Genomic DNA, 288358 nt, shown 5'->3' with positions numbered 1-288358 from the left:
CTATTGCTAACACATGCCAAAAAACCATTTGAAGATAAGCTAGGTTTTCTGTGAATCTACCTCACAGGAATAACTAATGTGATTTTAAATATAATTGATAGCCATATCTTTGTGAGATTTTTGAAATAAATACAGATTGCTTGAAACAAATGCAGCTAACTTCAGGTAGTAAGCATTCAGCCTATTGGTTAAAAAGAGTGTTGAACACCTCTCCATTCTTTGCTATCATTGATATTGCACAGATGCAAAGGAGAAGTAATTTTATTGATTTAAATATTTATTAAATTTCTATACCGCCCTTTATCCGAAGATCACAGGGCTGTTTGCAACAAAATATAAGACAAGAACAAAAAGTACATAATAAAAACAAAACAAACACATCTGCTCGCCATTTATTTTCTAAATCACCTAGTTTGCCTTTTGAGTGACTCTAAAAAACGATCAATCTGGTATATGACATCAAAGTTTGATTTGTTGCTGAAACACTGTATATTTTGATAAATAGAAGATACAACTGCTTGATCCTTTGGATCTTAGAGCACTTGCAGACTCACTTTTTTTGAGTGGGATTCAATCAATCAGGTTGGCAACAAGATTAGACTCGTTACAATAAGGAAAGAGATAGGGAAATGCACTGAAAAGTATGGGGAAACACATGCTTTTAACGCAATGTCATCTAACCTCCCCACAAGCAAATCAGAATGAATTCTCATTAAATAGCAAACAGCATCCAATTTCCCTCGTAAACAAATCAGGATGAGTGCTCAATAAACATGTTGGCTGGGACCACATTTAACGCTGCAGTCAGCATGTTTCACAGATAACCCCTCAAACTCAACTTTATCACCTGAAGTCAGCAAGCATCCCCCCCCCCAAGTATATTTTTGTTTCAAGGTTAGTTTATCCAGTTTTCAGATCTCACAACTGAATTGCTTAGGAAATATTTTGTTTGTTAGAAATAAATTGCTATCTGTTTGGCCTTAAAATTCTGGCTTTCCTGTATGGTATATCATTCAATGAATAACTGATATATATTTCTCAACCTGGGATAGCTCTGTTATCCTAGGTTGGGATAGATAAGAGCATGAGATTGCAGGCGGTTGGACTAGATGATTCTCACAGTCCCTTCCAACTCTACAATCCTTTGATTCTATTATTCTCTCCCTTTAGGCATCTTACGCTGCCCACCAGTACACAGCTTGGTATGGTATTTCAGCTTGTCAAACAACAAAGAATGAACAAAACCTGTATTGTTCCTCTGTCTCTGGAAAAGGTACATGTGTTTTTACTTGTTAGAATTACTGGCAAAAGCAGATGGCCAAAAGAACCGAACTGGATGGTTCCTTTTTCCTAGCTACTTTCAGATGAGACTTTTGCAAGTGATAAAAGCACTGAATCAGCATGCATAGACATCTCAATGTGTAGAAGAACTGTTCAGACTCTCATGCTGCTTGTTGCACTACTGATCTATACATACTATCAGGTTCAGTGCAGCATCTATGCAAAACCACAAATGATGGTATCCCTTTGCACACTGATACCTCTTGAATGAGGTACCGGTATGTCTCATCACCAACACATGCACATTTTTAATGTACTCCTGCTGTTTCTGGAGGAACAACTGTTTTGAATAACTCATACAGAACTAATAGACTAAACAATTTAGTCTTTTGCATATCTCAGAAACTGCCAATAATTATTAGAATCTTTTAGTTAGCTGAAAGTGCTATCTGCATATATCTGTGCACCCAGTGAAAGCATGCAATGCTTTCTGTAAAGTTTTCTCTTTCTGTAGAGATTTCCTAAACCTCCAGCGCCAGGATATATACATATGCCACAAGGGATGCAATATTTTAAAATTTTGGTCTGAATCTAGTGGTCAGGTAATTTTAAGCATAGTTTAACAAACTTTACATTGATTGATTGATATGTAGATGTCAGAGAGAGGGGTGAATGAACTGTTTTACAAAACTAGGAATGGTTACCGGTATATATTCAGATGCATTGCTTGACTTTAAATGTGAATGGGGAACCTATGGCACGCCATATGTTGTTAGACTACAGTTCCCATCAGCCCTGACTGCTGGTCATGCTGAGCAGAGTCCACAAATATTTGGAGGACAAAGCTTCCCCATTCCTGCTTTAAATGCATCACCAGTAGACTTTTAAATTGCCTTTATAGCAATAAGGAGCAAGTATCTGCCTCAGTAAATGTGATATTATTTCATTCTTAATGGCCAATGGCAGCCATGTAATGGGAATATGTTTCTAGTTTAATATTCATTTGCTGTGCGTGGATGGCTATGGGATCAATCTCAATCTCATGAGATCGAGAAACCAGCTTGCTTGAGAATTAGATGCCATTCATTAGCCACAAATGGTTTTTTTAAAAAAACTGATGAAGCTTTAAAATACAACTCAGGGCTCCTCCTATTTACTTCTTTTCTGAAAGAGGTCAGCATTCTAGACTAAGTCACACTAGTAGCTATAATGTCAAACATGCCCCCTTGATGTTTGCCTCCAAAGGTCATTCTTGAACAAAACAGTTATTTAGATAAATCTTCTTGTAAATAAGAACACTTACTAAAATCTTGTATTAGTTTGATAAGAGATAAATTCCAGTTGATTAATGTGGAATGCAGAGCATCCAATGTTAAATTCATATTTTTTAACATTATTATAGCATATTGCAAGAGTACAAGTGGGATCTGCAACAAATGGTTGCAGTGTATTACCCAGCCTAAAATGAGAGTTCCTATTCGGTGTTCAAACTGCCCATCCCTTCCAAGCCGGATATTCCACTTCTCCCTGCCTCCCTATTCCATTTTCCTTTCCCAACTATCATGCTGCATTCCATGACTACTGAACCCTAAGGGAATTTTACTACTGTAGTGTTTTTTTTTTTTAAGAATCTTTGTATTTCTTAGGGTTCCCCTAAGCATGCTGATACTTTCTTCTTTTTTTCCAATGGCCTTGCTGCTAGCGCTCCAACTTAAGTTCTATTGTTGTTGTTTAGTCCAGTGTTTCTCAACCTTTTTTGGGCAAAGGCACACTTGTTTCATGAAAAAAATCACGAGGCACACCACCATTAGAAAATGTTAAAAAAATTAACTCTGTGCCTATATTGACTATATATAAAGTAATTCTCCCACGGCACACCAGGCAACATCTCGCGGCACACTAGTGTGCCGTGGAACAGTGGTTGAGAAACACTGGTTTAGTCGTGTTAGCCGTTGATGTAGTATATACTTGAGTATAAGCCGACCCGAATATAAGCCAGGGCACCTAATTTTACCCCCCAAAACTGGGGAAATGTTTTGACCCGAGAATAAACTGGTTCACCACACCACAAACCGGCGGAGGAGGAAGGAGCAGCTTGAAAGGGCTGCTTTCAGGCTGCTCGTTCCTCCTCCATGACAGCGGCAAAGGTGGAGGAGGAGGAAGGAGCAGCCCGAAAGTGCTCCTTTTGGGCCACTCATTCCTCCCCCGCCGCCTCTGCTGCTGTCGGCAGCGGCGGGGGAAGACCAAGCCCAAAAGCAGTCCTTTCGGGCTCTTTGGTCCTCCCCCGCTACCTCTGCCGCTCCAGCGCCTCTCCCAACCGCAGTTCCTGTGCCTGCACTTGTGAGAGGTGGGTGGCAGCAGTGGGACCAGCGGTGAGAAATGGCCCCTTTCTCGCCGCTTGTTCCTCCGCCGCTGTCTGCCTCTCTCGAGTATAAGCCGAGGGGGGCTTTTTCAGCACAAAAAATGTGCTGAAAAAGTAGGCTTATACTTGAGTATATATGGTACATGGCAAGATACACACATGCTAAAGCAGGAAAAGAAAAACTCACTTGAGCCCTAAAACTACACCCACAGAGTCATTTCCTTTTCTGCACAATTACCACATGACAATATGAAGTGTCACAGAGGTCTCCTGTAGGTTGTTCATTAGCTATTCTAGCTCAGGCAATGGGATCCTTAAGTTTTAATATCTATATTAGAAGGAACAAGGGTGTCCAAACAGAGCAGAGGTGTATTTGGGGTTGCTTCATTGAAATGAAAATCTGAGGTGGAAGAGTCCGCATGTAAGGTGAAATAGAATGCTGCCAGTATGGCAGTAACTCAGTGACTTAAGATTTCATCTGTTATGGTCAATTCATATTTTTCTTTTCTTATTTAGTGAAATGTTTAGATCACTAAACATCAAAATATCCAAGCAGTTTACACTGTGCATTGTAATAATACAGTCTTGAGGTATGAAATGCATGAACCACTATAGCTAAATTATCCCTGTCTGGGATCAGTTGTAGCTGATGTACCAGCTGAAGCTGGCAAATGACACTCTTAGCCACTGTGGTCACTTGCAGTGACAAAAATGAATATAAGAGCATGCCCCAGGCTGCAAACCTTTTCCTTCAGAGGAAATGAGACCCCACACAGAACTGGCAAATCTTCTAGATTCATTGTGGTGTATTCAGTTCTTACAATGCTGTGAACAACAGCAGCACCTATCAACATCATCAACATCATCAACATTATCATCATCATCATCATCAACAACAACAACAACAACACACACACACACACACACACACACTTCACCAGCAGATCCCAGGATGGGTTGCAACAATTTAAAAACAGTTGAAATTGAGGATAACTGAGTTTTGTGTATACCATCTTATGTGACAGAGCTTGAGAGGTCATTTTTTGTATCAGTTAGGCCAGAGCACCCTAAAATGCTCAGGGTGGGTGAAAAGCTATCTGATAAAAATTTATTTAAATAAATAAGCTTCTTGCAGGGTCATCTGAGATGTCAAAGCAGGCATCCTGGCACACCAGCCTACAGGAGCCCGAACAATTTTTCTGCAGGCTTCTGCTTGGAAACAAGAAAAACCAGTTGCTCATGAACTTGATTCTCTGAGAAGGGTTGTGCATCAGGCCAAAAGGGATGAGTGTGGTTCCTTAGCGGAATGACCTGTTTGAAGCTGAAAACATTTTATTCCCTTTGAATGCCTGCTTGCTCATCTTTGTGAAAGTCATGTATACTTCTATGGAAAATTCACATAGAACTGTAACCAACAAAACCAATGACTGCAACCGACAATAATTGCAGAGTAGGGACCCAGGTGGCGTTGTGGGCTAAACCACTGAGCCTAGGGCTTGCTGATCAGAAGGTCGGCGGTTCGAATCCCTGTGACGGGGTGAGCTCCCATTGCTTGGTCCCAGCTCCTGCCAACCTAGCAGTTCGAAAAGCACATCAAAATGCAAGTAGATAAATAGAAACCGCTATAGCGGGAAGGTAAATGGCATTTCCATGTGCTGCTCTGGTTTGCCAGAAGCGGCTTTGTCATGCTGGCCACATGACCTGGAAGCTATACGCTGGCTCCCTCGGCCAATAATGCGAGATGAGCGCGCAACCCCAGAGTCGGTCACGACTGGACCTAATGGTCAGGGGTCCCTTTACCTTTACCTATTCTTTACTGATTCCTGTTGAATCCAGAAACAATCTTCAGCTAGCTGCACTGGGCTTCCTTCATAATTGTACCATTCTATACCATGCTGTCTGATCCTCCCATCCCATTTGATCATTTATTTTAACTTGTGACTCTGGATAACATTTGTCTTCCCAATCCTGAGCTAAAGCAGGACACAGGAGAAAGGAAATATTTTGGTTTTTTTCAGATATGTTTGCATCTGCATGTTGGTTATTAAGGTACACAAAGTGGCTTAACATCCTTGCTCCTCCTTCCACTTTAATAAGCTCATAGTTTCTCTTAAGTCTCTCAAGTGTCCTGACTGCAACTATCATCCATGAATGAGTGGAAAGTTTTATGGGAGAGATAAGGCTGCAGCTGAGCATTATAAATGAAGCTGTCAGTTGTAGCATTAGTCCAGAACGTGGAATATCCCAGCTGATTTATCTTATGTATCTTTCAATCCATCCCTTTGTTCTCTAATTTACATAGCAACCCAATGTAGCTGGGGGAGGGAAAATTTGAGACCCAGAAACCACCAAACCCAGAGCCATATAGAGATCACACAGTGGGTGGGTTTCTATGACCTTTTTAAAAAAAACCTCCCATTGGTTCCATTAGGGTTGGGTAGGGTAGGGAAAGGAAGGGAAGGGACCAATGTACTTCTTCCCACTATACCTCCCGCCCTTCTGGGGGCACATCAGGGAAATAGGAGGACAATTTTCTGTCATGCCCCTTCTTGGCCCCCCTGTTTTCAGAGCAAAATGTCCTTTATGTGGCATCTAGGAGAGGGAGTTCTGCAGAATCCTATGTTCCTGAATCACTCTCCCAGGATCCATAGGATTGTGTTTATTGGTTTAATTTCTGTCGGTTAAATTAAACCAGTTTGCTTCTAGTTGCCCCTAATACTCACTAACTCTCATTTTAATACACCGCTCCTTATCAGATCTTTTGTTATCAGTCATTGCTGTATTTCTGTACTGAAACCAGGCCTGAATCCAAACTGCAAGGAAAATCTTAAATTACACACTTAACATTTATATGTACCTCACTTTGAGGTTTTTTATGGCTTGTATTGTTAGTGGCGCTCTTGTCTAAACCACTGAGCCTTGGGCTTGCTGATCAAAAGGTCGGCGGTTCGAATCCACACGACAGGGTGAGCTCCCGTTGCTCGGTCCCAGCTCCTGCCAACATAGCAGTTCAAAAGCATGCCAAAAGTGCAAGTAGATTAATAGGTACCGTTCCGGCGGGAAGGTAAACGGCATTTCTATGAGCTGCTCTGGTGTTGGTGTTCCATTGCACCAGAAGCAGCTTAGTCATGCTGGCCATATGATCTGGTAAAACTGTCTGCGGAACGGACAAACGCCGGCTCCTTTGGCCTATAAAGCGAGATGAGCACCGCAACCTCAGAGTCGTTAGCGACTGGACTTAACTGTCAGGGGTCCCTTTACCTTTACCCTAAGAACAATATCATAATAAATGATATTTATTAATGCTTCCTTTAAATTTCATACATGCTTCCAGTAACTTCCAAAATGCTAGTTACAGGTAGGTAGCCGTGTTGGTCTGAGTCGAAGCAAAATAAAAAAAATTCCTTCAGTAGCACCTTAAAGACCAACTAACTTTATATTTTGGTATGAGCTTTCGTGTGCATGCACACTTCTTCAGATACACTAGAAACAGAAGTGTCAGACCCTATATATATACAGAGGGTGGTGGGGGTGGGTGGGAATGGGAGATGGGCTGATGGGAGTGGTAAACCTGTAGATGGGTGTTAATGGCTGCTGATGGCTGCAATTAGTCCTGGGCTGAGGTGCTAAAGAAAGCTTGATCATGCATAATGAGATAAGAATCCGATATCTCTATTCATCCCAGGTGCTTCCATGGTTTTAAGCTTGGTAATGATTTCCAATTCAGCAACTTCCCTTTCCAGTCTGTTCCTGAAATTTCTCTGTAATAAAACAGCTGCTTTGAGATCTTGTATAGAATGTCCTGGGAGATTGAAGTGTTCTCCTACTGGTTTTTCAGTCTTATGGTTCCTGATGTCAGATTTATGTCCATTTATCCTTTGGCGTAGGGTTTGGCCTGTTTGTCCAATATAGAGAGCTGAAGGGCACCGTTGGCATTTGATGGCATACACAATGTTAGAAGATGAGCAATTAAATAGTCCTGAGATGGTATGTTGGATGTTGTTGGGGCCAGTAATGATGTTGTCCGGGTGTATGTGGCAGCAAAGTTGGCATCTGGGTTTATTGCAGGCTCTGGTACCAGTGTCCATGTTACTGGTCATAAATGGACATAAATCTGACATCAGGAACCATAAGACTGAAAAACCAGTAGGAGAACACTTCAATCTCCCAGGACATTCTATACAAGATCTCAAAGCAGCTGTTTTATTACAGAGAAATTTCAGGAACAGACTGGAAAGGGAAGTTGCTGAATTGGAAATCATTACCAAGCTTAAAACCATGGAAGCACCTGGGATGAATAGAGATATCGGATTCTTATCTCATTATGCATGATCAAGCTTTCTTTAGCACCTCAGCCCAGGACTAATTGCAGCCATCAGCAGCCATTAACACCCATCTACAGGTTTACCACTCCCACCAGCCCATCTCCCATTCCCACCCACCCCCACCACCCTCTGTATATATATAGGGTCTGACACTTCTGTTTCTAGTGTATCTGAAGAAGTGTGCATGCACACGAAAGCTCATACCAAAATATAAAGTTAGTTGGTCTTCCAAAATGCTGCATCAGTGCAATCATCTCCTAACTATAGACTACTATGCATTCACCCAATTTCATTATTTGTTCTCTTTTTTCCATTCATATGCTATTATCTTCCTTTTGCCGTCAGCTGCACTTTGTTTTTTTTATGTTGTTATCTAAGGAAGGAAAATAAATTCTCATAGCCCATTCAACACTACCCTTTATGAATGTTTAGTCGTTTAGTCGTATCCGACTCTTCGTGACCCCATGGACCATAGCACGCCAGGCCCTCCTGTCTTGACCCTTTATGAATGCTGTTTATTAATGAATATATTGAGTCAAATGGACAAGTAATATTTATTCACATGTTACAGTCCAAATTAACTATTTGCCAATTGGCACATCTCTGTAGTGGTTTTTCTTTTGCTCCTTTTTCGAGTTAGTGCTACTGTAAGTTTCTGTCTTGAAACAACATTTCTTACACTTTCTTATGGTTTACCAAGTTTGTTCCATGTTATCTAGTGGCCATTGGAGAAGTTTCCATTGCTGAGTAAAGCTAAATGCTAATATCATTGCATTGATGCCAGTTGATGTAACTGGTTTTCACACACTTTAACACCCAGTCTCTTTCCTGTATATAGCATGGATTAGCAAGTACTTCCTAGTTCTGTAAGCTGTGGTTATTCATACCTAGACTATGTGGTTATTCATTACTGTTTATACATGTCTATGTTGTTGCTTCATAATGGAGATTATGTTATTTCCAAATTGTTATTTCAATGTTCCTTTTTTTCTTAAAAAAATAAAAAATCACATTTTGTTAACTTTCCTCAAAACATTAGAAATAATTTCCCATCAATATAGACCGGTAGTGTCTTGCTTTAATTTAACTTCTATGTGAGAGGTGTGGCTAAACTTCTTCAGCTGAGGGCTGCATTGCCAAACAGCCACCCCATCAAGGGCCGCATGCCAATGGTCGTCATGGCCAGTGTAAGCACATATATACAGACCGTGCACACATACATTCACCACATATGCATTCACACAGCACTTTCTCTCTATTCCACCCTTATAAACACACCACACATAGTACTAGGTTGAATACAACCTATGTGTGTGACTAAGAAGAACATTCCATCAGTGTGACTGCTTGCCCAATGGAATGACCCCACCACCACCATACTGTTCTGGGGATTCTTCCGACCCTCCAGAGCAGATTAGGGAGGAAGTCCCATTGCATTAGAGGGAATCCTTGCACTGGCTTCTGCTGGTGCACGGAATTCCTTTAATACGACACATACACTCAGACATGCATGCAGACACACACAACCAGAATTTGCAGCCCTCAACTAAAGTGTCCCACAAATGACAAAGCCTCCTCCGATCTGAGATCTCATAAGATGATCTCTATCGCTTCAGTCAGAGGAGCTACCAGCAGCAAAGTGCTTGCTGCTGCCTCATGCTCTGCAATAGGTGAGACAGTAGTAGGAGGATTGTACTTGATTACACTACTAGCCATACCAGCAGCCTCAGAACCAGGGAGAAGGGGGAACGTTCAGTTGTGTCACTGCTTCTGCCTGCAACAGTGAAGGTGCACTTGGGTTGGGTGGAGGAGAAATGAAATGGTCAGTGCTGCTGCTTGCAGGTGCAGCACCTCTTGCCCGTCCCCAGGGGCAGCTGCCAGTATGATGTACATACATCATGATGACCAAACATAATATTGGTAATAATAGGGATAGGACTGTGATTATGACGATGGTAACATAATGAAAATGATTGTTTTATATATGGTGTGATGCTTTGCTGCCTACAACAGTGAATGTTTGTGGGCACACAATAGCACTCAGGCAGGCACTAAGAAAGAAATAATTTAATAATAGTAGTAATAATAATAAGAGTACGTACTAAATAAGGCAGACTATGCTTGGCTTCCAATACAAAATTACTTAGGTTTGATGAAGGAGTAGGTTTGATGAACGGGTGTGTTGGATAATAGCCACAACACATACAGAAAGAGGCAATAAGAAATAACTAGCTGAATAATAATAACCGCTTTATAATTACTTGTATAAAATAATTAAAAATCACCAGGACTACACACATATAGTGAACTAAAAGCAAACTATTTTGCTAAGGAAAAGAGAGGATCCATTGACTTGCCCAGTAATAAGAATAAGCAAGCAATCAGCAACACTTGCACTCAAACTCAATCACAAAGGAACACCCTCCTCCTCACACTGGTGTTCCCGTTATATGAAAAAAATAATTGCACTTTTGGCGGACACAATGCAGCATATATATATATATATTAAAGTCAGAGTCCGTAAGGTCCTTAGGATGGGATCCCTACTTTAACCCAGGGCATCTTATGCAGATCCCATATGGAGAACCCCTGCCTCAGTTCAAGATTCATTTGAATCCAAAGCATATGTCTAGCTCCTGAAATCTTTATAATCTTTGCAAGACTAGACATGACCAGGTGTTTGATTGTCAAGTTGCTAAATCACAATTCATACCTCTTTCAAGATAAGATTCCTTTGAACAATTCTTTCTAACATCACTACAATAGATCTGCTAGTGCGGGCAGCTCCTAAATGTTGAATATTTCCTGATTTAGGCAATTAACTTGAAATAAGAAAGCAAGATACAAAGTGTACAGGCCCTCCCTCCTTATTTATATGTTCATTCAGTGTTATCTGTTTATCTTATATGTTCTATTTCATAGAATAAACCTTTGGTGATTTTTTGCACAGAAAGAGCGCTGTTTAAAATTGTCACAGCCATAGGATCCAACAGCTAGGGGCCAGAAGGGCTTCACTGCCCCAATACATTATTTGAGGGGGCACTGCCATTCAAATGGTATGCGTGCACTGCATCATGTGATTTATTATGGGAGGTGGGGCTTACCTGCTGCTCCTATATTTTATTCAAGTTCACAGCCATATTGTTGCATCTCAAAGAGGAGTGGCAAGGCAGGCAAGCCCAATAATACTAGTGAAGTCTAGTGATGAAGTCCAGTCCGGTCAGCCAGGAAAAGGCTTGTTGGTCAAGACTCTGGATAACTCCCTTTGGGCACTGTTGGCTAGAAAACTGTTGCCTCAACAGTATACTGAGGTCTTTTGAAGATTGGTTGTCTAGATCAGTGTTTCTCAACCAGTGTGCCTCCAGATGTTTTGGGACTACAACTCCCATCATCCCTAGCTAGCAAGACCAGTGGTCAGGAATGATGGGAGTTGTAGTCCCAAAACATCTGGATGCACACTGGTTGAGAAACACTGGTCTAGATACTTCCTATTACCCTTCCCTGCTCTCTAACCAGGGTTAGACAAAGGATATATTGCTGCATCAACAGCCTATAAAGTACTGCCAACTCCATCTTAACATGGGGCTGCAATCCACTCATCAACTGATTTTACTATTAAAATCGTTCAGCCCGGACACTGAGATCCAGCATCAAGAGCATTCTGGTAGTTCCCACACTGTGAGAAGTGAAGCTACAGGGAACAAGGCAGAGGGCCTTCTTGGTAGTGGCACCCTCCCTGTGGAATACCCCCCCCTTCAAATGTCAAGGAGATGAGTAATTACATAACATTTAGGAAACACCTGAAGGCAGCCCTGAAGGAAGCTTTTTAAGGTTTACTGCTTTATTATGTTTTTATATATGCTGGAACAGGCACCCCCAAACTTCAGCCCTCCAGATGTTTTGGACTACAATTCACCATAGCTGGCAAGTTCTCCCTTTTTTTTAAGGGAAATTCCCTTATGCTGAATAGGCTTCCTCGCGAGAAAAGGGAAAATTTGGCAGCTATGCAATTCACATCATCCCTGACCACTGGTCCTGTTAGCTAGGGATCATGGGAGTTGTAGGCCAAAACATCTGGAGGGCCGCAGTTTGGGGATGCCTGTGCTGGAAGATGCCCAGAGTGGCTGTGGCAACCCAGTCAGATGGGTGTGGTACAAACAACAACAACAACAACAACAACAACAACAACAACAACAGAATTTAGAGGCATGCTTCTTCTGAACTGGTGTGGGACAAACCGGGAGGGTTGTTTACCTTCATATCCCAATAACTTGGAACATTTGGCTGGCCATTGGATCAATAAGTTTTGATCCAGCATGGCTACTATGCTATATGTTATGTAATTACAATTTCATGTTTAACATGCTTTCAATATGAAATTCTCCAAATGCATTTAAATACTGTAATGTTTTTTTAATTGAATGAAGGCCTTTTGAGGTCTTTGCTTGGAGAGCAAAGTCGTATTTTATTGCAACTGAAGGGTCTCCTTTTCTTGGCAATTTATGTTTCCCTGGTTAAATATTACTAGATAAGTAAATGTTTCCATTTTCAGATTTGCTTCACAGTATACTTTTGTACTCAAGATCGGTGTACTTTAGGGATCACAGAACCTTGGGACTACAAACAAAAAACAAAAACCCCAGCACATAATAAAGTGTAACCTTAGTTGGACAAAGACTGATGTTAACCAACTTTTCTATTCTAAATACAAGAAAGACACTAGGCAAACAACCAGAGGACTTGATAGATGCAGTCTTCAGTCTTTTCAGATCCAGGAACCATCTTTAACCCAAACATTTCTTAATTTTTTACCATTTATTTTTACAATGGTAGTACTGCTGTTGCAATTCACCAGTTCAAAATGAATGGTTTTAGAGTATGATAATGTTCAGACACAATTTAACCAAACTCTAAACTCCACTGATCTTTCCAAATACTAAACTTTGTAGTATGTTCAACTCTTAGCTTTCAGAATGATACAATTTGACTTGTATTTCAGTTATAATGTACTCACATGGATAATTTATTACATCTCTGAAACTTTATCTCAGAAATCCAGACTGATCTCAGGTATTATAAGGGGCCTTTGGGAATTGCACTTTCTGTCTCCAAAGTGTTATTATAAGACACATAAGATTAGGCTTGGAATAGTGAAAACATGTGAGAATATAATATCCTCATATTGATATTGTGAGTGGTGTGAGATCTCAGGGGTTCCAAGCATGGGCGTACCCAGGATCAAAACTAGGGGGGGCAAGGGGAGGGGCCAAGGCACGGAAGGGGAGGGGCCACAAAGTGGGTGGGAACGGCGAACTCGCGCTCCGCCGGGCTGTGCCCCTCCCTAGAAGCAGGGCTGGTGGGCGGAGGCGGAGGCGGAGCCCAGCCCAGCGGAGCGCGAGTTCAGCGTTCCCGCCCGCCGCGCTGCGCTCTCTGGTTCCCCGCCGCGCTTGGCCTTGCCAGAGGGCGTGACGGGGAGCTGGAGGGAGGGCGCAGCGCGGCGGGCGGGAACGGCGAACTCGCGCTCCACCGGGCTGTGCCCCTCCCTAGAAGCAGGGCTGGTGGGCGGAGGCGGAGCCCAGCCCAGCGGAGCGCGAGTTCGGCGTTCCCGCCCACCGCGCCGCGCTCCCTGGTTCCCCGCCGCGCTTGGCCTTGCCTGAGGGCGCGCCGGGGAGCTGGAGGGAGGGTGCGGCGCGGCGCGGCGGGAATGGCGAACTCGCGCTCCGCCGGGCTGTGCTCCGCCTCTGCCCACCAGCCCTGCTTCTAGAGTAGGGCAGCTGCCCTAACTTGCCCCGTGGTGGGTACGCCCTTGGTTCCAAGCTCTTACCCAAGGTTTCGTTGCCTTTGGAATGAGGCACAGCGGAGACTGTAGTGTCTTTACAATATCAAACATCACTCAACTCTCCACTCTAGTGTTTGTCTTCCTAACAAGTTGAGGGAGGGGGCCCACCTAAGCTATCATCCCACCAGAAATTGAAATCCTTGCTTACATTTTAACACTTGCTGGATCAATATCATAAAGAACAAATACCGGTACATGTTCCTGTTTCAAGATAAGATGTACTTCCAGACTTAAGATGTACTTCCAACAATATTTTCAAACAGAAGGGCTTCCAGTTGGGGCAGTGTGCCCTATTCCCCCTCCTGGCTTTCTATGTGCCTTTTATTTTCATTAGGTATAAAATTAGATTTTAAATACCAGGGTGGAGGAAAAAGAGATCTGTCTCTTGTAATGTGCATAACCTTTGCCCTTCTTTCCTCCTTGCACCCTGCCTGCTTCATCCTTGTGTTATGTCTTCTCAAATCCAGTTTGTGTAGCTTTCAGATGGGATTACATTCAGTTTACCTCTTCCTTCCTTATAGAAATACTTTGAGAAGTGCAAGGATTTTCTTTGCAACAAGATATTATTGTCAATTAATGAAATAAAGATATAAAAGATACACAACAACAGAAGAATAAATAAGGAAAATTTCAAACCAAAAGGATGATTAAGAAAAAGTTTCAAATACCATTATAATTTTCCACCTAGTCATATAAAATTTAAGATTATATCACTGCTAGAAACTATGTTTCTACCCATGACATACACATATCATTTGAAGTATAAATAAAATATATTCCAGTCAATATGACTGTTAATATTCTTGCGGCTGTTGCTATAAGTAGCCGCTTTGTTCTGTATACTTCATATGGCATATCACTTACTGTAGAAAAACATAAGCCACAGCAGCAAATATCTGGAATAAAAGTATATTTAGTATTAATAGTTCATTTGTCTTGGGAAGCATGGAAATTATACTGAATGAAAATACTGTTTAATAAAATTATGGTGGACACAAAAAAGTTTTTAAAAAAAGTTTTTTAAATTATTTAGTGCTACGCAATTGTTTACTGGCTTTGCTTGGATCATGTTCATTATGTGTGACATATATAATCTTTCTATACAGCAAAAATTATAAAGTCTATAGAATTCTTTTGATTCAGTAGCCTACATCATGGATGTCACTTCAGTATTGGAAATTAACATACAAGCTGCAACTATTTTGTTGCATATACAGGTAGTAGAAAGCAGCAGCCGGCTGTAGCTTCCTTATGTATGCAGACTCAGCAAGTACCGGTAAGCATTTATACTCATCACATCTGAAAGAGTTCCTAGAGTCTGGACTCAGAAGTGAAGAAAGATATAGAATTCTTTCCATGAAAGACATCCAAGCACAAGACATGCTAAATGATCAGAAAGCTAACAATGGCACTCTCTTCGGTTCTTTCTTACATGAATGACTGGCATATGAAAATAAGTTCTATCATCCATCTGATAGTCATAAGGGAAGGGGAGATGGGTGCATTACTGAGCAGAGCAGAAGTTTGGCAACCTGGGTGGGGATATTTCTGAGATGTCAACACCTTGCATGATCCTCATGGCTTTAATTCTGTGCAATGGAGTTGGGATAGATTCTGAACGTTTCGCATGCTTCCTTGAGGGACTTAGAAGTTTAGTGTGAAGCTCAGAATCTGCTTTCAGTAAAGCTGTGGCTTAAGAATTGTAATGATAATGTAAACTCCTTTGGAGCAGTTGTTAAGAAGCCAGTAGAAGTGCTGCGGTAGCTTTTCATGACTAATCTCCTAAATGCTGCTGAAGATTATGTATCCTCCTTAGTAAATATATATACATATATTAAGACACAAAACTTTTAAGAAACAAACTGTCAGATTAGTTGGGTTTAGTATGCTATCAAGCCCTTGAGGGGAAAAGGCTGCAAAGGCTCTACAAAGCTATAAACTACACAGTATATAGAGGGTTGCTTTTTCTGTCTCTTTAAAGAACTTCAGATCCCTAACAGAGGCTCAGTGTGCAGGCATTTCTCTCTCAATCAGTGCTTCTTACCACAGCAAGGGAGAAAGTGGTGAATACGAAACACCTGCTTAATTTTCAAAGAAAAGTTCAATCTCTATATCTGTTTATTATGCACCTCTGTTTTATGTAGTGTGCCATCTGCTGACTGAAAAGATAATAGTTTTGTTTCCTACTGCCTCTACTACTTCTGCCATTAATTATAACCATGTAAAGATATTCTGACCTGGGACGCAGGTGACGCTGTGGGTTAAACCACAGAGCCTAGGGCTTGCTGATCAGAAGGTTGGCAGTTCGAATCCCTGCAACAGGGTAAGCTCCCGTTGCTCGGTCCCAGCTCCTGCCAACCTAGCAGTTCGAAAGCACGTCAAAGTGCAAGTAGGGAAGCGGGAAGGCAAACACCGTTTTTGTGTGCTGCTCTGGTTCGCCAGAGGCAGCTTTGCCATGCTGGCCACATGAACTAGAAGCTGTACGCCGGCTCCCTCGACCAATAACGTGAGATGAGCGCCACAACCCCAGACTTGGTCACGACTGGACCTAATGTTCAGGGGTCCCTTTACCTTTATGGTATGAATTGGCCCCTTTAAAGATATTCTGAGTACTGTTCACCTGCCAAACTGCCCCACAATCTTACCTTACTCTTTCTACTTTAAACTATGAATTATATTTATATAATTCAAACAAGGATTAACTACATCTTTTTATCTGTCTTTTTTAAAAAGCTGGTTTGGAATAAACCAGTAATCAGCTTCAGGTTTGGGGCTTATACATAATGGCCACTGAATGGTCAAAATTCAGTCGAGATAGTCACATTCCCTGAAACTTGTTGAGTATTTTGCATATTGTCAAGAAGTGCGGGAGGTGTAGTGGGAAGAAGTACATTGGTCCTGGAGCTAGCATTAGTATCTCCCTACCCTACCCTACCCTACCCTAATGGAACCAATGGGAGGGGTTTTTTTTAAAGGTCATAGAAACCCACCCACTGTGTGATCTCTATATGGCTCTGGGTTTGGTGGTTTCTGTGTCTCAAATTTCCCCTCCCCCAGCTACATTGGGTTGCTATGTAAATTGGAGAACAAAGGGATGGATTGAAAGATACATAAGATAAATCAGCTAGGATATTCCAAGTTCTGGACTAATGCTACAACTGACAGCTTCGTTTATAATGCTCAGCTGCATATTGACAAGAAAATGTAGTTGAGATATGCATGTTCTCCAAGTAAGAAAAATAAATAAGAAAAAAAATGATATTTATCTTTCACTAATATATGTTTTTGTATGCACACTTTCCCATTTTGTATACTTTTTTTGTTGAAATGCACTGCGAAAATTTTAGTGAAGGTTTTGAAGATAGTTCCATTTCAGTTCACATACTGTATTGTTATAGGAAGTGCTATTTAGGTATGTTCACATTAAAATGTGAACTGAACCAAATTTCTTCCCCATTCCTAATGGAGTTAAGTCTCATTGACTTTAATTTCTTAGAATCATAGCATTGTAAAGTTGGAAGGGTTCCCAAGGGTCATCTAGTCCAACCCTTTAAAATAAAGAAATTTCAACTAAAGCATCCCTAACAGATGGCCATCCAACATCTGCTTAAGACCCTCCAAGGAAGGAGAGTCCACCACCTCCCAAGGGAGCTCCACTGTCAAAGAGCTCTTCCTGATGTTTAGCTGGAATCTCCTTTCTTGTAACTGCTTTGTCCTAGTCATGTAATGATTCCTCGCCCACACTGATGGACCTGTTCAAATAAAACATCCCTCCCCCAGATTCCATCCAAATTAAGGGAGGATTGAGAGTGGATCTTGGGTCTGCAGGTCTTTCTTTCCTGCTCCTCCCTTTCCCACACTTCATCCACCCAGGAAGAACTTCTTCCGAAGAAGTTGCCAGGGAAATGGGTGGATCTTGCATTTCTTTTAATGAAAGAGCTCCCTGATCCTGCAAGTGGGAACTTTCATTCGCAGCACACCCTGTCCAGTTAGTATTCCAACTCTTAGGATTCTATGATTTTGTGACTAAAACTCTGGGGAACTCTGTGAGTCAGTGAAAACACTGAAGTTATATGGACTAATAGTCTTACTCTGCATGAGGCAGCTTTTTATGTTCCAAAAACTATGGTGCCAGAGAAAGCTTTACATTGAGAACAGAACCAACATAACATGTGGACGGAATGTAGTTCTTGAGCAAGGAAATTCAGAAGTGAGAGCTATTGTTCACCTCCAGGTGGTGCATTGTTTTGCACTTTTCCTGTCATTGTTTATACACACAAACACACACAGCTTGATTGTAATAAAACCTCTAAATGGTTTACTAAAAATATTATCAGCAGTAAAAACAGTTAGTTGTGCTCTTTAGCTTACACAAATAAAGCAAGGTAATAAATAAATAAACAAAACAGACCAAGAAAGGACCAGTTATGTATGTATAGCCCCACAAACTCAGACATCAAATCATTGACTGGAAATAATGTGGCAGTTAAGTCCAGTCGCGAACAACTCTGGGGTTGCGGTGCTCATCTCGCTTTACAGGCTGAGAGAGCCGGCTTTTGTCCGCTCAGCAGATGGTTTTTCCGGGTCATGTGGCTAGCATGACTAAGCTGCTTCTGGCGCAATGGAACACCGACACCAGAGCAGCGCATGGAAACACTGTTTACCTGGAAATACTGGGCATCATTTCAATGTACCATATTTTTTCTTATCAAGTTAAGGCAAACCTTTAAAATATTATAGTTCTTCTGAATAATTATTGCACAAATAAAGTAGTGGAATCTGAAATCTAGTTGTTTTATTAATGAAATCAAATAAGTTATTTCACACAGTTATTTTGTGGGGATTTTTTCCTAGTCTGCGTCTGCATTGGATTGAAAGTAGTTTTAATTGCTTTTATAAAAATGAAATCTATTTACATGCATTTTACTGTTGCTATTTTATTAAGTTGCTTTAAGATTGTTCATAGGAAGTGATTCACAAAATAGAAATAAATAAAAATTATATCCCATTCAGTCATGCTTGCCTATTCTAGAATATGAAATTTAACTTACTGTCTTTTGAACTTAAATATTACATTTGGAAAATACCCAGAACTGGTAAAAATTAATAGGATTTATAATCCTGTCTTTATATTAACATACTGTGTATAATAATAGTTAGCTAGATATACTGTAAATTATATGCTTCTTTATCTGGTTTTTAATGTCCTTGCAATTATGTTCCTGTAATAAACGGCTTTTCCGTGCGCTGCTCTGGTTTCGCCAGAAGCGGCTTAGTCATGCTAGCCACATGACTCAAAAGCTGTCTTCGGACAAACTCCAGCTTCCTCGGCCTATAGAGCGAGATGAGTGTGCAACCCCAGAGTCGTCTGCGACTGGACCTAATGGTCAGGGGTCCCTTTACATTTACTAATAAATGCTTATTTTGGTTAAATTACTGAAGTTCTGTTCTGGCTTGTTGCGTAGTCATTGTCATTGGGCTTAAAATATTAGAGCAGAACTCTCAGGGAGTAAGCTGGGAGAAGCTGGACATCACTATGTCAAAGGAGGAAGAAAGGTGTTTGTTTCTTGCCAAATCCCAGATGTGATGTATTTAGGGAGTTGTTCATGGCACCTTTTTTCTAGAAAAATAGCACTGGATAGGAGTTACCATATCAGCACAATTTTGATTTTGTGTCATATATCCACTAAGACACACGGAGCTTGCTTGTCAGTTAAGTTAAATTAAAGGTATTGTTCAGTGAACAGAATTCCATTATTTGCTCTGGAAGCGATAGATTGGCTGTAAAGGTTGAGAACATATGGCAGCTGGAATAGCTCAGTTGCTAAGAGCATGAGACTCTTAATCTCAGGGTTGTGGGTTTAAGCCTACGTTGGGCAAAAGATTTCTGCATTTCTAGGAATCTACAATTCTATGATTCTGTTCTAAGAGACAGGAAGCACTAGTTCCATTCTCTTACTTTCTGTCCATTTACAGATAGGTAGCCGTGTTGGTCTGAGTCGAAGCAAAATAAAAAAATTCCTTCAGTAGCACCTTAAATACCAACTAAGTTTTTATTTTGGTATGAGCTTTCGTGTGCATGCATACTTCTTCAGATATCTGAAGAAGTACCAACTACCAATTTTTTTATTTTGTTTCTGATCCATGTTTTTCTTCACAATGTCTAAATCTGTAGTCAGATTATCTAAATCTGGAGAGAGAGGGAGAGAGAAATTCTCCATCTCAGATGTTTTGTTTTTCATATCAGGTGTTTCAAAGAATGAGGAATATGAAACATGAGTCACTTGTATTTCCTGTCACCACCTCTGCATGTCATACATCTGAAGCTATTCAAGGTCACACACGCAAAATCTCTTCTTAGTTATGGACTCAGCAGTAAGTCTTGGACAAATTGTTATTTCTCCATCTGTAAAATGGGAATAATAGTGGCCTTTTTCTCAGAAGTAATCAAGAGAAAGATAATAAAACTGTTTTCACACATCAAAAGATCTCTGTTATTAATAAGAAATTTGTCATAATAAAGTCAGTGAGCCATAACCATTTAAATCCACATAGTTTACTTTAATTAATTATATGTGTTGGTACACCAGACCACAAAGACCAGGTGCAAGCCTGACCATGTTTACTCAGAAACAAGTCCTATTTAATTCAATGAGGCTTACTCCCAGGTTTAGGACTGTCAGCATAAACAATACTATTTATGAGGAGAGTGTGGGAATATTATAGTTCTCTTTGAGAATTTTCCTGACAATAATTACCACAATCCTAGCATAAAGATAAGGAGAGTTTGTTGAGCAAAGGTTAGGTGCATTATAGGGCTACTCTGCAATCCTAGGACAGCAGAAGGCAAATAATGTGTGCACTGCTTCAAGAGGCAAGTGTAACAGTGAGTCACCAGTGAAATCTACATACACATGAAAAAACACTGTGAAAATGCTTTTTAAAAAACTGTTTTGAAAAATACATTTAATTTTACATAGCTCACTGTCACCATCTAGTTTCACATTTGTATATTGCACTTTACAACACATTTAAAACATTTTATTTGCAGCTGTATAGCTGAGTCCACTGTCTGTTCTCAGTATTTCATCTTGCTGGCTCAGCATATTGCATGGCTGTCATTGGAGGAATGTATATACCTCTCTCTGCCTATCCTCAAAAGAGACAGCATTGCAACCCAAGTGTGCCCTCGTTCACCCCACTGAACTTCCTTATAACTAATTTTGTAACTTGGTACAAAATACAATACTGTAAAGAACTTGCTGTTTCAAATCCTTAAGCTTTCTGCTTTATGAACAGTATATAGCTCTACTTGTATTATCTTAAGAAGAGAAATTATATTTTTAAATTGCTTGTTGCCTAAAACTGGTAATACTGGAAATCAGTGTTAGAAACAGATATGATAGCTAGGAGCTAAATGGCACCTTAAACCTAGGTTATGGGCGCAATAACACAATGTCTAGGCGCGCTTTTTAAATAAGAATACAAACCTGAAAATGAATGAACTGCAGCTAAAATATTATGTTCATTTTTCACATGGTCTACTGGTCTAGTCCTTCCCCTGCCCATCCCTTAATATTCTTAAGAGGGGTCTCTTCTCCAGTCTTCAGAGAGTAGCTGGAAGTTGGGGGGGCGGCAGAAAAAGGTCCCCCTGTCCTACCACTCGGCAGTTTTAATCTGCAATCTTAGGCGCAGTACTGCGCCCAGAGCTCAGAAACTGCTCATACTAATGAAATTCTGCAGCAAAATTAGCCTATTTTGAAACTATTCAACCCACACATGTGGGCACCTGGAGGCATAAATTGCAATTAATGTACCCTCTCCTACCCATTAAAAACCATCCCACAGTTTGGGTGTCACTAATGCATGGATAACTGGTGAGATCCACCATCTCAAGGTAGGGTTGCAGCTGGTGCATCAGCCTCTGCTGACACAAGGCAATCCTGGCCACAGTCACAGCTGAGCCTCCCAATTAGCAGGGTGTCCAGGAGCACTCCCAAGCAGTTATTGTAGTGAAATCCATCCAAGACTAGCTGTAATACTTTGCACTTTAAATTGCCACAAGATCCTCCTGATAGTTTTGCTGCAACAGACTAACATGACTAATGGAATGTTTCCCTTGTTACTATTCTGCTGTTTGTTTTCATTACTTAATTTTGTTACTTGATTTCCGGTAAAGACTCTTGATCTACAGATGATGTTGCAAAATGTCAGTGCTGTGTACTGTTTTCATAATGCCAAATGTATAGGACCTATGAGGAGAGAGTGTAACAGTGAGTCACCAGTGGAATCTACACACATATGAAAAAATGCTTTTTTAAAAAATAGTTTTGAAAAATACATTGAATTTTGCATAGCTCACTGCCTCCATCTAGTTTCACACTTGTATACTGCACTTTATAACACATTTAAAATGTTTAATTTGCAGCTGTCTAGCTGAGTCCACTATCTCTTCTCAGTGTTTCATGTTGCTGGCTCAGCATATTGCGTGGCTTTCATTGGAGGAATGAATGAATGAAATACCTCTCTCTGCCTCTCCTCAAAAGAGGCAGCATTGCAATCCAAGTGTGCCCTCGTTCACCCCACTGAACTTCCTTAGAAACTAGTCTTGTAACTTGGTCCTTACAAAAAGGGCATGCCGAGCAAAATTTGAGACACAAAAAGAAGTCCTGGGTTGCAACCGTACACTGACACAGGAGTAAGACCTACTGAACTCATTGGGACTTAACATCTGACTAGACAGGTAGAGGACTGAGCTGTTGGTTTTATTACCGCCTTTTCTACAGCTGCTGCTTCCAGATTATTATTCACCTTGCTTGACAACAAGCTAGTAGGAGAGTAGACAGCCCACCAACCTAAAAATGATACTCACCAGTAACTGCAGTGAAACCAAAGAAACCAGCACAGGAACCAAACCCTGCAACATATCCAGATACCTACTCAAGCAACACTGTTACAGGACCTGGAACCATTATGAGAACATGTCAACATGCAAGGATATAACTGTCAAAGGAATTACCAAGAGAGACTCCAGTGTGCAACCACTGAATTACTACAGAGGAGTCTTTGTCCAGGAGCAGGCTTTTCTTCCTCTTCTGTCTTCCTGAGAGACCAGAGACCTGTTTATCACAGGGTGGGGAGGGATTACAGATGTCTAATCCCATGTACCAATACCAGGATATTTGTGCTACTATGAGGCATGGTTGGCATAGTGGAGTGGGTGTCTCTTGGCTGCCATTCTGACAATGGCATTGCTGCTGCTTACCTGGATGATGTGGGAATGCGGCTGGGTGTTGGCAAGGGCAGGGCTCCGTGGGTGCAAAAGTTGAGCCAACTGCTGCTACCCTACCTAATCTCTGCATCATCCAGGTGAGTAAAAAGGTAGAAGGTAAAGTACCCCTGGACGGTTAAGTCCAGTCAAAGGTGACTGTGGGGTTGTGGCACTCATCTCGCTTTCAGGTCAAGGGAGCCGGCGTTTGTTCACAGACAGCTTTCCGAGTCTTGCAGCCAGCATGACTAAACTGCTTCTGGCACAACGGAACACCCTGATGGAAACCAGAGCGCACGGAAACACCGCTTACCTTCCCGCCGCAGCGGTACCTATTTATCTACTTTTGTAGATGGCATGCTTTCGAAACTGCTAGGTTGGCAGGAGCTAGGACAGAGCAACAGGAGCTCACACCGTCATGGGGATTCGAACCGCCAACCTTCCGATCAGCAAGCACAAGGGGCTCAGTGGTTTAGACCACAGCGCCACCTGCGCCCCTTTCATATCCAGGTGAGTGGCAATGACAGAACTGTCAGAAGTGCAGCTCCACAGCAGCACCCATCTCAACATCCACTCCTGGTTATCACCAACACTGCCTTAGGAATTCTCAGTCTAGCCATTTTGCTGTTATGTAATTATCACTTCCTGTTCTTTTTGCATTTCTCTTCTCTTTGACCTCTCCATTCCACTATTATAGACTTCATGCATTGATTAAGCAGACTCTATGCATTAAAACCATTGTTAGCCTTTAAGGTGCTTCATTGTTTTTCTTGCATTTGGGCTGATGGATATTTTGGGATTTCTTTGATGGATATATTATTTTAAATTTTGTATTAGGAATAAATGGAAAAGCTAGGTACATCTGTTATCATTTTAAAAGGAAAAAATCCAAAGGAAAAAAGACTGTGGGGGTAGTTTAACTAATTATACAATTGTGTTGACACAGTCCCATGAACTGCATTCCGAGCATTAAACCTGAATCTTTTCCAGAGTGTATAGTTGCATAATGGTACTTTTCCACAGTTCCATGTTTGAAAACCCCTACATGGGAATTGTAGGGGGGGGACACTAGCTGGTGTAATATGTGCAAAGGTGCATCGTTTTGTAGAATATCAGCCTCTCTGAACAATAGGCCGATTTATTTAGAAGCAGGCCTCTATATTCTGTACATCATTAACTGGTGATGGTATAAGGCAGGCATCCCCAAACTTCGGCCCTCCAGGTGTTTTGGACTACAATTCCCACCTTCCCTGACCACTGGTCCTGTTAGCTAGGGATCATGGGAGTTGTAGGCCAAAACATCTAGAGGGCCGCAGTCTGGGGATGCCTGGTATAAGGTAAAACCACTGGGTTAGATCCACACCATGTTATTTGAACTTGGGTTTCACTGAAATCAATGTGAAACATTGCATTTACATGGGAAAATGCTTAGTAGACATGATTAGGATTGCACTATTGGCCACAGTCCTACTGATTTCAATGGGAAAGTTTATTCATTTATTTAGATTTATTCATTTATATACAGTACCACCTTTTGCACAAGCCATACAGGTAAATAGCCATACAGGTAAATAGGTAATATGCACAAAATAACAGTATCCTTTAAAAACACGTAACAAATTATTAAAGAACCAAGGATTATAACCTAGCTATAAAAACACCTAGCAAAAGAATTAATTAGCACCTTTAGAGAAGACAGACAACTAACAAATAAATCCCTACATGCAGGTTTCACATACCAGATGGTCAAAGTAGTCCACTTAACCATCGTTGGCAATACTCATAAGACAAGATGCCATATCCAAAGGGCATTGGGGAGCAAATAGTTTGTCTATTTGCCCAAACTCAAACCATCTATGGTTTATTGAAACAAGGCAACTTCGAACCTTGGTTTATAAAGCTGCTTGTTTCAATTAACCATAGTTAGAATTAAACAGTTCAGCGTTCAGATGTAACCCTAAACTGTGGTTAATCAAAATGGAAAGAAAAGCTTCCAATTTCTGCACAGCCACACTAGAGGAGCAGAAGGGAGTGAAATCACATGAGCCTCATTCCTGGAACAATAAAGTTCATCACCACATTCAATAGCAGCCAGAAAGCCTGCTTTGGAGATACTGACCAGGTTCCGGCACCCCCCACTCCTGCTCCCATCTAGCTGAATCAAGTTAGTAATATATAAAGCAATTTATATACAAAAGCATTATGAAATAGTTATTGATAAAGTTTCAAGAACGGCTCGTAGAATACCATAGAAATTTTATACAATCCCTAAAGTCACTTGAAAAATACATTCTTTCAAGAAAATCTCTTTGCAAACTTGTCTTAAACTGCCCCAAAGCTGTAGTGGTGGTGGTTTTTTTATGCAAGGATATTAACATAGCTATCCCTCTGCTCCTCCCTTCTGCTCCCTTCTACTCCCTTCTGCTCCTCTAGTGTGGCTGTGCAGAAATTGGAAGCTGGACCATAAAGAAGGCTGATCGCCGAAGAATTGATGCTTTTGAATTATGGTGCTGGAGGAGACTCTTGAGAGTCCCATGGACTGCTAGAAGATCAAACCTATCCATTCTTAAGGAAATCAGCCCTGAGTGCTCCCTGGAAGGACAGATCGTGAAGCTGAGGCTCCAATACTTTGGCCACCTCATGAGAAGAGAAGAATCCTTGGAAAAGACCCTGATGTTGGGAAAGATTGAGGGCACTAGGAGAAGGGGACGACAGAGGACAAGATGGTTGGACAGTGTTCTCGAAGCTACAAACATGAGTTTGACCAAACTACGGGAGGCAGTGCAAGACAGGAGTGCCTGGCGTGCTATGGTCCATGGGGTAACGAAGAGTCGGACACGACTAAACGACTAAACAACAACAATCCCTCTGGAACGTGTTGCAAATTTGTGATGCAAAAAAACCCTAATCATCAAAGGAGATTATAATTATAGACCCTTTCAGATACATAGAAAAAAATTAATCATGACAACCAGGATAGTCTGTGTTGCTGTAATCTTAGATGACTGCTTATATAAACCTCTGAGAAGAGCATCATTCATTTACAAGTAGGTATCTAAATTCCTTAGGTATCTAAAGGTATCTAAAGAAGGTGCATGCACACGAAAGCTCATGCCAATGAAAAACTTAGTTGGTCTCTAAGGTGCTACTGGAAGGAATTTTTAAATTTTGTTTCGACAAATTCCTGGCGAAAGTCAACGTGTGCCTGCAAGCTACTTGGACTAGTAGAACTGGTATGGTGAAAACACATCACCAGTGATAGTTCCATAGCAGATTTTCCCAACCCCAGTGCCTCAACAGATGTACCGTCAAGTACTTCAGCTGGAAACATTGTGAGGTTCAAACCAAAATCCTGTAGGACTAAATATGTAAATTCTCCACATACATAGAAATCCATATGGATACTGCTAGGTTTCAAAAGTGAAACATTTGTTGTAGCTTCCTTATACCGTGCACCACAATGCATCACATTCCACATGATGACTTTAAAAATTGGCACTTTTGCATAAAGCACATCAGCCCAATTTGACTCAGCAATTTAAGACCCTTGTGGCTCCTCTTCCAACTCCACAATTCTAAGTCAATAGTATAAAGGTTTAGAAGTCTCCCTTGAAGAAAAGCTATATATACCGATTTACTTTCTGAGCAGTGAAGTCCTACCTCATAGATGATATTTTCTCATGCACCTCGGCCCCAGGGAGGAGGTCTCAAGGCACAACTTCACCTTCTTCTCAAAGAGATGGAGCAGCAGTAAACCAGGCTTCTCCTCCCAGGGCTCTGCCCAATGAAGAAGGATGAAGCAGTAATGGAAATCACCTATGAATGCAGCACTTATCACCCACTATCAGATGCTGCACCCACAAGGGATTACATGAAAGCCCACCAGAAGCCAGGCTCGTCTGTTGGATGTCATATAACAGGTTTTCAGTTAATCTGCCTAGCTCCAATACAAAGCACTAACATTCATCTACTTATAGGGATACTTCGTGTAATTAATGTCCAAATAATAATTGAATTGCTCTTCAATTGCTTTACTCCTTCTCTGATACAATTTAGTTCCACTCATGGTAATTTGCAACATGATTTAGTAGAACATTTTAAGTGGGTCTGCCACATTAGCGGAGGACTGTGGCTACATTCTCAACAATCTCAACGAATACACATTTACTGCTGAGAATAGCAATTTTTAGCAGCATAAATCAAAGCCACTACAGCTAAAATTAAAATATTCCTCAGAGTTCCAGGACAGAGTGTCTTAACAAATGAAACTGATTTGCAAAAATGATACATGTTAAAATATGAGAGACACTGCACCCACCTTTGTAATTCAAGAAATCTTTACTAATTTTTTTTTTAAAGAATTCCAGGACAGCCATAAACTTACTTTTAATGGCCCTGGCAACCACCATTTAACTTCTAATTATGGTAACTTCTTAACATAGGGGTTCTACCACTCAGTTAAAGAGAATCTTGTCCAAGCTTAATCTTAGGGACAGGTAGAATATAAATTTTAATATGTAAATAATAATTCATGTACTGGTTAAAACAAATTGTCCATACTATTTTTTCTCAAGCGCTCTACTTGGGCTACCTTTGAAGGTGACCCTGAAACTACAACTAATCCAGAAGGCGGCAGCTAGACTGGTAACTGAGAGCGGCTGCTGAGACCACATAACACCAGTTCTGAAAGACCTACATTGGCTCCCAGTACGTTTCCGAGCACAATTCCAAGTGTTGGTGCTGACCTTTAAAGCCATAAACGGCCTCGGCCCAGTATACCTGAAGGAGCGTCTCCACCCCCATCGTTCAACCCGGACACTGAGGTCCAGCTCCGAGGGCCTTCTGGCGGTTCCCTCACTGCGAGAAGTGAGGCTACAGGGAACTAGGCAGAGGACCTTCTCGGTAATAAATTGTTGTTGTTGTTGTTGTTGTTGTTGTTGTTGTTGTTGTAGTAGTAGTGGTGCCTGCCCTGTGGAACGCCCTCCCATCAGATATCAAAGAGATGACATTGAGGAAACAGCTGAAGGCAGCCCTGTTTAGGGAAGTTTTTAATGTTTGATGCTTTATTGTATTTTTAAAATTTGTTGGAAGCTGCTCAGAGCGGCTGGAGAAGCCCAGCAATATGGGCGGGGTATAAATAACAAATTATTATTATTATTAGCATAATTTCAAAATTATTTACACAAAATGAAAATGAACATTAATAGCAAGATCCTCAAACTGTATTAAAACCATAGTGTGGTGTTGTGTTGTTTGAATTAGACAGCCACTTTTGCCTTTTTATGATAAGCACAAGATGAATTCTCTGCAGGGTTCCACAGTGTTATAGACTAAAATACATTTACCGCTAGCAGCAAAAACTTTCCCGTCCAAGCTAGCTACATTGGTGTCAGTAAGCTATCATTCAATGAATTCCTGTTCAGACCTGTACAGATAACAGCATGTGGTAACTTCAAAAGTAAACTTCACAGTGTGATGATGCATTATCTGAATCTAACCTAGCTTATCTCAAGCTCAAATTTAATATTGGCATAAAAAGAGCCCACAAACATAACAGAGATTTCATTACATATGTTTATTGACAAGCAAAGTGAAGATATTTACCAGTGTTAAGAGAGCGTCAATATTTCAGAACAGAAGCAAGTTACTTTTAAATTACTTTTAAAATTACTTTTAAAAGGCCACACTCATATTTAATAAAATGAAATTAATGTTATGGCAATTATTTAGAAGTAGTATTATAATTCCACCATGATGTGGTTTAAAGAAAGAAAATAAGTTCTCTTTCTGTTAAATTTGCTAATGAGGTTCTGAACATCATGTAGCTATTAGCATAATGGAACCAATCAGTCAGTATAGCTCATCCCCGTCAACAAAATAGCCCTGAACACCATGCAATCATTAACAGAAGCAATTGAAAAGTCATCATCATAAAATGGCAGCACAAAAACAACATCACCAGTAACCAAATATAAAATGATTATACAGGGCTGTGATAATTAATCCAAGCTAAAACTCAACAAGATGGTCTTTACAGGTCTACTCTAAGCTACAGTAGTCAGTCTCCCAAAGGAGGGAAATCCAGCTGAGAAAACCCTGTGCCCAGCACCTGCCATCAAAACAGAGGACTAGGAACTCCTCTGAGCGGAGTCTCTCCTGCTTAAGTTTCTTTTGTATCTATAATCCTCTTAAAACTTCACATTAAAACTAGGACTAGGCGATATCTGATTTTCATCACTGTAATATATCACCAGCTAAACATTGTGATATAATGATATATCACAATGTCTGAAATAAGGATGGAGCTATGTAGGGGCATCTGTTGGCTTCACGGTTTTTCCTGCACCATGCTTTTTGCATAGTATGTGTGCGCATGTACACACACACATACTATGCAAAAAGCATGGTGCAGGAAAAACCAACAAATAATTTTTGACCAGGCAATATATAATGAATCATGGTGTGCGCATGTACACACACATCATGATTCACTATATATTGCCCGGTCAAAAATTACAAAGCCAGTATCACAATATGGACTTCAAACTGGTTTTGGATGATATACTGGTATATCACCCAGCCCTAGTTAAGACATGGAAGAAAACTGCCCCATGTTGTGTATAAGTTATGCTCCAGGAGGACCCTAGGAGGTATCAACTACAGTCATACCTCGGTTTAAGTATGCTTTGGTTTGATAGTTTAAGTACTCTGCGGACCCGTCTGGAACGGATTAATCCACTTTCCAATACTTTCAATGGGAAAGTTCGCTTCAGGTTAAGTACGCTTCACGTTAAGTACTCGCGGACCGTCCGGAACGGATTAATCAACTTTCCATTATTTTCAATGGGAAAGTTCGCTTCAGGTTAAGTACACTTCAGGTTAAGTACAGACTTCCGGAACCAATTGTGTACTTAAACTGAGGTACCACTGTACACTCCCCACCTGTGAAGGCATCTGCCAAGGTTACTGGTTCATTCCGTGTGGTATATAAAATATTGATATTTGTCCCATGGCCTAAGGCTTTCAGTCTCACAAAAAGGCAGTTAGTTGGTTAGCAATGATGAAAACATTTATCTGTTTATCTACAGAAATATTTTAAATCTGATATAAATTGTTGCCAATAAGAATTCTTCTACTTCATAAGACTAAAAAGGGAAAAACGGATTTAAAAAATGCTTTTCTCATATATATTTTTGTATACTGAATATGGTATAGTAATCTGTGGCTGAGGCATTGGTTGGTTCAGCCTTCATAGTGGAGAGACATGCTTTGCATCCTAATGACTCCAGATCCAGCCCTTGGTATCTCCAGGTAGCTAAGACTCCTGTTTGAATTCCTAGAAAGCCAGTGCCACTCAGTGTGGACAATACTAGATGGACCAATGATCTGATTTGACATGAGGAAGCTTTCTTGATTGGTTCAACAACCAACACATAGTTGCATAGCTTCTACACAGACTAGTACAAGAAATGTGCCTGCAATGGTATTTGAAACTGGAATCACTGTAGAGAACTGAACTAAATAGAAGGAACTGATAGAAGGGAGCTGGGTATGTTTAGCCTGGAGAAGGTTAAGGGGTGATATGATAGCCATGTTCAAATATATAAAAGGATGTCATATAGAGGAGGGAGAAATATTGTTTTCTGCTGCTCCAGAGAAGCAGACACGGAGCAATGGATTCAAACTACAAGAAAGAAGATTCTACCTAAACATTAGGAAGAACTTCCTGACAGTAAGAGCTGTTCGGCAGTGGAATTTGCTCCCAAGGAGTGTGGTGGAGTCTCCTTCTTTGGAGGTCTTCAAGCAGAGGCTTGACAGGCATACGTCAAGAATGCTTTGATGGTGTTTCCTTAATCCCTAAGGTCACATTGTAATTGGAAGAACAGTCAACAGAACCAGGTTAAAAACAACATCATATTCCAGACAATACAGTGGTACCTCTACTTACAAATAACTCTACTTATGAATGTTTCTACTTACGAATGGAGCTCCGTCCGCCATCTTGGATGCAGTTTAGGTTTTTTTCTACTTATGAATTTTTAGATAGGGTTACTTACGAATTTTTTCTCCCTATGGGATTCGACTTACAATTTTTTTCGACTTACGAATGTGTGTTCGGAACGCATTAAATTCGTAAGTAGAGGTACCACTGTATTATATGTTCCTGTGTAGATTTATTGCCATCATAGATACCATACCAAAGTCTATGATGCAAAGTTCATAATGTTAAAGGCCCTTTAACATTAATGAAACAGACTTGTCTACAAATGAATTTGCTGATAATCTAAATTGATCATAAATCAGGGTGTGATGGCTAGTACTCAACAGAGCAGAATGCAGCCCAAAGGAACAACCAGTCATTATTTTTGTCTCAGCCTAATCTTATATTCCCCAAAATGCAAGCTCAAACACATCTTGGGCTAAATTAACCACAAAGTATGATTATAACAAGCATCATTTTAAATGAATACCATCAGTGTTCTGTACTATTAATATTTAAGGGAGTGCTGATAAGAAGCCACCCCTGAGTAAAATTACTAAAAATACATAATAATTAGTAATTTCTGTAATACAGGATGTTACTTAAAATGAAGGAAGTCTTGCATTGAGTATACAATTGCATTAAAGGCGCAATTTATAATCAAATATGCAGTCCCACTGAAATCCATGCATCTGCCCCAAGGGTTTAGGATTGTAGCTTTAGATAAAAAAATATTCCAGCCTTAATTAACTTGACTAGTTATGTGGATTGACCAACTCTGGCATTTGCAACTGAGTCTTCCATGCTTTTAACATCTGCTTGTGGAAGAGATGCATGTGCCCATTCAAATACCAATCCAATGATAACTGCCCCTTGGTTTAAAGATTATGCATATCGTCGGATTTAATTTCCTTTTTCAGTTTAGCCAGGCGTGCAAGACATTCATCTCGCCAGTGTCTTCTGGCATTTAGGTGTTCAGGGTCAGCTGGGGTCTTTTCGCACATTGCCTGGTAAGAAAAGGTTAAAAAAAATACAAGTCACAAATAGGAGAACTACAAGTAGGACCTGTAACAAAATGTTGCATTGTATCCTTCCACCTAAAAGAAGTGCAAAGCAATTTCAATTTGTTGAAAGGTCCTTTCCATTCAACCAGTTTATAGCACAACAATTGGTGAATCCAGGTATCTCCCATCCATCTAGTTAGGGCTACAGTTTTGGAGATATCACATTAACGTTAGTCCTAGAGAAATACGTTTGTACAGGAATCATAATGTGTAGACTAATTATAAAGTGTTGTTTGTTTTGTTTTGTTTTTTTAAAAAAATCTGACAGTGTAATAAGCAACCATGTGCTCTTCTTACAGGGTTGCTAGGTCTGCAATGACGAGGGCCTATCTGTTTCAAAGTAGGATGCAGCCATGGTTTATCCCGTTTATTCTCATCTGGTCCTGAACAATGCCATTGTGGTTTTTTATTTTTGTTTTTTATTTAGTTTTCAGTTATATATATTTGCAGTCGTTTAAACATTTCAAAACTTGACTTCCTTCCTCCTCTTTCTGCAATTCCTTAAATTTATTTTTATCATTTCCTGCATATTTTAAATTATTCTTTTATTCATCTGCTTTAATTGTATACTCTTATGTGTTCTTGAAGCTACCAACATGAGTTTGACCAAACTGCGGGAGGCAGTGGAAGACAGGAGTGCCTGGCGTGCTATGGTCCATGGGGTCACGAAGAGTCGGACACGACTAAACGACTAAACAACAACAACATGAAACTGCAGGTTATTACAATAATCCTGCCAATGTCCTTATCTGTTTACAATTTGTTTGTCATGCCACTGTGTTTTTAAGCAACATAAAAGATTCCTGGTCCTTGGTCCTTTAGGCTTAAGTACATACTGGGCATTTGACCTCCTTTTTGTCTCCTCATAGACATTGTAAAGCAATTTGTCTGTTTAGATGTCATTTTGAGTGTATCCTTAGAGAGGTAGCTTACGTAAGGTGAAATACTTAAGCCTCTGCTTTTGTGAGGCATAAAGACAAGAATGGGCCTTGAAAGTTAAGAGACACTGGTGCCAGTAAGATAAGAAAAATGAGACAGGCTGTTCTGGGAAGATTATACATTAAAGGAACTGAATGGAGAATGTTAAATCGTCCTAGAGTGGAAAGAATGAAATGACTAGCAAGAAGAGGTTCAGCTTTGTACGTATCATGGAAGTATATTTTTTTTTGCCCAGTGTGTAAGAGTGCTCCAGATAATGGCAACCAGTTTGTTGAATTAATGAGGTGACCCAAATATTCCAAAGTTGAGCATTTCAACTTACCTCTGATGAAAATACAGTGTTGGGTCCTTTGGGTATGTATAGTGGTTCCTCCACCCCCTTTTTTTAGATGAAACTGTCATTGCCTTTGGTGACAGCCATATTGCCTTCTTATTTTGCATGTGGTTAATGTAATGATGTAGTCAACAGGTAAAAGTAGTCTGTATGAGCAATTCATTCCGTATGCTACACTGCAGAAGTGCCACCCAAAGTGGTAGCAGGCCATGAGCAATCGCTCATTGGGTCATATGCCTGCAGTTCATGCAAACTGGGCCCAGGTTGACTCTGCTGATCTCAACATCTACGGTATTAATTTATACAGTATCAGAATTCATTGCTCATTAAACTTCCAAACAAAAGCCAACTGATGTGTAAATTTTACCAAAAATGGGCAAGAACTGTCTCCTAAAAACAACTAAGATATTAAATGCAGGCTATAAGTTGGATGGATGTCATGTTACTCCAAATTGCACATGTACCTGATTGATTTTCTGTTCTGTTTTCCCTGCAAAATCCGGTATTGGCCCAAAGGTTTTCAAGACACGTATCATACCTTCACGGTATCTGTCACAATAGTTCAGCATTCCTGAAATACAATTGGAGATATCTTGTTGGTCTTTCCTAAATAGAGAATTCTACATATACAAAGAACCATAAAACCAACAGAATTTCAGACTTGAGAAGAATTTTAAACTTGAGAAGTACAAATCATGTAGAGTACCGTGTTTCTCATATTATAAGACATGTCTTATATTTATTTTTTCCTCAAAAAAACACACTATGGCTTATTTTCAAGGGATGTCTTATTTTTTTCCTCCTCCTCCTGCCGCAGCCAGCATTGCTGCTGCGCCTATCACTATGTCTTATTTTCGGGGTATGGCTTATATTCCTTGAATGCTTAAAAATCCTGCTATGGCTTATTTTATGGGTATGTCTTAAAATATGAGAAACAGGGTATACAAAAAGAAAATATTTACAAGATGTCTGAAGTAGCTGGTGGTTGTTACTTCACATAGATCTATTGAAACCATTGATCTGCTCTGATTATATTAATGGATATCACCCATTGATATTTACTCCATCTCTGGAGCGATTCAAACTTGGAAGCATTAGTTATGAAATAATCCTGTCATGAATACTACAGAAATATACAGAGATTATGATGGGGGAGCTGCCTGAAGCATAGTATCCAATACAGTTTCCTCTACTTGCTTTGCAGGTGATTTGATTTTTTTATAAGCTTAAAGTAATTCAGAAAGCTTGAAAACAAGCATATAATGTTACCACATAATGTGGAACCTCAAAAGATTAGGCACACACACAGGAGGTACTTTGTGTTAAGATAATACTGTGATAGGTAAATGAGAAAATGTCTCTAGAAGCACTGTATTGCTGGCAGATTTTTTCACTAAAAGGATCTGATAGCGTTTCTTTCTCTTTTTAAGTGCTGCTATGCCAAAATTTTAAAATGCCCAGCTCTGGTATAAGAACTCACTGGACCCAAAATCAGCATTCACCATTATCATATTAAGTCAATTAGATATCCTTATAGTACTTCTCTTGTTAAAAAATGTTAAGGGCTTCCTTTCTGTCTGTCAGCATTCAGTTCTCATGTTTCTCCCTCTCTCTGTGTTCTCACTGACTTGCTGTTGGCATTTGTTCTCTAATCACAAGGCTACTGGCACAGTGCCCTACAGTCAGTTCCCTTCCCATCTATGAAGGATTGTCATTGCAGAGCTAAGGCTCTTAAGACCCTACTCAGAAGTAAGCCCCAGTAGTGCAGGCAGGACTGCATCCATAGGCAACATCTTTGGGAGGAGCACCTAAAGGCATTCATTTCCCAAATAGTGAAGTCCATTGGGCAGCCTAGAGGTTTATGGGTTTTTTTTTTCATTCATCTATGCAGTTCTAGGAGACAAAAAAAGTAGTAATGCCTGCTTTATAAAAGGCATGTTTAGATAAATTCTGATCCTTCAAAAATAAATCATGTTCTCCTTTCCAGAACAAATGGAACAACCCAACAAGTTCCATTTGTGTAGTATCTCCAAAGGTTGAGAATAAGTTGGACCCAGAAAGCTTTCACAAGTCTAAGGGATTGGAATTATTTTCTTTTCTCAGTCAAGTCAGTGAAGGAACTCTTGTCTTTTTGTTCCTGGATCTGCAGCTGGAGATGTTTAGCACATGAAATGTACCAAATGGACTAGAACAGTCTGGCACAATTTTTGATAGATCAGACCAGACCAGACACAGCTCACCACAGGCTCAATTGTTTTTGCTTTCTACCTAGAAATGTGTGTGTGTGTGTGAGTGAGTGAGTGAGAGAGAGCACATGTGAGTAAAGCTCCTTGCACATCACAATACAGAGTTGGAAGTTTATTATTGTTTTGGTGGATCAGATATTGTGTAGGCCTTATGGTGCTTCTATGTGATGACACTCTGAATTGGAACATTAGTCACCCACAAGCTGCATGTAAAAAACCATTTTTACCAGGCCTGAATTGGGGATAAAGCTACAAGCCAAAGCAGTAATCCTTTATCTAAATCCGATGCTCCTCTTTAATGAAGTACCACATGCTGCCAATTCTTATCATTCATCATGGTGATGTTTGGAACAGCTCTTACAAATGGCCTGGAACATCCTGATGCTGAAGATTACGGTGTAAAGAAGAACAGGATTTAGGTCTTGGATCTGACCTGTTAAACTGATATTCACGAGAATATTCATGAAACATTTGCCTTGGAAACTCCCATGTTTAAATCTTAGTGGAACAAATGGCATACCTTCCGCATTCAGATGCATGGTTTCCAGAGGTCCAATAAAAGCGTACCGCATTCCCAAGCCATCGGACATTACAAGGTCCAGATCATCAGTAGATATTACTCCGTCCTGCATGGTGAGAACATTATGAATGTTGAAGATCTTCACAAATTCTACTTATTTGCTTAATCTCTAATCCCAGAGATGGAGAATATATTGAAAACAGAAGTTGTTTTTTTAAAGTAATCAAATCTGTTACTATTCTTAAATGAACCATATATATTATATACATGTATGTGGGCTGAGCTGGAGAAGTAAAGGTCATGTATTGGGATAGAAGAACAAGGTTATGGAAGGCTTTGAAAGTAAGGGCAAGGAATGGGGGAAAAGTCAGTTTGTGGATTTAAGGGTAGGCAACTCATGATTGGGACGCAGGTGGCACTGTGGTCTTAACCATTGAGCCTAGGGCTTGCTGATCGGAAGGTCGGCGTTTCGAATCCCTGTGATGGGGTGAGCTCCCATTGCTTGGTCCCAGCTCCTGCCAACCTAGCAGTTCAAAAGCACATCAAAGTGCAAGTACCTTCCAGAGGGAAGGTAAACGCCATTTCCGTGTGCTGCTCCGGTTTCGCCAGAAGCTGCTTAGTCATGCTGGCCACATGACCCGGAAAAACTGTCTGCGGACAGATATTGGCTCCCTTGGCCAGTTAAGTGAGATGAGTGCCACAACCCCAGAGTCATTTGTGACTGGTCTTAACTGTCAGGGGTCCTTTACCTTTTTAACCCATGATCAGTCTAATGAGAAAGTTTGATGATTTGGGTGGAAGAGTACCAGAGACTAAGGTGAGACAATGGAAAACCACAGGACAAAACTCCTCTAGTTTAGGTGAGAGATAACCAGGACATGGAGCAGTTTTTTGCTAAGAGGATGAAAAGGAAGAGCCATATTTTTACAATGTTGTGAAGCAACATGACTTGGGCATAGGCTGAACATAGGGAACCAAGGAAATGAGTAAAAAATGAATTCAAGGCTATATGCCTGTTCAACAGGCTTAATGTTAACACTATTAAAGGATAAGCAAAGTGTACAGAGAAAGAGGAAGGCTTGGGATGGAAGAAGTTCAGACTTAGATACAGTAAACAGTTTAATTTAAACTTGACACGGTATCAAAGCATCTGCGCAGAAATATATGAGTAAAGCAGCAGGAGATGTGGGATTAGAGGGAGAGGGAGAGATAGAGCTGTCATCTGCACATAGGTGGTACCAAAAGCCATGGGATTTAATTAGGAAACATGGGGTCCATATGTACCAACGCAGAGAGGAAAACTGAGGAAAAACTGGAGATGATTTTAAAAATACATTCTTATCTTCTATTTATTTGTTTGATTGTTTGTTTTTAGAACAGTGGGACATTGGCATGTTCGAAGAAGCGGGAGAGGGGCTGATTATGTGGAAGAGAGGAAGGATAACAACAGGAGAGATTCTAACAAGAAAGCAAGGGAGGATGGGATCACAGGGGACATATGAAGGGGCAAGAAGAAACTAGGGTAGTTAACTTATCAACTGAGATCTTGGGGGGGGGAGAGAGGAAAGGCAGAAAGTTTTTAAAATGTTTATTATGTTTTTATGTATGTTGGAAGTTACCCAGATGGCTGAGGGAACCCAGTCAATTGGGCAGGGTACAAATATTTTATGATGATGGTGATGATGATGACATAGACAGTAGGGAGGGGGAAGAGACCAGAGTGAACAGCTTTGGATATCAAACTGTATACTTTTGATTATTAGAATATTTGACTTTTTAGAATAAATGAGTATTTAAATTTGATGCTAGCAGCTACAACCAAAAAGAACAATTCTTTTCAAAAGACTTAGCAGCATAAACCATTATTAAGCTGCTCTGTACATTGTATGTAAGTAATGACTTTCCAGTTTATGCAAGGCACATTAGTGCAATCCTGCAGGGTGGGAACAGGGCAGAGATTATGAGTAGAAGAGAGCAGAATTTCAGAAGAAATGTTAAGCATTCTTGTCGCACTTTCACTTCTTATGAACAATTATGGTTTCCATACAGTACAACTTTTGTTTTTGCTTTAGAACAGGCATCCCCAAACTGTGGACCTCCAGATGTTTTGGCCTACAACTCCCATGATCCCTAGCTAACAGGACCAGTGGTCAGGGGTGATGGGAATTGTAGTCCAAAACATCTGGAGGGCCGAAGTTTGGGGGATGCCTGCTTTAGAAGCATTTCATCCAGTGTCTCTTAAAATAGAATTCTCCCAGGTATGCATCTTCATGTTGGAACAAGATGATTGAATACAGACAATGCAGGTGCCACACAACTGCTATGAGAAGCTGCTTGCATCATGTAGGCAATTTCATGGCTTCAACATGCCAACGCTTTCAGGAAACTCCCAAATCTCCTATGTAGCATCCGTCATGAACTGCTGTTCAAAACTCAGTTACATCTACAGGGTACATTTCCAAGAAATAGCAGCGCACCCTAAAAACAGGTTAGGACAAGTGCATCCTCTTGTCTGTTCCACAAGTTACTGAAAATTTCTATAAGGCTATCCCTAACATATTTACAAAGCTGGGGTTTCCCCCCATTTTTTAATAAAGCTTAGATTAGAATATATATTCTTAGCTAAGAAAGTCACATTCCATCGTGGCATACTGAACAGTTTCTGTAGCCTAACTAAGAAAATTACAGAAAGGCAGACCTCATTTCCAGAGGGCTACGGATACACAGCTCTGTCCCTGTTTAGTTGGCAATGCAGAACTGTAACACTCACAGCAGAAACCACAATCCTGCATCACCAGTTGAACTGGCACATAATTGCACGTTCAGTGAATTGTACTGTTTGGAGCCATTATGTGATTCTGAAGAAACAGGGCTCTGGTGGACATTTTTCTAGAAGTTATATAAAAAAGATACACAGCAATATACAGTAGGTCCCTGCAGAAATACCGCCCAGAAAAAAAATGATGCCAATGGCCAATCTGACACACCGCCATACATATATACTTTCCAGATCATTCCATTAAAATGCATCTTAAATAGCAAAAGCAGTGTTGAAAGAAGTCCTTAACAGGAGTTTGGTGAATTCCATTCATTGGCAATTTTCTCAGTTTCTTTGTAGCTTGCAGATATCAGGAACTCTACAGTTCCTCTACAGTTTTTTATCATTGAGAAAATACAATTTTCCTCCTCCTAGTTAGCATATCTACTGCTATGCTACATAGAATGGGGTTTTGTAAGAGTGAAGAACATCTATTATATAGTGTTCAAGACTTGATGTGAGTAACTAAAGTTCTTAACATTTTCATCAAATAAATAGAAATGTATTCCTCGCTCTGCTAGGCTTGCAGTAGCTAGCCACCTTCTTAAAGGAGTTACAAACAGCAACATGTCTATCTTCCCACGACAGGGCAATCTTCCATATGGAGATATGGAGATTTTCACATTCTGAAACATTCCTGTAGTATAGGGGGATTTAAAAAATAATAATCTGAAAGCACAAAACCTTTTTCCCCTTCTCCAGGATACTTACTATATAAGTTGTCAGAGACTTGAGCAGACCAATTTAATCTATTTCTCTGTCCTCCATTTCCTTTTATTTCCTCCTTTGACTGACACACAAAAACAATGGATGTCTCAACTATAGATTCAGCTGTTAGACCCACACTTGACTTAATGTTTCCTTAGACTCTACTCCTCATCCCTAACACCCACCCACACCCACGGTTCAGATGCCATAATATTTTTGTAAGCTCTCAGGCTCTTGCCTGGATGTTGTTTTTCAAATTAACATAATTGTGTACTTCTGTGTACCTAGGGAATCCACAAAGTATATACAAGTCACTCCTTTATTTCTGGGTAAAATAAAATAATGACAAAACATGATGTCAATATATTAAATTTTGCTGCACGGTGTTATTATGCTTCAAAATGTCTCCCCCCTACAACAGAATAAGGCCTTTATTTAAAAAGTGCTTAGAAATCTGTAAATAGCTGGCATGTCTATAGCTAGAAGGCCATCGAAAAGTTCAAATTTCGCATTCCCTTAGTAAATCAGATCAGATGTTGAATTGACACACAAATAATTTTGCCCCTGCTGCCAAAATAGTGTCTTTTAAAGACTACCCGTTGTTCTTTGTGCTTTTAGGAGTTCTTTACAGTCTTACAACATACAATTACAAATCCTGTGACTAATTCCCTTAGGAAGCAATCCTGCTCACATTTAAGCTGGGTAAGCAGCAGTGAAGAAAGTAGCTGCTGTCCTAATGGTGCCTTCCAAAGGTCTCTCTGGGGGCAACAAAATAAAGGAAGAAAAATAAGCTACTCAGTTTCACACATTACAAAAGCACCAGTGAACCAGGAAGCATGAGCAACTTCTGCTTCTCCTTTCGCCATTGCTGCTGCAATGCGGCAAGTGGGAGTTATGGGTCTCCTCCCCTGCAAGATCACTGGGGTCACAGGTCATGCTGTGGTGACGAGTTGCACGTCCCACATTACAGCAAAAGCAGACTTGGCTTGATTTTTCTTTGAAGTGTCAAAAGCATCTCCCACCTTATAGCACAATCTGTTTTCAAAATGAGTTTAAAAACTCAAACAGAAGCTGAACCTGTAAAAGCAATTGCTTTATGGGCTTCTTTGGTTTCCTTCCCTAGAACTAATACAGTGGTACCACGCAAGATGAAATTAATTCGTTCCACGTGTCATTTCGTGTTGCAATAATTTCGTCTTGCGAAGCGCGGTTTCCCACAGGAATGCATTGAAATTTAATTCATGCGTTCCTATAGGGGGGGGGGAAGCACAAAAAAAAGGCGCCGACTCACCCGCCATGGCCAGAAGTTTTTCAGGGGGAAGCAGGAGGTGGGCCAGGGAGAGGCTCCCTCCTTCCTTCCCCAGCAGCCAGACCCTTGCGCCCAACCAGACAGACAGCCCGTTCACGCGCAGGCAGGCAGGCTTAAGGTGAGTGAGGGGGGGATCTGGGATGGTGGCGGCGGAAGTGTGAGGCGGACGGGCTCTGGGCAATGGCGACTGCGGAAGCGCGAGGCGGGCGGGTTCTCGGTCTGACTTTCTCCTCCTCGCAGCGCCCTGCTTTGTCTTGCGAAGTTTTCTTTGCACAGCCATAAAAACTTTGTCTTGCGCGTGCAAAAAAATGTGCAAAACATTTTCATTTTGCGATTTTTCTGTGCTGCGAGGCGTTTGTCTAGCGAGGTACCACTGTATGGTAAAACTCCATGAATGGATTATGCTGTCAGTGTGTTGTATTCATATTATGTTAAGTGGGAATGAAATAATGATTGCGCAATGGAGATTAGATGCAACATATTTTAATAATCCTGAATTGGTTAATAGTATTAGTAAAGAGTTAAAATATATTTCCCAAAGGAAACAGAGGTCTCTTAGCCTACTATATAGGATTCAGATAAGGCATATATAAGAGGTATAATTGTATTTTAAAAAGGTGTCAGAAATAAAGAAAATGAATATTTCACAAGAAACCCAACTAAAAACTAAGATGAGCACTTAATAATAACTGTACAAAGGAAACAAATGTGCAAGGAGGTGAACAATTGAAGGGCAAAGGGCAACAGTTTGAATCAATGCAAGTTCAGAAGTGGGGGAGATCTTTAATGTTTCTTAGACAAAAACATTTTGAATTTGGTAACAAGCCATCTAAAATGTTAGCAAAGTTATTAAGACAGTCTCTGGCAGAGTAAGCGGATGAGACCATTAGTGGGTCCAACAGTCAAGAAGGCAGTTTCTGCACATGTGGTGGAAGGAAGTGAGGGGCAGATGGGGCTCATCAACCTGGGAAGGCTGCCCATCTAGGAGAAGGAAAACTCTGCTCCTACACCTCTGTTTCCTTCTGGCTATATAAAAAAATTCTTTCAGTAGCACCTTAAAGACCAACTAAGTTTTTATTTTGGTATGAGCTTTCGTGTGCATGCACACTTCTTCAGATATGCACACTTCTTCTTCTTTGGTATCTGAAGAAGTGTGCATGCACACGAAAGCTCATACCAAAATAAAAACTTAGTTGGTCTTTAAGGTGCTACTGAAAGAATTTTTTTATTTTGCTTCGACTCAGACCAACACGGCTACCTACCTGTAACTAGAACTTCTGGCTATACTCATCCATGAGAAAGGCTTCAGGAGGAAACACCGAGGAAAAATCCTGGGGGACATCTTCAGGATAAGAAAAGGCTAAGGAGTAAACCCTGCACAAATTTGGAGTGGAGCCCCTAAGATGGTTGGATGGCGCCTTGTACGTCTCCTTCTGGCAACTCCTGCAGCCAAGCTGGTGCCAAATGTATTGCTTTGCTTTCCTTTGGACCACATCAGTGAGGCTGGGGGTGGGAGTCTTGTCCTCTGGTGCTGTCCAGGACTTCCATACCCAGTTCCCAGGCTTGCGCCCCAGGGAAGTCACTTCAGTGCTGCAAATGCAGCAGTTTGACTTCATCCTCAGAGGCACACTCTTGAAAACACATACCATAGGCAGTTTAGCCCCAAGACCCCATGTGAAGCAACTCACATACAAGAATGAGGGTCATCCATATGTTGTTGGGCTCCTCCAACTCCCATCTTCCCTGACCACTGGCGATGATAAGAGTTGGAGTCCAACACCATTGTCAGGGCCAAACCTGAGCTATGATATCAAGAGAAAGATATAGGAAACCATGCATAACAATGCTTCCTTGCCATCACACACTGCTTACAGTTACACACAAAGGAAAAACAATAATGGCCTCCACCATTGAAACTCAAGACAAAGAGAGGAGACTGAGAAATTGCCTTTTTGCGCAAGGAGGTCATAACTAGTATCAGAGAATATGCAACTACGGGAAATGCAACAAGCAATGTCACTACAAGTCATAATGAGCTACACTCCAAAAAAGCAGCAGCAGGAGAAATTTGTCTTTTATTCCCTTGTATCAAATGATTATCAAAAGTTGAGAGATGCGATTCTTGAAAGCTGAGCCTACTGCTGCTTAAAGGATTACTTTCATAGTTGTTTCATTGAGCACAAATGTTATAAAGTATACCCAAAGCCTTCTGAAAGCAACAGGAAACGAAGGGAAACAACATGAAAATCAGTATTTCTTTCGCTGACCTTTTCACCTTGTTCTTCTGGGCTTGAATGAAAATGACATTGTTTTGGAGTGTTCCTCATATTACTGTGCAACTTAGCTTGCGTCTCTCTTTCTTTTAGCATTGACTAAGTTATCAGTTAATGTTATTGCACAGGGGTCATTAAGAAAATAATTAAAATATTTTGGAATATTAAATAATTTAAAATAATAATAAGTTTCTGATCCTATTTATCAAAAGTAAGCTCCACTGAGCTCAACGAGACTGATCTCTAGATTAGGTAGTACAATGTAGTTACTGGAAGCACATTCAAGTCAGTTAAAGAATAAAAATCATACATACACCAACAAGTCTCCATGCTTCACTAATGATTGCATACTGGAGTCGGTTCAGAGCGAAACCATCGATCTCTTTTGTCAACCGAACCGGAGATTGCCCAATCTTCTTCATCAGAGCATAGGTTTTCTCGACTGTAGAAGGTTCAGTTTCTGGGTGGGGAACCAATTCAACCAGAGGAACATAATATGGTGGGTTTACCTTTACACAAAACATATTTAGAAAGAAAAGAAACATATTTATGAACATACTATTATGGCCAGTTAATATAATTTGTGACCCTTGCATTTCAGGGGGTGGACAAGATAACCCTTGAGGTTCCCTTCCAATTCTACGAAAACCAGTATTATTGACAAGCCCTTCGATAGTAGTATTAGATGATAATACGGGCACACCCACCCACTTACGAGCATTCTACTCACGGGCGGAAGCATATATGCATGGCACTGGAAAATAATTAAATCATTCAATTCAAACCTGGAAATGGCGAGGGAGAGCTGGAGAGTCCTTGTGGCTTGCAAGGGAGACCCTTCCCAGAGCCCGAAGAGGCACCAGTGAGGGTGGAAGAAGCCCTGAAGAGACTGGAGGTGCAGAGGGCCTTTGTTTATGCTGCTCAGCCTCCCCGCCTAGCGCAACAGCCACTTTCCTGCACATGCGCCGGTCTCCTGGCAGCCCCAGGGCTTCAATTCTAGTTGTGGATATTTTTGGATATGGTATTTTTTGGGTATGGATTGACGAGAGAGCAGCAGAGGGGCAGTTTAAAGGGTGTTTAGAGGATGCTACCCACTTTACATGATTTCACTTATGTGTGTGCGGGCCTGGAACGTAATCCTTGCGCAAGTGGGGAGTCACCTGTAACATATAAGTGTGGATGGCACTTGACAGAGTACAAGAGGACAGGCACCTTCCCTGACAAGCTTACAGTCATACCTCAGGTTGCGTCCACTGCAGGTTGCGTTTTTCCAGGTTGCAAACGCGGCGTACCCGGAAGTGTTGCGCGTGCAAGTGCAGAAGCATTATGCGTAGTTCGTGCATGTGCAGAAGCGTTCTGCGCGCTTTCACGCATGCGTGAAACCGCCACTCGGGTTGCAGACTTTTCGGGGTGCGAATGGCACCCCGGAACAGATTGGGTCCACAACCCGAGGTACCACTGTACAACCTAAAATTTAACACATGCAAAATAGTTTGGGCGGGGGAGACGGAGGGGTTTAACAGGAGAGTAGTATGTGGTTGGTTCAGTTGCACATGTCTGGGTTAGTTATGGTCCAGCTTAAAGTGGGACAGGGGAACTAAGGGTTTGTCCCACAAGTTTCAGGGAATTGTGGAGTCTGAGTATTGAATTCACAGAGGGAAGACCAAGTTGTTTCCTGTCTTTCCCAAACCCAGTTTGGCTGCATGTCTTGACAACGGACCCTGACAAAAATGAACCAAGGTCTTTTAAACTTGGAAAGGCACTGACTGAACCTGGGAGCATCCAAATGCAAAGTAGGTGTTCTGCTACTAAGCCTACCAACCCCATGAAGAATATGATCTGCCTCCATAACCAGAAGTAGCAATGCTTCTGAATATCAGTTCCTGGAAACCACAGAAGAGGGAGGAGAGTGCTCTTGTGCTCTGGTTCTGCTTGTGGGTTTCCCACAAACATCTGGTTGAATCATAGAAGGGACACCAAGGATCATCTAGTGCTGCATTGCAGGAATCTCAGCTAGACCATACATTACTGGATGCTGGACTAGATGATCCAGCAGACTCTTCTTATGTTCTTAAAGCTTCTGATGGCCATCAAAGGCAGAAGAGGACCACTGAGCTCTTGCCGTGCTTGTGGGTTTCCCTCTGGCATCTACCTGGCCACTTCAAGCAGCATAATGCTGAGCTAGATAGGACTTTGTTCTGATCCGGACTGGCTTTTCTAATGTAAATGTTAATTGTGATATACTGGTATATCACCATGTTTAGCTGGTGATAGATCATGATGTTGAAAACCAGATATTGCCCAGCTCTACTGATTACTGTATTTATACCTCTCTTCCCAGGGTGGCTTGCAAAACTGTACCATCATAGATTTAATACAACATATCAAAGTGGCATTCTTTTGAAAAACTTGCATATGAATGAGTAAGAACTGTACTTACGACATACAAGCCGAACACCACAAATTTAGGCTTCAACACAATAAATTACTGGAGTATCTTGGTGTACTTACAGGATGTGCCACTATACACTGCTTAACGTGCTTTAGCCCGGTGAACAACTTTGTAGGCATAAGACAAGAGGTTGAGCTGCCTAGTATTACATCATTACTGACAATAAGGTCTAACTGGCCAAAAATCTTCTTTTTCAGTTCTAGGTTCTCAGGCGTACACTCCTAGAACACAAAAAAATGTTGAAATCATTTAATAAAAACACCCATTACATTCATTTCACAAACTCTTTAGAAATAAACTAAGAAGTCGTTTTGAAAAGTGGCAAACAAACATCTGCTTACTTCTTTATAAATCGAAACAACTTACAACTTTCCACTGTCAAGCTAACACTTATGGATCTTTAGGATGAACATTTTCAGATGCTGTTGCTTAAGGAAAAGTGACTGCACCAGATAAAAGAGCTAGTAAAATCACAATATTTTTACAAAGTGGTATCCTTTTATTAGCTTTGTAAAAACAAGTCTTTGATAACTTGCCTATCAGCAAAACAGGTTTTTCATCTCATGCAAGTACTATCTAGGTTGAAAATAATAGCCATGTCTGTGCATTTAAATGCCCCAATGATGATGTAATATTTATTTAATACGAATAAGTAGAAAGTAGTTAATCTCTTATAATTTGTAACATTTTATTTTATCTTGTTCAGTGTTCCTGACTATATAATGTAAAAACCAATGTGCAAACTTCCGTCTGGAGTAAAACACATTTCCCATGAGGCCAATAATTCCTCAAAGTTTACAATGCCAATTTTATAAAGTATACCAGTTAACTGAGTAATCACTGCACTTGTGGCAGATGTTATATGCTCCAAATTTTGGGGCTTGGGGAAGAAGTTTGCACAGGATGGAATTTTACTGACCTTTTACAGTCAACAACCACTGCAGTTCTGAGTGATAGAACAGGGCCATTTTCGAACATCAGAACCAACTATAATGCATCCCTTTATTGGTGCAAAACAAGGCTTTGCTCGTAATTCCTGGATCGGTTCAGTCTGCAAGGTGGGTTACCTTTAAATATTTTCCTTTAGCAAAGTCACAAGGCTAGAACTCTGTAGATACTTGTTCAAACTAATAAAAGAGCAGCAGTGAATAGTTTTATTGTGAGATTCTCCACCTGAAACCCAAACCTTTCTTTCAGATCAGATGATAGTCACAGAGGTGAAGCTCAACACTCTTGGAAACTCAAACCTACAATGATTATGCAAGGCTTCTGAATAGACCATTTGCTGAGGGCTTCTTTGATAGTGGCACAATTGTATTCAATTTGTTGGACTGGTGCAATAAAAGTTTCTGTCCTTGTCAAGCATGGATTTGTTTTCTTAGCTAGGGAGACTGACTCCCTGAAGAATAGAAGGAAAATTTAGCTCTAAACCAGCTATTAATCCAGGGCTTCATCGCTTGTGACCCACTACAGAGCTTCTCAAACTATTCAGATCACCCTGAGAAAAAGATCAAACATGAAATGGATAGGCCTAGTACTGAAAAGCCAGCTCACCTCAGTACAAGTCCACCTGAGTGAATTTTAAAAGGACATTGTATATTCCTGTGCCCATTTCTGTTTTGCTGAGGATCACACAGCTCATATGCACCAAAACAGTAGAGCCTTATTTGAAAACTTTAACACTTGGGAAAAAAGGCTACTGCTGTAACCTGAATTTCAACTTAATTGACCCTTGTAAAAGCCCGATTAGGACATGCCAATTTGTTGGCTTTAACAACAATTCACTGTTGAGACTTCCCCCTTAGGTGTTTTTTAAAAATGCATGCCCCAGGTTTACAATGTAAATGCAGATAATTCAGGGTAAAACACATGCCAGCGCCATAGGCGCACACTGTCCCGGAAAGTACCAGAACAGCATCATGCGACAATTCCCAGTTAACTCAATGAACACTTGAACTGTTGTGAATTACTCTGATATTCCGTGCCCAACACCAAGAAAAAGTCAACTTGTTCCAGTCCTCAAGTATGTTTTGTACTGTACCTAAATGGAGCAATTTTACATTATGTAATTTTGAAGTACATGAGCTACACATGAGCTGAATCTATTTATTTAGTATCTTCTTAAATGGGAGAAAAGGCTGAGATTCGGGAGAAGGAACTCACCAGTTCAAAATCAGAGGTAGCTACTCACATTTATATAAGGGGTGAAACTAGGCTTTATTTAACCCAGGCATCCCCAAACTTTGGCCCTCCAGATGTTTTGGACTACAATTCCCATCATCCCTGACCACTGATCCTCTTAGCTAGGGATCATGGGAGTTGTAGGCCAAAACATCTGGAGGGCCGCAGTTTGGGGATGCCTGATTTAACCCATGTCAAAGACCTAGTTTGACACCCCTATGTGCATTTCCGCGTGCACACACACACACACAGTGTCTGGGAACCTCAATGGCATCCCTCTGGAGGTTTCACCCTGGCAAAAAAAAAAAAAAAGCAGCTACCCCCCCCCCCCAAGCTAGGACACTGTATACTATAAGGTATGTCTATGGTATGAATTAGGACGTGGGTGGCGCTGTGGGTTAAACCACAGAGCCTAGGGCTTGCCGATCATGTAGGTCGGTGGTTCGAATCCCCGTGATGGGGTGAGTTGCTCGGTCCCAGCTCCTGCCAACCTAGCAGTTCGAAAGCATGTCAAAGTGCAAGAAAATACAGTGGGAAGGTAAACGGCATTTCTGTGTACTGCTCTGGTTCACCAGAAGCGGCTTTGTCATGCTGGCCACATGACCTGGAAGCTGTACGCTGGCTCCCTCGGCCAATAACGTGAGATGAGCGCCGCAACCCCAGAGTCGGTCATGACTGGACTGAATGGGCAGGGGTCCCTTTACCTTTATGGTATGAATTGGCCCCATTCTCAAGACAGAAAGACTTGTAAATGTGGCCAGCTTCTACAATCCCAACAATCCCTTCCTAGCAAGAAGCATTCCCCCTCTCTGAATACTCAGCCCTAGGAGGGTAAAGGCTAGAAATATCTAATACTGAAGAGCCTATGTTTGTAATACTAAGACTCTTAGGTTGAAGTCATGCCCTGGATTTTCAGAAAGTTCTGCGAGGGAGCAATTACAGAGCCACCTTTTGGTACTTCAAAGACCCAATTTGCAATGAGTAACACCCCATCTGCACTATACATGTAAAAGCAGGTATCATATAACTTTAAACAGTTATGCCTTCCCCCAAAGAATCCTGGGAAGTCTAGTTTGTGAAGGGTGCTGAGAGTTGTTAGGAGACCGCTAGTCCTCTCAGAGAGCTACAATTTCCAGTTGCCAGGAGAGAGGGATTGATTGCTAAGTGAAAGGACTAGTGGTCTCCTAACAACTCTCAGCACCTTAACAAACTAGACTTCCCAGGATTCTTTGGGGGAAGCCATAACTGTTTAAAGTGATATGATACCACTTTACATGTATCATGCAGATGGGGCTGTTGTTGTTGTTGTTTAGTCGTTTAGTCGTGTCCGACTCTTCGTGACCCCATGGACCATAGCACGCCAGGCACTCCTGTCTTGCACTGCCTCCCGCAGTTTGGTCAAACTCATGTTCGTAGCTTCGAGAACACTGTCCAACCATCTCGTCCTCTGTCGTCCCCTTCTCCTAGTGCCCTCCATCTTTCCCAACATCAGGGTCTTTTCCAAGGATTCTTCTCTTCTCATGAGGTGGCCAAAGTATTGGAGCCTCAGCTTCACGATCTGTCCTTCCAGGGAGCACTCAGGGCTGATTTCCTTAAGAATGGATAGGTTTGATCTTCTAGCAGTCCATGGGACTCTCAAGAGTCTCCTCCAGCACCATAATTCAAAAGCATCAATTCTTCGACGATCAGCCTTCTTTATGGTCCAGCTCTCACTTCCATACATCACTACTGGGAAAACCATAGCTTTAACTATACGGACCTTTGTCGGCAAAGTGATGTCTCTGCTTTTTAAGATGCTGTCTAGGTTTGTCATTGCTTTTCTCCCAAGAAGCAGGCGTCTTTTAATTTCGTGACTGCTGTCACCATCTGCAGTGATCAAGGAGCCCAAGAAAGTAAAATCTCTCACTGCCTCCATTTCTTCCCCTTCTATTTGCCAGGAGGTGATGGGACCAGTGGCCATGATCTTGGTTTTTTTGATGTTGAGCTTCAGACCATATTTTGCGCTCTCCTCTTTCACCCTCATTAAAAGGTTCTTTAATTCCTCCTCGCTTTCTGCCATCAAGGTTGTGTCATCTGCATATCTGAGGTTGTTGATATTTCTTCCGGCAATCTTAATTCCGGCTTGGGATTCATCTAGTCCAGCCTTTCGCATGATGAATTCTGCATATAAATTAAATAAGCAGGGAGACAATATACAACCTTGTCGTACTCCTTTCCCAATTTTGAACCAATCAGTTGTTCCATATCCAGTTCTAACTGTAGCTTCTTGTCCCACATAGAGATTTCTCAGGAGACAGATGAGGTGATCAGGCACTCCCATTTCTTTAAGAACTTGCCATAGTTTGCTGTGGTCGACACAGTCGAAGGCTTTTGCATAGTCAATGAAGCAGAAGTAGACGTTTTTCTGGAACTCTCTAGCTTTCTCCATAATCCAGCGCATGTTTGCTATTTGGTCTCTGGTTCCTCTGCCCTTTCGAAATCCAGCTTGCACTTCTGGGAGTTCTCGGTCCACATACTGCCTAAGCCTGCCTTGTAGAATTTTAAGCATAACCTTGCTAGCGTGTGAAATGAGCGCAATTGTGCGGTAGTTGGAGCATTCTTTGGCACTGCCCTTCTTTGGAATTGGGATGTAGACTGATCTTCTCCAATCCTCTGGCCATTGCTGAGTTTTCCAAACTTGCTGGCATATTGGGTGTAGCACCTTAACAGCATCATCTTTTAAAATTTTAAATAGTTCAGCTGGAATATCATCACTTCCACTGGCCTTGTTATTAGCAGTGCTTTCTAAGGCCCATTTGACTTCACTCTCCAAGATGTCTGGCTCAAGGTCAGCAACCACACTACCTGGGGTGTACGAGACCTCCATATCTTTCTGGTATAATTCCTCTGTGTATTCCTGCCACCTCTTCTTGATGTCTTCTGCTTCTGTTAGGTCCTTACCACTTTTGTCCTTGATTATGGTAATCTTTGTACGAAATGTTCCTTTCATATCTCCAATTTTCTTGAACAGATCTCTGGTTTTCCCCATTCTATTGTTTTCCTCTATTTCTTTGCATTGCTCATTTAAGAAGACCCTCTTGTCTCTCCTTGCTGTTTTTTGGAAATCTGCATTCAGTTTCCTGTATCTTTCCCTATCTCCCTTGCATTTTGCTTGCCTCCTCTCCTCCGCTATTTGTAAGGCCTCGTTGGATAGCCATTTTGCTTTCTTGCATTTCCTTTTCCTTGGGATGGTTTTCGTTGCTGCCTCCTGTATAATGTTACGAGCCTCCATCCATAGTTCTTCAGGCACTCTGTCCACCAAATCTAAATCCTTAAACCTGTTCCTCACTTCCACTGTGTATTCATAAGGGATTTGATTCAGATTGTATCTTACTGGCCCAGTGCTTTTTCCTACTTTCTTCAGTTTAAGCTGGAATTTTGCTATAAGAAGCTGATGATCTGAGTTACAGTCAGCTCCAGGTCTTGTTTTTGCTGACTGTATAGAGCTTCTCCATCTTTGGCTGCAGAGAATATAATCAATCTGATTTCGATGCTGCCCATTTGGTGATATCCATGTGTAGAGTCGTCTCTTGTGTTGTTGGAAGAGAGTGTTTGTGATGACCAGCTTGTTCTCTTGACAGAACTCTATTAGCCTTTGCCCTGCTTCATTTTGAACTCCAAGGCCAAACTTGCCAGTTGTTCCTTTTATCTCTTGATTCCCTACTTTAGCATTCCAATCCCCTGTAATGAGAAGAACATCCTTCTTTGGTGTCATTTCTAGAAGTTGTTGTAGGTCTTCATAGAATTGGTCAATTTCACTTTCTTCAGCACCGGTAGTTGGTGCATAAACTTGGATTACTGTGATGTTAAAAGGTCTGCCTTGGATTCGTATCGAGATCATTCTGTCATTTTTGAGATTGCATCCCATTACAGCTTTTGCCACTCTTTTGTTGACTATGAGGGCCACTCCATTTCTGCTACAGGATTCTTGCCCACAGTAGTAGATATGATAGTCACCCGAACTGAATTCGCCCATTCCCTTCCATTTTAGTTCACTGATGCCCAGGATGTCGATATTTATTCTTGTCATCTCATTTTTGACCACATCCAGCTTACCTCCACTCATGGTTCTTACATTCCAGGTTCCTATGCAATATTTTTCTTTACAGCATCGGACTTTCCTTTCGCTTCCAGGCATATCCGCAACTGAGCATCCTTTCGGCTTTGGCCCAGTCGCTTCATCAGCTCTGAATCTACTTGTACTTGTCCTCCGCTCTTCCTCAGTAGCATGTTGGACGCCTTCCGACCTGAGGGGCTCATCTTCCAGCGTCATAACTTTTATATGCCTGTTGTCTTTGTCCATGGAGTTTTCTTGGCAGGGATACTGGAGTGGCTTGCCAGTTCCTTCTCCAGGTGGATCACGTTTAGTCAAAACTCTCCACTATGACCTGTCCATCTTGGGTGGCCCTGCATGGCATAGCTCATAGCTTCTCCGAGTTATTCGAGCCCCTTCGCCACGACAAGGCATTGATCCATGAAGGGGCAGATGGGGCTAGCAAGCAGTAAGAATTAAGTGGGAATGCCTGCAGCCAACAGGACAATATCTATTTGGTATGTTGACACTGAACTGCTTTACATCCCAACATTAAGATTTGTGTGTTATGCTACGGTAGGTATTTTGTTTGTAAAAACGTCATTCAGAAACATACCACACTCGCAGAGCGAATGACAATTATATATTTGGCATAGCAGGCAGGTGCTGACCTGTGCTCAGATCCATTTCAGGGCATTTTTGTTTGTACTGCACATGAGCAGCTATGAAGAGTAATATAAGGAAAATGTTAGAAGTAGGTAGTTGCACTCAGAGCAGATAGCAGATGGATTGCATACCGTAAGGGTTCTTTAGAACCCCTGAAGCTTATTTATTTATGAAGTATTTTCATACTGCCATCTTGTAAGATATTAGGGCAGCCTGTACAACATAAAATGCCGTTAAAAAAGTAATAATAATCATTAAAACGTTTTAAACAGCTGCATAGGCCTACCGGCCTAAAAAGTGTCTTCAAGAGATGCCTGAAAGTCAAAAGCAAATATTCCTGCCAAATCCCCGCTGAAAGAGTGTTCTTCACAGTGCAAGTATGAAAGCAAAAAGAATTGGAGCTGCCTGGAGGGACTAACCGTTTATTAAGAAATGATGAAACAAAGCTTGCATAAGCAAATTTCAGTTTGCTCAGCATCAGAGTGCACCATTTCTGCAGTACGGCAGGCAAGTGCTGGCAAGTACAGATGTACTAATTCTCTGATTTAACTAGTGTTAAGGAGAACATGAAGTGCAGGAGTTCTCCTTCAAACAATTCATCTTATGAGAAGTAACAAGGGAAGGCCCTAGAGTAGGGGTGAGGCGCAGGGTTCGAATGTGGCCTTCTAGGCCTTCCTGCCCGGCCCTTGGGACTCTCCCTGGGTTATACCTCCTCCCCAGCTCTACTCCACACTCTCTGTGTATTTTGTATGGTTGGAATGTGTCCCTGAACTAAAATAACATCAGCTTTCCTGGATGGAAAGATAACTTATCTTATATTCTCATTCTCATATTCTATACATGAGAAGGTAGCCATATGACTGAAAAAGCCCACCCCCCATGACAGCCTCCCTCATCCCATGGGAACACTTGCAGTTATAAGTTAAGACAGTGTGTATACCATGCTCCTATCAGTGTGAACAGGACAGACAAGAAACGAGAACCACAATGACCGTGCCCCACATTAAATGGGGGGGCGACTTTTGTGTGGTCGCGCGCAGCCCCCTGGATCCCAGAGTGGCTACCTGGTAGTTCATACTGGCTGCATCCTCCCCAGGCTGGATACCTAGGGTCTCTGCCTACCCCAGCCAATCGTCCAATCCCACCTGGGGAGGTGTTGCCAGGGGGTCAGCCAGGTAAGGGGAGGGACCATACAGCCCACACAACAGAAGTGAATCTTACCTGGGAATCGGCAGTCGGCTCCAGAGCTTCTCCCACCCTCCACACCCTCATTTAAGTCTTCTTTTGCAGGTTAACCTCTTCTCCACAGGTACACGGGCACTGCTACGTCAGGGCCGCTGTTGAACGGCCGGAAAGGAATTTTCCTGTATTGGTAGGTTTCGCCTTTCCCGTTGCAATATGTCACAACTTTGGCAGTTTCAGGCCTTGGGCGGAATCCTAGTCTATCTTCCTAAAAGGGGGGGGGCGTGGAGCTGTGTCCCATGCCCCCTTTGGAGTGGTGATACCAGGGATCCCCAATAAAGGGGTCTTGAGGGGAGGCATTGGCCATAAGCCAAAAGGTTGTCATTGCTCTCCCCTCTAGCGGTGGGGCGGGGGGTGGGCTCTGTTCTCCAGAGCCAGCCCAATCCCCACACATTCTGGATAACCCTGAAGTCTCCCAGATCCCTGGATGGGGACTGGGAGGGATAAACGCCCAATGCTTGAGTCAAGGTCTCCATACATCTGAATCTTAATAAAGTTGTGGCCAATTTTAATCCCATAGCAAGTTGTCTTCAGACATTATTCCACTCAGGGGTCGCCTGGGGTTGGGGAACTCTGCCTGTCCACGCAATTACCCAGCCCTGTTAACTCAACTGCTGCCTTGCATAATTGGATGAAGGATTTTTAAGGAAGTAGAGGGAAATGTTCACTCCCTTCTTAGAATCATAGAGTTGGAAGAGACCACAAGGGCCATCCAGTCCAACGCCCTGCCGAGCAGGAAACACCATCAAAGCATTCTTGACATATGCCTGCCAAGCCTCTGCTTAAAAACCTCCAAAGAAGGAGACTCCACCACACTCCTTGGTAGCAAATTCCACTGCCAAACAGCTCTTACTGTCAGGAAGTTCTTCCTAATGTTTAGGTGGAATCTTATTTCTTGTAGTTTGAATCCATTGCTCCGTGTCCGCTTCTCTGGAGCAGCAGAAAACAACCTTTCTCCCTCCTCTGACATCCTTTTATATATTTGAACATGGAGAGCAAGTGTGGTATAGTGGTTAAGAGCGGTGGACTCGTAATCTGGGGAACCGGGTTAGCGTCTCCACTCCTCCACATGCAGCTGCTGGGTGACCTTGGGCTAGTCACGCTTCTCTGAAGTCTCTCAGCCCCACCCACCTCACAGGGTGTCTGTTGTGGGGGAGGAGGGGAAAGGAGATTGTTAGCCGCTTTGAGACTCCTTCGGGTAGTGATAAAGCGGGATATCAAATCCAAACTCTTCTTCTTCATCATATCACCCCTTAACCTTCTCTTCTCCAGGCTAAACATACCCAGCTCCCTAAGCTGTTTCTCATAAGGCATCGTTTCCAGGCCTTTGACCATTTTGGTTGCCCTCTTCTGGACACGTTCCAGCTTGTCAGTTCTTATGCTACTAGCCACACTTCATTCAGGTTGCTCAGATTATTAAAAGCAGGGAGAAGAAAGAGAGAGAGCCACTCCTTATAGTATGTCAAAAGTGTCTTATGGAGAGGGTGGCAATAGATTATTCCTCACCCAGGTCTGTTACTACTTTAACTGGCCTGGATTGAACATGGCTTGGCACAAACATGCGATCGTGCCACTTCCAAGAGAGGTCACGGTGCTTTGCTCCTTTACCAGTCGCCGTGCCATTGTGCACTCTGCTGAACTAAGTCGTGACTTGGCATGTCGTTCAGATTCCAGCCTAATTGCACGCTGTAGCCAAGCTTTGTCGCATGGGATACAGCCGAGCTATGCAGATTTACTTTCAAATTTGATCCGTACTAACCACAAAACCCTTGAAAAAGTTACAAATGAATTTTATGTGTAACAACATTTCTTACAACAATGAGATTGGTCATGCCTGATTGAGACTATCTACTTCCGTTGCCCAATTTTTATCAGATTTCTATTGGTGTTAATAAAGTCAACCATGAATACAGAGAATATTCACTCCAGTAACTATGTAGCTATGCTTTACTTACTGAATAACTTGGAACCTTTACTAATTGTGGTGAATTATCTTCTAACAAAAGACAAAGTCCAAAAACAACAAAAATACAAAATAGGACTTTCAAGAATCACAACCTCACATTGGAGGAATGAGAGTGAGTGAGTGGACATTCATATCACTTTGTAAAATTGAGACGCTGCAGATAACCAAATATTACACCTATCTGCTCTTCTCCTGTTCAATTGTAGGACTTATGGGATAGAAGCCAACGATATTTGAAGAGTGTATTTATAGGTTTCTGCAAAGATGGCTGTCAAGAAGAATATCCCATTTCCCATTTCCCCAAGGCAACATTGTTATGACCATTGTATAAAATTAACAGAATTATGACATCATGTAGCCCATTCTTTAACAACCGAGACCAATGGTCTTTAAAAAGAAAATGAGGGCACTTCCAGGCACCTTGTTTTGAGCATTGACCTCAATCTGATTGCAGGAAGACTAAACGACATTATGTCAAAGTGAGTGTTATCCTGAACTTTCCACTGAATTGTCCAACTTTGGCAGAAAAAGTCCAGTGCTTTAGAGAACCTGGACTGCGGCATAAGACGTTCCAGTCAACTATCATTGTTTAACCTGGATTTGCTGGTATGTGATTGAATCCCACCCTAAAATAGCAAAGGTCCCTGGAAGCAACTTTAGTTTAAAGCCCCATTTATTTCTGTGGGAAACATTTAAGACCATGATTACACTTTTCCCAATAATTTTGCTTAGTTAATAAGTGACTCTAGACCAGGCATAGGCAACCTTGGCTCTCCAGATGTTTTGGAACTACAGTGGAACCTCGGTTTATGAACACCTCGGTTTATGAATTTTCGGTTTATGAACACCGTGGACCCATCTGGAACGGATTAATTCATTTTCCATTACTTTCAATGGGAAAGTTCGCTTCGGTTTATGAACGCTTCAGTTTATGAACAGACTTCCGGAACCAATTACACCCATGCTTCAGTTTATGAACGCTTCAGTTTAAGTACTCCGCGGACCCGCCTGGAACGGATTAATCCACTTTCCATTACTTTCAATGGGAAAGTTCGCTTCAGTTTATGAATGCTTCAGTTTAAGTACTCTGGAACGGATTAATCCACTTTCCATTACTTTCAATGGAAAAGTTCGCTTCAGTTTATGAACGCTTCAGTTTATGAACAGACTTCCGGAACCAATTGTGTTCATAAACCGAGGTACCACTGTACATGGAACTCCCATGATCCCTAGCTAACAGGGCCAGTGGTCAGGGATCATGGGAGTTGTAGTTCCAAAACATCTGGAGAGCCAAGGTTGCCTATGCCTGCTATAGACCAAGTAAATTGAAAAGCTGGGATGGAAGAACTGTAACTAAATACCTAAATCAACTAATATGAAGAACATTTGCACTATGCTAGACAACTAATGTTTTATGGCTATGAAGTAAGTTTACCCACTGTATCTAGTGAAGGAAAGAGAAAGTTTTAAATAAGAAACAAAGGAGAACGAAAAAGAACTCTCTAGATTTTATCTGTTTAATGTAGTTTAGGACGTTTTAAGCATTAACATTCTCTTAACAGGTTTTCTTTTTTAAGAATTTCCCCGGTTTAGGACAATATTCCTGCATCTTAATCCTACTCCCAACCCAGGATACTACAAACAGGATCACAGACAGGGCTAGGGTAGCAAATCCACAGCAGAAGTAACCTCTGGAGCCACCAGGACAGGAAATTGGGGCAGACGTCAAATGCCTTCATTCAGAAAAATGAGCAGGAGGGTCCACAAACCCAGTAGGGACCCTCATTTTTTATGAGATTGAGCTAATAAACATTATCATCTAAAGAGCAGGGATCCAGGGGTCCTAGTAGACCACAAGCATAGCACGACTTAACAGGCAGCAGCAAAAAAAAGCTAATGCTACTCTAGGCTGCACCAAGGGAAGTAATGGTCCCACTCTATTACATCTTGGTCAGACCACACCTGGAATACTGTGTCCAGTTCTGGGCACCACAGTTTAAGAAGGATATTGACAAGCTGCAACATGTGTAGAGGAGGGCGACAAGGATGATCAAGGGTTTGCAACAGTTGAGAGAGTTGGGTATGTCTAGCTTGCTAAAGAGGAGACTGAGAGGAAGTATGATACCCATCTTCAAATATCTAAAAGGTTGTCATATGGAGCAAGCTTGTTTTCTCCTGCTACAAAGGACAGGACATGAACCAATGAATTAAAGTTACAAGACATGAAATTTCCGACCAAACATCAGGAAGACCTTTCTGACAGTGAGAGCTGTTTGACAGTGGAATGGACTTTCTTGGAAGGTCATGGACTCTCCTTCATTAGATATTTTTAAGCAGAGGTCGGACGGCTTTTTTTGCCATGGATGCTTTAGTTGAGATCAGCAGGAAGAATGGGAAGGGCTGGGCTCCAGATAAGTGTTCGACTTATATTTCCCTTGACATATGTATTAAATGAAATAAATAAATAAACAGATTCCAGGGTCAATCCTGGGCATTTCCGGGCAGAGCTGTGAATGTTGCATCTGAAATCTTGGGCAGCCACTGCTGAACTGTGTAGACCAGGCATCCCCAACTTCGGCCCTCCAGATGTTTTGGACTACAATTCCCATCTTCCCCGACCACTGGTCCTGTTAGCTAGGGATCATGGGAGTTGTAGGCCAAAACATCTGGAGGGCCGCAGTTTGGGGATGCCTGGTGTAGACTAATGGTCTGAGTGAGTGCAAGGCAGTCACCTATGTTTGGTATTTCACAGCCTCTCTGACATGGTACTAGTTTGGCCATTGTAGGGTGGCAACAGAATGTAAATGGAGGAACAGAAAGCTTAGCCAAAGCTCTGGATCCACTGGCCATACACAAAGCTTGTGAGATAAATAACTCATTGGAAAGCTGGTCAGAGGTTAGTGTCAGATGCGTTTAAGTCATCATATGCTTGCTTTAGCAGTAGCTTCAATGCACCGGCTCCCTCTTCTGGAAGAAGAAGCGGGAATATACAGGTAGAAGTTGTCTTAAGCGGGGGACTGTATAAGCAAAATTATGCAAAGCCAAACCCCCGGCCCCAAATAGTCCTGCACATCCATTCCTATCTCTCTGACACCAGTGATGAGCGGGCCTTGCCCCCCCCCCCCAAGATGGAGAGTTTCTAAGCCCCTCAAGCTTGCTTACCGAGCAGGTCGTGCGAGGCCTTTGGAAGGCTCTGCAAAGTTGTGGTGAGATTGTCCCAGAAACCTGGAAAGTAAGTGGGGGGAGCCTTAAAAAGCTCTTTCCACACTGTGTTTTCCCACTGCGGAAATAGCTTTTTAAGACCCCACCCCACCCCGCTTGCTTTCCAGGCTTTGGGAAGGTTGCATGTGGGTTCCTGTGAGATCTCTTCTGGGGCGGAAGGTGTTTCCTGTTCTCCCGCCCATTTTATTTATTTTATTTTCTGTGGTCACATTTGTAAAATCAGTCTAAGATGAGATCTACCCATATTGCAATTCTGTCTATTTATAGCAGGGGTAGGCAACCTAAGGCCCGGGGTCCAGATGCGGCCCAATCACCTTCTCAATCTGGTCCGCAGATGGTCCGGGAATCAGTGTGTTTTACATGAGCAGAATGTGTCCTTTTATTTAAAATGCATCTCTGGGCTATTTGTGGGGCCTGCCTGGTGTTTTTACATGAGTAGAATGTGTCCTTTTATTTAAAACTAGCTGGCCAGGCCACGCGTTGCTGTGGCTCATCCCTGTGATTCCCCCCACCCTGTCCCGATCCATGACCTATCCCGTCCCCTCTTGCCCCCAACCCACACGCAGGCGAGTCCCCACCTCCATTTGGCCTAGTCTGTAAAGGAGAGCCTCCATTCGGCCTAGTAGCTGCAGTACCAGTGTAGTCTCCAATAGAGGGCCAAGGTTTTCTAGCTGTAGTACCAGTGTAGCCGCCGCTAGAGGGCACTGTGTTGCAACCTCTTCTGCCTTCTATTTCCCAGCTTCCCCGGCCCTCTGAGTTCAGGGTTTCAAACCAGTGGGTTTTACCTGATTTTCCTGCCACAGGGGTGAGATGTGGGCAATCTAAGCACATGGAAACACTCGGATATCTCCATGTGACACTGTGGCCAAATTTGAACGCGATCGGGCAAGCGGTTTCAGAGAACGTCACGGCCTAACAAACACGGACCTTCTACATTTTTATATATATAGATGCATCTCTGGGTTATTTGTGGGGCATAGGAATTCGTTCATTTTTCCCCTTCAAAATATAGTCCGGCCCACCACATGGTCTGAGGGACAGTGGACCGGCCCACGGCCGAAAAAGGTTGCTGACCCCTGATTTATAGTATTATATCACAAAACTACATGGAACCTTAACTGCATAGTTCTGCCTTTCAGAGTATGCCCCTCCCCCGGCAAGTTGCTAGTGCAGGGCGTCAATCCAGATCATGATATGTACGAACAACCCTTAAGAAATATGTGTACAACTAGGGTAGCAAAATGTATGACAATACCCTTTTCACTACCTTCACTTTTAAGTTTATTTTTCTGGGGTACTCCAGTTAATTGAAGCAATAGAATAGAATTGAATTGACTGAACCAACAGAATTTCCATTTCTGCACTTAGCTAGATCACCTATTTATTAAAATCTGGTATATTATTTATGCACAACCTAAGCACAAAATATTCTATACAAAAGTACCTCCTTTAACCAGACTTCTGAAAACTTTACATATTAAGTGTGGCTGATTTAAACCGGATTTAAACTTATCGTTTACTTGATCCACAAATTGCCAATGAAAAAAGGTAGGAGTTCCACTTATAATTTTTGGTGAATTAAGCTCTAATTGATATAAAAATATTGCTGGAATGGTAATGACCAGCTGCTGTATAGTCAACGCTGTATTTAGAGGCTGGTGCTTTTAGTTTCATCCAACTGCATATGAGATAAAGCTGGTGAATGAACAAATGATTAGAGCATAAATAAGCCAGTGAATTCCCCACAAAATTCCCTCCTTTTGGCCATTTCAAGCAAACAAGCATGTACTGTACTCACCTGAAGGTAAATGGCCCCCTCTACTGCCGCTTTTAAATCTGTGCAACCGGTAATGAGAGACAGCTGCTGGTCAGCTTTCAGAGAGCCTTTCAGCATTCCTGTCTTTCCTAGTTCTTTCAATTCTTTGCTGTTTGAAAACAGAAGAATTATGAGTTTTATTTATCACTCGTACTAATAAAAATATACCACAGGAAAGATTCTGGCAACCTGTTCTTCCCTATGGCTCTTAACTTTTTCCATGCACACTTATTAAACGGAACCCTGATGAAATATGGTGCAGTGTATGGCATTCTCAAGAACGCGGGTGGCACTGTGGTCTAAACCACTGAGCCTCTTTGGGCTTGCTGATCAGAAGGTTGATGGTTCGAACCCCCACGACGGGGTGAGCTCCCGTTGCTCGATCCCAGCTCCTGCCACCTAGCAGTTCAAAAGCACGCCAAAAAGTGCAAGTAGATAAATAGGTACCGCTCCGGCGGGAAGGTAAACGGCATTTCCGTGCGCTGCTCTGGTTTCGATGTTCAGTTGTACCAGAAGCGGCTTGTGCTGGCCACATGACCTGGAAAAACTGTGGACAAACGCCGGCTCCCTCGGCCTGTAAAGCGAGATGAGTGCCACAACCCCAGAGTCATCTGCGGCTGGACTTAACTGTCAGGGGTCCTTTACCTTTTTATGGCATTCTCTAGATTCATGCTTCAAAGCGCAATGCAAACATGGTTATTCATTTATTAATTGCCTCCCATGCCAACATCTCAAGGTGGTGTGCAATAAAAATAGCTAAAAATGGCTAAACACAGCACAAAATAGCAAATACTTTCTTTTATAAAAACCAGAAAGGCAGAAGCAATACAATACACACACCCTTGGCAGAAATCCAGCGGGGAAAGCCCGTCAGAACAAAAATGTCTTCATTTGTTCCCGGAAAGTGCAAATGGTGGGCTCTTCTTGTATCCCGAAATGCTATTCCAAAGAACAGGGACAGACATATGGAAAGTCCTGCTCCAAGTTACTGTGATGCAGACTCCTGATAACATTGGCATATGCAGAAGGAGCTCTTCCACAGACCGCAGTGACCTCCTGGGCATACAAGGGATAGGGTGGTCTCTCAAGTAACCTGGTCCTGAGCTGCATAGGGCCTTATATGTTAGTACCAAGACCTTGAGCTTTTCCTGGTGGCAGATCCGATTCAGGCCAATTGTCCATCTAGTCCAGCATCTTGTTTTCACAACCAGAGCCTATGAGAAACCCACAAGCAGGACCCAAGTACACTCTCTCCTCCTGCAATTTCCAGCAACTGGTATTCAGAAGCCTAGTTCCTCAGACTATAGAGGCAGAGAACAACCATGACGGCTAGTAGCCTTTGCCTCCGTTAATTTATCTAATCCTCTTTTAAAGCCATCCAAGTTGCTGGCCACCACTGCCTCCAGGGAGCCATCACTGATGTCCATGAGTTCTACCGTTAGGAGAGAAGAAACTTTTCTCTATCCACTTTCTATGTGCCATGTATAATTCTATCATGTTGCCTCTTACTTGCATTTTCACAAAACTGTTGTTGCTGTTGTTTAGTTGTTTAGTCATGTCCGACTCTTCGTGACCCCATGGACCATAGCACGCCAGGCACTCCTGTCTTCCACTGCCTCCCGCAATTTGGTCAAACTCATGTTCGTAGCTTCGAGAACACTGTCCAACCATCTCGTCCTCTGTCGTCCCCTTCTCCTAGTGCCCTCCATCTTTCCCAACATCAGGGTCTTTTCCAAGGATTCTTCTCTTCTCATGAGGTGGCCAAAGTATTGGAGCCTCAGCTTCAGGATCTGTCCTTCCAATGAGCACTCAGGGCTGATTTCCTTAAGAATGGACAGGTTTGATCTTCACAAAACTACAAATCCCCAAATGCCGCAACCTTTCCCCATTGCTCCATCCCCTTGATGATTTTGGTTGCCCTTTTTCTATCGTACTCATTTATTCATAGAAATATTTATATACCACCGTACCGCAAAACATGTGAACTTTTCCAGCCTCTCCGGCACATGAAAACCTTTTGCATGTCTGTTGATGACTGAACAAAGATTATACAGGAATAGGCAGACTCTTCTTCGGTGGAGGCGCAGCGTGATGTGCTGTCCCAGACAATGTTAACATACAGAAGCACCCAATCATCAACCTGCCAGTTTCCTCAACCACCTCGTGTCTCCACCATTCTCATGCAGAGTTTATTGCAAGTGGGACCTGCGACTCTCTCATCCCCCAGGAGGTGTTTAAAGTTATGTGCAGAGTGGTCACAACTTAAAAGCAAGTAGTGTGCAATAAATAAATACCGGGTCTGGGGAAAACCTTGAAACAAAACCTTGAAAACAACTTGGCGCTCCTTCTCGCAAGTCTGTGATTCTGGCAAAGCTTTGTGTTGATTATTGTTAGAGCAGTAAAGTTTTCATATTGTACAACAGCAGTCCCATCACCCATAGGCAATTAGATGCTTCCTCATATTACAGACAGAGAAATCAGGGTAAACAACTTAACAAAGGAATTGGGAGTGAAACACTAATCTGATAAGGGGCTGTGCTTGGCCCTTAAAGGTAAAAGGTAAAGGGACCCCTGACCATTAGGTCCAGTCGTGACCGACTCTGGGGTTGCGCGCTCATCTCGCATTATTGGTCAAGGGAGCCAGCGTACAGCTTCCAGGTCATGTGACCAGCATGACAAAGCCGCTTCTGGCAAACCAGAGCAGCACATGGAAACGCTGTTTACCTTCCCGCTATGGCGCTTCCTATTTATCTACTTGCATTTTGACGTGCTTTCGAACTGCTAGGTTGGCAGGAGCTGGGACCAAGCAACGGGAGCTCACCCCGTCACAGGGATTTGAACCACTGACCTTCTGATCAGCAAGCCCCAGGCTCAGTGGTTTAACCCACAGCGCCACCTGGGTCCAGTCAAATCAATTCTGAAGGAGAAACAAAAACATGCATTCCTCTTCACACTTTTAAGTATCCCTTACCACCAAACACTCAGAAACATGAAACTGCTTTGCTGAACCCTCTCTCTGCAAGTGTTTTGTTTGCTTGTTCATTCTGCTGTCACCTAGGCAATGCCATTTTGGTAGTGCAAATAATATCACATTTCTACCCTCAAGAAAGGAAACTCTGGTCTGTATGGATAACTTTTGTGATCATCATCTGAAGTTTGCAACGACATGGATATATGATGAGGCAATGTTAGAAACACCACTTCTCTGTGACATTTCAGTGGTACATCATGCGAGCTCTCAGGAAGTTGGACATGGGAATTTAAGCCAGCACCAACTCAATTCTTACAATTTAGCACAGTTGAAGTGCCCAAAGTGCTTCATGTGCATTTTCTCAATAATTCTTACAACAGCATTGTAAATAGGTCACTATTGCCACCATCGCATATAACAAAGGGTGGGGCTGTCGCCAAGAGAACAGCCTCTTATCTAAAGACACCTACGCAGTGATTTGAATACGGAAACTCCTAACTCTCAATAAGCATTCTGGAAACTTAAGTCTCCACTTACTAGTATTGGGAGGGACTGGGCATCTTAAACAAGCTTTTTTAAGCGTTACTGATATTTTTATAACACGAACAAAATAACAAAGACATGGAGCACCTGAAAGGTGAAGGTATGTGACAAGCCAAGCAAGCTACAGAAAGGTGGAGGCAGCTTCCGCTGCTGCCTTGAGACAGGCAAGGGGGACTGGCGAGGCTTAGCTGGGGGGCGGGAGGGCTTCTTTGAATCTTGCCGCCTGCCCCCCAGCTGAGCAAGCCCTATATCCTTCCAGTATGCACAAGCCGGAGGGACATGGGGCTTGTTGAAGCAGAGGGAAGAGCAAGCCGTATTGTGGCTCTGTGATGTGGGTTGTTTTTCTCTCTGCAGCGGTATGAGGGCAGACCGCGATGGCGGTTTCACTCAGCAGTATATCACTGGTGAAACCGCCACTGCTCCCGAGTCCCTCTGCCGCCAGAGTCCGGATGCAGCTTGTTTTTCCCTCAGCACGCTGGTAGCAGTGGGACTCAGGAGACAGGAGGTTTCACTAGCAATATGCCGCTGAGTGAAGGCGTCATCACCATCTACCCCTAATACCAGTCCTGGGCGATATATGGATATATGGCCCAGGCCTACTAGGTGACCTTGGGCTAGTCCCAACCTCTTAACCTACCTCACAGGGTCGTTGTGTAAGGATTACCTGAGGAGAGGGATCCACTGTGTACTGCTTGGAGAAAACGGTGGGATATAAATGCAATAAATAAACTCTTCTGTGTACCTGCTTTAAGAAAGCTGGAGGGACCAGCCAGATGGAAATGTCAGCCTCTAAGCACTAAGATCAGAGATAAAGGACATCCTATCTCCCTTCTAAGTGCTAAAATCAGAGATAAGCCTCTGCCTGCCGTGTGACAGTAAAAGGATTTATGCCTCTGTTTTTCTGTCTGCCTGCTATTGCTTTTAGAAGGCAATAGAGGACACATTGGACAACTGATCAAAAACTGGGGAGTTGGTAATGGGGCTTGTTGGTCTCACTGAATATCTTCTACCTTTTATCCCACAATCTGAGCACTACCTTGAACAGATAATCTGAATGCATCATGAAATCCCATTGGTCCCTTGTTCATCTTGTATAGAACTAAGAGCTAACCACAGTATTCAAACAATTATAATCCTGACTAATCTGTGCTAAAGGAACTCAAACGACTTACCCAATTTTTTCCAGGGCTTTTGTTACCTGTTCTTGTACAATATCATAAAGCTTTACTTGAAATCCACCAGAAGCAAATAACATGGCCCAGCTACATCCAATGAGTCCACTAAGAAGAAAAGAGAAAACGGTTAGCACAAATCTTTTATTATTTTAAAATACTTACATGCCACTTTTCCAGGCAAAGCCTGTCCAAAGCAGCTTAGAGCAATAAAAGCCACAAGTACCATATATAGAAATGCTTTTTACTAAAAATCAATAATAATTATTGATCTATTCCACAGAAATTCCACAAAGAGTGTTTGGAATTCCAGTCTCTTTCCGGCAAGCAGGACATAAATTACTCAGGGGAGAGTCAACTGAGACAAATGAGTTTTTAAGGTCTTCTGAAAAGTCTGAAGTGTAGCTGCCCATTGCAGGAATTCTGGGAAGGAATTCCAAAGATGTGGAGCCACCACAAAAGAGGCCCTACCTCTTATGCTCAACCACCTCACAGACCTATTCCTGCCACAACATAGAAGCAAAACAAGGTTTTCCTGTTTCAGCACTTGCTGAAGGAAGCAACCTGGATATGGATATAGTTAACCAACCCACAGATTCAGCAACAGAAGTTCAAGGTATGTTTTGAAAGGGCAATGAAGGATGCAACAGACGAATCAGAATATTACAAAGCAAATTGGCTCACACCTTACCTTTGGAACATCTAAGTTTATTAAGCAGAGAGCGAATGTTGAACAAAATGGACTTGGGTTGAAAATAGTCTTGTTTCAACTTTGGAAAGAAATCCAAAGAGATTTGGAAGTATGGTCAAGGTTGAAATTGTCCTTAATGGGAAGAATTGCAACTGTTAAAATGAATGTATTGCCGAGAATGTTGTTTTTATTTCAGGCCCTACCGATAGTTGACAAAATGAAATGTTTTCAAGAGTGGCAGAAGACACTGTCTAAATTTGTCTGGCAGGGGAAGAAACCCAGGATTAAATACAAACTTTTGACTGATGTAAAAGAAAGAGGAGGATTCTCCTTGCCAGACTTAAAGATTTATTTTGAAGCCGCAGCTTTTTGTTGGTTGAAGGAATGGTTTTTGTTAGACAATGATGACTTGTTGGATTTAGAGGGCCATGATAATGCGTTTGGTTGGCATGCATATTTATGGTATGATAAAGTAAAATTACACAAAGGTTTTAAAAGCCATATAATTAGGAAATCATTGTTTAATGTTTGGATTAGATACAAAGATCTATTGGAAAGAAAAACTCCTAGGTGGATCTCACCACTTGAGGCAAAGAAACCTAAAAGGACAAATATGGATGAGAATAGGTTGAAATACAAAGATATCCTGATGGAGGTGGGAAACCACTTTAAGTTAAGGCCATATGAACAACTGAAAGATAGGTTGAGTGACTGGTTTCAGTATGTGCAGATAAATGAAGCATTCAAGCTAGATAAAAAAATAGGATTCCAGACAGAAAAGTCGAAATTAGAAACGGAGTTATTAGAGACAGACTACAAGAATTTGTCTAGAATGTATAATTTGTTGCTAGAATGGCATTTGAAAGATGAGCAAACAAAATCAGTGATGACTGAATGGGCCAAGGACTTGGGTCATAATGTGATGATGTCGGAGTGGGAAAAATTGTGGAAGAAGGGTATGAAATTTACGGCTTGTACTGTGTTGAAGGAAAATTTGATGAAAATGATGTATAGATGGTATTTGACGCCGGTCAAGCTGGCTAAAATGTATCACAAAAGCGACAATAAATGTTGGAAATGTAAGCAGGATGTTGGCTCATTCTACCATATGTGGTGGACATGCCCTAAGATAAAAGGCTTCTGGGAAATGATTTATAATGAGTTGAAAAAGATGTTTAAAAACACATTTTTGAAAAAACCGGAAGCCTTTTTGCTTGGAATAATTGGGGAAGAAATCCCCAAGGACGATGTTAATTTGTTTATGTATGCCACCACAGCCGCTAGGATCTTAATAGCACAATATTGGAAAAAAGAGGAACTGCCTTCGAGGCAGGAATGGCAAATGAAAATGATGGATTATATGGAATTGGCAGAATTGACAGGAAGACTCCGGGACCAAACAAATGACAAAGTTTTAAAAGATTGGAAGAAATTTAAAATATACATAGGGTATGAATTTGAAAACTAGATTTTGAACATCCAGGAAAATAAAGAAGTTAAGGCAATAGGGAAATAATAGAAGATTGAAAGGGAGAAAATATGATAGATGATATAAAGATGAAATTTTTGAAGTGTTAAAGAGAATATATGATGGGTAAGAAGGATGATTTAGAAACTGCTACAGAAGTTTATAAAAAAGAAAATCAGATAGTAGGGAATTGGGGAAGCCAGAGGACAATGAATATTAAAATGGATTAGAGATGATATATTTTTTTTTTGTTGTATTTTTGTATTTTTGTATTTCTGTATTTTGATGTGTACTTTTTGTATTTGTGTTTTGTATGTGTGTTGATAAAATGTTTAATAAAAAATATAATTAAAAAGAAAAAAAAGAAAATAGTCTTGTTTCACTATTCTGTAGGTTATTCTGCATGCTACAGGCCTGAAATTATGCACGCAGAGCATCTCCCTAAGTACATATGGAATGCAGAAACATTCAGGTGAACATATATAGTCATATGAAGTTGCCTTACCCCAAGTTAGGCTATTCATCTATCTTGCCCACTATATATACTCTGATCATGGCTCTCTTGGCTGTCAGGATTCTTCCCTGCCCTATTACCTGAAAAAACCTGAGACTAAAGGTTTCAGGATTGAATCTGGGATATTATGCATGTGTTCTACCAGGGTTCAGCCCCTCTTGGCAATTCTTTTTTTATATATGGTTACAGGTAGGTAGCCGTGTTGGTCTGGATCGAAGTAAAATAAAAAAATTCCTTCAGTAGCACCTTAAAGACCAACTAAGTTTTTATTTTGGTATGAGCTTTCGTGTGCATGCACACTTCTTCAGATACAGTGAAATGGAAGTTTCCAGGCACTTATGTAGAGAAGGGGTGGGGAGGGGTGGGGATGGGGAGGGGGGATCACTCAGAAGGGTGGTGGAAATGGGTGATTGACTGACTGATAGCTGTTGATGACCGCAAACGACTGCAAATGGTTTTGCATGAAAAAGCAAGGGTTGAGATGGCTGAAGATCGCTTATCATGTATAATGAGATAAGAACCCGATATCTCTGTTCAAACCAGGTCCCTCCATGGTTTTGAGCTTGGTGATAAGTTGCAATTCAGCAACTTCTCTTTCCAGTCTATTTCTGAAATTCTTTTGTAGTAAGACAGCTACTTTGAGATCTTGTATAGAATGTCCTGGGAGATTGAAGTGTTCTCCTACTGGTTTTTCTGTCTTCTGGTTCCTGATGTCAGATTTATGTCCATTTATCCTTTGGCGTAGGGTTTGGCCTGTTTGTCCAATATAGAGAGCTGAAGGGCACTGTTGGCATTTGATGGCATACACAATGTTAGAGGATGAGCAATTAAATAGTCCTGAGATGGTATGTTGGATGTTGTTGGGGCCAGTAATGGTGTTGTCTGGGTGTATGTGGCAGCAAAGTTGGCATCTGGGTTTATTGCAGGCTCTGGTACCAGTGTCCATGTTAAGTCTGGTGGTTGTATTATTGTGGGTGAGGAGTTGTTTAAGATTGGGTGGCTGTCTGTAGGCAATGAAAGGTCTTCCTCCCAGAGCTTGAGAAAGGGAGCGGTCATTGTCCAGGAGAGGCTGTAGATCTCTGATGATGCGTTGTACTGTTTTAGCTTGGGAGCTGTATGTGATGACTAGTGGTGTTCTGTTATTTTCTTTTTTGGGTCTGTCTTGCAGCAGGTTCTCTCTAGGTATCTGTCTGGCTCTGTTGATCTGTTGTTTAACTTCATCAGGTGGATATTTTAGTTCTAAAAAGGTTTGCTGTAGATCTCTTAGGTGAGATTCTCTGTCTGTAGAGTTGGAACAGATGCGGTTGTAACGTAAGGCCTGGCTGTATACGATGGATTGTTTGGTATGTTTGGGATGGTAGCTAGAAGCATGTAGATATGTTTGTCGGTCAGTTGGTTTTCTGTATAAGGTGGTGTCTATACGTCCATCCTGTATTTTTATAGTAGTGTCCAAAAAATGTATTTCTTGCATAGATTGGTTCATTGTTAGGTTGATGGTGGGGTGAAAGTCATTGAATGTCTGGTGGAAGGTTTCCAGGGTCTGTTGTCCATGTGTCCAGATAATAAAAATATCGTCAATGTATCGCAGGTACAGGAGAGGTTTGAGTGGGTAGGAGTTAAGGAAACGTTGTTCTAAATCTGCCATGAAGATGTTGGCATACTGTGGGGCCATGCGGGTGCCCATGGCTGTGCCGCTGATCTGGAGGAACAGGTCATCACCAAATTTGAAGTGGTTGTGGGTAAGGACAAAGTGGCAGAGTTTGGTAGCAAAGTCCGCTGTGGTTTTATCTGAAATGGTGTTCCTTATGGCTTGTAAACCATCATTGTGTGGGATGTTGGTATATAGAGATTCCACATCCATAGTGGCTAGTATAGTATTGTTAGGAAGATTGTTCAAATATTGTATTTTCCTCAGAAAATCTGTGGTGTCACGTACATAGCTGGGAGCACTGATAGCATATGGTTTCAGAACAGAGTCCACATAGCCGGAAACACCCACTGTAATGGTGCCAATACCTGAGATGATGGGGCGTCCTGGGTTTCCTGGTTTGTGTATTTTGGGTAGAAGATAGAAAGTTCCTGGCCGAGGTTCCGCTGGTGTGTTTGTGAGGATCTGTTCTTGGATGTGTAGGGGTAGCTCCTTAATAATCTTGTTCAGTTCTTTTTTGTATGCTTGTGTGGGGTCTGAGTCCAATTTCATGTAAAAGGCAGTATTGGAAAGTTGTCTGTGGGCCTCTTGGATGTAATCAGTTTTGTTCATGATGACGACAGCTCCACAAAACTGATTACATCCAAGAGGCCCACAGACAACTTTCCAATACTGCCTTTTACATGAAATTGGACTCAGACCCCACACAAGCATACAAAAAAGAACTGAACAAGATTATTAAGGAGCTACCCCTACACATCCAAGAACAGATCCTCACAAACACACCAGCGGAACCTCGGCCAGGAACTTTCTATCTTCTACCCAAAATACACAAACCAGGAAACCCAGGACGCCCCATCATCTCAGGTATTGGCACCATTACAGTGGGTGTTTCCGGCTATGTGGACTCTGTTCTGAAACCATATGCTATCAGTGCTCCCAGCTATGTACGTGACACCACAGATTTTCTGAGGAAAATACAATATTTGAACAATCTTCCTAACAATACTATACTAGCCACTATGGATGTGGAATCTCTATATACCAACATCCCACACAATGATGGTTTACAAGCCATAAGGAACACCATTTCAGATAAAACCACAGCGGACTTTGCTACCAAACTCTGCCACTTTGTCCTTACCCACAACCACTTCAAATTTGGTGATGACCTGTTCCTCCAGATCAGCGGCACAGCCATGGGCACCCGCATGGCCCCACAGTATGCCAACATCTTCATGGCAGATTTAGAACAACGTTTCCTTAACTCCTACCCACTCAAACCTCTCCTGTACCTGCGATACATTGACGATATTTTTATTATCTGGACACATGGACAACAGACCCTGGAAACCTTCCACCAGACATTCAATGACTTTCACCCCACCATCAACCTAACAATGAACCAATCTATGCAAGAAATACATTTTTTGGACACTACTATAAAAATACAGGATGGACGTATAGACACCACCTTATACAGAAAACCAACTGACCGACAAACATATCTACATGCTTCTAGCTACCATCCCAAACATACCAAACAATCCATCGTATACAGCCAGGCCTTACGTTACAACCGCATCTGTTCCAACTCTACAGACAGAGAATCTCACCTAAGAGATCTACAGCAAACCTTTTTAGAACTAAAATATCCACCTGATGAAGTTAAACAACAGATCAACAGAGCCAGACAGATACCTAGAGAGAACCTGCTGCAAGACAGACCCAAAAAAGAAAATAACAGAACACCACTAGTCATCACATACAGCTCCCAAGCTAAAACAGTACAACGCATCATCAGAGATCTACAGCCTCTCCTGGACAATGACCGCTCCCTTTCTCAAGCTCTGGGAGGAAGACCTTTCATTGCCTACAGACAGCCACCCAATCTTAAACAACTCCTCACCCACAATAATACAACCACCAGACTTAACATGGACACTGGTACCAGAGCCTGCAATAAACCCAGATGCCAACTTTGCTGCCACATACACCCAGACAACACCATTACTGGCCCCAACAACATCCAACATACCATCTCAGGACTATTTAATTGCTCATCCTCTAACATTGTGTATGCCATCAAATGCCAACAGTGCCCTTCAGCTCTCTATATTGGACAAACAGGCCAAACCCTACGCCAAAGGATAAATGGACATAAATCTGACATCAGGAACCAGAAGACAGAAAAACCAGTAGGAGAACACTTCAATCTCCCAGGACATTCTATACAAGATCTCAAAGTAGCTGTCTTACTACAAAAGAATTTCAGAAATAGACTGGAAAGAGAAGTTGCTGAATTGCAACTTATCACCAAGCTCAAAACCATGGAGGGACCTGGTTTGAACAGAGATATCGGGTTCTTATCTCATTATACATGATAAGCGATCTTCAGCCATCTCAACCCTTGCTTTTTCATGCAAAACCATTTGCAGTCGTTTGCGGTCATCAACAGCTATCAGTCAGTCAATCACCCATTTCCACCACCCTTCTGAGTGATCCCCCCTCCCCATCCCCACCCCTCCCCACCCCTTCTCTACATAAGTGCCTGGAAACTTCCATTTCACTGTATCTGAAGAAGTGTGCATGCACACGAAAGCTCATACCAAAATAAAAACTTAGTTGGTCTTTAAGGTGCTACTGAAGGAATTTTTTTTTTATATATAATAATGTACTGTATTGCATATTGAGTCAATACTTTTTTTTAACAGAAAGTGATATTCTATGCAATTCTATCTTAGATAATGCTTGGTAATGATAATACTCATTTCAAAGATCAGCTAAATTGCACAGAGCCAACAAACAGTCCTGTTTAGTATCTGCCTGCCCATGGGCATAGTTCTTGCTAAATATTGGGAACTAATTTGGATATCTAGATGCAAATTTTCTGGTCCTACACAGCTATAATAAAATACTGTAATAATATTTTTTAATTTATACCCCACCCATCTGACATGGTTTCCCAGTGCAGTGGGAAAACTCTCAAAGAGGCAAGATAAGGCCACATGAAGTCACAAGTTATTAAAGGTTGTAGCTGTAGTCATGTCATATCAAAGTCACTGACGACCAGACATCAGAACAGAATAGTCCCACAATATTATTCTATTCTGCAGCCAGGTAGTCTGTGCAAACATCTCTACTGATTTTAAATGCAATAATGTCTCGTGAGGTGCAAACACTCTCTTAATTAACATGTTTTTATTATTCTTAAGTCACAGTGGGAAAATCTTTGAGCTTTTCAAAAGTCTTATATATTCTTAAGTGTTTCTTATTTAGAAAAGACTGTAAATAAAGCAGCCTGACTTTTGCAAGTTCTTTTTTTAAAATTAAATTTCTATACCACCCTTCATTAGAGGCTCACAGCTCTTGCCACAAAAATAGAAAGTTATATAATCCTTGCATAATATTATCCTCCTAGGTAAGCATGTATAGAATTGCAAGCTAAATATGCTTAAATTGGCCTGGATTGTGCCCACAGTAAAGTCCCATTTAGTTCAGTAGGACTTAATCTGAATTGGCATGCATATATGATTGCACTATTAATTGCCATACATTTTCACTAGAAATTAAGCACATGCTCCACTTCAGACAATAAAATTTATTGGGTGGACACTGACATTATTGTGAATGGAACTGAATTGCCCAATAACTAAGCAAAATAAGGAAGTATGGTATTCATCTCTTTTTGTAACTGGGGACAATGAGGCATGGCCAGGAATCTTGAAGATCTCAACATCTGCAAGTAAAAGGCAGCAATGGAAATAATCGGAACAAAAAATGTGGAAGTATGGGTTATAATTCAATGTATTAGTATTTCCATAAAATGCTTTTAGACTTCAGAAAAGGCTGACTTGAACCTCTGAATCAGTATATTGTCAGTATTTTCCTTATAAAAGCAAATGTACCATTATATACAATACACTTTTTGCCATATTCACCATAGGAAATTGATGCTTTCCACATATAAAGGCATGGATGACCACATACTTTCCTTGTAGTTTTACTGATTTCAATGGTGCTTGGTTTTCATACAGTTAATAGTCATGTTAATAATTGGCAATAAACATGATTTGTTTATCACTTGTTCTCTTAATCAGTTAACAGGATACAGGAACAGTACTGGTGCAATTCTACATGAAGGTTACTAATGGTACAGAGATCGTCTACTTCATAGTTTTATTCAGACATACACTCAATATTCAGAACAAACATGTACTTTCATTCACTTAGTTTACAAGAGAGTCTCTTAAATCACATATCTGACAGCAATTCATAGTCCACAGTGCAGTAGCCTCAACAGACTACCAACAAACCTCTAGCACAGTAAGAATTGCTGGTTGACCTTTGTTCTGTGCTAGCTGTAGTGTTCCAATTTCCGACATTTAAGCAGTTTCCCAGTTGGTGCTACCATTGGGCAGCGTTTGACCTTACCCTCTACATACCACTGGTGACCGATGCATAACTGAGTGCAGCCTTAGTCTAACAGCATGCGACAACGTAAAAGGCACATGCTCCGAACACAATTCACACCTCTTACGTTCTGCAGTTGGGCAGCAAGACTGTGTATGGAGCAAGCCTTGAGGTCCCTTTGTTTGAAGAGTTAAGGTTGGGGCGAAAACATTCAATTATAAAAATAAGCAAGCCAGAGTTTTAGGCCTTATCAAATGGGGAAAACAGGCATATATATTTTAAAGCCATTTGTGAGCTTCCAATAGACATTTGATCAGCCACAAAGTGAACAGAATGCTGGACTACATAGGCCTTCCATTTGATCCAGAAGGGCTCTTTTTTTCTTAATTATAAGCACGCACACCGTAGCACTAATTTTGGGTATAAATTTCCTGTTATTTTAATCAGAATGCAGTTAATTTAGAGGGAGAAAAAAAGAACAACACATACAACCTGAACATAAATACATGAAGGCTATCCAGATTCCAGTCAAGTTACTACTCTATAAAATTATCCTGGCAAAAATCTACATTTTGCTGTTTATAAAAGCTTTCCAACACACACTACACTTTGAATTTCCATGTTGGCAATGGAGTTTTTCCCGTGCTGCCATTCACCTAGAATGTCCTTTAGCTCCATGTGTTTCAAGGTAATCTGCACAGACTAAACGCAAACAGATTAAATAGCTTAGATAAGTGTTCTATTCACACGCAGGAAAGTTACTCATTTGTTTTGTCTTTTTTAACACCTTGCTGCATCAACAGCAAATGCCGATGTAAAAGTCGTGGTTTGGTGGCTTTGAAGATCCCACGCCTAAAACGCAGGTTCCACGCCCTTCGCGCTTTCCTGGGGGGGAAGGGGGGGCACAGGATCCCCTTTCCCGGAGTGAAACACCCTTCTCCCTCCTCTCTCCGAGCGAGCCAACAGGAGAGCCACTCGTCAAGGGATTTACCTGCCAACAATCACAACACGTCCCTCTTGCACGGGATCCATCGTGCCAAGCTCAGGTTGCAGCACTCACACGGCAGGAGGAGGAGAACCCGGGAAAAGCCACTCGGAGGGAACGTGGGCCAGTGGCTCCCTTTTCAAGGCGGCGCTTCCTCGCCACCCCACCCCCACCCCAATTCCAAGGGATGTCACGGTCACTCCCATTGGCTCCCAGATAAGAACACTTCCCATTGGCTCCCCGGGTGCCCCAAGCGGCGGCTCGAGGGAACGTCTCCGGATGGAGGTTACCCGGGTCAAGGGGAAAGAGAGGCGGGCGGGCGCCTGGGGTTCTTCGGCGCAGGGAGGCGAGGGAAGGGTTCGTTTGCTTCTTCCTGGCTTCGGTATGGAAGGAAGTCGGCGGGGCGGGCAGGCAGTTCCGCAAGAGAGATTCCACAGCGACTTTGCTTTCCCCTCATGGCCATGCATCCATATATATGGTTTCCTCTCCCGCTACTCTCTGGGTGGTGCTGCGCAGCTCGGAGGATCGGGCCCTGTGAGGGTGCCCCCAAAGAGAGAGCGCATGCGCAAGCCAGAAAAGGCGGCAGGAGGTGCTGCTGCTTTACTCACCTCTCTCTCTGTCTTTTTGGGAAGGATTGCACACCAGGGGTCCAGAAGAGCCACTTTGTAGGGACTCCATCCCAAGGGATGTGGTGGCCTCCTTGGCTGCAGCATTTGAAAGGCTTGGGGGAGGGGGGAGAACTCACCACCACCTTTTTCTCCCCCCCCCCCCGTGGCAGTGGTGGCCACCAAGTTGAAAGGTTTTAAAAGAGGATTAGACAAATTCAGGGTTGGCCCATCCATAAGGCAGACTGAGGCAGGTGCCGCCTCAGGTGGTGGAAGCCAAGGTGTGCTGCCATAGGGGAAAGTAATATTGGTAACAATTCCAATATTGTATTTTGGCTGTGATCCATACATGTTTTCTTGACAGTAAGATCCATTTAGTTCAATGGGATTTTGAGTAGACATGCCTAAGGTTGCAGATACTGCTGCAAGTGGGAGGGACACCGAAAAGACTTTAATTCCACTGATTACTCAGGGAAAGGAGGATACACAAACAAATCCCCTTATTCCTCTGCTGAGACAGAGGAAGGAGAAAGTGATATGCTACTAAATAGTCAATATTTACTCTGAGAGACCAGAGATAGGCACCCGTCAACAGGGCTTCTATGGACTTTTGCCATATACTATGAAATGGAAGCAGTGTTCCTTTCCTTCCATTTCAATTTTCTCATTGTCCACATAAATTGTCCCATTGTCCCCAAAAATTGTATTGTGCATTTTGGGGTACTTTTATATTTAATTAGTTACTGTAAACTGACCCAAGTTGTTTTTTGAAGTATAAATGTTTAAAAGAAAAACATAAACCCACTTTTACTTTCCGTGTGTGTGTATCCTAGTCTATATAAGCAGTTCTGTTAAATGCTGTGAAAATAATTCCTTGCTCTGTCATGTCCCATGTACTATTATCGTACACCAGTCATTCCCAAACTGTTCCACATGAGAACTATTAGTGTGCCATGAGAAACGCATTGTATTAATTAAAGGCTTTTGTGAGCCCAGAAGTACCCCACCACAAAGAAGGATGCCTACATCCCTACAAAAGTGATTCACTCTAACTTTATTTCCTTCTGGTCACTGTTGAGGGTAGGCAAATCTGCCATCTCTGTCAGGCTGGTATGATTATAGCACTCAGCCGTTCTCTATGCAGAGATGCAAAAGGATTACTCTAGCACAGAGAAGACTACCTCTTGCATCTCTGTGTGATTCATTGCTCTGGACCTGCCTCCTTCCAATTAGTATTAGAAAGGGGGGGAGGGAGTAAATGTTTTTGAAGGACATTTCCTATATGTAGACATATAGAAGCTTTTCAGTTACTCAGGTAGAACTATGTATAACTAACAAGCTTCTATGTTCCTACACCAACAGAAGCTGGCCCCATAAAATAAACCTGCATACACATTATTGTTTACTTTAGTACACTCCCACTGGTGGTGTCTGAAGCTGTGACATGAAGTTAACCACAATGCATATCTACAATGTAGTTTTCTTGGGAAACACTGCTGTTTGATGTATTCCCCCCTTAAAACCAGCTTCCGTCTAATTTGAAAATGTAAGCTACATTCACTTTACAATCTGAGGTACTTTTGAGGTAGCTGTCATGCATGCACAAAGACATGTACTGTATTTACAAAATTGTTATATGCACTACAGCAGTGTTTCTCAACCTTTTTTGGGCCACGGCACACTTGTTCCATGAAAAAAATCACGAGGCACACCACCATTTAAAAAGTTAAAAAAATTAACTCTGTGCCGCCCTATATTATAATTATGACTGTAAGAAACACTTGCCAAATATTGCTTTCTGGTGGGTAAGTGCGGCCGCCAGGCTCGTTTGCACTGAGCTTTGGGAAAGAGGAGAAATATTGCTTTCCGGCGGGTCAGTGTTGACTATTGGCGGCCGCCAGGCACGTGACAATGCAAATCACCCTTCTCGTCACCGCACGTCGCGGCACACCAGCCAGCGTCTCGCGGCACACTAGTGTGCCGTGGAACAGTGGTTGAGAAACACTGCACTACAGCAGCAGTAGGATCAAGTAGTCCCCAATCTTCTGAAAATAGGCATTGGGCTTTTGTACATAGTATGCACAGCACAAATATTTGGATATCAAGCAGCTTGTCAGCTTAGCTAACAAAGTGAGGGGTCTGAGAGAGCAGAAAATAAAATTACTAGAAACTACTTAAATCAGTTAACATGGATTTGTGATTCCTTCATTACAGTACTCCTTCCTGTTCCTTTACCACATCAATCGTTGTTGTACTCGGGTTTCCAAATTAACTAACCTGCTACAACTTGTTTCTCGTCATTAAACAGAACCTAAACATCAAAGTGGAACTGCACCAATCCATCCAGAACAGGAAGTGTGTGAACTAATTAAGAGACAAATATTCCAACAAAATATTGTGCCATCAAGCTGCATGTTCCCATTGTTTAAAGTTTAAACCACTTCAGGGCAACCTTACTAACTTGAATAGTGGGAAAATGTTAGAAGTGTCTAACTGATGAGGAGCACAATGGAATAAAAGAGCCTGATTCTTATTTAAAATAATAAGAAAAATGATTTATTCTAATCAGGATAATTGCGTATGAGTGTGAAATCTTACATAGCTTAAGCTCATTTATGCCCTTAAATCGTTCCCCTTTTATACAACAAATTGCACTATTTTTCTGCTCTCCCTTTTATTTCCCTGTACTGCCCGCTTCGCTTTATGCTCCAAACCCCATCCTTTCTCTTATGCGCGCGCTAGGAAGTAGGACGTGACCAAAACTGTGGGCGCGCTAAGGATGCAATAGCTTCCACTTGTGCTACTGCGCATGCTCCAACGCTTTCCCCTTCCCGAGCAGAGCGTTCTCGTCGCTAAGCAACCTGAAGGGGTGCATTGTGGGCTTGCGAGGGAGAGGTATAGGCCCTAATGTTGACAACGACGCGGGGCCGTGTCGGTCGCCCGAGTAGAGGGAGGGAAGGCAGCGCGGACTTGCTGGACGTCTGACAAGTTCCCTGAATATTGGTTGCAATCTTATCATTACGTTATAGGTTGTTTTTTTAATTTGATTATTATTATTTTACTGTTTTGAAAAATATTTTCAGCAGTGTAACTCTCGTTCTTGGTTACAGGTAGGTAGCCGTGTTGGTCTGAGTCGAAGCAAAATAAAAAAATTCCTTCAGTAGCACCTTAAAGACCAACTAAGTTTATATTTTGGTATGAGCTTTCGTGTGCATGCACACTTCTTCAGATACACCCGTTCTTGGTGTTTGCTTTTATAGGAAAACCGACACAACTGGAGTAGCTAACCGCAGCTCCCGACTCTAGAAGACTTTAACGTCCATTGAGGTAAGCATAAAATTTTAATAAGTTTTTCTTTAAAAAAAAACACTTAGGTTGTTTTTTGTGTGTGCTGTGATAGTTTGTATGGGGTTTTTCCTGTGATGATTTGTAATGCAAATACAAATATCAGTAAGAAACTGATTTTGCTGGTGCAAGAGCAGCAGTGATGCACGTTAACTGTTACACAAAAGTGTGTGCCGATGGAGCTGAGCGATTACTATCTGTTCAAACGCTGTTAGGAATTATAACCGTGGGCAAAGTAGACAGGATTTTTGTTAAGGGTGGCAAGCTTTTGTTGGGGGCAGAATCTCAGATTTGTATTGATTTTTATGGATTGTGGGGGGGGGCAGCTGCCCTTCGCCCCCTCCCCCTTGACTATGCCCATGATTATAACTTATCTGATTTATTCCATTAGAAGTGTATCCTTGATTCTTATCAGTCTGGTTTTATTGTTTGCAACTGATGGTCATTATTGTGAACCACAAAAAAACAAGCAAGGCATTCCAAGAGCAAGTTAAAAATGTAACAACTTTTAGGACTGCAGGTTATCAAAACTTAATGTTATAAAGTTCCCAAAATCATTTGATTTAACAATCTCCCTGGCAGTTGCCACTGTTGTGGGTCGTATAATAAAAATGTAACTTCCTCAACAGCTAGCGCCTGTAAAGCTACTTCATAGGTAACCAGCTTGTCTACATTGGCCAGCACAGCAGTCATCTAATTTTGAAAAGCTGCTTAGTAAATTTTGAAATGAATAGAGGGACCTTTCCATAGGTAGATTGCATAAAGGACAACATAGAATATAGCACACAATGTTTTTGATCTGGCCTGATCCACAAACACAAAGACTAGAATTTGTTGGGCTGTTAAATAATTTATCCATAAAATATTCTGTGAGCATAAACTGATCCTGGAAGAAAAAGACTTAAGTTGCACACACATTTGTAACAACCAGTGAATACAATAAGACTTGAGCAGACACTCATAATTGGAAGATACCTCAAAAGTAATCTAGTTTAATGCATAATTTATATGTTCTAACAATTTATGTAATTGGACTAACTGAATGCTTACTGAACGCTGAAGATAAAGGTAAATATTTTAATGTAGCCAATGTTTTATAGGTTAAAATGATGAAAAATGTCCACCTGGCAACCGAAGCAGATGAAGATGATATTTATTCTGGTTACAATGACTATAATCCTACTTTTGATACAGAGGTAAAAATATGGTGATACCAAGTTTATATTTGGATATTTTACAGGTGTGATAAGGAAGCACATTCCCTGTTTCCATGTCCATCTGCTACTTTGCATAGAAGCTGAAATGAAAATGTGCAGAACAGTTTGGATCAGCATAATTGATATTAAAAAGCTTGAGCTAGTGAAATAATGTACTAATGTGAGTCTGCATACAAATGTAGCAAAGGCCATGGGTGATATCCAATGTAAGCCATACTCAAAGTCAACCTGCTGTAACTTAAGTCCATTAATTTAAGTGTATTTAGTCTGAGCATGATTTCATTCTCAATCACCCTATAAGAACAAGTTAATGTAAATCAAATGAAATGCATGTCTGTACAGCTACACCAGCAAACAAAATGAATTGCAAAGTTAATTATTCTAATGTTTATCTGTTTTTATGTTATTTTAGGATTTAGAGAATGATCCAGCTTTTCAACAAGCTGTGAAAACTAGTCATGGTAGAAGACCTCCTGTAAGTAAATATTAAGAATTAAAACATATCAAAGTAAGCATGTGTAAGCACTTCTAGAAGCTGCATTTCTGCTGTAACAAGTTCACCCTATATGCTTATTAGTCCCACTAGTTCATCAAGGCTTTCTTTCTGCTGAGTATGCTTAAGATAGCGCAGCCTTTGCTATTTTCATGTCCAGCAGAAGTAGCATGTGCAGTGCCATAACTTTCCTCAACTATTCTCCTGTACCTTTCATTGTGAAGTTTGCACTTTTCTTACATTTGTGCCCATGGGACTTCCCAAGTAGTTTTCTTCTGTAATCAGACTCCAAATATGTGACTCTCAGTTGTGCCCCTTGGAATGTTTTGCTCAGAAAATCATGCTAAGGTTCCAGAGATGCAACAAGGACAACATATTATGATCAAGCACTGAACATACGTAGTAATTAGCAAATAATTGGAATTGAACAGAAATGTGCAAAAGGGCAATGAAAGTTTTCCTTGATAATTGCACATAAGTAACCACTTGAGTATTCATCTATGTATGTTTCATCATTCTAGTCAAGTACTGTTCATAGTTCATACTGACTAGCAGCACTTCTCAAACCCAGCTCTTCAAAGTCCAGAGCAGAGGTTTTTTTCCTGAGACTAGCTACATGAGATTCCTTAAATGGAGATTCTGGGGCATCATACCCACAAGGCACATACTTTCTTGTTGAGCAATAGACGATTTTCTATCCGTGCTTACTGGTACTTTCTGATCAACCATTTAGTAATACAGTAGGTTGGTAGCCTATTCCTTAAATAGATCTGACATGTGATGAATGCCCTTCTTTTTGGCCAGTAGGAGACAATCTTGTCTGAATTCTGAGAGAGATTCACCACTTCTTAGTCTCTTGTCAAGAGGTTGCTCCAAAAACATGACATGGTGACTTTAAAACAATTTTGTACAGTATTTTCTCACTAATAAAGGGGGGGAAACATTTTTAGAAACTGGTATATAGCTTTACTGTAATTTTCTCTAGTAATTATATTTTTTAATATGCTAGTTTCTTCGAATGAATACATCATTCTTGTTTAACCTTTAATCTTTTCTAATAAGCTTACAGCCAAAGTTCCAGGTACTTCAGGTTCACGAACCTTAGCTACTGGATATGGGGTAGGTTTTTATTTTGTACTGAAATTTACTCAGCTTTTCTTTCTTTGATTCAGCACTTTCTCCAATGAACCTATACACATTGCTGTTTAATTTCTGATTCCAATAAGCCTATACAGTTGCATTGTGATGGGTCTCACATTATGCATAGATGTAACAGGGATTGATGCCAGACAGCGACAAGTGAAGTTCTGTAGCTGAAGAATCTCAGGTCACATAGTACAAACCCAGGAACTGGTCCTGGTACTTGTTGGCATTTGTCTTTTTCATGGTTTGTTTCACCTGCCATTCTTTGAATGAGATTACTTTCCCACTTCAGAGAACATCAGTGTGAAGCTAGTGTTGCTTGTGCAGGGTGGAAAAGACAATTGGAGTTGTATCTTTCTCTGCTGCAGTTTAGAAATTTGGTATCTGCAGTGAGAGTTCCCATCCTTAGTTCTGTAAATTCTGTAATAATAGAGCAGTGTTCCCTTTACAGTGTTAGAACAGTGTCCTCTGAGATCCAGCCCTGTTCTTCCCTTAGAAGCAGAGCATGCAGTGATTATTGACTTTAAATATTTTCTTACATTGTGCTAGTCAAAGACAACACTATCTTCATCAATGGGCAGACCAATGACAGCAGCTGTACAGGTAATATTGCTACAATTATTTATAGTTTGTAGACAAACATCAGTGTTATGTATAGAGCAAGTCAAGAGACAGGTCATTATGGTGAAGAGTTGAACTTCAAGCAGACAGAAAAAGAGCTGAGGAAAAGAGGGGAGGGAGAACAAAACTCAATGAGCACAACATCAAATTTAATCTGTCTCTTTTTCTAAGTAATCATCTGTTTGTTTCTTCGTATTTGTCATTGTATTTATCATGGGCTTCTAAAAGCTGAAGGTGTGTCTAGATTAAAACAAGCTTACACCTTTTCACATATCAGCTTATTGCTTGATTTGGTGTATTTCCAAACATAGACCAGTTTCTTTCACATGCTGCAGAAGATGGAGGAATCTGAAGTAGGTAAGAAGCTAGAAAAGTTGCAGGTTGTGTTGTGTTGCCACCATGTTGCAGGAGGGGTAAGCTTGGTCAAATTCCCAAAGATGTTCTGTACTCTGCAGCATTTGAAAGTACCTTTCTGGCATCAAGTCCTAAATGTGCTTCTTGTCTTGTAATACGGTCAAATGCAGAAGCTGTGCTATCATCACTTAGATTAATCCAAGTGTTTAATCAGCCAGTAAAAGCAGGGGTCCAGAGGGCATGTGATCAGCTGTATCTCTGTCACTATCCTGTCTACATCATCAGGCTGCATCAACTGGAAATGATCCCGTAACAGTGGGCCAGATTGGAGACTTCAACTGGATTTGGTTTGGTAGCATCCAAGTCACTTTGAAATCAGATGACTTTGCCCTCAAAGTGTCTTGCAAAGCTCTTGCAGCTAGTTACCATGTACTCCAGGAGTCTGTCCCTTGAATCTGGCGTTAATGAGTCTCTGGACCTCATGCAACGTCAACATATATTGTGCTGCCTTTTATTATGTCTAAACTTGGACAGTGTTTTAGAAATGGTAAAATTAGATTGTTTAAAGAGAATAGTATAAGATTATTCTGAATACCTCTAACACTGATGCATTTTAGTAAAGTACATTTACTGAGAAGTAAGGCTCACTGTGTTCACTGGGGTTTGCTCCAAAGTAAGTGTGTAGAGCAGCAGCAGAGTACTATAAAAGAACAGGCAGAATTTATCACCTGTGATCTTAGCATGGTGGAGCTACAGTACTAAATTCTGAGATAAGCCTCTGCTGCTGCCTTTTTTCTATCAAAGAAAGGGTATCTCCCTGCTCTCTAACTTCAAGTTTGAATCGCCTGATGCCATATGACATCAGGTGCTTGGTGGGTGGGTGGCTCTGCCCATTTGTCAAAATGGCCTGTGAAGGGTGGGCCAATTTGTTTATTCTGTGAAGTGGTGTGAGATCTTTTAATGAAGGGTGGTATATAAAATTCATGAACAATAACAATAAATAATAATTCTTGGATGTAGTCATGGCCAGACGCCATTCTCCATCTCTGTTGTAGAGTATTGCAGTCGTGACAGGTGTTCAACTAGTGTATTTATTATAGAGTACCTAAAAGGTCATATAATTCAGTGTGATATAATTTATGTTCCTCACTTATCCATATAAATAAGCTTTTGTTTTTAAAGGATGGTGTTGCTCGACCGATGACAGCAGTTCAGGCAGCAGGTTACACCAAAGCAGTTTCCAGAGGTACAGTTTTAGAAGAATCCTTGGGAATAATAGGTTTTTTTTAAAGCCTTGAGAAGGCACTTTCTCACAGTTCACATTGTTTACTAATCTGCAGGTTCTGCATTTGATCCTCTTGGTCAAGCAAGGGGACCAGCTCCTCCCCTAGAAACAAAGAATGAAGATAGGTATGTAGACAATGTTTGACTTTTGCAGTTAAATACTTCACATCTGTTTTGTTATTGTTGTTCAGTAATTTTTCATTAAGATTCCACTATTTGTGTATCTGGATTCTGAAGAAATTCCTTCAGTAGCACCTTAAAGACCAACTAACTTTATATTTTGGTATGAGCTTTCGTGTGCATGCACACTTCTTCAGATACACTAGAAACAGAAGTGTCAGACCCTATATATATACAGAGGGTGGTGGGGGTGGGTGGGAATGGGAGATGGGCTGATGGGAGTGGTAAACCTGTAGATGGGTGTTAATGGCTGCTGATGGCTGCAATTAGTCCTGGGCTGAGGTGCTAAAGAAAGCTTGATCATGCATAATGAGATAAGAATCCGATATCTCTATTCATCCCAGGTGCTTCCATGGTTTTAAGCTTGGTAATGATTTCCAATTCAGCAACTTCCCTTTCCAGTCTGTTCCTGAAATTTCTCTGTAATAAAACAGCTGCTTTGAGATCTTGTATAGAATGTCCTGGGAGATTGAAGTGTTCTCCTACTGGTTTTTCAGTCTTATGGTTCCTGATGTCAGATTTATGTCCATTTATCCTTTGGCGTAGGGTTTGGCCTGTTTGTCCAATATAGAGAGCTGAAGGGCACCGTTGGCATTTGATGGCATACACAATGTTAGAAGATGAGCAATTAAATAGTCCTGAGATGGTATGTTGGATGTTGTTGGGGCCAGTAATGATGTTGTCCGGGTGTATGTGGCAGCAAAGTTGGCATCTGGGTTTATTGCAGGCTCTGGTACCAGTGTGCATGTTAAGTCTGGTGGTTGTATTATTGTGGGTGAGGAGTTGTTTAAGATTGGGTGGCTGTCTGTAGGCAATGAAAGGTCTTCCTCCCAGAGCTTGAGGAAAGGGAGCTGTCATTGTCCAGGAGAGGCTGTAGATCTCTGATGATGTGTTGTACTGTTTTAACTTGGGAGCTGTATGTGATGACTAGTGGTGTTCTGTTATTTTCTTTTTTGGGTCTGTCTTGCAGCAGGTTCTCCCTAGGTATCAGTCTGGCTCTGTTGATCTGTTGTTTAACTTCATCAGGTGGATATTTTATTTCTAAAAAGGTTTGCTGTAGATCTCTTAGGTTAGATTCTCTGTCTGTAGAGTTGGAACAGATACGGTTGTAACGTAGGGCCTGGCTGTATACGATGGATTGTTTGGTATGTTTGGGATGGTAGCTAGAAGCATGTAGATATGTTTGTCGGTCAGTTGGTTTTCTGTATAAGGTGGTGTCTATACGTCCATCCTGTATTTTTATAGTAGTGTCCAATCCGCCGACTCGGGAGTCTCATTGGGTCTCCTCGGAGGAGGCGGAGCCACGCCAAAAACTCCACAGAACATTGTCTGGAGCTGCTGGCCACAGGCAGGGAGAGGGCGGGAAGGAGGCAAGCGAGCTCTGGGGCTTTCGGCGTGGCGCCTCCTCCTCTGAGGAGACCCAAGGAGACTCCCGAGTCGGCGGAGCGGATTGCTAGGGGTGCCACGCCGTGGCAGCAGTGCGTGTCGCTCCCGCTGCGCGCGCGCCGCTCAATACGCGCATCTTGGGGAGGTGATCTTGCGGACCCCTCTGGCATAGCTCGCGGACCCCTGGGGGTCCGCGGACCACTTGTTGGGAACCACTGTCCTAGACCGCCAAGTAAAGCATGCCTTTTAACTATCAAATATGTTGTGATTTATCATCAATATTTATTAAATTTTGATAGCATTCCATAACAATGTTCCTTGTGAGGCTGATGATACAGAATTAAACAATGACTGCAGTGAAAAAATAAAGATCTAAATCAACGTTTATAAAATATTTCCCATGGCAAACAGATACAAAGTAATCCGTTGGCCGAGGCTTAGTTAAAAGGCTAAGCACCGAGCTAATTGTAGAAGGGAACTGAATGATTATCCTCAAGGGTTCAAAATCGGAGTGACATGGTAAAAGTAAAAAATCTTTTTTAATGTAAGGAACAAAGCAGTTTGTAGCAATTGGAAAAGCTCACTGCTAAGGGTCACATCAGTCTTTATATTTTATTTATTCCTTTTTGTATTCCTGAGGCTTATAAGATTATAAAAAACGTACAATAATATGATGTATGCAATTGCAAGAATAAAAGCAACTTAAAAAGAAATGGCATCATCAAAAGTTGGAAGATTAAAACAAGTCAGAACAGAGATGAGAATAAAACAATTATTCCAATACCAGAAATCTTTCAGGTGCCAGGTGATCCCCCCCCCCAATCTGTGGGTTGGAACTAGGGAAGTGCAAGCTGATTTCTGCTCATGCAACAGGGTGTTTTCACTGAAATATGCTTTTGAGGATTGGGGGACCCTCCAGAATGGCTTGGGGTGGAGAGTAGGGTCCTGCAGTGTGAAGGAAGAATCACTGGAATTGGAGGAGCGGCACCTTTCATGGGTGGAAGTGCCTTTCTGCTCATGCAAAGCACATTTGAATTCAACCCCTTGATGGTAGCAGGCAAACTCCTACATCTGAAGTGGGTATTCTATAAATGTACCACCAGAGAGGACTCCCATCACCAGCTAAGTCAGTTTTTTTAAAAGCACACATTACCAATGTTGTTTAATTTTTGTCTTGGTATTTGTGAATCTTCATGTTAATTTGATTCCATTGTGTTCCCTAACTTTAGTCCAGAGGGAAAGATTAAGCAGTTGGAAAAAAAAGTGAACGAGTTAGTTGAAGAAAGCTGCATTGCTCACAGTTGTGGAGACTTAAAGTTGGTAAGTCATAGCCTTTCATTTGAGCTGCTGCTTTCAGCTTAGTTGGCATACTGATAGCTGAAGCATATGAGATGGCTGCCACATAGAAAGCTTGACTGTGGAAGCATTCTGTGAACATCCCATAACATAGGAAGTCATTTGCCACACAAATTGGCCCATTTATTTGTTAGAGGTAACGCAGTGGTGGTGCACTTGTGACTCCCTTGCGTTAAGATACTTACTTATATGCATGTATATTTATATGTGATGGATTGTACATGAAACACCTAAATTAACTAACACTTCACCACTGGCCACTGGCCCATCTATTTCAGACACAGTAAATTTCCTCCTGGAAGAAATGCAGCGTGTTTCTGTTCTCCAAATGCAATTCTTAGAAACCAAGCCATGGAAACTTTCCTATTTAGTGTTTGTAAACTATATAGAGACAGATGTTGATTGTTTACTAGCCCTCTGGTGTGTGTGTGTGTGTGTGTGCATTTGTCCCTAAAGAAACACTATTGAATTTAGCCAGAAAGTACAATAAGAGCTGCGATTTCTACTATATCTCCAATTTGATCATTCTTTCTATGTGAATGTGCTGTTTCTTGTTCTTTTATTGTTCTTCCACTTATTGTCTTCATGTATGCTATAAAAATGTGTATAAGTGAAAATAAATCATTTCATACAATATTTTCTAAAGAAGGGCAGAAGGTGCTACTGAAATGTGATTTGTTTCTTTAAGGCTCTTGAAAAGGCGAAAGATGCTGGAAGAAAGGAACGAGCTTTAGTAAGACAACGTGAACAAACTATGTCTCCTGCCAACATCAACCTAGATCTTACTTACACAGTAAGTACTTGTCTATTTAGCAGATCAGTTTCTGTCCTACCCTTTCTCAAGGACTTGTAATGACAGTTCGGGGGGGGGGGGATATACAAGAAGAGCAGTATTCCAGTTTATCAAATAGAGTGCATGTCTAAAATATGAAGAATGGTCATAGTCACATGTGAATGCTGACACTCGGATGAATTTTGTAAATGCCTAAAATTAGAACTATACATTGGACTTCCTCTACGATGTTAATCCGGCCACCTTGAATCCAGTGGGATCTAGGGGGATTTAGTGAAGGGAGGGAGGGAGGCAATGCATCCCTGAAATACTGTCTTCTCCATAAAATAAAAAAATTCCTTCAGTAGCACCTTAAAGACCAACTAAGTTTTTATTTTGGTATGAGCTTTCGTGTGCATGCACACTTCTTCAGATACGACATAATTAATATGTCTTCTCCATAGTGAAGCCAGTTGCTGGTCTTGTCACTCCATTATGCTGCTGCTGCTGCTTCCGGCTCCTCCAGGAGGCAGCTACTCTTGCTGCTGTGCTGGCTGATGCATCTTTTGTGATTATGAAATTCAAAGTTGGTTGTTTTTATCATATGATTATCATATGATATAAATGTTCTCACTTATTTTCTTTCAGGTGCTCTTTAATTTGGCCAGCCAGTACTCTGCTAATGAAATGTATGCAGAAGCATTAAATACCTATCAGGTCATAGTGAAAAACAAGATGTTTGTCAATGGAGGTAGGTTACATCCACAAAACCCAAACATTCAAATCAGTTATTGGGTACATCCTAGGAGATGGGGACTCTTGGTCAGTGTCTTTAATTTGCATTAAAATGAGTGAGAAGTGAGAATCAGCAGCATCTCCTGATCCAACTCTGAATTCTGATTGTGTTGTTGTGATTAGTTTGAAATCTGAAGTCATACATATTTGTAAACTTACAAATACAGATGTCAAATACTGGTTGCTTTCAGCTAAGATGACTTTATGCTCCTATAGTTTGTTTCCTGCAAAAATAATTTGATAAATTCACAACCTCCCCCCTTTTCAAAGTCACATTTATTCTAAACACGAATGCACTTTGGAGTTAATTCAGATGTTTCCTACTAGGTTAAAGCATGCAGAAAAAGGTATTTGGAACAAGTCCAACCCTACCCCAGCCTGCATGCTCCCCCCTCCACTGCCACTGCTCCCCACTTTCCCTTGGTCAAAGCCAGATTAAGAGAGTAGATTTAAGCTAGTTTTGTGCTGGGTAAGAAGTTGCTTTTTACTCGAGGAGAATGGGCAAGGGGAGAGTTTATGCTATCCTAAGGCCTGATACTACACTCCTTAACCTGGCAGAAAATGAACCAGGCTTTTTTATGCCATTGCTTGTTGCCACCAATAATAGTTTCCCAGTTCAAACAATCACATAATCATTTCGCCAGCAGATTGCTCATCCTTGCCCAATAATTTAAAGGCTGCAGATTCATCTGTATCCAAGGTATAGATTTTCTGTGTGTAACCCAAGTAAAATCCTGTGAGAGTCATGGGATACATCTGTGTCTCCTTCTGTGTATTGTTTAATAGGCATGCTGAAGGTGAACATGGCAAATATTTATTTGAAGCAGAGAAACTATTCAAAAGCTGTCAAATTTTACCGAATGGCTCTAGATCAGATTGCAAGTGTCCATAAAGAAATGAGGTGAGTTCCAACGAGAATAACTTTGTCATTATTTGCTTATAATAATGTGATAAAAACAGTTAGAAAAAACTTTATAATAAGTTATAAAAACAAACATTGCTTAAGGAGGTCCACCAGGCTTGGTTTCATGCTATTTTTTTGGAGGCTAGTTCAGACGTTTCTATGTAGACGGGTTTTCAATTGATTTAACTTCTGTCTTTGTTTTATCTTGGGGCCAAAGTTTGCATCAGGGGTCAGCAAACTTTTTCAGCAGGGGGGGCCAGTCCACTGCCCCTCAGACCTTGTGGGGGGCTGGACTATATTTTGAAATAAAGAAAAATGAACGAATTCCTATGCCCCACAAATAACCCAGAGATGCATTTTAAATAAAAGGACACATTCTACTCATGTAAAAACACGCTGATTCCCGGACCATCCGCAGGTCGGATTTAGAAGGCGATTGGGCCAGAACCAGCCCCCAGGCTGAAAAATGCCTACCCATGGTTTACATGATGGAGGCAGGCATGCCTGTACATTCACCTATCTGCCCTGTTCATGTATAAAGTTGAGATGAGGAGTGTCTAACATTAACAGTATACAAATTTAGTATTTATTATTACACAAATAAAATAAATAACATCAACATGTGCACATGGATGAGAGCCAGGTTGCACTCTTGTTGCATCTCCATCTTACTTCCCTATGTTCCATTACTCTGGGCATTTTTCTTCCACTCTGCTAGCAGTGAGCCAGGCTGGGAAATAAAGTTCTTCAAGGGGAAAGAGTATGGGGAGGTAAAGTGGGGAAGGTTTCATCTCCACTCACAGGCTGCCCCTTTTAATATAAATCATTGTCATTATAATCATCATCTCCCTACCCTACACCCCTATTTATGGTTAAATGGGGCTGACACGTGGCTGTTTTTGGCCTAGTTTGACCCTTGACTGGTTGCTGTTTTATTGTTTATAATATTGATTACATTGTTTAAATTGCACTCATTGCATTTGAACTGAAGTGTAAGCAGAACTACTACTAGTATTTTTAAATCTACTCTTGTACGATAAGGTTCTAATGATTATTTACTTATTCAGGATTAAAATTATGCAGAACATTGGAGTTGCATTTATTAAAACTGGCCAATATACAGACGCCATAAGCTCATTTGAGCACATTATGAGCACATCACCAAACCTAAAAGCAGGCTTCAACTTGATCCTTTGCTATTTTGCTACTGGAGACAGAGAACAAATGAAAAAGGCTTTCCAAAAATTAATAGCGGTGCCACTGGGAATTGATGATGATGACAAATACATTTCACAAGGAGTAAGTAGGAGCAAAGTTATATCTACAATTCATAGAGCAAATAAGCTTGAAATGTTGATTACACTGGTTCTTTGTTGGCATATTCCAGTGGTAGTGGTAGTTCAAATCCCACGTGTGCTATGCTAGGGCAGGGATGGAGGCCCTTGAGCTGGAGGAGGGGCCACATCTCTTCCCTTTGGGACTTTCTCCTCCCCAGGCCACAACCCTCACTGCCCTTGTTTGGATGCTTTTGGGTGAATGGATTGCAGTTCTGAACTGTGATGATGCCTCTTGCTTGTCTGTGGAAGGGATAACGTGTTTAGAAACTCCAACTTTTGCATAGTTGGAATGCAGTCTATTGTAGTTCTTTCGGCATTCTGTATGTGGGTTTGTATACATCCTCATCTACTGTTGATGTAATTGTAGTGAATAGACATTTATTTGCCTTATTTAGGATGATCCACATACAAACCTACTGATTGAAGCTATTAAAAATGACAGCTTGCGGCAAATGGAGCGTGAAAGGTAAAGTTTGAAGTCCTTTCAAAGTTGCACCATCTTAGTGTGTTCTACGAATGTGTGGAACAGCTGAACAGAGGTCTGGTCTAGATTACTGATTAAGCAAATGTTGAACTCCCACCATTTTTTTCTTTGCCACCCCTGTTTTTCTGTGTAGCTTCAAGTACCCATATTCAGTCCTATTTGAGCTTTTTGTTTAGCTTTGCTTTTCTATTTTTATTTTTTACACTTCTGCAAACATATGGTTTCCCCCAAGTCCCTCTTGTGTGTGGATGGTACTCCTTTGGCTACATAAGGATCCAGACTCAAAGAATGGGTTCACTATTACTATATAGGATGTAGACACTCCTACTGTTGATGCATCTGATGAAGTGCTCTATATAGTTCACAAAAGCTTATGCTATAATATATCCATTAGTTTTTAAGGTGCCACAAGACTCTTAGTGTTGTGTTCTGCTTCTATTGTTTGTGATATTTGTTTTGGGTTTCCCCCCTGAAATAATTTTTTGTTCTTTAAAGGAAAGCTACAGCAGAAAAGTATATCATGACGGCTGCTAAACTAATTGCTCCAGCGATTGAAACATCATTTGCTGTAGGCTATGATTGGTAGGTGGCATTTTTTTTTCAGTTGGGTTGCCTTTCTCAGATCACTTATCTCAGAAAACTCACATTTAAGTCAGTGGTTCACCAATTATAGCCTGTAAGTAGTTTGGCCCAAGCTATGTATACCATATTCTGCTTGTATTACATTTCACCAAGGAAACTATCTATAAACAAACAATAAATGTCCAGAAAAATGGCAAAAGTAGTTTCTTTCCCAAATCAGTTTTATCTTAAACAACAGCAAACACAGTAAATAAAGGGTTTACTTGTAATACGTTGTGTTACAAGTGAACTCTTTATTTTCTGTGTTTGCTGTTGTTTAATTCAGCAACCACATGATTTTCTCCCTAGGGTTACAATGAAACAAATCACAGTTCATTCATAGTATACTTGCCTGTCAGACCTCCAGAGTGTAAATCCTAATATGAGAAGTGGTACTATAGGTAGTGGCTCAGAATGAGAGTTGTGAGCTAGGAAATCCCTGGTTCAAATCGCACCACAGCCATAAACGTCCTCATTGGCCTTTGGCAAGCAGCTGTCTCTCAGTCTCAGTCTGAAGTACAGTAGTATTGCGATAGTAATAATACTGAGCCACCATACAGGGCTGCTATAAGTCAGGCCTGTGGAATTTTTCACTTGCCAAGATAGACTCAGGGCATTAGCCTGTTTATAGACCACCAAGTATATAATAAGCCCCTGTTGCCTGTTTGCAACTGTAAACAAGCACATAGTTTGTTTGGATCCTAAAACCAATATATTGGATTCACCTGTAACTGATGCTTGGCAAAAAAACTGTACAGTCCTTTCTTGACTTAGAGAGGCTCACTGCAACCAAGAATTTCTCGTGTTTTTTATTCTGTTCCAGGTGTGTAGAAATGGTAAAAGCTTCTCAGTATGTGGAGTTAGCCAATGACCTGGAAATCAATAAAGCAATTACATATTTGAGGCAAAAGGACTTTAATCAGGTATGATGGTGTACATAGCTTTTCCTTTATTTTATCCTTACAGCCACCCTGTAATGCAGATTAGGCTGCAAATGTCTGTCTACCCCAGCCACCTTGACAATCTGTGTTCTAAGCAGTGGCATTTGTCACCAATCACTACTTGTTTTCTTGGAGATCATAGAATCATAGAATTGTAGTTAGAAGGGATCCCTAGGGTCATCTAGTCCAGCTTCCTGCAATGCAGGAATCTCATGCATGACAGGTGGCCGTCCAACCTCTGCTTAACAACCTCCAAGGAAGAAGAATCCACCACTTCTTATGGGAGTCTGTTCCATGGTCGAACAGCTCTTACTGTCAGAAGGTTCTTCCTGATGTTTAGTCAGAATCTCCTTTCTTGTAACTCGGATCCTTGCAGTTATTCCAGTTAGCCAGTGGGAATTTTTTTGCTGTGCTCCTAAGCTTGCCTCTAACTACTGCAAGGTCCAGGGCAAGCTGCACTCACTCTTGCCCTTGTTAACAAATGATACCAGAATGAAATAAAAAGTGTGCCATCTACACACTGATATTATAGGAATACTGTGGTTGACAATGAGATACAGTAGTGGGAAAATCAACTGGCTATATTTGACTGGTCCTTTGAGCAAAGTGCTAACTCTTGATAGGATTGGTTTGTGTAATGTGTCTGTCCTAAATGTTTCTCTTCCACTCATACATTTAATTTATTGGTGTTTATCTCTATGTTTATGAAAATGTTACTTTTCCTTTCCTTTTAATTATTCCTTTCCTTCTTTCATACTATCTCTCCCATTTTGTTTGGTACTGTAAGTATGAAGAGGTAGGTACAATACCAATACCTATTACAAGATGAAATTTGCATAGGTTTAGTGTAGATTGTCAGTCTTTCAAAGAATCGGCAGCACTTAATGACTGGGTAAAGATGAATTGTCCCTTGCATTTTCTTCTCCTGCAGCTCAAGCCCAGCTTTCCCCACCTAAATCTGGCATTTACTGTCCAGGGAACTGAATATTGATTCAGCAGTCATGTTTATTAGGGTTGCCATACATCCGGAATTTCCAGGATTCGGCTGTTGGAAACAGTGTCTGGGCGGAAAGTGGTTAAATGTCTGAGAAAACCTGGACGTATGGCAACTCATGCTGGAAGTGCAGATTCTGGCGAATGTCCTTGAAAATAGCTCAAAACTTCTTCTTTTTTAAAAAAGGTGTTGCATGTATAGTCATACCTTGGGTTACGTTTGCTTCGGGTTACGTACTTTTGGGTTGCATACTCCGCAAACCTGGAAGTATTTTTTGCTGTGCGCACGGTCTGCGCATGCGCAAAAGCATTCTGCGCAGTTCACGCATGCGCAGAAGTGCACTTCCGCGCTCGTCCAGGTTATGTACTTTTCAGGTTACGAACCGCACCCCGGAATGAATCAGGTACATAACCCGAGGTACCATTGTACATTTATTATTTATTTACTTTATAATAATTAAATGTACAGCCATACTCATAGAAAGAGCTGAATCTGTTTTTAAATTTGAAAAACTGCTTCAGGTAGGGGAAGGAAGGTGGACTACTGATGTCACTGGCTTCCAACCAATCAGCAGTCAGCACAGCCATCTTGTGCTGTGCACACACAGAAGTGGTTTCCTCTGGGCTCCACCTGCAAGAAAGGCTGTGCTGCACTTCTAAAACATAAATCTAAAACAAAGCACTCTGAATGTGCTTCTGCTGCAGACTCTGTACGCATCCACCTTCCGCTACTAATTCTTATTAAATTCAGGTCCTTGGTTAGGTAAGGATCCATACACATTGCCATAGTTTTACTGTAGCTGCATTGTTTTAGTTCTGTCGCTTTATTGGTAGCAATCTAGGTGTGTATCTTCTACAACTCACACTGTAGTGCATTTGCTCATTATTGATGTTTTCCCATTTTCTTATCCTGAAAGAAATTACTGTATAGAGGTTTTCAGAAAGCCACTTGAGCACCAGAGGTGAAGAAACCATGCAAAAAACAGTCCTTTGATGGCTTTTGGCTTCACTGCCCAGGGTTGCCTTTCAAATTATTTCTGACATGATTGTTTAATTATTGTCAATAAAAGTGAGGGAGGTGTAGAATAAAAAGCAACCTCCACTTAGCGCCAGGGTTGTTTAACACAATACTTATCAATAATTTTAACACCTCTGTATAGAAAAATGACAAGTACAGCAAATTATAACACATTTTTTATTTTGCTACATGTACACACAGTTTTTCCTATAAATCAAGAACATCTGTAGGAAAATACTTTCATGACACTACTGGCTGTATTCTGACATAATTATGGCTCAGTGCTACACTCTAGCTAAGAAGTACGTCCAGATGAGGGCAATGGAAGGAAAATGATGATTACTGATCAGGGGTAAGCCCTGGTATCAACCAGTTTGAAACAAAATCTAATAATTGGATAGTATTTCTAGCAAGCAGCATTCACTTTGCAAGATAATCTGTTATTTAGAAGGGAAGGTCTGTAGCTAAGTGGTGGAACTGGTTGAAATCACTGGCATTTCCAGGTAGGACTGGGTAAAGTTTCTGTCTCAACCCCTGGAGAGCTGCTGCTGACTTGGGTAGATAATACAGGTGAAACTAGGAAAATTAGAATATTGTCGAAAAGTGCATTTATTTCAGTAATGCAACTTAAAAGGTGAAACCAATATATGAGATAGATGCATGACATGCAAAGCAAGATATGTCAAGCCTTTATTTGTTGTAATTGTAATTATTTGTCGTTAGGCGGGTCAATTATAAATGAAATATAATTAATGAAATGTAATAGCGATGTTTATTTTTGTTTATTTTTGTATTATTGTAACTATTTGTTTTATTACTCTGGAATTTCCAAAGGAAAGCATTTGTAAAAATTAAAAGAAAAAGAAAAAATAATAAGTTGCATTACTGAAATAAATGCACTTTTCAACGATATTCCAATTTTCCGAGTTTCACCTGTACTGAGCTAAATGGACCAATGGTCTGTCTCAGTATATGGCTGTTTTGCTCAATTTCCCATGTTCTTGCATCTTATTGAGAAATTTGGATAGAGTGGCTTACTGATTATTGGACTTTACTTAGTATGCTAACTATTGCACTACAGTATACTTACTATACTGACTTGTTATGATTACAGTACCTAAAATATTTTAACAACGGTTTTATCCTCAAGTCCTTATTCCCATTATTTGGACACAAGTCTTGAGACTAAAAGAATTGATTTGGATAGGTGTGTTTAGGATTATAGGCAGGTATTCATAGCGATAAACAAAAACCCATGGTTGAGAGCTTGCATAAAACCTAAGCATAAGTCACGCACATCTGAAATGCTTTCCCCCCGCACCTCTGAAATTAATGGTTTCTTTAGATAATTCATTGTAATGAGAAAAATGTTCTGCTATAGTAGAAGTATTGGCTTCCTAAGTGGTTTGCTGGGGAGCAATAAACTTGCGCTAGCCCCATGTGTTTTGAATATGCCCTCTTTTGCACCTCATAAATTAAGACAGTAATGCACTTTGTGCTGGAAACTGTAAACCTAAAATATACTTAAATTATTGGCTTGCTGCTTTAAGGTACATTCACTTTATACTAAGTAACTGAATTTCTGTGCTCCATAAACTTCTGTGTAGGAGAAAACAGAGCCTGGTGAATTGTAACAAGTATTTTAATATTGTAGGGGAGGGGGGGAAATGAGTCAACCTGAAACTGAAAGAAGTATAACTTTCCAAAGCAGAAATGCGGTGGCAGCTGATATGATTATGATCTACATTTTTCAGGAAAATTTGGAACTTTCTTTTTAAAAGCAAGGAATTGCATTTATTTTAATTCCTGCTCCATGCACCAACGTAATTAAGTTCTAAATGTTTAAAAACAAAGCACTTTGTTAAGAAACATACTTGTGTGTAGTGTAGGTCCAGATCCAATAGTACTATATTCTTTCTCCACATAGTAGAAAGTAGAGGAAACTTTGCTGAAGAGGAAGGAAAAGAGTTATTGTTGGGCAGCTTGTTTTTTTGTTTTTGTTTTTAAAGGAGAGATGTGCTCTAAAGCACGGGAAAGGTGGTATGCGCACCTCTCGGTTCTTGTTAAATTTGGCAAAATTAAGCACCTGCAAGAACAGCATTATATGTCTGTCTGCTGTTGCAGAATTTTACATAATTAATTACCTAACAATTATGTTATTCCACGCCATTCATTTCAGTGCAAAGGCAGCACAATGCAATTGGAAAAGAAGTGATCAATTACATATTGTTTGTGGACTAAAAAACAACAGCAGCAAATACTGATCATATGTGCTAGATTGATTTCTTTTTCAGATATGAATAAGCAAACATCAACAATTTTCACTCACATTTCCATCAGACATCCCTAGTTACATCCACACTGTAGTGACATTCTCTGCTGCTGCTGCTGCTGCTGCCGCCCACAAATCCCCCATTGGAAATGTTTAGGATCAGGGTGCCAGAAATGCAGCTGTGAGCTGGTGTTGTCAAAATCCAATAATTATTTTGAAAACAAATCACTTCAAGAACCTTGCATTTGTAATACAAAACGCATACAACAAATTAATTTGCTTTAAATTAATGATTCAATGATGTCTACAAATTTATTTATTAAAAATATAATTCAGGATGGAAAAATACAGTGTGAATCCAGAATAAAAATGTACTCATCCTGGTTTCTTAAGACTGGTCATTGACCATAATAATAAAGATTTGATTTAATTTGGTTAAAAGAACATACAATAAAAATACAATAATTCCTAAAGCTATTCATTGATAAAGATATCAGTGCTCCTTATCCTGAGACATATTTATGTTAGATCTGTTTTATAGCTGCTGAACTTACATGGCTTTCCTCAAATCATTCTGGGACTTAAAATTTCCATTGCATAGTTTACTCAGAAATCTGTACCTTGCTCCTTCTCCCACTGAACTTCAGGGAAGAGGGCATGACTGTAGTATATAGGCATCTAAATGCATTTACTTGGGAGAAATGTCGCTTTTGATTTTATTGGTGCATCAGGGATATTAATGAGTTTCTGATTGCAGTCAAATGTATTTTATTCTGTGATCTTAAACATGACACATACTATCATGCTTTATGATGTTACACTGACAGACACTATCCTATCCTAAGCGTTTATTTTACAGAAAAAGTGCATCAACCCTGGTTTGTTTGAATGGTTTAACAACATGAGTCACTTTATTATTACTTGCTTCTAGGCTGTAGAGACTTTAAAGATGTTTGAAAAAAAAGATAGCAGAGTTAAAAGTGCAGCTGCAACGAACCTTTCGTTTCTTTATTTCTTGGTGAGTGAAAGCGTGGTGGTGTATTTCAGTTAATTTACTTAATCCAAGTCTGAGAGCATGTGACCCCTTTGGATTTAATATATTTTGTCTTAAATTCAATTAGTAGTGGTTTCGAAGAAGATTGTTGATCACATTTATTTGAATTAGACTGTTAAAACTGCCAGCTCAGCGTCATTTTAATTGTTTCGTATGGTTGTATCAAACAAAGTCATCCTGCTTCTGCTTGGGCAATAGGACTTTCTTTCCTCCATTCCCTCACTGAAGAAAACCCCTTTTGTTCTGGAAATTTGGGGAAAACCCCAGAACATATTTACTGCAAGAGAGGAGAGGAAGAAGAAGTTCCATTGTGCAGGTGGAAGTTGTTGTGTTGATGGAATACATTCATTTGATACAACCCTTAATGTTCTAATACGGGTTGGCAAGGTTTACCTTGCCTGGGCCAGTTCAGTCCAGCGGAGATCCTTCCATGGGCTGGATTTCTGCATCTGCATCTGTGCAGATGCGATTTCTGGCGTCTGCTTCTGCGCAGATGCACAGACACAATTTCTAGCACCACAAAAGTGAGTTCCCACGCTGCTTATTTTAATATCGCCTGCCTGCCTAAGATGTGATCAATGCATTGTTGAAACTCATCAGACTAATTGTGTGTTATAAGAGCAGTAGAGGACAAGCGAAGGCACGAGCCAGTGCCTGCTCTCTCCCTCTCCCACATCCAGTGGCATAGGAAGGGGGGTGGTCCACCCCAGGTTCCATCCCTGAGGGGGTGACATTGCCACGGGAGGCACCCCCATTGTGACGCTTGCACGTGGGCGGCTTCTCCATTTGGACGCTCTCACATGGGCGCCATGCCACGCCCCTCCACTCCAGGTGCCAAAGCCCCTAGCTCTGTCACTTCCACATCCCACCTTAAGAAATGATAATGCAGATAACACATCACATCTTGGGTGGCTTGTGTAGTTTAGGACGTTGTCCAAGGAGTCATGGATGCTGGATTTGGAGCACATACCCGAACAATAGCTATTAGTCTGGACTTCCTAGATTTGGTTATTGGCATCAAGAGCCTTGAGACATAAAGTAAGAGAAAAACCACTAAAGTCCCTTTCCCAAAACTTGCTATAGGATAGGATATTTGGAATGCTGATGTTAAGCTTGTTTCACAGGTTGAATATTAAATGGAATTTAATGATATATGAAGGGACACAGGTGGTGCTGTTGGTTAAACCACAGAGCTGAATGCTTGCTGATCAGAAGGCCGGCGGTTCGAATCCCTGCGACGGGGTGAGCTCCCGTTGCTCGGTCCCAGCTCCTGCCAACCTAGCAGTTTGAAAGCACGTCAAAGTGCAAGTAGATAAATAGGTATCTCTCCAAGCAGGAAGGTAAACGGCATTTCCGTGCGCTGCTCTGGTTCGCCAGAAGCGGCTTTGTCATGCTGACCACATGACCTGGAAGCTGTACGCCAGCTCCCTCAGCCAATAACACTAAATGAGCGCTGCAACCCCAAAGTCAGTCACGACTGGACCTATACCTTTACCTTTTTAATGACATATATTTTAATGAAATTTCGGAAACAGAGAATCTCTCCCATCTTTGATTTGATCATCAAATCAAGGATGTGCTGCTTGTGCCAGCAAAGTATTTAAGATGCAAAATGGCAGCTGCTTAATACATTCTATTTGTATTCTGTGTTTAATTCAGGAAAATGAATTTACACAGGCAAGCCACTATGCAGATTTAGCAGTAAATTCTGATAGATACAACCCATCTGCTCTCACAAATAAAGGAAATACGATCTTTGCAAATGGAGACTATGAGAAGGCAGCAGAGTTCTATAAGGAATCTCTAAGAAATGATTCTTCATGCACTGAAGCGCTTTATAACATTGGTAAGTCTAATATACTTGGATTTATCATTTATGGTAAAGTTTGTGGTTGACATTCTGGTTATTATATGTATCCTTTTTAGAAGGGATTGAGGTGCTACTTTTGAGCTTCATTCTTATTAAAGCTGTTTTTAACTAACGAAATAGTAGTGTGTTATATAATTGTAATTGTCTCTCTTTAGAGTCTGCTGTCCACACCAGTGCTGAGACACAGGATCTCTCTGGGCACTTTCATACTGTTGGGCTTTTATACAGTTATTTTTTTGGGGGGGGACACCAGAAGTGCCCCTCCTTTTTAATGTTTCTGTATTGTTATTGCCATTAGCAGACTAAGGGAGCAATCCTATGGCAAGATCTAGCAGGATGAGCAGCTTTGGATGCAGCGAATCTCTGGCTCAGCTGACATTAAGTCCCCCACCCTGGTTTAGCCAAAGATACATAAGCGTAACTTTTTCATCCATGGCTCAGCCAACTTAAGTGAAGCTGGTTGAACCAAGGCCAGTGTAAGTCCAAAAAAGGGGGTGTTGCTGGGGTGGGGTGGGTGTACGACCGGAGAGGGGTCACATGAGCTGGCAACCTAGCATAGAATACTCTTTTTAAGGCCTTCTCCCCTTTTGAACAAGATTTTGGATCTGGGGTAACTTTATGCCAGTTTAACTTAACTACTGTGCCTTTACGCCAGCTTCTTGTACATAGGGTGGCTCCCTTATTTCATTTCCCATAATAAACATGTTCTTAAATTTCTGCTTCTTCAACTTTATAAATCAGTGAGATTTCAATCTTCCCATTTAGATGACCTTTTGTTTTTTAGGTTTAACGTATAAAAAGCTGAACAGGTTAGATGAGTCATTGGATTCTTTTCTGAAGCTTCACGCTATCCTTCGAAACAGTGCCCAGGTTCTCTTCCAAATAGCAAGCATGTATCTTTTCAACAATTATAGAATCAAACATATTGCACACTAAATCCTCTGTGTGTCTTTGTCTTTATAATGTAATAAAGATCTTTTTGAAGGAAGGGCGGGATACAGAATAAATAAAAAAATAATAGTAAAGTGTATGATTACGTGAAAATTGCAGTTAAATTCCCATGCATAAGACTCACAGCAAGAAATTCCTTAACTGGTGATGCTTCAGATATGAATTAATGGAGGATCCTAATCAGGCCATTGAGTGGCTTATGCAACTCATCAGTGTTGTTCCAACGGACTCACATGCATTAGCAAAGCTTGGAGAACTCTATGACAGTGAAGGAGATAAGTCTCAGGCTTTTCAATATTACTACGAGGTATGTGCTTTTACCTTCTACAATAGGCATGCAATGCAAGGGAAAGCATGCTAGCTTAAACTGATGCGTTGAAAAGGAAGCTGTATATAGCAGACATTTTTATATAAAGTAGTAGCTATGTAAGTGTTGAATCTAGTTTGATGGTCAGATTCAAGTATACATACGGCATAGGTCCCAATACGACTAATCCAACCCATTGCCTCTGGGTTGGATTCAGAGAACAATAAATAGCAGAGCTCTTGCAGCTTCCCTCTCCCAATATGCTACAGTCCCCTCTGTAAATGTCTAGGGTGGGGTACAGGGGGCTGCAGTGGTATGGGGAAATCAGAGATTTTTTTTCGGGGATGAATTTCAGAAGGAGATAGTATCTGTTTGCACAATACAGTCAAACCTCGGTTGTTGAACGTAATTCGTTTCGGAAGACTGTTCGACTTCCGAAACGTTTAACAACCGAGGCACAGCTTCCGATTGGTTGCAGGAGTTTCATGCACTCAAGCAGAAGCTGTGTCAGATGTACGGGTTCTGAAAATCTGGAGTATTTACTTCTGGGTTTTCAGTGTCTGGGAGCTGAAATGAGCTGTTGAAGAACCGAGGTTTGACTGTATTTTTTTTTTGATACATATAAATATATATGAATGAAAGGGAATTAGATATAGTTTCCTATGAGCTGCAATATTCAAATAATGGCTCTCTTTTTCATTCCTTGATTTTAGTTGCAGCATCAACTAAAACTCCTATTTTCCTAAAAATTTCCTTCTTTCTTTTAACCACACACTGGCCCTTAGAATCACCATTCTCATTCTGTTCTTGCTCCTGGCAGCTGCCTATGTTGTTGTTTTTTTGCTTGCACAGGGAGTGGCATGTTCTGTATTTTTTTTATAAAAAAAAATCATAACAAGAATGGATTTGATCTGATATTTTAGCTTTTAGGGCAGCAGTCCTAAACACACTAGGGGAGTAAGCTCCTTAGAGCATACTGGAATGTTTTTTTCCATGTAGATGTGCATAGGATTGCACTGTAGATGTAGCTTAATTGTTGTTGTTTTAAGTCAAGACAACTAAAAATATTTTTCAATTGCCAATTTTACCTTTCAAAATATAAAATACACTCCTCCAACAGATTGTCAGGAAACCTATCCTGAGTACAGCTTTTTTCAAAATTGCCATGTAGATGAAAAAATAAATTATCTAAGAAAATGAAGGTACTTTGTGGAGTGTACCTTTAGTTTCACAAAATAAAAATGTTTGAAAATAGGACATGCAGAAACTTACCTCAGCAAAGTTTTCTAAAATGTTTTTTGCTATTTGTAAAACCTGCCACATTTTCTTTAGGGATTAGTTAGTGTATTAGCACACTGCTCTCATTCATAAATTACACGTTTTCAGCATCTGGAGGATTAAACACATAAATGAGTAAGATATTCCAAAAGCAGAATAAATATGTTGTTTATCACTAATGTTGTATTTCTTCCACCTTCTTTATTTTGTCAGTCCTATCGGTATTTCCCTTCAAACATTGAGGTCATTGAATGGCTTGGAGCGTATTACATTGACACACAATTTTGTGAAAAAGCCATTCACTACTTTGAAAGAGCAGCACTTATTCAGTAAGCCAACCATTCATGATGTTGTTGTTTTTGTTGTTGTTGAGTATTTATACCAGTATCATTTGTAAGGGGACTTTCTGCAGTACACTTATATTGGACACAGGGGAAGCACATTGATATATATTTTTGTATTATGCTACATGTAAATTATGGAATGATTTGTTTGGAGTTTTTAAGGAAGGAATTCTAAGACTTCATCTTAAGCAGAAATGCAGCACTGAGCAACTGCATCTACTTAGGTGGTCTTCATGGGACCAGAAGGTTTGATTACTCTGGATGACTGTTTTCCTAGGGCTGCATTCATAAGAAACAGGAGGCAACATCCTTTAACAATCCTAGGGTACCCAGAGATGTTTGCTATATGAGAAAGTTCAGATTTATTTCCACTGTTTGCTGCAAGCCACAGAAGAACAGCAACAGGAATCACAGAGCTACGGAGATGCTTCAACGATCATGTCCCATCCCCAGCATCTCTCATACCCCCCCCCCGACAAATTAATTGCTTTGATAATTTTAAATCAACAAATGTTTAGTGAGGACAATATACTAGATATAAAAAAAGCTATTTGGCCTGGGATTTACTGCAGCTCATGCATAAATCAATATTGAGCTACATTGATTCAATGTTCTAACCTAGCCTGCAGCACCCTCCTTATTTTATTTTTTAAAATTCCCGTAAATGTGTTTAATTCTCACCAGCTGAAATAGTTGGAACTTCAGTGTGCTTAACGTTGGCTGGGACAATATCTTATATGTAAAAAGAAAAACAGTTGGGCTCCATCTACTAAGCATACTGCACAATCTTCAACAACGTCCTTGCCAGATTAAAAACTGGCATGGTAACGTAATCCCAATGAATACCATATTTCACCCTCATTCTGGAATCCATGCAAGGATTCATTTGGGTAAAATTCACTTGGTGAAGAATTTCCTTTATACCCTTGAAGTTTAGTAATATCTTGCCACTCTTCCCAAGGAAGCTCAAGGCAGCAAACTAAATAACTAAATAGCAAAACAGTACCAAAAACAAACCTTGTAGAATAATAATTACATCTTAAAAACACTGAAAACATTTTATGAGTCACACTTTGGCATATTTATCTGCAGACCAACTCAGGTGAAGTGGCAATTGATGGTTGCAAGCTGCTTCAGAAGAAGTGGTAAGTCTCCTTTCGTATCTCATGCTGACTTTGATAATCATATCTCACTGTTTCACAGTGTTTAACCATTGCAGGCAATCTAAGATTGGGAGGGTCTTTTTTTCATCCTGATCTTACACACGTTTACTCAAAGATCAATTCAATGGGACTCACTCCCTGATAAATATGTATACGATTGCAGCCTTAATATTTAACTGGTATCATTACGTGTTTTTATTTTGCATTTGAATGCTTAAAGAGCGTGCTATAATGTTTGGACTATTTGTAATGGAAGGGCACTTTCTACTTTAGACTTGCAAAAAGCATTTCTTCACCTTACATGGAACCTAAATGACTACAAAATTATAATTTTCTAATGATAATTTTGTCTTTGTCTTTGACCCAGGTGACAGAAAACCTAGTTTTGGCCCTGTCTCATGGTAGTGTCTCTGTGTGTTTTATATTACTAACAGGTAACTACCAAAAAGCTCTTGATACCTACAAGGCGATTCACAGAAAGTTTCCTGATAACGCGGAATGTAAGTGGTTTTATATTATGCACCTTTTATTCTAAGCACACTTTTCATGTTGGATAGTCTTAAGGCAATGGGAGCCAATAGCATGGCCTCCAGATGCTGTGGATTTCAACTCCCATCATCCCTGACTGGGGAGCTGAAGACTTGTGTACACAGCATACATTTAAAGCACTGCCTCCCTCTCCAAAAGAAGGATCTTGGGAATGGTAGTTTACTCCTAAGATAGCTACAATTCCCAGCACCCTTAACAAACTACAGTACCCAGGAATCTTCGGATGGTGGGCGGAATATGTTTGAAACACCAAAGTTTATGCTAGAATAAATATGTTCAATTCTAAGGTGTCACAAGGCTTGTTGTCGCTTTTGCTACCACAAACTAACATGGTTATCCCATTAATTTTTTTTAAAAAAACTGATCTAATAAATTACTTTTTAACATATTAGACTGTCTTGTGCTGTTGTTTTCTTTGGGTTACAACTGCCACCATGGGCTTCTGCCCACCTCCATATCTAACTATGGACCATTCTGCATATAGGAAAGTATTTGTACAAAATCCCAGCTAGTTTTTCTTTAAATGTATTTCTTTTCACAGCTTCATTACTAGACACTGGAGCAGGAAAATAGCTCTTTTTTACTACACTGCTGTCATGTTTGCTAAATCATATTGCCACTCAATAAATACAGTGGTCACAATTCAACACAGCAAAACTACTTAATCCATTGAAATCACTGGGCTTAATTGCAGTTGGATTGCGGTCATTGTTGCTAGGCTGTGTGCTCTGCTTATTTTTACAGCTGCTTTTAAGTCCAGTAATGGCAACTAATGGTATGACTTTTATACCACTAGGTTTACGCTTTTTGGTCCGACTCTGCACAGACATGGGCTTGAAAGAAATCCAAGAGTATGCAACAAAGCTTAAGAGAGTGGAAAAACTGAAAGAAATAAGGGAACAGGTATGTTGGGTCACTTAAACAACTAAATTTCACTGTTTCTTAAAGATCTGTAAAGATTGTTCTCTTAAATTGCAATTTGTATAAGGAGCTGAGATGAGGCTGATTCTTGCTTTATTACAAATGATGCTCACAAGACCTGTGGAAATCTTGGTATCTTGCTTTTTAAAGATACTTTTTATGCTTCTGAACAAGCAGCTGTTTTCTGTCCTCAATGCAAATTTAGAAGCAGCTGGTAAAGTATCAAGTTTTAGAGATTTGTGACTGTAATTTTCTAGGACCGTCAAACCAAAATTTCACTACAAAGAATTCTTAATATAATATTTAGAACAGAGTTCTACATCTTACTGAGCTTGCTGGACAATCTGAGGCTGTGATCAGCGAGCTATCTTTGCTCAGTAGAAACATACATTGGAATTAAAAATAAACCCACCAGCATCTATGCTGTGACGCAAACTGATCTGTCATACAAAAAGGACCAGCCAGTATACAGTGTGCCAGGAATGGCAATACTTAATGTGAGAGCCGGTGTGGTGCAGTGCTTAGAGTGTCAGACCAGGACCTGGGAAACCAGGGTTCAAATCCCCACTTGCCATTAAACTCACTTGGGCCAGCCCCTCTCTCTCAACCATTGGAAACGCAGATCAATTCACGTGCAAAACTAGTTAAACTGACTTTTTGTTTCATTTTTCTGAGTGGCTGTTTGACAAATCTTCAGGGGAAATGCATCACTGCAGGTTTTCATAATGGAATGCCCTCCCCAGAGCACCTCACCTGACGAAAAGTTTGATGCCTTTACTTTTTATTTGCCTAGGCCTTCCAGAAAATTTGTAGCTATTTTTTTCTGTGTGTTTCATTTTACTAGCTGTTATGTTCCCGCAGATTCCACGTTTTCTTTTGTATCTGTATTTTCAGTCTTAAGTGCTACTTGTTAAAGGGGAGGGAGGTGCAGCCCTGAAAATAATAAGCCATACACAGGTTATTGATAAACAACGAAAGGATCTTGCCCACTCGGTGTAGGCTTTGGCTGTAAAGTCTTTTGGCCCTAGCAACTACTGGTACTTGGAAGGATTAAGGAAGAGCTTCTATTCCATCTTTGAATACTGCTAATGCCATTCTACGATAGCGTGGATCATACATTCAGAACTGTTGCTTTAGTTTGATTGTTTCAGCTGAAAACATTAACTTAATAGTCTGTGCACCTGCACAGATTTTGTAGACTTGTTCATGTATTTAGTCAAAGGTATTTCCATCTGTCTACAAGTTCATGACCTAAGAGACCTTACAGCCAAAGAAAATTTTCCTGCCTGTTTTTATGCCTCCTACATCAAGCTGACCTAGCAGTTTCTTTACAAGAAGTTGCTGGGGAACAGCTTTTTAAACACCACATATTCTGTGATTTTAGATGAATGCATACCCACACATCTCTTTTTTAAAAAAAAGAGGTTTGCAAAATATGCACTGGCGGTGGGGTGAGATTTGTTTTTCAAGCTAGCAATTAAAGGTTAACCTTGGATCCACGCACCTGTTGATTACAAATTCAAATGTAGATTTTTGCACAATTGACAAAATCCATATTATGAAAAGTGGGATTTATAATTAAAATCCCAATCATTCGTGACATTCAAAAGTGCTTCTTGAGCAAAATTAGCGATTATAAAATTTATGCAGCTGGAAAAAATCTTACCACCTTCCTCTTTCCAAGAAGGTGCACTTTCCCAATAAATATTTAACGGTTTTCATTTAAGAATTTACACTTTCCAACAAATAAATTAATGTTTTTAAATGCAGTGCCAAGTATATTAGAAACATAAAACCTGGAGGGTGGCAATTTTTTTAATGTGTTCCCTACAAGTTTGCAATAATAAAATAATTTTGGATTTACAAGATTTTAATATGCAGACGTTTTCTTGAAGTGCTATTGAAGAATATCTTCACTATTTTTTCAGCTGAACCGTCCAACTGTAATATAAGGCATTTTTCATCATCTGTTTTATATGAACCTGATCTAAAATAGCATAGATTTTATTGAAATCCCTTAGCTGAACCTTCCAAGTCTATGCAAGCATTGTTAGGTTCAAGATTTTTATTACGTGCAACTTTTAACACCATGTTTTAATTATGGCATTCAGTGACAACATGCCAAGTTCACTTCACTGCAATTTTTATTATATCTAGAAGTAAATGTGCTTGGCAACTAGAAGTGCAATCTTACTGATTTCTTGGATTTGCTTAGAAATAAAGTTGACTCACATGTGTATGTTTATCACTTGGTGACTGCTGTGTTCGGTGATGACTGTGTTCAGTGAATAGATCCTGCATACGTAAATAGTAGAGTGTTAGGACCTGAAACATCAACTCTGTCATTGATGCTTTAGGTGAGTTACATTGCAGGGGTTGCACTAGAAAGATGACCCTTGGGGTCTCTTCCAGCTCTATGATTCTGCTTTTCTGCTTCAACAATATTTCATTAAGGCCCTATCATTTTATGTAATTGTATTTTGTATAAATTATAAAAATTATAAATACTGTAAAACATGTTCTATTTGCAGTCAAAACATTTAAATAGCTATCTACTGGTAGGGCGGGGGAGGCATAGGCGTAGCCAGGACTTTTGTTAGGGGAGCAGAACCTCTGATTTGTATTGCTTTTTACTTATTTGGGGGGCAGCTGCCACCCAGGCTACATCTGGGGGGGGGGGTCACAGGAAGGAAACAAGGTCGGAAGAGGGACATGGTTGGGAAAAGGTTGGGAAACACTGCTGTAGAGGACATCAGGCATGGAAAAGTTCAAGTAATCACTGATGTATTGGGAGCACACACTTAAGTGCACTTCTGATTGTTCCTTTACAGTCCCATTTTGAACTTTCAATGACCATATGAAGTCAGATCCTCCACAGGTGGGCAGCCCTACCTGCCTGTCCAAGTGGCCCTCAGTCCTGTCAAAGCGGCCCTTATCCAGGATATGCTTGCCTTGCCTGAGGTCAATGCTTGCTTCTTTTCTCCCTGAACTATTCCAACAATTTCACTGATGCTGTTTTAGTTTGTCATGTTGATTTTCATGCTTTCTTTTTTTCTCGTTTTAAAAAAGCTGTTATTATTTCTTACTACTCTGGCAGCCATCCTGGGATCACAATTTATGTCGGTGGGGGTTGATATAAGTGACATAAATGAGTAATAGGTAATCAGAAATCTAATAGCTGCCAGTCATTAAGTATACAGCAGTCAAGAATGGAGAAATCTAGTGACAAAGGCATAAGGAGACAAAGATGGATGACAAAGAGACAAAATTAATTTGAATATAGGAAGCTGCCTTATACTGGGTCAGACCATTGGTCCATCCAACTCAGTATTGTCTACACTGACTGGCAGTGACTCTCCAGGGTTTCAGGCAGGAGTCTCTCCCAGTCCTACCCAGAGATGCTGGGGACTTGGAACCTTCTGCATGCAGAGCACATGCCCTACCACTGAGCTGTGGCCCTCCCCAATGCCACCTTGGGATGGAATAGCCTTGCAGGCCAAATGAGCACAGTAGCACTTCTTGAGATATGATTAGGGTTTCGGCTTTAGGGTAAGCTTTCCACTGGGAAGTTCTTTTCAACATGCTTCACAGAAACAATTGGGATACCACAAGACGATGATAGTGCTCTTGTACGATTATCATTCATTTCACCAAAGTGTTGGACTGGAAAGCTTTCCAGCATGTGGAGCCCACCAGACCCTGAGTAGGAAGCCAGGGAAGTACAACTGACTGAGTGTTTGGTTTGTTTATTTGCATATTTAGCTGTCTTGGTCCAAGATGGTCTGAGAAGTTTAGAATTTGTTCCAGCACACAGAGTAAAAACTGGCATTCGCGTTACACACGAATCTTCTTCAGTGATCACTTGTAGCCAAGTAAGATTGTCTTCCATAAAGACGGTTTTAACAGTGAGTCTATAAGTGACTCTGGAAGCCAATGCTGGATCCACACGTCCTTCCACAGCGGGGACATAGGTTTCCAGGTGGGAGTTGATCACAGTGAGGGTTTGCCAAATACCTTCCTCTTAGTACAGTGGTACCTCGACTTACGAATTTAATCCATTCCGAACAGACCTTCATAAGTCGAAAAATTTGTAAGTCGAAGCCAATGGGGAATTTTTTTTAAAAAAATCCGTAAGTTGAAAAAATCCTATTTAAACCGCATCCAAAATGGCAGACAGAACTCCATCCATAACTCGAAACATTTGTTAGTTGAGTTATTCGTAAGTCGAGGTACCACTGTACATTTCTCCCTTTTGTCCTGAGTTCGAGCATCTTCAAAGCCCATGACACCTTTGGTAATGGCTGTTCTCCAATTGGAGCGTTCGCAGGCCAATGTTTCCTAGTTGTCAGTGTTTATGCTACATTTTTTAAGACACAAACATAGTGTGTTGAACCTGCAACAAATCCCCACTCAGTCATGATGCTCACCAAATGGCCTCGCTATCCAGCAGAAGTGTGAGGTATACCTTGTACATTAAAAGTAACAGAAATGATTGGTGATAATATTAAAGAGCACTTCTGTCTCTTTCTTCCTCTGCTCCCTAGCGTGTCAAGTCTGGCAGAGATGGCAGTGCCCGGGCACGCAGAGAAGGCAGCGGTGGTGGTGGTAAGTGCTCCTCATATGCTGCCATATTTAAGGTTTCTGAAAGCAAAGAAAATGTGGTTCCATTTATTAATCCTGCTGTCTGCATTCTCTCTGTGGAGAGGGAGATGTGGATCAAAGGAGCATTGGAGAATTGCAGGGGTAGCACATGTGAAAGGAGGTGATACCTAAATAACTCTACTAAGAATCCTGATGTACTTTAATTTAGAGCCAGTGTACTGGAACTAAGACTGAGAGTCAGGGAAACCGTGATCTAACTCAAGACATGATCAGTACCAAGACCTACTCACGGTGGTGGCTGTAAGGATTTCTGAGTTCACACTTAACAATTGGTATTTGCTTATGGTTTCATATCCTGGTTCGTAAGCAAGGATTAAACCAATAAGTCGGAAACTAATTTAGCAGCCCAAGATTGTTACATCTGAACCATATGTGGAATGCTTTAAATACTGTTTTTATTTTGTTTTCTATCAAACAGAAACACATAATCTTTGATCTCTCATACGTGCCTTTATGGTGTGATATTTTGTCTAATATTCTCTCTCTTCTGTCAGATCCTGGTAGCATCACTCATAAAGGGGAGCGTCTGAGTGCTAAATTGAAAGCTTTGCCAGGAACATATGAGCCCTATGAAAGCAGTGGTAATAAAGAAATAGGTAACTGATGTTTCTAATAGCTTCCTTTGAAACAAAATACTGTCAGAAGGCACCCTTTTTCTCATACAATTATTAAAAGTTAGAGACTGTATTGCTTTTCTTAGTAAAAAATGTATGTTTCTTTTTTTAAAATTTAGATGCTTCCTATATTGACCCACTTGGACCACAGGCTGAGAGACCAAAAACTGCACTGAGGAAAAAAATAGATGAAGATGAATTTGCTGATGAAGAACTGGGAGATGATTTGCTTCCAGAATAACCTGTAGCCCAGTATAGTAATCTTAAAAGCTTTGAAAGGAAAAAGAGAGAAATATTTCTTACAGGTTTTGATAAGGTTGTGAAGTTCTTATGTTTATTTAAGCAATGTGTATATGAACTGTGAATTTTGAGTAAATTGTTTTTATAGAGCACGATCTGAATGTTCTTTTGTTACTCATGCAGATTATCCCATGAGGGAGGATAATTCTGAGTATTTGGGAAGATTAGGTAAAGATCTGGCAGGACAACATATAGTGAGCATTATGGAAATAAGAACAGAAGGACACTTCTAGGTTAGAACAAAGGACTATCTAGCCAAGCCAACCAGCTACCTTTGGGACGCCTACATGCAAGACCTGAATGTAGTAATCTTCTCCTACATTGCATGTTCCCCATCTTGCTCTCTCTGACCCAGAAAAGAGTATAGAGGCATCTAACTAGTATCCACATGAAATCTCCTAATCCCCTAATTTGATGATTCATTTTATGGGAGCAAATTCCATAGTTTAACTATACTCTCTGTGAAGAAGTACTTGCTTTATCTGCTCTCAAGTTTCCAACACACTCAGCTTTATTGGCTAACCCGGGCTCTAGTATTATGAGAAAGGGAGCAAAAAAAATTATCCATTGTCTACATGATGTGCAATTCTATACACCCAAGTCATTTTTATTTTGAAGGAAAACTTTTTGCCTCTAATATCTTCCTTGCCTTGGGGAATTTTGTAGTGACTGCAGGAAACCAAGTTAATTTCCTCTGTTGTCAATGTGATGGAAGCTGCCACCACTTGCCAGGCTTGCAGCTCTGAGGATCCACTACAAGGGTAGACAATGTGGTGCCCTCCAGAAAATGTTGGACTACAACTCCCATCAGCCTCAGCCAACTGTCGGTGATAGTGGAAGTTGTAGTCCAGTAACTTCTGGAGGGCAGTGTGTTGGCTTCCCCTCTTCCACTTCATTGTGAGAAGTTTTCAACGATTTATCATCGCCTCCGAAGATCCAATTTACCTTAAAGGTACTTAATCGCATTGTTCATGTCTGGACTTTATGGCACAGTGTATTAGGATCTTAGATTGGAATTCTATGTTGCAATTCCAATCTGTTCTTGAAGCAGAAGGAAAGTGAATGTGCCAGATGTTTCCATGCTGGCATCACCTGCTGTTGGGACATTAGTCAATTGACTAAAGTCCAGTACAGTATTATCAAATATTCCAAGGTTCAAATCCTTGCCTGGCTCTGAAAGTTGCTAGGCGATGCTGGGCCTGTCAAAGACTCTCAGCTAAACTACCTCACAGGTTTATTGGAAAGATAAAATGGAAGGGGGACAATGTCTACTACTCTTGCTTCATTAGGAGAAAGGGTGGGGGAAAACATACCGGTAATAAGCAATTCAATCCATTTTTCAAAACACAATCATTTCACAATAAGAGCTATCTCAATTGTTTTTGAGACAGCTTTTATACGTAACATTTTTGTTCCCCTAACAATACTTTATTTGACAATATTTTATGGGTCAGTTGATTGGTGAATCCTGACACACAGAGGGTCTGTAAGTTCTTATCTGCTCATTTGCCAATCTCCTGTGTTATTGGGTGTATTTATTTGTGCCATACTAACTACAACCAAATATTTCCCTTAGACGTAGCGGGCTTCTCCTGATAGCTGCTGGATTGATTTTTCCATATACTTTCCCATATCCGTCAAGTAGACTTTGTTTCATAGTTCTCTCCATACCTTTGAGAGTACTACAGAATACTGCATCTCCCCTGTTGATATGTCACTCACTGGCAATGAGATAATGGGAATTACTCTAGTTTTAAAGAAATTGAAGTAATTTCACAAATTTCAATAAGAATAGATTTTAAAAGCATGTTGTTATTGACTCCAAAGGCAGTGTTTCTCAGCTCTTTGCTTTTTCCCAGTTAACTGTAACAGTTACATACCATGATGTAAAAACTCCTGCACATTTTTCCCTGTGCATAGTAGAGCAGTCCTTTAGCCGTAGCAGAAAAATGTGCTAGAGTCAGATCCAGCTCAAGAAATCTCTGGGGAATCATAAATTATGCGTTTGCTTCTCCTGTAAGCTAACAAAAACCCTTTCAGCTTGCAGAGGCCCCTTGTTTTCCTTTCTGCATTTCTGTCATACTTATTTGTAAAAGGCATAAAGGTAGAAAGATACACTATAGTGGAAACCCCCCAAATGCTTTTGTTTAAATAATCTGAGGGGTTTTTTTCTGTTAGCGAGGGATAACTCACATATATTGTTTAGAACAAGAAAGAAGCAAAATTAGAATAAATTAAACTGCTGTTCTCCAGACTATCTCACTCAATTCATAAATTAATTATATTTTATAGACAGGGAATGAAGCATACCCCAAAGCAACTCTTATTGTTGTAACCTACCCCGGAAACTTAAGGTTAAATAAATCTAATAAGTGCCGATAACATAAACACAGTCTCTCTAGGTGATTTTTTCAGTGACAGCACTGGTTCCATTTTGAAAATGATAATGATTTTATTATTTATATCCCACCAATCTGGCTGGGTTTCCCCAGCCACTCTGGGTGGCTTACAGCATATATAAAAACATAATACAGTAAAACATCAAATATTAAAATCTTCCCAAAACAGGGCTACCTTCAGATGTCTTCTAAAAGTTGTATAGTTCTTTATCTCCTTGACATTCGAAGGGTGTTCTACAGGGAGGATGCCACGACCGGAAATTTGCATATAAAAACAATATTTACATTATTTAGAGACAGAAAGGTAGAATGCTTACTAATGCTTATTTATCAAAACTGGCTTCATTTCCCTTAATTAAGTGAATCAGAAGAATAATAGTTCAATGATAGAATATTCATGTTTCAACGGCTCTAGTTCAAAATGCCAGTCACCTCTTGAAAGACCATGACAATATAATTGACGCTGCCAGACAAGATAGACCAACTTGGTAGAAGTCAGCTTTATGTGTTCAATTCTGAGAAGTTATTGCAATCATGCTCTAGTAAGAAATGCTTATTGATGCATCTCAAGAGAACATCTTTGGCATGCATCTCAAGGATACTGTATTTGTAGGGCTCTGCCCATACATGTTGTTGTTAAGTCGTTTAGTCGTGTCCGACTCTTCGTGAGCCCATGGACCAGAACCCGCCAGGCATTCCTGTCTTCCACTGCCTCCCGCAGTTTAGTCAGACTCATGTTGGTAACTTCGAGAACATTGTCCCTTGTGCCCTCAATCTTTCCCAACATTATGGTCTTTTCCAGGGAGTCTTCTCTTCCCATGAAGTGGCCAAAATATTGGAACCTCAGCTTCAGGATCTGTCCTTAATTCAAAAGCATCAATTCTTCGCCGATCAGCCTTCTTTATGGTCCAGCTCTCACTTCCATACATCACTACCCGTACATAGTATTTGAGTTATAGGAGGGGAGACCCACCTGGGCCCCATTTTCATTTTCACCAGACCTGCAATTTGGCTAAAACTGGGAGGTGTTGGGAGTGGGTTTCATTATGCCCCCACACCCTCATAATTCAAGTGTTGCTTAGGCTCAACAGCAAGTAATCAGTGGGATTTTGTAAAATTAAAACAGATGGCTCTAGCATGCTGGATCTAGCAGAATCAAAACATCTTCCAGAATTCACATTCAGGACCTTACTTTTTGTAAACCGCTCACAGAGAAAGATGTTACCGTAGTAGTAGCCTGTATTTTGATGGAGGCTTTGAGAAGGGTATGCCATGAAAGCCTAGGAGGATCCCTTGCTTGGGAATCGTGGGGTTGACATTCTTTTTGCACTGCGTGCTGCTGCACCTTACGATTTTCCCATTGCATTCTCTGCTGATGGGGACACAACACAAAAAAAAAACCCACCATAGTTTCGCACGACAGCTGATTTGCAAGTGCATTGTTGGAGGATCTACAGTGGGGAGATGAGATCATTGACTTTTGCAGGATTGTTAGGCCTCTGGCCCAGGTGAGCGGACCCCGAGGCATGCTGCGCGCGCCTGGTTGCCCTTCTTTCCTCCTCAGCAAGCGCGGCAAAACTCTTCGACGGCCAGGAGAACCTCCCCCTGCCTCCCGCCAGCTCAAGTCACACCCCAGCTAAGGAAAAAAAAACATTCGCGAAGCAGGCAGCCCCCCTCCGCCGGGGCTGAAAATGATTTTGGCACCGGCACGCCGGGGCTACGCAGTGCGAAGCGGGGCACTCTTCCAACTTCTCCTCTCGCCGCACCCCCCACCCCCCCAACCGCGAGAGCCAAGGCCATCATCAAGCGCTTCACGTGCCGACGCTTCCCAGAGGCTCCTCGCGCGCCTGGCCGGGCTGCGGGTCCCGGTGGCGCCCACGATGCAGACGGCTAAGGTAAGGAGGGCGCGGGGAGACGCCGCGGACCCTCGGCGCAAGCTTCCCGCCTGCTTGCCGTCGCTCCAATTCCCTTGTTAAGGCGGCGGCCGCGGCCGCAGCTGCTCCTGCCGGTGGGGCAGGAAGGCTTAGCGCGGATTTTGTTGAAACGCGCGCGCTGGGGCGGCGGAACTCTTCCCAGGCGGCGCGCGGGGTGCTTTCCCTCCGAGGTCCTTGGGAGCCGGTGGGCGTAGTAGTAGTAGTAGTAGTAGTAGTAATAATAATAATAATAATAATAATAATAATAATAATAATAATAATAATAATAATGAATAGATTCGAAGCAGCTTTTAAATTCGGTCCGAATGGGAAGCAGCAGAGGATTACATCGTGCCAGCTGAGATGCTCGCCAAAGACAGCGCGGCTGGGGTGCGCGGTGGCGCAGCGGGAGAATAGTTCGCACTGCCCCACCCCCGGCAAACCAGAGCTGAGGACGCTGTTGGGTTGGCGGGTGCTGTAGTCGGCGGGTTGGACTAGATGGCCCTTGGAGGATCCTTTCCAGCTCTCCAAGTTCTATGACCAAGCGTTGCGACTGCGAGGAGTGAGGCTCCCGACCTGTAATTGTTTAACAGACGCAAGGATTAGAAGAGCGGGCGAGGTGTGATATTGTGTACAGGTTTACTGGGGGGGGGGCATGGATTTCACTACTTGGGCATCCTCTGCCAATGGCACCTACTTAGCTGACAGAATGACGCCTTCCTTGCTTGGGAAGTGGATTCCTATTGTTACTCTCAAAACTTAATTCTGAATGCTGACTTATCTGTTTGATGAGTTTATATGCACAGATCTAAATTCCCAGGTGGCGTGGGACCCAGGTGGCGCTGTGGTTAAACCACTGAGCCTAGGGCTTGCTGATCGGAAGGTCAGCGGTTCGAATCCCTGTGACGGGGTGAGCTCCCGTTGCTTGGTCCCAGCTCCTGCCAACCTAGCAGTTCGAAAGCACGTCAAAATGCAAGTAGATAAATAGGAACCGCTACAGCGGGAAGGTAAACGGCGTTTCCATGTGCTGCTCTGGTTTGCCCGAAGCGGCTTTGTCATGCTGGCCACATGACCTGGAAGCTATACGCCGGCTCCCTCGGCCAATAATGCGAGATGAGCGCGCAACCCCAGAGTCGGTCACGACTGGACCTAATGGTCAGGGGTCCCTTTACCTTTACCTTTTAAATTCCTTTCAAAAATGATTTAGCAATGACTTACCAATCATAGATTAGCTTATTAAAGTTAATCTTTATATGCTTACCTGCGGGGGGGGGCTGCCCCCCATATCAAGTAAGTAAATTAAAATACTTAACTAAAAGTAGAAATTGTAGAAAGATCTTGACAGATTTTTCTGAGCACTTGTAAATTTAAAGTAATTTAAAACAACAGTTGTTTAGACATTTCATTCCGAAGACAGAGGATGATGGCAGGTGGGTGTCCCCCCCCCCCCAGCAACTTAAATCCTGGCTATGCCTATGCTTGGATTATGTCCAATTTAACTTCATAGGGCTTACTTTTAAGTAGACATGTGTAGGATTCCATTGCAAATCTCTCTTGCGAACTAAAACTGGTATACCTGTTATCCTCCTTCAAATGTGGAAGTGTTGGGGAAGCAATCACCTAGAAAAGCATCCTTTATATGTTTTCCTTCCCCCTGCATTATAGGTGTGGGTGCTTGCCTGCCTTCTCTTGTGTGGACTCCCTTTCCCTGGATTAGAGACTTTCAAGGTAAGCAAGCGCCCACTGCGTGCTCGAACCTGCGCCGACAGGCCGGAAGAGCTTCTGGAGCAGCTGTATGGGCGACTCACTGCAGGGATGCTCAGCGCCTTCCATCACACTTTGCAGCTGGAGCCTCTGGAAAAAGATCACAATACCAGTTGTCCAGCAGGGGGCAGATCAGCTGCGGACAAGGTATACAGGCTCCCTATCAACCTCAACAGCGTCTCTCCTTGGTCCTACAGGTAATGTGAACACAATTCATCTGCCACTCCTTAGCTTAAAATGTGAAGGAGGGTTGTGTGGTCTTCTTATCTCTCCAACTACGGCTATGTGTCGCTGAACTTCAGTTCCCATCAGCCCCAGCCAGCATGGCCAATGGTTAGGGGTGATGGAGGTCATAGTCCCTATAACATCTGGAGGCCACAGGTTCCCCATCCCCACCTCTGTGGCTTGAAGGGAGATGCCACACATGGGTGTCCTGTTCTGCTCTCTAGTAATTAGGCTGTCACATTTTTAGCCCAACCGCAACATCTGGGGAGCTGCTGTTTTAAATGTGCATACATGTGTCACAACAGGAAGAGTAGATTTCAAAGCAAATGCATCCAAAGTGGGGCAGTTTCTAATTTTAAAAACGTGTGTTATTATTATAATAGTCTGAACAAATAGCAGCATTTGCATTTGTACCTTCGTGGGAAGTGCAAATATTGTCTTTTTAATGGCCACTAATAAACATTGGCTTATGTGGTTTGTATTCTGCCTGATTTAGCTTTAAAAACAGTTGTTTTCTTAATACGGTATTTTAAAACTAACTTTATGTATTCAGAAACAATGTTTACAAAGAATACAAACTGAATGCCAGCCCTCTAAACAGAAGCTCTGTATATACTGAAATATCCAAAATAGTCCTTATACTTTGCCTGAGTAGTTTAAAACTGTTATTATACTATTAACACTGAAGGTCACATAAGGTTGATCCACTAGTAGATCAGCTGGGTGATTTGCACTAGATCTACAAGGGCTTCTATTTTTCCCATTGTGTAACAATAGCAAGAAGGGGAAAGCTTTCTCACCCCATCCTCCCCCCCCCCCAAATATCAGGCTGCTTAAGTGAAGAAAGCTTGGAAGAAGACAAAGTTGATTTGTGTGCAAAAATACTGTGAGTTCCGCTCTGATACTGAGTACATGTTCAGTTGTATTCTGTTCCTGAATTTACAGGACTCTATTAGAAAGCAAAAGTCGAGTCCACAGTCCTGGTCCCAACTATGCCTAGTCTAAGTAACGGCTTCCAGCTTCCAGTTCTGATTAATCGGGGCAGTCAACAAAACCAGAAATAGAATTAAGCTGTTTTGACCCTGGCTTCTGTTTAGTGGCTCTTCTTTTTCTCCGGCCAAGTACCAGAGAGGAGAGTTCAAAAGTGTTCATACGTTTTCTTTCATGGGTAATGCCTCCCATAAACAAGTTGGAACCTGAGAGGCCAGTTCGAATGCCATCATGCTGTCCAGGGGTTTCCCCCCTAGAAAATAGGTGCTGGTACTCACCATAAAGTTGTTACTGTAAGTGCCGCACTTTTTAGCAACTAAAAAAAGAGGTGCCAGTACTGCGTACACTTGAGTACCCCCTGAAAAAATAGCACTGATGCTGTCCGCCCTTGAGAGAGCTGTCCTGTGCTCCCCTGCACGCACTCTCTCCCCCATCCAGTTGCACAGATGCTGAGATGTCCCGCTCTCAAATTCGTCTGCCTTTGTTTCCCTTCCGCATGGCCCCTCCTGATACTTTTCATCTCCTCGCTGACTTGTTCACCAGCTCCCACTTGTGATGTCATCTCCAGATGTCATTGGCCTGACCGGTTTAGAGTCCAGATTATTATTAATGATAGTGATGGTAAATAAATCCAGGCCTAAAGTCTTTTCCTGCAACTCTTCCCTAGACACCTAACCCCAGTTTGATACACTGGCATTTATCACTACTCCTTCCAGTCTGTGTGGCTGCATTCCTAGCTCAGGCAACTGGGTTATTTCACAAAAGAGATAGAAGGCATTGCTGAAATCCGCATGTAGGAATCATAGAATCATAGAGTTGGAAGAGACCACAAGGGCCATCCAGTCCAACCCCCTGCCAAGCAGGAAACACCATCAAAGCATTCTTGACATATGCCTGTCAAGCCTCTGCTTAAAGACCTCCAAAGAAGGAGACTCCACCACACTCTTGGTAGCAAATTCCACTGCCGAATGGCTCTTACTGTCAGGAAGTTCTTCCTAATGTTTAGGTGGAATCTTCTTTCTTGTAGTTTGAATCCATTGCTCCGTGTCCGTTTCTCTGGAGCAGCAGAAAACAACCTTTCTCCCTCCTCTATATGACATCCTTTTATATATTTGAACATGGCTATCATATCACCCCTTTAACCTTATCTTTTCCAGGCTAAACATACCCATGCCAGACAGATCTGCGATAAGCCTTTTTGGATCTGTAGTGCAGAGGTGGGGAACAGGATTTGGCCACTGGGCCAGATCATTCTTCCACCCACTCATGCAAGCCAACTATGACAGGTGGGTGGGGCTACTCATCTGCCAATCACCTAACATCACAGTGACATCAGGTGGCCCTTTTTTTTGCACAGGACTTTGCAGGCAATGCCGGTCGTCTGTTCAGCAGTGCCTGAGCACCCCTATCAGCTGCACCAGGTCCCATATCTGACACTGGGTCTAAGACTTGTGGGCTTGACTTGGAGGAAATGGTCTGGCGCTGCCTTTCCCTAGGTGTAATACGATTCAATTAATCTCAGTTCATAGTCCTTAGGACTACGTCAGCAGGTTGATTCGGCAGCAGTTCAGCTTCAGCATCCTTAGAAGATGCAGAGCCACCACACAGGTGCAGAGTACCACAAATGTGTTTCATCAAAGAACACACCTAAGGGATTGTTCAGTTGAAATTGCAGCCTTGCAAGGGGAAAGCTAACACAACACAAGTGGAAGCTCTCCAGTGTTACTGTAGACGAACCAGGTCACTTAGTGCCATTCGCTTGCAGAAATGATCATGTGGAGCAATGTAGAGATGTGGAAGCATTTGGAAAGACCTGTAGGTATACATTGGAACAAATTGCATGTCAAAAATGGCACTGCCACCGTAACTCTCATGCTCTGTGCTGAAAATTCCACCTCCTCAAATTGGATGGGCAACAGCATTTGCGCTCTTTATAACACACTCAGGGATCTAACTTAATATGTTGAACCTAAACCTTGCTGTTCGGTAAAGGTAAAGGTAAAGGGACCCCTGACCGTTAGGTCCAGTCATGACTGACTCTGGGGTTGCGCGCTCATCTCGCATTATTGGCCAAGGGAGCCGGCGTATAGCTTCCAGGTCATGTGGCCAGCATGACAAAGCCGCTTCTGGCAAACCAGAGCAGCACACGGAAACGCTGTTTAACTTCCTGCAGGAGCGGTACCTATTTATCTACTTGCACTTTGATGTGCTTTCGAACTGCTAGGTTGGCAGGAGCTGGGACCGAGCAACGGGAGCTCCCCCCATCACAGGGATTCGAACTGCTGACCTTCTGATCGGCAACCCCTAGGCTCTGTGGTTTAACCCACAACGCCACCTGCGTCCCCTTTGCTGTTCAGTAAAGGTAAAGGGACCCCTGACCATTAGGTCCAGTCGTGACCGACTCTGGGGTTGCGCGCTCATCTCGCATTATTGGCCGAGGGAGCCGGCGTATAGCTTCCAGGTCATGTGGCCAGCATGACAAAGCCGCTTCGGGCAAACCAGAGCAGCACATGGAAACGCCGTTTACCTTCCCGCTGTAGCGGTTCCTATTTATCTACTTGCATTTTGATGTGCTTTCAAACTGCTAGGTTGGCAGGAGCTGGGACCAAGCAACGGGAGCTCACCCCGTCACAGGGATTCGAACCGCCGACCTTCTGATCAGCAAGCCCTAGGCTCAGTGGTTTAACCACAGCGCCACCTGGGTCCCTTGCTGTTCAGTAGGATGTACCAATAGCTCCAGTGGAAGATGCTTCTGGTAAGCATGCTTAAGACTGTAGCCACTGCCTTCTTTTTTCTAGTTCACTGGATGTTAATTTGACTACAGAAAATGGTCAAAATGCTAGAGGTGCCTGCGTGTAAGGAAACTACTTAAACTACAGTAGTCCAAATGGCTCGAGTAAGTGAGCAAAGTACAAAAGAAAACATAATTATCAGGATTCTAATCTTCAGGAAGAGATCTTCTTTATCCCAAATCAATTAAACTTTAAGGGCATATCTCAGTAGTAGTGCTCATGTTTTGCATGCAGAAGGTACGGCTGGGAATGTTGCTTGCCTGAAACCCTAGACAACTGCCAGTCAGTGTGGACAATACTGAGTTAGATAGGCCAATGGTGTGTCTCGCTGTAAGCCTGCTTCCTATGTTCATTTCAAAGACCTAATTCCAAATAGGCTTCAGTTGCCACTCAAAGTTTTAGAAGTGTTAAAGGATTTAGGAGACTGAGCTTAAGACATATATTATTATTGCGTGTCTCTCAAGGGAGGCACACAGGCATTTTGGTAACACTTATTTTTGCAGCCTCCATTCTATAGGGCCCAATCTGGCACTACTGCTTTCACATTCTTCTTCTGTATTTTTAATGACTAATTCCAGACATCCTGAACAGAGTCCAACTTGTAGGAAGCTTATGCAGACTACAGTCATCTTGAATCACTATTAATTCACTCCTGACACTGAGCAACAAAACATTTAAGGTTTGAAGCAAATATAATTTGGTTAACAGCAATAGCAAATGTAATTGGATAACCTCTCGGGACTCAGTCCTGTTTGCCTTTAACTGATCTGTACATGTATTTCAAAAATCTAAAAGGTAGTCATTTCTCTTTTACTCTCTAGACTTTTTTTTTTGGTACATTCAGGCACTCCAAATACAAATTCCAGGTGCACAAATATATCTTCTGGTTAGATCAGTCGGAGAAGAACTGGTCAGTGAGCGACTTGGCCTACCCATAGTGCTAGTTTGCACAGCTCATGAATGTTTTAGAAAATGTAAACCATGGTAAATAGTGAGTATCGTTCAAGAAATTTGTTTTGACCATTCTCCTATAGCAGGTTAATTTGGTCATGTATTTATAGGGGGTGGATGTATTTAAGTAAGTCTGGGGCATGGAGTTTGAAGCACTAATAGGGTTTTGAGGGGCAGGGGGCTGCCACTATTTTTTTTTTAAAAAAACACCTCCATCTTTTTTTCTATTCATTCTTTAAGTGAGTCAGTGTCACAAATGGAAAAGCCTGCTTTACAATAAGCACAGTCATACCGTGAAGACCCTGTTGATCCTTAATGGTTTTTTTTTGTATGTAGCCATTTGTGTGTAGAAAGCTGCACCAGTTGATTTACTGACTGTCAGGCAGTCTTTAGGCACCATGGCACTTACCAGAAGAAGAAGAAACTGGACCAAGAAAACCCTGCTTCACATTTTTTCCTTGTTCCTCATTGGTGTTGGCATGTGAGCCTCTTTCTCGGGGCTTACTATTTATAGAATGCTGTATAAATATTAATATAATTGTATCACGTGTATTACAGACTTGAAGACAGGGGCAAGGATTCCCTACGTGGACAGATAGCTCAAGGCACCAAAGCCTTTCTTTTTAAAAGGGGGCGTTTCTGCACCAAGGCAATGAGGCTTGGTTGCGCAAAAAGTGAGCTTTCTCAGGAAAATTGCTTCTGTTTCACATATGGACATGAGTTGCAGAAACTTGGATCTAGTTTTGTGTTCTGTTTGAAGCCAGAGGTCATCTTCATCCTCTTTCCAGAGCATCGATCTATGTGATGCTAGAGCTCTGTGCCAAACATGTCCCCAAGCATGGCTTTGAATTGCGCCTAATTTCTTCCATTCCGCATTTGTTAGTGAGCTTCCAAGCAGCAACAGATTCTGAAAAGGAAAGGTTGTTTGATTTCCCCACCTCTTATTTAAAAATGCTTTTGCCTTCCTTGCTTTTACAAAGTTACTTATCGCCTGCCTGTGAGTAGACAAATATCCCTATTATGACAAAGGCCAGAACTACACATTTATTGCAGCTCTGTGAGTCCTTCAAAAGTGTAACTGGGTCTTGCTAAGTCAAGGAAGGGAGCTCAATGAGTTTTGGCTGTTACATGACACTTTTTCCCTCCTCTCCCCCGCTCCTGCCATGTGCCCCCTGTGTAAATCTACTCCAGAGGTGGGGGGACGGGACCTGGAAGAGTTTTAGGGGGCACACAAAGGGTGCAGAGGTTAGTGGATCACAGCTAAAACATTGCGCATCTAAAACTCATTGCGTTATCAGGACTGTTTCATTGGAAACCCACCTCCCCAAGCTGCTTATTATTATTATTATTATTATTATTATTATTATTTTGGCAAAGAGTGATAAGGGAAGAACTTTGGGCCTGCTGTTAAAAACAAGGAGGAGCAGGGCCAGAAAAAAGGGGTCCAGGTCTGTCCACAACAAAGGCAGTGGATTAGTGCTAAGGATGTGTGGAAGAATAGAGACGACATACCCTCTACAGCTAAGAATCCCCCTAAGGAAACAATTGATGTGCATCGGCTATGAGAGAGTTGAGCCGAATGAATCCACTGTACCATTGCATGAACGAGGAAATTGAGCATGCCGTTGTTTCAGATGCTGATCCGTTTAGGGAGCTGTCCAAAGGGTTTCTCTCTCCAAGTTTTCAAATAAGCAGGCCGTGTCTAAGAGCTGCAGCTGTTCCCCTCCTCCCCTCTCCTTGGCGTAATAACGAAAACATTATTTAATGCAGTGCAAAGCAACTGTCAACATTTTGCCGTAATCTTTTCCAGCTGGGATAAAACAAGGAGTTGGGAGACGGTCGAGGACGCATGAACTGAGTCCCTTTTCTTTTCCTTTGGCACAGAATCTCCTATGACCCGGCAAGATATCCAAAGTACATCCCCGAAGCCTATTGCCTATGCAAGGGCTGCCTGACTGGTGTTTACGGGGAGGAGAACTTCCACTTCCGGAGTGTCCCAGTGCTAATGCCAGCAGTCATCTTGCGCCGAACCACGACGTGCACCGGAGGACGCTATGTCTACACAGAGGATTATGTCACTATCCCAGTGGGCTGCACCTGTGTACCACAGGTACATGAAAAAGAAGTCGAGGGTGTAAATTCCAGCATAGACAAGCAAGGGGTAAAGTTGCTCGTTGAATCGCAACAGCAAGCCACCATCAGAATGAAAGCCCCCAAAGAAAACTGATGGCAAAGGTTGCTTTGCATGTCCTTTTAGTTTTGCCATTCCCCGGTTCTGGGAGTTCTAGAGCCCATTCATAAACACACACACACACACACACACACCCCTGCATGATGATGAGGGCTGCAGCCTGCATCCATGAATGAGCCATCGGAGAACAGTTCATATGCACAGGAAGTTTGTGCCAGCTCAAATACAGTCCCCTTCAGTGCAGTCAGATCAATGTACTTGGCTGTGAGGCCCTTGTTTTTGAGAGGCCAGGTGATGCTTGTGCATATATAGGGCCCACCCATAGAAGCAGCGTGCTTTGAAAATAGCATTGCAAACGTTGCAAAGACAGAAGCTGGAGGTGCAGTGGGACACAGTCCAGTGACACAGAGCCATGATGAGATTTGAAGAATCATAATGGGAATGAGTTGCACAAATTAAGAAATCACGCCTGGAAAAGTAGTGCTGGGGATACAGTAGGCGTCCAGGAAATATGAGGCTTGTACCACCTAATAGCTGCTATAGATAAAGGCAGAGGTCCACAAATGTTGGCTTTGCTCTGAAACAGAGCCATTATGTGTCGTCATCACTGATCCTCTTCTGAGACTCACAAATGCTGATCCCTTTGGGTCTGTCATGTCATACTGAACCTTAAAGGGTGCAAGCAACTCATTTTTTATCTGCTCCAGACGTCAAACGATAGTGGATCCCCTTTTGTCAAATCTCCCAAATCCTTATTGTAGTGGTTGCTGAAAGGGGTGTGTCTTTAAGATGTGACCCTGATGTTGGGATTCTGATGTTAGGATTCTAACAGTGCAATGTCCTGGACTCCGGATTATTTTTGCTTCAGCTTTAATTATTACTTCTGTGTTCAAAGGAAGAAAACATTTCACGAAATATCATTTCAAAAGCAGCATCAGCAGACTTGCTGGAAAGGTAGCATCCTCACAATGCAAAGGAGTCTCAGTCTATGAATAGTTTACTCAAGGGGCAGCGCGAAATGTAGAGAAGTGAAGAACTTTACTGCTGGCGTTAACAAGCAGTAAAGTACTGGTGTTTTTTTCCAGTTTACAGCTCAGATGTTGATCAGGGCAGTATTATATATGCCGCAAATGCACACCAACCCTATACAATATATGGTACTCTTGCTCACATAACATCATGGAAAGAGAAGTCTCGGCTTGAAAAATAGTCTGGTTTATGACCCCTTTCAAAAGTGTGGAAACATGCCAGTTACCTTTTTAAGCTGTTCTTAGCTTTCTTACAAGCTAGTTATCAGTTTTAGATTTTTCAGGCTGCAGGAGCCTTTGGGAATAACAAGGATGATGAGAGATCAGATAAATGAAACCAAACTGCTTGGCCAAGGGGGAGTAAATGTGCCTTGGCTTCCATCGGTAAGAGAGCAGAGCATCTGCCAAATTTAATGAATGTATGAGCCAAAAGCTCTAAACAGCAAAGGTTCAGCAAACTGTGTAAGCTGGAGGCAGCTGCCTCTTTGAACACTCAACGATAGACAAAGCTGTTGGCTCAATTTACAGGGTTAATTCTGTCTATAACCCCTTTATCCACAACTTCCTACACTGCAAGCACCATCCTTTATCGATATTCTGTGACCTTCCTCATTTCCCAAATCACCCATTCCACTTGGTGAGAGTGAGCCATGGTTTTCTAATGTGTAATGTTAGCAGACATCAATAAAGCCAAAATTGCTTTGGCTTTATTCATGTATCTTTCTAACTATCAGGTAGATGGCTGCTAATCTATCTCCAAATTGCACATGACACAACAGTTGCCATTCGGCCTTTGTTTAGGGTGACCAGAATGACACCACTGGGCATTCAGTAGTTGTGTAGAAGGGGTGGCAAATTTTTGGGATGAAGATTTCCCCTCAATTTAAGGAAGACACAAATTGAGCATAGCAACTAGGATGATGATCTGAGAAGGGTGATTAGGAGGAAGAATCTGTAAACCAAATCCTATAAGGAACAATTAAAGAATACCTGGGAGCATCTAGCCTGGAAAAGATTAAGGAGAGACATTCCAGCCGTCTTCAAATATCTGAAGGGCTTTCATGTAGCAAATGGAAGAATTTTGTGTTTTGTTGCTCCCAAGGGTAAATCTAGAACAAATAGGTGGAAATGGTGGGAAAACCAATTTTGGCTAAACCTTACGAGAAACTTCCTAAGAGTACAAGCCACTCAACAACGGAACTGCCTGCCTCAGGAGGCAGCGAGCTCTCTTTTCTTCATTGGAGATATTTAAGCAGAGGCTGAACGAATGTCAGGGATTTTGTAGACACATCTTGCAATGTAGATCCTGCATTGAGCAGAGTGTTAGACAAGTTGACTTCCACGATTCCTTCCAACCCAGAGGCCCATCTCTGCATGAAAAGGCATATCTGCCAAAATCCTTTCTTTTTCATAATGGACTCTGGGGATGAGAGGATTTTTCCATTCTATTATTTCCTCTGATGTGCTCTGCCCAGAGTTTAACTCCTGATCTCTAGTTTAACTATCTTTTTATTTTTAAAAAAATTACAACTAGCTTTTTCACCATATAGCTCTCATTTCTAAGTTTCTGAAATTACAGCATGTACAGTTTGCAAATGAGCTGAAAGCTGAGGCATCTCCCTTCCCACTGCTTTATTAATGCACCTTTGTACTCCTCTGGTTCACCAGAAGCGGCTTTGTCATGCTGGCCACATGACCCAGAAAAACTGTCTGCGGACAAACGTTGGCTCCCTCGGCCAGTAAAGCGAGATGAGCGCCGCAACCCCAGTCGTCCATGACTGGACTTAACGGTCAGGGGTCCCTTTACCTTTACTGATAAAAACAGTGCAGGTAGATCCATAATAAGGTGAACCTATTTTTGGACGGTTTTACTAATGTGCACACTTGTTTTGGCACGCTCGTAAATACCTCCCAAAAAGAATCATCACACAATTGTGTAGAATCACATATTGCTTTTTTACAATATTACCACACACATGTTCACAAACACACTGGTAAAATGGTAGAAAAGGGTTGCAGTGCAATCTTGATCAAGTTTGTCCGTCCTGTCGTCCCTCCCCCCAACTGTTTTATCAACACGTGGGGAGGAGTGACAGACACCATGGAAAGCCACTGCTAATCAGAATAGGCAGCGCTGGGCAAAAACTGATCTGCTATAAGGCAGCTTCCTATGTCCCTCCGTAAAAATGAAAGAGAAGAAAAGAACTCAAATACAGAACAATTGTGAATTTCTAATCCAATTGGAAACGAGATCAGCTAATTCAGATTTCCCAAAATCCAGGTAGAAACTTCTGAAATGTGCCTAATGGAGCCTGGCTAACCTTTGCATCCAATAACATGTCCTTCTTCTAGAAAACTTCCCCAATGATGAATTTTATTTCTCTCTCCATTGCTGCGCTACACTGCACTATGCTGTGGCTCTTCCAGCCAAACATTCCTTTGAGATTACTTCACAGCGCTGAGTCCATGGACCCCTAACAGAATCTCTGCATTCTATAGTATACTGGGGTGGTGGGGAGGGGAGGGGGAAGGAAGGCAGATTTAAAAGGAAAGAAATGCTTGTTGAATGCAGTCCAGACATAATTTGTGAGCACAATTCAAAGGAAACACTGGCAGCTATACATAATTTGATATAACTTTTATGGCAGGAACCCCTCCCTGCAACTTTTATTGGGAATTCAGAGGTGCAAATTGCGGTAGTCATTCACTTTAGTATCGAAATGAACCGACACAGAGGATTTTCCTTGCATCTGCCTTGTATTTTACAATACAACCAGCAGCACCCCACCATAATTTCCAGCATCAAACTATTCAGGCATCTGTGACTACTATATGGCAACTCACTGGGCGTGCACTATCGGAGAACAGCTAATTTTAATGCACCCATTTGACCACAGTTCATATGCTAAAACTGGGTGACTTATGTGTATCTGCAAATGTCTAACGCTAAAGTTGTGGTTTTCAAATGCCCCCGGAGAATCTTTTTCACATTGGCAAACTAGTTAATGACCCCTGCACATTTTGGTTGGAGGCGATTATTCATAATGGGAAGGAATAAGAATTTGCGTGGGGAATGCAACTATTATTGTAGAGGAAACTGTTCCAGTCAAAGAGCAGAGTACTTGGCGGCTTAAGTAAGGGCAAGATTTCAAAGTACAGGCAATATACAGACTTAGTCTGGAGTTCTGAGATAATGAATACAAACCAGACTCGAACTATTGAAGGTTTCGTGCCAAGGCATATGTATCCAATGTTCTCTTTTGCTCTTATTTCAGAATTTAGTTCATATTAAAACAAAAATTTAAAACCATTGGTGGATAAGTTAAAGCACAGGTGGCTGTCACCTGTAGAATGCACCCTGCAGGGATGTAGGGATGCTGGGCAAGTGAGATGTGCTATGGCTGTGGGAACTGCTGAAATGCAGGGTTGTATGAAGATGCCAGGGCACTCAACTTCATAAGAACATAAAAGAAGCCATGCTGGATCCAGTCAATAGCCCATCTACTCCAGGCAGCCTGTTCCCACTGTGGCCAACCAGATGTCTATGGGAAGCTTTCCTCTACCCAAAATATTAGGGGGAAAGAAGGAGCAGATGTGTAAACACAAGGACCAGTGCATGGAAAGCTGGAAACCTCATGGGAAATGTTAACATCACACTTAACATGGATGTCAGCAAGCTCTTCAAAGCAAACTGGAGAAATGGGAGACTTGTAAAAATGGGAAGACTGACTTAAAAGGGAAGTACTGTATTTTTCTGCATATAAGACAATTTTTTTAATTATTAAAAAATGTTAAAAATTGGGGGTCGTCTTATACATGGATAGTGCAGGGGGGACGGGCGATTGGTGCCATCTGCGAGCAGGAGGTGGTCATGGGTGATTTGGTGGCTGCGGCAAGGAAAGGGAGCAAGACCTGTCAGTTGGGTTGGCAGAGTACAGTATAAGAATTGTTTTGGTGGGAGAAAGGTTATGCAATGTTACTGCACCTGTCCCATGTCCACCCTTGCCTCTCATCATCACCACCTCCCTCCTTTTAGCACAAATACTGCTGAATGTTAAAAACAAATTACAAATGTTCACACCTTCAGAGAAGGAAAAAAGCCCCAGACTGAAATATTTGGTTAAATCTTCATGAGCAGTGTCAAGAAACAGAATCAGAATCTAGTCCAGAATCATAGTTCACGTAACATCTAAATTCATTGGCTAGGTTTCGAGTATGTTTTGGAATAAACTTGCTCATCTTCACACCAAGATACTTAGCAGCATATTCCTCCATAACAGCACCTGCAGCGGAAAATGAACAAAAGATCATGTCTTAATGGAACAAAGAGAGTAAGAACTTTCTTGTTGGCCCATCCCATTTCAAACTGTGGCCAACCTCAGACTTCTCAGAAGCAGGGCATGAAGGCAAACAGACTTTCTCTATGGTTGCCGCGAGCAGCCAATGTCCCAAGTCAACAGTTTGCTATCATAGCAAAGCAATGGCATATTTAAATTATCTTTTTAACTACTACTGTTTCCCCCCACTATCCTATTTCCCTTTACAACAGCTTTCTGTGAGAGTTGACTTTTCCCCAAATCAAGATGCTGTACAAAGTCATGAGCACTATCCTTTTAAATGAATGCAGACACTATAATGACAGATAATAAGATGTTAGGTGTTGCAGTGCTTATACCTGTACAAAGCAGAACCTTTCCTTTAGTTAAGTATTTCATGGTTTCTGCAGTTTTTCTGAGACACTCTTCAGACAGGTAGGGTGGATCTGCTACGACAATGTCAAAACTGTGTGGTGTGAGGTTGGTCGGAAGGTTCAAGGGATTGTTGTAATCATAGAAAACATATTCAGCTCCATACACAGAAAATCTTTGGTCATATTCCAATAAACATGTTGAAAAATCTTTGTTGTCCCGTTCTTTCAATTTTTGATAAACACTGGGTGCACTAACACATGCTATACTGAAAAGATAAAGAGATGAAGAAAAAGGTTCAGATATTTAATCCAGAACTTGTGCTAAACAGCGTGTGCGTGGCAACTTGAAGTTTGCATCGGCATAGCAATTACCCCAAAGAAAGGGATTTCTTTTTTCGAGTGGATATGCTTACTTAGGAAACTTTACAAGCAACTGCAAACAAAACCCTCACACACTAAGTCTTCCTTATTAAGAAAGGAGAAGACCCTTCTGCTCCTTCAGATATGACAAGGTTAAACAATGCATTTTTATTACCCGCATATTTCCAATGATATCTCTACTGACTGCATTGTGTATATTCAACAATTACAGTTTTCATGCTCCAAGAAATGCAGTCCCCACCATTTGCAGGAGCCAAGGGCTGAGCTTCTGCACTGCAAAAACAGTTGATCATACAGAGGTAATGTGCACAATTAGGACTGGCATGTCACAGGAACCAGAAAACATGGTTCCTCCAAACAGTTCTGGAATGCCATCTTAGTCAAATTCACAATAAATATAAAAGAGGTCTTAGAGATGGACAGGAGTTATTAGCATCCCTTGGACCTCAGAAGTGAGGCTTGAAATCATTGCACAAATTAATAGATGGCCTCAAGTCTCCGCCTCAATTCATCTGTAAAATGGAAATGTTGGTTCCTTCGTCACAGGTAGGTGATAAGGAAAGCTTTGCATGTTATATGCAATGTAGAAATTACAAACACCATTTCACAGTCCTGTGCTTTAATGATCAATGTTGTCTCACTATCAAAGCTGTAGCGATGTACTACAGAAAGGTTGACACATTAACATACTACAAAAAACCCCAGAAAACAGTATTACAATATTTTCAAAAAGACAAAAACACATTGCTAGATTTATAGAACTCACCTGCCACCGCTTCCAACTGCTCTTGCAGCCTCGTTAGCTAAATGGAGCGCAGTTTCAGCATCATACCAAAACTGGCTCAGTTGCTGGGGGGAAATAAAGCACAAATATCAGTAATACACTTTTCTTGTACAATAAATGTCTACTTTGCTTCTGCTGAGTCAACAGAATGGGGGGGGGGGACACACACAGACATCCCACTAAGCAGAATGGGGCTCAGGGTTGTATATGGCCTCCACTACAGATATCCAGCAGTTGTGTCCTTTTCACTTTCCATTTCATTCTCCCCGAGGTAAAAAGGGCAAACAGAAGAAAAAGGAGACACATGTCAATGATCGTGGTAGAGATCTGAAAGGTCAAGCTGGAAGGATCAAAATCAGGGGTCCCCAAACTTACCCGGCTTTCGGCCGGATGCCCGTCGCGCCAATTGCGTGGTGGGCCGGAGGGTGGGGGGCACGTGTGGGAGCGTGCGGCTGTGCACGCCCATGCGCAATTTCTGGCACACTCCCGACCTGGAAAGCGCCAGAAATAGCTTGTGCGCATGTGCAGAAGCCTCTTCCGACCCGGAAGTACACCGGAAATGACGCTTGCGCATGCGCGCAAACTATTTCCGTTGCTTTTCCGGGTCGGAAGTCGGCAGCCACGCCGCACCGTGCCGGTAAGAGCGGGCGGCGACAGCGGGTGACGGGGGTCCCTGGGGGCCGCATAAAAGAGCCTTGGGGGCCGTATGTGGCCCCCGGACTGTAGTCTGGGGACCCCAGATCAGGATGATAAGATACAATGAACTGAGCAGAAAATGCTGAGTGTGGGGCCTGCATTGGGGAGGGAGTTAAGGATTGGCTGTTGGGTGCAGACAGTGGACATACACTCCAGAATCACATTCATGTTAACAATTCATAATTTGTTACAGTATTTAAAATATGTATATGTGTGTGGCCCAGGCTTATGAGACACACCAGGAACTAGCTGCTAAGAGAAGTGGACAGGGAGACTAGAATGGGAAACAAGCAGGGTGGGGGAGGACCACATGATTGAGGCTTGGAAGAAATAATGATGAGAGTTTGTGTCCCAAACTGGGATCAAGAATACAAGTAAGATTTTCCAGGGCTCCAGTCTTGGTTCCCTGCACCCTCCAAATATCCAGTCCATACCCATTTCTTTGTCATGAGAAAAATGGGAAAGTCCAGGTTAGGTAGAAAAAACTGAGCCAATGATAACTTTGTTTCTTAGTATTAAATTGGATCTTTCGTTCCGCTTAATTTTTCACTGAAGGAAAAGATAATCTCTCTTCCACTTTCCCAAACTGCACGTTTCCCATGAGAAGCATGCTAATGAGTGGAAATAGTACAATTATACTACAGTAATGCAGTCATTGTCTAACAAACAGGAACACACACCACTATAGACAATTTGCTTGCCCAGAGTTTACATTCTCTGAAATGTTTCTCAATACAGTACAGTGGAACCTTGGTTTATGAACACCTTGGTTTATGAATTTTCGGTTTACGAATGCCACGGACCCATCTGGAACGGATTAATTCACTTTCCATTACTTTCAATGGGAAAGTTCGCTTCAGTTTATGAACAGACTTCCGGAACCAATTGTGTTCATAAACCGAGATACCACTGTACAGCAAGCGGACTTAAAAGCCAAAACCAAGTAAAAAATTTCATCTGAGCTGTAACAATAATGGTGAATGTCATTTAGCATTCCAACTATTGATAGTCTCGTTGGGTGCCTCTCTCTCTTTTGTCCTGCATATCTGTGATCCTGTACCATTCTATAGAAGTGCTACCACAAACTGTATTTTAGTCAAAATGCACCAGCTTACCCAGTTCTCTTCTATTGAGCCAAGAGAATTGTTATCAAATCTTTCTGTTGCCTTAATGTCTTCTCTCTGCTGTTGCTCAATATAGAACTCCTGCAGAGCAGATAAGGCTGAAGATGAAAGTTGAGGGACATCATCGTCACTGTCACTCATTTTCTAGAAGCAAAGCAAAGCAAAATAAAGCCCTTTTGTTAACAAAAAAATCTTCAAAAGATACAGGGACTAGCTGTAAAATTGTATCTATTTGCCATAAGAGGCAGAAATGAAAGCGTTTTCTCATTTCTGGAAACAACAAAAATAGGAATCAAGGCAATATTTCAGAAATATTTTAAATTTCATACATTGTGACTGCCCATACATCATGGAGAGCATCTCTAGGAATCCTTATAGGAAAGGAGTTCTCAAATACTGTGAATGTTTGCAGCTGATATTATTCCGGATTAATTCCCTTCCTATGTTATTTTCATGTTGAAGTTACGGTACATTTTAATTGGTGGGGAGGTGAGGAGCAAGGAAACTAGAAACACTCTTTAGTTTTACTTTTAAGGTGTCAAGCAAAAATGTTATGTTTAAACAGTATATTTTATTATTCTCTACTGAGCCAATATCAGCACAGCTGTCAACTTCAAAAGAAACATGTTTTCATGTCTACAAACTTCCAGCTGTGTATATTTGCAGTATGTTAAACATGGTTCATAATGAAAGTCTTGTATGTATTAAGATTGTATTTGACAAATGTATGTCTAAAGCAATTTAGTAGTAGTAGTAGTAGTAGTAATTTTTATACCACACCCATCTGGCTGGGATTCCCCAGCCATAATAATAATAATAATTTTTATACCCCACCCATCTGGCTGGGTTTCCCCAGCCACTCTGGGCAGCTTACAGTACATATAAAAATATTGTAAAACATAAGACATTTAATTTTTCCCAATACAGATACCTTCAGATGTCTTCTAAAAGTCTAACAGTTGTTTATTTCCTTGACATCTGATGGGAGTTCCACAGGGCAGGCACCACTACTGAGAAGGCCCTCAGCCTTGTTCCCTGTAACCTCACTTCTCGCAGGAGGCCCTTGGAGCTGGACCTCAGGGCTGAACCATGGGGGTGGAGACGCTCCTTCAGGTATACTGGGCCAAGGCTGTTTAGGGCTTTAAAGGTGAGCACCAACACTTTGAATTGTGCTCGGAAACATACTGGGAGCCAATGTAGGTATTTCAGGACCGGTATTATATGGTCTCAGCAGCCACTCCCAGTCACCAATCTAGCTGCCGCATTCTGGATTGTCATTTCCAAGTCACCTTCAAATGTAGCCCCACGTAGAGTGCATTGCAGTAGTCCAAGAGGGAGATAACTAGAGCATGCACCACCCTGGCAAGACAGTTCACAGGCAGGTAGGGTCTTAGCCTGCGTACCAGATGGAGCTGGTAGACAGCTGCCCTGGACACAGAACTGACCTGCGCCTCCATGGACAGCTGTGAGTCCAAAATGACTCCCAAGCTGCGCACCTGGTACGTACCCCATTCAGGACCAGGGAGTCCCCCACACCTGTCCTCCCTGTCCCCCAAGAACAGTACTTCTGTATTGTCAGGATTCAACCTCAATCTGTTAGCTGCCATCTATCTTCCAACCGCTTCCAGACACTCACACAGGTCATTCACCGCCTTCACTGGTTCCGATTTAAAAGAGAGGTAAAGCTGGATATCATCCGCATACTGATGAACACCCAGCCTAACCCCCCCCCCCCATGATCTCTCCCAGCAGCTCCATATAGATGTTTAAAAACATCTCTCTAGTGTATTACAGAAATGCTTCTTAAAAAATTATTGCCTAGTTCACCATCACTCTGGGGCTTACGTGACCAATTTATATCAGAAACATATAACCGATCGGGACACAATTTCTTCATATAACTTTGTATAGCGGTTGGCATGTAGGATGAGGTTTGGGAAGTCAGACTCAAGCCCCACTCCGTCATAAAGCTCACAATGCGTCGGAAGTCGCTTTGCCGCTTGACCTACATTGTGTTATTGGTTTTGATTTTTATCTAAGCAGAGATGAGGAGCCTGCGTCCCGGGACGCCAGACGTTGTTGGATTACAACTCCTACCATCCCCAACTATGGACTGTGCTGAGATTGCCACAGCTTCTCCATCCCCAACCCAAGTAGTTCAAGGAAGCCACCACACCTTAAGACCCTGTTAGCCCAATTCATATTTGCAGGCGCTGGAGTGAAGTAAAGCATTACCAAGGCCTTCCTTGACTTCTGCTCAGCTGCAAACTCAGCAGGGAACTTTGGCTCCAGCATAGGGAGCAGGGCATAGCTGTCAAGTTTTCCCTTTTCTCGCGAGGGAGCCTATTCAGCATAAGGGAATTTCCCTTTAAAAAAGGGAAAACTTGACAGCTATGGAGCAGGGAGAGTTTTACACTATTCCTGAAACATTTGGGGCTCGCTGCCTCTTCTCAATACCACCCATTTGTGCAACCTTTTATACGTTTAAACGTTCCCTTTTATACCACCCACTTGTGCAACCTTTTATACGTTCCCTCTTCCTGTCCTTTCAAAAAGAAAAAGGAGGCATTTGGCTAGCTAGCGACTTCGAGGGCGCATGCATCCCTGGAAGGCGGCGTGAGGAAACCTCAGGGAAATAGAACAAGTTTGCCACACTGACTGCCCCCCCCCCCCCAGTTTTTAAAGGAAGTGCGTTGGGAACTGCGGCGTCGAGGAACTCTGCAAACACACGCATACACGAGGAAATAAACGCAAAATAAATAAACCCAGAGGCTGAGCGCTGTTTGCGGGAACATGCTGCACCAACTTTGCCCCAGTCGCTAACGTTTTCCATGATGCTGCGAGCCCAGCCCAATGCAAACCTTCTCTCCCCACCCCCCCCCCCACGGCACGTCCTCTTCGTCCAACCTATTCCCCCCCATAGGCAGGCACAACATTGAGAGCAGCCGGGCCTCCCCATCTCTTCTCTCGGGACTCCGCGCCTTCCCTCCCGCGCCGGCAGCCATTTCCCCTTCCCCTCCACTCACCGCAGCGCGGCCTCTCCGCCCGCGGCCTCCCTTCGCCAGGCTCCGCCCGCCTCCCCTCGCGAGCCGCCCGGCTGGGAAGCTTCTCTCTTGCGCCCTCTAGCGCAGGGAAAGCGGCTCCTTTGCTCGCTCTGTTTTTATCCCTCAGAGCGAGCCTGTTTTTTTTACTACAGTATTTTCTTTAATCTTGCCACCATAGCTGTCAAGTTTTCCCTTTTCTCGCGAGGAAGCCTATTCAGCATAAGGGAATTTCCCTGGCCTTTGAGTTGGATTTAGTCTGACCCCTGTGTTCTCCTCCCTCATGGCTTGGATTTATGGACTACTTAAAATCAGGCTGCATTTTAAACTTAAATTTTAATACTGTATTTTAATCTGTATTTTAATCAATTGCTTTTTATGTTTTATTGTAATTTTATTGGTGTGAGCCGCCCTGAGCCCGGTTTTGACTGGGGGGGTCGGGGTATAAATAAAAACTTATTATTATTATTATGAAAAAAGGGAGAACTTGACAGCTATGCTTGCCACCGACGCTTATGGCACACCTCATCTTTATTATTTTATTTTATATTAACAGAGTGTGTGTGTTTGTGTGGAACGGGCCAGTTAATAAACATGCAAAGCTTACCTATAAACCAGTTAAGGAAAACCGACTTGGAGGCATGAGAATAAAAATAAAGAGGGGAGGGAGGCGTTTAAATAAGAGGAGAAGGGAGTTACTGTATTTGAAGGGACTAAACAGAACTCGGGGGGGGGGAAATGGGAAACGAAGGGAAGGGTTCAAAAATGCTGTTAGAGAGAACAACATTCATTAGTTCTGTACTATACGGTAATTATGTTCAGCTACATGACCCTACCAGTTATTCCAAAAGACCTGAGGGGGCTTCAGTGACTCGGACTACCAATTTTTTTTAGGATTTGCAGCCTACCGGGAAGTAAGACCCATTGAGTTGAATGGGGCTTGCTCCCAAGTTTAGGAATTGAGCCTTGAGAGAGCTTTATCTCTCTCCCTCCAGTTTGTACAGTGGTGTAACAAATCAGTTAGTACTGTTAAGTAGTGCTGTTCCAAAATGGTCACTGAATACAGTATATAAAATTGGTATCTGAAGAAGCTCATACCAATAACTTAATAATACCAAAAGCTCATACCAATAACTTAGTTGGTCTCTAAGGTGCTACTGGAAGGAAATGTTTATATATTAAATTGGTTAGCCTGATGGTCACAGCTATTGCTTGGTTCAACAACACTTCCACACTGCCCCAAGTCCTGGGCGCCACTTAATATAAAATCCAGGGTTGCTGCCCCTCTGGTTGATTCATTGGCCAGCTGTTCTAGGGCAGTGTCATGCAAGGTATCTAGAAACATTAAGGCCTACCTCTTTTGCCATAACAATTCCCCCCACTAATATTAATTCCATGTTGCACAGGGCTCAAGAGGCCATATGACCATCATTTTGTTTCCTGATGGCTCCCATGGAACAAGAATTAAACTAGATGTTAATGGGCCATCTAATATTATGCTTGCTAAGAATGTTTTATCTTGTGTCTCCTTTTACCTCAATGGTAGTACTGACAGCAACTTTGGCATGCTGGATCAAAGCATGTACTTTATTGCTCACCCCACCAGGCGTGCTGCTACCTTGTCTGCATATCTGTAGGGTAGCCACCTGGTCCTCTGTTTTTTCCTTTATCAGGAACTATGGATCGGATACATTTTCCTTGGTCAAAGCTTTGTTCAGCAGGAGGGTGCTCCAGAAGAAAGTCTCAAAGTAGTGGAGGACCTCTGGGCGGTTAAGTCCAGCCAAAGGCAAGTATGGGGTGCAGCACTCATCTCACTTTCAGGCTGAGGGAGCCAGCGTTTGTCCCCAGCTAGCTTTCCGGGGTCATGCGTCCTTCATGACTAAACCACTTCTGGTGCAACAGGGCACCGTGACAGAAACCAGAGTGCATGGAAATGCCGTTCACCTTACGTCTGACTATAGATGGTTGCTCAAGCAAGTTCCTGACCCATATGGGGAGAGCTGTTGAATATCCCATCTCAGGATCCTTTCTGCAACTGCAGAAAAATTAAATATTGGTTCTTATTGAGTCTGGAGATGGAAATAATCTTCCCCACTCACTGTTTCTCCCTTCCTTTCTCACTGCAGGGTGGAAGGTGGGACACCGTAATCCTGATTGTAGTAGTATGTTTCTTTGGTTTGGGTGAGAGTTGTTCTACTGCTCCTGCTGCCATGGCCCTTGTTCTTCTTCTAATGTTAATTGGAACTACCAGTAGTTTGTTGTGGTGAAGAGCCTATGGCTGTTGACAGCTGGACATCACTCAGGCGTGTTAATACATTGCTTTTTCCCTCTTGGTACTGTTATGCCCTGGAATATGGAGAGGGGCTCTCTTCCTTGCAGAGAGAGACAAGACTCTATGAATTGCATCCCCCTTGTCTACTAGTAGAACAAATGGGAAGAGCAACCCATCTGATCATATGTGTATAGCATATATGTCTTTGTATAGCACCTAAACAAGGCACATCATCATGATCCTGGATGCAGTCCTAAGCATGCTTCTCTGGGAGAGAGCCCCATTCCTTGAAGGTTAATCAAAATCAACAGGACATGCATCAGAGAAATTATGTCTAGGGGTGAGTGTGTTAATATGAAACACTCTCTTATTCCTCTTTCAGAAATCTAACCTGTGGAACAAAGTTCACCTCCCTCCCAAATGCACTCTTCCCTTTCTGCGCCCCTCCAAATTATTTTCTTTTTCATGCCACCACCAGCTGCTATAGCTTACCCACTGTGTTTGGGGCCAAGACTGGAATACATCCACAAATGTGGGTGAAAATATCATACAAAAATGCCGAATAGATGACGCAATGCATATATAATATGCACGAACATGTTTTTCAGTTTTGAGTCCCAGAGTTTTAAAGCAAGCTGGTGCACACTGTACAGGAGTCTCCCCACCACCTACAAACAGCAAACCGGCTGGCTGTATTACAAATCCTCTTAGTCTGCTTTGCTATGGGCAAAGGAGATACATAAGCCCAAGGGCTCTATGTTATTAACAAGTGCTTAAGAGTACAGCCTGTGTTCAAGCCAGTATTTCAGCCCACCCCTAACTCCTTGGGTGATACTTTGATGCAGTACAATTTTTGTTTGGTCTAGACTGCATAGAAATTTTAGTAACTACTTCTTCACCAAACATACCCCTCGCATTTTCAAACCATAGGGATGTGGCAACAAAAACTTGCACAATGAGTAAGAGACAAGGAAATATTAATATTTAAATATCTGCTCCAAAGTACACCACTGCAATAAAATAGAATTAATGAACTGCTCAAAGCCTACTTTGTCTTCACTCCAAAGGAAAGCAGTGTCCAACCTAGTGATAACAGAACAAACAATAGAGGGAGGGAGCTGCAGCCCAACAGAGGAAAAAAGGCAGTAAGGCAGTGATGGGTAACCTTTTGAGCTTGGTGTGTCAAAATTTGCCAAAAAACCGAGCATAACTCAGGTGGTGTGTCACTTCGAGGAAAAAACCATATTTTCGCAATATTTATAGTTTAAATAACAAAAATGTATAATTGCAAATTATAACTGTATTTAATAAACCAAAAACTAATTATTTAACCAAACCAAACCAAAAAACCCTTATTTATCACAAAGTGCCCAGAGTGGTTGAGCTTTTCTGGGGGAGCTGCTGACCAAAGTTTTGGAGGTTTTTTGGGGGGGGGGAGTTGCTTTGCTTTTGGGGGGGTGCCCCAAAGCTGCTGCGCTTTTTTTTTGGGGGGGGAGAGAACAGAAATAAATGACGAATAATACCTTCTCTGGAACTAACATGCAGCACCAACAGTCTGCCAAAGCGCCAAAAAAACCCAGCACAGAACGGGTTAAAAAACGAATGCTGTTACACCCAATCATCATCTGCCAAAGCGCCAGAAAAACAGCACAGATAGGGTTAAAAACCAATCTCTGGCTACCAGCAACAACAACAAAAAAAAGGATCCAGGTTTTAACAGCGGAGACAAGCTGTAGCGTGAGGAGGAGCGGGAGAACAAATAGGAGGGGGGGGGACAACAACAACAGCGCGAATGGGCCGATGGGGCGTGTGCCAGCAGTGAGGGCTCTGCGTGTCATGTCTGACACATGTGTCATAGGTTCGCCATCACTGCAGTAAGGGAACACCTAGCTACTTTAAATGAATTCAGTTCTCCAGGGCCTAATGAGTAGCACCTGACAGTACTAAAGGATCTTGTGGATGTAATCCCAGTCTCTGTCTATAATTTTTTAGAATTCTTGAAGAATAGGTGTGGTCCCTACAGATTGGAGAGGTGCAAATGTTGTCCCAATCTTCAAAAAGGGAGGGAAAGACCACCAGCTTGACATCAATCTCAGGAAAGGTCTTGGCTCAGATAATTAAACAGTCGGTCTATGAGCACTTAGAAAAGGATGCTGTGATTACAAAGACCCAACAGGAGTTTCTCAATAAACAAGTCATAACAGACAAAACTCGTTTCTTTCTCTTTTTGATAGTTACAGGCTTGGTGGACCAGGGGAATGTTGTGGAAATCGTGTATCTTGATTTCAGTAAGGCTTTTGGCAAGCTGGAACGTGTGCAAAGGAGGGCAACCATCGATGATCAAGAGTCTGGAAACTAAGCCTTATGAGGAACAGTTGACAGAATTGGTTAAGCCTGGTAAAGAGGAGACTGAGGAGATATCATAGTCATCTTCAAATATCTAAAGGGCTATCATATGCAGGGTGGAGCATATATGCAGGGTTTTCTCCTGCTCTAGAAGCTAGGACTCAGACCAATGGTTTCAAGTTATAAGAAAAGAGATTCCAACGTAACACCAGGAAGAACTTTCTGACAGTATGAGCAGTTGAACAACAGAACAGACTCCCTTGGGAGGTTGTGGAAGCGCCTTCCTTGGCAGTTTTTAAGCAGAGGTTGGATGGCCTTCTGTCAAGTATGAGCTAGTTGAGATTCCGGCATTGCGGGAGGTTGGAATGAATGACTCTCAGGGTCCCTTCCAACTCTACAATTTTATGAATCTATACTCAACTACAGTACATTCTGCTGATCAGTAGGTTTTAATTCTATGCAACTTCTCTCTAGTCCATAGTACTCATGTCTATCCTTTTTATTACAAGGGCACTCAGTTTAGGATCCAACAGCGTCAGCATAATTCCCCACCCCAGAGCATATGTGGCTTTGCCTCAATACCTATTCTAATAGGTAATCAATATAAGAACATACATTTCAAAGTGGGTGGATGGGTAACTAATGAATAATTTCAGGCAGTTCTCCAGCAACAATACCACCTAGTCCAGAAATTAAAGAGTAATTTTTTCTTGAAAATCCAGGGTTTGGGAGATAACTTCACTAGTTTCGAACAACAGCTGCTGCTCTCTCATGCCAATTTTTACAGCTTTCTGGTTTGTAAGCACCTAGCTTGTTGAATGTACTGGTCATCCATATGAGCAGCAGAATTCCCTGAGAAAACTAATGTCTGGGATTGGCTAAAGCGACTGCTGAATATGAAATACTAGGCAATAAAAACATTCCCATATATTGAACATTATAACTGTTCCAAGAAAAGTTCGAGAGGCTTGTCCTCCACTAAATTAGCCCCACTTCCACTGACAAATACCATTCTGACCTATCTGTAAAGCTGGCAGAACAGCTTCCCTTCCCATACCTTTGCAGCAGTCAGGCTGCTATAAGAAAAAGCAGGAAGAAAAATAAGATGTATTTTAGCAAAACCAGTATAATTAGAACAAAAATGAATTCAATAGCAAACCAATATGTACAGTGACAGATTTTCCCAAGGGAAATGAATAAACTATTCACACCTACAGTATGATTTGTTCATTCCTCATTCTTATGCTCTGTTCTAAATGTATGAAAGGAACCAAATATAGAAATCAACATTATGGGGAGAGGGGGGGAATGTTTAAACGTGAACAAGGTTTTGCTTTACCAGGTTAAACTAATAATCAGTGTTGATGGGTTTTTTAAATCCAAGTTACAGTTCTCGTCTCTAAACATGATGCAACTATTTTAAAGACTGTAGATGTGGATATATATTCTGTTAAAATAAAAGAGACGGGTACCTATTGTAACTTGCTTTCCTGAGGCAATTTGTTTTTGTTTGTTTTTAATACATATGCATTTATCAAAATAGTTGCAAGACAATTCATTTCAACGGCCGTAAAGTCACAAAAGTGCATAAAAGCCTGAAGGCAGTCCGAGAGAACAGTCTTTCATTAGGATGTATAAGCATTCACCGCAGTTAAGTGTTGATCTTGTAAGAAGAGATCTTCCTAAGATTCTCTGGTAAATACAGCAATAGTTCAAAAGTAGCAAAATGCTGTTTTAATAGCATTGGAGCAGATCAACAAAAATTAACCATAGACACAACAGTTAAGAGCAGGTATGACGAACATTGGAGATGGTTCCCCCGCCCCTCTGCCCCAGCTATTTTGCAGCGTTGACATTGACTTACTAAGTTTACCGAAAGAATAAACCAGACAAAAAGATTTGTACTGTGGGCTTGCTTGCAGCAGCCACCTCCTGCTTCAGTACAGATAGAAGACATGTAAGCCTGTTACATAATCCCACTTTTTGGTAAAAGACAATACAATGATTTTTAGAGTTGAAAACAAAAGCTCAGATAGTCAAACATTCATGTAGAAGCAACCATTATTAGGTGTAATAAAGAAAAAGTTGCAATCTATACTTCCAAGACTTCTGCAATAAAACATTTTTCTAGTCACCCAGCAAAGAATACCAAACCCAAATACTGAACGACACACATTGAAGCACCAAGATTGTGGTGCTACATTTATGGGCGTTTTTCTTTAAAAAAAAAACACAACCCATTGTCAATTAAACGAAAGCTCTGATGTTTCAGTATCATCCAGCCAGGATTAAAAGAATGTTTCTCCTTCCACTCAAATGCTGTTCTAGAGAGAATTCATTTGCTGAACAAGGCAGGTCGGTAAAAATCCTACAGCAATAGTTCTTCATTAATGAGATATACGATCAAAGCATGAAGCTGAAAAATATAGTGTGAGCAGGAGAAAGGGCAGTGACGGGTAAATCTAAGGGTTTCCAAGTTGATGATGCTGATCAGTGAAAAGAAACAATCATTTCTGAAACAGGCTAGCATTATTCAGTCAACAGCAAGCCTCAATACCGTAATTTGAAGATAAACTGTTAGTTGCCCAAGATTAACATGTTTTTCCAGCTCCTAAAACGCGAAAACAAAACAGCAGCCAAGGTGTTGGGAAGGCAATCGTGATTTTGCAATGTTAATTGCACCCTGGTTGCCTCTTCCCAATACTGAATGCTCATTTCACTGCATTACCAAGAGCAAGAGATTCTACTCAGATTTTGGTGGCACACAGAGGTAGAAAGCTGAATAACTCCCAAACTGGGTTGAAAATGTGCTTCTATAAACTTATCTTTAGTAGAAACAATTGGAAAACCGTATTTCAGAATTCAGAGCAAAGGGAGATTGTAGTGGGAACAGCAAGAACAGGAACACCACAAAAATAAAGCTTCATAAGGAACCCTTCGCCACCAGTATTCTGGCTTCTTAGGTGAATATAACCTATGGCTTTTTAATGTCATCTTCCTCTTTATCATGGGATATTCAATTTACTCTGATATGCAGTGGGATTCAGGAACTCTTATGCAATTTCAGCACTGTCATTCCATTTTTTGTTTAGTCGAGACCAGGCTGAGAACTGAAAATGTTACAAGTTCTTCTTCAGTCTTATGGCGAATTATGTTTAAATGTACATTTTACAGTGCAAGACTCCACATATCTACTCAGAAATAAGTCCCATTGAATTAAATGAGGCTCACTCCTGGGGTGTGTAGGATTGCAACCTTCATGACCTACATCTTACAGAAACTAAGGACCTTTAGCATTGTGGCACTAAATTGTCTTCTGCTTCGTGGGGAAAAAAATAGATTTTGTATATTTACCCAATTTTGCATAGCATGAAAGTCCAAAAAGAACATGTTCTACTTAGAGGACTTCTCAAAATAGTGAAGAAACTCGAGTTACAGAGATGACTCCACAAACATCAGCTGGCCCACTCAACAAAATGCATACCCTTCCAGTCAGCTCAGTCAGGAAAAGGAAATTTCTATGAGTTACCAATAATTTCAGGTGGTTTTTGTTTGCCTGTGAGGTGCTTTTGCACACATAACCAATTTCTGGCATAGAGGTAGTTCACATAACCCAACGTATTCCCAAATTAAACATCATCCTTGATTCTGCCCTATTGCAAGAGTGGAAAAACCTACCACACTACTACAGCCAATTTTAGAATTATTATACAAATGTGGACTATTAGTGTGAAACATTGCTTTGCTGTGTTTCTGTGATCACAGGACTTTCTTTCAGTTTACACTGTAGTCAATTAACTGTCAAATAGTAGTTGTTATACCATAGTTAGCATATGGAGCTAGATTCTAAGCACTTCACAATAATATACTTTACAATTGTTTAATTGCTTGACAAGCATTATACCCAGTATTTGTGAATACAGGAAGGATAACTTTTTCTTCGCTAAAGGTCATGGAGGACAGAGCTGCTATTAGAATTTAGGATTCTTTTTCACTGAAATGTAAACTCACTTACCGCCGCCCCCGCTATATTTCATTTCTACAATAATTTGTGATAATACATTTTGCTAGGAGGTATGCCTTTACAAGTTATGAACTTTGATTACAATAGTTTTCAGATTTTTAGCTCTGTTGTAAGTTGAGACCATTAAATATCTATCCACACTTTTAATATATTTGTTTTATGTACAAAAAAACCTCTTCAAGAACCAGACGGAAGAACAAATTAGAATTCCTGTTCAGTTCTTTTGGCTATAACTATGCTAACACTTTTATTGACTCCCATGATGATTTCAAAGTTAACTTCCCCATGCTCAATTCTCTAATTTACTCTAGATCAGGCATCCCCAAACTTCGGCCCTCCAGTTGTTTTGGACTACAATTCCCATCTTCCCCGACCACTGGTCCTCTTAGCTAGGGATAATGGGAGTTGTAGGCCAAAACATCTGGCGGGCCGAAGTTTGGGGATGCCTGATCTAGATGCATTAAACTGTGTCAGTCAGATTCTTATGCTTTGAACAATCTAGCAATTAGCAGGGTGGAATTTTAAAAAGCTATTCCCAAGAGTAATGAATGTTTTGGAAAGGCTGAATTTAACCTTGGGGGGAGCAGGATTGGTGCGCTTATCATGAGAACAGACATCCCATGGAAGCGTCCAAGTACCACATTTGACATTTTTATATGTTAGAATTATACAACTGTGGCTTGCATAACAGATTCTTGCATAAATCAAATTTTAAAGCATTTCCTATAATTTCTGTGTGCCAAAACAAAGTGCTCTTATGTTAATGAACCAGTTTCTTTTTGTAAAAAAGTCACATGACTTAAATTAACAGCCAACTGAAATGCATTATTATTTTTTATTGACTTCCATGAGCTTTGTTTGTGCCCCCACTAATAGATGTACATATTATCTCATTAAAGGTTGCTTTCTTTTAAAGACATGGACATAGTCAAGTAATAAAAGAGCTCTCCAGTGTGGTTAAGGTGCATATGCACCAAGTCAGGTTTCCAGAGCTACTATAAATCTCTGAAATTGTTAAAATGCTAACATTCAGAAGCTGGAGATACATACTGTGACATCTGGAAACATGTCGGATGGGGAAAGACAAGATTGAATGTCATTTATACTTTTAAAAAATACAAAAAAACAGAAAAGATAGTCAGCCTTCTTAGATATTACTAACAGTTACAAAAAATTCAGGTAAAAATGTACTGGACAATGTCCCTTTAATATAACATACATTTAAAATGAGGAAGAAAAGTTTAAGATAACAAATAATCCATGACAACTCTTAATTTTAGAACCAGTCTGCCAAGCATTGTTGTTCACAAGTTCCATTCATTTTGCACTGGCATGTACAGAAGCCCGTAGCACATGCCCTGGAAAAAAATGGAGGCTGCAAAGCAGCAGTGTTTGGTAGATCTTTCCCCAAGCCAGCCAGGAAGGTAGAATTCCTGGGCAAGTTTCACTATTGCCTTGCAAGTCTTTTACACTTTAAAAGGAATCTTGCAGACCCACTTACTCTCAAAGCTTCTAGAGATAACCCTCTTATCTCATATTTCCAGAAATTAGAGGTTCACATGGCACCAATTTTAATCACTAGTTATATAAACTAGAGTAGTTATACACAATAACTGAAAAATGCAATTGAGTTACACCCCAATTTGCTATGTAGTTGCCATCTGTGAAACCTAGGCTACACATTTGCCTATTTTGCTAACCACTAACGGCCTTCAACACAACCGGCCATGTTTTGAAAGCTGTTGTTTTAGAACCCCCCGAATTATCAAATAATTTAGAAGGACACACTCAGAATTTGTCATAATTAGAGTGAGAATGGCTTTGGTGGAGCCACAGGAACTAAATTTTCAAACAAACAGGCACCAAAGAAATTTCCTCATTCTACAAAACAACACTAACACTAGCTTAGAAACAGGTGAAACAATATTAACCGAGAAGAGACTTGGGCTCAGTTCAGATGTCACAGCCAAACCATGGTCCTCAAATGAGTGGTTTTTAGTTTGGATAAAAATTATGGCTAGTAGAAACCATCATTTGCACCGTTCCGCCATCACTGCAAAATTCGGCACATTGGAACATGGGGGGAATGCATGAGCCTGCGAGGGGAGAAGGGAATGCCTGAGCCCAGGGTGTGTTCTTGAAGCCAAAGCCATGGTTTAGTAGCGGTATCTCAACTGAGCCCTACCCTAGTAAGTATTTCAGAACTTATCTTATTCAAGGAAAACAACTTGCTCCTGCCTGTCTTCATTCTATGAAAAGGTTTTGCAGAAACAGTGACAAATCCCTCTCTTGATTTCTGGGTTCATGGCTTACCAAGAAGGAATTAAAGAAGTTATGTTTTGGACCCTTAGAAAATTCCACAACGTGTGTGTGCGTGTCTATACTCACGCATCAGGTAGTGTGATTCAATTTTGAGATGAACAGCTCAAGGGTGGCAAAGAATTGAAAACATGATGCTTATACAGAGGCGAGTGTTTTATACATCCCCATGTAAAATGTAAAAAATTACTACTTGGAAATATCCAATTTTTTCTGGGGGGGGGGGGAATCTTGCAGAGGATGAAGCACAAGGCCTTGGAGACAAATTATCCCCTTCCTTCATCAAAACAGTTCGTTTTAACCAGCAGCATATGCATTAGCATTGGTTTAGTTTGGCTATTCAAAAATTCCCTGCTTCCATATTCTTGAGTTCCTGCCACTTCATTCCCATGGCAACCTCCTATTTGGTGGGTGCAGGATGAAACCATAAAGATAATCTTACATATATTTTTTTTAAAGTGCCAACACATTAAATGAGTGGGATCAGAGCAGCAGAAGACAAGCACCGCGGAATCTGACAGTGGTGGCAAGACATCAGACCACAGTTCAGTATTCTGAATCTTGAAGATCAAACTTTCACGGCTTATGGCTAGACGAGTTTGACACCCGCGGAGTCTAGCCATCGAATCTAATGCCCCAACATAAAAAATAGTTTGTAGAGATTAATAATTTACACCATTTGAAACATTATTGCTTCACAAATTCAGTCTAGTTCAGTCTAAAAATACACTGCAGTTGTGTACAACCTGGGCATGAATCAATAGATATTGAAAGTAAAATTACACATGAACTTCTCTCTTTACACTCACACGGACATAATACTCTCAAACACAGGAGGGCTGCAAACAGGTACAATGGCAGCTTAATGCCAACATTCTAAAACAGTTCTGAAGACCCAAACTTGCCTTAGTTTTCTCACCTAACTTACATCAGCTATTTTTTATTTTTATTATTATTATTATTTCTTTTAAATTAAGGCAATGAGATGGCTACAGTTCCTAAAGTTCATTTCAGGGGAAACAAAAATATACACCTTTCTTCTTTCTGAACTTTAGGGCAGCAGCATATAATGTAGAAACTTGTATTACACAAACATGCAACGCCAGGTTGATGTAAAAAAAACAAAAAAAAAAACACCCAACCCCCCCAAAACAAGAACCCCCCAAAAAACCCTAAATCCACGTTAAAAAATAACATTTGGTGTTTCTTCTTCTTCTTCTTCTTCTTCTTCTTCTTCTTCTTCTTCTTCTTCTTCTTCTTCTTCTTCTTCTTCTTCTTCTTCTTCTTCTTCTTCTTCTTCTTCTTCTTCTTCACTTAATTACACACACAGTTTTCAGAGGGGGGGAAATAAAGCTTAAAATTGTTTTACAGTTCTGTATGTGTCTAAATCACACACTAAAAGGGTTTATAGTAACAGCAACAAAATTAGGAATCTGAATCGTCACTATTTGAGGCCATTTGGGACAAGGCACTGGTTCTTATTTTGACTGTGCCCACATCTGTATGCACTTGTGGAATTCTTTTTTTCTCTCTCTCTCTCTCTCTTTGAAGATTTCAGTTTTTCTGTTTATTCTGTACAACATAAAAAGGTATGACAGACTGTGGCTAACAGACATTAGCAGAAGCTGATTTTAGAGTTGACATCTCCTATTCCACTGCACTATATAAAAACTTCCAGGCTCTCTAAAATCTTGGATGGCTGCATAAAACCCAGAAACAGGCGTTAAAATTAAGTCAGCTTTCAGCATTTTTCAGTGCATTTTGCAGAAAGGGTCAAGGTTAGGGCATACAGTTCTGGTGTTTATTTTACACAGAGGAGACCACCGACATTTGACATAAAGTCTTCTAAACTTTTGAGGAAGGCCATCTTCTGCTTACGGTCCAAAGTTGGTGGAGTGCTGCTTGCAGTAAGCTTGTTAAAGGCATCTGCTAATCGTTGGTAAATTATAGGATCTTGTTGACTTGTTAATAACGTTTCAACTAATTCAGAATATTCCGCCTGTGAAGAAGAGAGTCTTCGTTACACAATAGAACACTGTAATTTATGTCCTTTTCATTTCATATCATTTCCCAGTAAGCTTTAACCTTACAACAAGACCACCACATATGATAAAAGGAACCGTCTTTTTCTTTTGGGAATTTTAGGGACAGAACTACCTACAATTTACAGAAACTTATTCATGTATGCTACTACAGCAGCTAGAATGTTTCTCGCCCCAAAATGGAAAGAAGCAGAAGTCCCAGCAAAGGAAGAATGGATACAAAAAGTTATGGAATACTAGTGTCTTCAGCCCGTTAAATAAACGGGCGCTAGAATGCATGCCGGCTCCTCGATCCGGTGCTCCGCGCAGCGCTGATCAGCGCCGGCCCGGCAGGCCGCCAGATCAAGGAAGCGGCCTGCCGGGTCGGCACCCAGCAGCGCTGCACGAAGCACCGGGGGACTGGCGGCGGGGAAGGCAGGCAGGCGCTTGCTCTATTGCCTGCCTGCATTCCCCACTGCCTGTCACACGAAGATCGGCAGGCGCCGCTTGCCGGGGTTTGTCAACCCCGGCAAACAGCGCCCGCCGATCTTCGGCTGTCCCCCGATGCGCTACGGCTCGGGGAAGCAGGCAGGGAGACGCAACAGCCCGCAGCTTCCCGGGCTGTTGCGTATCCCTGCCTGCTTCCCCAAACTAAAGCGCGCGGGGGACAGAGCCGAATTGCGGCGCGGGGGGGGGCTTTTCGCCGTTTGCCTCCCCCTTCACTCCAGGAAGTCAAACAGCGAAAAGCCCCCACCGCGCCGCACTTCGGCTTGGGGACTGGCTTGGCGGCGGTGGGAAAAAGAGGAGGAATTCCTCCTCTTCTTCCCGCCGCCGCCAAGCCAAAGCCGGCTTCCCTCGGCGCCCGCTGCCGCTTCGGCCGAGGAAGCGCCGTCCCATGCCGGAGGTGCGCGGCAAGGCTGCCGGGGGGAGCGCTTCTTTCCCCCGCCGCCTCGCCGCGCACCTCCAGCAAGAGACTGGGCTTCGGAATGGCGGTTGCGCAGTACCCCGGGGACACACGGGACAACTGGACGCAGGGACAACTTGGACATTATTATATAGGATGCAGAAATGGCAAAACTTGCCAGAAGAATAAGAAATCAAGATAACAAACTTTTTATAAAATAATGGAAGTGGTTTCTTGAATATTTACAGATAAATTGTAAACAGATAAGATCATTGGCAGGATTATTGTAATAACCTGCAGTTTTATAAGAGTATATATTTAAAGAAGATGAATAAATGAGCAAATTAAGTTAATTTGGATATGCAGAGGATACTAAAAACAAGTTTAAGGAACCGCAGAAAGAGGGGGAAGGAAGTCAAGTTTTGAAATGTTAAAATGATTGTAAAATTAGCGAAATGTATAAACTTGAAAAGTACAAATAAAATTTGAAAAACTGGAAAAAGCCATTGTAATTGATGAAGTATCAGCACTTATATCGTGCAATTCCAAGGATTTCACATAGATCCCAGTAGTATTAATAACAGCCATTTGAGGTAGGTCAATATTTAATTATTGAAGATCTGGGAGTGTGTGTGCATGTGCGTGTGTGTGCATGCAAAGGCTTAGGAAGAGGATCATGTCTCAGTCTACCAGGTGAATTTAAGGTTGAGAGTAAGGTGTGACTGACTTCCACGCATGCAAGGGGGAGCTTCAACCTCCCAGAGCACCTTTTACTTCTTCATACATGCACAGGCCTCTCAAGATTCCTATCCATTATTAGAATTATTCTACATGGAAATTAGGTGCTGAACATTACTGGTGAAAATAAATGTAGGATCCAAAGTTACTTATTGTTAACTTCCTAGAGGTAGTTTATTCTCGACTCTGGCGTAAGCTGCTTGACATGTTGAGAACTATCACAGCTGTGATCATGGGAAGTGAAAAGAGTAACAAAAACACAGAAGTTCATACCTGATGCAAACATACTAACGTGTAAAATGCTTCACCCGCTGCAGCTGTCATTTCTGTATTGTGCTTTTGCAGTACCAGCATATCAAAAACCATCTAAATTGTAATACAATGAAGAAAGTTAATAACCTTGAAATCAGTTTTGTATACATGTTGACAGCTGAAAATCAGAACCTGTGCTATAGAAGTCACGAGACGTCATAGCTATTCAAGACAGCCGCAATAAATAAACTTTAAAATTGTTGAAATCAGCTTCTGTGAGTGACTCAATGCATGCTCATTGAGATTGAGTAACTACTCCTTTATTTATTTTTATTCTGCCCTTCATATAGCTATCCCAGAGTTTTACAATAAAATTGGCTCCTTGAATAGATATGACCACTTTCTTGTTCTACATTAAATATCAGAAGAATGAATATTACATAGTGTGTATCCTAGCTAGCAGGACCAGTGGTCAGGGATGATGGGAGCTGTAACAACAACAACAACAACAACAACAACAACAACAACAACAATTTATTATTTATACCACGCCCATCTGGCTGGGCTTCCCCTGTCACTCTGGGCGGCTTCCAACAAACATTAAAATACATCAAATATCACAGATTAAAAACTTCCCTAAACAAGGCTGTAGTCCAACGGCAGCTGGAAACCCAACTTTGAGAAACAATGCCTTAGCAGAAGTGTTGTGCAAGGCAACTCCCAATCCAGTTTTTGCACAGGCTCTCATTAAAACCTTTGCACAAGCTCATTTTAAGAACCTAGCATGGTTCACCCTAGTTTATAGCCCACACCTTGTATTCTCCTTATTTGCCATTTCTTCTACTGCAGTACAGTACAACCTTTGATACATTGAGATACTGCACTGCGAAGCATGTGCCAGGGTGGCAATAGTTTGAGGAATGGCACTAACACACTTTCTCCTTCCACTCATGTTTCTTTGGATTCAAGTTTCAGTTCACTTCTGATTCAGAACATGGGTACTGTACTGACTTTGCTTCCTAGGGAAATAAAATGAATAGGTCCACGCCTGCAACTCACAAGACAGTTAAGATACGGAACACTCCTCTTACCTTAAGAAAGTGCCTTGTTGCTAAAAAGAGGGATGAATCTGTCTCCTGTGCTTTTGCACACTGTTCTGCTAATGGTGTCAGAGCTTCCAAGCAGAGCTGGCAAACGTCCGAACTCATTCTGATTAATCAAAGTCAAGGAATCAAAAAACATTTGCTACCGAAAACAGGAATGTAGCATCAGGAAAATATTAACAATCAGACCTTGTAACTTGCCAACTAGCTTTAAAGAACACAAGACCATCATAGAGAAATTTGTTTTAAAAAATTGTCACCATTCTCCTACAGGCACAAGTCCTGACTTAAAGTCCCTGAAATCAAAGGGACAAGTTGCCACAACTAATTTAAGTCAGCTTGATTTCAACAGGTGCACTCTAAGAATGATTATACTGTATATTGGTTCAACCCTACAAAATGTTTCCAGAAAAGGTTTCTTAATCAATTTTTCTCATGGCTCAACTCAAATGGAATTAAAGAAAGGGAAGAGAGAGTTTAGCGCTCAAACATGTACATGTAAGGGGATCAGTAGAGAGAGAGACATCGGCTAAAGGCAAAGGGAGGCACACAAGTTCACCAAAAAGGATACGACGTCATCCCTAATTCTAAGGAATACATAAGGCTTTTAAACAAGTCTTCTGGAAGCTGTGGAATTTTCTCAGGGAATATTTCACAAATAAAAGTAATCAGTTTGTAGTACTGATTACACAGCGACGGAAACTATAGGAAGGAATAGAGAAATCTTTGTTATTTAGGCTTCTTAAAATACAAACCTGTATTCTAACACCAGATTATAAACACCAGATTAGTAAAAAACAAAATACTATCGATGTCTTCAGTTTATACATAGTCCAAATCCTGCAGGCTAGTTCCAAATTGTTAATTCAAAACACACAGATGATGCTAAGAAAATTAATTTTAAAAGCTATGGTTTAAGAATAAAAATTGCCGAATGGCAGGTAGAAGTGAATTTGATGTAAAAATATTCATTTGCATTTACAGTGGTACCTTAGAAGCCGAACGCCTTGGCTCCTGAACAAATCGGCTCCCAACTGATTGAAACCCAGAAGTGAGTGTTCTGGTTTTCGAACCATTTTTGGAAGCCAAACATCCATTTGGTTTTCAAATGGTTCCGGGAGTCGAGCAGCATTTTGTTCGAGAACCAAGGTATGACTGTATAGCCAACATTTCCTCCAATGAAGTCAAGGTGGTGTACAGCCCCCCCCCCAATTTTAATTTAAAGGCATTTCTGAAAAATTACAACTGGCTTCACCAAGCCAGTCCACTGAAACTCTGGGTGGACCGAACTACCACTGGTGGGCTTCCCAGCAGCTTCAGTCTGTAGTAAGGCCCCAAATGGGGTGTTCTGGTGGGGTGGTAAGAGGCTGAGGCAGCTGAAAATTGAGCCTGTCCCAGTGGCATTGGTCCAAATCAAAGCCTGATTGCTGTGCCAGTTCCAGGCTGCCTAGAAAAAAATTGATTGTTCTGAAATCCTCAGGCTAACATACACACGTACATATGCTGCACAAAGCTCAGAAAAAGGAGAAAGTTTCCAGGACTGGGTGGGTATTCCCACCCAGGAACACAAGCACAGGCAACAGTGGGAAATGTACTGTTGTATTTAATGGCTTGGTGTATCTAGACTTGCAGGCTAAGTGTTTTCGGTTGCCTTGTAAACCACCCCCCTCTCTGCAATGTTGCATTCAACTGTACTTACTTTTAGCAAGTCTTGGGACATTAAAGGCAGAATTAGATTCACCCCGTATAAGACAACGTCGGCCGCTGACACAGATCTACTTGTTGCTTGCCCAGGCTCATGTCCCCTAAATACTTCATCTGAAAGGAGAGGGGGATACAACAGCACATTGCTCATTAAGACAAGTACATATTCCCTTCCTGACAAGTCTGATATATAATGAGCACACACTCTGCTTTAAAATTATTATGCAGAAGCAACTGGAGTTCAGAACAGGCATTCTAGTTAAGTCCATCTTGAACTTGACTCTGGGCACTGTAGCTGGTCTTAATTTTCTTTTCAGAGGCACTAAGAAGCAGAATGTTGCACACATACCAGTTCTGCATGTACTGTGTCCACAACTTGGTACAGATGTATTTTTAAAGACTCACTATTACGCAATGATGCAAAGAATAAATTGTGTAAAGTTACAGATGGTGGATCAGATTCTTCTTTGGACTCCACAATGGACAAAAGGAATCTGAAACCCAACTAGGAAAGGAAGGAAGGAAGGAAGGAAGGCAACTCTAAAATAGAGAACTGCCATCAATTCTAGCTAGGGGATATTGAGCAATCCACTGCATCACAGACTTAAGTTTGTGAGTTTCAAAAAAATTGTATTTACTCTTCAATTTAAAGTTGTCTAGAAATAGATGCTTGAAATATATTTCAGAGCAAATGCCTCCTAATAATTTGGCTATAAATCTACCTTGTGGTACAACGAATCTCTTTCGTTCAAAGTACAGGAAGTACAAAATCTAGGCATTACATAAATTAGCTATAACAGGTTTTCTGTAAAGTTCAGCATTATGAAGTTAAAATCTATCTCTAGGAAAGCTCAATGCAGCATCTTATATAACCTTTAATTATCTATTCGGAAAGACTTTCAAACCTTACACAGATATAAACCAGGATTTACACATGTGTAGGGGCCAAAGGGAGTCAGAGACAATCCTGACTCTGATATGTAGAACCTTATGATACACATGTTTTCAGCACCTGTGCTTACATATAGTGATGTTAGGTGAGAATACTCTCTGGATAAAATTATCGAGAATTAGAATATTCTCGAGAATATTTTCTGCTAGAAAATTCTCTGGAGAATATTCTTCACAAACTGTAAATTCTAATGTAAGAACCAGTTTTACAACCCACATTTAAAAATCTAGTAAATAATAAGTCAAGCTGTGATACTGCCAGTGTAAGTAATGAATAATGATATATATATATATATATATATATATATATATATATATATATATATATATATATGAGAGATCCAGTTACATTACTGGGCATTGTGTCATTCACCATTGGCAGTTCTGAAATGCGAGCTACAGAAAACAAAGAATGTGAATTCACTGCATTGCCCCATTGAATAAAAGTATCTGTACAGTTTTCCGTTGCCATCTGAACAAGTTTATCCATGAATAAACATGCATAGTAACTAATTATATCATTTCCAATGCATTAAAATGAATAGTCTCTTGTTTAAAATGAAAATTCTCTAATATTCTCATTAATCGAGAATATTCTCGAAAAGATTATTCTCGAGAATTTAACATCACTACTTACACATAACACTTCCATTTAAGAGATTCATGCCCTGCCTTCCAGTTTATCAGAATTCCCAGCTCACTTCCAAAATTACACAATATTAAAGCATGAAATTTAAAAATACAAAAGGAGCAAGGAATGTAAAAAAGAAGAAGAAAAAAGCAAGAGGGCAGCTTGAAAATGAAAGGGGGGGAATAGCACTGGAAAACAGGAAAAAAGACCCTGTTAACTTGGTTGCCACATGCCCAATATTTAGAGGGACACCGAGATCTGAGGGGGGGGGGGAGATCTCAGTGGTCAAGTTTGTTCATATCAAAGCGGGTGGTTCATATTGAAGAAGGAATAGGGAACACACTGGCCTCCGGGAGCTGCCATTTATGTTGAGAGTTCAACATCATCTAAGGGCCACAGGATCCCCACCTGAGCTTTAGATGAGGCATAGGCAAACTCGGCCCTCCAGATGTTTTGGGACTACAACTCCCATCATCCCTAGCTAACAGGACCAGTGGTCAGAGATGATGGGAATTGTAGTCTCAAAACATCTGGAGGGCCGAGTTTGCCTATGCCTGCTTTAGATACTCAGACGCCAAGAGGTAAAGTGCCTTTTAGGTGGGAAGAGGCCCAATGCTTCCCACCCCCACTCTGAATTATTTCTTACCTGTATCACTGAAATCTATAAATTCTTTTGAAAGTAAATTGGTAAGGAGTTCCATGATGAGAAGAAGATCCTGGTATTGGTCCTCTTCTGCTGTAACATCTATCCGCTGCCTACCTAAATTATTTTTGGAATACACTTGAAGTAGGGTCAGACAAGCTTCGTATAAATTCATGGCTTTAGACTACAAAGAAAAGAAGAAGGGGCTTAGTGGGAAACGTACGTTTGTTTCAGCAAGGACAGCCGCAAGCTTAAGAAACAGTTTCCATTACTGCACTACTTACATTGTTCTAACAGCCTCTGGGATACCATCTTTTTTTATTATCTATTATTATTTATTGCATTCGTCACTTTATAGAAGAAGAAGAAAACAAATTTCCTGCAAGTGCGCATCCAACAATACAATAAGGAAGTCAAATCCTAGCCAATCCCATTCGAAGATGAGCACCACAGGAAAAGTTTGAAATCACACCCAAATATAACCCCAAAACTTAACCACCGAAAGCCTAGATAAAAGAAAACAACTTAGCCTGGTGCCTAAAAACTGACTGATGGCACAAGGTGTGTTTCCCCAGGGAGAGCATTCCACAAACAATTTCTCATTCTTCAAGAGCCATTTTCAAGTTCCTATGGGTTTAACTATCTGCCACTTATTAATAAAGTATTCATAAATACTGTATGCGTTGTCAAGAACCAAATGCCTACTCTTCTACTCATGTAAGGATTTAGCATTATGAGAATGAGTCTAGTTTATGCTCTTTCAACCTCCTCTCTTCCTCTCAAGTTCAGCTGAAACGTCAGAATCTTCTACCATTTTAGATTATCTGCAGTTTAGTGTCTTGCATGAATCCCTAATATAAAAAAAAACCAGCTTCGTAAACTATGGCTTAAAGCGAGCTTGCATCCACTAATCATAGTTAAGGTTAACCAAATTTTGTTTGAGGCTGGACAATATGGCAAACTGCAGCAAGTCACAAATGGATGCAGAAGTAGGGTACTTATTTGTGATGGCCACTCTTCACCCCTGGAGGCACACTCCACTGTTTCTTGAGACTGACAGATGCCAACAACAACACGAAGGAGAGGGAAGCATGTGAGCCTGGGAGGAAGGAAGGCTAGTCTTGTTCTTGTAATGTTAAACTGTGTTAGTGCTAGGTCCAAAACAGCCCATCCCGCAGGATTTTTGATTGACTGAACCATTTCCAGAGCGGTAAATATATTAAGTTTGTCGCAGCAAAAACCACAAACCTAACCCTGGTACCTTGAAGGCATAACAAATTAATTGTGCCACACCCCTTCATGGGCTAGAGACCACTTCATCAAATGCATGAAACCCAGATGCATGACAGATATTGTATGTTTATGTGTTATATGCACACACATGTGCACACAGACTAGCAGTGCAAGAGATAGGGCTGTTCTGCTGCTCTGTAGAGGACAAATGCTCACGAGTTCAAGCCAAACCCATTCCAAATGGGCAATGGAACAGCGTAGAAAAACACCTAAAAATGCGCAACAACTTCTGCGAGTAAGCCAGCAACTTCCCAACTAGCCCATCTGCTAACATCAAATCTGTATGTGAACTCCATCTCAACAGTTTCATTGTCTGTGCTTCCCTGTGGAATTTTTCTGCTGCTGTATGGCCAGCTGTCCAGGAATAGATTTACTGGGAAAAGTATACAAGGCAGTTCTTAAGTTTGAAAGGCAGTGGGCAGGTAGGGCCTGGAATAGCCTGAAACATACACCTCAAGTACTAAGGGAAATTACAAGGGCTGAGCATTGCCCAAGTGTTCCAGTCTTCACAAACTTGCACCCCACACCCACACCCAAATTGTGTATTTGCGTCGTTATTTACCTCTCCAAGATAGCATATTTGTTTATGTGCAACTTCAACAAAAACTTCTATAATGAGGTTAACAGTCTCTGGTGTATTCTTGTACACCTCCATGAGTCCAATGCAATTGGTGAGGAAGTCCATTAGGAAATTAAAGAGAATTGCTACATTGTCTATCTGCGTAGCCTCAGCGATGCCACAAAGTGCCTCTAAGGTGGCAGTGATTTCCTGTTTCACCTCCTCCTCTTGACAAATCTGCTGGAAGTTTTCTTGGTTTATCACATTCAAGAACCGCTGCTGAAGTGGTTGAAGGACCTACGGAGGAAAAGGCAAAACAGAATGCGTTGCAGTTTCATGTTAAAGCAGTAACAACAACCTCAATTGTGGAGGTGGAATCTCTGACTTAGCGAGAGCAGCTCTTATGTTAGAAAGGCAGTACGTCTCTGAATGCCAATGGATGGGAATCACAAGTAAGGAGAGGGCTGCTGTGCTCAGATCCTGCTGGTGTGCTTCCTATAGGCCTCTGGTTGGCCACTGTGAGAACAGGATGCTGGATTAGATGGGCCACTAACCTGTTCCAGCAGGACTTGTCTTGTGTCCTTACGAGAGCCATGCCCTTCCACAGGAGACAATCTGAAGACTAGCCACTGAAAGATTAGTTCCCACTCCAACTTATTTGGAAGCCAGTCTGGCCTCTAGGGAGAATTAGGGGTCTTTTGACTGTAGCTCAGGAATGCCCTTTGTCAGGCTTACAGTGGTACCTTGGTGGTTGAACTTAATCTGTCCTGGGAGTCCGTTCGACTCCCAGAATGGTTTGAAAACCAAGGCATGGCTTCCGATTGGCTGCAGGAGCTTCCTGCACTCAATCAGAAGCTGCGGAAACCGCACCAGACGTTTGGCTTCCAAAAAACATTTGCAAACCAGAACACTCACTTCTGGGTTTGTGGCATTCGGGAGCCAATTTGTTCGACAGCTAAGCCATTCAATAACCAAGGAGACCACTGTATTTCCCATTTTACTGCCGTTCTGCGAATCTGCAAAGACCATTATATCCTACCTTTAGGAGCTAGTGCTCTTCTGTTCCTACTTATTTTTGCTGATGGTTTTGTACTCATTACTGCTCTGCAGTAGAAAAGGCTTCCAGAGCAGCTTACGGAAGATCAATAAAAACAAGGCAGTTCCTGCCCACAAGTTTACAATCTGATTCTTTCACTTACACTATCATACGAACGTTTGTCCCTCACAACTTACTTCTGATAGTTTTTTGTCCCAATGACATCATATAATACTAACACTTGGTTCTATGCGGCTAAGAGGTAATTATTTCTGCAGTTCTAACGTCAACTACATGATACACTAAGATGAATGTTAAAATAAGCTGGCATTTAAAGGTTTGCTTGAATTTTGTCACATGCAAAAGGAGATGGGAAGCCTGTGGTCTTCCAGGTGGTGTTGGGACCAGACCCCCCACTCTTACCTCCGTCCAGTACTGCTGTTTGGTATCTGTGTCCATGTGAGCAAAACCTCCAAGAACTAAGGCTTTCATTAACGTTCGTTGCACAGAGCTAGACAAAAAGTGAAGAGGTGGGTTCCGCCGGGCAAACTGCTTTGCTAAGTTCCACCAGTTCTCACACTGAATCACTAAATTTGCCCTAAGAACAGAAGGAGATTTAGACAATGTAGCTCAAAACCGCACAGCAGTGACACAAATAAAGATTTAAAAGCCCTAAATGAGCAAGGTATATGGAGGACCAGTTTCCATCCATTCTGCGTTTGTAATTTCTAAGCAGGTTTCAATGGTGGCCTCCTCCACGTGCCCCAGCCTTCCTAGATTAGGAGAGTAACCAGAGAGGTATTTCCCACCTGGATTAGGTTGTTACGGAAAGATAAAATACAATAGCTTTATGTCCTTAAAAAAACCACCCCTAAAATTATGGTAAGGATTAAAAAAACACCACAATAATCTAAATCAGCCCTCACCATACTGGTGCCATCCAGATGTTTAGGACTACAACTCCCATTAGGCCCAGCCAAGCTGATATTCATAACATCTGGAGGGCACCAGGTGAATGAAGACTGATCGATGCACTGGGGAGTCTTTAGAAAAATGACAACCATTTCCAGCAGTAGATGTGCAAAAGCGAATGCAGAGCCAGCAGTGAGATTTTTTTTTTGCAGGGGGCACATCTATTTCTGTGGTCATTCTTGTTCCTCTTGTGCTCCCTAATTGAGGTCTAAAAATGCTGATGAAACAAACTGTGGAACTCCCTCAATAGGCCTATTTGCCTGACATCTTCCTAACTACATCTTACACTGTAATCCTACTTATGTCCAGTATGTACAGGATTGCAGCCTTAAGCACAAGGTGATGTCTATCCTGTTTCCTTGGGCTTTTTAACGATATCGAGTTGCATTTTATGATGTTATTTATTATCTATTAATTTGTGAACTCCCTTCGACATATATGCCCCAAGGCCTAAAAAACAACTAAAATAATTGTTAAAGCTGTACCAGAACATAAAAAAACTAACATCTAGGGCACAGATATTTTCATCTAGCTGGGAAAGCTTGTTGAAACGAAAATGTCTTCAACTGTTGTCTTGCTGTTAGGACTCCTTTGGGCTGCTTTATACATACTTGCACGTTCATCACTTGGTAACAGTGCACCCTGAAAGCCCTGAACACACATAAACCTGCGTGCTCTGAACTCACCTTGGATTTTGTTCTCAGAATGAACAGTGTAATTAAACGAGTGGCTGAATATTGCTAGCAAACACTGGTTATCATTAGTACCATCAGTTTTGACGGGACCAAGCCAGAAGAGAGGTCAGTGTAAAGAAAGCTTGACAAATAGCAATTTGCAAGAGTGTGGGATGGGGCATAAACTTTCCCTCCTTATCTACAATGAACCTAACCTTTCTCAGGCACCTTGCAGCTGCTATTTATATAAACGAAAAACATCAGCTGCATTCATGCGACTAGCTAACACCAGAATCTCATCCAAGAATGCTGGGGAAAGGCAAATCTTTTCCTTTCCGCTTGTAACATTTAGGCTTACCTCTCTCTCCTTTCTACCAACGTTACGAGCAACTGCACGGTGTCATTTGCAAGGTCCTGCTCAGAACTCCACACAGCAAGGTTGCTGATCACTTTTTCTAAGAGGTAACCCACAATCCATTGAGCGCCCTCTGTGTCAGCACCAAATGCTGTATTGAATGGCAGACTTATCTAGAGAAAAAAAGGGGGAGAAAGGTAATCCGAACTGTACCTTGATGAGCAGCACAGAAAGCACTCTCCCATGAAAATAGGCTGACAATTTTGAATAGGCTAAGGAAGGGTTGGGTAGCCTGTGCTCCTCCATATTTTGCCCAAATATTATTCCCATAACCACTGGCCATGCTAGCTGGACCCGATAAGAGTCCAACAACATCTCGAGAACCAGAGATTCCCTTTCCCTGGGCAATGGCAAATCTTTTTGAGATGTGTAAATTATACAGTACTTTGATAAGAAAATTCTCAAGTTCATTCCCTAATGCTGCCATGTTCACACGCCACAGCAGAACGTGTTCCAAACACTTACGTTTTCTGTCTTGCCTAATAATTTATTTAACAAGTTTTCTATATCCCTTGACTGTAAGAAAACCTCTCGGTGGTTTTCAAAAATATAAAACAAAACACTGGATTTCTCTGTAAGAATGGGCTAGCCACAGTTTAAGGATGCTGTAATTATAACTAGAGGCACATGATCTCTGGCGGTGATGTTTTCAAGTTAGAAACAAAGGTCTATGGTCTGATTTGAGCCCTAGTCCACACCTGCAACAGAATGAGGTGGTAAAGGAAACTGCAGCATTTCAGGCCAAAGGTGGGGCACGCCATTTTGGGAATATCCCCCCATATACAAAACTCCCTGTGAGTAAAATGTTAGCACATCAGACAGAAAGATTCTATAAACCTCACTGCTATACAGTCGTATCTTGAATCTCAAACGCCTTGCGACTCAAAGGTTTTGGCTCCCAAACGCCGTAAACCCGGAAGTGTTCTGGTTTGAGAACGTTCTTTGGAAGCCAAACGACTGGCATGGCTTCTAACTGAGTGCAGGTAGCTCCTGGAGCCAATCGGAAGTCGCACCTTGGTTGTCGAACGTTTTTGGAAGTCGACCGGACTTCCGGAATGGATGCCGTTCAAGAACCAAGGTATGACTGTACTAGCTTTCTACTTACAGGCAGGTTTTTTATTTTAGATAGAATTCAATCCCTTGCCTGCTGGTGGTCCTGTCTAATTGGATCACCTCAGAGTTCTAGCACAGTCATGCTGCTGTATTTACTCTATTTAGAAAGAAGTAGTGAGCAGGACTAGTAATGCAAGGTAGAAACTTAGGCCCTCCCTAGCAAATTCATCACCTGATTCACCTGGTACATCTAAATGGAGGGGGGGTGCTTTTAGAGTAAAATAGTTTTACCTGGTCATACAGTTTTTCATCTACTAGGAGATAGGTTTTTGCCCACCGCTTAAGGAACCATACAATGTCTTTTCCCATTTGCGGGCTCAGGAGGTGCGTTAAATCTGCTCTTATTGCTCGAGATTCCACTTCTGACACTCTTAGAATAGAAGACAATAACCTGAGGAAAATTAAAGACACCATGATTCTCCCCCAGTGTTCTCCTCCTGTTCATCTATTTCCTCTCCACACACACAGGCTTGAAATCTTCAAAATGAGGGGTGGGGCAGACTGAGTGACATGATCAGTACTGGGATTTCTTAAGGGCTGGGTGTAATTGTTCCTGTTTGGAAGAGTATGTTCTCAAAGGATTCTCTAGGCTCCTTCATGCTCTAAATGACAGCTATGCTGCCTGCCTTGGAGACTAGTATGTGCTGAAGAGTCATCTACATTTGACCTGGGCCTCAGGTTACTAGAGAAGAATTATTTCCCCAAGACCCTGATAGTGCTGGGAACACTGTCTAAAGTTCTTGGAAGCGTCTGTTGAAAGACATGCCAATTTTAATGTCTCAATTTGGTCCAAAGCCACACAGGGCTGTAATTTTGTAATTACTTCAGTGGTAAAGTATGCAAGCCGGTGAGCTAAGACTAATAATAATAGTTATTGCTCAATGGTACAGCACATATTTTACTGCATAATGTCCCAAGTTCAGCTCCCAACACCCAGAATACAGGTTCTTGTGTAGTAAAACTGGGACAGATTTGTGATCTTAGAAAGCTGCTTCTGCCAGGCAGAAGACAGGGCTGGGCTAATGGTCTAGATGAGTGTAAGGCAACTCTTCAGAACTCTATTTTTGTCCACAAGGTGTCTCTGCAGTGGCAACTGTACTATTTAAAGGGGAAAACTGTGCTCATGGATATGTACTGAACAAACACCTAGGAAGTAACTACAAACCCAAATGTGTGTACCATGTATTATGTGAAGTGGTTCTTAAGTATGCTTATATTATTATTATTATTATTATTTAGGGCTCTGGAAAGCCATTATCAATTTATTCTCAATTTTGTCTTCCAAAATACTGGAACATGGTTAATATTATTTCTGTTGCCACGTCTATACCCATCTTCCCTTACATTTATTGACCAGTGCCGTGATCCCAAGACTTGCAGCGCTTCTAAGAAAATACTCAGCCACTGCAACATCACAATCCTGCAAATCACATTCAGTCTCACGGCACAATATTTCCCCCCCAGCATGTATAAATATTGTCAACTTAAGGGTCAACATGCGCAGCAATTAAAACATTTTATATAGTTTCTTGAAGAACATTAGCTGTCAAAAAGACCACAAGTTTAACATTAATTTGAACTGTAAAAGGGATGCTGTAAATTCAGTAGAATACACTATCACTTCCTCAAGATGAGATTTGGGAAATTGGCACTGCTCTTGTAAAAGAGAGGAAACCCTTCAAGTATTCCCCTTAAAAGTCAATTGAACTCCACATCTAAAATCCGTTTTGGAAGCACACAATCCCTAACAGCCAATAGCTTGCAGTTGGAAAAATCTACCCCTTTCAATGACTTGAATGCATTTTGAAAACCTCATGCTGACTTAGACGGTGTACGTTTGGGCCCCTGCTAGATAGAATTTTTATTAATGTTTTTGCCTTGTTATGATATATATATACTTCATATATATACTGCAGGTGGCATTTCTACACATGCCCACAACTCACTTCATTTTCCATTATAAACTACTTACTTGTCTGTTCAGTCACTTAGCCCCCTACAGTCATAGCTGCTCTTGTGTCCAGTCATAGCTGCTCTTGCAGTGAAAACTGATTTTAAATTGCAATGCAGCACTAATCTCTCCTCAAAGCAGAGCAACCTTTACAGATTTACTTCCTCCCTGATCGTCAACTCTAGGTCACTACGGCAACTTGCCACAAAGCCTATTTAACACTTTTTCACCATTAGTGACATTCACAATGCTCACGTGGATTAAATAATCTATGGTGTTAGCCCTATCTACCTCTGATTTGTTTTCAATATTTGGCATTAAAATACTAAATAAGTTACCTAATAACAGAATCGGTTCTGTTGTACCCTGGAATGGAAGAGGCCTTTTCTCCTGGAGATCCAAGAATTTGAAGCGTTGTATTGATGTCAACCTCAGTTGAATGCTTAATGGAATACTCCATTATTTCTGGAGGTATTAGCGGAGTCTCTCCCTGAGTATCATTAGCTAAGAGGTAGCCTTAAAATTAAAAGCAAACAAACAAAAAAAAGAAAGTAGTGACCTCAGGTTACCTGACCTAAATTAAGTACTGCTTTAAGGGCCATCAGAAGAGATGTTGAGAGCACTGGCATCAACATTTGACTATATTCTATCAGATGCTTAAGCTGTAACTTGCATTTACGTTACCATATTTCAGTTTTCTGCATGTGGGGACACATTCTGAAGAGTACAATGAAATATAATCACTGGGGTGGAAAGCAGCAGGCAATTAAAAAAAAATACTTATCACTGTAAACTACCACAGCAAATGTAAACTAACTTTTTAAGTAAGTGCACAATGCAAATAACCTTCACAAATGCCAATTCGACCCTGTTAAAATCCTTTTAACTCTTATAACAACAACCCTTTTTCACATTCACTGTGCCTGCAGCAAACCTGAAACATTTCAGAAGTTCTACAATATTGGTAGTCCAAAGAAACTGACTTTAATTTCAGAGGGAATACAAAAAGGCTAGGAGTATTTCATTAGGAAGATGTGATAGAAACAACTGTAGCCCTATGGAGGAAGAACCTATATATTATGAGGAATATATAGCATGTGAATCACGCCATTCCACCTGCCCTTGAACCTGATGAATGACTGGAAGTCTACGCCTCCTGCAGCGTTAAACTCCATTTGAATGTGATACCCAGCATGTGGCCGTCTGGCAGATTTGAGGGGGTAGGAAAGTGCCCGATTGTCTGGTGTGGTCCAATCTCAAAACTTGGGAGGCCCTACAATTAAGTCCTTGTTCAACAAACCTTGCTTTGTCATCTGGTGAAAAGTTTTAGCCTTTCAAGGAAGGTAGGTTCGACAAATGGCACATTAGCGAAATTTCGCTGTAGGGAGACATTCCGTTCTACAAATACCCTGATGGGAAGTCATTATCCATTCGTGTGTTACGTACCAATACTGTTTCTCTAAAACAGGACTATTAATTCTACAAGCATCAGCCTGAACTTATCGCTTGGGGGGGGGGGAAGGGAATGGCAATACACTGGAGGTAAATGTGATGTTCAGTGCATGCTTATTAAGGGGAAAGTAGTTTGCACTGTGATGAAGCTCTCGTCTCTGGAAGTTCTTTCCTCTGCTGCCCCTACCTTGGTTAATGGGCGAGGGTCTGGGATTGACATTAAGGGGAGCTGCTAGTGAAAAGTGGGCCAACGAGGCTTATTTGCTGAGGGAGAATGTGTAAAAGATGCTGCTGCTGCAACATAAATTCTGGCTCCTTCAGTAGCAGCGCTTTTGTTTGCCACCTTTGCATTCCCTTCCTCTTTTCAAGCTGGCTCTGGCCTCTGGACCCACTTGCTTTAAGTAACACAAGAAAGCTAAATCTGGGTGGAATGAACCTCCACCTCGGTTGGTGATGGTGGAACATGGGAAGCAGCTATGCTACGGAGTCAGACAACTGGCCCATCTGGGACACGGGTGGTGCTGTGGGTTAAACCACAGAGCCTAGGGCTTGCTGATCAAAAGGTCGGCGGTTCGAATCCCTGCGACGGGGTGAGCTCCCGTTGCTTGGTCCCAGCTCCTGCCAAGCTAGCAGTTCAAAAGCACGTCAAAGTGCAAGTAGACTGGTGACTGGGGGTGGCCGCCAAGACCACATAACACTGGTCTTGAAAGATCTACATTGGCTCCCAGTACGTTTCCGAGCACAGTTCAAAGTGTTGGTGCTGACCTTTAAAGCCCTAAATGGCCTCGGTCCAGCAACGAGGGCCTTCTGGCGGTTCCCTCATTGCGACGAGCCAAGTTGCAGGGAACTAGACAGAGGGCCTTGTCGGTAGTGGCGCCCGCCCTGTGGAACGCCCTCCCATCAGATGTCAAAGAGAAAAACAACTACCAGAAGACATCTAAAGGCAGCCCTGTTTAGGAAGGCTTTTAATGTTTAATAGATCACTGTTTTATTTTTCTGTTGGAAGCCACCCAGAGTGGCTGGGGAAACCCAGCCAGATGGGTGGGGTATAAATAATAAATTATTAATTATTACTATTATTATTAAGTAGATAAATAGGTACCGCTCCGGCAGGAAGGTAAACGCCGTTTCCGTGTGCTGCTCTGTTTCGCCATAAGCGGCTTTGTCATGCTGGCCACATGACCTGGAAGCTGTTTGCTGGCTCCCTCGGCCAGTAAAGTGAGATGAGCGCCACAACCCCAGAGTCAGTCACGACTGGACCTAATGGTCAGGGGTCCCTTTACCTCAGTAATGTCTGCGCTGACTGGCAGCAGCTCCCCAGGATATCAGGCAGGATTCTCTCCCAATTCTACCTGCAGATGCTAGGGATTAAACCTGGGCCTTTCTGCATACAAAACAGATGCAAACTGGCCTTGGCAGTGGCAGCTATCGCCTCCACTAGGGTTATTTTGTTAAGCTTTCTGTGCTTAAGTTTCATTGTCTCCGTGCTAGTGGGACTAAGTAGTGAGGCTTTCTGAACTCCGAAGGTCAGACTCCTTTTAAGATTCCCTGAATGTTTTAGGGTCATCTAAAGAAGCGGGGGGAGAAACTTAAGGTTGAGGGGTTGATAGCCTGTTGAGCTGAGTTTCTACTGGAAAAGCTCAGGCCATTGTGGCTATGCAGCACCATTGGGCAGAGAGAAGAAGAGAAACTGCCACTCCACTTCCTGCTTCCTAGAGTAGCTTCATCCCAATGCAAACTGTTCTCCCTCAGCGACAGACAATTCATGTGTTGTTTAATGGTACTATCCTTTACTCAAACCTCTTCTACAACCTGAGGCACACCAGAGGCACTAAGAAACTTTTGCAAAGGGAGTTATTCATCTTTGATCATTATTTTATTTTATGGCTGGGGGGCGGGCTATGATGAGCTTCTGTCACACTTACAGAAAGCCCAACATGGCCTCTTCCTGCTCCCTTGAGGGCGCATCCTTGTGTGTGAACAGCGTACACACAACTTCCACTGTTGAGCAAAAGCTACCAAAACGTCGGTCAAAGCAGCACCCGCTTCCAACTGTGCAACATCAGTGGCTTCGTGTTCAAAGATTTTCTACTCACCTGTCACTAGGATGAGCCAATGAATGTCCTCGTATAGGTCATCAAGCGCTTTATTGTCAATAGAGGCTGACCCGGCTGAGCCAATTAACTGCTGATGCCTTTGCAACTGGCCGTGAAGCCTCGTCACTCTGTCTTCTAATAAGCTGAGGGAAAGAATTGAGAAAACTTGATCGTAATTGCATTCACCCTGGGGGGAAACCCTGTAAGCACATTTACAAAGGCTTGCCACAGTCCAGAAATGATTGAAGGCCATACCTTATAAGAAGAGGTATACAGTGTTCGGCAGCAATTCTTCCTAACATGCCTACGCTGGCCAGCTGGTCACAGAACTGCTCTCTGTCATCCTCCTGCAGCTCACTTATTTCTTCCTCTTCTCTGGAGGCAACACCATTGGCAGTCTGACATTGAAATGAGGGAAGCAGACGTTGAAAAGGAAGCTCCTTCACTGGTACACGGAAAGATGCAACTCCCTGGCTGCTTGTTAACTGTTATTTTCCCCAACTCACACCACCACCACCACAAAACAAAACACAGATTCAAGAAAGTCTGGCTGATTTCTCCACTTTCTCTCCCCACAGGTAGAGGAACTAGAAACACCATTTAAAATTGCTGAAGACATCACAGTAAGGATGCAAGGCGTGACTTCTTTCTGAGGGCCTCTTTCGGCCCTCATTCATTTATGCAACCCACCAAATAATGCTCTTAAAACTTCAAAGCCTCAGCTGTTTCCTGAAGAGTGCCTCTCTACTTGAAAATCCTAGCTGCTACTTTGATATCGAGCATGCCAGCTGCGGCTTTTAAATGGTTACTCGTGGGATGAGTGCCTCATCATGCAGAAATCTATGAATTATTAACCTGTATAAACAAATTACGCTAAAATTGCCAAATTATAAATTCAATGGCCTCGTTTACTAAACATTTCTTGTACTGGCACTTATAAAGCTTCTAATAGTGCTACAGTGAGCATTAACCATGCTTTGTACAACACGTGCAGAAACACTGAGGCACTTCAATATACTTTAAAAGGGCAACAATGGGCATTCCCTAAAACAAAAGGAATACAGCTTCTGATAGGTACTCGGTCTCAAGCAATCTACATCAAAAACTGGAAACTAAGCAAAAATTATATCCATTTTGTCCTTTAAAGCACCGCAGAAGCTTGCTCTCTCTTCCTGGCTTGATAACACCCTGCACCTTGAATTGTCAAAACATAAAACCTTAATAATTCTGCAGTAGATTATATTTGAGATATGAAAAAAAAAACAACTAGACTCTGACTCTTCATAACTTTAAATGGTAGACTAAGAAAGCTGGAGGAGGCTTAGGTCATACTGACAAGGAAAGGACTGCCCTGTTGTTGTTGCTATTGGTTAGGCTTTTTGCTTCTGACAGGTTTAGACTTGTTTAAATTGGGAATTTTAAAAATCCATTTTTGTTGTAAGATGCCTTGGAAACAGTTACAGTGGTATATAAATTTAGGGCTCAGCTCACATTGCAGCAGCCTTCCCCAATCAGGTGCCCTCTTGATATTTTGGACTATGATCCCGTAAGCGCCAGTCAGCATCAAGGAAAGATCCCTTTTGTTTGTGGAGTTACCATTCTGGATCCAACCCATAGTCAATAGGTAAAATTACTTCTGCTATCTAGTGTGTGGTTTGTCATGGGCAGGAGACCACTGGAGCTAAACAGCAGGAAGAAAAAGCTCAGTCAAGTGCCTTTCCTTTCTTGTAAATATGATTTCAGCCTCCTCTGTTAATTTTAATATTTATTTTATTGTAGGCAAACCAAAGCTTTTTTAATTACTCTGCAATCCCAGACCTTCACTGCCAGCTCAAGAACTTACCAAATTCCTTGTACCATCAGGAGCAGCTAAGTGGCACTGGATGTAAGAATTAAAAACCTGAACAGCATGTTGGGTAAAGAAGCCTTTATGGAAATGTTTGTCATCTTGTACCAAAGTAAGCCAGGATTCCAAGAGCTTGTCATATGCCTCCATGTATACCATGTCGTCTTTGTCAAGCTAAGGAAAAAGAAGGAAAAGACCTGTTAACCCCCCCCCCAAAAAAGTCGTCCAAGCTTTTTCAAGTTACACTACTGTGCCTATTAAGAACACAAGGACAAAGTGTTTTCAATAACACACACACTCGCAGATTATCAACGCATGAACCACTCATACTTATTCCGAAAACAGTTCATAGTTGGCACTTTCAGGAGAAAGATACTTTTTAGTGGATCCAAGCATCCAGAACTGCAGCACAGGCTGGATCCAAACAGCTGGTTGCAAAATCAACTAAGACACACCACCACCAGATGTAGCCCACCTGTGCCACCTCAAATGCCGTTACAGAGGGTCCCTCAAGTCTCAGAGTTGGCTTTTCAGGGATGCGGGGGGGGGGCGGTTTGCAGCACAAAGGAGGCTGCGAAAACCTATTTGGGGAGCAGAACTCAACTTGCAGTTCTTAGCGTCTAACCCATTTCGACTGTAACAAAGTGGGTAGATGTGTTTTGATGAATATAACATCTTTTTGTTAATTTGTTTACCTTTTAAAAAAAACACCAATATATTTTGCCTCTGAAAAACATCTTTAACATTCTGAGAATAAGGAATCATTGAACACAATGTCAGTCAGTCAGTCAGTCTTCCATAGTAATAAGTGCTCTCTCTTGCGGGCTCTCTCTCTCTTTTTGCAAATTATAAGGTCTCAAAACTCAAGGAAGCGTTTTAGCTACCTAACAAAAACTAAAAAACACCCAGCAGCAGCTCAGAGATAAGCTTACCAAAAAGCTGCCTAATAATAATAATAATAATAATAATAATAATAATAATAATAATAATATTCCTCCTTCTGAATTTCTTTAAAGATGATTAGAAAATTCAACCAGCTTCTTCACTGCATGGACAATGGAATTAGAATAGACTCATAGCCCTTTTCACATACTGTATTGGTAAAACTAGATATAATCAACATGCAGTGAGATTGTCCCAGTTCAGTTCTTATGCCAAGTATACTCACTGGGCTGGCCTCACATACATATCATGGAGTCCCAGTGCATTTATGCCTTGCTGAGAAAAGATGTCCTCACAGGTTATTGAGCTTACATACAGGGGATTTCACACCCAAAGGGAACCAGAACACTCTGCATCCAATGCATGGAGTCAACATGTGCAGCAAAACATATTTCTATTATCCAGTTGCTGCTTTAGTCTTTTGGTATATTGTTAAGTTAAAATAATGAATGAACTCATTTTTAGGCTATGCTTCATATCCTTTAAAGTCTTCTCCAGATTAAATCACTGTTGTACTACAATAAAATATGACGACCGAAGCCGCCTATTAAATTGAATACCCCCTCCCCTAAATGAAACTGGAAGGCCTTGTTTCCTTTTCCCAATCTCAAAATTCTTTTTTACACCCAGCTACTCCTTCCCCTTCCTCACAACCACACAGATGAGAAAAGCCCAATGAAAAGAACTTGTTTACTTATGTACCCCACCCCCAACCAAAGCACATAGCGATTTTCGAGAGATGTAACGCTTTTCCTAACTGAATTATTTCAAATGTGCTTTGTGCTAGGTGCTGATCAATGTTATCGACTTCAGTTCATATGGCGCCACAACTTTTGGCTTGTTGCTGATCCTTGCTCTTCTCTGCACATATCAGGAGGGACTTCAGGAGTACCTTGCACAGTGGTACCTCGGAAGTCGAACAGAATACGTCCCGGAAGTCCATTCAACTTCTAAAACATTCGGAAACCAAGGCACGGCTTCCAATCGGCTGTAGGAAGCTCCTGCAGCCAATTGGAAGCTGTGGAAGCCGCGTCGGACGTTCAGGTTCCAAAGAACTTTCGCAAACCGAAACACTCACTTCCGGGTTTGCGGCGTTTGGGAGCCAAAACGTTTGAGTCGCAAGGCGTTTGGGATCTGAAGTACGACTGTATTGCACTTGCTTCTTGGAGCAAACACTCATGGGCAGCTTCTGCCTGCGCCAAACTTCAGCATAGCATAACTGCCCCCCAAATCCCCCTCTAAGAACAAGAGAATGGGAGCTCTCATGTTGGACTGAGCTTTTACACTCCTGGTTCTGTGCAAGAACCCCCCTCCCTACTGTGTGTGGAGAACATTGGGAGGGACACATGAGCATCTGGCCTGCCAAGTGGGTCAGGGATACTTCTTAAGCAAGCAGCTTGGAGGAAGCCTGTACAAGATTACGAAGGAAACCTAACAGCACAACTCACACTTTTTTCAACCCATATGGAGATCTATCATTCCATTCTACATACTGGAATGTTGTAAATACAAAGCAAAAATTAGCTTTGTGAGCCAAAAATACATGTTTTGTTAAGTGAAACCAGAACACATGCAAAAACCAGGCTGTTCTAGTAATCCCACTATTTAAAATATCTTTACAGAATGAGGAAACCGGAGCCACTTGAGCCTAACGCCCTGACAGCCCATAGGCTGGTCTTCCTGAAATTTTGGCCAACCCATGAAAAGGCAAACATCAACAAACAGAGCAGTTCATGGGAAAGTGTCCCTTGTAATTTGTTTCCAGTCAATCAACTGCCTTTAGAAAAGTTCTGAAGGATACAGTATTAGCTTGTTTGATAACAGTGTTGTGTCCCTCCCTGGTCATTTAATTAGACCGCACGTTTAAAGACTCTTTGGGCACAAGGACATGCTGTACCAGTACGAACCTACAAGGTATTAAGAACTGTCAGTGCAGAATCCTCTGCAGGAAATCTAATACCCATCTGGTGTTTGAAATATAGCCATCTGTGCCAAAAGAAAAACCACAATCAAGAAAGCTAAATGCCACGATGACATTGCATCCAAAATTAAGCAAAAGCGAATAAATTATTCCACTAGTTGCATTCAGGATTGTGGTGACAAGATGGCTTCAGAGCCTTCGGGGAGGATGCATTATAAAAACTGGAAGAATGCAAGGGGTGGTTTGTGTAAGGCAGAAGATCCATTCAGCACAAATGAACTGTAATCAGTTTCAATGATCTTCCGTTACTTCTTTCAAGCTAGGACAAAATGCACTAGACTGCAATCAGGAGTGGTAAGGCCTAATTCACTGGACATTACAAGAAAACTTTATTACAAGATGAAAAGGGATTTCATATGAAGCAGAATAAAGGCTATAAAGGGCGAGTTTGCACTGAGTAAGACCCAGAACAGAGTCTTAAGCCAATTTATGAAGAGTTGGTCTGTCAGTCTTCGATATTATTATTAGCCGTCATTCACCCTACAGGCCAAGAGCAGCTAACAGCAATTAAAACACCATGTCAAAAACAGTTTAAAGCAAATTACAATCAAAGTGTGCCCTAAATATATACCTCTCAAATGTCAAAAGCCATGGTAAAGAGATGTTTCTTCAGTATTCACCAAAAGCTGTTCTACAAGTTAGGCACTCCCAGGGAGCATGTCCTCTCCCGAGTCACTACCCCTTGGGTTTCTCACCATATCTCCTCTGCATATCTGTTTTGTTTTGTTTTACTAATACAAACATTATTTTTGCCTGGCAATATGTCTTTCCATAGCTATGAAGCACCACATTCTGCCCTGACAAATTCTGCAGCCCCTGAAGTCAACTCTTCCATGAATGGCAAGGGCTATGCATAATGTGTGCATCTTACTTGATTATAAACTAACTGGAATCAGCTGCGGAAGCGGTGTGTCTTTTCTAGGTTATGCCAAGTGTGAATTTTGCAGTGAAAATAGTAAAATGGTGGGGCAGTTGCAAGAAGAACCCAGGAGGGAAGAATGGTGTGAAGTTCATGGGATGTGAAAAGAGGTCCTGTCATATCAGTTGGGTATCCTTCACAAGGATAGTTAAAAAAGAGTCACGACAGTTATTCATTTCCATGCTTCAGGCACAGTATTGGTGCTCAAGCTGTACTTTCCTGTAGGTGTGTCAAACTACACACAAAAACATGAAGCGTATGGGAGGGAGACGTTTATCTGCTTAGGCTTTACTGAGCTTCCTTTTCAACTACCGGTTCGTAAAAGGCACAGCAGTGAACAAAGCTGTTCATGTAACAAAAGTGTCCAATTCAATCCTGCTGTTCCCAATAAAAGGTAATGATCTCATGGATGGGCATTAAAGGGATAATTTAACAAGAACTAGATTTGGTATGGTGTCATGGCAAGAAAAACAACCCAAAGCAGCCTCGTTTGTTCACTCTGTGGTTCCCATTTCCCCACGTTAAAAGTATTTTTTTTAATTTAAAAAACAACAACTCTCAAGCAAAATTCAAAAGCTGCTATACTGAGGCAGGTACCTAACAAACGATTTGAAAATGTGAATTCACTGCTAAAGTGCCAAGTTTTGAACTAGTACTAACTTCTCGCCTAATACTGTCTCAAAAAATGCTCTCCAATTACCCCGTTTGCACACAAAACACAAAAAGTACACTAACGCAACTCATTAGAACTATTACAAATATTAGGGTGGGAGTGGAGGATGCATGGCAAGCTCAGCATTAACATGAAACTAAAAACCAGAGCAAGCCTTTAGGAATTCAAAAATCTGTACTCACCACTTCTTCCAAGGCAGCACTTCTCCCAAAAGAGCAAGTGAGGTGTGTGAGGCAGTTAACGAACGAAGAAAAAAGTTCATTTGGAATGGCTGTTAATATATTGCGAGGAAATACAGTGATCAAGTTGCTAATTATACTTGATATTCCCACTGCTTCAGAGTCCTCTATCTCGATTCTGTTAAGACAAAACATTATTATTTTTTTAAGAGAAAAGAGTAACTAACTCTACCGGCAAAGTCAAATCAAGACCCACTGTCAAGAATCTTTTAAGTATTCCACGCCACTGTTCAAGCTGCAAATAACTACAGGAAGCAAGTCCCTCCCTCCTCAATTCTAGGAAGCAAACCTATTACATACCCATTGATAGTGTTGAGCAATCCCTCAATGAAGTGAGCTAAGTAATCAACTTGAGAACTTTCGTCTGGAAACACTGGCCCGTGGAGAGAGGCTAGCTGAGCTAGGCACTGCAGCGAGTCTTGTGCCATATCTGTGTCTTCTCTAATTTTTCGATGCACCTTTTTGGAAGCAAGAGGGTTAACACCACATGAGAGGCGGGGGTAGGAAATTAGACATTCTTCTACCATAGTCACATGGCTCGCAATCCTAAAGAGCACATTGCAAGTCCATGCACACCCAACCCACGCTCAGAGCTAGCTTTCTCTACTGAATTTGAAATCAAGAGTCTTATTATTTCTAGGCACTTAAACCTTCCAAGCTGCCCTCCTCAATATGCCAACTTCATAAGCCATATTTAATTAGTCCAAGGCAATGTTTCGCTGGGACCTACCTACATGTTGAACTGTCTATGCATGTTGAGACTTAGAGAGAAACAGATGCCAGCCAGTCAGACATGCTGCTACTTCTAAAAACAGCAATAATGACAGCCATCTGTATTATGCTAACTATGCCTGGGCTACAGTGTCTTGCTAAAGTTAGTCGACAAGTTCAATCAAGATTATATAGATGCTTCTTTAGCAGAGGTAAACACAGAACCCGCAAGAAACCAAATATATTTTGCTTGCAGCAAAATGTTTTGATTCCGTTTTGATCCCCTCGTTTCTGCGAGCAGGATCATGCCACTCTTCCTCAGGAGGTCTTCAGTGAGAAGAAATCATCTCAACAAAGTGAGCATCCATTTATTGACTGAATTTTTATGACAAAATAAGGATGTCAAGGGAACTAACTTTACATAAATTCTTGGATGCAAATTAGAGCAGCCAGAATCCGACGTCAAGAAATAGTCATCCATTAAGAAATATAATACTAGTAATTGAAATCTATGGATATAAATTAAATGAATGCCCACCTCAAAGTACTAAAAAAGTTTAGAAGCGATGAAAAATTAGAGTTCTCTTCGATCAAAGGAAGACACTGAATTTTTAATATAATGAGATTCACTGTAGTGCTATGTTTTCTAGTTTAATCAAAGCTCCTACTGAAACACAAGCGTGGCAAATAAACACTGCAAATCAGGAATTAACCAGCGCAGCAGAGATTCTGCTTTTTAGATACTTAGTAAGCCATAAAAAAGCTAATAAATGTGTTAGTTACCATTTCATTTGTATGAATTTGATATCTAAAACAAATCTAAGTGTGTCTGGTAGAAAGAGTGATATAATTTGAAAAGAAGTTCTTTTACCAATAAAAGTGAGCCTTTGAGCCAGAGACCTCATAATAGAGAATTACATTAGAAAGGGTTAACCTGTAAACTCAAAAACTATTTGCTTGTGGAGGTTCCCAGCTGACAGTAGCAACTGTCTGGGTTGTCTAGACAGCTGTTCGCATTGTGTGCAGCTGTTAAATGGTCTGCCAGCAAGTTTTTCACCTTTTTGAAAATGCTTGAGCAAGATAAAAAAACTCACAAGTAACTATGTACACACAACAGCTAAAATTGTCAAGCAAATTAATACACTATATAAAATATTTACTAAACGCTATTTGACATCTAGACAAGAGTTTTAAATATTTCTTAGCTTTGAAACCAATACCCGCACATTCCAGCAGTACACAATTTTATTCCTGGAGATAGACCTAAACTGGTTTCTTCCATGTATTTTTTTTCAGGATGGTAATCTATATTCTTAAAGCGTTGTCCTTTTCTCCATTAATGTACAATGATTTGGAGCCTTTAGGTAACCAATGCTGCAATCCTACAGCTATCCATTTGGGAGGAAAAGCACCAATGAACATGTCTAGATGGCTGCAGATTTCCTGAACAGAGTGCTCAAGGCACCAAAGACTGCCTCACATGCAATGCCATGATTTCTTATATGGTAGTAAGATCTATATAGAAGACGTACATGTGCACTGTTCACATGCGGCAAACATGCAAGACAAAATAGACGCATGTGTCCCTGGTTGCTTATGACAGCGACGCACCATCTTTCCTGCACGGGAACACCATCAAAGTAGGAAGTTGCCTACATGGGAAAACAGCCTTTAAGCTGCATTAAGTTCTGCTATACCAAATGAGAATAGGGCCTTCCGAGACAGCAGGCAAGGATTTGTCTGCTTTTTATAATCGACTGGGAATTTTTAATTAAGTGTCATTATTAGGGAATTGACTAACTTCACACTGCAATACCACTTCTTAGGTCTGAATGACACCCAGATTAAACACTATTAAAATTCATTGAAAACTTAAATAAAGTGCCTTCGTTTCTGTTCACCAAGCAAGATCTTAAAGCAACAATATCAGCGTGCAACTAGGCGCACATAGGCAGAATTTTCGTTAACCACTAACAAACAAACCAACAAAAACAGTGTGACCTTTAGAAATATAACTGTTTGGGAAGTAAGAGAATTTCATCTATGCAACCCTCACCTGAATTCAGAGAAGGGAACACCAGCGTCTTTCCTATTAAGCTAGCAACAGCAGAATGGGACTTACCGTAAAGAAAAGCTCCATAACTCTGCTATCCAGGAGGGTCTCACGCCAGGACTCTGTTGGCTTTAGCATCACATTTTGTGAGGATTCAAACATAGCTATATAATGTCTGCCTAGTTATCGGGTGTCAAGGTCAACAACAACATTCCGACTTGGCTTTAAAGAAAGAGAGAGAGAAAAAGAATCCCAGATACAACAGGTCCCATTCAGAAAGAATGCAATGGAAACAAGCTTTAAGCCCCTTCACATACACAGCATAATTCATGCATGAGGGCAAGGAATAAAAGGTATTAAGGACTGGGGAAAAAGAATGCCCTAGGAATGCCAGATAACAGTTTGATCACAATGACGAGACATTCCATAGCGGCACAATCACTTTAATAATCATCCCGTTGTGACAGGAGAAAGGGAAACAAAAATGATACCCACACTTGGCAGGTATGCAAAGTCGAGCAAAATATTTTTCTTAAACCATTCTGAGATGTTATTAGCTGGCTTTATCACAAACCTAAAACTAGCCCTTTGAAATGTGTTGATCCTGATCTTTATAACAGTCTAACAGGCTTCACAGAATTAAACGGGAGTTCATCTTCAAGCTATGCAGAAGAACAAATGAAAATTCTAACATATACAGGACTGGGGCAGAGCCAGGTAGGTAGGTAGGTAGGTAGGTAGGTAGGTAGGAAGAAAGAAAGAAAGAAAGAAAGAAAGAAAGAAAGAAAGAAAGAAAGAAAGAAAGAAAGAAAGAAAGAAAGAAAGAACTACCACTAATTTCAGTGGGTCTTATTCCCAAGTAAATGAGCTATGGATTTCTGAATCAAGGGACATCCAATGAGTTCTATGGGGCTAGAGCAGGCATCCCCAAACTTCGGCCCTCCAGATGTTTTGGACTACAGTTCCCATCATCCCTGACAACTGATCCTGTTGGCTAGGGATCATGGGTGTTGTAGGCCAAAACATCTGGAGGGCCGCAGTTTGGGGACGCCTGGGCTAGAGCATCAAAATGGGGGACAGTCCTCTAAAATAAACACAGCTGAACAACCCTATCACAGAGAACTATTACAAAATATTATGAGATTTATTTTGGCAATAAAAATATACATGTAATAAAGATGTGAACATTTTCACTCAATGTTAAGCCAAAGTTATAACAAACTATGAATGTTTAAGATATCTGCCACGTTATCCGATTTATTGTGTGGTTCAATTTATCGTATTTTGTCAAGAACAGAAAAATATTCCATTCATTTTAAAGTTCCACACATAAAGCATTGGTCTGAAGGGCTAAACCGCTTAACACATATTTCTTCCTAAAGATGCATTGCCCAGCTTTTGGAGCCCCCCCCCCCAAAAAAGATGCATAGTTGGTTAATTTCAAAACTGGAGTGGTAAATTACATTGCACATCATTCACCACCCTATCAAACAACTGGTAGGCTTTTTTGGAAGGGGTGTGTGCTGAAAATTGGAAAAAAGCAACTCCAAAGGAACCATTTCAGTGCTGTCAGAATGCAATGCCTCTCGACAATTATTTGATTCAAATAAAAACCATTTGCAATAAGGGTAAGCCTTAATGTAATTCAAGAGGGTGCACACTTGTTTTTAAAGATAAATATATGAAAGATTTTTCACAACATATTAAGTATGTATTATTATTATTACAAAGTGTAAATGCAGCAGTTGCTATGATCAGAACAGCGGGTCTTGTCTTCTGTATGGGCCCTTTGGCCTCCAGCACCTCCCCCCTCCTTTTTTAACCTCTTATTTTTAACTTTGCTTAGCGGCGGAGGTGGGGCGTGCTGCAAAGTGCAATGTCAGTAGGACCCCAGCCTCCTGCCATCTTAATTTGCCCAGAGGCAGATTTCTGTCATAGGCCTGTGCCCCAAAGTCTTTTAAGAACCTAGCAACGCCCATGTAAATAAATAAAAACAACCAGATAAATACAAAAATATAAATAGCGGCTTCAGCATAAGTATATCTCTAACTGTATAAACACATATATTAATAAACCCTCGATTCGGTATCCTCTTGACCCGGGAATCTAATTCCAGCTCCTATCTAGCTCCAGTTTTGTTGTGCTGCTAATTGTTGTCTTTCTGCAGATCCTTAGTCAAATATTTTGATGCCTTTGCAACAGCGAACTAGGAGTGATTAGCAAAGAATGCAGCAACATAGCAAACGTAGCAGCCCGTTGGGAATAAAATTAGAATTCTGAAGCTTACATTTCCTCAAGACTGTTTGTCAAGATCAGGTGATTATTTCCCACATGTAATAAATGATCTTCAAAAGGATATAATTTGGAGGGAGAAAATTCCAGCTTAAGACCTGATTGGCTAGTGCAAGGTATCGCTGAAAGACTGAAGACATCTGAGCATTAAGGTTTTCACGCCGGCTGAATTCCTGTAGTACCTCTACTGTGAGCATGAATATCTGTCGGAGGTCGTCTTCCTGTGCAGGGACAAGCAAAAACGTTTTAATTTCTTTGGTTAAAATAATAAGCTATCGGGATTTTTAAAATAAATAAAAAGACCTGCTCCTTAGTGTGTGTTCTATGCAATCTGAAGATTGCCTTGTACCAAGTCAGATCACTGGTATATCTAGGGCAGGGGTGCTAACTGGATTCTAGATTGGCTGCCAGTGAGAAGACCTTTAACCAACCTTACCTGGAAATGCTAAGCAGTGGCGTGCAATCAGTAGACTAGGGGAACTAGGCTATACCCCTCCGATGGAGTGCAAGAACCTTCCCGCCACCTTCCCCAAGCCCACCACTGATGCCAAGAACTGAAGTGCATGCAAAGCACTCAGCTATGGTCCAAGTTAACAGACAGCTCTTTTCAGATGACAGGTGATCTAATGCAATGGGTGTGTGTGAAGAGGCTCATGGAGATAAGTCTTATCTATTACCTACAAGCTCATCTACTGCGCTTATACATATTGTACAGTGGTACCTCGGTTTATGAACACAATTGGTTCCAGAAGTCTGTTCATAAACTGAAGCGTTCATAAACTGAAGCGAACTTTCCCATTGAAAGTAATGGAAAGTGGATTAATCCGTTTCAGACGGGTCCGTGGAGTACTCAACCTGAAGCGTACTTAACCCGAAGCATGGGTGTAATTGGTTTCGGAAGTCTGTTCATAAACTGAAGCATTCATAAACTGACGCGAACTTTCCCATTGAAAGTAGTGGAAAGCGAATTAATCTGTTCCAGATGGGTCCGCGGCGTTCGTAAACCGAAAATTCATAAACCGAGGTTCCACTGTACTCTGTTTACTTTTGTGTAAGTGAAATAGAAATATAGAAAATTGGAATGAAGGAAATCTCTAAGAAGAAATATGAATCATGCATCCTTTGTTTACCTGAAATATTCGCTTGCAGTTGCCGTGGAACTCCATGCTTAGCCCAATGTTGCTGGTTTTACTTGAACTTGAGAACTCGCTCAGCAGCGCCGTTAAAATGGAGCAGGCCAGTGTTTGCTGCAAGGATACAGAAGAATTATTATTATTACTAAATTAAGTGTATGATGAAGTAAACCTCAACAATATCTTAACACATCTGTTATATTACTTATTTTAAGAAAACCAGCGTTAGAAACTCAGATATATAAGCTAGGGGCCAAAAGGCTCCTTAAACCAAGGTTACAGTCGCCGAAATGGAATGTCTAGTTGCCACTTTGAGGCAACACGGCTCTAAAGTCTTATTTTCCAAATGATGGACTGATTGTGATTGATTCTCAGTTCAGGTGACAACCTTGGGCTAGGTTAAGAGCTCTGAGAACTTAAAAGAAGAAAAGTCACTTGATCCAGGGACAGTCCACACATATATATTTGCCTATTCCTACTCTTTTTTGTAATGGTGACTGCTTCTGCTCAGGCTTCCCACCCTCCAGGTGAGCAGTTTAAGGAAGCCCCGGTTGCCCTTCCAGTTCATGCGAGCCAGAGTGGTATGGGGGCTTGCTCAGTAGGGCTGGGTGATGTATCTCGGTTGCTTCTTCATCCCCTAAGGTGAGGAGGAAGCAGCAGCTGAGATACATTCCATACATTGTGATATATCAATCATATATATCCCAGCCCTACTGAAAACATTGGAAAGTCAGGCAATAAATACATAGTTATATGGTCCAAGTCACTTACAGGGGGCCACCAATGTGGCACCCAGGACACTAGTGAAAAAAATTCAGTATTTTTAAAAGATGAACATACCACACTTACCTACCCACCATAAAGCAGCTAGAATAGTTTTAAAAGATCCAAATAGTTTTAAAGGTCTAAAAACAATTAAAAATGAACACTGAAGGCAGCTGGGAAAGCTTGTCAAAACAAAAATGTCTTCTTTTAGTTCTGGAAAGGACAGGTAGTGGGTGCCATATCTCAACAGGGGTGCAGTTCCACAGAACTGCGGCAGCTACACAGAAAGTCCTGCTACAAGTTACTATAGAGCGGGCTTCTGCCATTTTTGGGGTTTTAAGGAGAAACTGTCTTGCAGAATACATTGACCTGGTGGGTATATAAGGGATAAGGTGATCTCTCAAGCAACCTGGTCCTGAGTTATAAAAGGCCTTCTATGTTATTAGCTTGAACTTGCCCTGGCAGCAGATTGGCAGCCAGTGCAAATCCTCCAAACAAGGTGTTATATTCTGGCAGTAGTTTCATAGAATCATAGAACTGTAGAGCTGGAAGGGACCCCGAGCTGCAGCCTCCAGACCGACTTCAACAGTAGACCCACATACAGGACATTGCAGTAATACAACCTTTAATTGAATCCAGCCTTAAGGGTTTATTCTGCATACAGTTTAGGAACATGATGTGAGAAGAGCCTGCTGGATCAGGCTAATGGCCCATCTAGTCCAGCATCCTGTTCTCACACAGGGGCCATCCAGATGCCTGTGGGAAACCCGGAAGCAGGACCTGAGCACGCCAGAACTCTCGCTTCTAGCGACTGGTATTCAGAAGCACATTGCCTCTGACCATGGAGGCAGAACATAGTTGTATACCACCCTCTATTTGAAAATTGGGGGTGGGGTGGGGATGCACAAAAAGAAAACAAGTCCAACAGCTGAGATTCCTAAATCAATACAGTGGTGCCTCGCTAGACGAACGCCCTGTAAGACAAATTTTTCGCTTAACGAAAGGATTTTTCGAGCGGAGGTTGCCTCGCTAGACGAATTCGTTTTACGAAAAATTCGTCTAGCGAATCGCGGTTTCCCATAGGAATGCATTGAAATTCAATTAATGCGTTCCTATGGGCATTTTTTTTAAAAAAAAAATTTCAATGCATTCCTATGGGATTCGCTAGACGAATTTTTCATTATAAGAATTGACCCATGGAATGAATTAAATTCGTCTAGCGAGGCACCACTGTAAATATGCAGAATCTGGCTTTATAGAACATTTCAGATACTTCTATACTCAAAAGAGCTACATACTGTCGTGGATCAGTCATAATCTTGCCAGGTTACAACACCTGGGGTTTAAAAGGTTTTTTTTGCGGGGGGGGGGGGGGAGTTACAAGTTGGACATATAAATTACACATGAGAATGTGGATAGAGAGAAGTTTCTCTCTCTCAAAAGGCTAGAACTTTAATGAAGCGGAGTGGCGGAAAATTCAGGAAACACAAGACCTTTTCACACAGCACACGATGGAACGATCACAATGCGTAGAGCTACCCATATAGGGGTTACCCATATAGACACCTTTAAAAGGGAATTAGACAAACTCATAGATCATAAGGTTATCACTAGACATGGTGGGTGTGTACTCCAAGACTAGGGGCAGCAACAGGAGGGCTGCTTCACTCATGCCCTGATAGTGGGCTTCATCCAGGAATCTGGTTAGCCACAGTGAAAAAAACACATGCTTGACTGGATGAGCCTTTGGTCTCACCCAGAAGAGCTCTTCTTATGTTCTTATTGCAAGGTTCCAAAGCCCCTCTAAAAGCTAGAAGCTTTAAATATTGCATGCTCATATTAGTAGTATTTCCATTTTCCAGACAAAGGTCTGTTGCTGTTTTATCTTGGTAGCTGAACAGGTCTTGACCAGGCCAGCACCCGGATAGGAAAACCCTACCTGTGTCAATGAATTCCTCTAAAATCTGTAGTAGTGAACTTTGTTCAGTTCACCACCAAAATTTCCAGATGCACTGAAGTTCATAGATCTTCCAGACTCCATTAAAGGTGTATACTCTTGTTCCAAATGGGTCAAGCTTTACGTTTAAGGCGAACTATCAAATACCAAATGGTGCCTTTTGGCGATAAGTGTCACAATACCTATTTCTGCAAGGGAGAGCGATTTATAGGTCCTCTATATCATACATGAAATGTCCCGTATTCTATTGTTTCGCTCTTCACAATGGTTGTGTGCACAATAGATATCTACAACTACTGGCTTTATTCCTAGACTATTTGGAGCCAAGGTGCCAAGGATGGACAGAGGAACAGGAATTGTTAAAGGGTCATGCATGCCGGCAAGTGTCCAGGGGTTAAACGGAAATATGCACACTACCTCTGAACACCCGAAAGATTAAAGTCGTGATGATACTATTTATGCGAGGTCACACAACAGCTGACAGTAGTGCCATCCACCCACCAACTGCGACATCTTTGTTCAGAAATGCCTCTGATGTCAGTACCTTGACCCCACAGAGAGCTAGTTATCTCAGCTAGTATACACAAAATTAACATTCTTCTTAGCTATATAAAATCCCAGACAATCCAAGAAGAAAAAGAGAGGAAAATATACTTTTAGATAAAATATGCATTTCAGTGGAAAGCTACAATACTGAGTTTGGACTCCACAGCCAAAACAAACAAGCCAAAAGCTTTGTTATTTTCTGAAAATCCTTTTTATTGTCTACTACTGCAGTACGTGCAGGTTATGGCTTTGGCCCATTCATACATTGTTCTGAATTCTGGTGTGCTTGCTTCCTGATAGTCCATTACAAAAACAAATTTCAACAAATTTAACTGCTGGACAGCAGGTCTCTATCCTTTCCTTATATCTTCATATACTGTACTTCAAACAACACCTGATGATTTCAGTCCTTTAATTTTTGTTAAGTCTCCATAGCAGTATTTTACATCACTATAACCAGGGGTCCCCAGACTACGGCCCCTGGGCCGGATGCGGCCCAATTAGCCTCCCAATCCGGCCCGCGACGACCCCCGCCGCCCGCTGCTGCCGCCCGCTCTTCCGGCGCGCGGCGCGGCGGCGATCTTCAAAATCGGCAAAAAATCGCCGAAAATCCTTTGTGCGCATGCGTATGGGCCTCTCCCAACCCAGAAGAGGTCATTTCCGATGCACTTCCGGGTCGGGGGAGGCCCATACGCATGCACACAAGCGATTTTCGGCGATTTTTTCCCGACCGTGTGCGTGTGTGCATGTGCACGGGCGTGCACTCCCCCGCCCTCCGGCCCCCTGCGCGCGCACTCCCCTGCTCTCCAGCCTGCCGCGCGGTCGGCGCGGCGGGCACCGGCCTGAAGCCCGGTAAGTCTGGGGACCCCTGACTATAACAGACCGATGCAGAGGTAATATTCCTGACCTACTAACCATGGTTAGCAGATCAGTGTGCTGTGAACTTACATGTTCTCTCCTTTCCCTCCCCAAATTCTCTCTTCCTTCTATGATTTGTTTTAACCATGTTGTGTAGCTTGGTCAGCACTGGCTCAAACAATGGTTAAAACTGGCTAGAGTTGCCTGCTAACCAAAGTTTGCAAATCCACCTCGAACCCTGGTTAAGAAGAAAGATCTAAAGTGTGTAACTGGAGACAGTACATTAGCTTCATACCAGTAAAGATTGCACCTCATGAAACTAGTTTGTCTCACCCACCAGAAATTTCATTAGTTCCACCACATGAACAAACTACATACCCAAACAATAACCCCATCTGACAAAATAAAATAGTTCTCTTGTTTGCAGAGTGAATTGTCTCTTAGAATAGCCTGGCACTTACCCCAGTTGGGCTTTACTACCAGGAATATACTTTATAAAAGTTTGCCATGCTTAAAAGAGACTTTCAGCTGCTCTAACAGAAGATCAATGAGAATGTGCTAAGAGAGATTAACTGGGCAATCAGACACCCAGTGGAAGAAAAGTGGTCCCAGACAATTATTATTGTTGTTTAAATTTAGGATCTAATGAACTCAGCAATGCTACTTTGCAATACACACACACACACTTTTATTATAGGAGAAATAGTATGAATTATTTCAGCATGCTGCCGTGCTCTTACCAAAAGTGTGACTCGTGCCTTCAAAAAAGAATGTCACTTAAACTGAATGATAAAGCCAGAATGAATGTTTGAAGGGATTTCACACTTGTGTCTGGGACTGTCAATGGCATACGCGCACCGTTTTATTTGAGACTGGTTAGGTTACAGAGGATGAAAGGGATAAGAGTTCAAAGACTGTTTAGGAAAATAGAGGGGAGAGAGCACACCTGTCCAAAACACAGAATCTGATCGGAGAATTAATTTCGGCAGCTAAAACTGTTGTGTCTCCATCAGACATGTGCATCCTAGTCAGCAGCAGGCGAAGAAGGATCACTTTGCTTTGACCAGTTGCTTTTGCTAGTGCTTCTCAAAACAGAAAACAGTAAAATCCCTTTGGAGAATGCCTGTGTATATGTGTGTTTTCCTCTTTATATCTAAAGCAAAGAGAGGGCCAAGAGGCTTCACAGTTGTGTTATCGCAGCATCTGAAGCTAATCCTGCCGTCTTAAATCATTTTCAGACACCGCCGAGATGATTTATAGGGTGGCTGTTCTTCTGAAATGCTTCTGTGAAATCCATATTGTCATTGTTAAGTGATGTCTAAGAACGCAGGAAGTATTTGATAATGCCACTCAAGAATTACTTGCAACTAATACAACGGGAGGAAGCAGACACGGTGAAACAAGGAAGCTCTGGAAGTAACATGGGCGTTCTGGAAGCAAACCGTTTCCTAGAACAGCAACTTCAACAAGTAGCTTTTTGCTTTAAGTCCTTGTCCTTATGCAACCTTCTTCAGATGAAAAAGTGGTAAATATAGATTCCCTTTTTCAGTCAATCCTGAATCATATGTACTGTTTAGATGTTCTGGGGTTAAATCCAGCTGCTACTCAAGTCAGTGAGAACCCTCACACACTTTGACGAAGCTGGAGCCAACGCTCTCTTTACTAGCTGGGTGTTGCATGGGTGCTTTTCAGAAAAGAAGCATCTCCCCAAGAAATCCTGCACACTGTGTAAATGTGACTCAAATTGCATTTCATTACAGCTGAATTATGCATTCAGTGATAATTTTTTTTAAAAAAAACATTAGTTAAGAGTTTGAGTTAGTGTGTCAACAAGTAGTTAACAATAGACCAAACAAAGAATCAACACACAAAATCAGGTTCATAAACTAGGGTGTATGTTGAAAACAAGAGGTAACTGGCTAACCGAAGATGCTTCTCCCCTTTCAGTAACGGGCATCATGTCTAGACAACCATTTCTCAGTTTAGGGTGCTCAGATATCATTGCCCAAATAATTCCAGTCCGCATCCTTACTGAATTTAGAATGATTCTTACATATGAAACTGTTTTTACTGCTGATGTTCTTATTTTAAGGCCATAGCTTTTTATTTATTTCCACTATATTACACTAGTCGTGAATGGAAATGAATAAAAGTGGTAACCATAGACCAGGCACCCCCAAACTTCGGCCCTCCAGTTTGGGACTACAATTCCCATCATCCCTGACCACTGGTCCTGTTAGCTAGGGATCATGGGAGTTGTAGGCCAAAACATCTGGAGGGCCGCAGTTTGGGGGTGCCTGCCATAGACAGTTAATCAGGCTAGCAAAGAAAAAAACCCCACTATAAACATTTGTGGCTTTATATAGGTTAGTGTAACATAGCAACAAAGCATTCACCTTTATTTTCTTTTTCTAGTATTTATTACTACATTGATATCTCACTTTCCGTTCGAGGAGGAGCTAAGAAGTGCTGGCTGGCCCAGGGTCATCCACTTAGCTTCATGGCTGAGTGGGGATTTCAATCTCGTCTCCTAGGCCCTAGCCCAGTACAGTACTCTAGTTGCTACAGTACACTGGCCTATCAATCAGCACCCACCAGCTCACCAGCTTCCCTCGCCTAAGGACCTAATTACACAAAACTGGTCCATTGACAGATTTCTGCATTTATCTTGTCTTGATAAGCAGCCGCTGGGAGAGATCATCAGGGGGTTTGGGGGTCATCAGTATGCGGATGATACCCAGCTCTACCTCTCCTTCAAATCAGAACCAGTGAAGGCGGTGAAGGTCCTGTGTGAGTGCCTGGAGGCGGTTGGAGGATGGATGGTGGCTAACAGATTGAGGTTGAATCCTGACAAGACAGAAGTACTGTTTGTGGGGGAGAGGAGGCGGGCAGGTGTGGAAGACTCCCTGGTCCTGAATGGGGTGTGCGCCTGAAGGACCAGGTGCACAGCCTGGGAGTTATTTTGGACTCACAGCTGTCCATGGAGGCGCAGGTCAATTCTGTGTCCAGGGCAGCTGTTTATCAGCTCTATCTGGTACGCAGGCTACCTGCTACCTGCCTGTGGACTGTCTTGCCAGAGTGGTGCATGCTTTACTTGTCTCTCGCTTGGACTACTGCAATGGGCTCTAAGTGGGTCTACCTTTGAAGGTGACCCGGAAACTACAACTAATACAGAATGCAGCAGCTAGACTGGTGACTGGGAGCGGCCGCCGAGACTACATAACACTGGTCTTGAAAGATCTACATTGGCTCCCAGTACGTTTCTGAGCACAATTCAAAGTGTTGGTGCTGACGTTTAAAGTCCTAAATGGCCTCGGTCCAGTATACCTGAAGGAGTGTTTCCACCCCATCATTCTGCCCGGACACTGAGGTCCAGCACCGAGGGCCTTCTGGTGATTCCCTCGTTGCGAGAAGCCAAGTTGCAGGGAACCAGGCAGAGTGGAACGCCCTCCCATCAGATGTCAAAGAGAAAAGCAACTACCAGACTTTTAGATGACATATGAAGGCAGCCCTGTTTAGGGAGGCTTTTAATGTTTAATAGATTACTGTATTTTATTTTTCTGTTGGAAGCCGCCCAGAGTGGCTGGGGAAACCCAGCCAGATAGGTGGGGTATAAATAAATTATTTATTTATTTTATTTATTTTATTTATTTATTATTGATGTATTTTCATTTTTCTTCAAAACACTATTACAATAGTAACAGGAGCACAGATGCCTGAAGACGGCTAAATTTGGCAACACTTCTTGAAATTGCATTGGGTTATATATTTTTATACAGTTTACACGTATTTGTATTTATATAGGTTTCTTACTGAACCATGCCTTGTTTATTTATCTTTCTACTAAATTACCTGCTTTAACACATGAGGTTTCCTTGCGCCATCCGTCTGTGGGGTATGCAATTTTGCTTCCCCTTGCTTTCCCCTTGCAAGTTGTGGGTGGAAAGCACCAACATTACTAATCTGGGCCATAGAGAAGCAGCCCCTTGGGCTCTCGTTTGCTGTTGCACTATTTCCAGCTCCGATTTATAAAACACAGGTTATTTTATTTTACGTTTTCATTTACTAAATTTATATACCGCCCATTGTCTGAAGATTACAGGGTGGTTTACAACATAAAAACATGCACCCAAAAGACCCCTCACAAAAATGTGTAGCATAATAATACCGTATTTTTTGTTCCATAAGACGCACTTTTTTCCTCCTAAAAAGTAAGAGGGAATGTCTGTGCGTCTTATGGAGTGAATGCATGGTCCCCGGAGCCGAATTGCCCAGGGGTTAAAGGCAGATCCTGCTCTTTTTTCTTTTTTAAAGAAAGAGCTAAAGGCTAACAAGAGGGAAAGAGAAAGGAACCCGCTCAGCAGCTGATTGCAAGAGATCGGAGAGGGAGATAAGAGAGCTAGCTCCCTTCACGGCCCCTCCCAGCCCCTTGCCTAGGCTTCAATTGTTGTCAGAGGGAGACATGTGACTGGCTGATTAGATTATCTGTCTGGAAACTGTAGAAATTGGTCCCTTTCCTAGAACAGCTGCAGAACTGTGAGTTGAACCCCGTAAAAACAGGATTTTTTTCCTTTGCAAGGAAACTCAGCAACTTTGAGCTGATCCTAAAAAATGGAGCTTTCCCCCGTTGCAAAAAAGATGCACAACTCTGAGCTGACCCCCCCCCCACAAAAAACGGGGCTTTTCCCATTTGCAAAAAAAGATGCACAACTTTGAGCTGATCCTTTAAAAAATGGAGCTTTCCCCCTTTGCAAAATAAGCTTCCTCAAATATTGGGGTGGGGGCGGGCAAAGGCACCTAGGCCTCTAAGAGTTGGCTGCTATGCCTAGGACAATTCAAGAAAGCAAAAAAAAAAATTCGTTTTCCTCCTCTAAAAACTAGGTGCGCCTTATGGTCAGGTGCGCCCTATGGAGCGAAAAATACGATGATTTAAAAATAACACACTCACACCCCACGTACGTTTAAAAGGACATAAAACAGCAAAGGCCTGGTTGAAGAGGAATGTTTTTCCCTGGCATCTTTTACAACTGGAGTGAAGGGACAGGACCTTTCTAGATCATAAAACTTAAGATCTGTGTGCCCTGAGGGAAGGAAGAAGAGAAGCAGCCCAGGCTGCTATGGGCCGCATACCACTGCTCCTTAAGCAACTATCAGGTCACTTGAGCCCCTTCACCCTCTTGCTACTTCAGATCTGTGTGCCCCAAAGGAAGGCAGATGTGAGGAAGGCCCAGACCAGGGAGACTGGTCCCCAAAGGACCATCAGTCAGCCTGGAAGGACTCTGCTCTACCGTTCTGTATCATGTGCTTTGATATTTTAAGATTGTAAACCATCTTGGGTGACTTGGCAACAAGGTCATGTATAAACACAATAAATAAAATGTTTCAAGAATCCACTTCTGCTTTTTTTCGGTACAAAGCCTTAGGGGTTCCATTGCTTCATAGCAGAACTTTTATCGGGGGGGGAGGGGGGGCTTATCAGTTCCAATATGGCCGAACTGTCCTATGTGTACTGAACTATATTCAAGACTACAATGTGATGCCCTTTCTATCAGTGGCTGCTACCACGTTTTGATGTCAACCTCTGTTAAAGTTAGCAGCGCTGGAATCGAGAAGTGTTTGCCAGCATTCACTGTGCAGCCTGTTTTACAAATTTACAAGGCACGTCATGGACAAAATTGCCCCGAGTGAGAGCCTGCCTTCTTGCCTGCTTCAGTGACGGGAACAATATATTCCTAATGGCACGATTTCTAACTGTCATCCATTCCACTTTATTCTGTCTATAACAAATGAGATAGTTTTGCGTGGTGATGCTGCTGCAATTTTCCTCTGAAACTGTTTGGTCTGGTTCTCAATACAGTGGAACCTCGGTTTATGAACACCTCAGTTTACGAATTTTCGGTTTACGAACGCCGTGGACCCATCTGGAACGGATTAATTCACTTTCCATTACTTTCAATGGGAAAGTTCGCTTCAGTTTATGAGCAGACTTCCGGAACCAATTACACCCATGCTTCGGATTAAGTACGCTTCAGGTTGAGTACTCCGCGGACCCGTCTGGAACAGATTAATCCACTTTCCATTATTTTCAATGGGAAAGTTCACTTCAGTTTATGAACGCTTCAGTTTATGAACAGACTTCCGGAACCAATTACACCCATGCTTCGGATTAAGTACGCTTCAGGTTGAGTACTCCGCGGACCCGTCTGGAACAGATTAATCCACTTTCCATTATTTTCAATGGGAAAGTTCACTTCAGTTTATGAACGCTTCAGTTTATGAACAGACTTCCGGAACCAATTGTGTTCATAAACCGAGGTACCACTGTACATAAAGAAGCAGCTTGCTTGCATGTTCTCAGATCCTCTTGTTCCACTTCAAAGAGTTACCCCTCTATACATTTGCTAGTAGGTTAGGGTTTTTAAGCTTTTAAATTTCCAAAATCTGAACTTGCTCTATGCAAGTTCAGATCCCACAAGTAACTTCCTTTGCACATTTCCACAAAACATTGCGTCCAAATGGACATACTGGTACTATGGTAGTGCTACCGTTCCAAAGCAGAACACTAACCAGCTTCAAACAGTGGGGTGCGATCCTGGTTTGGAGGGCAGGAACAAACCATAGTTTAATGTTCAAAATGCAACAATAAAAGTAGCAACTTGATCTGCAAAGTGCAAGGGGGGGGGGAAGGAACATTAGGCTGGTTCGTGTAGCAGCAAACCACAGGTTGGTGCTATAGCTGAATGAAGCTGATATCTCTCATGCTATTAATAAGGCACCCCATAGGACACAAAATGTAACAGCTGGCTCACAAATTTTCACTGAAATTTTTGCTTCATGATTGTACTTAAAATAAATTCAATTTTTTAAAAAAACAAAACTGGGATGAGATTTTGTTCAATTACAAATTGTTTTTTTTTAATTGCTTCCTTAGAACACATTTTATGCAGTAGGGGAATAAATTTTTAGTTCCAGTTTATAGCAATCCTTTACTGAAATGCTGATTTCAACCAGTTCCAAAGTTTTCCACAGCCCATCATGAACACCTTTACCCTCCTCCTCTGCTTTGAAACTTTCCAGGAGTACACAGCTCACTCAACACATTAGAAGCAGTGTTTGACATATTGAACAGACTATTTTTATGTATTAATATGAGGCAGCTCCCCAGGCAGCTAGAAGCAAGCGCACGCACGCACACACACACGCACACACACACACGAGAGTATGATGCATTTGCACTTTAGGTCTCAGAAAGGGGAATCCTTCAAATAGCAAAAGCAGAAAGAGTACCAAGGGCCAAGGCCAAGGAACTGCAGGCATCTGTGGTTAAGAGGAGTCTCTCCCACATACATTTCCTCAGCATCTTGGAATCAGTGATGGAAAGCATGAATTAAGCTGACTAAAATTAGTCACTGGCTTTTTAGCAGAAGCTCTGTCCATCAGAGACTGAAGCAGGCTATAGTGCAACAGATTACAAGAGGTAGAAACTTCCATGATGGGTGTTTCTAGTTATATAAGCAGTTTGGTCCACCCTCCTCAACTCAGAGAACAAGTGAATGGTGTTTTAGACACCTTTGTATAAGATGTATTTTGCAGTTCGTCAAGGGTTTTTTTGAATAACCAGAAATGTGTAAACCTCTTCATCAATGATGGTCAATGAGTAGGATTAGGCCCCTGAATCAATTCTATGTGGTGCCTTTTAAGGGCTCGGAAAAAAAATTGCCCAATTTTACTTGTAAGGAATAGAAAAATGTTTTCCAGCTATAAAGCAGAAATAATCAACACATGCAATATTGCACCTCTTTCCAATTTGGTACGCAAGATCCGTGTAATTAAAAATGCACGTGTTTGCATAGAATGGTACACTTAAGTACCGTGCACTCACTCTGTAAAAGTGAGAAACATTTTGTGTTTGATAAAACTCAAGTAATTGTGGAGACTAATTCACAAGTGGTTCAATTTGTGTGGCAAGATACACACTTCCAACCCCTGAGCAATGATCCGGAGAAGATCTGTCCCCAAGAATTGCTCCTGAAAAAAAAGAGCTGATCCAGCACTGCTCTATATCACACGCAGGACTTTGTTGGGTTCTTTGGAAAAACTCAAGAGTGCTCTTTGATCTGGCTGTTATTGCGTGATGCAAATCTGGGGCCTCTTCAGTTGTTACCCCAATTGCTCCCACGCTGGTCTAATGGCTTCCCGCATAGCTTCTCTCCCGAAAACAAGGATGGGGAACCCTTCTCAGTCCAAGGGCCTTATTCTACTGTGTACAACATTCTAAGGGCCACATGCCAGCAGTGGTCAGGGCCAGAGGGAAAGTGGGGAGAGCCAGAGTCCCTTTGTATAGTGGGCTACATTCCAACTATGCAAAAGCCAGCAGTTCCTATATAGTCGAACGGAATCCGTTTCGGAAGTCCGTTCGACTTCCAAAACGTTCGGAAACCAAAGCTCGGCTTCCGATTGGCTGCAGGAAGCCAATCGGAAGCAACGGAAGCTATTCGGGATCCAAAGCATGACTGTACATGTGTACACATACACATACACACACACACACACACACCTCTTCAGGCAATGATTTGGGTTTTATACATATTTGGGCTTTTTTGCAGCACTGCAATAGGAGCTGCATTATTCTCACTACACCCCCTTCAGTATTTTTTGTTAGTCGGCTCGCAGAACCTGTAGCACAGATTTCATCTGGGGAAAACAAACATACAAATCTTATCTTTGGACAAGCATTAGTAGCAGATAAGCATTTCAACTTATTTGGCTTTAACTATGAAAGGTTTCAGTTTGAAATCTAGATGGCTTATTTCCACAACGGAACTTTTTAAACCTTATCTTCTGGCTTAGTGTGTGGAATTGAACTCTAAAGGCACACAAGTGGAAATAAGGTACTGGAAATCTATTTAGAGCTTCAGAGAGTGTGGAGGGTATTTCCTCATTGGATTCTAAGAATGTAACACGAGTAAATTTTGTATTGCCATTTTCAGTTCTGTGCCGGCACACACACACCCCTTCGGCCCAACCACACCACTTCCCTGGGGAATGGAAAAGGTCTTTCCTCAGACAATTCCAACAGCTGAATCATAGACAGGACACAGCAAGGGACAGATGCAAATTGAACTGAGTGCAAGGGAAGCAATGCTTGCCAATGGAAAATCCACTTTGATATCAAACTGTTGTGGCCCTTCAAACAAGTTCAGTGCTTCAGTGTTAACATTCAAATGAAGTTGTCACATTAATAATTTGAATGAGAGCTCTACAATAAATCACTGGGAGAATAACATATCACTTGTGTTGTATTTAAGTGTCAAATTTAAATCAAAGCATAATGATCTCACTTCGTGGTAGAGTACTGGGATTTAACTTATTACCATACAATTTCACAATTGCTAGTTCATTTTTCCCACTTAATGACAAACTTCTACTCAAGCAACACTTCGGCATGGCCTACAGATGCAGCAGGATGAAGTGGTCAAGTGGGCTGTAAGTCTGCAAACTACAGGTTTTAGCAATCCTTACCAAGTAAAGCTCCAGAATATCAGAAAAAAATGATATTCCATCCCACTCCACTCTCTGCTGTGCTAACTTTCTACTTGCAGGAAAATCATAAGTATATGATTTCTCAGATGCAGACTGAAGAGACCTAGTGTACTTCTGCAACCACAGTCTGCTGCATGGGTAGACCAGGCCTCAGTGCAACTCACCGGATTCAGTTTTTAAGTGTCTTGAGTTTGTGAGGAAAGGTTTGTGAAGATGGGTTGAAATACATTTTAAAACGCAGGAACTTACCACTGTGGGGTTGCCGCTGCTTATCAACTGGCTGACTTCATGAAAAATACTCTTGCATTCAATTGATTTGTCTAAGGACCCTCGTTTCACTATTACCGCTACGGCTAACAATATCTGCTCCCGCACATACTTCTGGAGGCTGCAAATAAAATTTTCAAAAAATTAATATTCAAAATCAAGGCAACCATTCTAAGACTTTTAAGTAAAATCCTTAGCTGTACTGCTTTTGGAATAGAGCAGGAATAGGAACCTTTGGTCCTCTAGATCAGTGTTTCCCAACCTTGTGCCTCCAGATGTTTTGAGACTACAATTCCCATCATCCCTAGCTAGCAAGACCAGTGGTCAGGAATGATGGGAATTGTAGTCCGAAAACAGCTGGAGGCACAAGGTTGGGAAACACTGCTCTAGATGTTGCTGAACATCATCCTTGGCCATTGTTCAGTAACATCAAGTGGACCAAAGGTTCTCCCACCCCCACCCCTGGAACTGAATTGTTTGGCCTGCTGCTGCTTTGCGCCTGGTTCTCTTGTGCATTAATTGTTGCACGTTATCTAGAACATTAGCTGCAATCTCTGAGAGATGTTTCTTTTAAGTTAATGCAAACTTCTTTAGCCCCTATGGTATATAATTCCCCGTGGTTAATACAAGTAGCACAGACAGCATCCATCTGACTGAATAGAATTCCAGTGATTTTACAATCTCATAGAATTGTAAAGCTGGAAGGGAACCTGAGGACCATCTAGTCCAACCCTTGAAATAGCAGGAATATGCAGCTGTCCCGTACAGGGATCGAACCTGCAAGCCTGGAATTATCAGCGTCATGCTCTAAACGGCTGGGCAATGTCAGCTGATTGGAAGCAGCGCGGAGTTCAAACCTGCTGTGCTCCGTTTTGGCAGCGTGCTTCCTGTGGGGAATGCGCTGGCAAAGCAGAAAACCCTGCAGATAATAGACGTGGTTTGACAGCCAATTCCTCTTCCCAGGGAACTCTGGGAACTGTAGTTTTGTGAGGGGAATAGGGGTCTCCTAACAACTCTCAGGAGGCTTAAAATACTACAGTTCCCAGGATTCTTTGGGGGAAGCTGTGACTGTTGAAAGTGGCATGCTACTGTTTTATACATATATGCAGATCAGGACTCAAGTCATTGGTCCATCTAGTCAAATCTTGTCTACTATGGTTGGGAGCAGCTCTCTACAGCTCTCTGGCAGGGAGATTTCCCTGTCACCTGCTACCTGAAACCCGCAGCTTTCTGCATGCAAACCACATGATCTTATCACTAAACTATGCTCCTCCCCATGAAAACAGGAGGCATTTTCTCATTGACTGGGCTCCATATTTTTGAACAGGAACACTTACAATATTTTTTTAGAAGTGGCACCCTTACAAAAGTTTTTATTTTTAGCAGTAACATACATTGTACTTACTTAGGTCTTTGTAAGACGTATGTTAAAAGGAATGTTCGTAGGGACTCGATGCTACTTTTTTCCAACAGAATCCATTCTCGCACAACTGCTTCCATTATCGCCGTGGCAGCTTGAAAAAGTACATAGTCCACTTTACTAGTTTCTGCCGGAGAGATCCAAAATGGTAAGTTTGCAATCCACAGGAACTAACCTAGAAGGCACTGGTTACACAAACCCGCCAGTTAGCACAAACCGAGCATGTTAAAAGGGTTTCCCAATCAGAATTAAGTGGCAACTGGCAGGTCATACTGTTTTTTCATTTGCTTCCCTACCTGATGCCCTCTAGATGCTCCCATCAGACACAGCCAGCACTGCGTGGAGGGTGCCAGGTTAGAGAAAGGTGATTTAGAGCAGGCTTCCTCAACCTCAGCCCTCCAGATGTTTTGAGACTACAATTCCCATCATCCCTGACCACTGGTCCTGCTAGCTAGGGATCAAAAACATCTGGAGGGCCGAGGTTGAGGAAGCCTGATTTAGAGCATCATTTTTGGGTGCCCTTGCTTTTTCAAGCCAGGTGGATGCCAACTAGAGACAAAAGGCAGGGTCTACTCTGTAGACCCTGGCGTGCTCTGGTCCATCGGGTCACAAAGAGTCGGACACGACTAAACTATTAAACAACAACAACAACTCTGTGTATGGCTCTGCTGGACACTGTCCAGAGCCTTTTCTGTACTGGCACCATGTCTTTGAAATACCTTCCCGAGAGAAAACTCCTTGGTGCGTACATCACTGTAATTTAGGTGCCATGTAACTCAGTTTTTTGTTCAATTTGGCTCTTTTATGTTTGTAAGCTGCTCTTTTAATTAAACAGCAATTTTTTAAAATGTAATTTTTGTTTCATTTTGTTTTAATATCTGCCAATTACTGTAGGCTACTTTGAGCACCATTGGTGGGAAAAAGCAAGACAAACATATTTAAAAACTCAAAACCATCACCACCAGAAGCAACTAATTCATAACAAAATGACACCACAGGGTGCCAGGGTAGTGACAATGATTTACAGAGAATTACATAAATTGGTGTCCTGCTTGTTTCAGCTGGAAAAAGAGTGGACTTGCTGGTTCCTAACTCAATTCCCCCCGTTTCTGTGAATACTGACCTTTCAATCAGGGGCTGAGGAGCCCCACTGATATCTGGGGCAACTCACTCCTTGGTTAAGTGTGCAAAGGACTACAGTGTGAAAACCCCAGGTCCAATCTGGCATGCAGACAGCAGCATTTCTCAAACACACCAACACACAAAACCCATCAGGAAGCAAGTGATGTAATGGGCCAATCAATCTGTCTTAGTGATACACTTTGAATATTCAGCTGAGTACACACATTACCTAAGGACTTACCTAAAATATGCTTGCAAACAGCAAATGGCGATTTTGATTTTCTAAATGATAAGAATATGTGTTCAGCATGCTGACGTTGTTCATTATTGACCATGGAAGGTGGTGCCTAAAGAGAAAATAGTTTGCGTTAATATATTGGGGGGGGGACCTTCTGTTTCCAGTGAAAACCCATGTTAAGAATAACCACAAGTCCCTATTTTCATGGGCAGAAAGATGACTACACTTAACTGAAGGCAATTTTAGTGTGTTTTTCTTTAAAATAATAATATAAAAGATTATGATGATCAGATTTTTAAAATATATATTTATAGCACCTTTTCACATTCATGATCCCAGGATAGGCTATAAAACAACAAGCAAAAACATTAATCAGCATTCAAATATAATTACGGAAATTCCCTAAAACGGATTCACAGACAGCCTGTGATTCAGATCCATCCCAAGAAATACAGCAGCAGCAGTCTTTATGAGCTCACAACAGAACAACTCCCAGTAAAAGCCAACACACGGCTTCTTCAGTTCATTCATTCTTGCCAAGAGCACAGCAAATAGCTTACTCAGCTGAATGGCCAAGAGAACTTCAAATACTGGTAAAAGAATTTAGTATCAAAAATACTGGTGTTAAAAGGAGTCAGCTAAGACTTCTGGGTTCCAGCTAGGGCTCCAGGTAGTATCCTTGCTACCTACAAACTGATTCTTGTTGATCAGCCATTATTACCTTTTCTTGCACTGAAGACATATTTGGTCCTCGACTTGGAGAACCTGAATATGGTAGTACTGTATCATATTTCCTAGAGCACGTTCGTTTTAAAGGGGGGGGGAGAACAGCAATGTTGCAAACTGAAGATTCGTTAGATCTGAACTTTCAAGAAGCCAACAACAAGGCATTTAGTAGTAAAATATTGCCCTCTAGTGCAGTGGCTCCCAAACAGACCACTTGAAAATTGGAGGACCACTTGATGGTTGTTGTTTTCCTGCCCGCAGCTGCAACTGTAATGTGCTGCATTGAATGCCGTATTGTTTTTAATTGTATTTGTATCGCTTCTTTTCTTTCTTTCTTGCATTTTATTGCAGTGCAATTTGAATTTGATAGAATTAAAATTTTGTGTGTTCTTCACAGACACACTGTAGAGGGATAGCTCAGACAGTAGAGCATGAGACACATTGAGTGAAAGATCCCCACGTTGCAGAGGGTTGGACTATATGATCCTTGTGGTCCCTTCCAACTTTATAATTCTATGTACATAACAGGTCACCTGACTGAAGCTTCCATTCCAGGGTTTTGGAAAACTCCTGCTCTACTGTAAAGTCAGCACATGCCATGTGAAAACACACAACACAATGCAACTTCCCAACAAAGTCTGGTCAGCTTAAGGTTTTGATGTTCTACAAATCATTCTGATAACAATCGTTGTTTTTTATTCATAATAATAATTCCATTTCTTCACCAAAAGGACCCCCGTTTGCTTACAGCGATTTAAAAACACAGTTTAAAACTGTGGCAAAAATTGTGTGTGTGGGGGGGGTGAGGATCCTGAAATTAAATACAGTCGTACCTTGGAAGTTGAACAGAATCTGTTCCGGAAGTCCATTCGACTTCCAAAACATTCGAAAACCAAAGCATGGCTTCTGATTGGGTGCAGGAGCTTCTGACTGCTTGCAAACCACACTGATTGCTTGCAAACAAAATATTCTTTGCTATTGTACTGTTATGAGTCGCTGGCTACAGAGAAATAATTCTTTTACCCGAGTTCCAGGTTGCTCATGATTATAAAGAATATATTTCTTAGGAGTGCAGACTGAATGAGGAAATAAGAATGCCTCCATTGGCAAAAAAAGCAGGCAAGTATATTTTTATTGGTGCAAAATATAACAAGTGCTCTGTAATTTTACTTAAAAAACAGGTCAATGAGGAGAGAGCCTATACCAGGCACCCCCAAACTGCGGCCCTCCAGATGTTTTGGCCTACAACTCCCATGATCCCTAGCTAACAGGACCAGTGGTCAGGGATGATGGGAATTGTAGTCCAAAACATCTGGAGGGCCGAAGTTTGGGGATGCCTGGCTTATACAAACACTCTGCAATAAGCAGAAAGGAGGATATTTGAAAGCAAACAATATATAGAAAAGAATAGGCAAAGAAGCCATAACAGGACATAAGAACAATATTTTTTTTAAAAACAAGTCCACTTTGAACTTAGGAAAACTTTACCTAGATCTCTACACAGCCAGACTATTGCCAATAGAGACACACACGACTGTGATGTTGCAAGGATTAATGAGAAGGATTACAAACAACATACAATTAAAGAATAATGATGATGCAACCCAAAGGGCATCTTCTACAACAGGGATGGGGAAGCCTGCATGCCTCCAGAGATTGCTTCTTGGCTGTTTGGCTAATATGAGGAGTCTTATCATGGCAATGGTGCCCACCTGAGAGATGGCAGAACTGAGTTCCAGCGAGTTCAATCTGAAAAAGCCCTGACTACTCCCATAAATCCAAGCCAGCATGGTCAATGGTCAACCCCTAGCAGAGTTATTAATGGGGCTCAGATATAGACAGGTACTCACGTTGGATTTACAGAAGCTGTTCAGTCTAAGTACCTAAAGCAATTTTTTTCTGTTCCATCCTGTGTTCCAAAAGCCTCATTGCACTTGGAGGCAAATCTCCCCTCTGCTGAATTACATATTTGGTGTAGGTAGGACATTTAATTATTTGCTTCGGCTAAATTTAAACCCCACCGGTCTACTACCCTTAGTATCGCAAGATTGTCATAAGAATGCTTGGACTAAAATGGTCAACCAAAAGCTTGACTTTTCTGGTTTATCACCACAACAGTTAACACTGGGCTTCAGTAAAGCGAACAATTTAATTAAACAGCACCTATATGATATTGATGGGATGCGGGTGGCGCTGTGGGTTAAACCTGATCAGAAGGTATGCGGTTCAAATCCCCACAATGGGGTGAGCTCCTGTTGCTCGGTCCCAGCTCATGCCAACCTAGCAGTTCAAAAGCACGTCAAAGTGAAAGTACAGTGGTGCCCCGCTTAACGAATGCCCTGCTTAACTAAATTTCCGCTTAACGAAAGGTTGTTTCTAGTGGAGGTTGCCTCGCTAGATGAATTTGTTTTACGAAAAATTCGTCTAGCGAATCGCGGTTTCCCATAGGAATGCATTGAAATTCAATTAATGCGTTCCTATGGGCAAAAAAATTTCAACTTTTTTTCAATGCATTCCTATGGGATTCGCTAGACGAATTTTTCGTTATAAGAAAAGACCCGTGGAACGAATTAAATTCGTCTAGCGAGGCACCACTGTAGATAAATAGGTACCGCTCCGGCGGGAAGGTAAACGGTGTTTCCTTGTGCTGCTCTAGTTCGCCAGAAACGGCTTTGTCATGCTGGCCACATGACCTGGAAGCTATACGCCGGCTCCCTCGGCCAATAATGCGAGGTGAGTGCCGCAACCCCAGAGTCGGTCACGACTGGACCTAATGGTCAGGGGTCCCTTTACCTATATGATATTGAGCGACAGAATAATTTGGCCACAATTTTGATATGTTAGCACCCTATTTGCAAAATTTAACTTTTCCAAAATACAGGCACGCTTTCCTTATGCAAGATTAAATATACTGCCTTCAGCTGTACTTGAGGGTCGATTTAAAAAAAAATTGTTGGAAAAACGCTTATTATTATACTGTAATAATGATATTAATTATTTGGTGTCGTCTGCAAACTTGCTCAGGATGCCCTCAAGCCCATCATCCAAGTCACTGATAAAGAATACTGTGTCCAGTTCTGGGCACCACCGTTCAAGAAGGATATTGACAAGCTGGAATGTGTCCAGGAGCGCAACCAAAATGGTCAAAGGCCTGGAAATGATGCCTTATGAGGAACGGCTTAGGGAGCTGGATATGTTTAGCCTGGAGAAGAGAAGGTTAAGGGGTGATATGATAGCCATGTTCAAATATATAAAAGGATGTCATATAGAAGAGGGTGAAACGTTGTTTTCTGCTGCTCCAGAGAAGCGGACACGGAGCAATGGATTCAAGCTACAAGAAAGAAGATTCCACTTAAACATTAGGAAGAACTTCCTGACAGTAAGAGCTGTTCGATAGTGGAATTTGCTGCCAAGGAGTGTGGTGGAGTCTCCTTCTTTGGAGGTCTTTAAGCGTAGGCTTGACAGCCATCTGTCAGGAATGCTTTGATGGTGTTTCCTGCTTGGCAGGGGGTTGGACTGGATGCCCCTTGTGGTCTCTTCCAACTCTATGATTCTATGAATCAGAACCTCATGTGCTTCTGGCTTGCACTCTTTAAAAAGATTTGAGGTTATTACCCCTCTACTGCTATCCATGCCAGGTCGCTCAACCAATGCTCTTCTAGCCAATCAAAATAACCAGGTGACAGCAAAAACTGCAAATAAAATTAGCAGGGGCAATTAGAATAAGATCTATTATTTGATTATTGATGTGAACCACCAGAATACATTTTGTATAGTTAAGTTTTTGCCTCTATCTTCAGTATATTGTATTTTATTTTATTGCTATGGCTGCTGCAAATAAAAATTCTTCTGATTCTGGTCAATGGTCAGTGTAGCATCTGAAAGGTCAGAGTCCCTGTCCGACCACACAAACTGATCAGAGGAACAGGTTTAAATAATCTTGTAAAATAATCACATGCAGGAACCCTCCTAAGGAATCTATGTGGCTCAAGATCAGCAACAGTCCCAGGCAAGAGCCACCAAATGAATTTTCTGCAGTGCCCTTCTGCAACAGGCCACTAAACATACACTCACATATTAAGTTTCCAAGGAATCTTGAAGGGCAGCCCCATGCATAATGCAATGCAGTAGTCTTATCTCTTGTGGACATGGGAGAATGCATCACTTTGGCAAGGCTCTCTGGGTCCAGGAGGGGTCATAGCTGGTTTGCATCACTTCTTCACTTCATCACCAAATTATACTTCATCACTTCTATTTGGGATAAGAGGTTTTCAACAGATAGAAAGACTGGACCACAAATTACAAGGACTGAAACGGCATACCATCCCTGTTCTGCAAACACAGGTGTGAACTTGCTCTATTGTTGTTGAGTCATTTAGTCGTGTCCGACTCTTCGTGACCCCATGGACCAGAGCACACCAGGCACTCCTGTCTTGCACTGCCTCCCGCAGTTTGGTCAGACTCATGTTCATAGCTTCGAGAACACTGTCCAACCATCTCATCCTCTGTACACATGTTAAATGTGTAAACCCCTCTATACACATGTTAAATGGTTCAGAAGAAGCTGTAAGTTATTTGGTTCTCATGCATCAGGAATGAGAAGCCTGTGATCCTGCAGGTTTTTGTTGGCTAGGGTTGATGGGAGTTTCAGTCCTACAACATCTGGAAGGTCACAGGTTCCCCACTCTTTGAGCGCTTATTTGGCAAGTGACGATTTTTAGTAGTGTTCCTAATTGTAAGTTTAAATTTAACAATGAACTTAATGTAAATGAACTAAGTCATACTCCAGCTAAAATCAATGGGTTTGACTAAGTCCACTGATATCAGCTGGTCTACTCTGAGTATGACTTATGAGTCAAAGAATCAGAATTGTAGAGTAGGAAGGGACCACAAGAGCCATCTAGTCCAACCCCCTGCAATGCAGGAATCTTTTGTCCAGTGTGGGGCTTGGACCCATGACTCTTAAGAGTCTCATGCTCTACTGACTGAGCCATGAGCCATGACTTAGCTTAATACAACTAATAACAACAGCCAATACACAAGAACAAATATATCCACTTAACAACGAAGATATCAACAAGGACCTAAGTCACATGCAAGGCAGAAGATAGCAGCCACCAGTGGGAAAGGAGAAGCCAGAGAAGACAACAATTAAATCCAACACATGATAAAAGTCTGTGTCAATTATGTGTTAAAACTTCGTCCATTACCCTCTAGTCAAGCCAACTGAGTTAAAGTATGTCTCTCTATGCAAAATATCAAGTTAATAAGAGGCATGTCTAAACGGGATCACTTTGATGTAACTTGGTTTCCATCTATTAGTTATGTAAACAGGTATAGAGATGCTTATCATACATGCAACTTTATGGCGGATGTTTTTCCTTGAAGTAGCTGTGTTAAGTAATACCTAAGTAATTTGATGCTTTTACTCAACGAAAGTTGTTTTGGTTCTTATGTTTTTCTTTATATTTATAGAAATTGATAAAAAAATATTGTTTTTTAAATGTTACTGGGTAAAATACACCCTTTAGGTCCAGCATCACAAATGTCAAAAAAGGTCTACTCTACTGGCAAATTGTGGAAAGTTTGGGCACAGAGGCAAGAATCTAAAGAGTAACAGGCTCAGACAAGAGGCTTTTACTACCCCAGCTGAATATTTTCATCAAACAGATCACACATACACAAAACACATGGATATCATACCCAAGTACTTTTGAAACTTTCCTCAGTTTGACATGTGGCATGGAGGCTGCAGTTCAATAAAAAAATAACCTGAAAGAATTTCATGGTTCTTTTGACCCTGGCCTTAATCTTAAAGTAAATAATTTTGTTTGGTATTCTTGCATACGTACAGGAGAGATAGACAAATCTATCAGCCTCCCTTCCACTTGCCTCTAGCCAGTGCAAGGGGCATGTATCATACAAAAGGAAATGTCCTGATTATGCTCCTAAGTTGCATACAAGCCCCATTTAGTGGCAAACCAGTGTTTTAATCAACTATAATAATAACCATACAATATGCCAATTATAAAATGCAAAACTAGTTTTAATCAATCTTGCTTTCCCCCTTTGCCAGCACCGAAAAGCCAGTTTTATTCCTGATGTTTGAAATTTGTTTTGAATTCAACTGATCCACCTGGGATCATAATAAAAATACATGCTAAGTATTAAACTTTTGGAAAGACACTACAAGCACATATTTTATTTTACCACAGTAAAGTGTAATACATTCACTGAAAGTTTAACACACGGCTTGATTCAAAATAAAACCTGCAATTTTTCAGGACAAGTTATGTCTTGCTTACTGTTGTAACAATTGTTTTCTCAAAAGTTATCTTCTGTACCATGAAAACTAATAAAAAACTTATTTTAAAAAATTGAAACAGGGAAACAAAAAGGGAAGGATAGGCAAATGGAGACATGCTAAACAAGGAAGCAGAATGCAGTTGCTTCAGTCAGGTGCATTTAAGTTTAGCTGGACTACAGTAGCTAGCATGAGAACTAGGGAGTTGTGCCAAGCCAAAGAGATTTGAAGAGAGATGGAGTCATCATGCAGAAGGTCTGCGAGGTGGTTCCAAACACACAGGGTGGCAAAGGAGAAGAAGTAATGCCTTTTGAGGGACGAGGATACCTTTGGAACAGCCGACCCGAGAAGGAGGGAAGTGAAGGTCACAGACAGGGATGAATAGAGATACAAAAACAGAGAGCCAAAGGAGGAGAGCAAGGCCATGGAGATATTTGAAGGCAAGGGCAGGCTTGTGCTGGATCTGGGCGAAAACAGGAAGCCAGCACTGTAAGTTAAAGATCCTCTGTCTAAACATGTCAGCGGCGAATGATAGCCAGATAACAATAATGCCTGTTAAAGGAATATTTCAGATAGCCAGTGTATGCTCACTGCATGTGAGCAAATTTGATTTTAGTGTGTAAATTGGCATCCAAGGCTCCACTTTAAAGACACGTATCCAAGAAAGAATGTTGTAGCTGAGGACAGCAGACCTTTCTCAAATCATGCTTGCTTTTATTTTGCATGATGATTACATACAAAACCACTGTCAGGGACTTCCAACACCTTCAAATATCCAGCATCATTTCATATTGGAAGCAGGGTTCTGCCTATAATGAATGGCTGGGCTAGGTTTTGAATTTTTTGCTGCAAAGCCCAGTCCCACCATGATTACACCAATAAATTATAAATTATAAATTATAAAGATTGGTTCAAAATTGCAATGCGTTTCCTCCTTCATTACCCTCTATCTATGTTAAATGATCTGACCAATGATGGTATCATGGTATCATGGTACCTAATGGCATATGAAGCTTACTTACCGAAAGTTCAAACACTGAATTAAGGTCTCCATTCAAAAGGGGTGTCTGTGTAGACAGATGTGAGAAATCTGCTATATTCCAGGTACAAAATACTACCTGTCGTCCAACTGTTGCTGTTAACACAATACTGTGATTCTAAGAGCGCAATCCTTTGTAAATTTACCTGGGAATAAGATCCGCAGAACTCAGTGGTGCCTGCTTCTGCGTAAACATGCATAGGTTCAACTTTGAGAAACATAATGGGCATTTGTTTAACAAAGGCTCTTCTTCAGCCAGATGAAATTTAGATTTCATAGAAATGCAGATAACCTTATACAGAACTTTTACCATTCTGCTTATATAAACCTCATCAAAGAGAAAAGGTACAAGCTCCACCCTATACTCTCCTAGCCTTGTTTTTAAGCTGAAATATCGGGCATCAATTAGCATAGGTAACTGAACAAGAATTCTCCTGTCTACAGAGTGCCTGGCTTCCTCTATCTTCACACCTTTTCAATTTGAGCTGATCATCATAGACAACAGAAAAACTTAAAAGCCTTCATTCACCATAGCAGGGAGGGCCTAATAACTTGGCAAAAAAAATCTGCCCAAGCAAATACTAGGAAACTTTAGTAGTTAAACTGTTAGGTCTTTAAGAGTTACAGGTAGGTAGCCGTGTTGGTCTGATGTAGTCGAAACAAATAATAATAATAATAAATTCCTTCCAGTAGCACCTTAGAGACCAACTAAGTTTGTCATTGGTATGAGCTTAGAGTCTGGTGATGTCTGTTTCAATGTATCTGAAGAAGTGTGCAAGCACACGAAAGCTCATACCAATGACAAACTTAGTTGGTCTCTAAGGTGCTACTGGAAGGAATTTATTATTATTATTATTATTATTATTATTTGTTTTGAGGCCTTCAAGAGACAGACATGTTTCGTTAAGAAGCTTTCAGCAGCTTTTGCAGCGCACTTTTACTGTTGTACTCTGAATGCTGTGTTTCTGCATATTGAAAGAGAGGGAGATTTTTCAAAACTCAAAAAAAAAAAATCTCTGGTGTGTGATTTTCACAACCTCAAGGAACTACTGGCAAAGGTTGAAATTCTAAAGACATTTATTCCCCAGGTTGGGCAATATGCCCCCTAAGAATTGTGTCCACAGAGAAATCAAGAATGGGCCTCAGGCTATTGTGCCCCTCCCATCTCTTTCAACACTATCACAGCAGGAAAAAGCAAACAACTGAACTGGAAAATCTCATGTGCTCTCACTGGTCCTGCGAGATTAAGCTCCTTCCCATATTTGACCACATAAAATGTCTATATGGGGAAGAAGGTTAGGTAAAGGTAAAGGGACCCCTGACCATTAGGTCCAGTCGTGACCGACTCTGGGGTTGCGGCGCTCATCTCGCGTTATTGGCCGAGGGAGCCGGCGTATAGCTTCCAGGTCATGTGGCCAGCATGACAAAGCTGCTTCTGGCAAACCAGAGCAGCACACGGAAACGCTGTTTACCTTCCCGCTGTAGCGGTACCTATTTATCGGCTTGCACTTTGACGTGCTTTCGAACAGCTAGGTTGGCAGGAGCTAGAACCGAGCAACGGGAGCTTACCCCGTCGCGGGGATTCGAACCGCCAACCTTCTGATTGGCAAGCCCTAGGCTCTGTGGTTTAACCCACAGCGCCACCCGTGTCCCGAAGAAGGGGTTAATTGCAAGTAAATTCCACCATTATTGGTTAGCTTTGCTTCCAAACTGACTTGCAAATAACTGAAGTGTAAGACACATATCCAACCCTTAACAACAAATACTTTTACAGAAGCAATTATGGAAATTTTTTGATACATGTAAAATACTGTAGTCATTTTCAATCATATTAAATCAATAAATCAATAAATAATATATTTATACCCCGCCCATCTGGCTGGGTTTCCCCAGCCACTCTGGGCTGCTTCCACCAAAATATTAAAAATACAATAAATCACGCAGACTTTCTGGAATGATATTACCATAAAAAGAAAGAAAGAAAGAAAGAAAGAAAGAAAGAAAGAAAGAAAGAAAGAAAGAAAGAAAGAACACTTTTAAAATAATAGAATTGTAATGTTTGCAGGACTCTAAGTGTCACCTAGTCCAACCCCCCGAAATGCAAAACTGTACTTTGTTGTTTCATTAAAAACCTGTTCCCTTGTTAACAAATGTAGAAATGAAGCATAAAGAAGAATGGACCCATATGTACAACTTTCCTTTTGTCAGCTATGGAGAAGGTACCACAAAATCAGGGAAATTTGCTCATCAAGAGCAAGCAATGGGAAACTCGTGAACTTCTGAACTGCAAGCAAGGGATGCACTTTGGCATCAAAGAAAGTTACTATTAACTCAAATAAAAGGCATGGGAAGAATGCCAAGGTATATATTAAAACACTCCTTTTCTAATGTTTTGCTACCAAAGTTTTGTAAATTATTTTAGCCTTCAATTCTGTAATGTTGTAGTCTGAATTAGAAAACTAGGCATAGCTATCATAAAAGTAACCTCCCACATACACATCCCACAATCAAGGAGACTGTTTGCTTTAAAAATAGTACTTTCCCATCAGGCAAGGCTTTTGTCTGTACAACTTTGTTGTGATCTGCATTTGTAAGAGATTGGGAGCATGTGCATAAACAGAGCACACCTGGTGTGTTCTGCTGATATGAATAGATGCACACAATGAAAATTTCTGTCTTGCCTCCTCTTGAAGTACTCTGGGCTTGTTGGGTCACACTCTTAATGGCACTGGCAAAGGGGTACAAATTAATTCATAGCTCACTTTATACTCATTCACCCAACACAGAATCTACAGTCCTCTGCAGATATCTCTGAGTCTCAATTATTAAGCAGATTTCTTCCACAGCTCCTCAGAGGGATTCAGAGCGTAGCTTATTTAGTGCAAAAGTTCCTCCATTTTCCTGCTTTGTTCAAGACATTCAAATCTGATGTTCTATTTCAGTTTAGAGTTTGGGAAGTCTTTACAATATCATAATGCTTTTAATATCTATGCACATTTCCAGTAAAACATGAACCAATACAGGTAGGTAGCCGTGTTGGTCTGACATAGTCGAAACAAAATAAAAGAATTTCTTCCAGCAGCACCTTAGAGACCAACTAAGTTGCTCATACCAATGACAAACTTAGTTGCTCTCTAATGTGCTGCTGGAAGAAAAAAAAAAAATGAACCAATACAGTATATTGTTCAAATGCATGTCTTGCACAGAGAAATAAATGTGTGCTCAGTAGTGAAATATAGAGTGCATTCCCATATAAGCAGGCATAAATCACTCCTAAACCAAAGTCTGTGCTAAATAATTTATCCTGTGTACTATTAACTCTTGGCAAAAGATAATAACCCAGACTTTTCACTCAGATTTCCTTATCTATAGTAAATCCCAGGAAAGGTATCCACAGATTTTAAACCTGCAGAGTAGAAACAGCCTAGCCATAAAGACTGTTCTCTATGACAAGAAAGTACACAAACTACCGACCTTTTAAGTGAAAGATATGCACCAAGAGAATTGTGTTTACATTTGAGACATGCCTCAATTGGAAGTGAAACCCAGTTTGCCTCTAGTGCTTCATTGTTTCCAACTATACAGAAGTCGCCCTCCACAAGCTGCCTTCTCTCTTCCAATAATTGCTAACCCACCCATTAAAAATCACGGGTACTATCAGATATTTAAATAGTTCAAAGAAAAAAATTACCATTAGCAAGTCTACAACAAATGAAGCTGAAATATTAACAATAAAGCAATCCAATACTTTCTTCAAGCACAGATTTTCTACATATCACCACATGTTCACCAGTGCAGTGGGTTAAACCAGAGACACCTGGGTTGAAATTTCCTCTTGTACAACAAGCTTGCTAGGTGATCTTATTTTTTTGCTTTAAAACATTTCATAAAATTTACATGCTGCTTGTTTGCAAACTGCTTTGAGGTTTTTTAACAAAAAGAATAAAACAATAAAACTATCAGTAAAAACCATAAAACTCTTTAAATCGTTCAAAATATAAAGTCAACTATAAACTAAAATCAAATTAAAGCATATATCCACATTCTACACCTTAGACCAGGCACCCCCAAACTCCGGCCCTCCAGATGTTTTGGACTACAATTCCCATCTTCCCCGACCACTGGTCTTGTTAGCTAAGGATCATGGGAGTTGTAGGCCAAAACATCTGGAGGGCTGCAGTTTGGGGATGCCTGCCTTAGATCCAATGGGAAGCTAATCTACCTCAAAGGGTTGTAATGAGGAGCAGGAAAGATAACCACAGACATACCAGCCTGTTTAAAGAAAGAACAGGACACAAAACACACACACACCCTGTTTCCCCTATTTTAAGACGTAGTCATAAAATAAGCCATAGCAGGATTTTTAAGCATTCAAGGAATATAAGCCATACCCCAAAAATAAGACATAGTGATAGGCGCAGCAGTAATGCCGGCCGCGGCAGGAGGAGGAGGAGGGGAAAAAAATAAGACATCCCCTGAAAATAAGCCATAGTGTGTTATTTTGAGGAAAAATAAATATAAGACGGTGTCTTATTTTGTACTAGGTAAGGTTTTCATCCATGCTATAAAGGTAAAGGTAAAGGGACCCCTGACCATTAGGTCCAGTCGTGACCGACTCTGGGGTTGCGCGCTCATCTCGCATTATTGGCCGAGGGAGCCGGCGTATAGCTTCCAGGTCATGTGGCCAGCATGACAAAGCCGCTTCTGGAACCAGAGCAGCACATGGAAACGCCGTTTACCTTCCCGCTGTAGCGGTTCCTATTTATCTACTTGCACTTGTACGTGCTTTCGAACTGCTAGGTTGGCAGGAGCTGGGACCAAGCAACGGGAGCTCACCCCGTCACAGGGATTCGAACCGCCAACCTTCTGATCAGCAAGCCCTAGGCTCAGTGGTTTAACCACAGCGCCACATTAATGTATATCCATATCTACTGCTTGCTACGGCAGATTGTGTGATGCTTGCATGTTAAACTTATGCTTACATCATGTAGAAGAGTATGAGCAAATATTAATTGGCAATTCAGAGCATCAGTTTCCCACTTGTATAGTGGAATACCAATGACTCACCTTCTTGTATTTTGGGACAATAAGCAATAACTTTTTGACATTTTGGCAATATTATTTATGGTATAGTTCTTTGGTTGGAGGATACTTTTAGCTGACAGATTTATCTATTTCTCTAGTACACGGGTGTCAAACACAAGGCCCGGGGGCCTAATCCGGCCCGCCAGACCTCGTCATGTGGCCCGCGTAGACGCCGCCATTAGCCGCTGACAGTAGTTCTGGAGCCTGCGATTGGCCGAGGGTCAAAACTGGGGGCGGGGCTGCAGGCGGAGGCCGGGGCGCTGGAGCCGCGCTGACGGCCTTGGCCAGGGAATTTCAATTTCGAATGAGGCTGAGGGAGGCGGTGGCACAGCGGCCAGACGGGGAAGTGAGATGCAGGAGGAGGAGGAGGAAGCCCACCGAGGAGGTAGGAAAGCCCTACTGGCGCCGCCGGCAAAGTTGGTGCCGGGACGGAGCAGCGCTGGATTTTTTTTGGGTGGGCTTTGCTGTTGTCTCCGAGAGCGAGTGAGGCGGCACTGGGGAGCCGCCGCCTGCCGCTTCCCTTCCTCTCCTCGGCTGCATCCGGGAGGTGGGCGAGCGAGCGGGCGAAAGGGACGCGGAGTGAGCCTGAGGGGGAAGTAGGTGAAACGCAACAGCCGCTCTCTTGATGGAGCCGGGTTTCTCTTCCCTCTTCCCCCGTTTTCTCCTCATAGACACTCGGGAGGGTGCCTGGCTTTTGCTCTGCCCCCCACCCCCGAGCCGCCCTTTGGCTTCTCAGTTCCGGCGGAGCTGCTCCCCGGGGGGCAGCCGGGAGGGAGGTGGCGACGACGGCACGGGTTCCTGCTCTTCCCGCTCTGCCGCTGCCTCCTCTCAGCCCCTCGTGATGTAGGGCTCCAGATGGAGTTGCCTCGCGGTTTGAGTAGGCTGGAGGGGAATTTTTTGGGGGGGGGGGAGGTTTTCAAGCCTTCTCTGCCTGCAGTCCCGGTAGGGAGAGGCGGCGGCGAAGATGACAACAGCGTGGGGGGGGGAGAGCAGCTCTGAGGCGAAGATGCACGTCCGTTGGGGCTGCCGCCGCCTTCCTCCTCAGGAAATCCGCTGCCCTCCTTCAGCGCGAGGGGAAGGGACTCTGGCACTGAGGAAGGAGGATGCAAAAGCAAAGCAGGGAGTTGGCGTTGCACCGCATGTTCCTGCCCCTCTCCAAAGCATGGGGTGGGTTGCAGCGTGTGGCATCCTGCCTAGCGGGGTTTGGGTGTGCGCAGGGCGGGAGAGGGAAGCCCTCTTTCCATCTGCAGGTTTTTAATCCCAGCAGTGGCTTTCTCCTTCCTGCCGAAGGTTTAGTTGAGCCCCCCCCCCGGAAGCCGTGGATCCCCACCTTTTGTTCAAATTTCCCTCGTTTACATCCCCTCCCACACACGCGCCATGACGCAGGAATGTGATCCGCGTGGGGGCGGGAATGAGCTTACATTATTACAAAAAACAGTAATAATAGAATGCAGTGACAATAATTTATGATAATAAAGAGTGGACACATAGTCCTACAGTCACAACCGGCCCTTTGAGGGTGACCAAACTGCTGATGCGGCCCCCGATGAATTTGAGTTTGACACCCCTGCTCTAGTATTTTATTGCTCTGTCAAAAACCACAGAAAAGTTACTAGCCCGCAAAACAAATTTTAGCAGCCTGCTATAAGGCCTGCATTTTCATGGCTGCTCATGAGGACAAGCCTCATCCTTAAAGGCCTACATGGAAACCTACTTAAAGGCCTGACTGTTGTTGTTGTTGGGGTTTTTAAAAAAAACTTATATAAAGCAGACTGGCACAGACGTGGCGGAGATGTTAAAGCACAGGTTGTGTGGACCATTTGCATTGGACCCCATACCTCCTGTTCCTTCCTCCTGTTTTTAAACATCAACTTTAAGAAAATTCTGACAAAGTAGTTTCTCTCCCCCCCCCCTCAAAATTTGCCTAAGATTTCATCTAAACAAATAAATTAGCATACACCAATGTGTCATGGGTATAAGTCCTTTTAAGGATCTAACTATGCTCCTGGAAGGAGAGAACCGGCACTTTTCTGCTAGCCCTTTGCATTTCTATGCAGCTCTGGCTTCTTCAGAGTCAGACACAGAAACCAAGTGGGTTATTCAGTCAACTCACACGCACCTATGGCATTCCTGGACACCTATGGCTACCAGGAACCTATGAAATACAAGCTGGTTGCAAGTGTTTTGCGTGTATGTGCAGAAATGCAACAAGTTACACTGCAAAGCACTTTCCACACAATTTATTTTTTAAAAAAATTAATGGTCACAATCCCACAAAGGCCAAACCATCAAAATTCTACAGGAGTAAACAAGTGTACTTGGGTGGAGATGGGGGCATTGATAGCTTCAATGCTAAGAACCGACTGACAAAGTGACTTTGACTGCCTTGTTTCACACAAAGCTTTTAAACACTGATTGAAATAACAGTTTTCTCTTTGCATCGACAATACTAATAGGTGGAAAGGTTTTGCTATTCAAGCCCAGATTTTCCAGGTGCCTTGACTGTTGAGAACAAGCAAATGAAACAAGCATCTTAAGATTTATGTAACCCAGACACATGAAGGTTGGGCTTGCAGAGACAGAGGCGCGCGGGGGGGGGGGGGGGAATGGGAACATTCACTAGTTGGCAAAAAAAAAGGAAGGGAAATGTCATTTTATACTGATTGTAGCAGATGCGCAGCGGGGAAAAAATGTTTCTAAAATGAAAAAGGAGCAGAGCAAAGAGTGGTGGAGCAGCCGAGATTAAGGATCTGAGCACGTGGGTACAGGAGTGAAATGGAGAGGATTTGGGAAGCAGAGGCTATGATGGTGCAGAAAGGAGCAGGAACCCGAAGCAATCATAAAGGAAGCGAAAGGGTTGTGGAGGGAGAAGGGGCCCCAAAGCCGAGAGGCACTAGCAGCCCCATCCTACGCCCGTTTGCTCGGAAGCTAGTCCCCCCTCGGGGAGTGGGGTCCATGGGACTTGCTCCCATAGCCAGAGCGCACGGGGCTGCAGCTTCGGAGGGGAAAAGAGGGCAGCGACGAGATTTCCGCGGCACCGTGCGGAAGGAGGCGCAGCCCCGCGGAGTCCCTCCCCGAGGAAGCAGCCTGCAAGGGAGCCTTCCCCCAGGGAAGAAGAAGAAGAAGGGGTACTCGCGGCGTCTCTCCCACTCGCCGCCCAGACGGATAAACTTGAGGCTCCCCGCCGCGCCCCCGGCCGCCCAGCCTGCCCGCCCCGCTTGCTGCCGCCGCCGCCCTCACCATCAGCACTTTGGCCGCGTTCTCCAGCTGGGCGATCACCTCGGGGGCTCCCCCCGCCGCCGCGGCCGCCGCCATCATGGTCTCTCTTCAATGACGCGCCATGCACTGCATTCTGGGACGAGGCGGCCGCCCAGCCAATCCCCGGCGCGGACGCGGAAGGAGAGATGGGAGGGAGGGGCGAGCGGGCAGTGCCGGGAGAGCCTCGCGAAGCAGCGCCTCAGTCGGGCGGCGCTTCCCGCCCCGGCCGGGCGGGTTGCGGAGGCGCGCGCGCGCGCGCGTGGGGAGGGGGAAAGGGGGAGTCTCCCGCGCCAAAACGGCCATGAGGTAAAACAGGACCGCAGACCCCGAAAACGAGGCTCCGGCACTGGCTCGAGTTTGCCCCGCGGGAGCTCAGCAAAAGCATGCATGCGGACGAAACGTGTGCTTGTGTGTGAACACGGGGGAAGCGCATTTGAACACGTGCAGAGTGTTCGTCACTCTCCGCGCGGAGTAAGCGCAGCCCGGGAGGTACCTGGCGAAGGGCTTCTACGTCAAAGGGTAGTGCACGCGGTTTCCAAGTAGGCTCAAAAGCGGCGGAGACAATCCTGGACTATTTTGGTATTTTAATATCGCGCCTCAGGGCTTAACAGGAAAAGTAAAATAAGGAATGGGCGTCCTTGCAAGCGCGCATGGAGAATAAAGTTGGGCTAGTATAATAGCAGCTCTTATTTAGCCCCGGGAGCAATTATTTATTGATTAGTAAAGCAGTTTCATTGAGCCCAGATTTTGAACTGTTTTTGCTTGCTTTTGTAACAGACAGCAATTCAGTAGGTGGGCTTGCTGAACTTGTACATGTCATTCACTATCAAAGGCACTGTGGCCCTGACAGAATTGGAGATACCCTGTTCTTCCGTGCAAAGTTCATTTAAAAAGGGGGGGGGGAAGGACTGTAGCGATAGAGCTGGTGCTTTGCCCCAGGTTCAGTCCCGTAGAATTACAGTTTTAAAAATAATCTGATAATGTGGGAAACGTATGCTTGAGACCATGCGAACCCACTGCCTATCATACAAGACAATACAGATGGACAAATAGTTCGAACTGGCCTCTTATGTCTGTACCAAATGCAGCTGTCTCTCTTGTACTTCACACAATAATAGGCTAATCTTCCCATGCATACATGGCCACTCATACAGAAATGAGACCCCATGCTACACCTAAAAAAATTGCTGATACAAAACATGCAGCTTCCCAAATGTGTGCTTGTATGCACTACACTTGTTTTCAACCTGAACAATAGAACAATCAGGGACTATATGCCAGTGCTGAGCAGAGCCAGAGCTGCAAGTGGGAATAAAGATCTGGCCCACCTAGCCAAAAAATGTTCACCCATGGTGTGTTTTTTAAATGGATGCTGCAAATTTCACATAGGTCCATACCAAAAACTGAAGAATAATAATAATAATAATAATAATAAATAATACCCCACCCATCTGCATAGCTGCCAAGTTTTCCCTTTTCTCGCGAGGAAGCCTATTCAGCATAAGGGAATTTCCCTTAAAAAAAGGGATAACTTGGCAGCTATGCATCTGTTGAATTTGCAACATATACTTAAATCTTATAGATTCATTGCACTCATAGGGAATAATACTTTGACCTTTATTATATCAGTTGTTCCACCATAGGAATGATATAGGACAGGTGTGGATACCAGGAAAGGTCCTAGAACAGATAATTACTGTAAACAGTCAGTCTGTGGACAGTTAGAAAAGAATGCAGTGATTACTAAGACCCAGTATGAATTTTTCAAAAACAAGACGAATCTCATTATTATTTTTTGATAGAGCTACAAGCCTGGTGGATCAGCGGAATACTGCGGACCTGGTGTATCTTGATTTCAGTAAGGCTTTTGACAAAACCCCACATGCAAGGAAACTGGTAAGATGTGGGCTGGATGAGGTAACTGAAAGTTGGATTTGTAGCTGGTTGACTGACCGAACCCAAAGAGTGCTTGTTAATGATTCCTTGTCGTCCTGGAAAAAAGTGACAAGTGAGGTGTCCTGGGCCTGTTCAGCATCTTTACAAATACACTAGGATTTAGGTATTGAAGGGATGCTCATCAAATTTTCAGATGACACCAAATTGGAAGGGGTAGCCAATGCGACAGAAGACAGAATCGAGATTCAAAATGACCTTATTGGATTGGAGAACTGGGCCCAAAGTGAAACAGAATGAAATTCATTAAGGATAAATGTAAGGTTCTACACTTAGGCAAGAAGAACCAGCTGCACCAATATATTACGGGGGATACCTGCCTTGCCGTGAAAAGGATGTGAAAAGAATCTAGGGGTCTACTGATTGCAAGCTTAACATGAGTCAACAGTGTGATGCAGCAGCAAATAAGGTAATGCTGTTTCAGCCTGCAGCAACAAGTATAGTGTCCCGATCAATGGAAGTAATAGTACCACTCTGTTTTGCCTTGGTCAGACCATACCTGGAGATTGGATAGGAAGTCCTGGAGCTTCCCTGATGGAACAAAACTTAGCTTGAACTACCAAGTTTTCTCCAGTTCCATTGTAGGGACACAACACTCATTGCTAAAGAAAAGCCAATCTAAACACAGTCTTGGGGCATGTGTAGAGTTCCAGTTCCAGCTTCTGAGCATCACCTTTCCCAGCCCTACCTGGAGATGGCAGGACTTTTAACCTGGGGCTTTCTGCATGTAAAACATACTAGTATTGGAGTAGAGGCTATTATTAAATAAAACACTTGCTCTACAAACCATTGGCCAACGGCTAGAATGAAATCTTTTAATTGTGCGATGATTAATTGTATGGATATGCCAAATAATGTAGAATGTCACCCGCATACTGCATCCTTTATTCTCAAATGAGAAGTGTCCTTCATGCTTTGCAGTTGGCTGAATGCCAGCTGCAGCAGAGAGGCTCTCTGAAAAACAGTGTTATAATATATATAAAGGGCACCCTTGTCTTTGCTAGCAGACAAACCCTTAGTTAATTAATGACTGCTTGTATGGATGCATGGTTTCGGGGCTTCCTTCAGTTCTAACAAAGTCATTGTTCACGAAATGTGCTTATTAAAACGAGTCAATATGTTATTTTACTGGCTGCAGCAACATAACATTAATTTTATCTTTGTAGAACTATCTCTGTATAAATCCCCCAACAACAACAACAAAACCCAGGATCAGGGCCATGCTACAAGGCAATAGCTTTTTAACCCTGGTGTGGGATTCCTGTGACCTTCCAAATGCTGAAACAAAATAAAAAAAATCCTTCCAGCAGCACCTTAGAGACCAACTAAGTTTGCCAACTAAGCATGCACACTTCTTCAGATATGAAGAATGCTGCTCAACTCCAACTCTCATCAGCCTCATCAAGCATGGCCAAAGGTCAGGAATTATGCAAGTTGTGGTCCAATAACACCCAGCCATAGTGCCCCAACTCCTGCATAACCATTTATCCCCACACCATAACTGTTGTTTATTCATTCAGTCAGTCATTCCAGGATGGATGTTTACAATCATGCTAAGACTCAGGCAGAAGTGTATATTGCTGCACGCCACCCCAATCTCTTACCCAGAGTTCAGTTTCCTTGGAATGAAGGAGACAGTGGAGACTGTGTTGTCTTGATGATATATGGTTTATTTACACATCTATACAATGTGAACCTAAGATGGGGAGGCTCACAACATTAACACTTTCCATATCTCTCATGGTGGAGGCTCATGAAGAAGGATCTCAATGAGCTCAAGGTCCGGGTAGGGAGAGAAGTGGACCTTTGAGGTATTGAGGTCCTGAGCCATTTAAGCCTTTAAAGGTCAAAACCAGCACTTTGAATTGGGCCCGGAAACTACCTGGAAGCCAGTGCAGTTGTGTCAGGATCGGTGTAATATGTTCAAACCGTCTTGTCCTGGTTGTTATAGTTCTGGGAGGGGAATAGGGTCTCCTGACAACTCTCAGCACCAACAAACTACAACTCCCACAATTCCTTGGAGGAAGCCCACACTGTTTAAAGTGGCATGATTATCGATACTGCTTTAAAAGATGAGTTGGATGCATTTGTATATTTCACATACTGTCTTCACTTTGTTCCTCAGGAACACAGTGTGTGTTTATGTTCTTTTGAGACAGTCCTTTTAAGGATCTTTTTAATAGTATTGGACAAAGTGTTCATGTTGAATGTACATCATTAATTTAATCTTCCTGACAGATCAGGTCCTAACACTTCAGAGAAAACCAGCCTGCCACACCATATATTACGGTAAAACCACTCCTGTATTGCTTAACAGTCATGGCTTTCACCAAAGAATTATGGGAACTATGGTTTGGTAAGGGCGCTGGAAGTTATTAGGAGGACCCCGTCCCCCTCACAGAGCTACAGTTCCCAGCACAGTTATAATAAACTACAGTTCCCATAATTCTTTAGGAGAAGTCAGGACTGTTGAAGTGCTTTAAATTTATTACTGTATATGGATATGATTGAGTCACTAATATCCATTTAGTTGCGCATAGGCAGGATTATTTTCTTCCATCTCAAGCACTAGATAAAATACTACAGCTCAGTGGTACTTTAATTGCTAGAAGATCGTTAAAAATGATCCTTTTAGATTCTAATCCTATAACACTTACCTGGGAGTAAGTCCCACTGGACTCGGTGGGAATGATGATGTTATAAATTCCACTCATTGATCCAGGGCAGAACTCCAATGTATAGTTAGCAGAGTAAAAACCTGAAACATGTTGCAAGATCCCCCCCTCCCCAAAATAGATCAGAGGCAACTATATTTCTTCCACCAGAATTTACTATTGCTACTGAAGGTAAATGAGCATAATGGTCACAAATCCAATACATTCAGGATTGGCACTGTACATAAGAAAACAATTTGCAGCAGAATTAACCTAAACTTACAATAACTTAACAATAAAACTAAAACCTTAACACTAAGTGTACTATGTACAGAAGAACACAGAAACTCAGGCCCCTTCTGGCCTATTATTATAGTCAGCATGACCTTGAGTGAAAGATATAATAGAAGCAGTCCAAACCAGCTGTTCAGCTTCTCCGAAGGCATAACCCAAACATCAGGAACCATGTGCCTGTTTTTTTTAGGCAAAATAGAGAATTCCTCGTCAGTTATAAACCTCCATCTTGCACTAGCTTGTTCACACAGAGAAGCTTCCAGAACCCTCTTGAATTAATTAGAATAGGAAAGATCTCTCTAAACATCAGATCAATACTTTCTTCACCAAAAAAATGCAAACTGACAGACACTTCTAAAATCATAAGTAAGAACTTTCCTTCACAGTCATAAGGTAAAGGTAAAGGGACCCCTGACCATTAGGTCCAATAACTTTCACGTTATTGGCCGAGGGAGCCGGCGTACTGCTCCCAGGTCATGTGGCCAGCTTGACAAAGCCGCTTCTGGTGAACCAGAGCAGCACACGGAAACGTTTACCTTCCCGCTTGGAGCGGTACATATTTATCTACTTGCACTTTGACGTGCTTTTGAACTGCTAGGTTGGCAGGAGCTGGGACCGAGCAACGGGAGCTCACCCTGTTGCAGGGATTTGAACCGCCAACCTTATGATCAGCAAGCCCTAGACTCTGTGGTTTAACCCACAGCACCACCTGCGTCCCTATCTTCACAGTCATATAGCATTTGAATTCTTCATTCAAATTAAATAATAATTTCTATCCCTTACACATATATGCAATAACAACAAAGGGATGGGCAAAAAGTACACATTACTATGATGTTTCTCAACTAAACTGACATTCTGCACAGGAGGGAATTGGAAACAACCGAAGAACAATAATATCTAGTACTGTATGTGTGTCAGGATTCAATTGCTGAGGTCTTCTCATGGGACACTGTTGATGTTAGCACTTGCCCCTGAGATTCAGCTGAACTTTACCAGGGTCTGAGCCCTTAAGGTTGCTGGCCCTGCCCTGTGGAACTCTTTGCAAATAGTACTTCAGCAGGAGTCATCCCTGCTTGTTTTCAGATGCCTTCTAAAAAACTAATTCAGACAAGCCTTTCATATCTGGAATTCTTTGCCAAACAGCTCCTATTGGTGTGCTTGATGTTTTTTACTGTAATAGTGTGTTTTCAGTCTGTATACCACCTCATTATATTCTAGATGAAAATGCAGTTTATAAATAAATAAATATGTAAAGGGATGCACAATCTGCATAGTATTATTTAGCTTTATAATGGGCTTATGATATAGAACTATCATAACACAGCGACCTGAATGGTGCCTGCTATGGGAGCTTATCACTAAAATCTATTTGCTGACTAGGCTACAGCATACTCTTTTCATTATGTTAACCACTCTGGAACAAATTTTAATGAAGGGTGAAATATAAATATTTTAAACAAAGAAAGAAATCTATGTAGCAGTTTTCAGGCTGGTTGCAGAGCAACATACCAAGCCATTTCTCAAAATTTGCATGGTTGCAAATGAAAATCCGTATTAATCATTTGCTGCATGGCCATATGATTTATATTCCATGTGTTTTCAATCCAAAATTGAATTTATGTTCATACTCCTAATAGACGAACAATTAATCCGGCCATGCATACTAGAGCAACCAGAATATTATCCGTGTTGATGCACAGATAATCTTCTGATTGCTGTAAAGGATGCATAGCAAGATTAATTTTTAGCCTATGAGGAGGAGTAGCCCAAGGTGAACTAACAGAAAGGTCAGAGCTAACGTCTGTTGTCTTATGAATGGAGTGGGCAACCTGTGGCCCTATAAGTTAATGTGGAGACCTTGGTGGTGGAATTTTACGTGGCCCTCATTCAGATCTTTGACAAGAGCAATCTGTCCCTCTCCATATAGCTTGCAGGGGGTGGAAAAAAGAAAAAGATACAGATAGACGGGAGCATGGGCGGGGGCAGTTGCCCCCCCTAGAAGCAAAAGGCTGAGGGGCGCAGCGTGGGGGCCCCAGGCTTACGCTCCCTGTGCGCCTCCGGAGCTTTGCCTGGGGCAGCTTCCTCTGAACAGCTTAAAGGTGCAGGCCACGTAGCCCCGCCCACATTCCCACTGTGGCCCCTCCCCTTGCCCCCCCCTAAATTTGATCCTGGGTACGCCCCTGGACGGGAGTGCCATAAAGTGTGTGACCCTACACACTTTTTGGCTCTGACCCTGCCTACTATCTGCACACGACTCCCAACGTATCTCCCCCTGCCCTGCCAGGAAATGCACATACTCTGTAAGTGTCACAGGAAAAAAAATAGGCATCTCGTTTTCTCGTGGGAGAGCACGGCAGCCATTTTGTGTGCCATGAGATCTCACATGATCTCACACCAAGATCTCGTCCGGGGGGGGGGAAACAACACTTCCCCCCCCAGCACATTTTTTTCTGGGTGGCACCCCAAAAGGGCATTTTCGGTTGCTGTGTGAACAAGGCTATGAAAAAGGCATCTTTTGGGCTCCGTGGTCTGTCTCATGCAGGACGTGTGACTCGTGAGGGAGCACTGGCAGGAAGAAACACTTCCTGGTTTGGGGGCTCAAGATGTTGGAGGGCATGAATGCAGCCCTAGAAAAACAGGAAGTTACCAACCCCAGTGTTGGAGCATAGAAAGATAACGGTCTGATGTAACTAGTTACATATTATTATTATTATTATTATTATTATTATTATTATTATTATTATTTTGCAGTCAAACAGTCTCACTTCATCCTATCAGTGCCCAACAAGCCGTCCTGTTCATTCTGATAGCTAATAAAACCAGCCTTCAGGAAACACATGCAGTATTAATTTAATGGACTTTGCTTTTATTTTTAAAGCAGGAAACATTATTATAAGTTTTACAAATCCAATTTTTCATTTAAAAATATTTACTAGTTAGTGGCCAAAAAATAAATGTGATGATTATATAAGGTCTTGGGAAGTTGTTAGGAGCTCCCTGTTCTCCCTCACAGAGCTACAGTTATTGGGATGAAGAATTGATTGTTAAAATCAATTGTGGACAAGCTATAGTTCCCAGAATTATTAAGGGGAAGCCATGATTGCTGAAGTGGTACCATAGGGCTTCATGCTACGTACATGTAGCACATGCCCTTCCTGTACCACTAGATGGCGCTTTCCAACCATAACTTTAAATTGTATATTGAAATACATTTATATTCATCATTATACACATATAATTCATGGTACTCAGCCCATAGTACCGCACCTCACACAATCAACACGGCTTCATTGATCATTCCAAATACTGACAATTATCCACCTAGAACACCTTATTCATTCTGCAGGATTTTGTACAACAGCCAATAGCACCATGGAGTTTTAACCTTCAGAGCCTAGGGGCTGGAGGAAGCTAGTAATGGCTTATGTAAGGTCTACAAAGCTTGTTTGCCATAAAGCAGAATGCAGTTCATCGGCCATATATAAGCTGGTCCACTCAGTGTTCTGTTTTTGTGGTCTGCCTGGGATTTTAAGAACACTGGGAAATTGCAGTCGAACATAACTAAGCGTAAGTGCATGAAGGGGTTAAGACCAGAGAGGTTTGTTCCTAGACTCAGGTGATCATGCCCTCTTACCTCTGTGAGGGAGGATGTGAAGCTGTTTATTTTCTTTTGTCTGTCTTCTCAGCATGTAACTGACCAGAACAGACGGGTCTGAACTTGCTCAAAGTTCAGACTGCATGTTTGAAACTATATTGTGAATTTTGCACCCAAGAGTAATCTACCTGGCTTCTTGCTGCTGCGTGGGACAACACATGAATCACACCTTTGAATTTAGTGAGTAAATATTTTAAACTTACTTAACAGTGTGTGGTCTGTTCATTGCTAGAGAGGGAGAGGGTGGGGCAAGTGCTTTAAGACAGAGTAAACAGGGTATGCAAAAAAGGTTGAACAACCTATATTCCAGGCTATGCTGCAGGTTAACTCTGAAAGTGTTTTCAACTCTGCTGGGCTCTCTCCATTTGGAGAGTGTGCTAAGCCCCATGTTTTAAATCTAGGTGCTCAGCTAATTCTCTGGGTCAGATCTATTTTCCAATTCCACAAAAACGGGGATTATCAAGCACGCCCAAGGCTTGACCTTTGTTTGAATCACAAGGCAGTCGTACTTGCTTTTGTGATGGCCCCTGAAGAACATGATTTGGCTTGCTACCTGCGTTTGCGGCCCTCTGTACCGGTAGCCTCCCTGCCTTTATCTTGGTTTGGTCATGCATTCCATCTATTGGTAAAAGAAGGCATTGTGCTTCCTATTAGAATTATGACACATCCTAACTATGTATTTAAAGCACCTCCAAAAGGATCAAGGCCTCAAGGCAAGAACTCCAGCAAGTGAATGACGAAGAGAGTTAGCTAGGAGGACAAACTCAAAGAGCCACTAGGAACTCCATAGAAGATAAATGAAAACCCTATTACTGTGATCAAAGAACAGGGAGGTAGAAGTCAAAGGGGACCCATCCCCTTATCCTTTGACAGTCGATGTGTCAGGGGATGAGGCTTGTAGGTTTCACAATAAGCTTTATTACCTCCCCATTCCCCACAATTTGTGCACTAGGTTCGACAAGCTAGCTGGTGAACTTCATTTTGCTCAATGAGTCACGAGCCTAGATTAAAGGTTGCCCACAAAGTGGGAGTCATATTCTGGCATCCTGATTGTTGCTTTAGTTTTGTGATTGCTACGGGAATTATTTAGTATGATTCTTGAGAGGCTTTTGTGTGTTTTGCATGAGCCAGCAGGAGCTCTCGTGGCAGGCATTTTAGCTTGACCGTAAGTTCAGACTGTGTGATATTTAAGACTAAGTATGGTAAAAGAGAAAAATGGAATAATAATAGAGGATTAGCACAGATTACGTGGCAACGACAGAATTCCCTGCTATAGAAAATCAATCCATTATTTGGCACCCACAAAATGCACTGCAAATGCTCAGTACCGCAGCAGGAGTGTCGGATGTGTCAATTCTGCTGCTGTTCTGAAGAACAGTGTCTTCTCAGTTTTTTTAATTAAAGAGTCTGATCTGTGCCAACCAGAGATAGAATAATTGCCAGCAGCATCCAGTCTGTTCAGGGGGTGGGGCAAGGGTGGCATGAAGGGAATTGCCATGCTATTTCAAGTCTTGGAAAACAGAATTTACAAGCAGGTACCAGAGAGCGTGCATGAATGTGCTTTGACGGTTTTGGCCTGGCCCAGCCTTCACCCCCTTCCCTTCCCAGCGCCACTCCTGCTTACCTGCGATGTCGACGGCTGGGTTGCTCTGGCCACCCTCGGGCTTCAGCCACGGACCCCTGGGCGCAACAGCAGCTGCTCCCACCTGCCTGAGAAGTAGAGCGCGGCGACAGCACCTAGAGCCGAAGGCCTGGCTCTGGCGTGCGTGCGCCGCGAGAAGGGGCTGCTCTTGCCCCATGTGTCCTCCACACGCTGCTACCCTCGGTGTTCAGGGCACGCCTGGGCTGCCCCGGCGCCACTGCTGCTGCCCGCCCTGGTTGCGGGTAGGTGGCGTTGGGGTGCAGCGGCCGCGCGGCATAGCGAGTCCTGCGAAGCCAGCAGTGCTCCCTGTCGTGCCAGCGCCCCCTCCATTTTGGCGCCCTAGGCCCTGCACATCATAATGCAACATTTTGTCATGACTGATAGCCACTTTGTAGGCTTACCTTCCCTTCACTTTTGTGAAAAGCTTTCTCCAGTATTTTTAGACAATGTGCTTTTCATTCATTGTATGATATTTTGCTGCTTTTTTATGATGTAAACCAGGCATAGGCAAACTCGGCCCTCCAGATGTTTTGGGACTACAACTCCCATCATCCCTGACCACTGGTCCTGTTAGATAGGGATTATGGGAGTTGTAGTCCCAAAACATCTGGAGGGCCGAGTTTGCCTGTGCCTGATGGAAGTAAGCTACTTTGAGCTGCATTGTACGGTCAGACCATTGGTTCACCAGGCTGTGTACTGTCAACAGTGACGGGTAGTGGTTTCAGAAAGCATCTTTCCTAGTGCTTATCTGGAGATGCCAGGGATGTTGCATGCAGGTGACCCCAGCTCCAATCCCCAGTATCTCTCGGTAAGGGAGCGAGTGATCTAGAGAGCTGCTGTTGGCCAGTGTTGACAGTGCTAGGCAGACCAGTGGTCTGACTCAGTAGAAAGCAGCTTCATAGGCTGCTTTTTTGAGTTTATGCATATGTTAAAGAAGCAGCACACGTATTGTTAAAATAATACTTTTGTTTGCCTCATTTGCAAACCCTCAAACTCTGAATATATTTTAACAGGCTAATTCCGAGTATGTAACATTTTCTTCTGCTCACTCTTAATTAGGAAAGGGTGTATAAGGCAGATGGCGGAAGTCTTACCAGGGAACAAACCCAGAATCCTTTCCGCCACATGCCACCATTCACTGCTTTCACACATTTCTCTGCCAGAAAAAACATTCCAAGTCTGTCTGTCCCCTCCCCCCCCCAATAAAATTTAGCATTTGCTATTTATGTCATATGCGCTGCGGGTTAAACCACAGAACCTAGGGCTTGCCGATCAAAAGGTCAGCGGTTCGAATCCCTGCGACAGGGTGAGCTCCCATTGCTCGGTCCCTGCTCCTGCCAACCTAGCAGTTTGAAAGCACGAAGTGCAAGTAGATAAATAGGTAGCGCTCTGGCGGGAAAGTAAATGGCATTTCTGTGTGCTGCTCTGGTTCGCCAGAAGCGGCTTAGTCATGCTGGCCACATGACCTGGAAGCTGTACACCGGCTCCCTCGGTCAGTAAAGCAAGATGAGCACCACAACCCGAGTCGTCCGCAACTGGACCCAATGGTCAGGGCTCCCTTTACCTTTAAGTCTAAATCTATTACTGCCTGCAAGGAGAAATTCAGTAAAAGTATGTTTGGAATTACATGTTTGATGATCTGTCAATAACATTGCATTTTTCTATTTTAAGCTTACAGGTCTGTTTTTTGCTTTGTACGAAAACAATGGCTTGGATCGCAAGATGAATTAACTTAGGCCACAACCCTAGTGCCACTTACCTGGAAGTAAGCCCCAAGTAAATTTGATAGGACTTGCTGCTGAGTAGACAGGGTTAAAATTGCACCGTAAGGCTGCAATCGAGCTGGGAGCCAGACTCGTAGAACTCAATGGGACTTGCTTCTGAGGAGACATGTATAGCACTGTGTGGATAAGCAGATTTGTGGAAGGAAAACTTTCTGTTCCTTCCTCTCTCCTGCAGCCACCCAGCCCCTAACTCCACCACCCACAAAAGGCTCTCCAGATGTTTAGGGAGCCTTCCTGAACATCTGGGGATGGACCTAAAATGGCTCACAGGTAGTAGTGCATTGACAGCCGTGCCCCTTCTAAGATTATACAATAACCTTATAATTATACAATAGTAATAATTTGGGGTGCTTTGCAACAATCTTCATGTGTTGCCTATCGGTGAGTTCTGCTGTTTTCTGTGCACGTAATTGGGAAATGATTAGTAGTGTTCCAGTATCGTCTTTCAGAGCTGTTTTCAGAACTCCTTCCACTTTGGCAAGTGCTGTGATACTGCAATTACTACTTGTTAAATTCAATTGGTCGGTCTTGAAAGATCTACATTGGCTCCTGGTACGTTTCCAAGCACAATTCAAAGTGATGGTGCTGACCTTTAAAGCCCTAAACGGCCTCGGTCCAGTATACCTGAAGGAGCGTCTCCACCCCCATCATTCTGCCCGGACAGAGGTCCAGCGCTGAGGGCCTTCTGGCGGTTCCCTCTCTGCAAGAAGCCAAGTTACAGGGGACCAAGCAGAGAGTCTTCTCGGAAGTGGCACCTGCCCTGTGGAACGCCCTCCCACCAGATGTCAAAGAGGAAAGCATCTACCAAACTTTTAGAAGACACCTGAAGGCAGCCCTGTTTAGGGAAGCTTTTAATGTTTAACAGACCATTGTATTTTAATATTTTGTTGGAAGCCGCCCAGAGTGGCTGGGGAAACCGAGCCAGATGGGCGGGGTATAAATAATAAATTATTATTATATTATTATTATTTAGTTATAGACTTCAACACCAGATTGGGTTTTTGCAAAATCCAGTAAAACACCCTTCCCCGCTCCCACAACAACTACAATAGTCTTATTGAAAGTCCTGCTGACTTCCTTCACATTTTTGTCAGTTGCTTCACCTGAAGAGGAACCTCCATATTTGCTTCATATTTATATTTTAGGCAATTAAATATTCCTGCATTGCAGGGGGTTGGACTAGATGACCCCCAGGATCCCTTCCAACTCTGCAGTTCTATGAGTCCATATATGGTGACCACAAGGGAGTATACAGATCCCCTATCTTATTCAAAATTCATGAATCTGTTCAAAACACTTTTGACTTCCTATGAAATTCCTTAAAGGCCATTTACCTGAGAAGAAACTACCAAACTCAGCTTTGAACTTCACTTTAGGTGATGTGTTGTTGTGTTTTATGCAATTCTCATGCTAGGTTTGCAAACACCCACTTACTTGAGTTTCTGTGTGAAGAATAATCTCTAGGGCCTACAAGGGACAGGCGTAGCGATATGTAGTGAAGCAAAATTGTTGCGAGCTAATCGACATGTATGGCAGAGCTTTCCAAACTCTGTGTTGTAACACATTAGTGTGTCGGCTGCAGTGTGTAGGTGTGTTGCATGAACACTGTCTGAGCTCCTCCCGGGGCTGGAAACAGTTAGTTTACCTCTGGTTTGCTAGTAAAACTGAATTACCGTGTTGCAAAAGTAGTGGGTCCATGGTTTGGCTTTCAGAAAAAGGGTGTTTGCAGTACTTCACCCATTAAGAACCACTACAATAAGCCATAAGAACACACACAAGTTACATCCTGGGATTTTGATTCGGTATTTTTTTAATAATAATAATAATAAATTGTGCCAGCGGAAGCTTTCGAAAGGCAAATGATAAATAAATAACAGTTAAACTGAGTTCCTGAGGAAGAACCTACCACATGAAAGAATGTCAGATAGTTGTAAATATATATAAAAAAACATGGCATTATTATATAAAAAGTAGTAATACTGAAATCTTTCATAAACTGCCACAACACAAGCACTGCATACCTCAGAACACTCCTTTCATACAAATGTAAACAAATACACAATCATTTTGTTTAGTTTAGCCTGATGGATTTACAGGTGCTGTTGCTTTAGATGTCTAGACAATGGGTAGGATATGATAGGCTAAAATGTTAAGGAAGAATATTTGGAATAACATTGGGGGGGATGCAGCTTCAGATTCAAAAGCTTAACATAAAAAGCAAGAACACAGTGGAATATTGCCCTCAAAAGTTATTGCAATGAATTATTTTAAAATAGGACTGTTAAACTAATCTGATTTAGGTATATATATAATATAAATGAAGATATTTATGGCTTAATTATTTTTAGTATTCCATTATTCTGAATAATCCTTATGTTAACATAACTAATAAAATGCATTATTTTAAACAATTTTTAGAAAATATTTTAATGTACGCTTGCATTTTGATAGAGATGCAGGATTAGTATAGTCCATCATAGATATATAACAATATAACAGACCAGGTATAATCGGGGCCAGCATTTGGGAACGTCACTTAAGACAGCTAAGGCTGCTACCCCAAATATATTCATTTCTGTGTATACATGGTTAGAATAGGCCTATTTAAATAGGAAAGAAGAGTTCACAATTCCTGGCAGCTCTGGAAGTGCCAGCCATTGTTGCCTCAATGCGATGTTGATAAAGAACTGCACGCTTTCATCATGTAAGCCATTTCTGGTCCTCCCAAGTGATCACAGAGAATCAGCTAGAGAGGCCAATGTGTATCTATGGTTTCGGGGATTGCTATATATACTGTAGATTGGTTTTCCACTGTAAGATATAGCCGCAACAAAGAAAAGATGCACCTGGGGAGGGTCTACATCTCAATGGCAAAATGTTTTGCATGTATATAGCTCTACGTTAAATCCCCAGCGCCTCCCAGTGAAACTGTCTCAGGTTAACTGGGCTTGGAAGAATTCGGCCTGAGAGACTGTCTGCCAGAGGAGACAATACTGGCTAGGGTGTCGAGGAAACAACTTGGTATAAAGGCAGCTCCATAGATTCAACACATCCCAGAAAGAAAGGCGTTGTCACTGAATTACCTTTAACATTACTGCTCTGAAGAGTCCTATCAGTTTTAAGGATAAGGAAGTAAGGCCCACAAATCAAATTTAAGGCACAAAGAATTATCTTCTATATATTTTCCCCCATATAGACACTAAATGATAAGATTAATGAATACTATATGGCAAGTTCCAAACAAATGAACACTGCATACCATGTGGTAGGTGAGTGGGGCATCAAACAGTTAGATTTTGGCCACAAATTTATTTCCAAAGCAATTGTTTTGCTAGTTACCCATCTTTGGGATAAATTTTAAGAAACAAGATAATCAACTTCTACGAACCTCTCTCTTCCCCTGTACACACCACCAACCCCTAACCTGAATTAGAGCTTTGTAATTTGTTTTTACAGAACACACAGCCATAATAAAGAGTCAAAACCATCCACACAATACATTATCAGCACACAAGTCCTGAGGGTCGCTGAGATCCTCAGTACAAGTACAAGCACAGGACCTGCCTGTGAATGGCAAGAAATAGGTCATTTCAAAACAGAAGAAAACAACATAATCACAGCTCCATGCAACATTCTACACAAATCCAGTCACTGAAACCACTCTTCGATTGCCACTTGCTCACACGTTGATTACACTAAATTAAAATAAAAAAATCAGAAAAGGGAAATAAAGCAGCTTCAAAAATGATGTCAGGATATTGAAAGTACATATAGATTATTATGGTGTGAATAAAAATGGCACTGGTAAATTTAGGACGACAGCAGACTTTTTCTTCTCTTATTAAAACATTATTGCACAGAGACCTTTAATCACACGTTCTTCAGTCTTACTTATTTTTCCTAAAAATGTGACATAAGTGCGATGGACATTTTTTAAAAAATGTAGAAAAGAAGAACAGCAGCATGATTTGTCTGAATTAATCCCTATAATTTAGTAGGATAAACAGAACCCTGCTATAAACAAAAATAAGTGCTCTCTGCTCACTTGAAAATAAAATAAAACAGCACAACACTGTGGAAGCTTGTAAATGCTCAGAGTGGGCAACGCTGACCCAGAAGGAAAACTTGGCTTAAGAACACGCCTGTCCTTGGAAATCGATGCTGAAAATCTGGATTTCAAGTGCACTCGTAAACATAGCTATTTACAGTCCTAAACAGCCTAAACTCAAAACCAGCTTGCATTTAGGACCTGGTCTGCAAGTCCTTCTATCTGCAGGCTCAGGTGGAAGATACGGATAAATGGGTTAATTTTGTAGAACTCTGTACAATAATTTACACATATACGGGTTGACAGGCTCCTGCCTGATCCAGCCCATCTTTGCTTTCTGCATCAGAATTCTCCGACTGGCTCACTTCTATTCCAGAAGGCTTTGGGTATCTGAACGGGTATCCATTGTCATCAAAGAACCTTCGGAAAGTGAACTCATAGAAGGCATGTTCCGTGTGTTTGCCGCTGGAGGAGGTTTGCGGGTCCCATGCCCTGGTGCTGTCCTCACTAGCGTCATCCCAAGGGCCTTCTTCCTCAACGGGATCAAAATTCGAGGTGTCCATTGGATGGCTGATCTTTGGGACGTAGGGAGCTGCCTGCCTGCGGATATCGGTGGAGAAGTCCATGGAGTCAAAGAAAGGGTGGACCTTGAGGTCATCTGCTCCATTTCTTCCAAGCCTCTCTTCGGCAGCACAGCACAGTTTTGTGATAAGGTCACTTGCTTCGGGGCTCAGCTTGATCTGGGAGGGGATGTGCAGTGTGTTCTCCCAATTTATCACCTGAAGAGTAGTTAATATATATGGTTAGCATCCAGTAGCATTCCTCCTGAAAGGCAAGCCTTCTAGACTTAAAACAGGACAGAGGTTAGGCTATCCTGGGCCAGATAGAGGCGCAACTGGGCCACCAGTTGAAGCTGATGGAAGGCACTCCATGCCACTGAGGCACCTGAGCCTCAATCCAGAAGTATCCTCAAGCTACAAAACGTGTTCTGAGGTAAAAAAAATACTTTTTCCCCAAAGATTCCACCCACCCCCTCAAGAACTCTTAAATCACTGATATCGGTTCAGTATACCTGAAGGAGCGTCTCCACCTCCATCGTTCTGCCCGGACACTGAGGTCCAGTGCCGAGGGCCTTCTGGCGGTTCCCTCACTGCGAGAAGTCAAGTTACAGGGAACCAGGCAGAGGGCCTTCTCGGTAGTGGCACCCGCCCTGTGGAACACCCTCCCACCAGATGTCAAAGAGAAAAACAACTACCAGACTTTTAGAGAACATCTGAAGGCAGCCCTGTTTAGGGAAGCTTTTAATGTTTAATAAATTATTGTATTTTAATATTTCTGTTGGAAGCCACCCAGAGTGGCTGGGGAAACCCAGCCAGATGGGCGGGTTATAAATAATAAATTATTATTATTATTATTATTACAATGGTACCTCGACATACGAATGCCTCGACTTCCGAAGGTTTCGACTTACGAAGTTGACAACCCCAGAAGTATTTTCGCCGTGCGTGCGTTCTGCGCTTGCGCAGAAGCGGCATGCGCAGAAGCACAAAATCGCTCTTCACACATGCGCAGAACAGGCGCTTTGACAACTGAAGACTTCGACTTACGGAGAGCGCCGCGGAACAGATCGCCTTCATAAGTCGAGGCACCACTGTATCTACATATGGATATCACTTGGTTAGATGCTAAGGAGTGGCAATATGAAGTATGAAATTAGTTAACAAATTCATTTAATTTAGAAGGATATGTGATCAATGTTATTTACAGAGAACCCTAAAATGAACTCTATATTAAAAATACAAAGTCTGACTTCCTTCTAATAATGATTTTTAGTACTCGCTCTGTTAGGAATTTTGTAAATCTCTGGCCTTTTTTATTATAGTATTACTATTGTCCTATAGATTTGATTGTATGACAGATAAAGGGCCTCTTGCCTCTTCAGACTGTCAGTATTTTGCAGGCGGCATTCTAGAGCATACTAGAAGTTTAGTTTTGTGTAATTAAAGTGGGTTAAAGTGCCCTGTTGCCTGGCACAACAAATCCACTAAAAAAAACACCACACCCCAGACTTTTTGCAATTAGGAAAGGGTGGTGAAATGAGTGGACGAGATAACTGCTATGCAAGTAACTCAGGTTGAATGTTCATTGCCATGTAAGCTCTTTGTATAACTTCCTCCACCTATCTGCCCACCCTGTTCCTGGTTGCCCTGCTAGCCAGGACATGTTTCCTAATTCCAGAGGAAGAGGAGAGTGGAAGCATACTTGGGTAATACACTTGTCTCCCAACCCACGGATTAGGTACGGTAAGAGACTGGCTTAAGTGCAGCAAGCAGCTGGTGATGGGAAATCCACGAGTGGGAATTTATTTGGGTAAAGTAAGTGATCTATTATTGGGTGGCTACTGACACTGTGCTTTTGTGTGTTTCAAGACTGCTTAATACCAAACTGAACCGGTATAGAGTAAGTCAGTAAAGCTATACCTGAGTGGGAGATTCTATTATTCTATATAAAGGCCTTTGATTAGGTCAGGCATCCCCAAACTCTGCCCTCCAGGTGTTTTGGGACTACAGTTCTCATCATCCCTGGTCCTGACCCCTGGTCCTGTTAGCTAGGGATTATGGGAGTTGTAGTCCCAAAACATCTGGAGGGCCGAGTTTGGGGTTGCCTGCCTTAGGTGTTCATTCCGTGTTGTTTTTAAACCTATTCTTGGTTGTTATATTATTTTTATAATTAGTTTTAGGTGATTTTGAGGATACGTGTGTAAACTGCCTTAAATGTGTATGTGTATATATATATATATATATATATATATATATATATATGTAGAATATTCACAAATAAATAAATAAATAATAACAACCATGCCTTACCCAAATTGGATTGTTGCCTAACAAAAAAAATCCAGGATTGATTTATTATTTGAAGAAAATTGGAAAAAAAGAGGGAGGAAACCCCATAGAGCTGCACCATTAATTTTTAACAATATTAATTGGGAGTGAATTTACCTTCAGCTGGGTTTCTGTGGGAGAGGCAGCCAGAAACGGAGGCTGCCCAACCAACATCTCAAAGAGAATCACACCAACACTCCACCAGTCACAAAGCTGAGTGTATCCTGAAAGACAATCAGGAAAAAAGTGTTACCTGCTGTGTTTTCAAAGACGCAAGTCAGATTTTATTTTAATTTTGTTCAATAACCTTGCCCCTTATAGCTTCATAACTTCATCTCAGAAGAATGAACTATGGCCAAAAACCTAAATTATTGAAAAATCTGCTTTACGTGCCTTGTGATGGCTGACCTTGATCCTGCCTCTGAAAGCAAAGTTGATATTCAAAAGCGCTCAGAGTATTTTATTCACTGCACTATGAAGACTATAGCAAGCCTTAGAGAATATTGAATTCTTTAATGAGATGCCCAAATTTTTTGTATACCAGTAAAACGTATACACAGTCAAACCTTGGTTGTCGAACGTAATCCGTTCAACAACCAAGGCATGGCTTCCAACTGGCTGCAGGAACTCGTGCACTCAAGCGGAAGCCGTGTCGGACATTCAGCTTCCGAAGAACGTTTGAAAACTGGAGCATTTACTTCTGGGTTTTCGTTGTTCGGGAGCCAAAATGTTCCAAAACAGAGGCGTTCGGGAAACGAGGGTTGACTGTACTGCAGTATAGAATACTGAGCGCTTGTGATGAAGGGTGAGCTAGAAACATTTTAAACAAATAAACCACCTACCTTTACGAAGGAGAACTTCAGGTGCAATATAATTGGGTGTTCCAACTAATGAATGGGCTAAACATCTCTGATGTTGCCTTTTAGCTCTCTGCTCCAAGGTCTTCAACCTGTCTCCACATCTACAGTTAGACACATCATCCCAAAGGTCGCTTGGCTCCATGCTGTCCTGCCTGATGTGGCTCCCTTTCAAAAGATGGGAAAAGAAAATAGGAAATTACATGGAAAGATCAAAAAAAGCTCTCCCTAGAAACAAAATAAGCATGATTCACTGTTTTCCTCTGAACTGCAAGCTTTGCAATTTAATTTTGACTGCGTTTTTTGTTTGCATTTCACCCCTTCCCCTAACATGTAACATCTTAAAAATGAATAAGAGTGTTTAAAAAAGGTTCAGGAGACAAAACTCAGAAGCAGCCACAAACGGTGACTACATTCACCTCTGGATTGTCAGGATTTTTCTTCAATTAAAGCAGACTATAAGTGCTCTGTTGCCCTGACGCAACAAATCCCATGAAATACAACAAACTAGACTCTTTGCAATTTAAAAAGTAAAATGGAAATGTAGTGAAAAGTGTGGGATGAACATCTGAAAAACAGGAAGACATATAACTGCTATCCAAGTAAATCAGGGTGAATACTCATTGTTGTTTAACATCCTCACAAACAAACTGGAATGTATGCTCCATAGAGACTGAACAGTGTTGCATTCCATGTAGCACTAAGTCACTGGTTCTGTCAGTGCAGTGCAGGATTTTCTCCTTGTGCAACGGAACCTTTCCGCTCCTCTCCTCCCCCCATGTGCCCCACAATTCTGTTCTGCTGGCTCAACTTTTCAGAGCAGGTTTTGCAGGGTAGGGCAAGTGCGAGGGAAGGAGGAGGCGGGTAGGAAAATCCCATTGTGCTAGCAGTAATATTTGCACGGATAGGAATACTTAGCTGAATGCCACCTGTATTCTAAGATGAATGCCCAGGTTGGCTGGAGGAGCCCTATATGTTATGTGGATCATATGTCTATAGATAGGCTGGTGTTGGCTACTGCTACCATCTCTCTGATTTTACACAGTCACACTTTGGCCCCCTCATCTCTATCCAAAGATCTGCCACCAAAGTCATTCACTTTTTTCTCTTTCTGCTCCTGGTCCAGTACAAATTCCTTGTCCTCCCCTTTAAAGCTTTCCTTAGCCTTGCCTGCCTTTATCTCTGCTCTTATATCCCCATGACTGTCACTCCTCCAGCCTTTGCTCCATCTCCCTTATTGCCCCTTATCTTTGGAGCTGCCTCTTAGGACAAATGGGTGAGATCACCTCTCTCACGTTCTTCAAACACCTCCTCAACCCCCACCTTTCTCATGTTTTTTTTTTAATGTATTTATTGTATTTTTGAGTTTGTGCTATAAGCCACTCTGGGAATTTTTTCTGAAGGGGAGGATATATACATATGCTGAAGTCATAGTAACAACAACTATGGCACATTTCGAAGCTACCTCCTTGCCCCCAAGCCCATTACCTTTCTGGTAATATTTCGAGTTGTGCGTCCACCTGAATCCAGTGCAGAGGCCAAAGTCGGTCAGTTTGATGTGTCCATCAAGATCAATCAGAATGTTATCAGGCTTGATGTCTCTATGGATAAACCCCATTTTGTGCACGCTCTCTATGGCCAGTGTGAGTTCAGCAATGTAAAACCGAGCTAGCTTTTCTGGAAAGACTTCCATCCGGATGAGCAGGCTCATCATGTCTCCGCCGGGGATGTAGTCCATCACAAAATACAGGTTCTCCTTGTCCTGGAAGGAGTAGTAGAGCTTAACCACCCATTCATTGTCTGCCTCTGCAAGGATGTCCCTTTCGGCCTTGACATGGGCAACTTGGTTACGGTTGAGCACGTCCTTCTTCCTCAGGGTTTTCATGGCGTACAGGGCGTGGGTGTCCACTTTGCATGCAAGGCAGACTTCCCCAAAAGCACCGATACCCAGAGTCTTGATTTTTACAAACATGGATTTGTCCATTTTGGCTCTCTTGAGCCTGTTGTAGTTTGACTCCTTCTGGTAGAGAATTTTCCTCATCTGCTCTTGTTCTGTTTCACAAAGGCCAGCCTGGGTGGGGATTATGAGGTGGGGAGAGAAAAAGCAAGGGAGTCAGGATAATCACATACAGACACAAAAATTGCCGGAAAAGATGCACAATCACATCAGTTACGAAGAACGTGCAACAAAAGCTCAGTCTGTTTTTGTTCCATCTCACCCTCTAAATACAGTGGTACCTCGGTTTATGAACACAATTGGTTCCGGAAGTCTGTTCATAAACTGAAGCGTTCATAAACTGAAGCGAACTTTCCCATTGAAAGTAATGGAAAGTGGATTAATCTGTTCCAGACAGTCCGCGGAGTACTTAAACTGAAGCGTTCATAAACTGAAGCGAACTTTCCCATTGAAAGTAATGGAAAGTGGATTAATCCGTTCCAGACGGGTCCGCGGAGTACTTAAACTGAAGCGTTCATAAACTGAAGCATCTGTGTAATTGGTTCCGGAAGTCTGTTCATAAACTGAAGCGTTCATAAACTGAAGCGAACTTTCCCATTGAAAGTAATGGAAAGTGGATTAATCCGTTCCAGACGGGTCCGCGGAGTACTTAAACTGAAGCGTTCATAAACTGAAGCATCTGTGTAATTGGTTCCGGAAGTCTGTTCATAAACTGAAGCGTTCATAAACTGAAGCGAACTTTCCCATTGAAAGTAATGGAAAATGAATTAATCCGTTCCAGATGGGTCCGCGGCGTTCATAAACCGAAAATTCATAAACCGAGGTGTTCATAAACCGAGGTTCCACTGTATTTAAAAGCAGTACACGCAGGTTGCATTCATTCTATTACTTTAATTTGTTAGAGCCATTTCCATTTCATGCTTCTAAGCATAAAATCTGGCTCAAAACTCATCACCGCAACTATCTTAATTCCTCATTGCATTTCACTAGCCCACATGGCAAGGAAGGTAACCTTGAAAAATCTGAGGGAAATTCCTGATAAAAGTTCATAAATCAAAGAGATCCCACTTGGTCATTAAACCATAAGAGGACCCATAAGCAGTGGTGTAGCTAGCCGCTCAGGTGCCTGGTGCGGGGTGTGTGTGTGTTCTGCAACCAGGAGCGGGGCGATCTGCCCATGGAGGCGGAGTGACCCTCTTTGACGCTTGAAGACTCTCCGTTGCCTCCCCCTCAGCTGTAGGGCAGCTGAGGGAGAGGCAGTAGGCAGACGCAAGTCCCACGCTGCCGTTTCAGGCAGCACGGAACCTGCAAGCACCTAAGCCACCATGTCACTCCTAAAAAGTTTTGTGAGCCCAATTTTTTTTATAAAAAAACTTATTTTGTCACCCCCCCTTCAGTGATGACACCCACATCCCCCATACCCCCTTCCTCCACCACTGCCCATAAGAGGAATCAAGCCAAAGGCATAAGAATTCTAGCATCCTCGTTTCAACACTGGCCAACCAGATGCCCATGGGAACCCTACAAGCAGAATATTGCAGCAGCCCTCTCCCACTGCTATACTCCAACCACAGGAATTTAGAGGTCTGCTGCCTTTGATAACACAGCTTCCATAGAGCCAACATGAAGAGGAGTCTACCAATTCTATGAGTCATTGACAGCCTTATCTTCCATGTGTTGTTTGTCCATTCCCCTTTATATCAGGGGCAGTGTGGCTTGGCTTTCTGTTCCTTCCTCTGTATTGGGGGGGGGGACTGGGGGGGGGGAAGAAGCACAAATGACACCCAGCAATGGTCCTGGATGTCAGAAAATATCTCTATTTCTGTGGGGGGTTGGATGAAGTTGGGATGTGGTATCAGGAAGTGTGAGAGACTTGCGTATCTATGCTGTATTGAATACAGAGGTCTGCTACATTATCCCAGTCTCATTACCTTTCAAGAAAAACAAAAGCACAAACACACAAATTACCTTGGCCATTTCTTGCTCCAACTGCAGCCGGCGATTAATTTTCTGCTGGTAGGTCTTTATGACGTTCTCCACATGCTGCTCCATGTAGAATTTAAAGGCAAACGGCGAGTAGCTTTTAATACGTGACTCTCTTTTCTCTTCATCTTTGCCGTTCTTCCGCACCGGCACTGGGGACGTCTGGATCTGTTTCTTATCCTTGCCTGGCTTTTCCGCTTTGGCCGACTTGATTTTGTCGTTCCTTTCCCCGTTTTCCTCAGCTTTGTTTCCTGATGAGCTGGGGACTCGCCGAAGGGTCTGCTCGATCCCTGTGCGTAAGCAGTTCATATCAAACTGCTCAGAACTACTGGGCAGCAGCAAATGCTTCGGATAAGGAGGCGGAGGGCACCTCAGCTCCTGATTGCTATAGTCCACATCTAGCTGATAGGCATTAGCTCCTCCAACAGGAAGGGGGTGCTGTTCGGCCATTCCTAAGCCATCCACAGCCGAAGACTGTGCAGCCAGCCAGCCAGGATGAGCAGGGCCTACTGCAGTCTGAGGCTCAGGCCTCATCACCCTTGTGCTCTTCACTGGCTGTAGAATATGAGCAGATGTGACTGCCGTGATGGTGTTTGGAGAAGTAATGGACGCCTCAGCTTTGCCTGGAGAAGTCTGCCTCATGGATATCGGCATCTGTTGCTGGTGGCTGTTGAAAGAATTGGTTCTGCTTGGGACGCAGCCCTCAGGCCTGAAGGGCACATGCTGCCGGACCGACGCTTCCAGGGCTGGGTTCTGTAACGAGTCGCGGCGTGACGAGGACGACGATGAAGAGGTCGTCTGCCACTGCTGAACTTGAGGGTTGTTCATATCATACAGGTCCATGTTCAGACTGTTTCTGGATGGCGTCAGCAGGCCCTGTGGTGGGCTGTCTGAAAATTCGTTTGTATATGCTGGGCCTCCTCTGGTGATCACGTGCATTGGGTGGGAGGAGGGGATCGGTTGCTTGTGATGGGAGTGCGGCATATACAGACCGCCTGGCGCTTGCTGGAACCCGTGGCCGGAGTTATTCTGAACAACCGTTCCTTTGTTCGGAAGGCTGGGATACCCTCCCTCCTGCTGCAACTTGTTCTGGAAAGAATGGCTCCTCTGAATCCCATAGCCGAGAGCCTGAGCTTCCCCTTGCACCATCACGGGTTGCCTGCCATAATGAGGGCTGCTGTGGCCCGGATAGTTGATCACTGGGGCATCCATGTTTGCAGAATAGGCTTTCTGCTGGTGACTGCCAGGCGTGTTGTGGGAGCCTAAGCTGGCAGGCCTTTGTACTGGAGAGTTCATGTTTGCAGCCTGAGAAGCAGAGAGCAAGTAGTCCATATATGGCCTGGGAACATCACCCAGCATGTTAGCAGCTTCTGCCCCAAAGCCTGCACCTTCATAGCCCGGGTTGCTAACCTGGTGGTAGGGTGGGAAAGATTCGCTGGACCCTTCAAAACTTGGCCTGCGGCTTATGTTATTTGGCATAATACCCTTTCCTGTAGTGGGGAGAGAAAGATAATGGGTGAGGTAGTGTTAGGAAACCATTCATGTGAATAGACTTATTCCTGCGCATGCATGTAACACTGAATTCATTATTTCATAGAATTTCTAAGACTACTTCTCACAGAAAGGTTTCAGATTTGTGAGCAAGGACAAAAAAACCCCCACTGTCATCAGTTAAAACAACACTGTTAAAATCGGCTCCGTGCAAAACTGCAATGCAAATGATAAAACAGTTTTGAAACTAAAAGGTTCGAACTGTTCTTCCTAGCAAATTCAAGTGTGTTTCTTGGCTAAGTTTACCTTTGCATTTGCACTGAACCAGAAATAAGGAAATGGAAGGAGGAGTAAGAGTGAAATGCTACATGAATCTTCAGGATGAGGATACACATGGATTCACACTTAAGGAATATTTATTTATTTATTTATTTATTTATTTATTTATTTATTTATTTATTTATTTATTTATTTATACCCTGCCCATCTGGCTGAGTTTCCCCAGCCACTCTGGGTGGCTTCCAACAGAACAGAACATTAAAATGCAATAATCTATTAAACATTAAAAGCTTCCCTAAACAGGGCTGCCTTCAGATGTCTTCTAAAAGTCTGGTAGTTGTTTTTCTCTTTGACATCTGGTGGGAAGGCGTTCCACAGGGCAGGTGCCACTACCGAGAAGGCCCTCTGCCTGGTTCCCTGTAACTTGAAATACAATTTCTTTTCTTTTTGTAGTGACAACAAGGCAAAATTTTCACATTTAATATTTCCTTGCAAACTCCCATTTCAAACCCTTCAACAGCAAAATGCAATCAAATTGTTGCAAGGCTTCTATCTGGTTGCATCGAACTTTAGCACATTAGGAATGAAACTTGAAGTATATATTGCCACACAGTCCACAGGTCAATGATATTTTATCCCTTGAGAAACCACACTTAGCAGCGTCTAGACAGCTACCAAGTTGCTTTCATATTCCACACAGCATCAAACCAGGCGAAAGCTTAGGAATGAGATGGAAAGAGCACCCACACTTACCCGAAGATGTCTGTTTAATGACCCGGACTATTTGTTCATTTCTGGGATCCAAGTATCCCATCTTGCTAATGTATTCCAAAGCTGCTTCAATGCTTCTACTGCCAGTTTGTTTTAGGGCTCTCACAGCCATCTCCTAGACAAAACAGATATACAGAAACACAAATGAACAATCTGATGGCATAACACCGTTGAAGCTAAACAGCCGTATGAATTTCAGTCAATTTACTGATTAAATCATTGATGTAACTACAGAACTATGGGTTTGGGAAAAAACCAACACCCTACTTTAGGAACATTTAGGTCAGTATTGTCTCCAGGGTTTCAGGCAGGAGTTTTTCATAGGTCTAGAGACACCAGGGACCAAACCTTAGAGCTTCTGCTGGCAAATCTGATGCTCTACTGCTAAGCTGTGGGCTTTCCCCAGTTTCAGAAGCATTAACATGTTGCAACAGACATTGCAGGGTGACCTTTTCTAAGAGGGCGTCACCTTTCTATAAGTACTTGCATGAAAAACAAACATTTTTTAAAAATCCTGCTGCATAACCCACAATTGACCTAAAGGTTTGAAGTGCATTAACCAAAACTGGGCTGAGTATTCGGCCCCAAAGCAATGAAGTTTTTGCTATCGGGGGGTTGGATTAAATGAACCCCGGGGTCCCTTCCAACTCTACAGTTCTAGATTAGCAATATCAGGCACCTTAGAAAGAATAAAACGTTTCAGCACTCCAGAAACGATCAGCACATGACATACACGGCACGGAGCAGGTGGACAGAGAAAAGTTCTTCTTTCCTAACTCTAGCACTTGTGGAAATCCGATTGAAGCTGAATGTTGTGAGATTTAGGACTGATAAAAGAAAGCACTGCTTCATGCAGCACAGGATCAAACTATGGAGCTCGCTTCTCCCCAGGAGGCAGTGACCAACTTGGACAAGCTTGGGAATAGGATTAGACAAATTCATGGAGGAGAGAAGGACTATCAATGGCTGCTAGCCATGAAAGCTGTGCTCTGCCGCCACAGTTGGAGGCCAGCAATGCCGCTGAACACTAGTTGCTGAAAACCACAGGAGGGGAAGAGTGATATTGTCCTCATGTCCTGCTCCCTGGTTTCCCAGAGGCATCTGGTCGTCCACCATGAAAACACAGGATGCTGGACTAGATGGGCCATTGACCTGATCCAACAGGCTCTTCCTATGTTCTTGGATGTTCTACTAGTGTGAAATGTTTTTCACCACTGTGAAATTATGGTTTCCTTTATGGACCCTGCCATTTTTTTAAAAAATGAGTTGGTGGTTCATACTCTTATAAATAAATCAAAATAATTAAACGAAACTTCGTCCTGTAGTTCCCTGGATGAAAATCACTTAGAAAGTTCCCGTGAGCCTGGAAAACTGTTTAAACAAAAGTATATATATTTTATATTATTGACTTGGTCCCAACACAGCCAGAGAAACCGTTCCTTCCAGTATTCCTTGTGGCAAGCCTAGTATAAATTGGGCCTAGTCTTTAGTAATCCCCTCATGTTTTGAAGATGCATATTGAATGGACAGTGTTGAACAGGGGTCCCCAGACTTACCCGCCTTTGGGCCGGTGCCCGCCGTGCCAATCTCGCGGCGGGCCGGAGGGCGGGGGAGTGTGCGCGCAGTGGGCTGGAGGGTGGGGGAGTGTGCGCCAGTGCGCATGCGCACACCCATTTACTGGCGCGGTGGCACGCTTCCAGGCCGAAAAAAATCGCCGAAAATTGTTTGTGCGCATGCGTATGGGCCTCCCCGACCCAGAAGTGCACCTCCCCCGACCCGGAAGTGCACCGGAAATGACCTCTTCTGGGTCGGGAGAGGCCCATACGCATGCAGAAACGATTTTCAGCGAATTTTTTCAGATCTGGAATGGCGGCGGCGCGCAGCGGGGGTCGTTGCGGGCCCGATTGGGAGGCCAATTTGGCCGCATCTGGCCCGCGGGCCGTAGTCTGGGGACCCCTGGTGTTGAATGTATATTCAGCAGTCAGGAGGTTCGGGCTTACATATGCCCAAATTTTCCCCTCTCCCAACCTTGTGGCTGAATCTGCTTCACTATGTTGAGCTGCAAAACGAAGGCAAATGAGAAACTGCAAATGTGCCACTCTGCCCTCAACATTTAATTCCTATCCTCCCTTTCTATCATAGTGTTCTAAGCAGTACGTACACCTCAAAAACATGTTTGATCATTCCATATGGGAAAGCAAACATTACATAATCCAACAGCCGTCTTTGATGCCAGTTGACCTCTTCTATTTGGGCTGTGGCAGCTTGGGATGGAGGGAATATGTGTCAGCAGTTTGCTTCCTGGCTAACCAACCCGCCGAACACACAAAACATGACTCCCCCACCCTAAAAATAACCTCCACTCCATTACGGAGAGCCTTCTTTCGTACTCTGAACTTCATGGCTCTAGTGTAAACACAAGGTGAATTCAGACACAGCAATAAAGCTGAACTAGCACAAAAAATGCTATTTGCTGTGAACTGGTCCAACATTAGTGCTTATTCTGTAAGGGAGTTATGAGCCAAAGGAATCTAGTTGCCTCAAGTTAGAAGCCCTTTGTTGTTGTTGTTGTTTAGTCGTTTAGTCCGTGTCCGACTCATGACCCCATGGACCAGAGCACGCCAGGCACTCCTGTCTTCCACTGCCTCCCGCAGTTTGGTCAAACTCATGTTCGTAGCTTCGAGAACACTGTCCAACCATCTCGTCCTCTGTCGTCCCCTTCTCCTTGTGCCCTCAATCTTTCCCAGCATCAGCGTCTTTTCCAGGGAAAATACTAAATGTTTCCACTTGCACGTAATTGAAAATATTTGCCACAATAGAGAAATGCGGCGATAAAAATCTTGCTAGTTACTGAGAGGTGTTTAAATGTTTTAGTGTGAACGATCTTGTAACCACAGGTCAAAACATATTTTTTTTAAAAACCAGGTAGGCATCAGAGCAAATTTTCAAATTTACCAGAGTGGGGGAGGGAAGGAGACATTTTCATAAGACTATTTCACTACACGCAAGTTGAAAAGCAAGTTTTGTTGATAAGTCCTATAAGTGGATGTAAGACAACAATGCCGGATTTACGGTAGTTTTTCCAGTTAAGGAAGATATGCATAAAATGAAGCTCAAGCAAGGAGCACCTAAGGTATTTTGTGTGTGAGAGCTTTTGAAATAAAACAGCAATTTCTGATACTTTCTTTTTTTTTTTTGAAGTCTCAGATATAATGATATACTATTAAAAGCAGTCTTTTTTATATATAGGTCTTACCGATGTCCTACTTGTTCTCATCTGTTCTCAGCTGTGAAGACTGTAATAGTACCGTATCACAAAAGAAGCCATTTATTAATTAAAAGCATTGTTATCCCGTTCTTCAACTAAAAAAAAGATTCTCAGAGTAGCTTACAAATGTCAGTGACGAGGCGGTCATACGCTAAGGTTTCAAGGATACAGCACAAAAGGAAATGGGATTAGGAGGGAGGAGAACGAAAAAGGCACCATTCTACAGAATCCTTATAATGATCAGCTAGAATCACAACATTTTAAGGAAATGTTGCTGGCCTTTCAAGTAGAGCTGATGGGAAGGCCCTGCCAGACCCGTCTCTGTCTCTGTCTCTCTGTCTCTCTGTCTCTCTGTCTCTCTCTCTCTCTCTCTCTCTCTCTCTCTCTCTCTCTCTCACACACACACACACACACACACAGAGAGAGAGAGAGAGAGAGTCTCTCACATGCTTTCAATAGCAACTCCTTGACCTCAGTGTTCAGGGCAAGTAATCTGTCCGGATGGCACTTTCAATGAACTGCAGCAATGAGGTTATTCCCTTCATTAGCATCAGTGATGCATTTTGCTAATTTTACCACATGCACGCGTTAGCCAAACATTCATTTGGCTGACATTACATTTATAAAAAGTACCACCCAATATGCCAACTATTTCAGTACCGCAGGCACTAATTTAGAAGTGACTAGGTTCTAGTCATTCCCTTCCTGTTGCTTCCAAGAAAAATCTGGGGTATGTGCAGAAAAAAGCACAAAAACAAAAAACCCCTGTGCTGTTTACAAATCCTCCCAGGATTCAAGGAGAATAATTCTGTCAAGCTGGGTGTAAAGAAATCCCTCAGCTGTGAGTACAGATCAAAAGCTACAAGTCACTGGACTAACTGCCCTCAGAAAAACAAGCACATTTAAGAATTGCAGGCCTGCCTTCTGGCGTCAGTTACAGCCCTTATACAAATATAGTATGGCAAATAACTCCCCACACTTGTGACATACTTTATATTAATAATGCAGCTACATTTTACGCACAAAAGGGAACAGTGTTCTACTGATTCATATATGCTTGCATCCAACCACCCTTCCAAGGCGGCCAGAGAAATTTATGGGGATTCTGAGGCAAGTTTCCCATCCGTGTCTGGGCCAAGCCCAAATTGGGCTTTGCTTCAGAAAAGGAATGGAAACGCACCTGGTACCTTCAAACGATTTCAAGTTACAAAGCAGTGAAGTTTTCCAGTTCATCTCACCATTGTGTATAATAGCACCTTTGGGCAAAGCAATAATAAGCACCTTAAATAGGAAAATTCTATCTTTAATATTTCCTCTAGGAATATTTTAAACAGGGCTGTACACCCTTTAGGATAGCTGACCTGGATGCATTATAATTGATCCATGTTCTGCTTAAGATATTCCTATCACTGTGAGCTGCTTACCCAGGTCACATTGTAATTACAGTAATGTGTGCTAGCTTTAAAGACAGAACTGCAATGGGGCAAGTAACAGATACAACCATTTGGAGTTCTGGGTTTTAGAAAGTAATTTTGTACTACAGTGGCAGTGTGGTGTAGTGGTTAGTCTACGACAGGCATCCCCAAACTGCGGCCCTCCAGATGTTTTGGCCTACAACTCCCATCATCCCTAGCTAACAGGACCAGTGGTCAGGGATGATGGGAATTGTAGTCCAAAACATCTGGAGGGCCGAAGTTTGGGGATGCCTGGTCTACGACATGGGAGATAAGGGTTCAAATCACTGCTCAGCCATGAAGCACACTGGGGTGACCTTGGCCCAGTCACGGTCCTATTATTATTATTATTATTATTATTATTATTATTATTATTATTATTATGCCCTTCATCCGAAGATCACAGGGTGCTTTACAATACTGTATAGAAAACACAAAAATAAAAACCATAATAATAAAAACAAAAAGAAAACCCTGCACATAGTGATAATTATTTATAATTTTCTATAATAAATAGTCTATCCTACCTCACATAATTGTTGAGAGGATAAAAAGAGGGGAGCAATTTGGGGGGGGGGTAATTTTTTTTTTGAATATCTGCCTAACTATTCCCATATTTTTAAAAACCAGCAGAAACTGTTCCTTTCATTGTTCAAATAATATTCTGTAGTAGAATATACTAATACATATATTTACACATGTATACTTAGTAATAATGAGCACACCAAAATGTTCTACATACATTATCTCAGTAATATTTATACTAATCGTGGTCTCTATTATTATTGCCACTTTGCAGAGGAAAACAAGTAAGACAGGCCCCATTTCCATTGAATGTTAAACCATGGTTCAGGAACCTATGAGAACAAGACTCCACAATCCACAGTGAAAAACAGAGTTCACACATTCCCTCCTTCCTTTTCCCCATGTGGCCAGGACTTAGGTTGAATTTACTTCCACCTACCAAGGGATGCAGGTGGCGCTGTGGGTTAAACCACAGAGCCCAGGGCTTGCTGATCAGAAGGTTGGCGGTTCGAATCCCTGCGACAGGGTGAGCTCCCGTTGCTCGGTCCCAGCTCCTGCCAACCTAGCAGTTCGAAAGCACGTCAAAGTGCAAGTAGATAAATAGGTACCTCTCCAAATGGGAAGGTAAACAGCATTTCTGTGTGCTGCTCTGGTTCGCCAGAAGTGGCTTTGTCATGCTGGCCACATGACCTGGAAGCTGTATGCCGGCTCCCTCGGCCAATAACGTGAGATGAGTGCCGCAACCCCAGTCGGTCATGACTGGACCTAATGGTCAGGGGTCCCTTTACCTTTACCAAGGGTCTCACAGTTTAAAGGTAACGGTAAAGGGACCCCTGACCATTAGGTCCAGTCGTGACCAACTCTGGGGTTGCGCGCTCATCTCGCATTATTGGCCTAGGGAGCCGGCGTACAGCTTCCAGGTCATGTGGCCAGCATGACAAAGCCGCTTCTGGCAAACCAGAGCAGCACATGGAAACACCGTTTACCTTCCCGCTGTAGCGGTTCCTATTTATCTACTTGCATTTTGACGTGCTTTCGAACTGCTAGGTTGGCAGGAGCTGGGACCAAGCAACGGGAGCTCACCCCGCCACAGGGATTCGAACCGCCGACCTTCTGATCAGCAAGCCCTAGGCTCAGTGGTTTAACCACAGCGCCACCCTACCTAAACGGTATTGCCGTTTACAATGCTAGTTTCATGGTTTGAAGTTGGCTTGTTTAGCAATTACCCATTGCTTATTGTTAACCAAATTGCCCAGTTGGCATGCAAGGATAAGCTGAGACTTCTTCAATACCAAATTCAGCAGAAGTCCTCTGCCTGGCCATGCAAGAAAATGAGAGGGGATGGGAGACCATACAAGTCTAATGCGTTGCTTGGACTAACGGAGGGTCACCTACGTAGTCCTAAATCATGGGTTAGGATTACGTGCGAGTGCTTCCAGTTTCTAGCCTCCAGGTCCCTAGTGAGTTTGTGGCTGAGGCTGCTCACAGCTCACACCCTTAATCATTACCCTACACCAGGTGTGGCCAGCTTTTGTCCCTCCAGATGTTGCTGAGCTACAAGTCCCATCATCCTTGGTCATTGGCCATGCTTGCTAGGGCTGATGGGAGTTGCAGTTCAGCAACATCCAGAGAGCCAAAGGTTACTCACGCTTGAACCACATAATCTCTTAAATCAGTGGGAGCAAGAGGACCAGCGGCTGAGGATGTTTCATAGCTGTTATCGTCAACAAGTCTTGCCTCGATAAAGACTGAAAGCAAAATTGACTAGGGGAATGAAAGGTTTGCAGCCAACAAATGAATTCCGGAAACTGTACATGGGCAAATGAAGACAGCAGATGGTGGATGGAACAGCAAAGTGTGGGAGGTGATGTAAAGGATATATCCAGGCAAGAGCAAGAGACTGGAGTGGGGAGATAACGAGAAGAGTGCACACAGGACTAAGACGATTAGCAGAATCTAGGCAGGAGCATGCAGCCAAGGAAATAGGCTGCAGACATGGAAAAAATCTCCGTGGAGACATCCTTAGGAGCCTGTTGCACAAACTCGGAGTTGTTGATTCAGGTAGGTAGCCATGTTGGTCTGATGCAGTCACAATACATAAAAAATTGTCCAGTAGCACCTTAGAGAACTAAGTTTGTTCTGGGTATAAGCTTTTGTCTGCATGCACACTTCTTCAGATACACTGAAACAGAAGTCACCAGACCCTTATATATAGAGGAAGGGTGAGGTGGGGTTTTTCTCAGCAGGGTAGTAGGAGATGGGTGATTGCCTCAATGGGTATGGTAAACCTATTGACGACTTGTTGAGTCACAGTTCAATTCATATGAGCCAGGGTCAGTAAGACAGCCCATTACTGCTACCAAATCTTCGCCCGTAATTCCTTAAGCTAAGCAATACAGAAGAACTAAAAGCAGATCTTCAACAGCAAATTATCTGTGCCCAAGAACGAGTGGCTCCTGAACAAATCCCCTGCAACGAACCATATGGTACCCTTGTTTGAAACACAACCCCTGCAACAACAAAAAGTGGCTGCCTTCATATTTACCCCAATATTATGCATTTCTCTTTGCAATTTTTAACCCAGGAAAGAAGTATGCCAAAGAAATGATAATAGCCAGGAATGGCATGATCAGCTTACTATAAAACTTAACATTCCATTTATATTTGCATGCTACTCAAGTCTAGTTGCACTTACTACATGTAAAATGCTGCATTTTGAATCAGAATTCAAAATGACCATAACAGATTGGACAACTGGGTGCAAGCTAAAAAAAGGAATTTCAATAGGGACAAATGTAAGGTTCTGCACTTAGGCAGGAAGAATCAGATGCACAAATATAGGATGGCTTACTAGCAGTACATGTGAAAAGGATCTAGGGGTCTTGGTGGACCAGAAGCTTCACAAACAGTGTGATGCAGCAGCAAAAAAAGCTAATACTATTCTAGGCTGCATCAGCAGAAGTAGGGAAATAATAGTACTACTCTATCCTGCCTTGGTCAGACCACAGCTGGAACACTGCGTCCAGTTCTGGGCGCTGCAATTTAAGATGGATGTTGACAAGCTGGAACGTGTGTAGAGAAGGGCAACCAAGATGGTCAGGGGTCTGGAAGCCAAGCCTTATGAAGAACGGTTGAAGGAGCTGAATATGTTTAGCCTGGAAAAGACTGAGAGGAGATAATGATAGCCATCTTCAAATATCTTAAGGGCTGTCACATGGAGGAGGGAGCATGCTTGTTTTCCCCTGCTCTGGAGGGTAGGACTTGAACCAATGGCTTCAAGTTACAGGAAAGGAGATTCCGACTAAACATTCAGAAAAACTTTCTGACAGTAAGAGATGTTCAACAGTGGAACAGACTCTCACGAGAGGTAGTAGACCAGGGGGCAGCAAACTTTCAGGAGGGGACCGGTCCACTGTCCCTCAGACCTTGTGTGGGGGGGCGGACCCCCCTCTCCCGAAAGGACACACACACCCGCCGCCACTCATGCAGTCGCCAAAGCCTCATCTTTGGCAGTGTCGTCATCCTCTGCCTCGGCCAGGAGTCCGTGGGGCACAGAGCCCATGTCACTGGCCTGGGCAGCGGAGGCAGCCTCCCTGCGCTGCTTCCTCCCACTCAGCTCTTGGCCATACGCGGCTGCCTCAGCAGCTAGGAAGGGGCGTCGCCCAGAGGCGTCCGCAGCTTTAGATTGGCTGCAGGAGCTTCCTGCAGCCAATCCAAAGCCATGCCAGTGTCACGGAAGTCAGCTGCTGTGCCGGTTTAGCGCGGGGACTGTCTGAGCAGGTGGCAGGATCCATGGGCCGGATTTAAAAGCCCGGTTGGCTGCATCCGGCCCCCGGGCCATAGTTTGCCAACCCGTGTAGTAGACTCTCCTTCCTTGGAGGTTTTTAAACAGAGGTTGGAAGGCCACCTGCCATGGATGCTTTAGCAGAGATTCTTGCATTGCAGGGGGTGGGACAAGAAGACCCTTGGGGTCCCCTCCAACTCTACGATTCTATGAAAAACACTTTGAAAAAACAACTAAGGAATAGGTTTGCTGAGTACATTCCCAAGTGGTAACTCCATTTGCTCTTCTTGGTGTGTTTCCCGATACACACGTTTTATGTCTGCTCCAGGTCATTTTGCACGATCAGTCATTGGAAACACAAGGACCAATCTACATTAATCTCAGCAACCTTAGCGGCAAATAGCAGCCAGAGTGAATGTTTTCAGCAGGAAATCTGAGCCCCACTGGCTTCTCTTTCTTCAAAACAACAGATTCAGCTTTTTTAAAACCTTCATGTGTAGTTTGGTGATCTCCTCCCACATTTCTCACACGGTGGTGCCCCTTCCCAATATTGTTCTATCCTGCCTTTCTCGTTGTTTCTCAAGAGTTTTTGAACCAATTTTGCATGCAGTGACTCATTCACCACAGCTACTTTGCAAATTTATTTCATTTATCTTTTTTGAACTGGGGGAGGGATCTGTATCTCCTCCACCTGGGCTTGCTTCACAATCAAAAAGATTTGTTTTCAACACAGTTACTGCAGTCAATACTCACAATTTTGGGTAATTAATTTGCTGTGTTGTGTTTTTAATTTTGGTATGCCACTTTCATAGCTGCCAAGTTTTCGCTTTTCTCGCGAGGAAGCCTATTCAGCATAAGGGAAAATCCCTGTAAAAAAGGGATAACTTGGCAGCTATGCACTTTGGGCATTTTCTTTTAGATCAAAAAGCAGGTTTAAAGCACCTGAAGGTTTATTTTATTTATTAAATCTGCCTACCGCCCTTCATCCGAAGATCTCAGAGCTGTTCACAGCATAAAAATACAAGATAAAAACACAAAATGCAAAACATAGAAAGAGAGCAAAAAAAGGGAAGAGAGCAAGCCCGGAATGCTGAAAAGCAGCAGTGCATACCTAAAGCAAGTGCTGAATAGAAATGAAGTGTAAGAGCCAGTGAGATTACAATACACAGTGATGCCTTGCAAGACGAATTTAATTCGTTCCGTGAAAAATTCGTCTTGCGAATTGCAGTTTCCCATAGGAATGCTATGAAGTTTCTTTTTTTTCCCCATAGGAACGCATTAATTAAATTTCAATGCATTCCTATGGGAAACCGCAATTCACAAGACGAATTTTTCGCAAAACGAATTCGTCTTGCGAGTCACCATCAGACCGCAAGATGCATTCATCTTGCGAAAAATTCGTCTTGCAGGGCATTCGTCTTGCGAGGTACCACTGTATAAGAAACACAAAAAGAAAAAAGGTAGCTTTTTCAGAAGTGGAACTTGATGCGGAGGTGTGGGTTCAAATCCTTCTTCGGAGCAAGGAGAGCTACAAATGCGATAAGGAATTTGAAACCAGAACAAGAGACAAATGGAAATGGAACCAACAGACAACATGAAACACTGGTGCAAGACAAACACATACTATTATATATTTTGCCGATGTGCCTGTGGGAACCTTGTTTGAATCGAGTAACTCCACTCTGCAGCCACTTCAGAAACAAACTCTGTCCTCCAAAAGATCACACTTGATCCTGATCAGTCTTCTGATGAAACCGCCATGAGATGCTACAGTGAGTTGCAAGGGGGGGGGGCTAGACTGCAGAAGGCAAGATGCAATATGGAGGGCACTCTAGCACAAAAAAGGGTGGCAAGAGCTAATTCTTTTATTGATTTTGTTCTCATCGTGCAGTCGGAACAGCTGCAAGCTCCACTTGGAATTCAGACTCTCATATCAGCATGGAAGTCCATTACAAAGGAGGATTGTTAATTAATACACTGTCAATTTGCTCTGCTTTCCAAAACCATAGGGTACAATTTTTGAATAGCCCGGCGACTGCTGGAGGCAAAACCATCAGCAGAATAAAATGTCCAAGAGGTCAGGCGTTTTCGCATAAAGCAGCTGCAGCAATATTACTGAAGTTCTTGTGTGTCTACAGCTGACCAAGAATAAGGTTGCACGAGAAGGCTAGCACCTCAAGAGAACAGCTGCAGGTCCTTCATCTCAGAAAGCGGGGTGGGGGGGGAGGAATAATACATTCATATTGCATGACTTTCAAGCTTGATCTACAGTGGTACCTCTGGTTAAGAACTTAATTCGTTCCGGAGGTCTGTTCTTATCCTGAAGCACCACTAATGGGGCCTCCTGCTGCCGCCGGGCCACCGGAGCACGATTTCTGTTCTCATCCTGAATCAAAGTTCTTAACCTGAGGTACTATTTCTGGGTTAGCGGAATCTGTAACCTGAAGCGTTTGTAACCCAAGGTACCACTGTACTTTGTTCTTCTGTGACCAAACTAGATGCTACAAATCATGGTTTCTTTCATCCCTCCTCTCCCTTTACCTTCTCTTCTACCTTCCACGGCAGCTTCCCTCTCCCCATCCCCTTCCTTTCTATTCCTAGTTTACGTATTGATAATAGATAACAATGGCGATAAAAACTACTGCTTTAACTTGCTAATTTCCCCTAACATCTACTCCTCCTCTCATGAACTTCTCTGTCTCCTGGCCACTCTTTACTCAGCTTACCCAGTAAGTTGATGGTGCTGGTCCAGACAGCTATGGCAGGGCATGCAGGTGAGGAGGCACTGAGGCCCCCAAGACCACTGTTTGGTGTTGGCCCCCAGTCTGAGAAAACACTGCTCTGCATGACAACATCCAATCCTGGCCTAGGTGTGGTTGGCGGATGCAAAAACACAGCTCTAAGTCACTGTATTCTTTAAGCAGGAACCACTCTCTGAGGTGGTTTCCATTCTATATTCCATGCTTTTTTCTTCACAGGCAGAACTAGCACAAACCCATGAATACTTCTCGCTCCTCATAGATCCAACAGCCTGATGATAGCTACAAGGCTTTTCCATGACCAGATAAATGCTGATATTTGTATGTTTTCCTTGCAACAGAAAACCACCATTAAGTGATCCAACTCTTCTGGGCATGGAGTCCGATGTGCTATAAAAGGCAAGGTCTTGCCTCAGATTGTGGATTTGGGGTCTGAAGGGTGGCAGATTTTACGTTCTGTTTACCGTATTTCATTCAATTGACAATTTGCTCCCTATGAAACATTTTGAAGTAATTTTATGGCAATAGCAACAATTTCCAATCCAGTCCAGAACAGACTGGGATAAAATAAATTAAAAAAGTCTCCACTTAAAAGGCTTGTTGGAAAAGGAAGGTCTTCAATCAGCACCAGAAAAGTAACAGGATGCATAACAGAAAGAACTTCCCAAATGTAGGTGCTGCAATACTCAAGGCTTGATTTCTACATCACATAGAAAAGACCATCCCAATCTACTAGGAAGTTCCTGTTTGGGCAGCACCTATTAATTTCCATCATGTGTAGGAGAACTTCCCAGTGCATTGCATTATTTGTTGGCTCCCAGTACGTTTCTGAGCACAATTCAAAGTGTTGGTGCTGACCTTTATGGCCCTAAACGGCCTTGGTCCAGTATACCTGAAGGAGCGTCTCCACCCCCATCGTTCTGCCCGGACACTGAGGTCCAGTGCTGAGGGCCTTCTGGCAGTTCCCTCGCTGCGAGAAGTCAAGTTACAGGGAACCAGGCAGAGAGCCTTCTCGGTAGTGGCGCCAGCCCTGTGGAACGCCCTCCCACCAGATGCCAAAGAGAACAACAGCTACCAGATACAGGTAGGTAGCCGTGTTGGTCTGAGTCGAAGCAAAATAAAAAAATTCCTTCAGTAGCACCTTAAAGACCAACTAAGTTTATATTTTGGTATGAGCTTTTGGTATGAGCTTTTGGTATGAGCTTTTGGTATGAGCTTTTGCATGCACACGAAAGCTCATACCAAAATATAAACTTAGTTGGTCTTTAAGGTGCTACTGAAGGATTTTTTTTATTTTGTAACAGCTACCAGACTTTTAGAAGACATCTGAAGGCAGCCCTGTTTAGGGAAGCTTTTAATGTTTAATATATTATTGTATTGTAATATCCTTCTGGAAGCTGCCCAGAGTGGCTGGGGAAACCCAGCCAGATGGGCGGGGTATAACTATATTATTATTATTATTATTATTATTATTATTATTATTATTATTATTATTATTATTATAAAACAGGGTATTTTTATTTTCCTGCCCTCAGGCACTAACTTGATCCCTGCAAGGACTCTTGAGAAGTATGCCTCATAATGACAATCAACATCTTCCACAGGTGTCTAACATGCTCCTTTACACGAATTGTTCCTGGAAGACTGAACGAAGGCAGGTCAACCCAACGTGGTTTATGTGTGTAATCGTGGTTAAGTGTCATTGCTATTTTATACTGTTCTGGTTGTACTTCTGTTGCTATTGTTCTTTGGCATGAATATGCTGTTCACTGCTTGGGGTGGGGGGCAGGTCTTTGGGCCCCAAAGTGGTACATAAACAAACTGCATCATAAATTATGTGGAAGGCTTGGAGGACACACCAGCCCAGAAGCTAGAGAAGAACTTTACTGTCTCTTTCTAACAAGCAGAGCAAGAAGGGGAAACCCTGCATTTCACCCAGACACAATTAAGTCCAGCGCCACCTAATGACTAAACTATGCAATAGAACTACTGACACATCCAGCGTCCCTGTTGCCCTCTTTGAGAGGTTTTTAGAGCACTGCACTAATAGCTCAGCTCTGTAGGCTTCTGCTGGTATGCTGCATGCTTTCAGGAGGACTGAAAGACTACAGCAAACGTAATAGAAGAAAATAGTGAAAGAAAAAAATGACTAGCATGAAGAGAAATGAGGCTGCTGCATAGGCTTTCCCTTTCAGTTCAGTCCTTGTTTAGTTTTCAAATTCTTACCGCTCTCCTTTGCAGATAATTGGCTGTTTGTTTTCAATATAAACTGCTTTGGGCGCTGTCATGTTGGAGAGGGATATAAACTTTTTCCTTTTTTAAAAAAGTGCATTTAAAAAATAAAAATGCTAGGTTTAAATGAGATGCGTGTCAGTCAAAACATGAGTGATTAGGAGGCCGCAGCTGCCAGAGAGACTGAATCAAAGGCTTCCATGTAGCATCTGCTTCACCTGACAGCACACACCTTGTATAAGAGCATTAAATTTTAAAGGGTTTCAAGGGCCTCATGTACAGTAGTTGTGATGCTAGAAAACATTGTGGTCTACATAGAACAGCTGTCTGCCTTATGGTGAAGTTTAAAAATTACTGTGGGTGATTTAAGGCGTGCACCTGATGAAACATGCATATAAATTACAGCTAAAAAGTAATCGTGACGCAGATTTGTTCTGCCAGGGATATCTCTCTTTTTAAACAGAACTTCTCCATTTCCCCTCTTCTGTCTGAACACGCAAGCGACTTCAAGTAGGTGCACAAGCTGAGCAATCCTTTGATATCCTGTCTGCCAGGAAAAGATCAAGGAATCTCCTTTAAAAATTATTGGTTTTAACAATGCAGGGATCCACAACTGAAAAAGTGATGGCTGTAAAGAAACAACACCAGCCACAACTGGCTTCTTGAGCACCCACTAGATCAGGCATCCCCAAACTTCGGCCCTCCAGATGTTTTGGCCTACAATTCCCATCAGGGCCATCTTAAGCATACCTGGCACCCTGGCGTCGCGGAGCAAAGATCCCTCTGGTGCCCCCCCGCCCCATTTCCTAGTGCCCTGCCGCATTGCGCCACCCAGCCTTGCCTTAGAGCCGGCCCTGATTCCCATCATCCCTGACCACTGGGAGTTGTAGGCCAAAACATCTGGAGGGCTGCAGTTTGGGGGTGCCTGCATTAGATGCTCCCAATAGTCTGCCCAAGCTGTTGTTTAGTCGTTTAGTCGTGTCCGACTCTTCGTGACCCCATGGACCAGAGCACGCCAGGCACTCTTGTCTTCCACTGCCTCCCGCAGTTTGGTCAGACTCATGTTGGTAGCTTTGAGAACACTGTTCAACAACTATCTCGCCCTCTGTCGTCCCCTTCTCCTAGTGCCCTCAATCTTTCCCAGCATCAGGGTCTTTTCCAGGGAGTCTTCTCTTCTCATGAGATGGCCAAAGTATTGTAGCCTCAGCTTCAGGCTCTGTCCTTCCAGTGAGCACTCAGGGCTGATTTCCTTAAGAATGGATAGGTTTGATCTTCTTGCAGTCCATGGGACTCTCAAGAGTCTCCTCCAGCACCATAATTCAAAAGCATCAATTCTTCGGCGATCAGCCTTCTTTATGGTCCAGCTCCCACTGGACCCTAAAGTCATGGTCATTAATTTCAGTTGGTTTACTCTGAGCAATGGTTAGCAGAATTTCACCCATGGTCTTTGCAGCCAGGTAGCTTGGGCAGCTCTCACTCTCAGTATGGAAGTGAGAGCTGAGAGTGAGAGCTGCCCAAGGTACCTGGGCTGCAAAGACCATGGGTGAAATTCTGCTAACCATTGCTCAGAGTAGACCAACTGAAATTAATGACCATGACTAACTTAGGCCCATTAGTCTCAACAGGTCAACTCCTGAGTAAAGTTTAGTTGAATGCAACCACATAAATATAAAACACAGTGCCTATCTATACCTTGTCTTTTCTTTTCTTCTTTTATACCTTTGACCATCCAAGGACACTGTTTGCTCGTGATTTCAGAGGCTGAAGCATACATTTGCTTCCTCGTCCTCAAGGTGCAGAACAGACAGGAACGAGGTCTTGCACAGTACATTACCAGCGGAAACGTTAAAAGATGTAAAAACCTAAACCACCAACAATGGCTTTCTCATTGTCAAAATGCCACAAATATATATTTAGCAGTGTTCCACGCCAAACATATTCCACATGGGAACAGGAGGTTCTTAAACACCATTCCAAATGGTCAGTTCCAAACAGAAAACTTGCACTTAAACTAAAAAATGAAAATAAAACTTTTTTTTTTTGCCAGCTCGAAACTCTTCCCCTGCACTTTTAAAGATGGACAATGAAAGCATTTCACTGGTACAAGCTGGAAGAGGAGGAAAAGATGGTGTGAAGGAAGGGAAGCTATCCATGAAAACATGCATGTTCCTCTGCCATCTGCACTTTCCGGCTTTTGAATTCCATTGCACTTTGTACTTTTTAATTAAAATCTTTGTCGCATCCTTAAACTCAAGCCTTTTGCCCAATCGAGCCACCTTAATTTAGGTATTTCTTGTGCTAGATGTTTGTAGTGAACGTGAAGGGTGGCATTCAACAAAGCACTAAATCACTCCTTGTGCGAGGGGAATGACTTGCCCTTGTGCAATGGGGCTTCTCCCTTTCCACCCGTCCCCCGAGATCTGTTCTAGCACTGCTATATGATTAAAACACTAGCAGTCAAGTCCTTCTCCCTCAGGAGATAACACCTTCTTTATTGACCTTCCTAGTCACACTTTAACCCCCAAAGAACCCATAGTTCTGGAGAAGATCTGGGGATGGCTCAAGCCGTATGCAGGAAGAGAAGAGTCAAATGGATGCCCTTCCACTTGCGTAATTATTTGGTTGAACACTGCTTTAAGTCTCTAGGGCTGCTATTAAATAAATGAAAATGAGAAGTACTGTTATGTCCTATCCTCCTTGAAGGCATGCTTGGAAGTATCTATAGTCTGACAGGAAGAGCTGCTTGACAGTGGAAAGGACTCCCTAGGGCAGGGGTCAGCAAACTTTTTCAGCAGGGGGCCGGTCCATTGTCTCTCAGACCTTGTGTGGGGCCAGACTATATTTTGGAAAGAAAAAAAAATGAACGATTTTCACTCGCCTGCAAAGAGGCATGAAGATGCTTCACTTTACCTGTCCCAGTTGTCGTCCCAATAGCCGCAGTTGGGCTTCTCCAGCCAGCCAAGCGCCATGGCGGGGTAGGAGGCTGTGTTGGCCGGTGAAGACAGAAGCAGCAGCCCTGGCGGAAGACCCACGGATGGAGGTAGGAGAACCGGGGCGTCGCCAGAGCTTTTACCCACCACCTGATGCTGCTGCTTCCTGAGAGGCATCGCGGAGAAGACAGAGCCGCCCGCCAAACCACAAGTGGTGGCCATGGCCACTGCAACAACCGCCTGAACACCATGGGAGGAATGAAGGAGGGAGGCAGGCAGGCAGTGATGAAGAAAGCGCGCAAGGAAGCGGCACGGAAAAAGGGCGAATTGAGGGAGAGGGAGCAGGAGGAAAATGCAGCAGCAGCCGGCGCCACATGCCCCCTTCACAGCGCCGCACTGTTTGAGGCGGGCAGGTGGGAGAGCCTACTCCTGCCATTGATGGTGTCTGGCGTGGGACAAGATTGCTCCATCCCTGAGGAGGAGAAAAGTGCCACTGTGTGAGGGAGAGGGAAAGAATGCGCACGTTGGCGATCCACGTGGCGATTCCCAGACCGCATCTAGAAGGCAGTTCGGCCTGATCCAGCCTGTGGGTCTTAGTTTGCCAACCCATGCCCTAGGGGTTGTGGACTCTCCTTCCTTGTAGATTTTTAAGCAGAGGTTGGATGGCCACCTGTCTTGGCTGTTATAGTTGAGATTCCTGCATTGCGGGGAGTTGGACAGGGTGGCCCTTAGGGTTCCTTCCAACTCCACAATTCTATGATAACCTACCCCACCTTTTCTTCCTTGCAACTACCCTGTAAAGGTTAGTGTGAGAGATGGTGAATAGTGCTCAAGGTCACCCTGTGAGCTTCACAACACTGAGTTAACTGAGTATTATTTTCCCCAGTATACAGACAGAAGAATTAAACTATAAGAAACTTTGAAAGCAGCCGCAAAATTGAGAGGCAAGGCACCCACATTCGGAACTGCCACATCGAAGCTCTGTATCCTTCAGAGTCCATGGACATACACAGTAATTTATAATAATAATAATAATAATATATATTTATACCCCGCCCATCTGGCTGGGCTTCCGCAGCTACTCTGGGCGGCTCCCAACAGAACACTAAAAACAGAAAACATTAAAAACTTCCCTGAACAGGGCTGCCTTCAGAGGTCTTCTTAAAAAGTCTGATAGTTGTTTATTTCCTTGACATCTGATGGGAGGGCATGCCGCAGGATGGGCGTCACTACCGAGAAGGCCCTTTGCCTGGTTCCCTGTAACCTCTCTTCTTGGAGTGAGGGAACTGCCAGAAGGCCCTCAGAGCTGAATGCTGGGGGTGGAGACGCTCCTTCAGGTATACTGGGCCAAGGCTGTTTGGGGCTTTAAAGGTCAGCACCAACACTTTGAACTGTGCTCGGAAATGTACTGGGAGCCAATGTAGGTCTTTCAGGACTAGTGTTACGTGGTCTCGGCCACTCCCAGTAGAATGTGAGGGAAGGCCTTTAAAGGGAAACTTCCAGAATGTAAATAAAACCCAATGTCTGTTTGAAGGAGGATTTACTCTACCTTACCCATGACACCCGGACTCTGCCCAAATTCCTTTGTGCTTAGCCTCAAGCAGCTAGAGCAAAGATTAGGTTCATAACTATCCGCCTGCTAGGCAATGAACTAGAAAACTATGGGAACATGCACAACTTTCTGCAAGAAACATCCTACATACGCTGCTTTGAAGCGATACTCCACTACAAACTGGCACGTAGCCTGCACATTCCAGAGCACCGTGTCATGCTTCTCTGACCTACAACATGCCGAAAATTACTGGCATTAGAAGTCCTCTGGCGCAGAATGTCTTTTGCAACACTGAAAACAAAGTAGTTTTTAAAGATTGGTTAAAGCTAGCTTATCTCTTCGGCGACTGCATTTGTTTCCTGCGCTGTGCAACTCTTTACACACACACATACACAGAATATTTGTACTAGTCCATCGTCAAGCTGTCAAAAGACTGCATAGGCTCCAGTGTGAGGGAACCACTGGAGACAGGCAGGCAGCAGGGCAAGCAAGCCGGGCAGCAGGTGAGTGAGCTGGGCTGGCAGTGACAGAGTCAACAAAGAACTTTCGAATTGGGAGGGAAAGTAGGCAAATTACTGGCATGGCAATTAAAAAAGAAACAGAATGAAAGAATAATCACAAATATTAAAATGGATGGGAAAAAATGGGTTAAGAGAGAAAATATACACAAATGTTTTATGAAATATTATGGGAATTTGTATAAACAAGAGGGGTGGTAGAGAGGGGCGAGAAAGGGGGGCGGGGGGGCGAATGAGCTGGGGTTTGAAGCAGGCCAGTGAGCTTTCGGTTGAGCGAGAGGGGTGTGTCCTCTCCTCTCATGGCCATTGCTCAGGGAGGGTACCGCCTTCACAACTAGCAGCTTTAAGTATGTGGTTCTAGTTATAGGTAGGTAGCCGTGTTGGTCTGACGTAGTCAAAACAAAATAAAAAAATTCCTTCCAGTAGCACCTTAGAGACCAACTAGTTTGTCATTGGTATGAGCTTTCGTGTGCATGCACACTTCTTCAGATACTTGGAAGGAATTTTTTAATGTGGTTCTAGTTTGCTTTCCTTGCAAGAGAGGTGGTTGCCCAGTAAAACTGCCTCCCCACTGCAGCAGGCCCAGGGGACCCCCCCCATTAGTGGACCCTTTGCTGGGGGGTGGGGTGGGCCTACCCTTGACGCTAGCGCTGGACAGGGATTCAGGCAAAGGCTCTCTCTCAAAGATTCTAATACGGCACTTCGGTTTTACACATGAACAGCAACATGTGCCAAATATATTTGGGGGTGGGGGAGAAGCCTCCTGAGAAACGTTTATAGAGGGTAGTCTTTATTATAAAATGATAGTTGTCATCCCTGGTGAAATGAATTATAAAGTTAAATTTCCATGTCAGTGAGATGATATGGGAAGAAGAGGAGATCACTATCATCCCATGTTGGTTACAAATCTCAGCTCACATGGCCAGCAGTCAAACTGGGTGCACGTGAATAGTTAATAAGTTAAGCAGGAATGGATCTAGTCAAGCCCCTTGGATGGAAGATCACTGGAAATTTATTATATACAGAAACTGGCTGTAATAAAGATATATTTTTAAAGGAAGTCTCAATCCACTGGTGCGGGGGGGACTTTTCTGCCCTAACCCGAGCCACTTGGGGGGCTGTCAAGTCTAAACTATCAAGAAGTGTGGTTTTGACTAAGCATAAAAACCTTCCAAGAGGAACTATTACACCCTGATTCTATTGTGATACCACTTCCTGCTGCATTAGTAGTTCTCTCAACCCTTTCGGACTCAGAAGTGACTTTGAGCACAGGAATGAACAAATGCTCAACGTTTTCAATGACCTGCTGAAGCCATCGTTTCCTCTTTCCCTAGCAAGACTCTGTTCTCACAATACTACACATTCCTTTGTGACTTTTACTGCTCCCTTTATGCAGCCAAAACCAGATGACAAAAATCCATTGTCAAGTGGGTTTTTGTTGTTGTTTGTTTTGCAGAGACACAAAAATCCCAATTCCATTCCAAGGAAACAGGCAAGCAAGAAAGCAAACAGAAGTATGGCTGGCAAGCTTGAACGACAATGTGATTTGCTGGTATGTTCGCCTGATGCTTCAGATGTAAAAGCAGGCTTACAGCCCATACGGTACACACACACACACACACACACACACACACACACACACACAATTTTATTTGTATGCTGCCTTTCCACAGGTCAAACCACACTCATGGCTTATAACAAGGGGGGGGGGACACAACTGCAACATAGCAACAACAGTTTAAAAAAATACAAAACCAAACTGAACCAATTCCACATGGATGACCACTAAATCTAAAATAAAGATACAAAAAAACCATCAGCAACCCCTCAATAACCCCAAACAACACCCCAGCCCCTTAAAGACTAAGGAATTTATTGTGGCACCATATTTTTTGGACTAGAGTCGAATTTGTCAGATGCCCTTGGCCCATGAAAGCTGAAGCCACAATACATTTGTTTATTCTTTAAGAGACCACAATACACTTTTTGTTGTATTTGCTCTTTTCATCTCACTATCGGTCTTTAGTTTCTCAATGTGTTTTCCATCCCAGCAAGATGAAAGGATGTTGGAATGCAATCAAGACTGCTGCCTCAACAGACAAGATTCCAAGCCTTTGACTTCAACACAGGGGACAGGTAGATGTTCTCTGGCACATTACAATATTCACAAATAACTCTTAACTTCCCAGGTCATGGAAAGGCATCATAAATAGTCTCGGGTATTAGCAGAGGTGCTACTCTCCTTAGTTGGGCCTGAGCACAGAATCTAGCAGCATGTCCAGAATCCATCAGTCGGACAACTGCAGCTGTTAAAGTCCTAGATGCTAGAGAAGGGGTATTTGTTTTTAATTTGCACATTGCCAAAATGTTATGGTGTGGCTGATAAAAGCAAATAGCAACAATTTAAGGTGGAGGGGAACTGGCTTGCCTTCCAGTGGGACCTTATCTGGGCTCAAACTTCATGGACACAGATGGGACATGCATGAATTTTACTTTCGCCCTCCCCTTGAATAAACGGTCCCTAGGTGGGCTAGGTGCGAAATAGTGTAAGTTAAAACAGGTTTTAAAACAAAAACATAAAACAACGCTCAGACTGACCATATCTCAGTTTATAGAACCTGACACAGCACACCACCCAACCCCGTAATCCTCATGGGGCTGTCTACCAGAGATCTCTTAGCTCAACTAAGTCCTGTTACCTCTTCAGCTTCCGACACCTCTTCCCAGTCATCTCCCTCTAGCCACTCATTCTCTGAGCCTTCTTCCGGTGAAGGTTCCCCAGCTGGTTCATTCCACCATTCCTCTGCATCTAGACAGTCCTATGACACAACCCTCCCCATGACTAGCCAAGTATATTTTGCCTAATTTGCATAACTTATGAAAATTCAGATTTTAAGCTCACACAGTTCCTGGTATTAGTATAAATAGCAATGTGTGTGCACGTGGTTCTTCTCCTCCTCTCCCCCCCCCCACCCCGAGGAAATTTGGGAAGCCCCTGAGCTGAAAGACGTCTGATCACAAATATTTTGCTGCTTCACGCCAAACTTTGCTAAATGTATTAAGGCACAATCCGATCCATATTGCTGAAAAATAAGTTTCCCGCACTGCAGCTGTTCCACAATTCACATCAGCATATCATTTTGTAGCAGAAGCAACAACCCTGTCAACATTTCCGCTCCGAGAAAGAATGAAAAAGAGAGAGCAAGCTGGAACCCAAAACTTCTCCAAGCTGATGAACAAATCCAATCATATGCTCAATTGCATCCATTCAGGGCAATTAAAATATTTAAAAAGCTACTATCTACAACTTCATGCAACATTCCACATCTAATTGCCTGGGGTGCTTCCAAGTGGATTAATGATCAGCAAGGAGGACAGCTACAGCCCTGCCACCAGGATTTCTTGAAGTTTGAAAGGTGCACTTTCAGGCCCTGCAAGTTTTGTTTACCAGCCGATGGGCAACTACGGTAGAAGCGTTTCTGGCTTCATGTTTTCATGCTGAGTAAGGCTGTGTCTTTTTGCTGTCTAGTTCTACAACTCCTGAAACTGTCTGAGCTTTTTTTAAAAAAAATTCATAATATCACATGCTAGTTGGTTTAGTCATCGCTGAATGAATAAGAAGCTATACATCCAGCTGTTGGGGAAAGGTAAAGCCCATATTTTTGTTGCTGTTGTTCTTAAGGCCACCTCTGGACACCAATGATTTGCAATATTTGAGACCTCTAAATGCCCTCAGCAGATGTATATCAAAAGCACCCACTTCTGCTTTTAAACCAAAAGTGGTGTGTTGTGTTAGTTGTTGATTAGCCAGTGAACAAGCCAGAATCGTAAACTGAGGTTCGTTAAAGCCCTAGCCATAGTTTAAACAAATCAGAGTCCTCCCCCCAGTTCAAACTCCCTCAACAGGTTAGGTTATGTGAAAACTTCCTCCTTATAGATGCAGCACGCAGCCACGTTAACAGTCCTTTACAAAACTACTAATATTATTACTTTTCTTACTTGCCCTTCACCATTACCGTAGGTCCCAAGGGCAGATCACAACCATTTAAAAATACAATTATTAAAGCCAGTTAAAGCAAATTACAGCCAATATAATACTACGGTGGAACTTAAAATATGTATCTCATGTGTCAAAGGTCACAGTAAAGAGATGTGTCTTCAGCAAAAAGGACAAAGCTAAGAAAGTTTTATTTCATCTTTTAAAGCCAGAGAACATTTAGTTCTCTTTATAAACACATTTATAGGCACATTTATGGGAAGCCTGTGCCTGTGCCTGTTCGCAGCTTCTTTGGAGCATTTAAAGCAGAACCTAGACCAGGGGTCAGCAACCTTTTTCAGCCGTGGGCCGGTCCACCGTCCCTCAGACCATGTGGCGGGCCGGACTATAATTTTTTTGGGGGGGGGATGAACAAATTCCTATGCCCCACAAATAACCCAGAGATGCATTTTAAATAAAAGAACACATTCTACTCATGGAAAAACACCAGGTAGGCCCCACAAATAACCCAGAGATGCACTTTAAATAAAAGGACGCATTCTACTCATGTAAAAACACGCTGATTCCCAGACCATCCGCAGGCCGGATTGAGAAGGTGATTGGGCCGCATCCAGCCCCCAGGCCTTAGGTTGCTTACCCCTGACCTAGACTCTCTTGGTGATAGACGGTGCCCCCTGCTGGTCTAGTACCAAAGGACAAATCCATGCCTCACTGGATTTTTATCTCTAAAACTATTTCTATACCAGCATATCACAAAATAACAGGGCGGTGCACAACGTCAGAATATAAAACGCCATTTAAAAACCAAGCTGATGATGTTTCACATTTGATGTGAACATTATTCTATTTTAAAGCTCATTTCTAGCTCCAATGGCTCTAGAAAAATCGTGGGTTCAATTTACACAGCCGCTCTGTGACGCCTTACAGCCTTTGGCTTTCTTGGACACAAGAAGCAGGAAGTAGGGGAATGTCTAGAAATAGAATGAGCTGCCAGGGGCATCCAGCCACAGGCCGCTCTATATTTTCTTCAGTCTTGATACTCAGCAGCACCATTTTTGCCTTACAGGCAGTGCAGCTCAGAACAGAAGAAAAACAGAGTAAGAAATTCCTTTTAACCGATGCTTAAATTCCGAAACCAGAGATGTCAGGGCTTGGGACTCTCTAGAAGTTACACCCCTGGCACAGAAAGGGCGCTTAGTACCAGCTGAATATGGGTTGGACACCATTACTTAAGGAAAGAGAAAGGCACTCTATACTTTTTACTTTATATGTTCCGCAGAGGAAACGTGCCATTAAAATATGCCCAGGGGCCACGTCCTGGGGCTTGTCCATATTGGAGTATTATTGAGCTGTCAATCCACTCGCCTCCCCCATTCAAATTAGACCGTAGCAGTCCACACCCACACATAATTGGATGTGTATGAGGAGCCGCTTTGATCTTTCCCCATTCATACGAGTAGGAGTTCCCTTTTGTGTTTGCCCCGCCTTCTAATTTGTTGATTCTGTTATGCCGATTAAGTACCAGCAGGGCATGTGGGCAGAGAGATGTGCGAGCACACCTTGTGTTCATTGGCTCCCAGTGCGTTTCCAAGCACACTTCAAAGTGTTGGTGCGGACCTTTAAAGCCCTAAACGACCTCGGTCCTGTATATCTGAAGGAGCGTCTCCACCCCCATCGTCCAGCCCGGACATTGAGGTCCAGCACTGAGGGCCTTCTGGCAGTTCCCTCGCTGTGAGAAGTGAGGTTACAGGGAACCAGGCAAAGGGCCTTCTCGGTAGTGGTGCCTGCCCTGTGGAACGCCCTCCAGGCAGATGTCAAGGCAATAAGCAACTATTTTTCAAACTACAAGCTATAGGCATGGTTTGTCCTTTGGTTAAAGGCTCATGGTTTGACCAGGAAAGCTAAACCAGGAGCTCAGGTTTGGACGGCATGTGAAGTCAAACTAAGGCTTAGCTCAATGCAGTGCAAGCGGTATTACAACAGGGGAGAATCAAGAGGCTGCAATCTCCTCTTTGGAAGTGTGCATGTTTGTACTAAGCAATGTTTTAGCTTAGCATGAAGTGCCAATCAAGCCAACGAGCGAGACTCAGTGGTGACCACGGACACTCTAAACACAGGAGGACTTCTTCATTTTCTCTTCCAAGAGCAGGGCAATGTTTTGTATCTACAGTGGCAAACCCCACTGGAGATTCTTCTGTTACATAAAAATAAATAAATCACATTGTCCCTTAAGCACGTTGCATTTTTTAAAAGCAAAATTATGGGCAGCCTATGGAACAAGAATGCAAAGTATTTCATCTCATTCTGTCAACCATTCTCTTTCAATCCCAACTCAACGTGGCAGAGTGATTGCTGTAGCAAAGCACACCAGCATGTGGTAAACAGAACCACAATGCTCAACCCCATGGACCATAATGAGGGGGAGCTTTTAGCTTGGTTCTTGTATGCCTGTATTTCCACCAATATCACTATCAGATTAATACAGCCTTGTAGCAGAGCCAGCCTGCTCTAATATAATGCTTACCTGATCACACCCTGCATTCACCAGTTCCTGGAGCATCTGCCTATTAACTTCAACTGTTGCAGAAGTGGTGCCCAACTCATTAGCAAAGGGCAGCAAAGAATATCTGATTTCTCGCAGTGCTTTCTGGTATGGCCCAAACTTGGCAACTGGTCTCATTTGCTGCTGCCTGGCTGCATCTTTCCCTACTGCAATTTTAGGGTCCAGAGAAGTTTCGCCTCCTGGTCCAATGGGCAATCCCTGGCTGGAAGATTTGGTAGGTTGCTTCAAACCTTCCCGGATCTCCTGCAATCTTTGTCTGCTGTTCCCAGAGTAAGTGGTAGCAGGAAATGTCTTTGGCCTCATGGTTAATCCAGGTTTGTTTCAGCATAAATTCCAACTTCTTTTGCATAAAACCAAAGGGACATTCAACGCGGTTCTTCCTGAAGGTATCAGTTTGCTGCAAAACATAATCCCTTGATAGTAGTTCCAACATAAATGGTAAAACTCTGGAGCGGAGACTGTGCCACACTTCTGTATTCTCCAAAGTCCCCTGGTATGTCTATGACACTACATAAGTCTCAAGGAGCAGGTGCCACTTTCAAGCTTCTTCAGTTCAGAGTTTTCAGAATTTCTGTACACAGAGGGGAACCCCAAAACTTCCATCTCGCTGCTATTCAGTATCTGGAAGAAAGCAGAACACAGATATAGTCATGCAGTTCTCTTCTTCTTTATCAAAAGAATTCTTCCCAAGAGTCAGTCTGGTATGTTATTATATTCCATATTGCTGCTTTGTTTGTAAAATCCAAAATGGTGAACAAAGAAAAGATTAAGACCATGCAGAATATGGAAATATGTCACAGTTAAAACTGTCAATCCAACAAAAGGCTTTCCCCAGAAGCTCTTAAACTTTTTCCTAAATAGCATTGGGTGTCTGGGAGTTTCAGAGAGGATTCGACTAGAGATTCGTTCTAGAGATTCAACTGTGAGTCACTTTGGGTTGCCCTGGGCAAGATAGAGCCACTAACAAACTTAATACATAACAAAATAATAATAGAGAAATGAGGTTAAAAAACACACAACAGTACTCAGTGAACAGACTGCTAGTTCTGAATCAAGGAGTCAAAATACCCATGCAAGGCTGTGCCATGCAAGTTACTCTTATTAGAATTTAGCAGACTGGGTGGGAATATAAAATTTGGATTTATCTCATGTATGCTGGTCTGAGCTTTTTGGAGTAACAAATAATAATTGTCAGCATTTGGCAATGACAGAACTTCCTGAATGGAATCACGGAGTTTACAAATGCGCATGCACACACACACACACACACACACACACGGATTAACTGAGGGAATATGCCACAATTTACAAGTTTTACTGAGAAACTTCAGAGCCCATCTCTAAGGTCTGCAGAGCAACAAAAAAAGCAAGAGGACTGCTGTACAACTGCACTGGAAAAACTGTGCCTCTGTGATGACACATATTTACATGTTGTCTGTAGTGTGTTATCAGGAACACATGTGCACTTGGTAGCATCCAATTTATGACGCCCTGAACAACTTGGGCCCCCAATTACCCCACAGGCCCCCTGATTCCTTACACTCCACCCTCAACCACTGAGGCTGTGGAGACATTACCAGTTATTCCACATTCAGTGTCCTCCCACGACCAGTTTCTGAAGCCAGATACTGTACCAACGACATTAGCCACAATCCATAGAGACCCTGTCATTTTCTGTTGTACGGTGCCTTGTTACATTTCTTAGGAAAGTGAGGTTTATAAATATCTAAATAACAAGCACATAAATCTAAGAATGATGACTTGTGCCGTTTATGAGGAAACTTGGAACAGTCTCTGTCCATTATGGCCAAGAATTTTTATTGGTAAATAGAAACTGATATATTTACCTGAAAAGGCAGCTTCATTTACTTTTGCAGGAATGTGTATGCATTACTGGTGTGTTTGTGTGGATCTTAAAGCATACCATGGATTGTTTTAACAATGAGCATTTCATTATTGTGCCAGGCTTAATGTTCACATTGATTTGTTGGTACGGTATCGCAAGCCACTCTGGCAGAGTCTTAACTGGAAAAGGCAGCCTATATTATTAAATTGTAATCTTGCCATTAAGAATTCCAGTAAACATTCAAGAGATTTTTCACTGATGCAGTAACTTGGGGTGGCGCAACTATGCCAGCCAAACTGCACCAGCCAAACTCTTGCTGCTTGAGTCAAAAGCAGGTGAAGGAAGGCACAAGGGGGAAACGGCAGAAGAGATGTGCCTGGGGTAATGGCAATGCTAAATTAATTTATAATAATCTGGGTGGCCACTGAGAGGGCTGCTGAACAAGATGGGACATTGGCTTGATCCAGCAGGCTCCTGCGTTCTTATGGGCTTTGTCCTTGACCCTTCTTACACATAACAGACTGGTGCACATTTCAACACAAATATATTAGCTCATTAAAAAGCAGTTCCTAGCTCTGTGAGGGAATAAACTACAGTTACCAGGATTATTCAGGTATGTGCATGTGCTTTAAATGTATGGTTTGCACCTAGCCCGAGTGTCTTTGCTCTTCTGGGGACAAATTAGCTACAAACAATATATTTCTAGCTCAATCAGTAGGTCTTAATCTCATGGTTGTGGGTTTGAGCCCCACGCTGGGCAAAATATTCCTGCATTGCAAAGGCTTTGGGCCAGGTGGCCCTCAGGGTCCCTTCCAACTCTGCAATTCTATGATTCTGCTGTTTCTGAGCTCTCGTACAATTCCCATTCATTTCAACAGCATGCACATATGAGAATTTTCTAAATATCGTGTGCATTATTTACAGTGGGGAACCTTTTTTCCACTGGAGGGTCTCATTCCCTTCTGGATACCCTTCCAAGGGCCATATGCCAGTGGTAAGTGGAGCCAGAGGATAAGTTAAAAAAAGAAGAAGAAGAACTTGGTGTCTCACAGCAGGCTCTGCAAGGTCCTGGGGAGAGTTCTGAGGACCAGACAGTGTGGCCTCATTTGATCCTGAGGTTCCTCTCCCCTAAATCCTAAACAAATGTGCATAGAATTTCTACTGCTTTCGAGCAATTGTGCTTAGGATTTAGATGTTCATCACATTCCTTACTACCGAACTACTTTCTTTATAAAATAAGAAAAAGCGATCTTCAGAAAAGGTGGGGGAGCAGGGAAGAGGGGGGAGAAACAGAAGTATATAGTGTACATGAAAACTTGTGCCGAGGACAAGCCTTCCATCAACACAGAGGCAAAACTGGCTATAGCACACACAGCTGGTGCAAACAGTCCACATTCCTCTGGAGGAGAGCCCAAAACGGCATGATCAGCAGGGTAGGCGTGATAAAACTGTTCATGGGTTTCTTCAATCTCCAGAGCCACATGCAAACAGACAGTCTTCGAGACGATGCCAACAGAGGCAGGGACGTGCCTCTATACAGAGGGCGATTGTCTATTCCCCCATGGCTTGGTATTTTGCATCAGGATTTTTACCGGCAGCAATGTATTTTCGTTTTGTTAGCATTTTAGCTTCAATGAATTTATTTATTTATTTATTTATTTATTTATTTATTTATACTTCGTGAACAGCTTAGGATTCCCCCTCCCCCCCCAAAAAAAATTCTCAAAATACTTGGGGAGGATATGGAAAAAGAAACAAGGTGAAAGGGAAAACAAGATCATTTTTAAAAGGGTCTGAATAAACCTGAATAGACTGAAATATCAGGTTTTACTGATGATTTGTTAATTATTTCATATGACTTATATGCTGCATTTGCGATGTTGTGTTACAATTTCACTATGTTGCTGTTGTTTATTACTTTAAGCCGCTTTGGGATTCATCTGAATGGAAAGTGGTGCAGAAATAAATGAATCAAATACCTGCGGTGAATGAAAATAGCTGCGCAGCAACTAGAAACTTAACCCAGATTCAAAATCCAAACCAGATTCCACTGGGGCTTTGCTATAGACCAAAGGTAAAGCCCACCACCCAAGGGCAAAGTGTCTCCCCATCAGTTTTTTACATTTACAAGAAGGTGGCAACTTCATCCATTCTTCCTTTGAAAAAACAAATCAAGAAAAGTATCGCTGCTTACATCAAAGTGTGGGTGTTATTAACATGCGATTTTGATCCCCCTGGGGCCCCTCAAATATTTGATTTCTTATTTTTCAAACTGTTTCTCCTATTTGTTTGTTTTTTAATATTTCTTTTAAGGCTCATCGGCACAGGTTTGTTGGGATATAGGCTGTTCTTTCTCCTGTCCCTGCATGGAACACCCAGGAAATGTGCAGGCTTCACAAAGGAATACTGATGCAGTTACTGAAAAATGCCGTTATCACACTCCTGTTATCTTTTTCCTGGCCCACAACATAACAGATAGGGGTGCAATAACCTTCAAGGAACAGGGAAATTCTCCTACAAAGGTTTGTACTTGGGCTAGGTCCAGGATCCCAAAAGGTTGAGATGAGCAAGTGAGGGAACAGTAAACTCTGCAGATAATCTAAAGAAGAAACAGAAGGAAGAACCTTGCAGCATGTGGATGAAACTTTAATCTGTCACTGCAGCCACTGTTTTAGCTTCTGTTTAAAGAGCAGAACGGTTGCGTTTGACAGTGAGAAGAGCCTGAAGTTGCAGAGCATGCAGAGTTATCTACAACACATACATATTCCTTGCATCCTAGCTTCAATGTGCATTTCCACAGGCTGTTTCCCACACTTGTGCTTCAGACCGCAGCATTAAAACTGAATCATAAACTTGAGTTCTCACATAACTAGGAATAAGGGAACAAAGCAAAACCTAGACACCAACACTCCATCTGCATCTGTTGTGCTTCCTTCAGCACACGTTGGCACCATGATCTCCTACATTTTCAGTGCAAAGAGGCAATGAACAAGTATCAGTGAAACACTACTAACTGCACTCATGCACTTTATGGCTAACAACAAAAGGGTCACATTCCTTAAAACAAGGCCTTTGTCCAGAATACAGCTCACCTGCCCCTCACTTTTTTTAAAAGCATGTGCGGAGATGTGCAGAGTTGGCAAAACACTGGAACACTTCTCAGAACTGACACAAGCGACAGCATGGTTGTTTCTTGAACGGCAACTGAGTGGAGGCTGCTCCATGTTCTGTGTAAGGAGGCTCACCATGCAATTCTATAGACTTCTGCCATCCCACAACAAAATGCCTGAAAGTGGGGTTGCAACAGCATGGCAAACGGATGTGCATTTCCAAAGAGATGCCACCTTGCTGCTTGCGTAAATCAGGTCATAGCAGTTTCCAAAGTCAGATTTTCCTGCAGCCAAATTTCTCAGGCACCTCAGAAATACCATAACCCAAGTTTCTAAAAGGAGTGTGCAAAACAGGATTAAGTAATTTTTCTTCCCTCCAAGACCTCTGAGAGTGGGAGTAAAATATGGCTGTGCTTGGGAGAGGAGGCATATTTTGTCCAACTATGATTCCAGATTCCCCAGCAGTGAGATGAGACAAAGGGGAAAGTCCCCCTTCCTCTGCCAATAGCTGCAGGGATTTCAAGCACCGGAGAATATGAACAGATTATTCTGGTGCTCTATGCACTTTTACTTGAGCATAGGTGAGCTGTTAATCTTATTAGTCTAGACTCTAGACATTAAGCTCTTCAGGGCAGTGACTCTCCCTCAAATTGCACATCAAATTGCATGCACTGTCCTTGACACACAATTGGACTCCAATATCATTTGGCTGTCTCCAGGCTTTAATAACTTATTTGCAGCAGATTAATATTGGGGAACAAAGAGGTAAATCCAGGCACATGACCTTCTCACTTGGGGTGTGGAATTAAACACTGTGGATAATGTTTTACAATGGCCATAAAAAAGACTAGCACTGTTCTGCTTCTTACAACTCAGTGGACGTACTGTAAAGTTGTCGCTAGATTTCTGTGATGTGGAGTTATCAAAAGCACTTATCAAAGAATTCTGTCTATATGGTTCTATCACACACACGCAACAGCGATGGTCCTCTGGTGAACCATAGAAAAGTGCTACCACTTTTTTTTGTACTAGCATCTTCTGCCCAAGAACAGCAGAGGTGATAAAAGGGGCAAGAGAAGTACTGCCTGGTGCTACAGTATTATTATTATTACTATTATTATTACACTATCAGTGTACAGCAAACAGAAAGCCAACCAAATACTGCTATAGAGGAGATAGGCAGTGATAGGTGGGGAATTCAGTCTACCATGCTTGGGAATGAAGCATGGGTTGGTGAGCAATTGCAGCCCATCCCCAGAAAGGATAAAGGGTTCTCGACAGGGAATTCTACAGTTTCCAGTCCAATGCAAAACTGAAACATGCTGTGTGTAAAGGGAGATTTGCTTGTCTGTGGTGAATGTACAGATGATGACTAGGACACAGCACAGACAGATCCCATTGTTCGGGTTACGCAGAATAGGAAGAGCCTTCTGGTCTTTGTTACCTGTCTGATCCACTTCCCTGGTTTAAAAAGGTGAGGCACATACAGTACATACCCCGGTGACTTCATTTCCACATAGTTGGCCTTTTTCAACACCCTCAATCCCCATCTCCATCAATATGCCGTTCAATTGTGCAACACGGCAATGTTTTGCCAGACAAGTTACGCATGACACCAATTGCCTCCTACGCTACAGTCACTAGTAGTATGCTAGACATGTGGAATAAGAAGATTACACAATTCTCGTGAGAGCTCAGATGAAAAAGAGAAAAGCAAGAGCCCAGTTGTCCCAGCGTGACCCTCAATATGTACAAACAAATGCAAAATCATGGGCTGAGAGCAATTCCCACAAGACATCCTATTTAGCCCAGGATAATCTGCCCACAGATGCAGCATATGCTCTTAACATGGAAACCCTGGAAATATCAGCCATATATGCACCCCAAGCTATGCAACACAAGACTGCAAACACACAAATAAACCTGCAGTATAGGAATGCCTATGCAAATTGCAGCTGTCAAAAGTTCATTTATTACAGAACTTCACAGAGCATAATGAATCTCTCTTTTTAAAAGAACAATTCAACACTGTTTAATATCCCACATAATAACAATTGCTACAATTCTGCAAAACAGCATTATTATTTTTGCTGGACAAACTGCTAATTGTGTAACTTTAAAGTTACAGAGAAATATGCATAAAGAACAACTGAAACTGCAGAAAAATTAGCTTTCTTTATGCATTCTGCCTCTGATAGTTATCATGGATTGAGCTTTCCTAGAGAGCCTTCACAAGAGATGAAAATGTTATCAGCAGCGTTTTGCTTGTCTGTTTCAAGTGAGAACTCCCAGAGTGCTCTATAATAATTATAAGAGTCCTCTGAACTACTAACATTATTATAACTTGGGAGAAAAAGTGGTGGTGAAAGATATAAGGTAAGAAAATGATTGTCTGAAAATGCATCTGCCAAAAGGAAATAGACCCAAGCCATCAACTGCTTCCTATCACCCATGTCTCCATGGTTAGTCACCTGACCTGATGAAGCTAGGTACCGTAGTCCCCCTTCAACTTCCAGCACACACTGATGCCTCGCTCTCAAAAATCTGCAAAGAAACCTCTTCTCTGGTCCTCTCCCCTGCTAATTAATGTGGGATGGAAAGTAAAAAGCTTTCAATTTTAAAGCCAAATTTCTCACAGCAATATTGGATTCACATCTAGATTACTGTGGTAGAAATTGCAGCAATGAAATGTGATTTGTGAAAATGTCTTAAGAATGCAAGAAGAGCACTCAAAGGCCCATCTAGCCCCATATTTTGCTCTCCCAGTACTCAACCCAGTTGCCCATAGGAGCCCACAATCAGGATATAAGCACACCAGCACTCTTGCTTGTGGCCTCTAGCGATTGGTATTTGGAAGCATCCAGTCACTATGGTAGTAGCCACCGAGAGCCTTATAGAACATGAATATGCCTCATCCCCTTATAGAACATGAATATGCCTCATCCCCTCATCCGAATTGGTGGCCATCAATACATCTGGTTACAGAATTTTCTACGGCTCAGTTACATGCTGTGTGAGGAACAGCTTCCTTTGGGGCTATTCTGAATTTCCCTCCCACCCTTCAGCTTCACTGGATGACGGGGGTGGGGAGTTCTAATATTATGAGGTAGAAAAAAGAAGATACTTTGGCACATGGCAGACCCCACAAATGACAAAGGGCCCCCCCTCCCCACCCAGGAAGGGGTGAGGGAAGATCTACATCAGCAACAGGAGGGGATAGATGTGACATTGTGATGTGCTTCTCCTGTAGACCATGCCACCTGAGGCAACTGCCTCACCTGGTGGGTCGGCCCCAAAGAAAAACCTCTCTATCCACTTTCCCCCAAACCATGCACAAGATTCTCCTGTGAAGGCCCAGGAGGAATGAAAACACTGGAGATCTGCTTTGGCGCTGAAAGCAAGCCCCAACCTTTTCCCGCTTCAAACTTCACCCCTCAAGCCCACACTGAGGGGAGGTTGCAGGGCGCTTCTCCAAGACAGAGGGGCCGGGGTTGGGAAAGCAAAGAAGGTCCTGCGGCTGGGCTCAGCTGTCACACGGCCACCACTATCTACTCCAAAGCGGGTGAGGAGAAGCCGGGAAGGCGAAGCCCGGGCATAAGGGATGGGCGGCGGAGGCAACCGCTCCAAGATTTCCCCCGGCCCAGAACGGAGCTGCACAAAGCGGGCTCGAGCAAGCGGCCAAGGCGCCACTCCCCTCCGCGCAGCGCCGTCCGACTTCCAAGGGCTGGGAAGAAAGTTTGCTCGATTCTTCCGGCCAGGGAGCCGCGAGAGGCCTCGAGCGAAAAGAGAGGGAGCGCCGCGCTTTGGCAGAGGGCGAGCGCGACAGCGGCCGGGCGCACGGAGACTCCCGTTCAAAGGCCTCTCTGGAAAGGCTTTAAGACAGTGGAAGCGCAATCTCTCTCCCCCCCCGCCCTCTTCCACAGCCCACGGGAGGTGTGGCGCTGGGCAAGAGGAAGAGGCGAAGGTCGCTCGGCCGCTCCTGCCTCCAAAAGCCGGGAGAGGTTGCAATCCCGAGCGCGCCATCTGGTTCTAGAGCGCCAAGCGCCGCGAAACTTCGCAGGAATCGCGCACAGGACCGGGCAGGAAAGCCCCGTCTCTTGTCCCTTCCATGCCACATCCTCAAAAAAAATAAAATAACCACGCTCTTGCGCGCCGCATGGCTTAATCCGAAATAATAATTATAATGAAACCCGGACTCGCGGGGCGAATTAGAAATTGCCCTGTTCTGCACCGAAAGGACAGAACAAAATCCCACATTTGATTTTGATTTTTTAAGGCGCGGACGCGCACACGCCCCTCTCCGCGGGGCAGGCTGACTTGGACCTTAAGACGTGCCACGGGTTAAAATATTGCCCATCTTATTCCGCATCTCTCCCGACCGTCCCTTTACCACGGAAGAAGCCCCATTCGCGTGTAGAAATTAACACGCCGCCGTCGGCTCAACTCACTGCCCGAGCTACCTCTCCCTGGACGAGCTAACGCTACACACGCGACTGGGCTTACCTGGGCGTGTAAACGGTCTCAAAGGGGCCCGTGACGTGTGGAAACGCTTACGGGGCAACTGCCACCAGCGGTTGACACCATGGCCAGTTCAGCCCCTAAATCCAGATCCAACAGCACGTCAAATAATCCAGAACAGGCTCGCTCTTCCTCTTCTGCATGCTGCGCAGCGCCCTCTAAAAACGCAAGTTTTAGCCGACGAGGCCCCCTGGTCAGCAACTAGCGCTCCACTTAGCAAAGCAAAAGGGAAGCGGCGGGCCAGAATCCCAACCCTCCCTCGGCTTGCCAGCAAATCCTGTTGCCACAGATACCACTTTCTCCACCCCAGCCGCCTCTGGGGCTGCCGGCACCCACCATCCAGGGCGGGGATTTGGTCCCGACCAGTCTTGAGAACGCGAAGATGCTTTCGCGTGCCGCCTTTCTCCTTCAAGTCCCCGGGGGTCTGGACCCACAGGGCTCCCTCCCTACAACCGCATCTTCGCCCAGCCCTGCCTTTGCTGGCTTGCCAACCCCCCCCCCCCGCACGGCCCGTGTCCTTAGCACACGCCGTCGAGTAGGCAGCCACTTTCCGCTTCTTGGCAAAAGCAGCTGCCCTCCGTCGCTCCCTCTGAGGAACTCCCCCGCTCTCCTTCCAGGAAGAGCCGCTCTCCTCCGCCGATTGCCCAGCTCCCTCCCGGACTCTTTCCCTTCCCGGAATAAGAAATCGCGTCGCGTGTATGTCTTTTTTCTTTCTTTTAAAGCGCAACTTCAGGATTCCCCGGGGAAAGTTGCCCCCTCTAAAATCCCTGCGCAACTGTTCTGCAAAAATCCCCTGTAAAGAAAGAAGAAAAGGAGCCAGAAAGCTGCGAAGTAACGACGAGTGGGGAGGGAGGGGCAGGTGGAAGGGCTCAGCCTGCTCCACCAGGGGGAAGCCCCCTTGCCCCACCCCTCCAACAACCCCCTTACCGTCTTGGTCGAGCGGGGAAGGGGGTTCCCCGCACGCAGCCCCCTCCCTCTCTCGGTGCCCGCGGGAGAATCAGGGGGCCGCCGCCGTAACTCCTCTTCGCTGCCTCCTGCCGCTGCCTCGACTGCTGCCGCCGCCCCCAGCGCCCCGCTCCGTCTCCATTCTTCCCTTTCCCCCTTTCGGGCTCCGAATGCGGCGGCGGCCGAGCACAGTTGGGACATTCGCTACATTGTTAGCATTCCACTCGTGCCACGTGACCCGGGCTCCAGCGTCATTCCGCCTCCCTCCCCTTCAGCATTCCAGCGGGGAAAGAAAAGGGGCGGGGCAGAGCCGCGGAGCCCTGCTCGTCAAGCGCGGGATGGGCGGGGCCCCGATGGACGTGCCGCGCTTCGGCTGCCGCGCTCTTGTCCGCACGACGCCGGCTCCGCTGATAAATAGCGCGTTAAAGAAGCGGCTTGGGACCTGTTGCAGTTCTGCTTGGGCCACGAGTAGTTATTAAGCCATGTTTGTTACTGGGATAATAATGGTAATGATAACTGTTATTATTTTGCAGAGTTTTTTGTTTTTTTAAAAAATAGCCTACTCCATTTTATAATGATGAATATAGAATTGTAGAGCTGGAAGGGACCGCGATCCCGCTGCAATGCAGGACTCGTTTGCCCAACGGAAAGAAACAGAGAGGATAGTTATAACAACATGAAAATTAAAAGATAAAAACAACACTGTAGAATAGGTGCATAGAATCGGTAGTTGCACATGAGTTAAACTTTCAAAGTCCAAGTAAAGGCCATCAACCTTATCAGATCATCTACTATTGTTCCAGATTTGCCAGGCTTGTGTGGAGAGTTTTCTTGAAAATAATTGTTCCGCTGCATATATCCCCGAAGGAATGCCAAATCGTATAAAAAGTGGCTGGAGGTTCTGGTCCTTGCCAAAATCTCAAATTATTTTCTCCATTATAGCTATATTCCAGAGAGTGAGCAGTACCAAGCATCCAGTGTAAGATTTGGGACTGTTTTCCATTGACTTGCAATTACTATTCATATTTAAGATTCTTTTGACAGTACAGTCTTTTGACAGAACAGTATATAGTTACACTGGTATCATCAAAAATATTAAGAAACATTACCAGTAATTTTGCTTACCAGTAAAATGATTAAGGTTGGAATTACAGGAAAGGAGGTCATAGTACAGCTCAGTATCATTTTTAGCAGTGGCTTTCAAGGGGTTCAGAAAGGGCTCTTCCCCAAGAGATCCAGTGTGGCATAGTAGTTAAGAGTGTTGCACTAGCACCTGGGAGACCAGGGTTTGAATCCTCACTCAGTGATGCTGACTAGGTGACCTTGGGCCAGTCACTGCCTCCCAGCCTACCCTACCTCACGGTGTTGTTGGGATTAAATGAGTAGGTGGAGAACCATGTGTGTCACATTGAGCTCCTTGGAGAGAACAGTGTTATATACATGCAATAAAGAAATACTTGGAGCTTCTGGTTGAGCCTGGGGACTTTTGCATCCTGCTGGTAGACTTGGCTGGTGGGCATGCCTAGATGGATCAGTGGCTGAACCCAGTACAAAGCCAGGAGTAACATCAGAGTTTCCAGCCCAATCACCTGTTCATGACCATCTTGGCTGAGTCTGGAAGGACCCGTTTCTTGCCTTGCAGGCCTTTTACCACTTGGTTTGGGAGGGTGGGGCCCTGACTTACTCCAACTACAAAAACTGAGGCTGCTGAACAGACTCTTGGACTACTGCTTTGGGGGGGGGGTTATTACTGGGGGCGGGGTTGCTGTTGTTGCTGCTGCTGTTATTTTTTGTATTTTTATTTTGGAAAATTATGATTTATGTGGAAATTGCTCAATATGGTTGTTTACTTTGATATTTTGTTTATTGTTTAATACTACTTTTGTTATGTTTGCAGCTACATCATACTTTTTTCATGTTGTAAACCACCTTGGGCATGGTTCTAACTTTGGAAAGGTGGCATGCAAATAAAATGATTGATTGATTTGTATTTACTTTGAACAGGTAGAAAACTTGTGACTTTCCTGATGTTGCTGGACTACAACCGCCATCATCCTTTATCATTGGCTTTGCTGGCTGGAGCTGATGGGAGCTGGAATCCAACAGCTGGAGGGACACAGATTCCCCATCACTGAACTAAGACATACATCAGGTGGAGCTTGCCCATAGACTGCCGGATTGTATTATAGTCCCTCTCTGTGTCATACCCAGAGTAGAGCTTAAGTCTGTTGATTTCAGTGGGCCTATTCTGGGTTTCACATTGTTGGATACAACCCTATAACCCTAATATTTATAAGATAAATATTCCAAACTGCCTAAATATTCCAAACTGCCATGTTCTATAAAAAAGTGACTCCACAAACAGAATACGTTTGGTATTTCAACTGTGCTGCCAGTTACATAAGTATTAATTTTAAACTTCAAGTGGTGTCAATGAAAATAATTTATTGAGGAGTTGAAAGGAAACCCCATCTAGGAAGAGAGCAAGAAAACCATTAGGTTCTCAGAAAATTCCAGGGCTGAAAGAATGTAGTGGGGTGAAGCAGTTCATTTTGTAATGATCAAATACCTGCAATTTAAGCAATGCTGCACATCTTCATTTTTCAAATTATTGCAGCAATTAATCCACGAAGCATGGCAATGTGCTTGCTTAAATATGAATATTGCTCAGTGGTGTTTTCTTTGGCTTACAAAGGGCACCTAAAAATAGTAGTACATACGTGAACTGAAAATATCTCTGATAACAAAATATATTTCTTTTTTTTTTTTTAAATTTATTTTTATTTAAGGTTTTCTCAGTTTACAAAGACATGGGCAGTGTCTCTCATAGCATTTTTACAGATCAGTTTCAATTGTTGAGACATTGGGGAGGAAAAGGGGGAGAGCGGTAGATAAGGGGAGGGGGTGGGGGTAGTGTGACAATGTTTCTAGTTTACTTAAAGTGTGTTGGGGGGGTTGTCAGCATCGGTTGTGCAGGTTCTTTGTTGTGCATTTGTTTTCCTTTGATGGTGAGAGTTGTTGGGGTTGGCCTAGGATATAGTTTTCTTTTGTGGTTGGCTGTGGTGGTCTGTTTTATGTGAGTAGGGTGGGCGGGTCAGGTTAGCCATATTGATTTGTATGCTGTTGGTGGATTTCTGTCGTTGTCTTGTTGCGCTGTGTATGTGATAAAGGGGAACCATACTGGGGTGAAGCCGTCTTCTTCTATTTGACCCCGTGTCAATTTCAACTTATTGGTTAATTTTTCTAATAGGGCTGTTTCCCATACCGTCTGGTACCATTGGTCCATGTTTACTCCTGCCAGGTCTTTCCAGTGTCTGGTTATGGTGTTTCTGGTAGCTGAGAGTAAGTGGGTTATGAGTTCTTTGTGATGTAGGTGGGCATTGTTGTCCTGGAAGATGTTTAGCAAGGCCAGTTCTGGGGTAAGTTCTAATGTTTGTTGGGTTATTTTACCTATTTCTCTTACGGTTGTTCTCCAGAATTGTTGGGCTTTGGGGCATTCCCACCACATGTGGAAATATGTGCCTGTTGATGTGCATCCTCTCCAGCATTTTGATGAGGTTCCTGGGCGTATTAGTGCTAGTTTTCGTGGTGTTAGGTGCCACCTGTAGATGGTTTTCAGAGTGAGTTCTTTCCTTTTTGCTGATATGGATTTAAATGGGGGTTTAGACCACATCCTGGTCCATTGAGTGGGGTTGATTTCATAGCCTATATCTTCTTCCCATTGTTTTTTTATTGCGTCTGGGGAGTTTGTGGAATTTTGGAGGAGTATTTTATATATTGCAGATACCATCCCTTTGCCGTGACCCTTTGTCGTTAGAAGGAGGTTTTCAAAAGGTGTCAGGGGTCTTGTTGCTGCTAATTTTATTGCTGGCTTGTTTAAGAGGGCATGTAATTGGTGTTGTGCTAGCCAGGGTATTTGGGTGTCTTCTAGTTTATCCTGTATTTCTCGTGTTGTCAGAGGTATGTTATTTTTATAGAAGTCTGTTAGGCGATATAGGCCTTTGGTTTGCCAAGTTTTAGTTTGGATGTTTTGTGCTGCCTGGTGGAATAATGGATGGTAGACCAGGGGGAGTAGTGGGGATGTGGTTGGGGTTAGTTTGTCCGTTTCTGTTTTCCATGCTTTGAACATGGTTTGTGTGTACCTATTAAGTGTTGTGGGGATCCTTCTTAGTTTGTTTGGGAGGAATGGGTATGCTGTGGTGCTGATATTTTCAATTGTGTCTCTCTCTAAGTGTATCCATTGTTTTGTCTCATCTTCCAGTATATACGGGATTATATGTCGTATTTGATTGGCCCTGTAATATGTTTCTATGTTAGGGATTCCCCATCCTCCTTGTGAGGTGGGGAGGTGCAGGTATTTGGTGCTTATTCTTGGTTTTTTATGTGAGAAGATGAAGGAGTGCAGTTTTCTCTGCCATCTGCGGAGTTGAATTGGGGGGATCCAGACTGGGAGGGTTTGGAATAAGTAGGTTAATTTTGGGAGAGTGATCATTTTGATCATTGCCATTTTATCTGAGAGGGTGAAATTCATGTTGTCCCATCTCTTCAGGTCTTTGTTTATTTGTCGCCACAAGGGTTTATAGTTGTGTAGGTATAATTTGTTGAGATTTTTGGTTATTTGTACCCCTAGGTATCTGAACTTGGTGTGGCAGAGTTTTATTTTGGTGATATTAGTGAGTTCTTTCTGGGTGTGGGGAGGAGTGTTGAAGCACATGGCTTCTGATTTTGCAAAGTTTACTCGCAGGCCTGACACCGTTGCAAATGTGTTGAGTTCTCTGGTTAGGGAGATTGCTGTGTTTAAGGGGTCTGATGTTGTGACCATTAGGTCATCTGCAAAGAGCCCTATTTTATATGTTCTGCCTTTTATTTCAACTCCTTTGATGTCTGTGGTTGCACGGATTCGGATTGCTAGCGGTTCTAGGGCCAGTATAAATAGGAAGGGGGATAGTGGGCATCCTTGTTTTGTGCCCCTTTGGATTTTTATGCTGTTGGAGTCTATGTTGTTGATTCTGCATTTTGCTGAGGCTTGGGAGTATATTTGTTTGAGGACTTGTAGAAAGTTTGGGCCAAATTTCATGCTAGTTAATACTGCTAACAGGTATTTCCATTCTAGGCAATCAAAGGCCTTGAGGATGTCTAGAGACATAATTGTCAGTGGGGTTTTGGTTGCCTTGCTGTGTTCGATTAGGTTCAGCAGTTTCCTGATGGGGTCTGTGATATTGCGACCAGGGACGAAGCCAGTCTGATCTGGGGCTACTAAATTGCATAAGAAGTTTTTTAAGCGGTTGGCCAGGATTGATGTGAATATCTTGTAGTCTTGGTTTATTAATGAGATTGGGCGATATGATTCGACTTTGAGATTGTCCTTCAGGGGTTTTGGGATGGAGACTATTTTGGAGTGGGTCCAGGTTTGGGGGATGGGCCCCCCTTTCATGATGTCGTTAAATAGGCGAGTCATGTGTGGCATTAGGGGTTCTTTGAATTTCTTATAGAATTCTGCTGTGAAGCCGTCTGGGCCTGGGGCTTTGTGTGGTTTCAGGTTTTTTAGGACCATGTCTATTTCCTCTGGGGTGATGGGCCTGTCCATGTATTCCTGTTCTTCATCTGTTAAGGTAGGCATGGTCAGTCCTCCTATAAATTCTTTTATTCCCTTCTCAGGTGGGTTGTGGGATGTGTATAGACTAGAGTAAAATTCTGCAAATTCTGAAGTTATTTCTTTGGGGGAGAATGTTGTGTTGCCGTCTTTTTTGGTGATGCAGTGTATTCTTGTTTTGAGTGTTCTTTTCCTACATCTATTCGCTAATAGTCTGGAGTTCTTCCCCCCATATTCATAGAAGCGTTGTTTAGAATATAGAATGTTGATCATTGTTTTATTAATTTCTAGGGAATCTATTTCTCTTCTCTTTTGTTCTATAAGTTTAAGAAGTTTTTTGGATCCTGTTTGTTTGTAGCGTGATGAGAGGGTTGTAATTTCTTGTTCCAGTTTACTAATCTTTGTGGTGGTTTGTTTTTTAAGGAGTGTTTTCTCTTTTATGCAAGCTCCTCTGGTGACTGCTTTCATTGCGTCCCATAGGAGGGGGGTTGTTATGTTGTCTACATCATTTTCTTTGAAGTAATTTTGGAGGGTTTTTGTGAGACTTTCTCTAATTTGTTTGTTTGTGGTTAGGATGGGGTTAAAGGACCATGATGGGGTATTAAGTGTTCTCTCTCCTATTTTAATAGTAACTTCTACTGGGGCATGATCTGTGATTTTAATGTTGCCTATGTTTGATGATTCTACCCAAGGGATTAGACTCTGTGTGAGCAGAATGCTGTCCAATCTGGACGTTGTGCCATGCCGTCCAGATTGGAATGTGTGGGTAGTGTCTCCCGGGTTTTGTTCACTCCAAATGTCGTAGAGACCCCTGTCTTTTAGCAGTTTTATTAACTTGTAAGAGTCCCTAGTTATTGGGGGTTTTCCACGAAGGAAAGTTGCCCATGGGGTTGTAGATTGGATGTTTTTTAGGGATATGCCTTTCATATTTAGGTTGAGGTCGCCTCCTAGGATTGCTTCCCCTTCCATGAAGGAGAGAAGTTTGTTCAGTGTCTTCTGGAAGAATTCTAGTTGTTTTGAATTTGGGGCATATATAGATCCGATTGTCAGTTTAATTTTGCCATCTAGTGTTCCTTTGATGAAAATGAATCTGCCCTTTTTGTCCTTCAGGACTGTTGTGGCTTTGAAGTTTAGGTCTTTATTGAGTATTACAGCTACTCCGCGGGCCTTTCCTGAGCCTTGTGCCACCCATTGTTGACTGAAGCGGGGGTCGCTCAGAAGTTTGTTCCCTTTGGGGGGGTTGTGTACTTCTTGTAGGAAGGTGATGTGTGGTTTCATGGTGTTTATGTGTGAGGTAATGCGTTTTCTTTTAATGGGGTTTCCCAACCCCCTCACATTTAGTGTAATCGCTTTTAAGCTAGCCATCACGTCTATTTGTTGTGTAAGGCGATTCCTTGCCAACCCGTCCAGGTTGTCCTGTGTCTCTCACTATGTGTTGTTTACTGAACCATTGGGGTTCCGCTGACCTAGGGTGTGGTGGGTAGGGGGCTAGTGGGGTTAGAGTTAGATTTGGGTTAGAGAGTAGGGAGTAAGTTGTATAGAGTTTCCTATGTGTAGTCTTATAGGTGTTCATTTGGGGTATTTTGGGCCGTCTGGCCCTTGGCCGGTTGGCCCTGGGTCTCAGCTGATGTGGAGGGCCGTGTTCAGAGACAGGCCTTCCCCCTTGTCGTTTACAATGGGGGGTGTTCAGCGAGACAATGTAAAGCGTCCTTGCGATATGGATGTCGGGTTTAAGGTTTGGGAACAATGTTGCCAGTATTAATAGCAACATCATTTTTGTGTTGGGGTGTAGGTGTGAGTGTTGGTGCGCTCTCTGGTGCCACCATTGTGCTAATTAGGTAATATCTTTTAGCCTGATCGTAGGTTGGGGTGTGTGGGTTGCATTTGTTATTTTTCCTTAGAGTGGATTCGGGGGGGGGGTGTTGAGGGTGTGTGTTGTGAGTTGTCGGATTAAGGGGGATGTGGGATGTGGTTGTTTGGACTGGTGTTGGAGTGGCGGTTTCTGTGGGGATGTGGGGCGGGGGGGGAATGTTGCTGGTGTTAGTTTTGTTCATAGCCTAGGGGGGGAGGGGGGAGGGAGGGGGAGTCACCAGTCCTTCAGCTTGCGATGTTTTCCGGCTGCTTCATTTTGCTGTGGTTGTTGTTGCAGTAAGGTCGTTCCTCTGTGCTGTGTTGGTTTCGTCGGTCTTGGTCAGGCTTCTTGTGTCGTATGGTCGGCCGGAAGGTTTCGTGTGTGAGGGTGTTGTCTGGTTGTATTGGCGTGCTTTGTGTTTCTCTTGATTCTTTGCCTTTTTCTTCTTGTTGTTCTGGACTTTCGTCCAGCCATTTGCTGTTGTTTCGTTGTCTTGGTCTTGGCTGTCGCTTGGTGGGTCATCTTGAAGCCATTCCGGTGGGATGCTGAGTCCGAGGTCCTTCAGTAATTGCTTGGCTTCCGTTTTGTTGGTAGCTGTGTATTGTTTTGCGTTTTTTGTTGCAATGAGGCGGAAGGGGAAGCCCCATCGGTAGTTGATCCCTGTTTCTTGGAGACGTCGGGTGCATGGGCGTAAGATTTTCCTCCGGTTTAGGGTATCTTGGGACAGATCTTGTAAGGCCAGTATGTGGTTGTTTTTGTATTGAAGGTTGGTCGAATTTCTAAGGTAGTTCCAAATTTCTTCTTTCTTTTTGTAGCGTGCGAAGCACACGATGATGTCCCTTGGGGGGTCGTCGGATTTTGGCATGGGTCTTAGAGCTCTGTGTGCCCTCTCCAGGTCATCTATCTCAATTTTCAGGTTTGGCACTGTGTCTTTTAGCCAGTTTACTATTAGGTTCGCTGGGCTTTTCTCTTCCGCTTTTTCCGGAAAGTTGCGAAAGCGGATGTTGCAGCGTCTATTCCGATCTTCAAGGTCCGCTTGTTTGATTTTCAGTTCTTCGTTTTCTGTTTCCAGTTCGTTCAGTTTCTTTTTTATATGTGTGTTTTCCTCCTGGTGTTGCTCTATTGTCCTTTTTTGTGTTTGGTTCTCGTTCTCCAGAGCTACCAGTTTGGATGTTAGTTCATTGATTTGTGCCTGTAGGGGGGCCACTGTGTCCTCCAGTTGTTTTGTGAACTGTTTTGTTAATTCTTTCGTTATTCTCTCTATTAGTCTTGTTTCCATATCCCTCTGATCTTTTTTTGTCATCGGGTGGTCGTCTTCTTGGAGAGGCGTTGCGTTCTCAGCTCTGTTTGCCATTTTCCTGGCTGGTGTTATCCTGGTTTCCCTGGGGTTTTCGGTTTGCGGTCTGCTTGGTGACTTCTTGGAGTAGGGTTTGTTGTGATTGGGAGTCGTGGTGTTAGATTGTTGGATTGATCAGGCGTTGATTGGTGGCTATTCAGAGCGTTTGAATTAGGCGGTCATTTGTGTGTCACCTGGGTTGTGTTTTGCAGGCTTCTCTGGAGTTCTCGCGTTCTCCTCAGTGGTGCACCCTCGTGTGTTCGGGGGGGGGGGTGTTGGGGTCCAGTTGGGGGTGGAAAGTGGGGTTGTGGAGCCACAACAGGTAATTAAAGGGTTTGAGCTTGGCAGGGTTGTTTTCAGGTAGATTTAGGCAGAACTGTATAGTGTCAGAGGGAGGGAAAGAGGATGGAGAGGGGGTTTAGGAGGAGGGGAAAAGAAGGGGGGAGAGGGGGAGGGATAGGAGATTGGAAAGTAAATGGGGGTTGGAGGGAAGTGGGGGAGTGGGGGGAAGGAAGGAGTGAAAGGACGGTAGAGAGAGGGGGAGAAGGGGAGGAAGGAAGGAAGGAAGGAAGGAAAGTAGTAGCAGTGATGGTATATTGTATTGGTGCTTTTAGGTTCAGTGTGGGGTAAGGGTTTGCTGGGAGATTGTTGGTGAAAGTGGGTGGGGGGTATAGGTATGTAGTTGTTGGGGATCAGTGGGGAGGGAGCGGGGAACAGGCACACTTAGATTGAGGTATAAAGTGGGGGCTGGGGCCGGGGTGGAGAGCAGTGTATTTGAAAGTGTGAGGGATGGGGGTATTAGCAATAAATCAAAGTTGGGATGACTGCAGTAGCAGAGGTCCCCTTCTAAACTGAGAGGTGTTGGGGTTAGGTATGGGGTGGATTTAAGAAATAAAATAAAATGAAGTGGTCAAGCAGGCGTGGGGGGAGCAGGAAGTGGGGTGGGTAGGGTGATGAGGGGGAGATGCGTAAAGGGAGATGCGTAAAAAGGGGGGATTGGGTATTAGTAACTAAGGGGGGTTCTGTATGTAGAGGGTGGGAGTGGGATGTTATAGGTGGTGTAAAGATGCTGGTGTGGGGGGGGAGGAGAGTAAGGTGGGTTTAAAAAGTAAAATGGAGATAAAAATATAAGTGATATACACACACACACACACACACACACACACACACACACACAAGACAGATCCAAAAAGGAGGTATAAAAAGCAAAATTATTTGGAGGAGGTGGCTGCAATGGCAGCGCCTCCCTTAAAAAGGGAATGTTCAAAAAAAAAAAGGGGGGGGAAGGAAGAGAAAAGGAAGGGGGGAAATGGGGGGAGGCCTTTTCTGTTTTTATTTTGTTTCCCAAATTAGAAGGACTGGAGAGTGCTGGGGGGGGGGCTAATGATAACAATAGAGATTGAGAAATGAGGGTAATATAAAAATTGAAAAGATAAAAAAGGTAGTTGGTAAGAATGGGAGAGGCAATACAAAACAAAAACAAGGACAAACAATGAGCAGAGATCTCCTTAGGAGTCCTATCTCACGCTGCCTCTCTCTGGGTCTCGCCCGTTAAGAGCAGCAATTAATATATGTATATATGTGAAACAGCTACAACAACAAAAATAAGGTTAAAAAAAAAAGGAATTTTTTTTTTATTTATTTAAAGAAAACTAGGGGGAAATAATAGTAATAATAGTAAAAAAATTGGAAGAAAAATATTTTTAAAAAAAAGAAAGAAAGAAAAGGGAAAAAATGAAAAAATGAAAAAATGGGTAGAGAAAAAAAAAATTCAAGAAGTTGCAAAAGCGATGTCTTTTCCGACAGGCCTCGTTGGTGGGGTGAGAGCTGGGCTTGGGCCTAGTTTTTGCCTCGTGTCTCCCCCACGGCCTTTGTCCTCCTACCTCGCCTCTTCTCCCTTGTTAGTGGCGGTGGCTCTTTGGCAGGGCTGCTAGTCCAGGTTGCGACGGTGTGAACGGCAGGACCGAGGCACCTCGCCTCAGCGGGTCCTTTCTCCTTCTTCTCCCTTCGTCCCGGTGGGGGAGAGGGCGGCCGCAGCCGCGGCCGCGGCGGTGCACGTGGGGACTCTCCTTCCCCTCCGGTATGTTCTTTCTCTCCCTCCTCCCTGTGTCCCGGGGGGGAGAGAGTGGCGGCGGTAGCGGCAGCGCGCTCAGGGGTTTTCCTTCTTCTCCGGAGCGTCGGCGCTCCGGGATGTAGGCTTCAGCGCGCTTGGGGGCTCTCCTTTTCCGCCGGAGCGTCGGCGCTCCGCGGTGTAGCTTTCTCTAAGCCCCCGAGCCACGGAGCTTTGCTCCGCTAGCGGCCGGGTGCCCTTGGTGCCGATCCGGCGCGGTCGCTGGGGGGGGGGCGTCGGCGGCCCTCCAGACGGTCCACCGGGACCGCCGGGTTCCTGTGCAGCAGCTGCTGCGGTCCTGGTGACCCTTCGCTGTCCGGGGGCTGCACCGGTGGCGCTGGCACGTTGGTCGTCCCTAGGAGCTCCGCGCCAGCGTGCCCGCAGCCATCTTGCCTCGCCCAACAAAATATATTTCTGATGTAAGCTTGTGTGCTGTACTGTCCTGGACTAGGACCAGGGAGACTCGGGTTCAGATCTCCATCTGCCATGCAGAGTTCCTCCTCTTAACCTAACCTACCACACAGGATTATTGTAAGAGTTAAATAAAACTCAGTGAGGCTTACTTTTGAGTAAATACTGTTAGGATGCACACAGTGGAGCTTAACATTTGAGTAGACGTGCACCACACAGTGCAGTTAAGTATCATGTAGAATTTATTTTTAACACCATACAGTGATTAATTTTGTACTCCAGTTGATTTACACCAGTGTTTTTCAGACTCCAGACACTCCTTCCCCAAAATAAAACAGCAGACATGTTATAGTGCAAGAGGTTAGAGAGCAGTAATTCCTAACTGTGGCAATGCCATGGGACAAGCACATTCATTAAGGCTGCAGTCAATACACACTTAACCTGAGAGTAAGCTCCATTGAACTTATTGTGTCTTCTGAATACGGTAGGCGTAGATAGGATTGCACTGCAAATAATGAAAGAGGCCAAAATACCCACCTGTGGAGGCTGTCCCCAGAGACCAGTGGTGCCTTTAGTACTTGCATGTGCATCTCTGAGGTATCGCTGCTTTGCTCATCAGATTCACCAACAGCACAGGACAGCACCACTATACTACAAAACTCAGAATATGTGCAGTTTTGAACGCTAACTTGAACCATAGCTCCATCATGACCAGAGGGGTTAAAATTATTTCAGCCTAGGCGCTGATATCAAGCTTGTTTGCTGCTGCCTCCAACACATGCCGCTCTCCAGGTGGTCATTTTGTGGGGTGGGGTGGGTCCCTTGGGCTGCAAGGTCCTGGACTTCAGCCCCTAAGGTTCACCCATCATGAAAACCTTTGCAGAAAACAAAGGCCCAGGACTGGGCTGTGTGTGAGAGAGAGACCAAAAATGCTAACTATAAAACGAATGAGAAGGTGCACAGGCACTCCTCCAGGCACAACAAGAATTCTGGGAATGCTAACTATAAATCAGCTCAC

At 42.5% G+C, this 288358-nt stretch overlaps 6 protein-coding genes and 1 long non-coding RNA gene across 16 annotated transcripts; 3 read left to right on the top strand and 4 right to left on the bottom strand.

The window, feature by feature from the left end:
- Nucleotides 1-28631: 28631 nt before the first annotated feature.
- CRYL1 (crystallin lambda 1) lies at nucleotides 28632-75670 on the bottom strand. The gene is made up of 8 exons (XM_035115458.3): nucleotides 75296-75670; nucleotides 65571-65678; nucleotides 60867-60993; nucleotides 45779-45940; nucleotides 43582-43776; nucleotides 36160-36265; nucleotides 33858-33964; nucleotides 28632-32063 (listed from the first exon to the last, which is right to left on the bottom strand). The coding sequence occupies exons 1-8, from the start codon at nucleotides 75334-75336 to the stop codon at nucleotides 31935-31937; spliced, it is 975 nt and encodes a 324-aa protein (XP_034971349.1). The 5' UTR covers nucleotides 75337-75670; the 3' UTR covers nucleotides 28632-31934.
- A 3114-nt stretch (nucleotides 75671-78784) lies between these two features.
- IFT88 (intraflagellar transport 88) lies at nucleotides 78785-111515 on the top strand. Of its 4 annotated transcripts, none has more exons than XM_035115677.3 (27): nucleotides 78785-78923; nucleotides 79155-79221; nucleotides 80340-80435; nucleotides 80869-80931; nucleotides 82012-82068; nucleotides 82642-82695; nucleotides 84250-84313; nucleotides 84408-84477; nucleotides 87147-87237; nucleotides 87962-88066; nucleotides 88694-88796; nucleotides 89627-89741; nucleotides 90812-91043; nucleotides 91477-91547; nucleotides 92061-92147; nucleotides 93010-93109; nucleotides 98342-98428; nucleotides 100124-100310; nucleotides 101119-101227; nucleotides 101442-101592; nucleotides 103084-103199; nucleotides 104307-104359; nucleotides 104812-104877; nucleotides 105723-105829; nucleotides 110392-110452; nucleotides 111004-111105; nucleotides 111243-111515. In XM_035115677.3, exons 3-27 carry the CDS (start codon nucleotides 80346-80348, stop codon nucleotides 111362-111364), a joined length of 2463 nt encoding a protein of 820 aa, XP_034971568.1. In that variant the 5' UTR covers nucleotides 78785-78923; nucleotides 79155-79221; nucleotides 80340-80345; the 3' UTR covers nucleotides 111365-111515. The 4 variants fall into 4 exon arrangements, with proteins under 4 accessions (XP_034971568.1, XP_034971569.1, XP_088524416.1 ...); XM_035115678.3 differs by having other exon boundaries at nucleotides 78785-79004; XM_088668290.1 differs by lacking the exon at nucleotides 82642-82695.
- Nucleotides 111516-115488: 3973 nt separating this feature from the next.
- IL17D (interleukin 17D) lies at nucleotides 115489-127564 on the top strand. Of its 2 annotated transcripts, XM_088668289.1 has the most exons (4): nucleotides 115489-115717; nucleotides 117401-117696; nucleotides 124342-124567; nucleotides 127345-127564. In XM_088668289.1, exons 1-4 carry the CDS (start codon nucleotides 115514-115516, stop codon nucleotides 127417-127419), a joined length of 801 nt encoding a protein of 266 aa, XP_088524415.1. In that variant the 5' UTR covers nucleotides 115489-115513; the 3' UTR covers nucleotides 127420-127564. The 2 variants fall into 2 exon arrangements, with proteins under 2 accessions (XP_088524415.1, XP_034972056.2); XM_035116165.3 differs by lacking the exon at nucleotides 127345-127564 and having other exon boundaries at nucleotides 115494-115717; nucleotides 124342-125228.
- Nucleotides 127565-129791: 2227 nt separating this feature from the next.
- EEF1AKMT1 (EEF1A lysine methyltransferase 1) lies at nucleotides 129792-136435 on the bottom strand. 2 transcript variants are annotated; one of them, XM_035116166.3, is made up of 5 exons: nucleotides 136378-136435; nucleotides 133343-133495; nucleotides 131514-131596; nucleotides 130352-130632; nucleotides 129792-129959 (listed from the first exon to the last, which is right to left on the bottom strand). In XM_035116166.3, the coding sequence occupies exons 2-5, from the start codon at nucleotides 133490-133492 to the stop codon at nucleotides 129817-129819; spliced, it is 657 nt and encodes a 218-aa protein (XP_034972057.2). In that variant the 5' UTR covers nucleotides 133493-133495; nucleotides 136378-136435; the 3' UTR covers nucleotides 129792-129816. The 2 variants fall into 2 exon arrangements, with proteins under 2 accessions (XP_034972057.2, XP_060129813.2); XM_060273830.2 differs by lacking the exon at nucleotides 136378-136435 and adding an exon at nucleotides 134283-136223.
- A 12167-nt stretch (nucleotides 136436-148602) lies between these two features.
- XPO4 (exportin 4) lies at nucleotides 148603-213867 on the bottom strand. Of its 3 annotated transcripts, none has more exons than XM_088668288.1 (23): nucleotides 213761-213867; nucleotides 197370-197475; nucleotides 195992-196191; nucleotides 194569-194707; nucleotides 180648-180764; nucleotides 179585-179738; nucleotides 177295-177407; nucleotides 174762-174919; nucleotides 174405-174579; nucleotides 169705-169881; nucleotides 168117-168259; nucleotides 167862-168004; nucleotides 164652-164829; nucleotides 162594-162753; nucleotides 161193-161362; nucleotides 159612-159786; nucleotides 158156-158449; nucleotides 156304-156484; nucleotides 154071-154189; nucleotides 152943-153073; nucleotides 152360-152477; nucleotides 151290-151382; nucleotides 148603-149352 (listed from the first exon to the last, which is right to left on the bottom strand). In XM_088668288.1, the coding sequence occupies exons 3-23, from the start codon at nucleotides 196084-196086 to the stop codon at nucleotides 149155-149157; spliced, it is 3231 nt and encodes a 1076-aa protein (XP_088524414.1). In that variant the 5' UTR covers nucleotides 196087-196191; nucleotides 197370-197475; nucleotides 213761-213867; the 3' UTR covers nucleotides 148603-149154. The 3 variants fall into 3 exon arrangements, with proteins under 3 accessions (XP_088524414.1, XP_034970984.1, XP_088524413.1); XM_035115093.3 differs by having other exon boundaries at nucleotides 195992-196133; XM_088668287.1 differs by lacking the exon at nucleotides 213761-213867 and adding an exon at nucleotides 202167-202277 and having other exon boundaries at nucleotides 195992-196133.
- Nucleotides 213868-214220: 353 nt separating this feature from the next.
- LOC118085222 (uncharacterized) lies at nucleotides 214221-222505 on the top strand. Its single transcript, XR_004692611.3, has 3 exons — nucleotides 214221-214357; nucleotides 215581-215674; nucleotides 222369-222505. It is a non-coding gene; the product is annotated as an uncharacterized LOC118085222 (long non-coding RNA).
- A 5050-nt stretch (nucleotides 222506-227555) lies between these two features.
- On the bottom strand, nucleotides 227556-276263 carry LATS2 (large tumor suppressor kinase 2). 3 transcript variants are annotated; one of them, XM_035115055.3, is made up of 8 exons: nucleotides 276021-276206; nucleotides 265581-266240; nucleotides 240020-240152; nucleotides 237482-238986; nucleotides 235045-235627; nucleotides 233542-233724; nucleotides 232817-232923; nucleotides 227556-230590 (listed from the first exon to the last, which is right to left on the bottom strand). In XM_035115055.3, the coding sequence occupies exons 2-8, from the start codon at nucleotides 265920-265922 to the stop codon at nucleotides 230096-230098; spliced, it is 3348 nt and encodes a 1115-aa protein (XP_034970946.1). In that variant the 5' UTR covers nucleotides 265923-266240; nucleotides 276021-276206; the 3' UTR covers nucleotides 227556-230095. The 3 variants fall into 3 exon arrangements, with proteins under 3 accessions (XP_034970946.1, XP_034970948.1, XP_088524412.1); XM_035115057.3 differs by lacking the exon at nucleotides 265581-266240 and having other exon boundaries at nucleotides 276021-276263; XM_088668286.1 differs by lacking the exon at nucleotides 232817-232923 and having other exon boundaries at nucleotides 276021-276166.
- Between the last annotated feature and the right edge of the window lie 12095 nt (nucleotides 276264-288358).

Source organism: Zootoca vivipara, chromosome 4, assembly GCF_965207765.1.
Source record: "Zootoca vivipara chromosome 4, rZooViv2.hap1.1, whole genome shotgun sequence".
Lineage (NCBI taxonomy): Eukaryota > Metazoa > Chordata > Lepidosauria > Squamata > Lacertidae > Zootoca > Zootoca vivipara.
The sequence above is the reverse complement of the archived record's forward strand: the minus strand, read 5'-3'. Positions and strand labels throughout refer to the sequence as shown.

Bases quoted from the DNA above. Each gene is read 5' to 3' on its own strand.
- CRYL1 (XM_035115458.3), bottom strand. From the start codon at position 75,336: ATGGATCCCGTGCAAGAGGGACGTGTTGTGATTGTTGGCAG. The intron at 60,994-65,570 runs GTAAGTCGTTTG...GTTTTCAAACAG, and splicing joins AAAGCCCTGGAAAAAATTGG to CAAAGAATTGAAAGAACTAG. The intron at 32,064-33,857 runs GTACATGTGCAA...TTTTCTTACCAG, and splicing joins CAGAACAGAAAATCAATCAG to GCAATGTGCGAAAAGACCCC.
- IFT88 (XM_035115677.3), top strand. From the start codon at position 80,346: ATGATGAAAAATGTCCACCTGGCAACCGAAGCAGATGAAGATGATATT. The intron at 89,742-90,811 runs GTGAGTTCCAAC...TTACTTATTCAG, and splicing joins AGTGTCCATAAAGAAATGAG to GATTAAAATTATGCAGAACA. The intron at 91,548-92,060 runs GTAAAGTTTGAA...TGTTCTTTAAAG, and splicing joins CGGCAAATGGAGCGTGAAAG to GAAAGCTACAGCAGAAAAGT.
- IL17D (XM_035116165.3), top strand. From the start codon at position 115,514: ATGATTTTGGCACCGGCACGCCGGGGCTACGCAGTGCGAAGCGGGGCA. The intron at 115,718-117,400 runs GTAAGGAGGGCG...CCTGCATTATAG, and splicing joins CCACGATGCAGACGGCTAAG to GTGTGGGTGCTTGCCTGCCT. The intron at 117,697-124,341 runs GTAATGTGAACA...CCTTTGGCACAG, and splicing joins GTCTCTCCTTGGTCCTACAG to AATCTCCTATGACCCGGCAA.
- EEF1AKMT1 (XM_035116166.3), bottom strand. From the start codon at position 133,492: ATGAGTGACAGTGACGATGATGTCCCTCAACTTTCATCTTCAGCCTTA. The intron at 130,633-131,513 runs GTGAGTTCTATA...TTATCTTTTCAG, and splicing joins GCAGTTGGAAGCGGTGGCAG to TATAGCATGTGTTAGTGCAC. The intron at 129,960-130,351 runs GTATAAGCACTG...TTTCCGCTGCAG, and splicing joins AAAGGTTCTGCTTTGTACAG to GTGCTGTTATGGAGGAATAT.
- XPO4 (XM_035115093.3), bottom strand. From the start codon at position 213,838: ATGATGGCGGCGGCCGCGGCGGCGGGGGGAGCCCCCGAGGTGATCGCC. The intron at 194,708-195,991 runs GTAAGTACAATG...TTTTATTTGCAG, and splicing joins TACGTCTTACAAAGACCTAA to CCTCCAGAAGTATGTGCGGG. The intron at 156,485-158,155 runs GTAAATAACGAC...TTTTCTTTGTAG, and splicing joins AAATATGCTATCTTGGAGAG to TCTAAAGCCATGAATTTATA.
- LATS2 (XM_035115055.3), bottom strand. From the start codon at position 265,922: ATGAGGCCAAAGACATTTCCTGCTACCACTTACTCTGGGAACAGCAGA. The intron at 238,987-240,019 runs GTAAGTGTGGGT...TCCCCACTACAG, and splicing joins CATTAAACAGACATCTTCGG to GAAAGGGTATTATGCCAAAT. The intron at 235,628-237,481 runs GTAATTTGTGTG...ATCCCCACCCAG, and splicing joins TGGAGCAAGAAATGGCCAAG to GCTGGCCTTTGTGAAACAGA.